The sequence below is a fragment of the Vipera berus genome (genome assembly GCF_964194415.1).
Source record: "Vipera berus genome assembly, chromosome: 1".
Taxonomy (NCBI): domain Eukaryota; kingdom Metazoa; phylum Chordata; class Lepidosauria; order Squamata; family Viperidae; genus Vipera; species Vipera berus.
Window position 1 is genome coordinate 195,977,673 of NC_138202.1, and position 211,155 is coordinate 196,188,827.

Sequence of the window (211,155 nt, forward strand, 5' to 3'; positions counted from 1 at the left end):
CAATTAGCCAGGCAGTTAGTCCGGCACTGAGGAGGCTGTGATTAATTGCTGCAAATATGCCGAGGAAAAAGAGAAAGAAGGCCGGTTATCAGTCTGAGGAGGAGGAGGCAGCCGTTTCATACACAGTATATCCATATAATTATATAATACAATTAGATTCAGATTGGATTTGCGTTGTTGTGTTCTATTTATAACTGAAACGCAGTGATGGGATTTAGCCAGTTTGCACCAGTTTGGCAGAACCAATAGCTAATTTTTTGTTGCCCAGGCCCAGAATGGACTTCTGGAAGCAGCAGCCACACAGAGAACTGGTTGTTCACATATTTGAATCCCACCACCGCATAAACGGACTTTTATATCTTAATCATGCTGTTTTCTTTTGGGTAGAAAATTTCACATAAGATGCAGAAAGGGTAAAAGAGATTTTATTATTTTGCAATGTTGGGATTATATTCTGAGGTGCATGCTTTAATAGACTGACATGGTCTATTCTTCTAAAAGTGGCTTTATTGAAGATCATTGGCATAACTCAATTTAGACCATAAATATTACTACCTGCAGGAGTTTAAATAATGCATGGTTTTGTCCTAGGCAATTTTCTAATGAGTATACACAAACATACTTTCACATACATAGTTTTAATATACTATTTTACATATTCTGAGAAGTTGATTCTTATTTTGTATGTTGACTTTTTTGGGTGGGAGAAACAGACTACACATAGTTTATATCTATAACTGATATTGTGTTCACTTTGTACTATGAAACAAAAACTTACAGACTAGAAAAATACTACCCTAAGTGTAAAACAGTACATCAATGAAAATGCAGTGATGTAGGGAAGTTTTGGGCTTTTTGTGTGTAGAAGGGATGTAGGCCAGGAATCCTTGTACTTTCTAGCTGAACTTCAAGTCAGAGGACAAAACAGCTAAAAAAAGATTTTGAGCATTATGGAGAGGAAAATGCAATCCACATAGAATTTACAATTGCAATGGAAGGTATTAATCAGAAGAGAATGATTATTAGGTAGAGTAATTATTATGACTTGTTACTGGTCATATAAAGAGAGTTGGAACTGTTCTGCAACCAGTTTATTGCCTGGAAGAAAGCTGTATAGATCTAGTACAACAGCAAAGTAATAATTCTGCCCCCAAACCCTGGGCTCTGATTAACTATTTGTTCTTGAATGCTGGTCTTTTACAGTTATGTAAATTGGTAAGCAATAGACAGAGCTCTATAAGCTTTCTCTGAGCAAAATCAAGTGGTTTAGAATACCAGAATTAAACTAATATAAACTCCAACCCTATCAAAGTTACTTTGATCTACAGTGTGTTTGTGTGTGTGCAGGCACGTGTGTGTACACACACACACACACACACACACACGAGACAGATCCCATTACAATCAGTGGGACTTGATTCTAAGTGTTTAGAAGTAGAGTTTTAGGCAATTGGCTTAAATTCTAATAATTCACTTTAATAGGATTTAATGTGACCTTTAAATGTTCCCTGCCCATTTACCTGAACTGAAAATGCTTCAAATAGTATAAATAATGCAATCATACCGGGTCTCCATTGCCAGCATTGAGCAGCATATAGAAGAGAGCTGTTTTGGGAAAGCTATATAGTCCTGAAATCTCTAACTCTTGAACCACTGAACAGGCAAATGAAAAGTAAAAGTTAGTAACTCTGAATTAAGTTACTATAAAATAAGAAATGTGTTTACACCGTCAATTGCACTGGTCACTGACTCTAATAAACTTTGTTCTGCCTTTACATATATAATAGCAGAGAAAGTATAGGTGGCATGCCTTTTCATATTATAGAAAAAATGCTCTGAAGCAAATACTTTGCTTTTTCTTCCTTACATCTTTTGGGTAGCTCACATGCTACCTTAAGGCAGAAGAAGGATTATTTAAGAACATATTTGACATTATTTGATTGTCATCTATATTTATTTTTTTTATTTTTATTCCATTTATATCCCGCCCTTCTCCGAAGACTCAGGGCGGCTTACAAGCTTAGCAGTAGCCTTCATTCTATGTATATGCCTGCTTATTAGGGCTTTCACACACACCCCAAGCGGCATTATTACAAAGTCAGCTTAATTGCCCCCAACAATCTGGGTCCTCATTTTACCTACCTCGGAAGGATGGAAGGCTGAGTCAACCTTGAGCCTGGTGGAATGCGAACCTGCACTAATTGCAGGCAGCTGGTGTTACTTAAGGAGGCATTAGCCCACTGCTATGGGGAAAATGCATACAAAGGAAGTCAATCCTAGCAAGAACTTGAGACTTGCTATACAGTTAAAATAACTTTCCATCCATCTTCTTTACTGTACTGACTATGTGAACCACATTAGAATAAGACAAAGTAAGCCTATTTTGGAAATGATAGACCCTTCCTTAGTGGAGTATATTATTATATCACATCCTATTTTTAAAAAATCTTAAAGGTTTGACGAACACATCTTAAAATTAAAAATAATTTGTAGCAAAACTAAAAAAAATATCTCTGACCTAAGGATACTGCTGCTATTGTGAATAAATAGTACAGGCTTATAAGGACACATCTTCCTTTATTATTAAACAAAACAAATAGCACGGCAAGTTTTTGATGACTGAAGGTCACAATTAATACGTACCTCAGGATATAATGGACAAGATACAGATACAAAGAAAATGAATTAAAGCTTCTGTAAATTGGCTTGAGCTGGAATATCATGATGATAGAGATCCATATTGGCTGGACTGGATTGTTGTAAAGCTTCTCCTGAGCATTGTTTAAAAATTTCAATTATTGCAGAATTAGGTGGTCAGAATCCAGTTGGCTTATTTTGATGAAACTATGTCCAGAACTTCTGTAATAATTATTTTTTGTTTCTGAATTCAAAATGCTGCTGTTCATTTTACATTGTTGAAGACTGAAATACTACCTATTTGTTAAAATCTTGATAAAACTAACCCGCCAACATTTAGAGTTCTATTAGAAAGAGACAGGGCTTTTTTTCTCATAGAACGCTCAGAATGGAGTTCCGGCACCTTTTTTGGATGGAACCTTGTAGGGTAGGCAAGGTGGGTTGTATGACGTGTGTGAGTTCCGGCACCTTTTTCTTTTACAAAAAAAGCACTGGAAAGAGGTATATTGCCTATGAAGAAGTGAGGGGTTTTTTTGTTAGTGTGTGTGTTAAAACATCTTTCTCCTGGTGCTGATATTACATTCTTTTTAGTTATTTTAGTCGTATTATAGGCAGATTGGCTGTAGTTTTTTAATTGGTTGAACAGTTTAATCTATTATCAATTACGTGATGAGATTTTAAAAAATACTAAACTCTCTTCAGTTTTAGTATAATTCTTAATAATATTTTAACTCTTAAATTTTTAATCTTTAACAATTTTTTTTACTCTTTTTACAACTTGTAAGTCTCCCAGAGTCACCTTGTATGGGAGGTGGGCGGATAAAAAATTAATAAACAGTTTAAATGTTGACATATTATCCAGTTTTGAATAAAGGTCTGGTGTATTCCAAATAAATAAAATAACCAAGAGATGATATGTTTTAAAATACAAGGAGCTTGAGAATTGCTTTGATTGTATCAATAAAACCATCATGTAACTCTCCTGAATATGTTCTGCAATATGGGTGACTTTCTTTTATTGTCTCACATCCAATAAGCACATGCATATGCAGAGGGGTGGAGTTCACACAATTATAGGGCTGCATAAAAAGAGAAAAAAGCCCGTGTCCCATTTCCGGCTAAATCCCCATTCAGTGCTTTGAAAGCACAGAACTCCAAGAAACCAGTCAAGGGTTTTTATTGAAAACTAAAATTTTAGGAAATGGCACTCCTGATCTTCTGTACATTTCCAGCATCCCTTCCTGTGTGTTTTGAAATCAGAATCCTCTTAGCATGCAAAGTAAATAGATTATGATATACAGAAGGATTAAGGATCACTGTCTGGTGTCAGATTAATCTCTCATACAGACCATCAGACGAACTGACAGAAATATGGCTGCAATTCAGCAAAATAGCTCTGTGGCTAAGTAACATATGTCAGCATCCTTAGGGTGAATAAGTGAAAAAGCCCCCTGGATCTTTTGTTAAAGAGTCGATCTAGCTCAAAAAGTGCATTTACACATGCTTTATGAGCCATATGTTCTTCTTAAATGAGAAAAAGGCATAAATACCACTTAATACAAAATCATATAATATAGTATATGATTAATCCATTTAATAAATGATTATTATTATTGATTCATTCATATTTATTAACATTTCTTCCATGTACCTTATCTGTGGGTACTCAGAATTTTATGTATTTTATTAATTTTGGGCTGCTGAGGATACATGCATTTTCAGCATTTTTTAAATGCATTTATCTGACCTTTACTGATAAATATGCTTTATTTCTTCTTTGTTCCCATTAAATCATTATTCACGTTATATAATTTATTTTTAAAAAAATTCTAGGGAGGCTATATTTAAAAGGCAGATCAGACAAACCCTCTACTAAAAGAAAAAAAAAGTTTCCTTCTCTTTATTTTGCAGGAAATCACTTTAACTTCCAATAATTCTGATTTTAAGATCAAGATAATTAACTCCTCAGACTGCAAAAGTAAGACTATATTGTGATGCAGAAAAAAACCATTCTTAAATACATGAGAAATGTAGTTATGCCAAAAGTAAGAGAAGTTTTCCATCTGTCTATTTTCCATTAATGCCTGAAAAGCAAAAGATTAAAAAATCTGAATTTCTGAAGAATTAAAGAAATAATATTATCAGAATTTTTTTCTCAGAACTTTAGAGCAACCATTAAAGCTGATCTATTGAGAAAAGTGTCTTGTGTGTAGATGTTATTTTTACAACATTGCTGTCTTTTGAGCAGCCTTTTTCTTTACAGAAAAGAAAAACAGAAAATGTTGAAAAACTTAATTACTGGAAGTATCCTGTGCTCCTCAGGCTTCTTGCCAATTCTCAACTTTCTGGGCTTCCACAGTGACTTTGGTGTTGATGGTAGGAAGATATGGTTGGCATATTCCAAACTATTTAAGAAGAAATTTACTTTTCAGCTGAGTATGAACTATACCTTGAACCTCCCACGTAGTTTTATTTATTAATTGATGCATGTAATAGGTTGCCAAATCCCAATGACGCCAGGTGGACTCCCAATAACACACAATGATTGTCTGATATTGTCAACTGATAAGGATTTTGTTAATTTATGTGTCTTCATAATCTTTTTGGTAATATAGTTCCATTGCACATAGAATTCTTTTTGTAATTTTTGGTTAAGGACTTGGACACTGATGGGGAAGCCTCCTTAAAAAAGTAATTTGTGGCACAATAATTCATATAAAACTATTTAGACAATACTATGATGTTGTAAGTCTTTTAGCAGAACCAGCAGTAGACTAACCACCTTATCAGTCTGGATCACCAGTGATATTTATTGCTCTTTTTATAATAAAGTTGCAGCTTGTTGTTTTGTGCATACATGTGTTCCTCCTTATCTTTGTTTTATTTTCTCCTACATTGGAGATATGGTAAGAACCAAAGTGAGCCTTGTCGTTTTTACATTGTTTATAGTAACAGTAGTTAGGTGATATGCTTTAGTTATAATCTATTACTCCCCGCAAATAAAAATACAAAAATGTAAAGAAAACTATAGAATTATGTTTAATAATATAATTAAAATCTAGTCAAAGGTCAGATCTATTTATCAATCTTTAAAGTACATAATTAAAATATTTTATTATCTCTTTACAGTATCAACAACTATTGGTAATCTTTCAGTTAATATAAAAGAGGTTCATGAAATAGTTTCCACCAAGGGCAAAAAATTCGTATGATATTCTAAATATATAATGTTGATGGTGATTAATCATCACATGTGTTGCCCTAGGAACATACAAATACAGTAGATTTAAGGCACCTTGCTGTATGTAAATGAATTATATGACTGACATAAAAATAGTGAGATTCAGGCAGAGCTGAGCACATTTAATTCCTCTTGATTTAACCATTTATGCAAGCAGTTAACATTTACTAGTGAATTATTTGAAGATGATTTCAGAATCTATGTTAATTGAAAGCTTCTTGTTTTTCACAGCAAGTGATCTGTAGGACCTTATTTTTTTTTTACTATTCATCAATATTTTTGGTTTATACCAGACCAAAATGCACTACTTCGACAGAGTTCTTTCCTCTAATTTCCTGCTGAAAGAGAAAGTGGAAAATAATAATAGTATATGAATCATATAATATAAAGTGATTATTTTTTGCTAAAGAAAGGATTACATTAAAAACATCAAACGAAGAAACAAAAGCAGAAGGTCATCATTCTGATATAAATAAAGCTTGTGAAAGATAGAGATTGCTTTCTTGAATTTGTTTAAAAATGAGAGAACTGTTTGTAATTCTGGTTAAAAATACTACAAGTTTCAAGTCAAATCTCAAGTATATATTTTGAGGGGAAAAAATGTTAAAAAAATGTCTGAAAATGGACCTTTGCAATTATGGCTGTACTTTGTAATATACTACAACAGGCCTAAAATATGAGTCCTGTACTGAAGAACATATTTCTTTACAATGATGAATTACTTTTTGTAAAATCTACAAATGTTTCCAGCTTCCTGATGAAAACAAACTATTGTAGGTGTGGAACTTGAAACAAAAAGAAACTTGCCGTATTGCAATATTTAGCATATATTCTAATCATTTCAGTAACAAGTTATACCTTTTGGCAGGAGAAATGTGCAAGCTACAGCTGCTTCAGGCTTATTTTTGTATGCTGGCAAGTTCAAGTAAAACTTTTAAGATTTTTTAAAAAGTTTTGACATGTCAGAATAAATCAATCTTGGGGGAAAAAAAGACAAGCAGCTCTATCTGATAGTATATTTGTTCTAACAAAGACTTTTTTTTAATGCAAAGTTGTATAACATCTGCATTTCAACAGGTAGCTAATATTTTATTCCTATATCCACTAATTGGTGCCAGCCTAGTTGTTACATTAAAGTATTGCAAGTAAAAAACACAAAATGGACCTTTGAACAAATGAGCTGACCTTTGCTAACAAACCCAAGACTTGCACATTAAAATGTTTTTCCATACTTCTCTTTATAGCAGTTTTCTGCTATCCCAAGTGGCATAATTATAAAACAGAAACCAATTAATATTTTCTCCTGTATTTCCAACATGATTCTCAGATATTTATTTATTTAGAAAATTTGTATCACCGCCTTACTCGCACATCTTTCACTATCCTTAAAGTGAGGCTCTTAGGCAACAAATGAACTATAGTTTTGAATATATTGATTTCAAAATTGAAGTCTATTATAGTTTAACTTTCATAAGGCTTTCAGTTGCTGTGTGGAAATAATAATAAAAAAGCCCTTTGGGGACAGAAACCTGTCATTTTATACTAGAAAATGGAAAAAGTGCTTACCTGCTCCTCATGTACTTCCTGAAAAATTTCTAAAAAAACCCCAAAACAAATATCTGAGTAAACTATTAGGAAATCATGTAAAATGGTTATAATTTAACTAACTTTTGATTTTATATGATGCATGTTGTTTTCTACATGTATGTGTATACATACCTATGGATATAAGCAATACATTTACTGATTATATATGATTACTGCAGATAGTGTTTATACATAGAGTAACCCATCATTGTCGTTCCCTTTTTATGCTTTTTACATGTGTCTACCTCTCCCCTCTCATGTGGAAAAATAACATATAGATAGTAGAGGCAACATGCTTTAATAAATAGTTTGGGTAACAAAATGTCTGCAAGAAAACAGCCAAGCTCAGAGAGCACCAAGGACCCCTCAGTGTAATATCTTCAGTTTACTACTGAAGTAATAATTCTATGTCAGTAGAAAAGGCAACAGTCAAGATGCAGAATTTTATATTCTTCCCGAAGGCTGAACAAGCAGCTCTGCTTATCTCCTTCATGTCTTTCTTTTCTTGGGAATTGAAGTAGCAAGGATCAGGTGAATAATACTTTCTGCCATGTGCCGGGTGTGTACCACAGTTTATTCTTGGTATGCAAGGAAATCTGGGTGGAGTCCTAAAAAGCTTGCCTTTGTGCCAAACCAAGCTTTAAGCAAAAGAAGCTCATTTAATTATTTGAAATGGTAAATCTTCAGCATGTAAGGTGATTTTTCATAATATAATCCTGCTCACGTCCACACAGCAGCAATACTGAGTGCAGTGAGGTTCATTGTTAGGAAGTGACACCCTTGCCTACTTTTTCTGGAATCACCTCATCCCAATCACCAATTTATTCCAACTACCATCTTTTTTTTTCTTCAGTATTTTCAGTATGGCTATTAATATCCAATAATCCAATATCCAGTATACTCAATAATAGCCATACATTGTTTTATCTTTTTAAAAATTCTATAAAATGGACATATGATTTACATTTTGCACTATTAATTACATTTTTCTTTCTATTAATTTCTATCTGTGTTTCCTGTTTTGGGAACATTTTGCACATGACTTGTAGCCATCCGTGGTTTTTGACAAAAGAGATAAATAAGAGTCAGAGCTTTTACACAACGTAAACCAGAGGTCACCAACCTTTGTCAGTTGGTGGACCGGAGGAAAAGGGAGGAGGAAGCATTTTACATGTGTGCATGTCTATGCACATGGGGCCGTGAGCACGTGTGTGCTGCAAACAGGGCAGAACTAGCGCCCACATGATATTCACTAACCCTGTCCCATTCTTGCATGGCGCAGCACCTTGTTTCTGCACCTTGCAGCATGGTGGCGGTCTGGTTTGGTGCCCCGTGGTGTGGCGGCGCCCCGTTTTTGCACCCTGCAGTGCGGCAGTGGCCCATTTCCGCACCCCATGTTGCGGCAGCATCTGTTTTTGCGCCTTGCAGCATGGCGGTGGGCTGTTTTCGCCCCCTGGCACTAGCACAAATGAGGGGGTGCACACACACTAGCTTTTTGTGCCTTGTAGCATGGCGGTGGGCTGTTTGCGCCCCGCAGCACTAGCACAAATGAGGGGCTGCACGTACACTGGCCAGCCTGTCCCACGGCCCAGTGATGAGTAGGCCATGGCCCACTACCGGGCAGCGGCCTAAAGGTTGGGGACCCCTGACTTTTAATTTTTAATGGAGTTCACCAATTCAGAAAAACAATGTGGATTGATCAAGTGAGGAATATATTTCTGATAGCTCTGCTCTGAGTTGTCTTATCTGTGATCCACAGACCAAGCTATAAGTGAAGCAGAGGCACACAATCTGAAGTTCTATGAACTAAATTGCCCCGACAGAGACATGAGTCCCCAAATTATTATTATTTTTTGTCATGAGATACCCACTTTGAGGCATGTGACACTTCATCAAAGAAAGTGGCGTATTTCTGGATGAAAAATTACTAGACTTCCACAAAAACAACATCTTAAATTAATTAATTTATGAAAGCTTAAGAGAAGCGGGCAAGTAAGAATAGGTACACTTATCAATATTTTATTTTTGTTCTTCCCTATCAAGATTGTTCTCAGGAGATCTAAATCTTGGTTTTCTTTTTATCAAAATTTTTAAAAAGGCTGTCCTCCTGGTAGTAGTAAACATTTCAATGTAACAGCACTTTCAGTGTATTTAACTGTTTTTAGAATAGAAAATATCTAAAATAAAAAAGGCAAACTATAAAGAGAAATGGAGGAGTTTAATTGCAACTGCTAAGAGACATCCTGAATATGGTGCCTAGTTAACAGCTCTTTTAATGATAGAGATTTTGGTTTAACCTGCCAAATATCTGCAGAAGCATGGGAGAATAATTTCCAATGTATCTTCAGAATGGAATAATTAAATAATCCAGTTGCGACTTACTCTCAAAGTAATCTTCCTGACTGATTGCTTATGCTATATCTACATCAGAGCTTAAGGACCTTATTATTGTATACAGTTAGGACTTGGAGAAGCCCTGAGAAGTGGATTTATCTCCCCAGAAGGAAGAACAAGGATTGATGGCTTCCAGTGATGACTGCTTTATTTATGACCATTAACAGTTTTCTGTTGGACTGGAAATGTGTTGTTATTATCCCTTTCTATAAAGATAAAGGAAATAGGCTTGACCTTGCCCACTATAAACCAATTAACATGTTTGTTACAATAAGAAAGCTAAACACCAAATTGTGTATCTAAAATAATGGGATTGGATCAAAAATAAATATATTTTTGTTGAGGAATAGGCTGACTTTAGAGGGGGGCAATTAATCTAGATATTTTCCTTTACCATATAGCTGAAAAATATCCCTCCTATTCTAGACATCTCTTTTTATAGACTTCACTGACCGCAAATCAGCTATTAATTTGATCCAGGGAGAGTCTGTGGGGAAAAATGAAGGGGTTCCTCAGTAGACTAAGAGACCTTGTTAATTTCTCTATTCTAATATCTCTTTGTGAGTTAGATATTCCAGATATTTCTGGAGCTGTTCCTACACAGAGAGTGGTGAGGCAGAGGTCATATTAACCTCATTACTTTATAATTCATATTTTAATTCAATAATTCAGGCCGTCTCATTTTTTAAGCATCATGTTCCTCTATTAGCAAACAGCAATAGCACTTAGACTTATATACCGCTTCACAGTGCTTTACAGCTGTCTCTTAGCACTTTACAGAGTCAGCATATTGCCCCCAACAATCCGGGCCCTCATTGCCCCATCAAATAGAATGGTTCCACCTGGTTTGAATGTAGATTCCCCACAAGTTTTGAAATTTCTGATTGGAAAACTCTACTGATCTGTCAAATCACCAATTGCTACCACACTTTTCATTATAAGTATTTTATAGCACCCTTACCTGTTTGACATGCAGTTTTGTCCATCTCCTGTTTAGTACAAAAATCTGTCAAAAACTCGCACTCCCTTTTGTCTACTTCACTAGAAAAGATGGAACAGCAAGAAGATGTATTATCCAAAGGTCCCATGATGTATTGTTAAATGTGCTGAAGCATTTTAATTATTATTGCCTTCAAGTCAGTTTTTTAACTCCAGGTGACTGCCTGGACAAGTCCTTGAATGTTTCTTGGAAAGATTTTGGAAGGGTTTGCCATTGCTTGCTTCTTGGGGCTGAGACAGAATGACTGGTCCAAGGACACCCAGCTGGCTTTGTGCCCAGTTGGGACTGAAACTCATAGTCTGCCACTTTCTAACCAGGTTCCTTAATCATTTATGTCACACTGGTTCTGATACATTTTAATACAGTCATAATTATATATATACAATAATTATAAATTATTTTTAATGATAAAAATGGTACAAATAGCAAGAACTGTAGCAATAAAAAACAAAAATCAAATGTCCAGCCTAACCAAAAACAGACGCCCCCCCACATTAAAGAAAAACCAAAACTAAAATTGAATAAGCCTTAGGCATTCCGTATATGGACTGCATATAATCAGAAGACTATTAGATGGCAGCAAAGAGCTAAAACATGCTATCCTTTGTTGCCATTTTGTGGTCATCCAGATTTTTTTCAGCTCACAGATGGTATGCCTAATAATACTTAGAGCATAACATTCTTTATGTACTCCTGTAAAACTAACTTGTGGGACAATCTTAATGACAACCAAAGAAATCTGTCTTCAGAAAACCTAGGTTTGGCTGACCCAAATAAAGTAACATAACAAAATCTCTAAATTTCATAAGATATCACATATAGCATTTTACATACATATGGAGTTTCTGGGAATGGAAAAAGTGTGTTATCTTGCCATAGAATATGAACAGGATAATATCAAAAGTATTATTTAAATTAAATTGGTTCCAAAAGCTTCGAAACAGGAAGATTTTAATTTGTTCTGACTGAACAGAATTTTCCACACCTAAGGGGTATATATATATATATATATTTTATACACACATACCACCATGCTAATATAGTTATTATTTTTATAAATAAATTTTTTTAATGTCTTCTGGCTGAGCGAGCAAGTAAAATGCCTGGACAAGTCCAAGTCAAATCCATCTGTGATTGGTTTGGATTTATTTATTGTTTCATTTTAGAAGAAAAAATTAACTGAACTGAACTGAGTCAACTTTATGCAAACTACTGTGAATCTATAGGAATTTTATAATTTTCTTTGAGCCATGCTAAACTACAGTGAGGTAGATATCTCATCCCAGTAAGCTTTATTGGCTCAGGCAAAGAAACCGAGGCATTTCATCGGAGACTAGATTAAAAGAGTTTCTGTTCTGCTTTCTACTTCCATTATCTTTCCATAGTTGTTGATCAGCTTTTCTACACATAGTTGTGGACTCCTTGGTGAACTGTAAATTGCTTTTTTAAGCTGCCAAATTGCTGGCTGTAACCTCTTCCATTTGTATGTTCTTAACAGAGCTTAAAACTATCATTCCTTTCTGGGCATCTCTTTAAAATTAGACAAAACTTGGGCGGATTTCATATATATTCCAAAGGCTTAAAAGAAGAAGTTACTTGCTTCTAGTTTTTATCAGAGTCAATTAACACGAAAAGCCCAAAAAGGGATAAAAGCAACTGTTATCTAATATATATAAATGCTTGTGCAAAGCAGTACGAAGTACGATTATTTCTAAGATGCATTAATAGGTCTGGTGTGCTTATATCACATGCTCTTGACACAAAGCCAAGCTTAATTTAAATCCAAAGGCTGCATCATGAGTAATTAGGTTCTATTTAAGCTGACTCAGTTTGTATTAATGTACAAATACTAGACTTTTCAGAGTAACAGTTTGTTTTCATTTATAGGAGTACATACAGTAGAAAATGATTTAGTACACTGTTTGCCGGATACTTTCTTATTCTCTTTTTAAAAAAGAATGTTGAAAACCTCTCATTCTTACAGATGTGGTTAGTGACAAAAGCTACTTGTTCAGAAAAAGAGTTAGTTTCCAGCTAATACACAAGCTGATCAGTCAGGCCTCAGTAATGAATTAAGTTCTTCATCATAACAATGTGATTCTATCATTAATCTGGTATAGAAGAAGGCAACAGATTTGTTTAGCAATCCGGTTTTTTTTTGTGTGTGTTAAGTTTTCAAATAGCACAGGCAGCAATACTGTGATGCCAAAAAGGATTCAAGTATTATTGTCCTTTTCTGAGCAGGAAATGTATGCTGTTTAATAATAAACATCATTAACCCCGAATCAATTTACTTCAGGGCTGTTTATTGAAAGCTATGGGCCATAATCTACCATGCTGCTTCAGCAGGGTCTGGTAGGTATATGTCTAGAGCTGAAATGGACTGGCCCAAAGTCACCGCAGTGATTCCCACACCCTAGGGCAGGGGTAGGCAACCTCGGCTCTTTTATGACTCATGGACTTCAACTCCCAGAATTCCTGAGCCAGCATAGCATAGCTGGCTCAGGAATTCTGGGAGTTGAAGTCCATGAGTCATAAAAGAGCCGAGGTTGCCTACCCCTGCCCTAGGGAGAACTATAATCTGGGTGTTTCAACTTCTAGTACAGCACCTTAATGATTATAACGTAACAGCTCTCATCTCATATATCTATCTACATATATATAGAAGTGAAGCCAGCTGAAGGACTCTTGTATCCAGTAATATAATGTCTATGAAGACTGCAAAAAAAAAGTCCAACTGGAAGATACTAAATATGATATTGAAAGGATAAAAGATGTATTGGTTTTCTATGGTTAGACAGGATCTCTGGAAAACAGATTAGACTTGCAAAGAAATAAAAACTTTAAACATTTGTCAGCAGATAGAATCCTGATAGCTTCTCAAAATTCAGCTTTCTCTCCAATGATGTAACCTATCTTTTTATACTTTTCTAATCAACTTATTGACAGGTGAGGGTTTTGACCGATCAAGTTTCCAATCCCAGTCAGAGTCCAAACCGGTCCGAATCTGAGCGATTTTGTCCGCCAGATGCTGGCTAAACTCCTCGGCCCACCCCTGCAAGGGCTCCTCCCTCACCTCCTGAGAAAGGAGGGAACGAGTTACCCTAAACAGGGCGGCCGGGTGATTATCTGCGGACACGATGAGGGCGGCGAAGTAATTAGACTTCGCCGTCCTCATCGCCGCGAGATAAGACCTAGTGAAAGATCTTATTCGCAATCGGTCAGATTCAGACCGGCTGATCTCCAACAGCTCTCCAGACTCCGTCTCCAACGTTTCATCTCCCGGAGCTCCACAGAAAACCATGGAGCCCATCGGGATCTGCGCCGGATCAGGGGTCGCAAGGGTACAACCCGGTCAAGCGCCTCAGTGGCATCCCTTTCCCAGGCCTCCACCAAGGCGTCGACCGGGCTGTGAGTGAGGGGGATAGGTATAGACCCAAGTGCCATCTGGAACCGTTCCGGGTCCATTAGGCGCCTGGGGCGGAACCACCTGGTCGGTTCTGCAGCCCAGCGGCGAGGGGTAGCGTATCGGAAGACCAGCCATAGGAGGTGATGATCGGACCATGACGGGGACAGTATTTGGCGTACCCTCTCCCAGATCATCAAACCACTGTCCAGATAGGAAAACCAGGTTGAGAGTGTGACCCCCTCCATGGGTCGGGCCCTGAATTATCTGGGTCAGGTCCATGGCCGTCATGGAGGCCATGAACTCCCGAGCTAACTCTGACGACCCGCCCAGGGATGGAAGGTTGAAATCACCCAGAACCATAAGTCTGGGAAATTCAACCACCAGCCCTAAAAGGGTGTCGAGAAGCCCGGGCAGAGTTGTTGCAACACAGCTGGGCGCCAGGTATGTCAGCAACAAACCCAGCTGAACCCCAGAGCCAAACCTCAGGAGGAGCGACTCACTCCTGCCAATCTGTACGACAGTGGTCTCCCGAGGGTATAAGGTCTCCCGTATAGCCACTGCCACCCCCCCACCCCTACCCTGAGCCCGTGGCCGGTGCAGCACACAGAAACCTGGAGGGCAGAGCTCAGTCAGAGGGACACCTCCCTCTGGGCCCAACCAGGTTTCCGTAATGCATGCCAGATCCACGCGTTCCTCCTCGAGAGTTCTGACAAAACGTGATCCACTGGAGAAGGAAATGGCAACCCACTCCAGTATCTTTGTCATAAAAACCCCATGGGCAGTACCAAAAGGCAAAAAGATATGATGCTGGAAGATGAGCCCCTCAAGTTGCAAGGCGTCCAATATGTTACTGGGGAAGAGCAGAGGGCTAGTACTAGTAGCGCCAGAAAGAATGAACTGACTGGGCCAAAGCCGAAAGGACGCTCAGCTGTGGATGTATCTGGTGGTGAAAGGAAAGTCTGATGCTGTAAAGATTTTTTTCTCCATAGGAACCTGGAATGTAAGATCCATGAGAAGACTCCTGTGAGTCCCTTGGACTGCAAGGCGATCAAATCAGTCAGTCCTAGAGGAGATCAACCCTGACTGCTCTTTAGAAGGCCAGATCCTGAAGTTGAAACTCAAATACTTTGGCCACCTAATGAGAAGGAAGGACTCACTGGAGAAGAGCCTAATGCTGGGAAAGGTTGAGGGCAAGAGAAGAAGGGGACGACAGAGAATGAGGTGGCTGGATGGAGTCACTGAAGCAGTAGGCGTGAGCCTAAATGGGCTCCAGAAGATGGTAAAGGACAGGAAGGCTTGGAGGAACATTGTCCATGGGGTTGCGATGGGTCGGACACAACTTTGCAACTAACAACAAAAAAAAGGGGTTGGAACTTGACAATGTGGAAATATATGCAAACTATTCCTTAACATTAGCATATTATGATCATGTGCATATTTTGTAACTGCATATTCAGTCTCTCATCTTTTATGCCTTTTAGCAGTAGACAATTATTCTTCATGCCAATATAAATTTATTACAGGGAATTCCCTTTAAACTTGCATTTAGTTTGACATTTAAATGTTCACTTCTAAAGTACTTGCAGCAATAACTGAATGCTTTTTTAAGAATTCAAAATGAAAGGGGACAAAATGATTGTAGATTCGTATTATTTTAGGGTTGGCAAGTAGATTTTTAAAGAACTGTTGGAGGGGTGGAGACTCTTTAATGTTTGCTACCACAGAAAACAATAATCTCAGTTTTAGAGGAGAAAGCATTTTAAGTAGTTTTTGATTTAGATGGAAGTATTACCCACTTGTGATGACCCTTGTAGCTCATCAGCTATAATAATGAAAGAAGTAAAAGTAAAGGTTGAAGAACTTTGGAGCTGTCTAGAGCAGAAAACCCATACTGTATTAACAATGGACTAAAATGCACTTTTCTTCAGAAAACTTGAAATTAAAATGTTCTGAATAATTTGCATAAAATACTGTATAATACTTTGAAACTGATTTTCATTTCATTTGAGGGAATCTTCTAAAAAGGTATGCCAAGATCAGAACTTTAATCAATACTAAAATTTTTTTTAGATTTTTCTTTTTAAAAATCTAGTTAGATTTTCTTTTTAAAACTGGACAATAGTTTTAAACACATTTACTTGAAAGTATATTTTAATGAAATTAGGTTTACTCTAAATAATAGGTTTAAGTCAAGTATGTCTTACTGACATTACAATATAGAATAATCTATATTCACTAATGATGAGGGTAAACATAATAATGGGAGTAATCAATGTATATCTCTTTATAAATGCATGCTAGACTTCTTAAATGATTATTTACTAAACTAGAAAACAGGTAAGGTTTCTTTCAAAGTACAGTAAGAAATCTGAATAACAGTTTTGAATGTATATTAGGAATCATTGTATCATTTAAAGTATCTACAGAGATCTGGCTATAACATCTGCCTATTAGAATATATAAATTTTGAAGCTATGTATTGTCAACTATCAAGGACAAAAGTCAGTAAAGGTATCTGTGGGATCATCTAGCTGTCCATCTATCTATTCTGTCTTGTCCTATTTGATACAACAGAGTTTACACACTTTGGGTTCCATTCATTAAAAAGTGTCATTTTATGGGACTTAGAAAGTGGGCCTTGTTTGAAACAGCATACTCCTAGAGATCTGCAGTGTTCTTCTTCTAACTTCATTTAAATGGGCCTTTAAGCCTTGGGCTAGATTGGGTGGCAGTTTCCTTGTGGGAATGTTGCATGCCATAGAAGATATCTAGATGGTAATTTTTCTTTATTTTGTATTGTTCAATCTGTTTTTAATACTGTATACCACTCAGAGTTGGTATACAATCAGGTGGCCATCACAAATATGATTAAATCCATCCATCCATCCATCCATCCATCCATCCATCCCAGTTATATTCTTCAACACCTGTCCTTCCCATTATACTATACATTTTAGGTTTATAGCCCCATTTTAAATTTGTCTTTGGTGTGCAGTTGCATTTTTTTCTAGATACATTTGATAGTTGCCTGCTTTAAGCATTTTACCTTGTAGAGCTGTTGCATGTCATAAATTTGAAGAAATCATCACTTGTACTGCATGGTAGGAGACTGCCTTCAATTTTCTGTTCTTGTGGTATCATACACAGGTCCACGACAGGTTCTTTTAAATTATCTTCTGTGGTTTTATGTCTTGGAATCTCTACGGATTTAATAAATAAAACTGGTATCTTCTATTGCCAGAAAATATAAGATTTAAAAAGAGATAGTAATAATCTTTAATAGCAATTGGAGTTGCCTCTACAGGTAGTCCTCGAGTTACAAATGTAATGGAGCTTACAACTTGAAAACTCATGGGAGTGGATCTCATACCTCAAACGAGATCACTCCCTTGCTCATTAAGACACACGTGGCCCGTTAAGCGAATATGAGCTGTCTCAGGGTGGGGAAGGCATGGAACAGGCCCCCAAGGCCTCCCTGACCCACTAAGATACCTCATGCTTCCTCACCTCTTCCTGCCATGCCGGACTCAGCTTCAAAAGATCCATCTCCTCTCTGCCGCGGTTCCTGCTGCCGCCCGGATCTGAGGCCAGGGATGCTTCTGCATGCCTCAAGAGGCTGGATCGGGGTGTCAGAGGCCTTTTCCAGGCTGCTGCCGCCCAGATCTGAGGCCAGGGGACACTTCCATGGCCCTCCGGCAGCCTGATCCAGGGGCTAGAGGCCTTCTCCAGGCTGCTGCTGCCTGGAAATGTCCCCCAGCCTCAGATCCGGGCAGCAGTAGCCTGGAGAAGGCCTCTGACATCCCGATCCAGCCTCTGGAGGCACATGGAAGCGTCTCCCGGCTTTGGTTTCATTCTCTGTTGCAGAGAACAGAGGCCTAAAGTACTGTGAGATCACGCGAGATCAGTAGCATGAGATCTCGCTCCACTGATCTTGTGTAATCTTGTGTTTCTTTAGGCCTCCATTCTCTGCGAACTCACTGAAGGTCTGGAGCGGCCAAGAAAGTGAAAGATCTCGATTTTTGCAGGGTGAGTATAGAAGGCCTGGTGCCTAGGGAGGCCCGGGAAGGGGGTGGGGAGGGAGAGAATAACTCATAAGGGCGAACAATTGCCGTGGTGCTGCAATATTCGTAATTTCGGGACTTGCTTGTAAGCACTAGGGGGCACTTATCATGTAACTTCGAACGAGCGTTAGTGAACGCTCATAATTTGGGGATTACCTGTATTCAAGCGACTCCTATTACTCCATAAAACATACAGTATGAAATTACTAGACATTATTGTCACTTCACAGATTGTTATACATAGTGGTAAAACCTATATCACTGGAAGTGTTCACTTCTAGAAGGATTAAATACAAGCTATTAGTATTCTGTCAATAAAACCAAATTGACATTTATAACTGGGATAATATGAACATAATGTTAACAGCTTTTTCAAAGAAATAACAAAAACAACAGCACTTCGATAAAAACACTGACTTTATGATTTTCAAGAAACAGTTTATGAAGTGATAGCTAAAAAGTGATGCCACTGCAGCGGTAGAGTTATGTCACGTTTTTGTAGACGCTGAAAATGGCAGCATCTTCAAGATGCTAGCTAACCTTACTAGGGCATAAGCTACTGCAAACAGGAGCTCACTTCCTCAGATGCTTAGAGTGGGCTTGATATTACAGAACTTTAAATTTAGGGAGTGGAAGAGGGAGAAGTGGATGGGGAAAAACAAAGTTATAAGCCTTACATGATTGTAAAATTGAGGAAGAGACAGAGTGCCACTTTTATCAGTTAGCAAAAGTAATAGGCTAAGAGCTCATTAGTCTGTTCAAATCTTCAGTAATGGATTGTAATTTTTTAACTGTTTGTAATTCTGCTGCCAAAGTTTCCTGTTCCACCACTCTATTTGAGGCCAGTGACAGTGTTTGTGAGGCTGGAATGTTGTGCCGTTGTCTTGTTTCCAATTTGGGCTCTGATGTTCAATTACTATTCATTTATTTTCTTATGCAAAAGCTATCTTTGTTTGTCCTATGTAGAATTCAGAAAAACGGATTATGACATGCATCTTACATGATGAACATATGAAGGCACCCCTAACATTGCAAGTGACAATTATATTCTATTATTGTGCTAAGGTAGCTTTGGTGGAATAGTGGAATAATTTCTTTGGGTGACTTTATATTTGAACCAGGCTTAGGAAATAGAAGTGTCTTTAATCTACTGAAAATACTTAAAGCTTAATAATAATTCCCAAAATGAAAATGATCTGTTACATTCTTATAGAAGTTTTTAAAAAATAGAATTATAATTTAAGATAGTAGAAATTATAATTCTTGATACAAAGAGACCCACTGCCTAATTTCCCCCAGAATGAATTACATATAGTTTATACTGAGAGGCGAGGCATGCAACCCTTCTCCTTTAATTTGTTGATGAACATTAGCCTATCTGTAAAACACAGTCACCTATTCTCACAAAAAGCTTACCACATGCAATTTGATCAACAGGGGATTCTGACAAGTCTTAGGATTTCGGTGTTTGGTTTAGCACATGGTAATGCAGATACACTTCTTTGTGTTGGCACTGTGCCCAGAAATGGGGAACAATTTGTTTTCTTAAGTTTCCATTCTACTTTCTAAAGTGAAATTGATTTCAAAGGTGTATTATGACACAGAATAATGAAACTGGCATCTTAATATTGCATCATTGACATGTCTACTTAACAGGAACCATTAAATATGTACAAAGTAACAGCTGTTCTTGTATAAAACAGCTTTTTTGGCATGAAAACACACTTGATAAGTGAAGATAAACCATTTTTAAAAATATCTTTTGTACTCTGCATGATAAATGCAGTTAATTCTGTATAATCTGATGTTTACCCAGTACTCATAATGCAAAACCTTCTTAGGCAAGAATAAACCTTAAAATGCTGAAGCAAACATTTAATCAGAATATTTCATGCTGATTTTGGAAAAGTTCAATATATTCAGACGTATAACTTACAAACTGTGATGGTATTTACATTTATTTTGCAGATATACTGCAAATGAGCCATTAAGCCAGATTTTGTTTATTACTTGTTCTAAAAAGCTATTATTGGAACTTTCTGTTCTTAAAGACTCATGGGGGCACGTTTCAAGATGAAATTTTTAAAGAGGAAAGTCATTCAGCCCTCCTTCGGCTAGACTAGCTGAAAAGAAAACGTGTCATATCCATGAAAAGATTGTTTTTGCAAGTAGGAGAGATTGCTATTCCCTTAACAGAATAGGAAGTAAATCTGGATGTTTCTCAATGGCTTAATACTGTACCAAAGGTCATTATTATCCTTCAGCCAGCTGGAAATTGTGAATTGAGATGCTTTTTCAATGTTTATTTTGAAATAAAAAAATTAGAAAGATACATTTCTTAATTTAGCTTCTCTGTCCAATACTAACATAAATAGTTGCACAACTGATGCCAACACCTTGCCTTAAAATCTGCTACTTTAGACAGAAAGATGGAAGGACATTTTCTGAGTTTGGTTGAAAACAAAATTAATACTATAGAAAGGAAGAATGAAAAAGTGAACATCTGCAGGCAGAGCCCCAAATCAAAAATAGCACCTTCAGAAACAACACCCAAAAGGTTTGAAATAGCCATCCATGATGTATCAAAACTCTAGAGAAATACAAGTAGTCCTCGACTTACGACCATAAATGAGCCCAAAATTTCTGTTGTTAACTGAAACATTTTAAGGTGAGTTTTGCCCCATTTTACAATCTTTCTTGTCATAATTGTTAAGTGAATCACTGCAATTAACAAGTTAGTAAGACGGTTGTTAAGTGAATCGGGCTTCCCCATTGACTTTGCTTGTCAGAAGGTTGCAAAAGGTGATCACATGACCTTGGAACACAGCAAAGATCATAAATATGAACCAGTTGCCAAGCGTCTGAATTTGGATCACATGATCATGGAGATGCTACAAAGGTAACTATGAAAAATGGTCATGACTCACTTTATTCAGTGTCGTTGTAACTTTGAATGGTCACTAAATGAACTGTTGTAAGTCCAGGACTACCTGTAGTAGTAACTGTGAAAGGAATCTTGTAATCCTAGTGAACAATCACTTAAATATGAGCCAGCAGTGTGCTGCAGCTGCCCAAAAAGTCCAATGTAGTCCTAGGCTGCATTAACAAAGGAAGAGAATCAAGATCACATGAAGTGTTAAAACTACTTTATAATGTCTTGGTAAGACCACGTCTTTGGTTGCATAAGCCATAAGCAAGATGCTGAGACTCTAGATCAGGGGTGTCAATCTGCTGGCCCGTGGGCCGGATGCGTCATCCGGAAGCTGCGCCCACCCCATTGCCGGCAATGGCAAAACCATCCCGATACGTTGCATGACGTCACGGGTTTGACATGTCTGCTCTAGGTAAAGTGCAGAGATCAACAACAAAGATGTTTTGTTCCTCTAAAGCTGAAACATATGAAGAATGGCTGCAGAAATTGGGTATGTCTAGTTTAATGGAGCCCCTTCATGGATTACTGCCTTCTCGTGGCGAAGGGGCTTGCGTAATTCAATGAAGCTATGAGCTATGCCGTGCAGGACCACCCAAGACGCAAAGGTCATAGCAGAGAGTTCTGACAAAACGTGATTCACTGGAGAAGGAAATGGCAACCCACTCAAGTATCTTTGCCATGAAAACCCTATGGACAGTACCAAAAGGCAAAATGATATGACGCTGGAAGATGAGCCCCTCAGGTCGGAAGACGTCCAATATGCTACTGGGGAAGAGCAGAGGGCTAGTACTAGTAGCGCCAGAAAGAATGAAGCGACTGGGACGCTCAGCTGTGGATGTGTCTGGTGGTGAAAGGAAAGTCCGATGCTGTAAAGATTTTTTCTCCATAGAAACCTGGAATGTAAGATCCATGAATCAAGGAAAGCTGGACGTGGTCAAACAAGAGATGACAAGACTGAACATCGACATCTTAGGTACCAGCGAACTAAAATGGACAGGAATGGGTGAATTTAATTCAGATGACCATCAGGTATACTACTGCGGGCAAGAATCCCTCAGAAGAAATGGAGTAGCTTTCATAGTCAATAAAAGAATAGGAAAAGCAACACTGGGATACAATCCCCAAAATGACAGAATGATCTCAGTTCGAATCCAGGGCAAACCATTGCATATCACAGTAGTCCAAGTCTATGCCCCAACCACCAGTGCTGAAGAGGATGAAATTGACCGGTTCTATGAAGCCCTACAGCACCTTATAGAACTAACACCAAAAAATGATGTTCTTATCATCATGGGGGATTGGAATGCTAAAGTAGGAAGCCAAAAAATAACCGGAATAACAGGCAAGTTTGGCCTTGGAGTACAAAATGAAGCAGGGCACAGGCTGATAGAATTCTGTCAAGAGAATACAATGGTCATAGCAAACACTCTTTTCCAACAACCCAAGAGACGGCTCTACACATGGACATCACCAGACGGTCAACACAGAAATCAGATTGACTATATGCTCTGCAGCCAAAGATGGAGGAGCTCTATACAGTCAGTAAAAACAAGACCAGGAGCTGACTGTGGCTCAGACCAGGAGCTTCTTGTTGCAAAGTTTAGGCTTAAACTGAAGAAAGTAGGGAAAAGCACTAGGCCACTCAGGTATGAATTAAATCACATCCCTGTTGAATATACAGTAGAGGTGACAAATAGATTTAAGGAATTAGATCTGATAGACAGAGTGCCTGAAGAACAATGGACAGAGGTTCGCAACATTGTACAACAGGTAGCAACCAAAACCATCCCAAAGAAAAAGAAATGCAAGAAAGCAAAATGGCTGTCTGAGGAAGCTTTGCAAATAGCTGAGGGAAGCGAAAGGCAAGGGAGAAAAAGAAAGATACGTTCAATTGAATGCAGAATTCCAGAGAATAGCTAGAAGAGATAAGAATGCCTTCTTAAATGAACAGTGCAAAGAAATAGAAGAAAACAATAGAATAGGGAGGACCAGAGATCTTTTCAAGAAAATTGGAGAGATGAAGGGAACGTTTAATGCAAAAATGGGCATGATAAAGGACCAAAATGGCAGGGACCTAACAGAGGCAGAAGAAATTAAGAAGAGGTGGCAAAATTATACAGAGGAACTATACAAGAATGAGCTTAATGTCCCTGATAATCACAATGAGGTGGTCACTGACCTCGAGCCAGACATCCTAGAATGTGAAGTGAAGTGGGTCTTAGAAAAGCTGAGCAACAACAAAGCTAGTGGAGGTGACAGTATTCCAGCTGAGCTATTCAAAATCTTAAAAGACGATGCAGTAAAAGTGCTACACTCAATTTGCCAGCAAATTTGGAAAACTCAACAGTGGCCACAGGATTGGAAAAGATCAGTTTACATTCCAATTCCAAAGAAAGGCAGTGCCAAAGAATGTTCAAACTACTGCACCATTGCACTCATTTCTCATGCTAGTAAAGTCATGCTTAAAATCCTACAAGCTAGACTTCAGCAGTATGTGGATCGAGAACTACCAGAAGTACAGGCAGCATTTCGAAGAGGCAGAGGAACTAGAGATCAAATTGCTAACATACTCTGGATCATGGAGAAAGCTAGAGAGTTCCAGAAAAACATCTACTTCTGCTTCATTGACTATGCTAAAGCCTTTGATTGTGTGGATCTCAACAAACTGTGGCAAGTTCTTAAAGAGATGGGTGTACCAGACCTATATGTGGGCCAAGAAGCAACAGTGAGAACTGGACACAGAACCACTGATTGTTTCAAAATTGGGAAGGGAGTCCGGCAAGGCTGTATACTGTTGCCCTGCCTGTTTAACTTATATGCAGAGCACATCATGAGAAAGGCAGGGCTAGTTGAATCAAAAGTTGGAATTAAGATTGCTGGAAGAAATATCAACAACCTAAGATATGCAGATACTACCACTCTAATGGCAGAAAGTGAAGAAGAACTAAAGAGCCTCTTGTTGCGGGTGAAGAAGAAGAGTGCAAAACATGGATTGAAACTTAACATTAAGAAAACCAAGATCATGGCATCCAGCCCTCTCAATTCCTGGCAAATAGATGGGGAAGAAATGGAGGTAGTGACAGATTTTATTTTCCTGGGCTCCAAGATCACTGCAGATGGGGACTGTAGCCAAGAAATTAAAAGACGCTTACTCCTCGGGAGGAAACCCATGGCAAATCTAGACAGCACACTAAAAAGCAGAGACATCACCCTGTCAACAAAAGTGCGTATAGTCAAGGCTATGGTCTTCCCAGTTGCAATGTATGGCAGTGAAAGTTGGACCATAAGAAAGGCTGAGCGCCAAAGAATTGAGGCCTTTGAACTATGGTGCTGGAGAAGACTCCTGCGAGTCCCTTGGACTGCAAGGCGATCAAACCGGTCAGTCCTAGAGGAGATCAACCCTGACTGCTCTTTAGAAGGCCAGATCCTGAAGCTAAAACTCAAATACTTTGGCCACCTAATGAGAAGGAAGGACTCACTGGAGAAGAGCCTAATGCTGGGAAAGATTGAGGGCAATAGAAGAAGGGGATGACAGAGAATGAGGTGGCTGGATGGAGTCACTGAAGCAGTAGGTGTGAGCTTAAATGGACTCCAGAAGATGGTAGAGGACAGGAAGGCCTGGAGGAACGTTGTCCATAGGGTCGTGATGGGTCGGACACGACTTCGCAGCTAACAACAACAACAAAGTTTAATGGAGTGACATGATAGCAGTATTCCAATATGTAAGGGGCTGCCACAAAGAAAAGGGGGAGGAGTCAACCTATTCTACAAAGCACCTGATAAGAGAAACTTCCTGTCAGTGAGAACCTAGATCAGTGGAATGACTTGTCTCAGAAGTTGCAGATGCTCCAATAGTGGAGGTTTTTAAGAAGAGATTGGACAACCATTTGTCTGCAGAAACAAACATTGCAATGGAGGATTCTTTGGGCTCCTTATTTGCCAGTAAAAAAATGAACATAAAATTCTTTATCCAGAAATTAGGGTTAGAAGAGATATTAGCCTTTCTTTATGTATGTCTTGAGAGAAGCTATATGATAGAATATGAATTTGTATTTCAAAGTGGTTTGCAAAGTGTCAGGGCAGTGATCCGGTGCCCAGGCAACTGGTTCTTTTGGATCCAGGGACAACAAGCACACCAGTAAATAAAGGAATTTTAAGCTTTGTTATTAGCTCAAGCAAATAGATTTAAAAGAATAACATAACCAAGCAAGATGATATTCAAATCTCTTATAAGCTACCAGAAGCTCCTTAAGAATGACAGTTTCCACAGTAAACAATGCTAGTTTCTGTGCATAAACAACAACAATCCCAAGGTTCTTATCAAAACTTGGTACTACGACTTCTTGGCCTGCTGTGGCCATGAGAGTGCAAGACCTGACCTTGACCTGACCTTCCCTTGGGATGGGAACTGAAAGTCTGAAGATTCTTCCCACTTCTCCTTTATTCAGCAAGTAAAACACAAGCAGGTTAGCGCAGAATGAGCTCTAAACTTCTAGACATTTCTTAATATGAAGGAGAAATCAAAGGATGTCCCTACACGTAGTCCTTGACTTACAATCGTTCGTTTAGTGACTGTTTGAAATTACAACGGCATTGAAAAAAATGACCTATGATCATTTTTCACACTTGCAGCCGTTTCAGCATCCCTGTGGTCACACGATCAAAATTCAGACGCTTGGCAACTCACTCATATTTATTCTAGTTGCAGTGTCTCAAGGTCACGTGATCACCTTTTGCAACCTTCTGTCAAGCAAAGCCAATGGGGAAACCTAATTCACTTAAGAAACACAAATTTAAGTGAGTGTTACTAACTTAACTGCAGTGATTCACTTAACCACTCTAGCAAGAAAGGTCATAAAATGGGGCAAAACTCACTTAGCAACAGAAATCTTGGGCTTATTTGTGGTCATAAGTCAAGGACTACCTGTAAACTCCTCCAAATAACAAGTCTTCTGCATTGCCACTACACAATCTCTACAAGGGCAGAGCTTTTCCAGATCTGGAATTTTACAAAATTTTCCTCCAGCTCTGCTGTCAGTTTTACTATACTCTGATTATAATTTTATATCAAGGATCCTTTGTTTAAGCACTGTCATTGCCTGATCTTGATCCAAGCATATAAGCATCTTTCTTGGGGGGAAAAAGTACATATTTTTGCTAATTTGGAATATCCAGACATATTTTTATCATATGTATTATATTAATATTTCGTGTCAGACCTTGAGATTAGAAATGAGACTTTAGACAGTATTTAAACGTACAGAGCCATGTCCTTGTTTCAACTTTTGAAAGTCCTGCCTCCACCCACAGGGCAATATTAAGCATATATTTCACCACTTGAAATAGCTTTCTTAGAAATTTTGACTGAACCCTTTCCAGGTTTTATTAATTAATACCTGGGTTTAATTGGGCTCCATTATAAGAGCTGGAATATTGTCTTGGCTTCAGAAAGCTCCAGGGGAATTGGGATGACTGGGCACTTCTGGAGAAGAAGAAAGAAAGAATTGCTGCTGAACTCTTCTACACATTTGAAGCAACTGTTCAATCTGTATATGATGCTTCCCAGAGTACTGTAACATAAGCTGAAGTATCTGAATTGGGGAATCAACTTCATTTTAGAACATTCAAGGGTACAATATAATTTTTAAAAACACCTTGCAGAACACACAATCTTTATTTTTTCATAAGTGATCTGTAATGAATGTTTTTTTTTACAGAAATGGACCAAAGTTCTCATGGTCCTTTCAAGATTAGATGTTTCTTGTAATAAAACTGTTTCAGATGTATAAAGCAGGATGAATACAGGTCTGCTGTCCAGTTTAGGGAACTAAAAATCTCCCTTGATAAGGCTCCTGGCAATTGTATTTCTTTATTAATTAAATGGGGCCAGGATTCACTCATGTTTAACCCCTTGCTGGTTATCACTATGTCTAAGAGGTGGCCAGCTTAATGCATCTCACCCTCAAACTGGTTTCTTTATATAATGCATATAATAGGATGAGTAAGGGGATGCAATGGCTCGTTGGTTAAAGACACTGAGCTTGTCAGCTGAAAAGCTGACAGCCCGGGTTTGAGACCCAAGCACCACACAATGGGATAAGTTCCTCTTACTTGTCCCAGCTGCTGCCCACCTAGCAGTTTGAAAATGTGTAAATGTGAGTAGATTAATAGGTACCACTATGGGGAGACGATAATGTTCCCCTGTGTGCCTTTGCCATATGTCATGCTGGCTCGGAAATGTCTTCAGACAACACTCTCCTTTGGCTAAGAAATGGAGATGAGCTCCACACTCTAGAGTCGGACACGACTGGACAGGGAAAAACTTTATCTTTAGGGTGAGTAACCATCTATTGATGGTAGGAGCTTTCAATTTCTTCCAGAGAGGTTCACCTAATTTATTTGATAAGAAGACAAATCAGCCTCGACGTGGCTTACTGTTTCCTAGTAATAGCTGCTGTATGAAAGTATGCTACTGATGAGGCTGAAGATTTTATGGAAATTATGCAAAATGTTACTGCTAGAGCCCTGACTTGAATGGGGTTAGAGAACCCTTGCTTTGAAATCACTTTCAGGTGTAGATTTTTATTTTAAAAAATACTTGAAAAAAAAACTGCTTTTATGTTAGGATGGGTTATGGTATGAGTCTGATTTTTAAAATCTTTGCCAAGGCCTTGCTCTGGATTACCACCTCAGCTAATCTGAGGTAGTCAGCAACCAGTGATGTGGGTTTATTATACTGGAATTTCAGCTATGGTATGCCTCTCAAGAACACACAACTGATTACTATTCTAATCTTCATCCACCACATAAAAACACTGGAATCTCTCTTATTAATATACCTTTAAATGTTTATTCTGCATTTATCCAATTTATGGCTTTTTTATTAGTGGGCATATTTACTGGATGTGTGTTAACTTTTTTTGTTAATTTTACACACAGAATATAAAGGGGATAATTATACAAATAAATATACAGCAATATAATTAGCACCATCCTGGTAGCCAGAGTAAATAATTGATGAAATATATTCTCCAACTAGATTTTTTTTTCTTTCTGATATATTAATCATATTGGGTCCATAATCATGTCAAGAATAAAGTAAATTTTCATCCTAGATTATGTTAATACAATAATAGCAGTATTAGAAGAATATGTCTAGAGTAGAAATTCTATAATTTGGACATTCTCATCTAGAAAATTCTCTCTACAGAGATACATGAATAATCTCCCAGGGAATGGTCTTTCAATAAATATCTGTGAATCAAGCTTGAGTCCTTATATAACGTTAAAAAAGTGTAATAGTTTCCATAGTTATCCCTTTTCCTAATGCAAAAAGCCCGTCTTGCTTTATTTATCTTCAGAAAACTCCTAGAAATCATGTAATTCCTATTTGATGTAGGCCAAGATATGTTCCAAGAATTTAGAAAATTTGAATTTAAGCAAGGGTTATGCTTAAATCAGTCTTTATGATGTAACAAGAAGACACTTCTCAACATTTTTCATTATAAGTGGTTAACTTAATTTTCCCCCTATTGTACTCAAGAGCATCTGAGCAATATTGTTAGTAACCTCTGTATGAACATCATGAAAAAAAACCATAGTTATATATGCTGCATGAAGGTAGTTGAAATAAAGACATTTAGCCATAGGCAGTTTTTACAGCCACAGAAACCTTTTTAAAAGTTGTATATTTGAATTTCTAAAATGAAAGTCTTAATAGGCAATAAACATAACTGATACTTGAAAGGTTTTCTCTACTTGTGTTGATCTCTCTCTATATATAAGGCTCATAGTTCTTTTTTTTCAAGTTACAGGTATTTTTTGAAAGCAACATGAAAGACTAACTGTCAAGATATGCCTGGCCAATTTTTTAATGGCCCAATGCACACATTTAACTGACAAGTAACTGAAATCTGACCCAGATGCTCAGCCTTTCTTGTTACTTCCAAACTATTTTAGACTTAAACACCTAACACCTACAGGTGTTCACACTTTCCAACTTGTCAGTAATACAGACCTTGCCAGATATACCATCAGGATGTGGCCAGACATAAAGACCTCACAGACGACTCCAGTTAAACCATCTTGACCACCTGTAACCCTCAAGGCTTTTTCTTGATTTGTCCTTCACAAAGTCACTTTGGAAGAGTAGTTAGTAAATTACCAAATGGCTAAGGCAATTATAGTGAAGTCATGCAGCGAGGGAGTTAAGCAGGGCAAGGGAATTTAATTTGATAATTCATAGTCATAAGACTGAAACTTAACATTTAACCTTGCAGCAAATTACAGTGCCTTTTTGATCTAGTAAAAATTCCGTGACCATTGAAACATGAGAATATAAAGCATACTCTTATGAAAATATAATGTTATCTCATTAGAAATATTTTTCTCTGCCAATAACTCTTTAGTAAAAAGGATAGGAAGTATATTTGAATATGTAACATTCAGTGTGTAGGTTAAATTTAGTTCTAGAATAAAGCAACTAAAACTGACATTTAAATACTTTTTGTCAATTAAAATATCAGAGAATGCACTAAATTTAATTCATATAAAGGTAAAAACAACAAGTCTGTAAGCAAGAGAAAGTTAGTGGTAAAAGGCATACAAACAGCAAATTCCTTAAAATACCTGTTCTTCAGGTGGATAATGTTGAGGTGTATGTGATGATAGCAAGTTTCATAATGAGATTTTTTTTTACTTTTAATTATAACAAATCTTACCAAATATTAAAAAAAGGAAATATTTGTTTGAAGCATAGTTTGAGTACATAGTAAATTCCAATGTACAAACATTTATATACTATATTGACTATGAATTTTATAAATTAAATAATTTTTCAGTTTCATTAATATGTAAATATTTGTTGTAGAAATCATTTTATTTGAGGAGGCATTACAAGAGATCATGACAGATTCTATGTTTTTTAAAGCTTGCTGTAATGACGCCAAGAAAGCCAGGCAGAGTAGAAGTCAGTTGATCCAATATTGCCAGATATAGTACATTTCACTCTTTTTGAGCCTGATGAATGGATGGATAGATAGATAGATAGAAAGATAGATAGATAGATAGATAGATAGATAGATAGATAGATAGATAGATAGATAGATAGGTATCTTACAATATCTGATGTATCTCAGATTGTTTTGGGGTTTAATTTCACTGGGTCTAGTCTTATTCACGCTATCTAAATCTGCAAGAAGTTGTTGTAAGTATAATTTGAGGAGATGGGCAGTTATAATAAATTCTTATTTATTCTTAACCATATGCCACTTTTCTGTTCGTGTAAATTACTCCAAGCACACAGTAAAATCAATCAAAGTTAAACATTAAAGCCAATGAACACTATTAAAATATTGTATGGCATGAAATGCTAGCTTTATTTTTTTTTCATTTAACACAGCTGAGATAGTGAATTTCTTAAGTCAATTGCCTGAATATAGTTATGGATTGAATAATTTAGTATCTGTTACATATGCTCTGGTAATGTCATGATTGGATTACAGTAGTAGTTCTATCTTTGAAGACGGTTCTGGTACTTCAGTTGATACTACAATACAGCTAATTGAGGTTGGATGTCACGATGATGTGACCTCAGTGCTCCTTTAAGAGGACTGGCTGGCACTCCCTATTTGGGTCCAACTCAAAGATATGTCAAAACATTATTCTGTACAAATAATAGTAATATATCAGTGCTTCTGATAGGTGCTTGTCTTGAGATACAGGTCATCCTTAGTGGCTCTTTTCAGGATGTCCTTGGTCAATGTAATCCGAGGGATATTTTCAGTAATGGGGCCCTCTTTTTAATTCGCCCATGTAAGGCAGTAGATGCCCTGAACTGGTTGCTTAGCATAGTAATGTTTTTTTAACCAGGTTTTAAAATTATGATTAAAAATTCCATAGTCAACAGATTGTTCCAATTAATTCCCATTTCTCCCCAACATTTAAGGAAGTAGTTTTAAAGATCAATTTAAATATCCTAATTTATGCAGTTAAAATGACTACGTAACATCCATAGTTATCACCAAAAGAATTGTGCAATCCATCAATATAGCATGAAGGAGGAAAAAATGATACTTTTTGCTGAAAATTGCATTTTAAGAATCTTGAGTGAAATATTTAATTCATTGGAAAAGAATTCACTGCCATCTGATTTTAAGTGCAATTCTCAGACTAAAAAGTAGTAAGTATCAGAGCAAGAGGCTAGTAGAGTGCCTTTACTAAAACTAGGCCCTATATTCTAATACTGTCATTCTACACAAACTAACCAAAAAAGAAATTCATAATTAAGTCCAGTGATGCATTAGTAGACATAAATAAACATAATAATTAAAAACAATTTCTGCTGAATTTCAAATTATCCATGCTTTAATGACAGTCACACAACAACCAGTTTACCACTTGTACACCATTAGTAAATGTGACTACAGCAAAAGTATTATGTTACCGTCCCATTTTGCACTCTCAACAAAGGAAATCCCAGCTCTTTAGACTGACCAAGAGTGTACCTTAATTTAAAAATTCATCTAGGCTCAGCAGAAACAAAGACAGTTCCGGGATTTTCGCGCAAAAACCCACATAGATAACTCCCCTCTTCCTCTCTGAGCCACCCACAGTTCATAGCTCACCAACTGAGTTCATTTCTTTTGCTTTGGGAAAAACTGTCTGCTTCAGTCAAACATTCTTCATGACTTGGCCTTGGCAGATAATGTCTCCCCCGCAACAGAAGGTTCACTTGCATTCCATAGTTGTCCCTCCCCCCCAGGAATTTACCACCCTCCTGCAGTCACTGTATGGCAAAGCTGCAAGTGAAAGCAGGTGCAGGAAACTATGGAGTTGAGTCAGATCTGACATATTAGCTATAAAGACATAGCCAATGAATTAAGTGTGGAGGTGTCCCTTCTACTGTACACATTAACCAATTAACCTGCAGACATTGGCCTAAAAAAACAGTAAAGCACTGGCAAACTAGACTCCAAGGCTTGACTCTGCACAAGCCAGAAAACACTTTCATCCCATAACAGGAAAAGAGATTGCAGTAAGTAGGAGACAACACCATGTGTTTATGCCCTCCATAAACAGTTGGTGGTCCACACTTGTAAGGGAACAAATTGGCAGTGCATATATGTCCTGTGTTACTATTTACTCATGAGAGAAAATTCTTTAATGCTTTTTTTCTTATTTGCAATTGGTGTTGGTTTTACAGAACACAGCATTATATTTATTACAGAAGAATAAATGGATAACTTTTGGCAGTGGAAAATGTGATTTGGCACATAGAGTATCCATGTTTTGTATTGCTCAGATAGTATCGTCTAATCATTATTGGATGATGTGTATGTTTAAAAAGCCTAGACTTGCCTTTTAGTGCTAGCTGAAAATATGCTTCGTCAGGGAAGACAATACAAATACCTTAAATGCGCTTTTAAGGCCATAGACATGAAAGTGGTTTAGATATCAGAACCCAACTTGCTTTAAACATCTCTTTTTGACAGTTTATAATTTACAAGAAGGGTGTGGCTACTAAATTTATTAAAGCAGATACAAGTACTGGTTTTTCAGCATTTATGCCTCTCTCCTGTCTACCAGCTGGCTTTCATGGCTAAGGCAGGATGAGAACTCACCATCTCCTGGATTCTAGCCTGATGCCTTAATTACTAGACCAAACTGGCTCTGGAAATATGCTAAAATATTTGAAAAAGCACAATCATCTGAGCACAATTATATGAGCTCCTCCAAATTAAGTGGTCTATTAGGTCTGCCATGATCTACATTATAGTATTGTTTGAATTATCTTCCCTTCCTACTTCAGCCAAGCCACAGCCCCCTCCTAATCAATAAAACAATAGTTGAAAATATAATGGCATAAAAGGTAGCAGGCTACAGTATGCTAGATTCAGGCCATTTGAGGTTTGAGTGCTAAACTACAGAAGACAACAAAAACTCACCATATAGTAAGTATAAAACTGTTTTCAGTGGTAAAAATGTTTTTTCTTCTAATGGCACTGAATTCTGTACTTGTCTGTAGACAGCAAAGCCATTAGATTTTATATACTAAATTTAGTGGTCTTATGGGGGACTTCTTTTTGGATGATGATATTTGTTCACTTATTCCAAACTAGCTGTTGCATTTACTGCCATTCTGGGCATGGTGACAGTCAATGGCTCTGATATATACATAGTTGGGATAGATAACAGCTCTATTAATTATGACATCATTAATATATTTCCATGTCTTTTATATTGTCATTCAAGAATTGAGCTATCTGTTTGACTGACTTCTAATAGTCAATAATAATTTAATCTTAATACTATGTTGTTAGTTGCAGTGTAGATTTTATCAATCTTAATTTCCAATCTGAATCGAACTGAAGATTAAGAAATCTGAAAGGTGGCAAGATAAAACAAATAACATAAACTAATGTTACAACTGTAAAGGCTCTCCTTCATATTTTCAAATGATGCATCCTCCTTGCTGAACATCTGTTTTAAATAAATGATAGAAAATTGCTATAAATGTGCCGAATGACTTTGTATCCTGTAGATACACTATTTGCAGAATTAGCTGTAAGGCGTTTATCCTTTATTCTGACTAAATATTTAATTTTGGCTTCTTGGAAGAATTTTGTGACTTCTTTACATTAAAATACTCAAGACATTTAACTTTAGTACTGTGACTGTCATAATAAATTGATTAATTTGTTCAATTGCATCAGTTAAATATATTTTAATCAGATATGTTTACTTTTAGCCAAGTAAAGACATAATTGTTTAAAAATGCAAAATTTATATGTGGAGTTTAATATGGATATTGACTTGAAACAAATTAAAGTTGAAACTTGTCGGTGAACAAATTACTTTTAATTTACCTTTAACTTAAACCCAGTTTAATAAATAGATCTGATTAAACCTCATACTGTAGGCCTACCTTTACATCTGACCAATACATAATTAATATATATTATTAATAATAGTAATACCTCCAAATCACAAGACATTGGCTTTATTCTTATTCTTCTCCTCTGCAGTTTGAATATAAAGTATAAAAGACTAAAAAGAGATTTTTGCAGACATCCCAGCCTTTGAACTACCCAAGGAACTGAAACAGCAAAGTTTTGCTGTAGGGCAAGCTTCCACGCTAGCCTTCTTTCTTTCCTTTCGCTTTGCCTCTTTTTAACCTCACACCTCACCTTCTGTAAGGGAAGGCAAAAGGCTCACTCACCCTCTCGTGAAAGATGGCCTCCATGTTTTTTTTAAATTAGTTTTCCAATATTACAATAGTATCTTTAAAAAGCAATGTGGTGTCTGGGTTACAATAGTTCCATTTTAGACAAATACATATTATTAAAAATCTCCAAATTGTTGTAACCAATACTTCCTCTCTCTTTTTTCCTTTAATACATACTATCTCTTATCTAAATTAACATACTTCTCATTGCTATCCATCAGTCATTTAATAGTTTTCTTATATTTATCAATACTTTAGTATATTTTATATTTTAACATTCCATCTTTAAAATATCAAACACCTTATATATTTTTTAGCTTTAATTTTACATTGATATTAAAATTAAACATTTAAAATTTCTCATTTTCATATTGCTAAATAACCTCCTTTCCCTTCACACAATTTTCTCCAATACCTAGTAATGTAATACACTTCTTATTTATCTTATTTCCATATCAATATTAGTAGTACAATATTAGAATAGTAGTCATTAGAATACCAATTGCAGGGAGGAGAAAGAGAAGGAGGGACAATATAATATTCTTGTTTCTCATTTATAGTTTCCACATATTAAAAATTAACCAGAATTTCTCCCGTTTCAACATTTAATACATCCTCTCATGTCACTACATCCAGGTATATTAGCTACATTCTATCATCTTTAACATATATACATCTTAATCCATTTCATTTAAGGAACTCAATATTTCAATGTTAGTATTCATACAGCTGTGTTTTATTTTTATTTTTTTAAATTAGTCAGTATTTTTATCTACTCATCAAAACAATCTCTCGTAATCCAAGTACAATCCTGTCTATTTTGGTATTATCTATTTCTGGCCTCTTGAGAATGTCCATATTTCTTCAATCTTATTTTTGCTTTCTTCCTTTGCCATGTTATTTTTCGCTTCTTTGCCTCAGGATCATCAAAGTATTCTTGTGTTGTTATATCATATTGAAGTGGCCCTCCAGTCTCCACTTTTGAAGGATTGAGGAGTCTGTTAACAGCACCAAATCTTCTCATTGTTTTTGCCTCTTGATATAATTGTCCTGGTCTGAATAGATTTTTCCCCACTTTTTTCCCATTATAATCTTCAAAAGTCTGCATTTGTTGAATATTTAATTCTTCTGCCAATGTATTTGATTGTTCAATTTCTTCTGTTAAGTTCTGTCCCAATAAAATATTAATTGTAGTCACAGTTTGAGTTTGTTTCTTCGAGATGCTTTCTAGTTCTTTTCCAAAAGCTCTTATTTCATCACCAGCTGAAGAAAGGAACTGATATGTTTGGTAAGATATTTCCCACATAGCATAGATTTGTTTTTGAAACTCTTCCATGGTGGAGTTTCACATCTGGTGTTCAAGGTTAATCTTATCTTGTTTTTCTTATATATTTTCTTGTTTTTTTAAAGAGAAAGTCAGATTGCAATTACAGGTTTAGCCACTGGGTGTCCCCCAAGTACTTTGAAAATTCTTTTCTTTTAGTCCGTTTCTTTTTTCAACTTTTTTTTAAAAAAAAAAACACCTCTGGGCTTGCTCGCCGCTTATTTGAAGGGAGGGTTGAATTCCCCCCTCCCTCTCCACAGGGGGGAAGGTACTTAGCATCTTATTTAGGTGAAAAAAAGATTAAGGTATAAGTGAGGAATCTTACCCCCGTCTCTTCCACGCTGCTTTAATGTGGCCTGAATGATGGCCTACATGTTTATGTGTCTCCAACCGTGACCATCAGCTTTCACATCACATGGTCTGACCCAGCCAATCAAGCCATGCTCTGGCTGTGGTGCTCCGGTGCCTCATGGCATCTCCTAGAGGAAGCAGACAGCGCCGGAGGGGACCCCACTTGCACTGTACCGCCAGTGGGGCATTTTCAAAAACAAACAAGGATAGGAAGGGAAACAATAGGAAAGGAACGCAACTCTGGAAAATCCATTGAAAAAAGATGCCGGAACTCCGTTCTGGTGCGTTCTATGAAAAAAAAAAGCCCTGGATAAGATGCATATTGTTTTAAATTAGGTAACTGAAGAAAGAACATACTATAAAATGTTGAGATTACAATAGATAGAATGAGAAAAACAATCTTGCTTTTTCCAGGGTTTTATCTTAGCTAAATAAGCCAGCTCTGGGATTTCTCTGAGAAAGAGTATTGAACAGAGTTGACCAACCATTCTCCAGGATGACGATCCAACTTAACTTTTTTTTGATCCAGAGTTACTTCCTTAAAGACATTGGACCATGTTTCTTGCCTGAATGAATGGAGTTGGAATGAGTTCTTTGCTTCCTCTTCTATCTTTTTGTAAGCACTGTTGCTTCTATCTAGTTTTCAGAAGTTTAGCATTCTTCAAATTCACCTTTTCTCATGGGATTAGCTCGATTGGTCTTTAGAATTTGTAAAACAAATCTTTTTCCTTGTAAATTAGGTAGAAGTACAAAACTAGTGTCAACTACTGGAGTTTCTCAAACGGTATATTTTCCTGTTCAGGTCCACCTATCCTCTTTAGCAAAGCCTCCAAATTAATAATCTAATTAAATAATATGTACTGGATTTAGGCAGAAGGATTTGTATTCAGAAATTTCTGTGCACTGTGTTGATAGTTCAGCATTTTTACTTTGTGTCACACTTCAGAATACTTTTAGTCAGCCTATTTGCAAAATTAATTGGCTATTTTCATAAAGTCTGAATACAAGACAATTTGAGTGAGTAGATTACACATATTAACATTTTATTATTAGTGTGTTTGAAAATTTTGCTGTAGATAATATCTTCCCATATCTATGAATTTTCTGGAAACACTATTTGGTTAAAAGACCTATTTTCAAGCTTAGAAAAACGATTCCTCTTGAAATTCCTTAGTTGACATATCACATCTGTGATGTGTCACACCCTGTCACATCATATTACATCTTGCAGAGTAAACAGAAGAAAGGTTATAAACTCAGTGTGCATACCAACTGCTAACAAGAATGTGTTTTTGCCAACTTCTATCTAAATGAATGCACTCAGAAGTGACAATCCTAGGATCAGATAATTTCTGGCTGAAATTCCTTATCCATCTGCTGGTAGAAAGGTCCCATTTCTAATATAATAGTAAACAATATTTATGCACAAACTTAATGACTAGGAATAAACAAATTTATATCTCTATATACCTATGCCTATATTTATGCTAAATATTTATATTTAAAATTACGACAAAGGTTAGGCTCAACAAGAAAATAAAGAATTTTTTTTGTTATAATGAGTTGATTTGTTCTTAAGGAAAAGCACTTTGTTTATTTATTCATTGTAGCCAGCAGTGACAAAGACATGATTCCTGATAGTATCACCTTGTAGCTGATACATGTGGCCGATCATAATATTGGTGCCCTAAAAGAACCTGTATTGTCATGGTTCATTGTTTGTATTAAATAAGGAAAGTATACTGATTATTGAAGACACAGTGCTGAAATACTGGATTTATGGATGCTACCATAATACTTTTTTTAAAAAAAATACAGTTCATCTCCTTTCCTGTTCCTCATTTTTACTGAATATTGCAAGCCGATTCAGTATGATTTGATGATATTTGTTTCAGGGGTGTTACTCCAGTATGCAGAGAGCAAATTATATAGATTGATAATGATAGATAATGAATCATTTCAACCAATACAAAGACATAGTATAAAGCTAGAAAGTCTATCTCATATTTAACACTGATTGGAGGGGTTATGATACAAGGGGAAAATGATGTTTATCATTTAAATTTCAATAAGGACAGGCTAAGAAAACCAGTTGCCTTTGATCTACATATATTTATTAGAAGTGTCAATCATTTGCAGTGGAATATATAGATCAAAATAGATAGCATGACATTGGAAAAGCAAGCAGAAGTGGTCTCAGTTATTGTGGCCTTGTCCTTTAATCAAGCCAAGAAAAAAACATGAGCTATTGCTCAGCTTCCACATAAAGCAGTGACTGCAGTTCACTGTTTAAAAGCTATAAAATACTAAACATAATATCTTTATATTAAGAAAAAAGAAATAAATCTCAGAGTGGCTTTATAAAATATATTTCCCAATAGCTCTATGATGTAGCTATTATGGCTCTATGATGTGGCTATTCTAAGTAACATGGTTACATTTTTATGAACATTTCAACACTGTTCTATTAAATAACACATTATCAGATGTTGCCACATTATTATGCTTTGATTTCTGAAATTTCAATGTTTGTAAATCTTTGCATTGAGTAAGGATGGAAATATTATTAAGATATTTCTATACTACAATAAGAACACAGTTGCCTTATCTTTATACAGAATTGCTTTAAATCACCATTTTATGTAACAAAAAGCATACACACACACACACACACACACACACACACACACACACACACACATATATATATATATATATATATATATATATATATATATATATATATATATATATATATATTAAAGGTAAAGGTTTCCCCGCACATACGTGCTAGTCGTTTCCAACTCTAGGGGCCAGTGCTCATCTCCGTTTCAAAGCCAAAGAGCCAGCGCTTGTCCGAGGACGTCTCTGTGGTCATGTGGCCGGCATGACTAGACGCCAAAGGCGCACGGAACGCTGTTACCTTCCCACCATAGTGGTCCCTATTTTTCTACTTGCATTTTTACGTGCTTTTGAACTGCTAGGTTGGCAGAAGCTGGGACAAGGGCACTCGGGATTTGACCCGCCAAACTGCTGATCTTCTGATCGACAAGCTCAGTGTCCTAACCCACTGAGCCACCGCGTCCCTATACACACACACACACACACACACACACACACACACATACACATATTCAGGTTAATCTATGGCTGGGCTCCAGTCCAGAGAGAAACAGTTAATGTGCATCAGTTTTCCGTTTCTTGTGTCCTTAATTTTAATATGATGGTATAGATTGCTCTCTCTCTCTCTTCACACATATACATACACAAATAATCTACATGTTGTATAGAAGATAATTGGTGCAGCTGTACTGAATCATAAAATCACAGAAGACAATGTGGTACAACTATTAATATAATCAGAGATTACTGTAATGCTATACAAAATATAAGATGGTAATACAATTGTTTACACATTGGTCTACTGTAATTCTATTCTTTACTAAAGAACGTTTATTTTGTTTTGCTAATAATGACTTAATTTGATTAAAATACATTTTATCATATAAAAATGTGATTAAATTTTGATTTTGTTTCATTTCACAAAGGTAGCATGACATATTTTAGATTTTTAGTTAATGCAGGATACTTTATAGTTCCATACATATAACCATAAATTAAACTTTAACTTGAAATCTTTTTTCAAGTGAATCATTTTCTAAAAAAAATAATCAAAAGTTCACGTTAGGTATTGGGCCACTGAATAAATCCTGGAAGGACTTTAATAATAATGAAGTTATACCAGTTATAATAGAAAACTTTTCTTATGTCACAAAATTGCAAAGCAGCCAAAAATTAAAGGTGATGTTTCTTTATAAAAAGAGAAAGCTTTGGAATTTCTCTTTGAACTATGCATCATTTATTGGGAATCTTGTCACAACATGAATCCCTTTGGGGTGAACGCAATTGATTTGAAGGTTAAAATAAATTAATCTTGCTGCGACCTAATGCAATTTATTGGAAGCTGGCCTTGGGAAACACACTGACATTTACTACATCGGCTTCAAAATGCAGTAATGTATTTATGAGTAACTTGTTCATCTTCACAAGCTTTTATTAATTATGGCATTTTAAATGACCCATTTAAATTTGTATTAGTTTTGCTAAGAGTTTGATGTTATTATCTCTCCTTGGTAATAGCTACAAGTTTCACCACTTTTACATTAACAATATTGAGATGTTTGCCAAGGCAGAATTCCATTCTCCCTCTTTTGCCCACTGCCCCATCTCTTTTCTCCTTTATGCTAATGATGCAGCCATACTGTCTGTAACCCAAGTTGGTCTCTGAAGATGCCTTAAAGCTCTATTAAAAAAAATTACTCTAAAACAAAAGTATTGGTATTCTTCAGGAACTACCAATTTCAGGCCCCAATTAGATGAACAAATTCATTGACCAGGTAAAATCCTTTAAATACTTAAGTGCCTATTCTCAATCTTTTGCCTGCTGGCCTATCCAAACAAAAGAGCTTTTAGTATAAACCAAAGCATCCCTTGCTATTGCTAAATTTGCAGGCCAATTTGCTAATAATTATGTCCCAGCAGCTATTAACTATTTATAGCTAAAGTTCTGGGTTTGATGCTGCTTGGTGCTCAGCTATATATTTACTAGGAATCTATTAATGTAGAAGCAATACAATCAAAATTCTTTAAAATTTTACTAGAAATTCCTTATTCAAATTCTAATGTTCTAACACAACTACATTTCCTTTGGGGACCAATTAAGACTGCCATCTTAGATTCTGGCTGGAGCAAGTCTGTTGGAGAACTTTCATAGTCTATTTCACCTATCTAGATAAGTTGTCTCTCACCCTAGACAAGGCATTCTATTTTTCATAAATTCCTATTCTTTTAAATTGATTAGGCAGAAATTAAATGAATCCACAAATCTAATACTGTAATAAGATATAGTAGTTTCAAAGGTGAGCGCAGTGTATCACAAGAAATGTAGTTTTAGTAGAATATAGATTCTATTGAAATTGGAATATTGTTATTAGATGATTTCAACCATAATTTCTCTTGAGGTCAATTATCAAATATTTCATGTGTTATGAACATGGGAAATATTAAAATGGACTTTTCTGCTTTAATTGCCTTTACTGTGTTTTGGGCTTTAAGCTCTTTTCCAGTTCTCTGGTTGCTCCCTGCACAATATGGTTCAGTGATCACATCTGCCAGCTTCTTCAGAATTCTGGGATGCAATCCATTTGGTCCTGGTGATTTGAACTTGTCTAGAGTGGATAGGTTCTCTTACCATTTTCTTGCCTATTTGGACTTGTATTTGGGTTACAATCCATACGTTTTTATCAATGTTTTGTTGTATTTCTCTGGAGGTGTAATTATTTCTTACATAGAGTGTAACTCCACCTCCTCTTTTAATAGTTCTGTTTTGAACAGTTCAAATCCCTCCAGCAGCTGTATGTTCCACTCATGGGTTTCATCCCACCAAGTTTTGGTAGTGGCAGTGATGTCATATCTGCCCTCATGTATTAGGATTTCAAATTCACTCTGTTTGTTCCTCGTACTTTGAACATTAGTGTATAGGCATCTGAGTCCTTTTTGACTAATTCTGCATTTGGTTTTTACACCTCCTGTTTTGTATCTGAGTTCCCCTTCTTTCTTACCATTTGGTTAGTTGGCCTGAGATTTGTACTTGGATTTAGCTTTCAAAAATTCATCTCCCTCCCCCTCCAGTTTTAGTTTAAAGCACTTTGGATAAGTTCAACCAGCTGGTTTCCAAAGATATTTATCCCAGTTCTTCTGAGGTGTAGCTCATCCCCAGCTAGAAATAGAACTGCATTGCTAAAAGCAATCCCAGAACTCTTTGTTGCCATTGCTAACTGAATTATGGTAGTTGTTAGGCTAGGACCCACCGTGATCCAATCCATACCTGGTTTAGTCCTTTCCAGCACTGAACCCAGTACGTTAAGGAACTGCCTTGCCTTCAACTACCCCCAATTGCCCTTTTGGCTGCCTTACACTCTTCTGATTGACTTGCTGCCCTGTGCTCTGCTTGCTCTACTGCCCTGTCAGCCCTGCTGCTCTGCCAGCAGCCAGGTGACTCTTGCTGTCTTCCTCCCACTGCTGATAAGTGTAGCCAGCTTGGTAGTAGGAGAGGCAACTGCTGGCTATGCCAGGCCTTCTGCCCAAGGCCACTTGCACTGTTCTCTAAATCAGAGGTCCCCAACCTTTTGGGCACCAGCGACCGGTTCCGTGTAGAGAGGTTTTTCCGTGGACCGGAGAGTGCATAGTTTTGTGTGCTGCCTGCATCCCATGGATGAAGCTTCGCTTGTTTATGCGGACCAGTTTATGGCATGCCGCGGCCTGGTGCTAGTCCACGGACCGGGGGTTGGGAACCCCTGCTCTAAATCAAGCAGGCCATTGTCATTATGCTTTGGAAGGCCTCGGGAGCTTTCTGAAGGCTTTCAGAAGCATCATGGAAGTAAGCCAGTAAAAGCCAGTTGGGGCTGGCAGGGCCAATGAGTGCAGAGTGGCAGGGTCAGCAGAGTGAGTGGAGCCCAGACCAGCAGGATGGCAGGTGACTGGAGGCCAGAAAGATGACAACAGCTCAAGCTTTGCGCTATGGTGCTGGGATGGTCAGCCACAATTTAAATATTAATGTTTTGAATAATAAATATAAAATTAATGGCAGACAGTTATTTATATTGGTCCATGTCTGTAATATATTGGGTTGGTAGTAGACTGATATTTTTGCTAAGATCAGGTGGGCTTTTTAAAATTACAGTTTGATGTAGACTTTATTGGGTTAGGGTTAACTTTTTGAAAATCAGTGAGAATTCTAAATATACATAGTTGCATTGGAATTGTTGTTGTTAGCTGCGAAGTCGTGTCCGACCCATCGCATAGGGCCTATGGACAACGTTCCTCCAGGCCTTCCTGTCCTCTACCATCTTCTGGAGTCCATTTAAGCTCACGCCTACTGCTTCAGTGACTCCATCCAGCCACCTCATTCTCTGTCATCCCCTTCTTCTATTGCCCTCAATCTTTCCCAGCATTAGGCTCTTCTCCAGTGAGTCCTTCCTTCTCATTAGGCCAAAGTATTTAGCTTTAGGATCTGGCCTTCTAAAGAGCAGTCAGGGTTGATCTCCTCTAGGACTGACCGGTTTGATCGCCTTGTAGTCCAAGGGACTCGCAGGAGTCTTCTCCAGCACCACAGTTCAAAGGCCTCAATTCTTTGGCGCTCAGCCTTTTTTATGGTCCAACTTTCACTGCCATACATTGCAACTGGGAAGACCATAGCCTTGACTATACGCACTTTTGTTGACAGGGTGATGTCTCTGCTTTTTAGTGTGCTGTCTAGATTTGCCATGGCTTTCCTCCCGAGGAGCAAGCGTCTTTTAATTTCTTGGCTACAGTCCCCATCTGCAGTGATCTTGGAGCCCAGGAAAATAAAATCTGTCACTACCTCCATTTCTTCCCCATCTATTTGCCAGGAATTGAGAGGGCTGGATGCCATGATCTTGGTTTTTTTATGTTAAGTTTCAACCCAAGTTTTGCACTCTCCTTCTTCACCCGCAACAAGAGGCTCTTTAGTTCCTCTTCACTTTCTGCCATTAGAGTGGTATCATCTGCATATCTTAGGTTGTTGATATTTCTCCCGGCAATCTTAATTCCAACTTTTGATTCATCTAGCCCTGCCTTTCTCAGGCTGGCCTGGTCTAATGGGTTTGGGGTATTTTATTTAGTATTTTTAATTATTTATTGTAATGGGCTAAGTCTATTTAATGTTATTTTTAACTTTTGTATATTGTATTTTAATTGTATTTTTATTGCCCTGTACACCGCCCTGAGTCCTTTGGGAGAAGGGCGGTATAGAAATAAAATAAATAAATAAATAAATGATGTGCTCTGCATATAAGTTAAATAGGCAGGGCGACAGTATACAGCCTTGCCAGACTCCTTTCCCAATTTTGAACCAATCAGTAGTTCCGTGTCCAGTTCTCACTGTTGCTTCTTGGCCCACATATAGGTTTCTCAAGAGACAAATAAGATGTTCTGGTACGCCCATCTCTTTAAGAACTTGCCACAGTTTGTTGAGATCCACACAATCAAAGGCTTTAGCATAGTCAATGAAGCAGAAGTAGATGTTTTTCTGGAACTCTCTAGCTTTCTCCATGATCCAGCAATTTGATCTCTAGTTCCTCTGCCTCTTCGAAATGCTGCCTGTACTTCTGGTAGTTCCCGATCCACATACTGCTGGAGTCTAGCTTGTAGGATTTTAAGCATAACTTTACTAGCATGAGAAATGAGTGCAATGGAGCGATAGTTTGAACATTCTTTGGCACTGCCTTTCTTTGGAATTGGAATGTAAACTGATCTTTTCCAATCCTGTGGCCACTGTTGAGTTTTCCAAATTTGCTGGCAAATTGAGTGTAGCACTTTTACTGCATTGTCTTTTAAGATTTTGAATAGCTCAGCTGGAATACTGTCACCTCCACTAGTTTTGTTGTTGCTCAGCTTTTCTAAGGCCCACTTCACTTCACATTCTAGGATGTCTGGCTCAAGGTCAGTGACCACCTCATTGAGATTATCAGGGACGTTAAGCTCATTCTTGTATAGTTCTTCTGTGTAATTGGAATAGAACAGCTATTAACGAGAGGATACAGTTATACTAAAAAGTTGTACCCTGTGATGTCAGAGACCTAAACTCCAGACACCCCTGGAGCAATAAGCAGTTGGAATATTGGAAAAAAATTCATTTTTTTCAACAAAGTAATGAGAAAATTGCTCCAGTTCTGTCTATATGAAATAGGAGGCACATTCTTCTTTCCTAGATTATTGTGAGGATGACGGTTATCACATGCATTATATACAAAGTTCATGTAAAATTCTATAGCAATAGTCCATATTATCTGTCTCCACTTTGAACAGAACCTCGGGTGAACAAGGAGCAGGACTTAATACCTTCTTAGAACTAAAAGTGCTATTTTGATCTTATAATGCTATAAATACATTCACATGGGATTTCAAACAGAAAAAGCCCTTTGAGACTTTGGCCACTTAAAAAGCTTTTATCTAATTAAACTCAACAATATTTATTTGTCCCCAGGCGATAGGCAAAAGATAGTTAGTTTTTGCCTTCAACAAATCTCAAATGAAACAAGCAAATGTTCCATTGCCTGAGTTGCTAAACCAACTGTTTATTTGGCAGGAAATAGTTGCTCATTAACTTATATATTATATTTGGCAAACAACATCCTTGTAAATAGGTCACATTACAAACTCAGTTTTTAATTTTCTTTACCACATTACAACTAATGCTTTAGTGTCTTACAGTAGTCTGTTCAAACTACATACGCCAGTCTGATTATTACAATAGACACAGAGAACTACACAAGAAGAAACTATTTCTGTTTTAAGTTTTAAGAGAGGCAAATCACTTATTAAAGAATGGGGTACAGATCAAGGATTAGTTGATTATGGAAGTGAATGGAATAGCACAGAAAACATTAAGAACGAAAGGTAGCTGTTATGATGTATATTTTAGTATAGAAACATGTGCATTGGCAAACAAATGCAAAATGACCAGTGATAATTCTCTGATGTCATAATCAAATGGTCACAAATTCTAACATTTTTTCCAAACAAATTTGCTATTATCAAAATAACATATTTATCCTGAGAATGCAATGTTGCCCCAAATAAATTTGTCTTCTTTAATTTTATATAATATAAGGTATTTTAATCTGTTGCATTTAACAATAGAGCATTCACACATATTGTAAAAAAATATAAGACTGAAAAGCAAAGCAAAATTATATTCCTGAAACCAGGACTTTCTTTATATTTTTGATGTACATAAACTGTACACTTGCTTACATATACATGAATATTAAATCTCAAGAAATGGAGATATTTTGGATGTATTGATCTGTATCAAAATTAAATACATTAAGAATATTGGTAACTATTCATACAATTGTAGATAGGTCAAATTTTGCAAACTGAACTTTTGAAAGAAGTTGATGTATGAACTGACACATATATTGTATACTGCTCAAAAAAAAATAAAGGGAACAGAAAATAAGACATCCTACTATTAAATACAGTACATTGTGTTCTTTAAGTGTTCCCTTTATTTTTTGGAGCAGTATATTTTAGAATAAAATCCGCAAATAAAATGGTGATAGATCTAATTTATTAAAGGAAATGTCTGTAAAAACCATTTGAGGATATTCCTTTGAATATATTGTATAACTGTCAATATAAATGTCAAGATCTAGATTTTTGTTTTCAATATTCAATATAGTATAATTTGTTATCTTTGTTTTATTTTGTCAAGACGTCTTATGCCTTTGAGAATTTTTAAAATGCTGCCATTGTCACTTGTATATCTAAAGGCTGTTTCTGTATGCTTTCCTTTCTTCATAAAGATGCCAACACTGTTCTTCCAACCAAAAAAAATTCCAATTAGCCTATATCCTTACTACAAGCATAACATGACAGTGATACAAGAACAAGTATTGATTTAAACAAAAAGCCATTTTTAAAAACAGTGTTCATTCTTACCAACTCCAGTAGTTATTGATTCTGTGTCAATGTTGTTAGCTTTTTTCTTTGCCACTTCAGCTAGTGCCAATTCACCCTTATCTAGTGCAAAGTAATGGATGTCCTTTAGAAATAAACCAAAATAAAAGATTAATCTAAAATGAATCTTGGGCAGGTAACAAAGAAGAATTTGAAAAGTTCTTTATTCCTTAGATCAGATACAGAGTTGGAAATGATGAGACTATATTTATAATTTTCTCTGTGTTATTCTGGAAATGCAGGTTTATAATCCAGCTTGTATTTCTTTACTGGTACTTAGTAATGAATGAAGCAATAACCATTAACAGAAAGAATAGACCCATTCAATCCTGTGGTAAACTAAACTTTTAATAAACAGCTTAGATGTTCTTATTGTAAAAACCAAAGCTTTTGCAAATATTGTAGTATAAAGGAAACATGAAGGTTTATAATGAAGTTATATTTTTTCTTAACATTTCCTAATGATTTATGGTATCCTAATAAATATTTTTTTTGCCTTTTTATTCCTGAATGTTTCCAATCTGGATTTTTTACTTTGTTTATTTGAGTCTGAAAATTAGAGGCATAAGTAGCTTGGAAAACTTCATTTTATATTCTAAATCAGACCAAATCAGCATTTTATGCCCCCCCCCGCCACATCTGTCCTTTTGGTTGTCCCTATCAGGCCTGTGTGAAGTCAATAAAAGTATGCCTTGCATGTAATACAACTGCATTGCTTTTGTTTTGAAGGCAACTGCTTTTTTTAAAAAAAATACGTATGTACAGGCGTCTGGGTTTATGGATCTTCACAGCCCTATTGGCTTGGCGCACAACAGTCCCAGTTTCTCATGTGGCCCATTGGGAAAACTGCCCATCATGTTCTAAATCAAAGATGCTTATTCTGAGAACCCAAGGTTATACATGACCCCAAATATTATTTTATTTATTTATTTATTTAATTAGATTTCTATAGCGCCCTATTCCTGAAGGACTCAGGGTGGTTTACAGGGCAGCATAAAATACAATATAAAAGATAATATAGATTAAAATAAATTAAATTAATTAAGCCCAACAATTAAAACAATATTTAAAAGCTAAAACCCCTTCAGTCCAGGCCTGATAGATCGAAAAGCCAGGTTTTCAGGTCCCGGCGAAATGAACGCAGATTGGGGGCGGTCCGGAGTTCCGCAGGTAAATCATTCCAAAGGGCAGGCGCGCCCACAGAGAACGCTCTTCCCCTGGGAATAACCCGCCGGCATTCCTTAACCGGCGATATCCTGAGAAGGCCCTCTCTGTGGGAGCGCACTGGACGAAGGGAGCTTGATGCCGGCAGCAGGTGTTCCCTCAGATAACCCGGACCCTCGCCATTTAGGGCTTTATAGGTCATCACCAGCACCTTGAATCTCACCCGAAGGGCAACCGAAAGCCAATGCAGCTCGCGGAGTAGAGGTGTTACATGGGAGTATCGGGAAGCCCCCATCACAACTCGCGCGGCCGCATTCTGCACCAGTTGAAGCCTCCGAGTGGTCCTCAAGGGCAGCCCCATGTAGAGAGCGTTGCAGTAGTCTATACAGGAGGTCATGAGCGCATGAGTGACTGTGCATAGGGCATCCCGGTCCAGATAGGGTCACAACTGGTGCACCAGGCGAACCTGGGCAAAAGCCCCCCCTGGTCACGGCTCCTATATGGTCTTCTAAACTGAGCCTTGAATTCAGGAGGACGCCCAAGTTGTGAGCCCTATCAACATTAAAATATGTCCAACAGAAATCCTTTAGTTTTTTTCAAATTGCAACTGTTAATATGTCAAAAAGGAAATAAATGATTGGTCAATAATCCTGCGAACAATATAAATTTAAATAAATTTTAGTTTCTGTAAATGCAGATCTGTCCCATTTGAGTGTAAAGAAATAGGAATATTGTTTAACGATTTCATGCAAAGGGAAGGTTTCTGAGTCCTCCCACCAAGCTTTACTTCTGTAGTTGTTCCTTTTCAAGATTGCTTTTAATTTAGATAGCCTTCCACACCAGAATGGAATTTGAGAGAAATTATCTAGAAAAAAGTTGTGTGTATAAAGTAGTGGATATATTATTCACTTCTTAAGTGTGTTCCTCTTTGCTCTTCTCCATCATGTCTTTTACCATCATGTCCAGTTTTGAAAATTAGTCTTCTTGACCAATCTGGTTCCTATAAAATAGTTTGGGTGTATCTGCATTGCTGGAATGTCCTGACATGACTAGAGGCCACCAATTGATTCAGGAGGGCTGGAAAAATCAACTACTCACTGGCTACCCCATTCCAAATATGACCTATACCTTAGTATGTGAGAAAGAATGGTCAAATAAGACAAAGCATAGCTCACATAGCTCGCAACTAGGTAATGGGCAGAGAAAGAGGCTCAGAATGGACCTTCCCTAGCTTCTCAGATTGTAAAAGGAGATGGGAGATTTGGATTTTCCGTTTATGTAGCCTTACAATAAAGTAGAATTAGGTTGTCTGGTCCTGTTTCCTGTCTGGTCTACCTGGGAAGGCTGACATCAATTTTGCAAGTCGACAGAAACCCAAAACCATGTCAGCTTAGTCAGCCTGTAGCATTAGAATTGTTGCTACAGCTGTTATTGAGAAGGTTCAAGCTCAATAGCAAAATGTTTATGAGACTTGCCCAACATATAGAATATTAGTGATTCAAAACCTGGCAGGATATTTTTAGACCAAAAAACTTTTTTTTTCTTGACCTTCCTTTCTGTTTTAAACCTTATTTTATCACTTCTCAGTCACTGAAATCCTTCTATCTCAAGTGACTGAAAAATCAATGAAATGGCATTCCAGTGGTTTAGGTAAGGAATTGTCAGGTACTGGATGACTTTATCTGGGAATATACCGTATGTTCCTCTCTTTTTTATTGTGTTTCTCTTCTCCTTTTAACCTGTAATCTATCCAGAATCACTTTCGGAGTCAGATGATCTAATAAAACAAAATACATTTATAATTCCAGTAATTCAATGAATTACTTTATTTATAACATCAAGCTGATTAATACAAAACAGATCAATAAGCATTTGATTAAAGTGAAGCTATATCACGAAAACCAATTAATCTACTCATTCTTGGGTTTTTTAATCTCATTTTTTTCCAAATTCAAATGTACAAATTATATTTTATTTTATATACTTTAACTTCATTTTTCATGCTAGTTTATTTTATTTAATTTGCTTGTTCACATCCTTATTGTTTCTTGTTTAGGTTAATCAGACTTGACCGAAGTTGGATCGTAATGTACAGCAACACTATTTGTTTTGCAAGAGAAATATAATCATAATTCAGTGGGTTGGTTTATCAGTCCACTGAATATTCATCAGTTAAATACAGTTGAATATTAGCACTAGAAAATATTATTGATCTCACTGTATTTTAAGAATCTTGCAGTATTAAAACAGAGAACATTATGAAAGGAACCGTTAACGGTTTTATTTGATTATATAGACATATCCAAATATATGGTCTTTGAAGTTACTGATTCTAATATAACACAATGAAAATTAGAGAAAAAATATAATACATCTGAAATAAAATGGTTGCAATTTTATACATCAGATTAGCACTTATGAAAAATTTGAAGTATTTATTATAAAATACGTGAAACAAAGCAGATTAACTCATTTTTTAAGTTTTATTTCCAGCTTTTATTTTTTACAACTCAGTATACATTCTGTAATGCTCCCTTCTCTTATTTTCCCCATAATGACAAATCTGTGAAGTGAATTAGGCTTTAAGAGAAAGGCTGGTCTGAATGTTGTCCAGGCAGCTTCTGTGCCTGAGGGACTTATATAACTCATAATTTTTTCGTTTCTCATTTTTGTACTTTAATCACTACACTAAACTGGCCCTCACCAAGAGTACTTGGGGTAAAATGTCAGATCGTATGATCAACTAAGCACCCATCCCACTAGATCAGATAAGGTAGCACACTTCAGATCCTGCCTTCTAGTAGAATTTTGGAAACATGCCTTTTCCAGGGTTGCCCCTACCTTGTGGAGCACCTTCCCACGGGCAATTTCAAAGGTCCCCCCTACCTTTCTAGCTTTTCAGAAGGCTGTTAAGTCCTGTCTTTTTATGGAGGTGCTGGGATTATATGGATAGAAGGCACAGAACGAGGATAGCTGAATATGTTGTGGAGCTTCCGGGGGGGGGGGAAAGGGGGGGAACTATGATACATTTTTGTTTATTGTTTTCTATTTTTCTAATGATTGCTTTATAGCTATGGGAAGCTGTCCAAAGTTGCCTAAGATGGGTGGTCATATAAATCTTTTAAATAAAAAAGCTTCTCCCGATATTGGAAGGAGGGAGGATACTGTACTCATTCTGTGAGAGTGCCAAGGAGATTAGTGTTAGTGAAGTGTAGAGTGTAGAGAACTCATGTGATACTCCCCCTTTATGAGTAAGGACACAAAGCACATAGAAAAAGCCATCTAATGAGCACCAGAAGAAGAGAGAATGGCAAAGTTGAGCATGTCCAGCTTGCAGGGGATGTTCTCCAGAAATATCTTTAGCTAAAATGTGCTGGCCTTCCATTGTAGGACACTGGCATTCTGCAAGAAGTAGAAGAGGCACAGTGATTTAGGGCTGCCTGCAGCAGGTGCACAGGCTCAATGTCAGTTCCTGTATATACAGTAGTGGCCAAAATTGTGGAAACCTTTTGGGAAAAGTGTATTTTTGAGGTTTGATGGCTAAGAACACCATAAAATTATATATCAATGGAAAGACAATTTAATCAAGAATGTAATGCAACATAGTTTGTTCAATTATCTGTACTGTATTCTATGAAAAAGTATAGCCAAATAAGCAGAAAAAGGAAGCACAACTTGCTGAGGTTGATATCAGGTAGCTTTCCTTCATCTGATTGTAGCCAATGAGCATGAGTGTTTAGAGAGCCAATCAGGTGTCGTCTTGTTTTGGCAATGAGCCAATCAGATCACAGTAGAATTCATTTATTGATGTCGTGTACTGAAGCTTAGAGGAGGACATTTGTCACTGTGTTATGTGATCGCTATCAAGTTGGTTGGGTTTCCCCCCCCCTTTCATTTAGTGAGCTTGTAAAACGTAATAAAATTAAAGTAATGGTGCCAAGGGTTGACTGGTTGCCTAGAAAGGGATGTAAAATAGTATTATTAAGTGAACAAGGCGACAGTTATAAAGAAATTAGAATAAAAATTGGTGGAAACTTAACCAAAGGTGGCATTTTCCCAAAAGGTGTCCACAATTTTGGCCACTAATGTAGCATCCCTCAGGAAGAAGTCTAGCCAAAGCCACCTTTGGAAGAAAGGGAAAGTGAGACCAGGCAAGAGTTGCTTGCAGCAGAGTCTAACTTTGAAATTTCCTCGTAACCCAATCTCCAGGAAAACTGTTTTAGAAGATCTGGTATAATTATTCAGTGGTGTCTTTGCGTAATTGCAAATCAGTCTATTCTTTTGTTAACTCTGACAATGAAACAAAAAATGTAAATCTTTTATGTATCACTACAAAGCTTGCTCTTTAAACCTTCCTATAAGAAGCACAGCTGCCCCTGTTTCTCAGGTACGGTCAAAACAGTTGGGCATGTCCTGGTATACTGCAGATTTTCTAGGGAGTTACACAATGCATTTATTGTGTTCCTGTTAATAAAGTTTATGCCACCTGGATGAATTCCTGCTTACCTGTTTACTTTGAGACAGGCAGCCTGCCACTACCTTTGAAAAAAAATGCACAGCGGCACGTTCAGCATAATCTCCTAGTGCTTTTATGTTACTATTTCTTTTAGTGTTTACTATTAGGAGCTAGTGCTAGTTGGCTGTTGTAAGTGATTGGCCTTTGGCTTTAATAAAGGATTCATTTATTAATTTATTCAAATTATCCTCTTTTTGTGTTACTATTATTATAACAGAAGTACTCTGAATAATGTTCATAGTTTCGAATGCCAGCATTTATGCACACCACTCAAGAAAGATTTATGTGTCTCTGTAGTGTTTTCAAAGCAAAGCACTCAACTAATTCCTTCCTAAGTATATGCAACCATAAGTGGAGTAAACGTGTAAAACTTGTTTTTATTCTCTGATGATATTACAAATCAGTAACTTAAGGTAAAAACAGAATGGTGCAAGAAATATGAGTCATCCCTGATGAATATAAATGTTAACTTTAAATGGTTAGAGATGCAAAGGCTCAAGGAACCCCAGCCTTAGCAGAAGTCAAACGATGAAGGCATACAACTCCTAAAACTCCTGGGAATTTGAAGGTGCCTAGAAACCTTGAAACAGGTGTGGTTTCAGAAGAATGTCTGTCTGGAGGCAAAGTCGTCAGAATTTGCCATCAATATTATACTTCCTCTGTCCATAATCCTAATAACATTGTCAGAAAAGAGAGCCCTCAGGAACTTGTTAAATGGATAAAAGCTTATACTATCAATTCAGCTAAGGTAATACCGTAATTGTGAAACTCGGTTTTATTATGTGCTTAGTAGTATGTTCATCTGATACAAATGAATTAAAAGGATTTTCAGATTAAACTCATGATGCCAAATTTTCATAACTGGCTGTGATAGCTGAAAACATTTTTAAAAAGTGTTTTTTTTCTGCTCAGATTTTTTTTAATATAAAGCACTACCAAATAAAGGCTATTTACTGTATAGTTATACAACTTTTCTTTGATTATATATTTCTTTGTTAGGAGCTTATTAGATTCTTTCAACCACTATGTAAACAAATATAATGCTGAAGAATGATGATTTGCTTCCCAAATTTAACAGTACACATTCAGGGAATTTTGGAGGCTACGGAAGCAGTGTACAAGGGAGTAGTACATTGTACTCCCCTGAACTAAGCTGTGGGTATAAAATAATCATTGCACGGTAAAAACTGGTGATCTGTATTTATATGTATATAATGTATAAACTATGATCCACATGGTATGCTATAATTTGCTCTATCATTTATATTAAACAGTTTGTTAACATTCATAAAAATATTTTCAAATGAACTTTCAAAATCACATTTTCAACACAAAAATGGTGCCATATATGATTATGATGTAGATGCAAACTGTATTAAAGTAGTATAAATACTTTTTATGTTAAGGCTATAAAACCGTATTAAAGTAGTATAAATATTTTTATGTTCCAAATATAAAGAAACTGGAAAAATTCCTAATATTTTTCCTTTAAATAATTAAATTTTGTTTACCACGCACTGATTTCGAAGAATCAAATCTGCATGTATCTATGCAAAATTCCAAGAATTTTTCAGAATGTTTCTTATTCTACATTGCTTGAATCATCACATATGGCCTTTATTCAAGTGTTTGTCTGCCCTATTTATAACAGAACATTAGTTGCCCTTTCAAACTGATGGCTCCAAAAGATGGACCCCACTATGAAAGGATTTAAAACGAACAACTTTAATAATGTTTGATCTTTGCTGTCATGTATAACAGCGGTCCCCAACCTTTTGGGCACCAGGGACCAGATCTGTGAATTTTTTTTCCCCATGGCCTCGGGGCAGGGAGGGGGGGCACGTGGTTTTGTGTGCTACCTAGATCCCATGCATGTGCAGATGAAGCTTCACACACCTGCGCAGCCAGGTTCCTAGTGGTTCATGGCCTGGGAATTGGAGACCCCAATATATAAGAGTACCTGCTTTGGCACAGTAAAAATAGATTATATCTATTTTTCATTTCATTTGTTTTTGAATTTTATAGAAACAAACATTGTTTCATTTAGATGTGATATGGTACTTTATACAATAGTTATTATTTATACCGAAGACCATTACCTGAAAAAGCCCTTTAAGAGGAGTTGTCTACAATAATATTAGTTATTGTATTATTCTCGCACAGGCACTTTGGTGAGAATCAGCAATATACAGCACTTAACAGGACTGTCACAAGAGTGTATCTTGATTAATATCTCACCTCGGGCACCCTCTTGCTAATTAGTTAGGCAACTATTGTGTTTGTAGTATTTTTTACTCCATTCTTCAGGAAGTCCCCACAGCAGTTTACAAACTCAAGGGTACCTTCTTTCCTACTCTTCCATTTGCATTTTAAAGATTATACTGAACATGGCGAAATCTTTGAACTACTGACAAAAATCTGCAAGGGTATTCTGCAGTTTCTATACATTCTCCTTCTCCCTGCACCTCCCTCATAATCTATCTCAGAGAATAATCATGCTGCTGGAGCGCCATATTTTGAGAAGAGCAATAGTGTATAAATCCATCCTATTGGTGGATACCATCCTATTAGAATAAGGATGCTCTAGAAATTCCTCAAGAAACCACAGATCACTTAACAATGGTTCAAAGTTCTGACCCACTCCAAAAATTACATACAAGTCTGTTTCAAAGTTCTCGGTGCAGTTCTAGCTGCACTGGCCCTGCAGTCATTCGCCCTTACAACAGATCATGGAGATGCTGCGTTGCCCTTCCCAGCCTTTTTCGTTTTGTTTATGGAAGAAACGTGCCTTTCTGGGGAAGGGAAGGAGGGAGGGGATTAAGCAAGGGAAAGGTTTTGGGAAGCTCATCCTGAAATTGCTGCATTTTATGCAGGGGCCAGCTTCCCAAAGTTTGTTAGAGGCGGGATAGCTTTGCAGGTTCCGATAACTAGCGGACCAGCAGTCAGTTGATTGGTGCAAAGAGGCCTGAAAGCAGCCGCCATTTCCACAAAGAATTCTCAGGGCCCTTTTGTTGATCTTTCCCACCTGTCCCAACTAGGTGCTAAAACTGAACTCCCCATCTCTGCTCTCCATGCTTATCCCTTTTAAAAACCTTACCTTAACTCCAGGCTGAAGATGAGAGGAACCCATCAAGCGAGGAAAGAAAAAAAAATCTTTCTAGAGGATCCAATCTGGGTCAGTCCAGAGGATTAGTCTTCCGAGCTTTCGGATTCATGCTGGAGCTCATCCTTAGGCACACCCTCTGCTAGAGAGAGGTTCCCTGAGGATGGACTACAACACGAGTCCAAAAGCTTGGAAAATAAACCTCTGGTCCCGGTGACCAACCCAGATTGGATCCTGCGACATGTTTATTGGCTTTCATATTGTGAGGAAATCTTTCTGCAGCTTTTTTCCTTGAAGTGGAGGTGGGCGGCGGCGGGGGGGGGGGGGAAACTTCATCTTCAAAAGTTAGATGACTACTGTAGAAACTTGGCCAACAAAATTGAAGACACTGGGTTTTTGCAAGCTTAAGCTGTTTTACCTGATCAATAAGCCCGTCCCTCCCAGGTTTTTGTTGTTGTTGTTGTTTATGGAAGAACTGTGGCTTTTGTTTATTGAAGAGAAGTGGCTTTCTAGGCGAGGGAAGAGTCAAGCAAGGGAAAGGTTTGGAGAAGCTCCTCCTGAAGCTGCCACCTGTTATGCAAGGGCCAGCTACTCAAGCTTAGCAAGTCACAGGAGGGCTTTGCAGCCTCCCGATGGCCAGCAGATCAGTGCAGAAAGCACCAAAAGGCTAGGCAGCTCCTTTTTTTACCCTAGAAAGGCAGGGCATCTTGGCAGAAGGAAGGACGGGGGGAAAATTAGGAAAGGCAGGTGTGGCCAGGCTTTTCCTTCCCCATTGGCAAGACAGTAGCTGTGTGGCAGGCTGGCATGTGCCACCCAAGGGGCAGGTATGAGGTACCTTAGGATAGAGGAGGCTTTGAGAGTCCTGAAGCGGGTGGGCTTGTGCCTGCATTAGACCTCCTCTTCCCCACTCCTGAGCTGTACTCAGCAATCTGTTCATTCCTTTAATAAATCCACTGGGGAGAGCAGGGAAGGCTGGTTGTTACTTGAGGCAGTTCGTTTAACATTGTCCCAACTTTTGACCCTAATAGGCAGGCACCATGATGGTCGTAACTCAAGGATTACCTCTACTGGATGCAACAAAGAAGGTAATCAATAGGCTAAAACATATAGGGAACGGTTGCTGGAATTGGGTATGTCTACTTTAATGAAGAGAAGGGTGAGGGGTGACATGATAGCAGCGTTCCAATATCTCAGGGGCTGCCACAAAGAAGAGGGAGCCAAGCTATTCTCCAAAGCACCTGAAGGCAGAACAAGAAGCAATGGATGGAAACAATCAAGGAGAGAAGCAACCTAGAACTAAGGAGAAACTTCCTGACAGTTAGAACAATTAACCAGTGAAACAACCTGCCTCCAGAAGTGGTGAATGCTCCAACACTGGAAGTTTTTAAGAAGAGACTGGACAGCCATTTGCCTGAAATGGTATAGCATTTCCTGCCTGAGCAGGAGGTTGGACTAGATGACCTCTAAGGTCCCTTCCAACTTATTATTATTATATATTCATCCATTTCATCTTTGCAGGCTTGTACTCGATATTGATTCAGATGTGTACCCAAAACCTTTGTCATAATTCTAGAGTCATTTTACAGGGTAAGATTTAAGAAACAGCAGCTACGTTATCTTTTAATAGTATCCAACTGTACTGGTAGGCTAATCTGCATCATTTTACACTTAATGATCAGATTTTACATATATGCAGCCTGAAATGTTTCAGCTGTAGTTCAGTTACATTTGCATTTTGGTATGCATGTATGTAAAAAGATTACATTCGTAATTAAAATGTAACTTAATTCTTTTCAAGCAGTGTACATCTAAAACAAGGTTTTTGTTGCTAATGTTTTAAAGAAGCCACTATTGTAATTTGTCAAAATGTTTACTGTCTAAAGCTAGGTTGCAAACAATTCTATAGGGACATTATTATTATTTTTTTGTATTTCAGAAGTACAAGAACGCCCTGCGTCACCTCCGGATTTTCTGCTCGCTACACAGCTGTTATGCATCTATAGAACTATAGCCGACTGGTCTTAATAAATGGTTCATTTGCCTCAAGTGGGGTATTAGTAAGACAATTGGTTAGTAGCTTAGAAAGATATATATATATATGTACAGTATATGTGTGTGTGTCTGTGTGTGTACATTTTCTTGTTCTTATGGAATTGTAAAACAGTTTAGTTTAGTTTAGCGTACAACGATGCGCCAAGCTAAAGGAATCAGATTTAAAAGTAAGAATAGATTATTTTCTATTGCTTGTGTTTTGCATTATATTGAATTCCAGTATGACACGGTCACTTTCACCCAAGATTCTGGCAACTTCAACTCCCTCTATCACTTCTTCTCTATTAGTAAGAATTAGATCCAGTATAGCTTTACTTCTAGTTCCCTCCTCCACCTTTAGATGACAAAGTTGTCGGCTAGGTTGGTTAGGAATGTTGTGATTCAGGGTCAGCCTGTGGGTTCGGCAGTTGGGTCGGACGATTCAGAAGAGGAGGAGGGGGGTGTTGGAGAGCCTGCGGAGGACAGCCCTGAGGCTTCGCAGAGCCCTCAGCCAGGCCCCTCTCATCTGGTCACTACGCAGACCCAGCTGTTTGAGCCTGACAGCGTGGATGAAGATGACCCACAGCTGGCCCTGTTCAAGGACACCCAACGCAGGAGGCAGTAAATCAGGAGTAAACAGAGGACGGCAATGGGGCACCTTGGAAGGAGGCAGAGAGAAGCCAGGCCTTGAACTGTTTAAAAGGGGAATGTGTGGGAGGGCTGGTTTGCTGAAGGCAACCGTTTGAATAGCTCCTGTTTCATGGTTCGTGTTTTGGTTTTGCTCTGTTTGCTCTGTTTTGTGTCAATAAATTTGGCAGGCTTAGTTCCAGCCTCTTGCCTTTTTGTAAAGCGGTTGTCCCTGCCTTTTCTGCAGGGCCGGTAGTAGGCTGGTACAGAACAAGGAATCTGTTTGGTCTCCTGCTCACTGCAGAGTTTGTCTCCAAGTTGATATCTGGATAGTTGAAGTCTCCCATTACTACTGTAGTAAGCTTCCTACACACATTTGTTAACTTTTGGCAAAGAGTTCATCTATTTCTTCTGATTGGTTGGGTGGCCTGTAATATATACTGTACCTATAGCGATGTCACTTTTTTCCTCTTTTATATTGATCCATATACATTCTGGAGAGATTTTATCTTTGATCATATGCATTTCTGTAGATATGTAGTGTTCTCTTACATATAGCGCAACTCCCCCTCCTCTTTTTGTTGATCTGTTTCTTTTGAACAACTTGTAGCCATCCATTAGTCCATTCCAGTCATGGATCTCATCCCACCAGGTTTCTGCAATGCCAACTATGTCATACCTGCCCTTGTGTACTATTGCTTCTAATTCACCCTGTTTGTTCCCCAAGCTCTGAGCATTTGTATATAAGCCTGTCCGTGCATATCCTAATTGTTTGAGTTTTTCTTTTTTCTCATCATAATAAATTTATATAGCCACAAGAAAGAAAAAAGTGTTTTCTAAAAAGTGTAAAAAGCACCCAACAGACACACAGACACACAAACACATACACACACACACACACAGACACACATATTTCTGGTATCTGTATGCATATACATACTTTCTCAGAAATATTTCAGAGGGTTCTTTTAAAGCATGCTTAATTGAGAAAATTTATCACAGTACACACATCTTTCTAATTAGATGGAATAAGCTGGATGATTAGAACTGTATACTGAAAAGTATTAAAAGATTCGTGCAATTTCTTTTTGTATAATTAGAAAGGAATTTTCAAACTCTCTAAAAGGGGAATGTAATTGTGTAATTGAACACAGAAATTAAATATTAAGATCAAACTAACAAGGCAAGTAGCATAATAGAATAAATTATATAAGCAGCTAGTGTCAAGGCTTAATTTAAACAGAATATCTTAATTATGGAAAAGAGCTGAGTTAATGTAACTCTCTAAGGTTTCCCCCATTGTTTTTCTTTCAGAAACAATAACATCTCCTGCACATCTACAGCAATAAGCTGGGAGACTGTAAAACTGCAATTGTCCCTTAAACTTAATTGTCAGATTCTGCTGCAGAAATATTTTAAGAAAAAAGCTTCCCAGACGGCTTGAATATAGGATCACTTATGAACTGAGTTACTTTTATTCCTGTTGCAAATGGTCTTGAACAGAGGTAACAGAATGATAACATGTAAATACCTCACTGCAGTGATTGACTTCTCAAGTATCAGTTATAGAAATTTGATATGTGAAATGTGATGAAGGGTTTAAAGTTACAATAAAAAATTTCCACCTGTGTTAGAATATACGGTAATTAAATTCTCATTTAAGATTATTACCTTACCAAAACATAAGGTAAGGTAAGGTAAGGTAACATAAGAAGAGAATGGTATTAGATATTCTTTCCAGTGGAATTTTTCAACACTTCCACTGATTTCATAAGTTCTACATGTGTTTGTCCAGTTCACTGAATCAGTAAGGACTTAACATAAACTATTTCTAAGTTGCACTAGACTTCCATCTTCAACTTGAAGATAACAAAAAGCTTCCTTATGCAGGGTTGGATTGCCTGTATACTGATGAAAGCTTTTAGATTACAAGGAATGTTAATTAAATTACTATCAAAATCCCATCTGAAAAAATGAATGTGTTTTAAGATCCAAAGCAAATGATTATTTCAATAACTATTATAGAGGCCAATGCTAATACTATAAAAGATGGTATAAGTTGAACAGGGTAAAATGGTAAAATGAGGCTACGTTCCCTGGTTTTCCTATTAAAGAAGTTAATGTTGTTTTAACATAAGCATATTTTCCTTCAGATACAGCAGAATTTAGGTTTACTATTCTATTTCTTAATCAGATGACATAAAACTATAAAGTGATCTATAGTGGAATGGCCAGATATGAATTGTGTCCATTTATAATTATTATTTAATTATTTCCCCATAGTTTCAGTGCTGTCACATCTATTCCATGTGTCACTACGATATAAAAAAGATGTTGAGGCTCTAGAAAGAGTACAGAGAAAAGCAGCGATGATGATCAGGGGACTGGAGGCTAAAACTTATGAAGAACCGTTGCAGGAATTGGGTTTGTCTAGTTTAATGATGAGAAGGACTAGGGGTGTTCTGATATCTAAGGGGCTGCAACAAAGAAGAGGAGGGTGATCTATTCCCCAAAGCACCCAAAGGCAGAACAAGAAGCAATGGATGGAAACTAATCAAGGAGAGATCCAACCTAGAAATAAGGAGAAATTTCCTGACAGAACAATTGGTGAATTCGCTTGCCTTCAGAAGTTGTGGGCGCTCCATCACTGGAGGTTTTTAAGACGAGATATTGGACAACCACTTGTCTGAAATGGTATAGGGTCTCTTGCTTGAACAGAAGACCTTCAAGGTCTCTTCCAACTCTGATATTCTGTTAATTAAAAAACAGAATCCAAAACTCAGAAGGCCAGATCTCTAAGAGGATGATAGCATTGCCCTCACCTAGCCAGATTTCAATAATTCATTCCAGTTGACATGAAGAAATCTAGCAATTACTAAAGGATCTGGCATTTACTCCAAACAGTGTGAATCCAAGGTCACCAGTGATCTGAAGACTTAAGATCTAGAAATGGAGCATGCTTTCCAGGCTTACTCAACAAGATTTTCTAGAATGCAATATAATTAATGGTATCAAATACTTTTGAGAAGCTCAGAACAAAAGAAATGGATTGCATTTCTATTGTCCAATTCTTAATCAAGGATAACTTAACCACTACTAAGTTAATTCCCAAAATGAGATCAGAAACTACAAATCAAAATAATTTTGATAGCTATTGACTAAATATGTATTACCAGAAAACAAGGCAGAAATGACCATGGTTCAGATTTTATACAACTAAAACAGAACTATAATATTACACTCTAGAGCAGGGGTGTCAAACTCAATTTCCTTGAGGGCCGCATCAGCATTGTGGTTGCCCTCGGGGGGCCAGGTGGGTATGGCCCGGGTGGGCGCAGCCTACTGGGTGGGCATGGCCAGCTCTACATCATTGGCATCAAGGGTGCCTATGGGGGCCTGGGCAGGAGTGGACAGATCTGGGGGTCTCTGGCAGAAGGAGGGTCCCAGGGCCAAGGCAGCGGGGGCTGTTCCCTCACTGTTTCCAGGATGGCTTCGGGGGCCACACGAAACCACTTCGCGGGCCGGATCCGGCCCCCGGGCCTTGTGTTTGACATGTCTGCTCTAGAGCCAATTCACACCATATTTATTACAAGATAATCATTGTATGTGATAATACATTGTTAAGAATTGAGAATCATTGTTGAGAAAAGGTGAATATTGGTGATAAGAGAGCCAGTTCCTAGGGGAACAGAAACTATAGTCTGCAGACCAGGCAGTCAATCTAGGGAGATATATTGTCTTCCTGGAGCAAAACTCAAAGATGGAACTGAGTACCTTATTAAAATAATCAACTCCACAGATTACTAGCCCTTTCTTCTCCTACACATGGGAACCAATGACACAACAATAAATCTGAAAATAATAATGAGATTACAAACAGCTAGGGAAGAAAGTTAAAGAATTAAGAGCACAAGTGTTGTTTTCATCTATACTTCCAACAAAAGCCAACATCCAATGAGGGAGCAAAGGATTTTAGAAACAAACCACTGGCTTAAAAACTGGTGTCATCAACAGAACTTTTGCTTCCTTGACCATGGTCTGCATTACCTAGATGAAGGCTAATGGCAATGGATGGACTGCACCTCACAAGAACTGGAAATATACTTGGAAAATGATTGGCTCATCTTATCAAAAGGGCTTTAAACTAAAATTGAGGGGAGAAGGGGCGCAATCTTCACAACCTTTAGAACCTACAGTAATTCCAAACAAAAACCACTAGATAACTAATCACATAAGGAGGCAAGGAGTAAAGAGAAAGAAGAAATAGAAAAAGAAAAACATAATGAAGAGAGAGTGAGGGAAAGGATGGAAATCCCAGTTACTAAGTAGGAGATATAAGAAACATATCCAAGACCTATAAAGGACTCAAATGCCTGTACACTAATGCTCAAAGTTTAAGGAACAAACAAGGTGAACTTGAAGTATTAGTACATAAAGACAGATATTATATAGTTGCCATTACTGAAACTTGGTGGGATGAGACTCATGACTGGAATGTACTGATGGAAGGATACAAACTATTTAAAAGAAACAGACCTAACAAAAGAGGAGGTAGAGCTGCACTATATATAAAAGATCACTACAGCTCTACAAAAATACACAAAGCCAAGGATGAAAACCTCCTAGAATCCATATGGGTCAATATAAAAGGGGGGGAAATGACATTGCTATAGGAGTATACTACAGGCCACCCAACCAAGCAGAAGAAATAGATGAATTCTTTGCTAATCAATTAACAAATGTATGTAGGAAACGAACCACAGTAGTAATGGGAGACTTTAACTACCCTGATATCAACTGGGAGACAAACTCTGCAGCAAGTGGGAGATCGAATAGATTCCTAACCAACTTAGCTGGCAACTTGATCATCCAAAAAATAGCGGAGGGAACTAGAGGAAAAGTTAAACTGGACCCAATTCTTACTAATCAAGAAGTGATAGAGGGAATTGAAGTTTTATTTATTTATTTAAGTTGCTGGAACTTTGGGCAAGAGTGACCACGTCATAGTGGAATTCGATATAATGCCAACACAAGTAATAGAATATAATCCAACAAGTGCCTTAAACTTTGAAAGAGCTGATTTTAACAAACTCGGAGAAAGCCTAAACAGAATTTCATAGATAAAAATCCTAAAGGGGAAAACAACTCAAAAAGTGTGGGAAACACTGAAAAATATGATTATAAAAGCCCAGTGCAACACAATAGCACTAAAAAAGAAAAACAAGAAATCCAAGAAGAAACCAGCATGGTTGCACAAAGATCCCTCTGATAAACTGAAAGACATACTTGGACTTCAGCAAGACATTCAACAGAATGGACCACAATCTACTTCTTGGTAAACTAGAAAAATGTGGGATAGACAGCATCACCCCAGATGGATTTGTAACTTGGTGACAAACCATACTCAAGAGTAGTCCTCAATAGTAACACATCTACAGGAAGGGAAATGAGCAGTGGGGTACCACAAGGTTCTGTCTTAGGCCCAGTACTCTTCAATATCTTCATAAATGACTTAGATGAAGGAAAAGAAGGGAAACACATCAAATTTGCAGATGACACTAAGCCGTCAGGAATAGTCAACACCTCAGAAGACAAGCTCAGGATCCAAAAAGATCTTTTTTTAAAAAAAATAAGTTTTATTAATTTTCCAATTTTACATCAAAATATCAAAGTGTTTAGGAAGCAACGTGGTGATTGGGTAAACAATAGTCCAGTAACAAAATCATTTGTGCCTATCTCAGGCTAACTTATCTAAAAATTCCCTCTCTGTTTCCCATAGTTACTATATCACAATCAAATTAATACATTACTAGTTATAACACAGTTAATTAAAGTATTTATCAATATATTTTTAGTTATAGTTATCATGTCCTGTTTTTAAGATTTTACCCATTTTCAATTACAGTGCTCCAATTTAGCCTTTAAGATCCATATAGTATTTAAGTTTCAGGTAGCCCAAATTTTCCCTGTTTCATTACATAATAATTGTCATATCTAAGATACACATATTGCATAATTAAATACATTTGTATTTTATTTCACAAATATATTTCACAAATATATTCTGTTTATCATCCTAGTACCAATATCTATTATCTCAGTCTAACTTCCATATTATAATTCAGAACTATATTCTAATGAATAATTTTAATTTCCCTTGTAAGTCTAAATCCTAAATATTAAATCAAATAATATCTTTTAAAGTCTCCCCTTAACCCATTAAGTAAAATTTTAGGCTCTTCCATTATAGATAAAAGAAAGAAAAAAACAAAACCATTTTTTAAGTATAACTCTGGCTTTCTTTTTGTGCCAAACAGGCTTCCATAGCAGTGCCTTTAAATCCTCAACTGTATCTCCCTTCATTCCTACACATATTATTTGAATCAAGGGAGACCATCCAGTTCTCAATTTTTCAAAGGAACTGGCCCCTTTGTAGTCATTAAATTGTTGCTCTAATAGTTCAAATCTCCGTGTTTGAATCAGTATGTTTGTCATCAGTTCAGTCTGGTCTTCTTCAGTCTGGTCTTCTTCTTCCGGTTTCATCTGGCTTGGGCAAGAGGTCATGTCCAGTGTTGTAGTTGTTCTATGGTTGTCTAGGTTTTCAATGCATTGTAGTTGTAAGTCATTAGAGCCCTCCATCTTGGTGTTGTTTTCTTCAGTTTGTGGTGTTTTTTGAATTGCAGGTTCTGTAGTTGAGATCAAGGTTTGGCTATTGAAGTTCTCAATAGATTGTACTTGTTGTTCTTTAGAATCCTATGTCTTAGTATTAATTTCTTCCTCTTCTATTGCTTTTTGAATTGTAGATTCATTGGTTGAAATCAGGACTTCATTTTGTAAATTGAAGCTGGCACCTTTGTCTTTGAGTCTGGATTTCGTGAGCTCAATGCAAGGATTGTTTCAAGTATGAGTTTATAGTTAAGTTGTGGATAATATTCCTCCATTTCTAAGGTGTTTAGGGATAGATCTTTAGTGGAGGCTATTTTTAATAGAAGTCAGTAAATGTCCACATTCACTATTCCTGGGAGTTGTTTTCTTCGCCAGCTGTTTCAAATTCTTATCTTTTAGATAATGTCAAGGACAGCTAGATTATAGCCAGGTCTCACAGTAAAAATAAATTTCCTTGCTATACCAGGCTTCACCACAAGATGTCCTTAGTAGCATATAAAATCTTCCAGTTTAACAAATGAATAGGGTAGTAGGTCCTTGTAGGCATAAAGACTTTTTGGGACCTCAAATATCCTAGATCCCCCAGTAGGCAGATCCCGCTGTTCCAAAGAAGGGCGGAAGAAATTTTCAAAAAGCTCCCATAGGAAGGTAGTTGGGGAAAAGAGAAAGGTAGGATCTCACCCAATTCCTCCATGTTGCTTTCGTCGTGCTTGATAGGGCTTTTGGCTTTTACGGTTTGATGATCAGCCATGTTGATGGCCGGTCTTTTCTTTGTCAGTCCAGAGGAGCTGCTCTGGATCAAATGGAGGGGCTGCCGCCCCTCCACAATCAATCAGAGGGCCTCCTCACGGTCGTCGCTCCTCCAGGGCGACTTTTGACCCTTTTCAGGGTCTCCCAACAGAGGAAAACCGGGCACCAGGGAGAAGAGCTCTCTGTGCACATCCGCCAGTGCCAAGAACGCAAACTGGAAGCAGGACCCAAAAAGATCATGACAGACTTGGGCCCCATCCAACAACATGAAATTTAATGTGGAGAAAAGCAAGGTTTTACACCTAGGCAGCAAAAACCAAAGGTACAAGTATAGATTAGGCGAAATCTGGTTCAGAAACAGTAACTGTGAGAGGAACCTTGTAGTCCTAGTGGACGATCACTTAAACATGAACCAGATGTGTGCAGCAGCAACCAAAAAAGTTAATACAATCCTTGGTTGTATAAACAGAGGCATAGAATCAAAATCACGTGAAGTATTAGTACTGCTTTATAAATCCTAAGTAATACCACACCTGGAATACTGCATCCGGTTTTGATCACCACATTACAAAAAAGATGTTGAGACTTAGGAAAAAGTGCAAAGAACAGCAACTAAGATGAATAAGGGTCTGGAAGCAAAAACATATGAAGAAAGGTTGCAGGAATTGGGTATGGCCAGTCTAGAGAAAAGAAGGACTAGAGGTGACATGATAGCAGTATTCCAGTATTTGAGGGGCTGCTACAAAGAAGAGAGGGTCAACTTATTTCCAAAGCACCAGAAGGAGAAACTTCCTAACAGGACAATTAACCAGTGGAACAGCTTGCCTTCAGAAGTTGTGAGTGCTTCATCACTGGAGGTTTTTAAGACAAGACTGGACAGCCACCTAGGATCTCCTGCTTGAGCAAAGGGTTGGACTAGCAGACTTCCAATGTCCCTTCCAGCTCTCTTCTGATTGATTGAATGATTGTTACAGATTATTGTTTGATCTTAGAACTGTCACTAGCTTATGAACTATAAGCTTATACATTAAAAAGATTATAAATTACTTCAAACTTGGTTAATGTGCACCAAAAACGGCAGAATTAATCCGATAGCAGCAATAGTAGTGAAAATTCTTCAAGCGTAACTTACCATAAATAAGTCACGGGCACCTATATCAACTGCTAGCAGAAAGGCCTTTTCAAATCTTTGGTGCCTATAGAATGAACAGGAACAAAAATAATTGAAATCGATGGTATTGATTACATGTAACAGACACAAATACGTAACCACAGCCATGAATTCTAGTCCCACCTTGGGGACTAGGGTCAGCAGGGTGATCATGGGCCAGTCACTTTCTCTCTTAGCCCTAAGAAATAGGCAAGGGCAAACTAGTTCTGAAATTTTGCCATGGAAAGTACAGGGACATGTCCAGTCAGTTGCCTCCCTGCCCCCATCAAATCTAGACGAGGGCAAGGGAAGGGAAGGATCCTGCACATCGATGTCTGATTCCAAATTCATCTTTTTTTTTTACACTGTAAGTGAAATGTGAGTAAGCTCAGGGCAAACAAAGAGCTAAGACCACTGCCACCTCTCTTTCTGATCACCTCTCCACCAAAAGTCATAAAATAAGCAAAGTAGGTTTGTATGTGACATACAACCACAGCACTTCTCTACACTGAAATATTTTTGCAAAATGAAAGAGCTACAGGTCTACTTCTGACACAGTATATTCTCCCACAAATCTGGCCATTGTGTTCCAACGTAGTGATGGTGGTGGAGAGAGGAACTAAGACCATTCAGGCAGGTATGAAAGTCTTTGTATATGCTCAGCTAAAGCAAGCAGGCGCATATAGTAAGAAATAAGACAGGAAAATTCTGATGGTTCACATTAATGACAACAAATATAGCATATTTTCAAAATGTGCAGTAGAAGAGTACGGTAGACCACTCCTGAATTTTAACAAAAAATCCACGCGGCGGACAGATAAGATAAAGTGAATGATAATGTAATTCTGGAAGGTGGACCCTTGAGATTGGATGATACTCAACAAGCTACAGGTAGTTCTTGACTTACAACCACAAATGATCCCAAAATTTCTATTGCTAAGCAAGACAGTTGTTAAGTGAGTTTTGCCCCGTTTTGCAACTTTTCTTGCCACAGTTCTAAGTGAATCACTGCAGTTGTTAAGATAACAACATGGTTGTTAGGTGAATCTGGCTTTCCCACTGACTTTGCTTGTCAGAAGGTCACAAAAGATAATCACATAACCCCAGGACACTGCAACCATCATAAGTATAGGCCAGTTGCCAAGTGTCCAAATTTTGATCATGTGACCACAGGATGCTGCAATGGTCATAAGTGAAAAAGGGTCATAAGTCGCTTTTTCAGTCCCATTATAACTTTGAAAAGTTAGTAAATGAAAGGTTATAAGTTATAATTGTACTAATGGTATTTATGATATGGGAAGGTAAAAGTCTGCAGGATACCTTGTTTCTGATATTGCCTCCAGGAAAAGAAAACCCAAAGAGAACAATAGTGGCAATCTGGAGCATAAGAAGCATGAGCATGAAAAAGCTCAGTACGGTGAAAGATGAAATGGATTTACTACACATTGATATCTTAAGAATCAGCTCACTGAAATTAACTGGATTTGGATCCCTTTTGGATCATGCTGTTTACTTCTCAGAACATACCAAAAAATAAGCAGGAAGTTGAAAGTCCCAGGCAGCTCACAAGCAGGCTAGTGGGCAGGTAAAAAGCAGCTGTGGCATGGCAAGACCAGCTGCTGCCAGATGGGTGCTTGTGCACCAGTGGTTGGTATAGCATGAGCACGGTAGAGCCAGGGATGACTGGTGCAGGAGGGAGTGATTGCATCAGCACAGGCAGGCAGGTAGACATGTGCTACAGAGTAGCAGATTCCCAAGTACTACATAGCCAGGGACCTCAGGAAAAAATGCCAAGGGATTGACTTGATACCTTCCCTCACAGCTTTCCCATTGACTTTGTTTGTTGGAAGCCAACAGGAAATTGCAAGGAGATCCTTGTTTAACAATCCAGAATCGTCTCTTAATGAGGCAGTAAACTGGCAGGATTGCCGTCGCTAAACAATGCAATCATGTGACATCATGCTTTATGACTGCATTGCTAATGCAGTCAGATACTACTCTGTGTTTCAAATTTTCTTCCATTACATTCAATTCCACTCAAGCAAGTTATGTTATGCTCATTGTATTTTTTTTTATTTTCTAGATAACCAGGTATGGGAATTTTTCTTTGAGGAGTTCATCCTCTTGGCTTTACCATATTTTTTGGTATGCTCATGGTCTATTCCACCCTTCTCCTTTAAGGCAAGCAAAATTCTGATAATTCATACAGCACAACCTAAGGATCACTGAGGCTAAATCAAAACCTTCCCAGTTCTTGTCACTTTTCCACTTCCACTTTTTCATTAGTGGCCAAGCTTTTTGAAGAACCCCCCCCCCCAATGTAATTAAAACAATAAACACCAGTAAAATAAGATAAGCATGATACTAATAAAGTCCTAATGAAACTTTCATGAAGTCCTGATATTATACTTAAATGTAGAAGGAAATCATACTAGCACTCAAAAATATTTTTACTAATTACTAACAACCAACAAGCTGTCTTAGTCATGCTCATTGACTGTGTAAGTAAATTCCTTGTGCTGGGCTGATAAAAAGGAAAACTGCTATGTTTTTTCCCCGTGCTTCTCTTCAGTAAGAATACAATTTTTGGAAAATCATCTGTGGGAGAAACGTTATGTCACAGTTTGGATTTATAAACATTTCTTTAGAAATGAAGAAGTCTCAGAACCTGTCTCATAAAGAAGTCAAATGAAGGATGATGTGTGAATGCAAAATATGTTTTTAAATCCTTCCAAAGGAAGACAATGAGACTAATGAATATTGGGGGGAAAATCACATATAATTGAGTAGAATAAAATGAAATTCTAATTTCTTCAAACTTTAAAATGCACATGCAATGGAATATCATTCAAGCATTTTAACAACAAGCAATTGTATTTAAGCCTATGAATGAATGATGCAAATAGGTAAAAATAACTACATCTCCCAGACCTTTATTTCAAGGCTTACAATGATCACTTTTAATTCAGTAATTCTGTTCGATATTTCAATTTAATACTTTACTCTTTCATTCAGTTTCTAGGCATCTAGCCCATTTCTTAAGCATAATATAATTATTCGTAAGAAATGCTTTCCTAATAAATTCTCCTATTAGCAACTGTTGGGTCAGAAACAACATTCATGGAGGTACAAAATGAAAAATGATGTTTCATTAACTATAATTTGCAATATTATAACAGTTTTATTCTGGGCCCTACTAAACGGCATTCCTCAGCTAACAGGGCCTGAAGTATGCCTATTTTGCTGAGCTTGTTCTGCAGGATAGAACCAACTCCAAGAAACTTGGCCCTGGGCCATGAATTGTATCCAGAAGATACACTGGTAACCCAGGCATCTCACAAAGTAGTGGTATTACATATGCCGAGTAACCAGTGCCATTGATTACTCGTACTGCTGCATTCTGTACCAGTTGAAGCTGTCAAACACAATTAACTTAATCTTTGATTCATTAATTTTACAGACCCATAATTTTCAATGTATCTTACAATCTAACATTAACTGAAAACCATTCAGCTTGTCAGCCAGTAACACAGCATCATCTACATACAAATGTACAGGCAAAACCACATCCAATTGTTAACCAGTACTCATACAACATCATTACATTTTCAATAAATCTGTCCATAATTAAACAGCCAAACAAATATTAAACACCTTTTGTCTTATACTTCCTGACACACCTAATGCTCCTTCCTCCTCCTAATTTCTTCACAACAACAACCCTATGAGGTAAATTGGACTGAAAGTGTCTGGTACTCAACCAGTTTTCATGCCTAAAGTGGGACTAGGGTCATTTAGGGACTATTGTTGGAAAGTCTGCAAAATTATGCAGCTAGCTCCTTGAATTAGTCCAAGGTCATGGTATGGTATGGTACAGGTAGTCCTTGACTTACGATTCAAGGGCTCAGAATGGGTGTTTAACATAATGTAATGACCATCATAAAACATTGTACTGGCCTTCCCCAGTCACATAACTGCGTTTCAGGTTCTTTTTTTAAATAATATTTTATTAATTTTCTCATTTTACAATGATTTAAAAAGCAACGTGATGACTGGGTTAATCAATAGTTCAATAGCATACATAAATCTCTAGTATAAACCTCATGTTACAACATCAGATATTTCCCCTCTTTTTCCCTTAATATCTACTATCTCATATTAAGTTAATACAGTTATTATTATCAACTAAATAAAAACATCCTTGTTACAATTATCAGTAGTGTTTAGCTTATACATATCTTAATTGTGCTGTCAACCTGTTCACATTTACTATCAGTTACTAAGTGCCCTGAGATCATGTGGACACCATCTGCAATCTTCTCTGCCGTCTTCTCCAGAAGGTCAATGGGGAAGCAGACAGGGAAGGTTGCAAGGAGAGGGGATGTTGGATTTGAGGTCCAATCTTCCAGCATGCTGCGAGATTTTGACTGCTTCACTCAAGTGATCGAGATTCCAGTCTCAATTATGGCTGCGAGCAAAGGACTACCTGTAAAATGTTCTTTTCTGTTTCATAGCATTTCCAACTTTTATTATTATATGATTTATCAGTCTTGGAGATTATTGATGAAATTCTGTAAAAGTGTAAAACACTTTGTACCAATTTTATTTTAAGCTATAGCTTAAAATAAATAGTAATTATGGATTTGATCCATAATTATTCCCATTTTTGTGTAGTGATTGTGTCGTTGAAATTTTGTTTCCATTTTCTCATCTCATCCAGGTATTTGTTCTGTTTCTGTATTATATCTAAGTAAGAGTTTATATATGCACCCTGATAAGTGGTAATTATTTGTATAAACATTTTGAATTTTGCCTTTTTCAAAAAAAATATCTCTCCCTCATTTTAAAGGTTAGATTTTATCCTTCCAGCTATGATACATTGCAGCCTTCACAAAACATTTCTTGTTGTGTCTTTAATCCATTCCTTGGATTGGAGTGAATCATGTCTGCATTGGTATTTAAATTTGTTATACTGTAATTATCTCCAACAGGGAAGGAGAAGCTAATGTTGAAATTGTTAGGCTTATTATTTTCTTGGTAAAATTGCATTTTTTAAAATAAACTTTGTTTGATAATATGTTTTTAAATTTTTATCCTCCTTTCTGCACAAATTGCTATGAGGTCCATTAATTAGGTTGACTCCTTCCAGTATTGACATTTTGCTGTTAGAGAGTTTTATTCACTGTTTTATCCATGACAACAAACATGCTTTTTGATATAGCTTAAAATTTGGAAGAGCAAGACCATCTCTATCTTTTGAATCTTAGAATATTTTTAATTTAATCTGGGTCTTTTCCCACTCTGTATAAAGTTGTTGACAATTTGTTGTCATTTTTGTAAATTTCTCTAAGACTCTATAGGAACCCTTTCCAACAAATAATTTTATCATGGGTATTCATTTCAGTAATTGTAACTGATCTTAACTAAGATAGCTTTGTTCTCGTCAGTAGATACTTATTTCATTTTCCATTTCTACATACCATATCATTATCATTTTCCTCTCTTTGTTTGTGTGTAGGGACATTGCTTAAATTGCTTGTCTTTGATTCTATAAGAGCTACAAATAATTCTCAACTTTCACTGCCTCTTAGTTTCCCAACGTCTTACTATTCAGAAACTTCTATTTACCTTTTATCTTTGTATATAGGCACAATCCATCACAACCTTCCAAAATACTCTGGTTTGAAAACTGATGTTAATTAAAAATGTTGATAAGAACTTGTGATACCTGTTGTTTCACATTTATTTTGCTCAGCCTTGTCCGTGAAAAATCAGCTATTATACTTTAATTGTGTTTGGCCTTTCATCTGTTCTAGCTTTAGCCCTTTGGTGATTATGTAAACTTAAAAATATTCTTGAAAGCTACATTGAGTAAATTTACCAGCATGTCTACACACTAAGAAAGCCCTATAGCAGAGGCAAATATAGGCAAAGATAAATTCCTGCTACTACTGAAATTTCTATTGTGTAGATATGACGGACCAACAATTTTAGATTAGAACATTTATGAGCAGATTCTAGGATTCAAGCATTTGACATTCTGATTTAAAGGCATTAGGACTTTCACTACATTAGCATAGTGGGATGAGGGAGATAGCCGGTCCAGAAATGTGACAGAGAGATAGGCATGGAAGGAAGGAAGGATGAATGAATAATTAAATAAATAAATAAATAAATAACTGCTGGAACAATGATATAGGGAAGCATTTCATGGGTCTCTCTGAAGATGGGAAACAGAAAATGATATGTGATTCCCCCATCTTCTTCAAAAACACGAGCTCTTCAGAATCCAGTGCTGTACAACTTATTCTCCGCAAGTACAACCAGTTTTGAAATGTACACAACTTGTTTCTTTCTTTTCCCCTTATATGTTACCTAGTTTTGTTTACAATGTGAATTGCATAGAATACTTAGCCATATGGCATCGAAGTATTTAAACAAAATTAAAACTCTTACTGAAATTGGCTAGACCTAAAAATATCGTAGAAAGAAAAATTTGAATGTTTTACTGGATGAAATCTTTATTTTTTAAAAAAAAAAACCCCTTTATTTTTTAAAAAAAAAAACCCAACACAATAGAAACTTAACATCTGGTTATGTCAGAGTCTCTACTTCTAGTTTTATAGAACAAATCAGCCTTTTCATTTTGTCTGGAATCATACTGATTTTGATTACCTTTACAAAGTGATTAGAAGTTACAATGTGTTCCAAAAAGGATGTCTATTAACAGATTTCAGGATTTTTGTTAAATCTTTTTCCTGCGAGTTATTTTTGATACTAACACCTGAAGAAACTCTTAATTAGCTTTTGGGTGTAAAGCATAATTTAGGTGCTTCAAAATTTACCATCTGCACCGTAATACCACAAGATACATGTTACATTAATGTTCAGGAACCATTCTTAACTGCTTTTAACCAACCATATTTTCACAGTGATGACATCAGCTGACATAGTCAAAAACACTAGCAAAGGAATATGTTCTTATAATGAGGTGGAAATCCCCAAGAACGTTAACATCTATTAATTTTCTCTTTCAATTTTTTTTTAAAAAAGTGTTCTTGTCCGGAATATTTAACGATATCAGCTCTCTCAGCAAGGAAGAGAGATGTGCTTTGCTAATGGCTAAAACAAATCACTCTTTAGAAGAGCACCTTACTGCTGAATGAGGTCTTTTGTCTTTCTTCTTTTTCTTCCCTCTTATTAGAGAACTGCCAACCAAGTGAACTGCAGTTAAGTTATCAACACTTTTAGGCCTTTCACATACTATAAATCTATTTTTCCTTTAGGAAGAAGATGTTGCAGTAATCCTTCAGGTTTCAATAAATGTAAAAGCCCAGAGATTCACCAGATATAAACTACTCTGAATTACATTAAAAAAAAGAATCAAGTGATACAAAACAATACATATGCTTAATTTTGTGAATATTTTGAAATTTCACAAAAAGTATTCAGAAGTAAATCTGGGTAATCTGCAAAGGCAGCCCCATGTACAGCATATAATGTTATTTAAATAATGACCACGAAAGACGATTTGACAAGCAATTTGTACTTCGTAATATACTATTATATGGCTTTTATGAATCTCTTGCATAGGAATATTTAAATTTTTTTTACAGTTTTTGGCTATTTTAATCTTGTTTATATACAGTAAGATTGTACAACTTAAGAGTTGCTTGATGATTAAAATGACAAATAAACCAAGTAAAACAAATAAGTGAGATACAAAATCTTAGTGTGCTGAAACCAGAGCAAATACATACAGCACCTGAACATGTTTGAAAAAGGACTAGTTAAAACTAGTCAAAATGTTTTCGTATGTGAGTCTTCTAGAAAATATGTTAAATGCTTTAATAATTTCTTATGAAAATAGTACAAACTCTTTGAAATTAATAAAAGTCAAGATAGTTGTTCACCTGAGCAGATGGTGGAAGAACCTTCGTGCATATCTGCTGATCTGGTCCCTGTATGCTAAAACAGTTGTCTCAGACAAAGGCCGGGTTGGTGCATAAAATGTCCCAAGAGTTGCCTCCAGCTGAGCTGTGGAGTTCAAACACAGCAGCAGTTAAACAAATGGAGTACCCTCCCTTTAAGAAATACAGGCTCGTGTCTTCAGACAGCCAAGCTTTTCAAATGAACCTACAGCTCAGAAGAATACATTTTTAAAAAAGTGACAGTACAGAAACAAATCTATGTATGAACAATCATTTCAGGCAGCACCTAGGATGATTTGGAGCAGTAACAAAAATCTGTCAGCATCTCAAAATAAATGGATCTCTAATTATTATTTAAATGTGGCAAGAATGATTAATGACCATGCTACACTTCAAGCAAAGTTTTTCCTAGTAAAAAGCGGTCTCCTTTTTTGTCCTTCCAGTTCTGACTTAGCTTATTAGAACTTTTCCACTGTGCCACGGGTAAAAATCTTTTCCCAAGGAGAAACGACTTGACCTCTGTAGGTATTTCAGCATCTCTAAAGGAAGCATTGATAACTGCAAGGTGAGTCATATCTTAATATGTCATGATAATATAGATGTGTAATATGGACGTTGCTTCCTTTCTGAACTATGTTGAGACTCTAGAAAGAGTACAGAGAAGAGCAACAAAGATGATTAGAGGCTAAAACATATAAGGAACAGTTGCTGGAATTGGGTATGTCTAGTATAATGAAGAGAAGGATGAGGGGGGACATGATAGCAGTGTTCCAATATCTCAGGGGCTGCCACAAAGAAGAGGGAGTCAAGCTATTCTCCAAAGCACCCGAAGGCAGGACAAGAAGCAACGGATGGAAACTAATCAAGGAGAGAAGCAACCTAGAACTAAGGAGAAACTTCCTGACAGTTAGAACAATTAACCAGTGGAACAACCTGCCTCCAGAAGTGGTGAATGCTCCAACACTGGAAGTTTTGAAGAAGAGACTGGCCAGCCACTTGTCTGAAATGGTATAGGGTTTCCTGCCTGAGCAGGGGGTTGGACTAGATGACCTCCAAGGTCCCTTCCAACATAATCATCATCATCATCATCATCATCATCATCATCATCATCATCATCATCATTATTATTATCTATAAATTATTCATACTTGCATCTCTGATTGTATCTTGGATTCATGACTACTCAGCAATATTATTTGACAGCAATTTCTTGGCCTCTGAATTGCTTCTTCCCTCAACTCTTTCATGAATAGCTAAGACTTGAGTTTTCAGCAGGTTTCCCATGGTAGGTTGCCAGATGATGAGATATTTTGCTTTAAGATGTCAATATAATGTTTATGGAATGGAATGAATCTTTCTAACTTCTTAATCCCAACTTTTTTGAGGCACCAGAATTACAGTTACCACTAAATGGGAATAAGTACGGCAAAGGCCACTGCAGACAGGTATCGCATTCAGCTTGTATTTTCTGGATATCTATCTAGCTTGAATAAAGGTAAAATGCCGCACAAGCTTAAAATGAAAAAATATTTTTCCCCAATTAATTTTGCCTAGGATTACATTCTATGGGCTATTTCTCCCCTTATTTAGAAGTACATAAATGGAACCATCCATGCACAGCTTTAACCAATGTTAGTGTTATGCCATGCAAATTACTTTAAATGAATGACATATTAAATTCCTTTTTAAAATTGCAGATACAATTTGATTTCAGAAATAGGCATGCCTGTTAAGGCAGATGGACGAATGAAAATTTAGATAGCCAAAGATGCTTCAAAGGAAGGCCCATACATGATCTGTGGAAATATAATTCAATAAACACCACTGTCGTGCTGTTCCTATTTTTCCTCACAAGTTTTACGCTTTTGAAATAAGCCAAGCTGCATGATATTGCGGTTATAGTTGTATTAAAAAAAAATCTAGTTTCTCTGAAGATCTTAAAGATAACCATAAGGGTTAAAATAAATTTAAATTTGGAGTAAATTAAATTAAAACCGATCTGGTGTGGTGGAATCTGGCACTGAATATGAGAGGAGAAAGTAAAGAGACATATCAGCTTTGAATCATTGCTCTGCAGGAAGCTGCCTAGGAGGGATTCTCCCTAATTTCTAGTCAGCATTTATCAGACAGTTATGCCGAGTCTGCTTCAGTTGGGCAAAAATTTTGTCTACGGGCAAACATGCTTTTACTTCCGTCATTCTTGGTTTCCCGTGCTTGACATCTGGTAAACAAATTACGGTACCATGACAGATTGGTTAGGTGTCTTCAGAATAAATCTCAAATGACATAAGTTACTTGTCTGACATACTGCATACTGGGAGAAGCATAGAAAGAATGTATAAAACGTACATACTAAACCGAAAGGTCCCACATCTTTCCCCTTTTCAGCATGTCTAGAAATTTTCTAAGAATAAATGTTAATCCTATGTAGGATTTTATGTCAATGATGTAGAATGTCACGGTAAGCGCTTCTTCTTCTTCTTCTTCTTCTTCTTCTTCTTCTTCTTCTTCTTCTTCTTCTTCTTCTTCTTCTCCTCCTCCTCCTCCTCCTCCTCCTCCTCCTCCTCCTCCTCCTCCTCCTCCTCCTCCTCCTCCTCCTCCTCCTCCTCCTCTTCTTCTTCTTCTTCTTCTTCTTCTTCTTCTTCTTCTTCTTCTTCTTCTTCTTCTTCTTCTTCTTCTTCTTCTTCTTCTTCTTCTTCTTCTTCTTCTTCTTCTTCTTCTTCTTCTTCTTCTTCTTCTTCTTCTTCTTCTTCTATAGCATAAGGATCTCAGCCTCATGGCCTGGACGCATGTTTCAACAGCAAGCAATTTTTCTAAAACTTGCTGTTCCCCATATCCTCTAGCATTTTCCTTTTCTCCAGGGAAGCGCTTGATGCCCGGTTGTACTTAACATGCAGAGACAAGCCATGAGGCTCTCCTACTTATAATTTTTTTAATCTAAATCCTGGGAAAAGAACTAATGGGACCACAAAAAAGACAAATAAAAAATGGAGGCGTTAGCGCTTCCAGTGTAAGCATCTACCACAAAACAACCCAGATTAACGTTGTTGATAAGAAAAAAGTTTGGCTGGTGGACATTGCACTATTTGGAGACAGCAGAAGAAAAGAGAATGAACTGGAGAAAATCACAAAACACAAAGAGTTGCAAATAGAAGTAGAACGACAGTGGCAAAAGAAAGCAAAGAGAGTACCAATAGTGATAGGCACCTTGGATGCAATCCCAAAACATCTGGACACCACATGAACATCATCAGCATTGACAAAACCACCACCAGTCTAATTGCACAAGGAATCTTTACTTGTAACCTTTAATACCATCATAAAACATCTGGCTATCTCAGATGTTTTGGAAGGACTTGAAAGGTAGATAAAAATGCCAAATCTGGTCTAAACATCTGGCTGCCTGTGTGATGAACCAATAACAGAATTTTAATAGATTTTTATCCCACTTTTTAACATAAAATTCAAGGTGTGAACGTTCTTAATATGATTCTCTTGCCTATTTTCCCACAACAAGCCTGTGAGGTGTGTTAGGCTGACAGAATGACTGGCCCAAAGTCATTCAGCTTGCTTTTATACCTAAGGGAGGCCCAGAATTCAAAGAATCCCGATTTCTAGGCCAGCACCTTTAACACTACACTATACCAATGTATTTACACTGAAAAATTGATTATGTAACTGTCAGAACCCATTCCTATTTCATTTCATTTCTATCTACCTTCTCTGATCTAAAAACAAATCCCACCTTTCCCTGGGTTTTGCCATATTCCCAAGGGGGAGAGGGGATGTGCCTGCAGGGTTATTATTTTCACTTCCTCTATTCGCTATAATGTAATCCTTTACTTTGTTTATTGGGTCTGTATCCTCGACCTGCCCGCTGAAATGTAACAACTTGTTTCCTGCGTTCTTTCTCTCTCTGAACTCTATCTTTTAAACCAGTGATGGCAAACCTTTCAGAAACCGAGTGCCCAAACCGCAACCCAAAACCCACATATTTATTGCAAACTGCCAGGGGTGCATCAGCATTGTGGTACCCTGGGGGGGGGAGGGAGGTGCCTCTGACCCGCAAAAACCAGGGGTGCAAAAATGGGCCACTGTGCTGCAAGGCACAAATACAGCCACCGCGGTGCCATGGGGTACAGATACAAGGCGCTGCACCACACAAGAATGAGGCAGGACTAGTGAGTATCACACAGACACTAGCCCCACCCCATTACAGCCTGTGCATGCTCACGGCCCTGTGCGCACATGCACGCATGTAAAATGCTTCCCCCTCCCTTCCAGTCTGCCAATCGACAGTGGTTGGTGACCTCTGCTCTACTCAAGCTTGCTAATCGGCCGCTTCGCCTCCTTTGTGGTGGGCAGGGCTGCTGCTCTGGGCGGCGGTGGTGGCCTGATAGACCTGCTGCGCATGCCAACAGAGAGGGCTCTGAGTGCCGCCTCTGGCACGCGTGCCATAGGTTCGCCACCACTGTTTTAAACTGTCAGTTAGAACAAAGGAGGAATTAAGGAATGTAACCTCAGTGTCTGGTTTATGTCTACGCTCTCAGAGGAGCTCTCAGCTGGAGACGGGCTGATGTTATCTCCCCGTTTCCCACAACGGACTTAACTCTTGGGGATTGGCCATCCCACATCAGGCGGTCGATCTATGGGGTGGGGTCTTGCTTGGGGATACTATAATCTACTGCGATGCATGGGAAATCTCAGATCCTGTCTATTATGCCTGCTATCAACTACTCTTAATAAAAGTTCCTATTGGAAGAAATTGTTTCCAAGAGTTCTGCTTACTTAAGATGTGGAGTTGAAGTGGGTCCTGACAGTAACACCATTTGCTTTTAACATAAAGAACAGTATACGTGTAATTTTGCAATGTTTAAGTATAATCTCCTCAAATTGATTATCATTAAAGTTCTACCATTAACTGAAAGGTAGAGATATTTATTAGACATAGCCCAACAAACCTTCTCTAACGTGTGTCAGCTTTTGTCGAAGAAGGTAGTTTATTATGGCACAAAGGCTTACATAACAGTGATGACCAATTGTATTCCAGTTCATGCCATTTAAGATGTTAATTGCCTCATGTATCTCATCTTGATGAATATATTCCTGGATGATTTCTAGAAGGCCAAGCTGTCCTCTTGGGGTGATACCTGCCACAAAAAGTAATAATAAAAAAGACCTTCCAGATGCAAACCTAATTATATTTATTTGTTTCACCAAGAATATGTCTGTCTGTCTGTCACCCATTAAAATGTACAAGGTGTGCACTTCGAGCAGATGCATTGGTAAATAGTACTTGGTTAATGATTCAAGACAGCAGTACTGTGTAAGAACATATAAAAATAAACCCCTTTAAAAGCAATGAATCCAAACCCAATAAATTTTTGCTTGCCTCATATAAGAATAAAGACAGAAGGAGAGATTTCAAGGCTGTATCAAAATCAGCAAAATGGACTGAAAATTACTAAATTTCAAAGGTATAGCATTCTGCCTATGGACTGGAAGACTGATGCCAACACCCAGCAGATTTTATTTTTATCTCTAATTTGAGACTGACTATGCAGTACATATTTCATGTACAGACACACTTCTGTTATCAAAAAATATTAAGGGCACATTAACAAATGCGCCTTTACTTCATTCATATATTTTTATATACAGGTGAAACTCGAAAAATTAGAATATCGTGCAAAAGTTCATTTATTTCAGTAATGCAACTTAAAAGGGGAAACTAATATATGAGATAGACTCATTACATGCAAAGCAAGATAGTTCAAGCCATGATTTGTCATAATTGTGATGATTATGGCGTACAGTTCATGAAAACCCCAAATCCACAATCTCAGAAAATTAGAATATTACATGCAATCAATAAAACAAGGAGTGTACATAGAACAATATCGGACCTCTGAAAAGTATAAGCATGCATATGTACTCAGTACTTGGTTTGGGCCCCTTTTGCAGCAATTACTGCCTCAATGTGGCGTGGCATGGAAGCTATCAGCCTGTGGCACTGCTGAGGTGTTATGGAAGACCAGGATGCTTCAATAGCGGCCTTCAGCTCTTCTGCATTGTTCGGTCTCATGTCTCTCATCTTTCTCTTGGCAATGCCCCATAGATTCTCTATGGGGTTCAGGTCAGGCGAGTTTGCTGGCCAATCAAGCACAGTAATCCCACGGTCATTGAACCAGATTTTGGTGCTTTTGGCAGTGTGGGCAGGTGCCAAGTCCTGCTGGAAAATGAAGTCAGCATCCCCATAAAGCTCGTCTGCAGAAGGAAGCATGAAGTGCTCCAAAATCTCCTGGTAGACGGCTGCGTTGACCCTGGACTTAATGAAGCACAGTGGACCAACACCAGCAGATGACATGGCTCCCCAAATCAACACAGACTGTGGAAACTTCACACTGGACTTCAAGCATCTTGCAGTGTGTGCCTCTCCATTCTTCCTCCAGACTCTGGGTCTTTGGTTTCCAAATGAGATGCAAAAGTTGCTCTCATCAGAAAAGAGGACTTTGGACCACTGAGTAACAGACCAGGTCTGTTTTTCTTTAGCCCAGGTAAGATGCTTCTGACGTTGTTTGTTGTTCAGGAGCAGCTTGACAAGAGGAATACGACCTTTGAAGGCCATGTCCAGGATCCGTCTGTGATCCGGCTCTTGATGCACTGACTCCAGCCTCAGTCCACTCCTTGTGAAAGTCCCCAACACTTTTGAATGGCCTTTTCCTGACAATCCTCTCCAGGCTGCGGTCATCCCTGCTGCTTGTGCACCTTTTTCTTCCACACTTTTCCCTTCCACATAACTTTCTATTAATGTGCTTTGATACAGCACTTTGGGAACATCCAACTTCTTTTGCAATTACCTTTTGAGGCTTTCCCTCCTTATGGAGGGTGTCAACGATGGTTTTCTGTACGACTGTCAGGTCAGCAGTCTTCCCCATGATTGTGATTCCTACTGAAGCAGACTGAGAGACCATTTAAAGGCTCGGGAACCCTTTGCAGGTGTTATGGCTTAATTAGCTGATTAGAGTGGGACACTTTGAGCCTAGAATATTGCACTTTTTCACAATATTCTAATTTTCTGAGATTGTGGATTTGGGGTTTTCATGAGCTGTAAGCCATAATCATCACAATTATGACAAATCACGGCTTGAACTATCTTGCTTTGCATGTAATGAGTCTATCTCATATATTAGTTTCCCCTTTTAAGTTGCATTACTGAAATAAATGAACTTTTGCATGATATTCTAATTTTTCGAGTTTCACCTGTAGCTGCAAAGGTATGTGGGAGATAAAAAAATTTGAACATTCATCATAGTATTGCTTTCAATTTATACAAACTGTAGAATTCAGCAAGAAAGGAGGGCAAATATAGATACTTTATGGACTTTACTGGCCATATATAATTCCCCTACTTTTGATTTACATTTTTACATTAATTTAACCATGAAAGCCAACTGAGTGACCTTGGGCCAGTCACTCTCTCTCAGCCCAACTCAACATAAAGGAGGAAGGTATGTTGGATACGTTTGCCACTTTGTTATTTGTAAAAATAATAAAGGTAGGATACAAACAAACAAACAAACTGTTGAAGAGTTCTGGAACAAAGGGAAATTGTTTAGTCTAACTGTTGCTTTCTTGCTTTTTGTAATCAGCTTTTGCACCAGAGAAACTTTATGCAAGTGTGGGAAACATGTACATGGATGGGATAAACTGAAGGAGGGAATAAGGGAGTGTACAGCAATGACTGATGTCTTCCTTATGATGTAATGGCTCTGTTGTCTGATTTTCATTGGCTAACAAAGTTTATAAAGCAATGCTACCAACATTCTAAGGCGTGGCACTTCTGGACGTAACTCTGCCAGCGTTCCAGATTGTTGGCCACCCAGCTGCTTAATTTTGATCAAATAAAGTGCTGCTTGATCAAGAACTTGGGTTATCTGATTAGATTGATATGGTATCTCAGGTTTAAGTAAGGGACCGGGACCTTACACTGTGTTTCCTGAAAATAAGACCAAGTCTTTTTTTTTGCCTCCAAAAAAGGCACCCGGTCTTATTTTTTGGGGGGGGTAATCTTTTCCACTCACCTCCAGCACCAACAGCCCCGCCCAGCCGGCCCACTTCTGCGGCCAAAGGAGCAGCTTCATTCTACAGCTCAGAATGGACTCGGGCCTGCATTTCACAGTCAGGCCTTTCTGGAAGGCCTCTGCAGCTGAGAACTGAGCTATGGATTCAACCCATAGCTCAGTTCTCGGCTGTAGAAGCCTTGCGAAGTGCAGACCTGGGGATGCCGCAGAAGAAGTGGGCCAGTGAGGAGAGGCCTGGATGTAAGGTAAGTGGGTGCAGGGCATGTGGGGCAGCTCCACACTCCCACCCACGCCCTAACTTGATTTTTAGGTGTGTGCCTCACCCCAAAACTAGGGATTATTTTTGGGATAGGACTTATATTAGGCCCACCCCAAAAAATAAAGCTAGGGCTTATTTTCAGGGTAGGACTTACTTTTGGGAAAACACGGTATGTGTGTGTGTGTGTGTGTATATATATATATATATATATATATATATATATATATATATATATATATATATATATATATATATATATATATATATATATATATATATATATATATATATATATAAAATTTCAATTGTTTTGTTGAAAGGATGATTTTAAAAGATCAATTGGAATTATTTTTGTTAGAGATATAATAAAAGTGAAGGTAGAAGCCTTTTAATAGCTCCCTATTGGTTAGATATTATAGTATTGTTGTCATCAATCAGATATTTGAAAGACAATCAAGAATTAAGTACGTTCATACATTGTTACATTGTATGATCAAAATTTGAAATTTCTCTATTTAGGAAGAATTTTGGACATACAGAACCAGAACTGTCGCAAAAAAATGTGGGTCTGTATTCTTTAAAGGATGTATTTATACCAAATTTGAAAGGTTGGTTCAACAAAAATTGACAGCTTGCAGTCTTTCATCTGGTTTTGTTTTGACATCGGAGCAAGATTGGACATTATGATTTCATATAGTTTAGGTTTGTGATATTATTTTGATATTACAGAAAACTGGTAAAATTTAAAAACGCTTTTTTTTTTAAACTTTTAATTGAACAGTGTTACTGATGATTTTTGTCAATATTTTGGTGTTATTTGGAGGGAGGCTTCCCATTCTTACTATTTTTTTATTTTCTTCCTTTCTTTTTGATTTGCATTATTTAGTTGTTAGGGCTTTTACATATATACCTTCTTCAACAATACTTGAAAGGAAATGAAATGTATCAACTTTGTTTTTAATTGTTCTTATTACATTTTTGGATCAAAAGCTCAATAAAATTATTTTTAAAATTGCCAATAAAAATGTTATCTTGCTAGTCTCTCACAAGTATACCTATTATATATTGCCCAGATTACTTGCACTTAAGTACACTTGTTATTGCAACCTTAGTGGGAGATTCAGTTTTTCAAATTCCAATGCCTACTTTACATGTTCTTGAATATAACACTGGTGACATATCACAACTGCTATTAGAAGACAAACAAGTGGTTTTTGGATAATACTCAGATGTGATCATGAGAAGCTGCATGTTGTAACTGGAAGATCTGACTACAATAATACATAAAATACTTTAGTTTTTATTTTTCATAATGGAAAATACCTAAATTGCTACTTCCTTTTTATTTCAATTTCCTTGTTTCCAGTTATTTTCTTAGGTTTTTTACTACAAGAATCATCAGAAAAAGTTTACAGATGTCAAGGGTAGAAGAGAACAATTACAGATAGTCCTCAACTTTCACTTAGTGACTGTTCGAAGTTACAACAGCACTGAAAAAAGTAACTTATGACCATTTTTCACACTTACGGCAGTCTATGATCACTTGATCAACATTCAGACGCTTGGCAACTGGCTCATGTTTATCACGACTGCAATGTCCCAGAGTCATGTGATTCCCTTTTGCAACCTTCTAACAAGCTAAATCAATGGGGAAGCCAGATTCACCAACAACCATGTTACTAACTTAACAACTACAGTGATTTGCTTAACAATGGCAAGAAAGATCGTAAAATGGGGCAAAACTTACTTAACAAATGTCCCACTTAGCAACAAAAATTTTAGGCTGATAAGCTGAGGACTACCTGTATTGGTAAATAAAGAAAAGAAGAAATAATAGTAAGGGGGAAAATGCTGGAATCGTAAGATGATAGCTGGTATCTCAGTTCATTTTAGGTACGGGTAGAAACATGCAGTCTAAAATATCCCTTTTATGGCTCCTAGATGCCTCTACTTTTGTGGCAGAGAGCCAAAATAGCTTGCTTAAAAATACATAAAGCATCAATTTCACATCTTGGAAATCCTAAAAACCTCTTCCCAAAAAGACTTTGGTCCTCTTCACTTTTGAAGTGCAGCTTTCAACATGAGATGCAAACCCTGTTGGACCCTCACACTGACAGAACTTAATTAATTAATTAAGAATTACTTGCCAAATGAGCTTTAGAATGGACAAAACCTAAATATTTACCTTACCAAAGCTTGCACCATAAATTGATTTCACTCTCAGAAGACATGGAATTTTTGGAAAAAGAGCTCACCTCAATTGTTTTTGTAGAGACCATGGTCGGTCTCTCTCTCTCTCTCTCTCTCTCTCTCTCTCTCTCTCTCTCTCTCTCTCTCTCTCTCTCTCTCTCTCTCTCTCTCTCTCTCTCTCTCTCTCTCTCTCTCTCACACACACACACACACACACACACACACACACACACTTATGTAGATCTTTGGTCTTTCAGTTTTTTCCCCACGTAAAATTAGAGGTATCAGGGCAACGTTTCGACAAAATCTCATCCGTCATCCTCAGGCTGGTGACTTCAGCTTCGTTCTTCTGGGAGAAGTGTGTGATAGTGGCTGTTTTTTCTTTTTTAAACTGCCAGAGGGGGTGTGTTCTGATGAGGTGGAGGTGTGCTCTGATTGAGTGGGGGCTTAGTGTGTTTTGAGTGGATGGGCTGGTCTCAGCTGCCAGCCTTAGACCTGAACTGGTGAGTTGTGCTGCTTTTGTTAGGTTCCGTGTCTGTGGTGGTGCAATGTTTTTATAGTGGGTGTCAGTTTGCTTATTGTGTGGTTTGGAGGGGTTTAAAGTGGCTAATGTTGCAGCTGTAGTTAGGTTTCTGTTTTGTGGTTGTGTGTCATTATCGTTGTGGGTTCGGATTTGCTTTTTGAATGGATGTGTGGTGGTGATGTCATGTGATGTTATCATGAGTTTGGGTCTGGTATCATTCTTGGTGGTTGGGACTCGTCTGTCAATCAAGGCGGGTTTCCAAATGGCTGGTAGGCGAGAGGTATCATCTTGTTTATTCATGCTGTGGGGGCGTTTTCTATCTCGATGACTTCTCTGATTATTCTGTTGTTAAAATGTTCAATTTTGGCGATAGTTCTGGGTTTTTTAAAATCAATTTTGTGTCCAGTGGCTTTAAAGTGTTGGAACAGGGATGAAGTTTGTTCTCCCTTTCTGACTGAGTTCCTGTGCTCTTCAATGTGTGCACTTATTCTTCTGTTGGTCTGTCCGATGTATGTGGTGGGGCAGGTGGGGCATGGGATTTCATATACTCCTTGGTTTTCTAACTCAATTATGTCTTTGGGGTTTCTTAGGATGGTGGATATTTTTCTGTCTGTGCAGAAAGCTGTTCTGATATTGTGTTTGTGGAGGATCTTGCTGATTCTGTGATCCCTTTTAAGTATGGGAGGAGGGCTTTGCCATTTTCTTGTTCTCTGTCTTGGATTTTTGTGGGTGTCTCTCTTCAGATTAAGTTGGTAATCATGTTTCTTTGGAATCTGTTGGCTGTTAGTACATTAGTGAGAGTGTGTAGTTCGGTTTTTAGGTGTTGTTCGTCAGCTAGGTGCTTTGTTCTGGAGATGAGTGTCTTGGCTACGGAGTTGATCTGTGCTGGGTGGTGGTGTGAGAGTGCGTTCAGGTAGCGGTTTGTGTGTTTTCTTATGGTAGATAGTGTGTCCTAGGGAGCCATTGGATTTCTTGTAGACTTAAGACATCAAGGAAGGGAAGTTGATTATTAGCTTCTGTTTCCATGGTGAACTGTATTTTGGGGTGTAGGCTGTTGAAGTGTGTGAGGAAGTCATCCAGTTTCTTTGCCGTGCGGCCAGATTACGAAGGTGTCATCTACGTATCTGAGCCAGAGTTTGGGTTTGTGGTTGGATTTTTCTAGAGCGAGGGTTTCAAAGTGTTCCATGTAGAGGTTTGTGATGACAGGTGAAAGGGATGATCCCATGGGTGCTCCTTCCATTTGTTTGTATCTTTGTTCATTGTACATGCAGTATGTGTTTGATAGGCAGTGGTTGGTCAGATCTAGGATGTGTTTAGGGGGGTTGTATTTATTTAGGATAGCTGTCAAGGCTTCTTTGATTGGCACTTGGGTAAAGAGGGATATGACATCGAAGCTCAAGAGTAGGTGACAGGGCTGTAAGTTTAGTTTACTTATGATCTCTATGAATTGGAATGAGTTTTGTACGTGTGAGGTGATGGAATTTGCGTAAGGTTGTAGTTGTTTGGCAAGAAATTTGGCTAGATTTTGTAGAGGTGAGCCTATGGAGCTGACTATGGGTCTGAGTGGGGTTCCTTCTTTGTGTATCTTGGGAAGACCATAGAGCTTAGGACATCTGGATGATTTTTCTCTGGGAATGATTGTTTGCTGGATCTCTTCACTGATGGGGGTGGCTTTTATTTTGGATTTTGTGGTTTTTTCCAGGTAGGTGGTGGGATCTGTGTTGAGGAGTTTGTATGTGGAGTCTTGGAGTAGGTTGGATAATTTGGTATGGTAGTCAGATGAGTTCATTACCACCGTGGCGTTGCCTTTGTCTGCTGGCAGAATGATTATGCTGGTGGTTTTTTTTTAGGTTAAGTAGTGCTGTCTGTTCCTCTTTGGGTAAGTTGCTTTTGGGTGGTTTGCTGGTGCAGAGGATGTTGGTAACTTCGAGTCTGATTTTGTTGGCATCGTCAGGGTCAATTTTGGTCAGGCTGGTTTCGACTCCGCATATAATGGTTTCCATGGTTTTTTTTTGGGAGCGACTGCAAAATTAAATCCTTTAGACAGGACGTTGGTTTCGGCTTTGGTGAGAATCCTATCTGAGATGTTGTGCACAGTTTGTTTCATGTGTTGCTGTGAGAGGGGAGGGGTTTGTTTCTGGCGTTCTTTTAGTCTTCGGAGTTTATTGGTGTTTGTGTCTGTTTTGTGGGCAGTCTCTGTTTCAGCTCTCCAGACAGCGAGTTGTTTGAATTTGTCCCAAAGTGTGGGGTGGATCTTGTTGCTGAGTTTGAGGTGAAGTGTGAGGAGGTCTCTGTTGATTCGGTCCAGGAGGAATCTTTTTGTGTGGAATGCATTTATGATTAGGGCCAGTTCGGTTCTTATCAGGATGCCTTTGATGGCTGCGTAGTTGGAGTGGAATTTCAATTGGAAGGATGTGGGGATTAAATTTTGATCTCGGCAGTTGCGTAGGAATATGAGGTCACACAAAATGGAAGCTCTTCGTACAGCCACTATCACATACTTCTTCCAGAAGAACGAAGCTGAAGTCACCAGCCTGAGGATGACGGATGAGATTTCGTCGAAACGTTGCCCTGATACCTCCAATTTTACGTGGGAAAAAACCTGAATGACCAAAGATCTACATACAAACACCCGCGAAAACCTCAGAAAACACACACACACACACATATGTGTGTGTGTGTATGTTTATGTATATATAAATGACTAGCACGCATGTGCGGGAGAACCTTTACCTTTACATATGTATATATGTATACACACACACACATATTCACACACACATATACATATATAGGTAATGGTAAAGGTTCCCCTGCACATGCGTGCTAGTTGTTTCCAACTCTAGGGGACAGTGCTCATCTCTGTTTCAAAGCCGAAGAGCCAGCGTTTATCCGAGGACGTCTCCGTGGTCATGTGGCTGGCATGTCTAGGCGCCAAAGGCGCACGGAATGCTGTTACCTTCCCACTGTAGTGGTCCCTATTTTTCTACTTGCATTTTTACGTGCTTTCGAACTGCTAGGTTGGCAGAAGCTGGGACGAGTAACAGGAGTTCACTCTGTTACGCGGCACTCGGGATTCGACCCGCCAAACTGCCGACCTGATCGACAAGCTCAGCGTCCTAACCCACTGAGCCACCGCGTCCCTTTTTATATACATATATACATATACATATACATATACATATACATACATACATACATACATATATATATATATATATATATACATATATATATAATTTATATATATATAATTTATATATATATAATTTATATATATATATAATATATATATATAATTTTTATATATATATATATATATATATATATATATATATATATAGATATAGATATAGATATAGATATAGATATAGATATATAGATATAGATATATATATAGATATATATATATATATAGATATAGATATAGATATATATATAATTTATATAGATAGATAGATAGATGATAGATATAGATATAAATTAGCATTATGGACTTTGTTTTATCTGTCCCCAAGAGAATGTTGTTCTATATTTTTCTAATATGTTTAGTGTCATAAAAATGTAAGTTTTAAGTAAATTTTGAAAATGCAAGCGTTTTCTCAGATTTATCTTACATTCTAATTTTCCTAATAAACTGAATCAGAATAGGACAATCATCCTTAACACATGTAATCAGAGAATTTCTTGTTGAAAATATAACAGCAATTTTTAAAAAAAAATATTTCAGCTTTCAATCACAGAGGTCAGCAGCTTCCTTTTTCAGTGTTCAATTTCTTTTGGGTCATGCATTTCCAAGTGACCTACTTTGGTAAGAAAGGTGACAGCCAACTCATGGCCCTAATTGATTTAGGAACAGGGTCCAGGGAGACAGTCCAATTAAGTTTACAAGCTGGCAATTAGCAGAAAGGCCTCTAAATCCCTGCACTGAGAGCATGTTTCTCTCAGCAAGAACATAAATGTGCTAGAGATAGGAAAAGTAAAGCTGTGCTTTTTAGAAAATTGCTGTGAGCAGAGCCACATGGGAAAACTAAGAAAAGCAAGGTAGGTATAGCCTGATTACCTTCTGCTAGACAGGTAACTAAAAAAAATTAACAGCATTTAAAAATATGCAACATTTGAGAATACATCAGCAAACTGTTTTAATTAGCTTTCCAAATAAACATCTATGACACGATAGAATAATTTAGCTCACAAATTATTGTACAAGATTTCCCGTTAAACAAGATAAGAAGACAATTTTTAAAGTCTATAAAGCTGACATATCCTGAATGGTCTTATTATATTTATATACTAATTGGTGGGATATAGGCAATCATTAGAGTGGCTTGTGGACTAGTTTTTACATACATACATACACACGTACATATCTGGTCAAATCTGCAACCACACTGGCTTGAAAACTATTCTCTAGCTGCAATATTAATGGTGCTGGGTAAAATCCAGAGGCCTGTGATCATCAGAGGAAAAACTGGGAGAAAGATGTGTCTCTCTCCCAAAATCAACTTAAAGAATTGCCCATTCTGCTGTAGCAGGTTTAGAGCAGGGCTTTTCAACCGGTGGTACGCGTACCACTGGTGGTACGGCGAGCACCTGGCTGGTGGTACGCAGCGTTGCCTTCCTCCCCCCGCCTGCCCCCCCACTCCTTACCAGCTCCCTTGCTGCCGGAAAACATGCTGCTTGCCGGCAGCCTGCAGGCGAAGAGTGCAGGCGCAGAGTGAGGCCCCGCCTTCCCCTTGGACTCATTGTCAGCAACCTTCCCCCAGAAGCAAGCCTGAGCCTGAAGGGGGCAGAGATATCCTCAGCAGGTAGGTGTTCATTTTCTTTTCCTCCTCCCTCTCCTCTTCCCAATGTTCTTTATGGAGGGGAAAGCAAAGCGGCAATGAGCCCCCAGGACTCATCCCGCAGCAGCAGGTGGGAATCAAGGCCCATGGTTTTTTTCTGATCCGCGCCAAGGTAGGCGAAGCCATCAGAATGTGGAGGGAAAAATGCGCCCTCCTGACTCCCTCCCCCCCACTGTTAACGACTCTGTCGGCGGAGCTCGGGGCCGGTGGTACAGAGTCATCAGCTGTTCAGCGGCCCTGTGTATGCATCCTCCCGGGCCCACGGGAGCTCTGGCGACTCCGTAAGGCCGGCCCCGACCTTCACAAGTGGAAATCGAGGGAGATTGTCAGGAGCACGAGATCGGCGTTTCTCAGCCTGTGCTGATCTTGCGCTCCTAACAGTCTCCCTCTCTTTGTTTCAGTTTGCTTTCTGCAACAGAAAGCAAGCTGCAACCGAGCGGGAGAGATTGCAGGAGCATGAGATCAGTGATCTCACGCTCCTGACAGTCTCCCTCTTTGTTTCAGCTTGCTTTCTGTTGATCAGCGCGTGCTGAGAAACGCCGATTCCCTCTGTTGCACATCCCAATTGCTTTCCTTGCAGCAAGGCAAGCAGTTGGGACGAAGACTCGAGATCCGGTGTTTCTCAGCGCGTGCTGATTAGCGCACGCGGAGAAATGCCAATTCCCTCTGCTGCGCCGTCCCAATTGCTTTCCTTGCAGCAAGTATTTACTGGCCTTACTTAGCAACCTCAAGCTCCCAGAGAAGGGAGGGAGGGGGGAGGGAAGGGGAAAAGGGAGGGGGAGATGGGAGGGAAGGAAGGAAGGGACAAAGAAGGAGGTAGGAAAGGAAGGAAAGAAGGACAATGGGAGAGAGGGAGGGAAGGAGGGCACCCACCCCAGTCCCACCCCCCTCCACCAGAGACCCATGGATTCTCCCCCGCACACACACACACAGGCACCCTGTAACCTGAGGTAGGGAATGGAGGGACAAGGGAAGGGAGGAAGGGAATGAGGAAGGGACAAAGAAGGAGGTAAGAAAGGAAGGAAAGGAAGGAACAATGGGAGAGAGGGAGGGAAGGAGGGCACCCACCCCAGAACCACCCCCCTCCACCAGAGACCCAGGGATTCTCCCCCCACAGGCACCCTGCAACCTGAGTGATGAGCTGCCCCCCCCAGCCATTGACTTCGCTTGTCAAAAAGTTGCAAAAGGTGATCACATGACTCTGGGACACTGACCATCATAAGTATCAATCAGTTGCCAAGCATCTGAATGTAAATCACATGAGCCTGGGATGCTGCAACAGTCATAAGTGTGAAAAATGGTCATGTCACTTTTTTCAGTTGTAACTTCAAACAGTCACTAAGCGAAATGTTGTAAGTCGAGGACTACCTGTACTTTATCATTTTTTTCCTCTTTTGGGGGGGGCTGTCACATTTTTGACACCTTGCTGGGCAACTGGTGGTACTGAGAGAGTTCCTTATCCTAAAAGTGGTACAATGGGTGAAAAGGTTGAAAAGCTCTAATTTAGAGCAAGGGGCAAGATGAGAAAGACTTTCTGCATAAATCAAAGTTTCTTGCACAAACAGTGCATTTCATCTATATTGTTTGCTAATTATTTTCATTGGCTGAGACATATCACATAAAATACAAATATTTTAATTACGTCTCTCTCTTTGGGTTTCTTCCAATCAATAGATTTCAACAGATTCAGTCCAATCATAAACAATATAAGGTAATCTTGGATTCTTTTCTTCCAGTTCTTTTACTTTTCTTGCTTAGTTTTGTTGCAAAATACAATCTTTTTTAAAAACAGAAATTTTAGATCTACTGATGAAATATATAAAAATTAACTACCAATAAACTTACCGGTTTTGAAATGAAGCACTCCAATAGGTCCTTTGTCAAATCTAAATAATAGAAGATCATGTATATCTAAAACATCTATGTCCTGAGAAGAATCTTGGTGGACAGCCCACTGGATTTGAGTGAGGCTGCTGGATATCTCAAATTTTTCACTGAATTGTAGCGTTGATTTGGGTGAGAAGTCTTCAGCTAAAAGCTGCATTTTAATTGGAGACAGTGCCATGTCAAACAACTGTAGTTCTCCTTGTGAACTACCAATAAGAAGTATGGCAGCACTAGGGTGGCAACACATTAAGGCAGGTAGCAGCTTTGCTTCTGTTGCCAGAATTACTTGACGATAGGCTTCATACAGAATTACTGAAGAATCTTCACAACCCAGAACAAGTCTGTCTTCTGTAATATTCCTGCAACAGCTGATGGCCTTTGATGTTAATGGTATTTTGGTGATTGCCACACAATGAACTTTATTCCTAACATATTCATAAATGCAGCTGTCAACCGCGGGCTTTTGGTCTGCACTCACAGATTGTTCTACAGTATGAATCTGATGTGGACTGCACATACTAAATCTGACATCAAGTGGATCCCCATCTGTATGAATATAATTCAGAATCTGAAAAACAACCCACATGCAGAATTACAGTGTGCTGAAATAGCGTATTCTTACAAGTACTATAAAATAAAAAAATGCTACAATTCATAACCAAGATAACAACTTGACAGAAATGGATTTCATTGTACCTTATTATCTGCTAAATCATGTGACGTATTAATTGTGCCTCAAAGTAAGTTAGTTTATAACTTAATATATAGTTTATAGTATAAAGGGATGTACTATATTTCAGTTTAAGGTACATATTTTTGTGAATGTAATTAACTGGAACAGAATTTTTCACTAGTAAAAATAGGTCTGACTGTGAAATGATATATATCATAGGGCAAGTTTTTTCACTAAAATATAAATATTTTATTTTATAATGCATACACATACTCATCCATGTATGAAAGATTTAATTATACAGTGCTTTTCTATTTTAAAAAGTTCCAATAAAAGCAGAAGTGCCCCTAGGGAACATTTATTAGTCCGTTCTCAGCTATATTAAACAGATTAAACTATACTGATGCAATATATTTCATAATTTTCCCTTTAGGTTCAACAAATTTAAATATAGAAAATATAGAAACAAAATAATAGTAATATATTCAAGCTAATAAGTAAGAGTTAAAAATGTAAATGATGTTCTAAAACTCCTCAAAAATGAAAGAATATTTTTACCTGTTAATACTTTAACAGGCCAGAGTCTAAAGGAACCATTTTTAATTGCTACCCACTTCATCTAAATGGGTATATATATATATATATATATATATATATATATATATATATATATATATATATATATATATATATATATATATATATATATATATATATATATATATATAAAACCTAAGAAAATTAAATCATCTTATCCATGTAAAAGTAGGTGCTTCTTTAAATAATTAAATAAATTATCCCAGATACAGTATCAGATCAACATGCGGTACTGAATCTTTTAAATATTATATCACTGGAAGAGTTGAGAAGCTTCACGAGATTCCAACTCAATTTGATTTTTCTTCTCTCTGAATTGAGATTCAGTTTCCATGAACCTAAAACTCTGCTAAATATCCCTTCAATTTTTATTTCTGTATAACTGTCAAGGGATGAACAATTAAAAACAGAGAGAACGTGGTCAAGGCTGTGTATTTGTTTTCTGTGACCCACCCCTAAGATCCTTCAATCAAATGATCCTTAAAATAAGTTTCCTCAAATGCATAAAATATTAGCAATTACATATTAACAAAAACATAATTCCTAATAACTCTAGGGAAATTTCAATTTCTGCCACCTTTGGACTGAAGTATTTTGATATAGCAGTAATTTAAACTGGTTATTATGAGAACTTTCCCCATATTAGACCTTCCTTCCCTTTTGCCTTTATATTGCATCGTTTAGGCTGGAAACCCAGGGCAGGGATTTACTTGTTTACTACAAAATCACTCCAGAGCCTTTTTAGCTAAATGAGTAAAACAAATATCCAATTTAGAGATTTAGAGGATTACCTCTAAGTTGCCATGTTCACATTTCAAGAGTAGCAAGTTGGCTCTCTCTCTCTTGCTAGACACTGGAGACCAAGGCCAAAGTTCATCCTTTGCAGCAGACCACCAGCAAATAACCATATTCTGTACATGATTTATTGTCAAATAACGTTTTATCCTTCTGTTTCCCAGTCCTGGTATATCAACGTAAGATATCTGAGGAAGAAAAAGGCAGGGCAAATGTGAAATTACCAAGCAAATACAATATATGGGATTTATTTTACGTACAAAAATAAATATATAAAACCTAAACATTATAATGTACCTAAACATTATTTCATTCTTCAAGTCTACTGATAGCACTGTAACATTTCAGCGTGTCCTATAACAGTTATATATCACTTCCCAGTCTTAGGATTTCATTTATAGCAACACCTCAAAATATCATATCAGAATTATCTAGAGATACAGCAGAATAAAGGAAACAATATAGTCTATTTGGACTTATGTGTCAGTCAAATACATTTAGACAATTGTTGTTTTTCTCCTAAGCTCAATATATAAAACATAAAGAACAATAGTAAAAGCCTGAAAAGGAGAGGGAAGCACAGAACTCTTGGTTGTACTGTGTTAAGATTGTACTATTACTTAGATGCAAGAAAGTGGGTCTTGAGTGCTACATCTGCAGTGCTTCCCAATACACTAAGGTCCATGTAAGTATTTATGTGTATGTAGTGTGGGAGTATGGGACGCGGTGGCTCAGTGGGTTAGGACGCTGAGCTTGTCGATCGGAAGGTCGGCAGTTTGGCGGGTCGAATCCCGAGTGCCGCGTAACAGAGTGAGCGCCTGTTACTCGTCCCAGCTTCTGCCAACCTAGCAGTTCGAAAGCACGTAAAAATGCAAGTAGAAAAATAGGGACCACTCCGGTGGGAAGGTAACAGCGTTCCGTGCGCCTTTGGCATCTAGTCATGCCGGCCACATGACCACGGAGATGTCCTCGGACAAGCGCTGGCTCTTCGGCTTTGAAACGGAGATGAGCACCGGCCCCTAGAGTCGGAAACGACTAGCACGCATGTGCGGGGGAACCTTTACCTTTACCTTTAGTGTGGGAGTGTGTATAAATATATATATATATATATATATATTTAAATCCCATTTATATCCCGCCCTTCTCTGAAGACTCAGGGCGGCTTACAATCTAAAGCACAAATCAATGTGCTTAGCATAAATATATACATAATATAGACATATATGGTTTATGCAGGTATTCACCCTCCTTAGGATGTTCTGAACTTTTGCAGATGAATATTATCACAGCTTGATGAGATCTCCTTGATATATGAAGAGAGTTTGAATAAACCAATACTTATTATTAGAGATTGGTTCTTGTTCCATTTGTGTAACACTGTAACCTAAATTAACCAACATATAAAGTGCCAGTACAAAAAAAACAAAAACCTTTTAGATTCAGTAACACAGGGCTCCCCAACCCCTAGTCTGCAGCCTGGTATTGGGCCGCAGCCCATTGAGAACTGGGTCACGCAAACGGTGGGTGAGTGCACAAATGTGGAAAGCACCATTTGTGCAGGCAGTGGGTCCATCCGAGAAACCATGACCTCTCACCACTGCTGCTGCTGCTAGTTGGCAGAACTGAAAAGGCTGGGGATTGCTGCAGTAACACACACACATTTACCTCCAAGAACTGCAAGCAAAAGCTTCTTCTAATTGGTTATTAGTGTTTTAGCTCAGAGGTCCCCAACCCCCGGTCCGTGGACCAGTACCAGGCTGCAGCATGCCAGCAACCGGTCTGCATAAACAAGCAAAGCGGGATGCAAGGAGCACACAAAACCATGCACCCTCCGTTCCGCGGAAAAACCTCTCCACGGAATCAGTTCCTGGTTCCCAAAAGGCTGGGGACCTCTGTTTTAGTTCACTAGATAAAAAAACTAGACTATTCTTCCATAGCAAACTGCTTCAACTGAGTAGCATTTGAGGGTTTTCTAGCATAAAATTGTAAATAATTTCAGGTTCTACCATGTCTATGGAATTTAGGTCTGGATTTTGACTTGGTCATTTTCTAAAACTGAGTTTGTTCTTGGGCCATTATCTTGTCAACATGCTTGTATGTTTGGTATAGCTATCTTTCTGCATGACTAGTTTAGGCTTAAACTCTTGCAGAATTCTTTGATGCAGAGCAGAACTCAATATTTTCAGTCATGGCAAATGATCCAAGTCCAAACCACCATGCCCAAACCATGACCCTTTGATGCCTGACAGTTGGTATGTGAAAGTCAGTGTTTGACTTCTAATAGTTAAAACTACATATATAGCCTGAAAAATTCCACTTTTAATTCATCTGTCCTTAAAACATTCCTCTAGAAGCCTGGGGTCATCCAGGTGCTTTTCAGTACATTTAAAGAGAAATCATTCTTGTGAAAAAAGGTTTCTATGTTGCCATTTTCGTGTGAATCGTATTTTACTCTCTGCTTTTCTCCTGGTAAGAGTCAAGGGAAATGATGTCTGCAAATACCCAGATGTTGCTCTGAGGTTTTTTGTGGTTTCCTGAATAATTTTAGGATGTATTTTTTTAGTGGCATTGACGAGGTGGCCATTTTGGGGAAGATTCACTATTGTCCCAAATCATTGTTTTAGGATGGTCTCTGATATTGATTGGTTGAGACCAGAATGTTTAAAATCGCTTTGTATATTTTTCCAGATTGATAATTACCAGCTGTATATCTTTTGTAATTCTAGATATCACGTGGTATAAATTTCCCTGTGTTGATAGTAACCAGACTGTTGTATAGAGGGCAGGACTGGCCCAAATCATTCCTTATTGTTTACTGAAATCTCTCCTAAGTCTTAGTTATTCCTTTAATTGAATTGATTGCATTGTGAATGGTTTCCATACTTGCACATTGGATGTTGAATTATTTTGTTCACAAAATAAATGAAATAAAGTTTAGTATTGTCTGTTTACTCAGACTCTCTTTACATATCAGTAGGACTCAAATGAAACTCTGGTTTACACTAAGTGGCAGAGATGTGCAAACCTTCAGAAAGTCCACAAAAGTCCACAAAATACTTTTTCATGGAGTATTTTGTGCGTACATATTAACATATACATATATAAATTGTAGCACCTCTTTGAATTAGTGTATGCAAGTATGCAAGAAAGTTTGTTACATTTTAATAGCTAAGAGGTGCTAGATGTGTATGTGAAGATATCCATATAAGTTACATGCATTGATGCAAAGTAATTTATACTGGGAGAATGATAGAATGCTACTGGATGAAATTTCCCTCTCCTAAACTGTGAGCAAAAAAAAAAATCCACTCATGAATTGGAGGAATTAAATCAGGTGCAAATTATGACAGAGGTCCTCTTCCACTATTCTGCCTTGGCATGCTCCCCCCATGTCTTCCTTCCCTTCCTTGCTCTTCTGGTTTCTATGTATATGAACCATGACTGTTGTATGTGAAAGCATTTTGAGATGGGGATTAGAGCAACGCAGTAAGAGGAACACTGAACAGAAATGAGGAATGAAATATAATATCCTAATGGGGAGGGAACCAACTGCCTTTGTATGTGCCAAGTAATAATTACATGATGCTTTTTAGAACAAAGAAATGAGGGCTATTTCTTTTGTAGGTTACAGGCACAGTGGAGCCCAAAATTTCTGTTGCTAAGTGAGTTTTGCCCCAATTTGCCACCTTTCTTGCCACAGCTGTTAAGTGAATCACTGCAGTTCTTAAGTTAGTAACATATTTAAGTGAATCTGTCTTCCCGATTCACTTTGCATGTCAGAGTCGCAAAAGGTGATCATGACCCTGGGATATTGCAACCGTCATAAATGAGTCAGTTGCCAAGCACCTGAATTTTGATCGTGTGACCATGGGGACGCTGCAACAATTATAATTATAAAGCCATGGTGGCGCAATGGTTAGAATGCAGTACTGCAGGCTACTTCTGCTGCTGGTTTCCTGCAGTTTGGCAGTTTGTTTCTCACCAGCTCAAGGTTGACTCAGCCTTCTATCCTTCTGAAGTCAGTAAAATCAGGACCCAGATTGTTGGGGGCAATATGCTGACTCTGTAAATCACTTAGATAGGATGGATGGATGGATGGATGGGATTTGTATGCCGCCCTATCTCCCAAAGGACTCAGGGCGGCTAACAACAATAAAAACACAAAATACAAACATTAAAAGGTATTAAATCAAATTATCCCATATATAGTCCGATTAAAAACACGATAAAACAGAATTAAGAAAACCTCCCTTCCATCAGTCCAGGTCGGCCTGTTGCCTGAAGAGCACTGTGAAGTGGTAAATACAGTCTAAGTGCTATTGCTCTAAGTGTGGAAAACGATCATGTTACTTTTTTTTTAATGCCGTTGTAACTTTGAATGGTCACTAAATGAACTGTTGCAAGTCAAAGATTACCTGTACTTCCCCCCCACCCCATCTACAGTTAAAAAAAAGAAACTTTTTCTTTTGCTGTGGATGAGGCGGAAGAAGGCTGTAAGATAGAGTACAATCATCTTGTCGTCAGAGGTTATATTTCCAAACAATATTTTAAAATAATTTTGATCCTACTGAATCACAGATAAACCAGAATAAAAGTGGTTAATAAAATCTCCACCACTATTAAATTAGTAAAGAATGTTTTCAGGATGTGCTTTTATGAATTTGGAAGAATGGATTGAAATCACTTTAACTAAAACATGCACACAAATTAACACTGATATATATTTTGCTTTGTTGAAGTGTTTTCCAAAACCACTGCTAATAAGTAAAGAGTTTCTCATACTGTGAGTGCTAATCCCACATTTCAGCTATTTTGATTGCAATGTGAGCTTTTAAAGATACCTTTTGACTGACATCAGTATGATTAAAAAATCTCTAGCTTTTTGCACCTACAGCTAGCATCTAAGATTAATTTGGAAACAATCTGGAGATTATTTTTATAAATTTGACAAATACATGATACATGTTATTTCTCTTCACTTTTATATTTCTAGGTCTGTGAAAACTCCTGCTTGTAGATATGGACAGGGAAGCATACAAGTTAAGGAGGAATTTACTGCTGTGATTCCAATCAATACTAAAATGTACAGTCATGGTTGCTTGACAGCATCGACCTATGTGTAAGGATTTAAAGCTACTTATGTATTAAGTTCCACGATACTGACCAAAAGTATTGGAAAAAGGCTACTCGTTTCAAATATAACACTGAACATTAAAAGGTCATTTACAATGTATGAATAGGATATATATATTTTCCTCCAGAATTAAGAACACCAACTGTTGTAACAGGGGATATAATTTTTGCCAAGTAATATGGATGAGTGACAGCACGATGTATAAAGTTTATGTGGCTTTTGAGAATTGCTTAGTTCTATTCCTTCTATTCTATTCTATTATTCAAACTATGTTATTTTGGAGCATGGTTATTTGAAAACACGAACGGTACACCATCTGGGTGACACATGCCAAGGAAATATAGATTGCACCACATTTCTGCTTAAGGAATTAATAGAAGGTTGATAGCTGGGGGGAGTGGAAAAAAACTATCTTGCTATTGCTGGTCAGCAATAATCGAACCACTTTCTGGGGATTAAGCGCATGGCTAAGCCTACTGGACCAGACACAAGCAAAGGGCAGGGGGTCTTCTTATCAGAGAAATGCTTCTGGAGCCAGTCTCACTACATGACAGATTGCTTTCATATTCCTGTCTGCAAGGCAACAAAGGATGGCAGTAATGCGATAATGCCAGAGTGCAATGGGTGTTAAGAACCCGTTGCATTTATGTATTGTATTTAGTAAATAATCAGACTCATCCAAATTGTGATCTCACCACTCAACCAAGGCCCATTAAAAATCAAGGTTAATGCTTTAATAATCCTTTGCTGCTTTTTTATGGTCAAAAGAATTCCTTTCTATTTGCATGGTCATAATATTATTGACCTCTTCATCCCCTGAATACACATCAAAAGGAACTGAAATCAAAGTAATTACCACTGTTTTCTCTCAGTAAACATTAACTCTTTATACTCTTGTCTTCTCACAGTTCAGCAAAGTGATTTAAAAAGCTATGAAAATGAAAACATGCAAAACAGCAATGATTTCAGAAGATTTATCAAAACGTTTTATGGTGCTGAGAGTTTAGAAGAATAAGATATGGCAGGTTATGAAATTCTGAAAAAAAAATCTGTCATGGCTTCATTGAGCATTGGTAGCATGAATGGAGTTCTCAGGCTATTAGGTACTGAAGTTTGTTACATACTAGAACTACTTTAAACTATATATTTATTTTGCATAGCTCTTCAACTATTCTACATTAATTTCAGCTTTGGTTTTCAATATTTTTGTTACCAACTTTCCAAAATTAACATTAGCCAGAAAAATATTTTTATAACTAATAGTAACCACGATATTCATGCTAATACATATTGTGTAGCTGACTACAGCGCCCAATTTAATTTTAGTACAATATTATTACACTGAATATACCTTCCTGCTATTTTTTGTAACACTACCTTGGAAGCTTTTAAATAAACATCAGTTTTATCCAAATAAATTATATAAAAGGAAATAAAATTAAACATAGGATTGCAAAGCTTATCCCCGTTCTTTTGGAAGACATTTCCTTTCTTCCTTTTGTATAAATAATGGTACTTAATAATGCCTTTTTCTCTTAAACAAGGAATGAATATTCCCGCTTTTGAAGCCAATTGTGTGAACAAGAATGGCTTCGATCCTACCAGTTAAAAGACTGCCTCACTCTGATTTCATCCGCCTGCCCCACCAGATCTAACAGAAAGGGTACGTAATGGTCCTGTCATCTAGGGAGCTACATTTAGGTGGGGCCTAGAAGGTGACCCTTTTTTGCTGTAGCACCTGCAGTGTGAAACCTTTCTCTCCCCCACCCGAGGGAAGGATGGCTTTATTGCTGCTAGACTTCAGAAGGTCACCTAAGACCGGGTTACACCAGCAAGCCTAAGGACTATTATTATCCCTTCACCTATTAATTTTGTTTTAGGTATTTATGTAGTTTTTAATGTTTTCATATTTGTATTAATGTTAATGCTTTTAGATATTTATTGTTTTAATTCTGTTGTACATCACCCATGTCACTTGTTTGCAAGATGGGCGACTATCTAAATTTGATAAATTAAATATTGTCATGCCAACAATTTTGCTTCCTTCATCGTGTTTTTATTATGCAGGGGTGAAGATTGTGGGAAAATAAGTGCTGAATAATTGGTTTATCTAAGAAGAGACAACTCAATGCAGAAATACAGATTATGTTTCAAAGAAGCTGCACCTTAATTAATTCACTATACCTGAAACTATGAATTGATTCTTACAGTCTAGATTCTAGATTCTGGTTTTAGCCCAGATTAGCATTAAAAATAGCTTCCTGAAATCCAGGTTGGTCTTGTTATCTTGGTTATGCCAGCTATTTGGGACTTTATAGCAAACAACATGCTCTGTCCACATGTAGTAAGTTATTGATGGCTTGTTTATGAAACATTCCGTATTAAGAAAAATATCAGTTCTCTCAACTTACCCAATTGTGTTTCAGAGAGTAGACACTTAGTATATCTCCTTGCACTTGAACTACCCATCTCACAATATAGATACTTTATCCAATTTCCAGTCCAATAAATCTTGGCTATTTATGCCCAAGACAATATCACATCCCTTAAAATGGTGAATTTGTCAATGCTCATGGTGTTCAAGCAATGCTCCAGTTGCTTTGGGATTGCACCCAAGGCATCTTCTACTATTGGTATTTCCTTTGCTTTCTTTTGCCACAGCCATTCTATTTTTATTTGCAGGTCTTTGTATTTTGTTATCTTCTCCAGTTCTTTCTCTTCTATTCTGCTGTCTTCAGATACTACCATGTCAACTTTCCAGACTTGTCTTTCTTATTGACAATTGTTAAATCTGACATGTTATGCAGCAGGTGTCTGTCAGGTCCCAGAGCACTTTAGCTTCTTCTTTTCCTATTACTTTCTCTATTTTATGGTCTCCCCAGTTCCTGAATGTAATTTATGATGAATATATTTTCTTTGTATTGGCTTTATAGTTTTTTGATATGGTGAGACAACTAATCAATACTTGTACCATACTAAGGATGTTGTACCATAATACAGGTGGACAATCTTGCCCAGAGAAAATTGTTTGTTGTGATTATCTTCTTTTCCTAATTTATTGTTTTAATCTTTAAAAATTGATTGGAACTGGAAATACTGCTTCTATCCATTTTTTGCAGTACACTTTTAGGAATTGCAGACAAGTACAACATTTAGGTCCCTGAAGAATCTAAAACATGTCTTTCCTTTTAGAATTGAAATGCTGCACCAGCCCTACTATAATTCTTACTTTATTATTATTTATTAAATTTATATGCCGCCCTTCTCCCTAAGGACTCAGGGCGGCTCACAACAATAAAAAGTTAAAAAACATAGAATACAAAGATTAAAAAAGAAATAAACAAAATAAAGAAATAAAGGACAATTTACTTAATTATAACTTTGGGGAAATTCCCAGGTAACTGAGTATAAGATTATTTTTTAACTGTACAACTCACATCATATGTTTGTTCTTTTGATAACACATCTTTGTACATCTTACTAAATTTTAACATGAACAGAGATGTATAATTCATTCTTCCTGTTAGAGGTAATTTAAGATGAAAAATAATAAAGATATATATGATAAATCTAGACCATTCTGATGACACTGACTTCACTGAATCATTACAACACCTGGATTTTATTATGAATAGAGTGAACAATGTTTTATATCAGTGGTGGTGAACCTATGGCACGCATGCCAGAGGGGGCACTCAGAGCCCTCTCTGTTGGCACACGCGCAGCCCCGCCCAGCACAAAGGAGGCGAAGTGGCCAACTAGCAAGCTCGAGTAGAGATGGTAGAGCAGAGGTCAGCAACCATTGTCAATTAGTGGACTGGAAGAAAAGGGAGGGGGAAGTATTTTATATGTGTGCGTGCGCGCACAAGGCCGCGAGCATGCACACGCTGCAAATGGGACGGGGCTAGTGCCTGCGTGATACTCACTAGCCCTGCCCCGTTCTTGTGTGGTGCAGTGCCTTGCAGCACAGTGGCCAATTTTTGCGCCCCTGGTTTTTGCATGCCAGAGGCGGCACTGCCTCCCCCACCCGAGGGCACCATAATGCTGATTCGCCCCTGGCACTTTGCAATAAATAAGTGGGTTTTGTGTTGCGGTTTGGGCACTCAGTCTCTAAAAGGTTCGCCATCACTGTTTTATATTATCTAGGTTAATTTTTTGTTATTAAAAGTTCAGATATTTTCAATAAGAGAAAATATTTCATTTTTTCTATCTTAAATCACCTACTGTTCAGATTTACTGGGTGCCTTCTTACTATCACTTTTCTAAGCAAACAGCTCCAAGGAGAGACGCTGTGTCTCTTTTTTTCATTTTTATCCTTTTGTGCACTTTTTCAGCTCTATGTTATTTTCTTTAGTTGTAGTTGCTAAGAATACACACTCCTTTACAAACAGAATTACATCATCTATTTGTATAAAGTCATTACAGTTCTTGCATTTTAATTTTCAGTTCTTTTCACAATGATAATCAGCACTGAATGTGCCATTGTGATGGGATCACAATCTGAGAGGCAGTATGATATGTTGGGTAATGTTCTTCATGATCAAGATACAGTAGACTGTTTCCTTGCATATCAGAAATAAAGAAAATAGTCTGCAAGTGAATTATTTTTGGAAGGTGGGTGTGCTTATACTCCTTGTTTGCATTAGAGTAGAATCAAGTTAATTATCTGGCTAGAGCGTAGGATTTTGAATTGATTGGGAGTTAGGCTGACAAGTTATGCTTTCTGGCAAGGATGAAAACAAAGAGTTCTAATCAGTGCAATGTAGAATGGCAAGTTATTATAAAAAATCAATATGCAAGCTGGTGTCTGAATAGTTCCTACCCCAACATTAATGCATATAAGCATACACACTGAGCACCAGTTGCAGAGGGGAGGTTCATATATATGCCTGTTCACAAGAACAACTTCATGGGACTAATAATCTAGCATCACACCCATGTCATTTGCATTCTCCCAGGGAGAGGTATGGAAGCCTAAATTCCTTTTCTTTTCCCCTGAAGGCAAATCCTTTTTTGAAAAAAAATGCCTACAGTTTAGTGATTGCCTTCTTGCTGTTTGTGCTCTGGGGCTTTATTTTATTGCTGATTTAATTGGTGCTGGTTGCCTTGGATAATGTTACTGTATAGGGTTGTGTTTTTTTTTGTTATGCACTACTTTGTTAAATAAATTGTAACTAAATGTTTAAAAATTAATTTTTATATTTCAGAATACCTATCACAAAGGCTAATCACACCTACAATTTTAGTTATTTAAAAACAATGTCTTAATGTGCATGAACTGTTTTCCAATGTTCTTAGACAAAGCATATGTAAAATTATATGCATGCATACAGAATCATTATAATCAACAACAAAAAATTGTACTCCTATAGTTAATACAATCCACCATAAAACAGCAATTGTTTAGAACTACAGCACTAATATAAATACAAATTCTTTTTCAGTTATAAATGTTAGACTAATTAAAGTATTAGAAATAGTATTATAATTAAACTTTAAATATTTTAAATTGTGATAGTGATTCTCATTTAATCTTTTTCTTGAATATTGATGTTTTTCTGTTTTCTTAAAAGTTCATGAAAGCTATGTTTTTGGCCCAAATGAGGGAATAATTAAACACATGCAAGATAGATTTGGAAAACAAATTAAATTAAGTTATTCCAAAACTGCTTTGCAAGGATGTTAAGTATATATAGATTTTGATAATGGTTACCAAAAGCCCAAATTTAACAAACACACAAAGGTGTGCATCACTCTGAAGTAAACAACATATCAGCTCAGTTCCTTGTGAACAGTGAACTGTCTCAAATCCATGTTACAGAGGTTGGATCAATCTTGCAAACACAACTCAGTATTGAAAAGAGGCCTTCAAATGAAGCAGCCTGGAAAATATATTAGATGTCCATTCTAGCAGAGAGCATTCCCAACAAACTCTATAATATAATCTGGCAAGACATTTAGTGTAATTCACTAAAACTAGCCTTGTAGATACAAAATCTATTAAACAGAAAAATAACAAAAAAGCAACAGGACAAAAATAATACTACTAACAAAACATTTTCTCATGTTTGTTATCTAATAATATTCTAGCAGTGATAGGGGATGAAAAGCAGCTATCTTCATACTTACAATGTAGTGGAGACTAGTCTTTTACTAATCTCCATTTTTCATTTTGAAAACAAACAAAATAAATACCTTTCTTATTTCATTTGAAGAATTTCTTCTATCATATATATATATATGTGTGTGTGTGTGTGTGTGCGTGCATGTGTATATATGTATATGTATATATATATATGTGTGTGTGTGTGTGTGTGTATATGTATGTATATATATATATATATATATATATATATATATATATATATATATATATATATATATATATATATATATATATATATATATATATATATATATATATATATATTTTCGTAGATTCTCGCGGGTGTCTGTATGTGTAGGTCTAGAGTCTCGGGTTTCTTCCCGCGTTCCTTTCATCTTCAGAAAGTTGTGGCGACGTTTCGACGAAATCCCATCCGTCATCATCAGGCCGGAGTGTTCCTCCTGCTGCTTTCAGGAGCAATGCGTGGTCTGTCTGTTCCTTTCCTTCCAACTGCCGGTGGGGCTGTGTTCCGACTGGGTGGAGGCGTGGCTGCTTTCTGATTGGGTGGGGGTGTCCTCCGACTGGGTGGAGGCGTGGTTGTCTTCTGATTGAGTGGAGGCGTGGCTGTCTTCTGATTGGGTGGATGTGTGGTTGTCTTCCGATTGGTTGGAGGCGTGGCTGTCTTCTGATTGGGTGGGGTGTGTTCTGAATGGGTGGGGTTTTTTGTTGTGTCGTAATATCCTGAGTGTTGTGATTTGGTGTCCTGAGGAGTGGGCTGTGTAGTGGCCTCCAGAGCTTTGGTTTGGCTCCGAGTTCGAGGACCTGCTATGTATCTCTGGTGTGGGTCAGTCAGGTTCGTGTGTGCGTTCTTCTGCTTGGGTGATAGCACTTTTGCTTGACTTGTTCTGTCTTCTGTGTGGGAGAGTTTTTGTTCTGGGTGTGGATGAGTCTTGCTGGGGCTGGTGGCATTTGGGGTTGTTTGTTGGTTTTTTAAATCCTTGTTTGCTGAAATTCGTTTGTCTATCAATGCTGCTATCACCCAAGCAGAAGAACGCACACACGAACCTGACTGACCCACACCAGAGATACATAGCAGGTCCTCGAACTCGGAGCCAAACCAAAGCTCTGGAGGCCACTACACAGCCCACTCCTCAGGACACCAAATCACAACACTCAGGATATTACGACACAACAAAAAACCCCACCCATTCAGAACACACCCCACCCAATCAGAAGACAGCCACGCCTCCAACCAATCGGAAGACAACCACACATCCACCCAATCAGAAGACAGCCACGCCTCCACTCAATCAGAAGACAACCACGCCTCCACCCAGTCGGAGGACACCCCCACCCAATCAGAAAGCAGCCACGCCTCCACCCAGTCGGAACACAGCCCCACCGGCAGTTGGAAGGAAAGGAACAGACAGACCACGCATTGCTCCTGAAAGCAGCAGGAGGAACACTCCGGCCTGATGATGACGGATGGGATTTCGTCGAAACGTCGTCACAACTTTCTGAAGATGAAAGGAACGCGGGAAGAAACCCGAGACTCTAGACCTACATATATATATATATATATATATATATATATATATATATATATATATATATATATATATATATATATGTATGTATGTATGTTAAATGTTTGTTAAGCATTCAGAATATACTTGCTTAGTCCCAGACACGGGACAAATCTTATTTCCTGTTTCAGCCTAGCCCAAGGCCATCTACAGGCAGTAGCCACAGCAGCGGCAGCTCATATTTCTGTAAATTTTTTGGCTTGCTAACAAAGAATAAAGGGAGACCGATATGATCATTTCAAACTTATTTGTTCTCATCAGTCAGCCATATATATATGTTAAGTGTTTGTTAAGTATTTAGAATACCTTGCTAGGCCCCAAACATGGGCAAATCTTATTTCCTGTTTCAGCCTAACCCAAGGCCATCAACAGGCTGTAGTCACACAGTGACAGCTCATATTTGTGTAAATTTTTTGGAATATACATATACATATATATATATATATATATATATGTGTGTGTGTGTGTGTGTGTGTGTGTGTGTGTGTGTGTGTGTGTGTGTCAAATACTTGTTAACTATTTAGATTACCTTGCTAGGCCCCAAACATGGGGCAAATCTTTATTTCCTGTTTCAGCCTATCTTGAAGGCCATCGAACAGGCAGTAGTCACACCAGACAGCTCATATATTTATATAAATTACTAACAAAGAATTAAGGGAGACTGAAATGCATTTCAAACTTATTAGTTTTCATCAGTCAGCCATACCCTTCTGAGATTCGAACCTGGGCTGATTGCACATTAGGCAGTTGTTTTTACCTCTTGAGCCACAGGATCTCTCTCGCTTTGTTAGCTTCTGCAAGGGGAGATATGTGTCAAATACTTGTTAACTATTTAGATTTGCCCCATGTTTGGGGCCTAGCAAGGTAATCTAAATAGTTAACAAGTATTTGACACATATCTCCCCTTGCAGAAGCTAACAAGCGAGAGAGATCCTGTGGCTCAAGAGGTAAAAACAACTGCCTAATGTGCAATCAGCCCAGGTTCGAATCTCAGAAGGGTATGGCTGACTGATGAAAACTAATAAGTTTGAAATGCATTTCAGTCTCCCTTAATTCTCGGGACATCACGTCGAGTGCATCACTGGGTTGGTTCGGGGTGGAAAGAAAAAGTTGGGTATCATCAGCGTACTGATGATACCCCACCCCGAAACCACGAATGAGCTCGCCCAGCGGTTTCATATAGATGTTGAACAGGAGGGGAGAGAGGACCGACCCCTGAGGGACTCCGCAAATGAGAGATCTCGGGGCGGACCTCTGCCCTCCCGTCAACACCGACTGCGAGCGGCCCAGGAGGTAGGAGGAGAACCACCGCAAAACAGTGCCTCCCAATCCCAACCCCCTGAGACGCCGCAGTAGGATACCATGGTCGATGGTATCGAAAGCCGCTGAGAGATCTAAAAGGACTAGGACAGAGGAACATCCCCTGTCCCGAGCCCGCCAGAGATCATTCACCAGTGCAACCAATGCCGTCTCCGTGCTGTACCCGGGCCTGAAACCCGATTGGTACGGGTCAAGATAATCAGTTTCCTCCTACATTGTTGCATACTGGTTAATGCTCCATGATTTTCTTCCTTCAGCACGATCCAGACATACAGTAGAATCTGAATATAAGAGATTCTTTATCACTGATACATCAGTGGCCTCTTTGTCATATATTTTCAACTTTAAGCACAATCTGGCCTAAGTTTGTCTACAGTTTACCTTTGGCAACCATATCTAAAACCTTATAGTATAAGTCAGAGGTAGGCAACCGCTGACTCAGGAATTCTGGGAGTTGAAGTCCATGAGTCATAAAAGAGCCGAGGTTGCCTGCACCTGGTATAGGTAAACTGAAATGTCTGTTTGCCTGTCTGCCTACCTGCCTGCTTACCTATCTTTCTTGACAGTTATATCAGTCCATATGAAATTCAATTAAGCATCCCTGAAAAGTTTTATCTATACTTTATACTAAGTCCCTATTTTTTTTCTTAACATTCATTTCTCCAGTTATGATACAATTATGATACTTGCAAAACCATTAAAGGCTATACCTTAAAATCGAAGTCTGAGAGTTTTTCCAGTCTTTTGTTTACATCCGGAGAATTTGCTTTTTTTGAGGATTGAATGAAACAGAGTTTGCTTTGTTCCCAAAATGAAAAGATCATGAAAGTGTCAGTAAGCACAGCTGGAAGAAAAAACAATAACATTTTAATACCTATCACTAACAACCAAATAAATTGCTGAAATATCCACTGGAATATTGGAAGATAAAAACTTATTTTCAGCATTATGCATGATTTGTATGATGTACTGATAAGCGTTTCTCCTACTGTGTCTTTTTGAAAATGGTAAGTAAAGCCTAGGAAGCAGAGGTAATAAAATTGAATAAATTATGATATAAATATTTTAAAGATATAGTATTTTACAATCTCTCTTTTATTGGTTCTTTTCCTTTAAATTATTTTCAGATAATAATCTCTTCTACAGATGAGTGAAAATATTGTGGATATGCTGGAGTGAAGTACTTTAAAAGTATCAAATGAGAGGGTAGTTATTACTGTGGCTTAACAGATTTCTTGTAGTTGTTATGCTTTAAGAAAGACAAATGGGTGGTAAGTGTTTGTTTGGTACAACCATTTTTAAAAAATTCTTAAATGAAAGCATACATAAAAATGAATGAAACCAATTAGCTCTACAGGCACCTAAGGTTTATAAAACTACCAATACACTGTTTTTGGGGGGTGAGGAGAGGATGGTGATGACACTATAGTATCAGCTACTCCTGCACTGTGGCTTACAAACATACAATAAAGACATCTACCATAAGAAAAAAAGAATTAAAGGGGGAAATAATTAAAAAATTACTTCAAAGAGCTCATAAAACCAGAACTGAAAATAACCCTCCCCAAACAAATTAACATTTAAAAATAAAAGCTCTGCTTTCTTAATTTATGTTAATTTTTTAGTAACTTTTAGCTATCTTGTCACACAATTAGCTAGCAGTGCTATGTTTTGTACTATGTTAGGAGAAGGAGGAGTAAAAACTAACAACAGATTCCAGATAACCTTTTGGAATGCCTCAAAAGAAGTGAATTATTTATTTATTTAGTTTATGGCATATCATATATGGATTAGCAATATACCGTATATACTTGAGTATAAGCCGAATTTTTCAGCCCACTTTTTGGGCTGAAAAATTCCACTTCGGCTTATACTCCAGTCAACAAAAAAACTTACCGAGGACTTGTGCGCGGCCGAGGCTTTGGTGCTTCCGGGATCGCCCGCACCTCTCCCAAGCCACCGCCGTCCGAGACCTGCCGAAGTTTGGGGAGGTTTGGGGAGGTGCGCGCGCACCTCCCCAAACTCCGCGCCTTGCCTGCCTGCTTCTTTCCGCAGCGGAAAGAAGCAGGCAGGCAGGGCGCGGAGGAACGGAGACTTGCCGACGTTTGGGGAGGTTTGGGCGCCTCCCCAAACCTCGGCAGGTCTCCGTTCCTCCGCGCAGACCTGCCGACGTTTGGGGAGGTTTGGGCGCCTCCCCAAACCTCCCCAAACCTCGGCAGGTCTCCGTTCCTCCTGCCGACCTTTGGGGAGGTTTGGGCGCCTCCCCAAACCTCCCCAAACCTCGGCAGGTCTCCGTTCCTCCTGCCGACCTTTGGGGAGGTTTGGGCGCCTCCCCAAACCTCCCCAAACCTCGGCAGGTCTCCGTTCCTCCTGCCGACCTTTGGGGAGGTTTGGGCGCCTCCCCAAACCTCGGCAGGTCTCCGTTCCTCCGCGCAGACCTGCCGACGTTTGGGGAGGTTTGGGCGCCTCCCCAAACCTCCCCAAACCTCGGCAGATCTCCGTTCTTCCTGCCGACCTTTGGGGAGGTTTGGGCGCCTCCCCAAACCTCCCCAAACCTCGGCAGGTCTCCGTTCCTGTTTGGGGAGGTTTGGGCGCCTCCCCAAACCTCCCCAAACCTCGGCAGGTCTCCGTTCCTCCGCGCAGACCTGCCGACGTTTGGGGAGGTTTGGGCGCCTCCCCAAACCTCCCCAAACCTCGGCAGGTCTCCGTTCCTGTTTGGGGAGGTTTGGGCGCCTCCCCAAACCTCGGCAGGTCTCCGTTCCTCCGCGCAGACCTGCCGACCTTTGGGGAGGTTTGGGCGCCTCCCCAAACGTCCCCAAACCTCGGCAGGTCTCCGTTCCTGTTTGGGGAGGTTTGGGCGCCTCCCCAAACCTCCCCAAACCTCGGCAGGTCTCCGTTCCTCCGCGCAGACCTGCCGACGTTTGGGGAGGTTTGGGCGCCTCCCCAAACCTCCCCAAACCTCGGCAGGTCTCCGTTCCTGTTTGGGGAGGTTTGGGCGCCTCCCCAAACGTCCCCAAACCTCGGCAGGTCTCCGTTCCTGTTTGGGGAGGTTTGGGCGCCTCCCCAAACCTCCCCAAACCTCGGCAGGTCTCCGTTCCTCCGCGCAGACCTGCCGACCTTTGGGGAGGTTTGGGCGCCTCCCCAAACCTCCCCAAACCTCGGCAGGTCTCCGTTCCTGTTTGGGGAGGTTTGGGCGCCTCCCCAAACCTCCCCAAACCTCGGCAGGTCTCCGTTCCTCCGCGCAGACCTGCCGACCTTTGGGGAGGTTTGGGCGCCTCCCCAAACGTCCCCAAACCTCGGCAGGTCTCCGTTCCTGTTTGGGGAGGTTTGGGCGCCTCCCCAAACCTCCCCAAACCTCGGCAGGTCTCCGTTCCTCCGCGCAGACCTGCCGACCTTTGGGGAGGTTTGGGCGCCTCCCCAAACGTCCCCAAACCTCGGCAGGTCTCCGTTCCTGTTTGGGGAGGTTTGGGCGCCTCCCCAAACCTCCCCAAACCTCGGCAGGTCTCCGTTCCTCCGCGCAGACCTGCCGACGTTTGGGGAGGTTTGGGCGCCTCCCCAAACCTCGGCAGGTCTCCGTTCCTGTTTGGGGAGGTTTGGGCGCCTCCCCAAACCTCCCCAAACCTCGGCAGGTCTCCGTTCCTCCGCGCAGACCTGCCGACCTTTGGGGAGGTTTGGGCGCCTCCCCAAACGTCCCCAAACCTCGGCAGGTCTCCGTTCCTGTTTGGGGAGGTTTGGGCGCCTCCCCAAACCTCCCCAAACCTCGGCAGGTCTCCGTTCCTCCGCGCAGACCTGCCGACCTTTGGGGAGGTTTGGGCGCCTCCCCAAACGTCCCCAAACCTCGGCAGGTCTCCGTTCCTGTTTGGGGAGGTTTGGGCGCCTCCCCAAACCTCGGCAGGTCTCCGTTCCTCCGCGCAGACCTGCCAACCTTTGGGGAGGTTTGGGCGCCTCCCCAAACGTCCCCAAACCTCGGCAGGTCTCCGTTCCTGTTTGGGGAGGTTTGGGCGCCTCCCCAAACCTCGGCAGGTCTCCGTTCCTCCGCGCAGACCTGCCGACGTTTGGGGAGGTTTGGGCGCCTCCCCAAACCTCCCCAAACCTCGGCAGGTCTCCGTTCCTGTTTGGGGAGGTTTGGGCGCCTCCCCAAACCTCCCCAAACCTCGGCAGGTCTCCGTTCCTCCGCGCAGACCTGCCGACCTTTGGGGAGGTTTGGGCGCCTCCCCAAACCTCCCCAAACCTCGGCAGGTCTCCGTTCTTCCTGCCGACCTTTGGGGAGGTTTGGGCGCCTCCCCAAACCTCCCCAAACGTCGGCAGGTCTGCGCGGAGGAACGGAGACCTGCCGAGGTTTGGGGAGGTTTGGGGAGGCGCCCAAACCTCCCCAAAGGTCGGCAGGAGGAACGGAGACCTGCCGAGGTTTGGGGAGGCGCCCAAACCTCCCCAAAGGTCGGCAGGAGGAACGGAGACCTGCCGAGGTTTGGGGAGGTTTGGGGAGGCGCCCAAACCTCCCCAAAGGTCGGCAGGAGGAACGGAGACCTGCCGAGGTTTGGGGAGGTTTGGGGAGGCGCCCAAACCTCCCCAAAGGTCGGCAGGAGGAACGGAGACCTGCCGAGGTTTGGGGAGGTTTGGGGAGGCGCCCAAACCTCCCCAAAGGTCGGCAGGTCTGCGCGGAGGAACGGAGACCTGCAGAGGTTTGGGGAGGTTTGGGGAGGCGCCCAAACCTCCCCAAAGGTCGGCAGGAGGAACGGAGACCTGCCGAGGTTTGGGGAGGCGCCCAAACCTCCCCAAAGGTCGGCAGGAGGAACGGAGACCTGCCGAGGTTTGGGGAGGCGCCCAAACCTCCCCAAAGGTCGGCAGGAGGAACGGAGACCTGCCGAGGTTTGGGGAGGCGCCCAAACCTCCCCAAAGGTCGGCAGGAGGAACGGAGACCTGCCGAGGTTTGGGGAGGCGCCCAAACCTCCCCAAAGGTCGGCAGGAGGAACGGAGACCTGCCGAGGTTTGGGGAGGCGCCCAAACCTCCCCAAAGGTCGGCAGGTCTGCGCGGAGGAACGGAGACCTGCAGAGGTTTGGGGAGGCGCCCAAACCTCCCCAAAGGTCGGCAGGAGGAACGGAGACCTGCCGACGTTTGGGGAGGTTTGGGGAGGCGCCCAAACCTCCCCAAAGGTCGGCAGGAGGAACGGAGACCTGCCGACGAGCCGCGGCCACACAGGGTATTCCTGTGTATTCAGGCTTGCAAAATGGCGGATCGAGCCTCTGCTGGCGGCAGAGGCTTGCAGAACGGCGGATCGGCTTATACTCGAGTCAATAACTTTTTCCAGTTTTTGGGGGTGAAATTGGGGGTCTCGGCTTATACTCGAGTCGGCTTATACTCAAGTATATACGGTATAAACATTTCACATAGATTAGTAAAACACAATAAAATATAAATGTTAAAAAGACCTATGTTCAAATAGCACTGTCTACTAGGCCATCTAACCACTGAACTGCAGCATTTTAATACACTCGCTTATAATCCTCATAGTCAGAGTCATTGAGTCTGGCATCTAACCTACTAGTATGGCAGCTGATAAGCCATATAGAGGCACAGTATTCTGCTGCAAAAGAAGTAAAAATTGAATATCTACTCCTGACTGCATCCCAATAAACATGGAATAAAACAATAAATTTGAGCAACTCACCCCAAAAGGAGCTCGTGTGGAATAACCACAATAAGAACTCTTTACGTGTCCAAAATATGCAGCTTAATATTTTAGGAAGACATGATTCCTGTAAAAGTTTAGCAAGTGAAGATACTCAGAACTTACTTCTGTATTGCAGAGACACTTTTGAATTTTCAAATATTAAAAACAACAACAACAACAGAATCTTGCAGGAGTTTCTGTTCTACTTTCCAGCCTCTTATACCTCATTGAGTCATGTAGGAGTCAAGAGTCAGTTTGAATCTCTTCTTAACATTATCTTCCTTTCCAGGGCTTAAGGAATGCTTGTGCCCTTGTTTCTGAAATGGCTCTTGAAGGAACTTCAAGACCATCTCCATGTCTTTCTATACCACAGGTGTCAAACTTGCCGCATCACCTGACACATTGTATCGTGACTTCTGCATTGCCAGAGCTGGGTGGGTGCGGCCTCCGTATGATGCAACCGACCCACGGGCCAGCAGTTTGACATCCCTGCTCTACACCAACTCAACATGTTTATCAGCTCCTAAATGGCTCCTCTGGCTGTCAAATTAGCCTTGGTGGAGCAGTGGGCTAATGCCTCCTTAAGTAACACCAGCTGCCTGCAATTAGTGCAGGTTCGCATCCCACCAGGCTCAAGGTTGACTCAGCCTTCCATCCTTCCGAGGTAGGTAAAATGAGGACCCAGATTGTTGGGGGCAATTAAGCTGACTTTGTAATAATGCCGCTTGAGGGGGGGGGCGAAAGCCCTAATAAGCAGGCATATACATAGAATGAAGGCTACTGCTAAGCTTGTAAGCCGCCCTGAGTCTTCGGAGAAGGGTGGGATATAAATGGAATTAAAAAAAAAGATTGCTAAAGTGGCTTGACTATTAGTTAGAAGAGATCTAATCAGCTAATTTCCAAAAACCCACCATTCAACTTCCAATTAATTTTGATGTTCTTCACAAGATATCATTTATTTGCCCCTCCTTCTTCAAATATTTTAAATATCCCTCTCTATCACAATCAAGAGTCTAATACAGCAACTATTTTATTTCCTTGAGTCAGCTCCTTTGTATCCAAATATTAGTGACTGATACAGAAGTGATTAAGAAATGGCTCCACAGATTTTTTTGGTAGCTACAGAACTATAACTTTATTCCAAATTCCAGATATCCGACAAATGCTACTTCCACATCTAACCAAGTTGTGTGCATATGATTTATGTCTCAAGCCCCTCTGCCTATAGAAAGCCCAAAGGCAATGCCATCATAATTAACAAAGAAGTAAAGCTATGTCTAATTCCAAGCAGCCTTGAAAAGAGACAGCCAACGTCCTTAAGTCTTTAACTCTGGCATTGACAAACACCCTTTTCAAAAGAAGCGTTAGTTACAAGCTCCTTACCTTCTGGCTAAAACATCTAACTGTTACTTGCCAAATTGATTTGAAACAAGCCTTGTCACTATTATACTATGATGTAGTATTAAATCTATTTCAATGTCTAGTTCCCAAACTTGGAAGCCTGAAAAGCCAACAATCCTATCTTGCAAATATCAGAACAACTGCAACTCACTGAAGATAATTTCATCCTGATTCCTCTCTCTTTAGCCCCACTCTCCAACTGCTATCAAAGTAGTTGATATCACTGTGAACTGAAATATGTGAGAATTCCACTTTAAAGCAGTTCTTAAAGGCCTGCAACAGCAATGAAAGCACTACAAATATTTACTGCGTTGATCGTCCACCAAACTGAGTTATATCCACCAAATTGAGTTATATCCCAGGCCTATAAGAATATGTTCACTCCTTAGCAACAAGCCCTAAACCTTAATCTGAGCTTTAGGATCCATGAGGTCAATCCAGTCCCAAGAGATTTAGCTTCATCTGCTTCTATCACAGTGCCCATTTTGAGACAATCATGAAGGTAATTCTTGCTGAGTGACTTTGGGGTACTCCAGAAGATGTGTGGTTCAGTTCATGGAATATAATAGGCTAATCTTCTAAGAAAACCCATGCTTTTATTGCTTGTTTAAAAAAAATAACACTGCTTTTTTGCTGTTCCCTTTACTTGTCTTCTGTAATTATATCATATACATTCTTTGTTCAATTGGAAAATGGTAACTTTGTTGGGCTGGGGACAGTCTCTTATAGAACTCCCAGTTGGGTTCTCTACTGCTGGACTGCCTATATGCTCTTACTGATTTTTTTTAACATATCTCAATAGTGGAGTTAATCATAATCGTAACAATTTCAATGAAAAAAAAATACAGCAGAGCTAACTTTTGACCAGTCAGCTTATTAAACATTATAAATGAATTGTATGGCTTTAATGAGAAACTTACAGAATATAAGGGGACCTGCTAGCTGAAGGGCAAGTTGGGTTTAGAGCTGGATAATCAACAATAGATCAATGTATCATTTTACATAATCTGGCAGAGAAATACTCTAACTTCCCCCTGATGGCAGCTTCTAACTTGGTCTCCAGAGAGAGGCTATGATAAAAAATAGTAGCCACATTCAAAGGTTGTTGACTACTTCAGCACATCAGGGGCCCACTTGGGAATATCTATATGAGAATCCAATGTGCTGCTGTAGTAGGTCTCTCTGCAGCAACCCTCACTAAACAGAATCAAATATTCTAAAGGAAATCAAACAGTATCTTTATTCTCCTATTTAATTTTTACACTGATTTCACAGTATTGGCATTTTTCAAAAATAAATTTCAACCTCCTATGTTAACTGATATCCATCTTTTTTATTGATGGATATCAATATGTTCTTTCCATATTCAGTGGGATTTTGACAGGTGCTAGCAACATATTACCATGATGAAAAAGTCAAAATTTTAAAAACTAAAATAGTTATTTTTAATAAATGGCATGCTGACCATAACCAGGAAATTAATGGCATTCCAGTTGAGATTCAGTTTTTTAAACTTTATTTCATCTAATATTGCTTGGAAGCAACACAACCCGTGAAATTATATCTTGTGCTCCAAAATTTTCCAATACAATGATTAACTTCCTAGTTTTTATGCTAATAATTTCATTTCTGTAAGCAGTCAAATTAAAAAATGTTGAGCTTCCTGCTGTATGAAGTACAACTTTGCACAATTTGTAGAAGGATGCCCACATTTAGCATTTGTCACTGATACTAATATCCTAATTTCTTACTTCATTTTATTATTGTATTATCTTATTTTCCATTTAGGAACTTTCACTACAAATTAATTAGCTAAGTAAATCTCAGTACACTGGAAGCATTACAATTAATGTTTTTATTTAAAATATGAAATTGTTTTAACAGCAATATCTTAGTTGAAGCCTCTATGGTAGTGGTTTGGAGTTTATTTTTTTTTTTTATTGAAAAGTTTTAAAATACAGTTTTCCCTTAAGAAACCCCCCTTCCCCCTCCCTGCTCCCCCCCTACCTCCCCCCAACCTCCCTCCCTCCCCCCCTCCCTCCACCCTCCCCCCCCCCGACTTCCCAGAGCTAAATACAAGGTATATACATATAAAAAGGCAACCATAAACAACCATATACTAACAACTATAAGTTCTAAAATCCATCACTCTCTAGCTTATATAGGATAAGACACACCTTAACAATATTAAATATATATAAAAAACTAGAATAAAAAAAAAACAGAAAAAAAAACGAAAGAAGACTTATTCAAATGCTACATAAAACTTCTTAACCCTATACTTGTTCTGGATAAACTCAATCCATTTTCTCCATTCCATAATATAGCGTTCTTGCGAATGATCTTTCAAATAAGCCGAAATCTTCGCCATCTCTGCCAGGTCGGAAACCTTTAAAGTCCACTCTTCTATGGTTGGCAGTTCCTCTTTCTTCCAATATTGGCCTATCAAAAGTCTTGCCCTCGTAATTAAGTTCAACATCAGCTTGGTGTCCACAACTGTAGCGTCTGCAATTATTCCCAACAAAAAAAGTTGCGGACAAAACTTTATCCTCTGTTTAAAAATCTTCTGCATATTCCACCAGACTTTTATCCAAAAAGCCTTAACCTTCTTACATGTCCACCATATGTGGAAATACGTTGCATCTTCATCACCACACCTCCAACACTTAGGCTGATAATTCGGATACATACTTGCAAGCTTTTTAGGATCTAGATGCCATCTATAAAACATTTTGTAAAAGTTCTCTCTTAAATTTTGAGCTTGAGTAAATTTTACGTTCCTCACCCAAATCTTTTCCCACATGTCCATTGTAATAACTTCCTGGATATTTTGGGCCCATTTTATCATACAATCCTTAACAAGCTCTGTTTCCGAGTCAATCTCTATCAATGCAAGATATATCCGTTTAATATGTGCTGACCCCTGATTTCTAATCTGCTTTATCAAATTTCCATCAATCATTGTAAATCCATTTTTCTGGTCTTCTTTCCACCTGGCCTGTAATTGAATATATTGAAACCAAGATTGAACAACCTTCTCTTCTCGCAAGAGGCTATATGATTTCAAACACCAAACATTCCTTTCCAGGCTTAAAATTTCCTTGTACGTAGTCACATCATGTTTGAAACCAGCATGTATATTTTCTATTGCGTGTTTTGGAATTGCCCACAATGGTATCTTGCTGCTTAGCTTATGTCTATACTTCTTCCAGACTCTCAGCAATGCCTGTCTTAAAATATGCATCCTAAACACAGTATCTACCTTCTTATCATACAACAAATATGCATGCCAGCCAAACAACAAATCATGGCCCTCAAGATTTAATAACCTCAATTGCGTCAAATTAATCCAATCACTTATTCCTACTAATGCAGCAGCTTCATAATATAATTTAAGATTAGGCAATTTAAGACCACCTCTCTCACGAGTATCCTGCATAATCTTAAGTTTAACTCGTGGCTTTTTCCCTGCCCACACAAATTTATTGATACCTCGCTGCCATTCCTCCAGATTAGAATCTTTCTTAAGAATCGGTATCATTTGAAACAAAAATAAAAATTTGGGCAGGACATTCATTTTCACTGCTGCAATCCGTCCCAACAAAGACAATTGCAATTTTTGCCAACTCTCCAATTCCCTTTGAATTTTCCCCCATAGTTTTTCATAATTATTTTTATATAGCTTTGTATTAGAGGGCGACAAAATCACCCCCAGATATTTAACCCTTTTAACAATCTCAAGTCCAGTTAATCCTTCTAAGAGAGCCTTCTGTGAAGCTGTCATATTTCTAGCCAAAATTTTAGTTTTCTGTGTATTTACTTTAAATCCAGAAACCTTCCCATATTGTGTTATTATCTCCATCAGGTCCACAACAGAGTTCTCTGGCTGGGTCACTGTAACAACCAGATCATCTGCAAATGCTCTCAATCTATAGTCCTGATCTCCAACTTGTATCCCTTTAATTTTTTCCGAGTTCCGAATCTTAACCAATAGTATCTCTAATGTTAACACAAATAACAAGGGTGATAACGGACACCCTTGCCTTGTGCCCTTCTCAATATTACATGCTACTGTCAGGCTATTATTAACTATGATTCGGGCAGTTTGTTTTTGATATAATGCCCTAATCGGCTGTAAAAAATTTTCCCCAAAATCCATTTTATCTAAAACTTTCAACAAAAATTGCCAATTCAATTGATCAAAGGCCTTTTCAGCATCTAAAAAAATTAGCGCTGCAGAGATCTGGTTGTGCCTTTCCAAAAACTCTAACACATCAACTATATGTGTCACATTATTTTTCATTTGCCTGCCACTAATAAACCCCGTTTGATCCCCATGAATCACCTGTTGCAGAACCCTCATCAGTCTATTAGCCAAAACCTTAGCAAATATCTTATAATCTGTATTTAAAAGCGATATCGGTCTGTAATTTTTAACTAAAGTAGCATCCTGGTCTTCCTTCGGAATCAAAGAGATAAAAGCTGTTCTCCAAGACGGAGGCACCTTTCCCCCCCTCTGGATTGTCTGGAACAGTTCCTTTAGCGGTTTTATCATCTCTAATTGTAAGTTTTTATAATAGGCCGCAGTCAAGCCATCCGTGCCTGGTGCTTTATCCACCTTCAGTTCCTTAATAGCTATAAAAATTTCTTCTTCTGTAATCAGTTGATTAATCCCCTCTTTTTGTACTTGCGTAAGAACCGGGATGCTAGCCTTCTCCAAATACTGGTTTGGAGTTTATTGTATATGGTTTTGATATTCACCACAGCAGCCTTTATAGGTTTCTTACTCTGTCTTGAGGTTATTGTGGATTATGTTTTAATATGTTATAGCTATATAGATTTAAAGTAAAACAATAAATCTTCAGTACCATTTTTTTAGCATTCAAACTGAATGTTTCAGACCTCCAGTAATAATTAAAATTATTCACTTAAATGCAGATCTTTGTTAATAAGTGTCTAGATGTACAATAATGTGAAGTATAGACAACTATCAGTTAAAATATCATTTTAAAAGTATAATTTCTGTGAATACTAAATTTATTAAATTACCACTCTCTCATTTTTATTTAAATCCTGAATAAAATAACTATTGAAGTATTTGCCTATTCATATCACTTTTTTTTACAGAATAAGGCAGTGAGTTGTCATTGCCTTTTTTGGGGATTCAAATTTGCACTATATTGGCATTTTCTGGTGGTCTCCCATAAAAATCGCAACCAGGACCAACTCTGCTTAGATTTGGGAGGATTGGACGAAGTCAGCTATATATTTAAATCCTTCCAAATCTGTAGAACTGAAACAATAGTTTTCTCCCCCCTGTAAGACTATTGTTTCCTTAAGGGGGAATTTTTCATTTTATGTAATTATGTGAATTCTCCCTCTCTACCCAGTTCCCTTTTTTCAGATGAAAATATTTTAAGTGGCTTCAGGTGGAATAAAGGATACATGGTAGGATAGAAAAGATGGGCAAGGAATCCTTTTCTTTTCAGCCATTTGTCTATTCAAAATGCCCTCCACACCTGCATTTCTCTAACAAACAATAGAAATGGTGACCTTTCTTTTAACCGCCATGGGAAAAAGAACAGTTGGGGAGGGGGTAAAACTACGTCCTTAATCTTAAGCCACTGGCTATGTGATTAAAAGTCCTTACAGCTGAGGGAGAAGGCATACAGAGCTATCTGTATCATGTAGTTTTGCCTTTCATGTGATTATTGAAAATGGTGAATGGATTTAGAAATTAGTTTGAAGTGATATCTCATATATAAATTAACAGTGTCTGAGTCTTTTTACTGCTATTTTATTTTGTTTTGATATACATAAGCAATTGACTAACAAAATATTATATCATTTTCTTCTATGAGTAGTTGCTTATTCAATCATTAGTGGTTTCTCATTTCCCTTAGTTTCTCCAATATCTCTGCATTATATAATAATGCATGGTAAAAATCTAAAAAAAGTAGGCAGTGTAAATTAGGAGGAACAGTTAAAAGTAAATGATAACTGATATTTTTATTATACAAGTGGTTTCAAGACATAGTGTTGTTTATTCTAGAAATAGTAAAAAAGAGGCTTCCGTGTATGGAATTGAATTTATCTGAATCAACTCAGTTCAATCCCTTACCATTGACTTTCACTGGGATATTAACAGTAAAACATTCACCTCAATAAACCGAGAATACCTTTTCCTCAGTAAAACATTTGTAGAGTTATATTGGAGAGAAAGTTTGTGAGAATTGAAAACTTGGAACAAATTAATCCAAGACTTCTGCAAATTTTAGGTGATCAAATTAGTATTTTAACATATATTCCTGTGCTTGCAATTTGAAATTCCCAAGCCAATTAGGTTGTGCAAGTGTGCACTTTTCCTCATGTAGCATCCAAAACTGGAATCCTCTGAAAAATACATCACAACAGAAAAGCTCTCTGATTTTTAGTCAAAATGGTATTGTTGTCAGACAGCGATCAATATTCTGACATCCCATGTAGTATTTATATAGTGATATCCTTTTAATTATTTTAACTGAAGCTGGGAGAATTAGAAACAAGTAGATTATTTCCTGTTCTAAACATCTGAAAGAACTCATTCATTGTTTGTTTGGGTAGTGCCCAAGTTAAGCTCCACCACCATCTTTCCCTATTATGGCAATAATTTCATCAATAATTTCAGAATGACAGAATGACAGAGCTGGAAGGTCTTCTAATCCTTAGAGGTCTTCTAGTCCAACTCTCTGTACAAGCAGCAGAGCCTATGTCATTCTGGACAAATGCCTGTCCAATATCTTCTTTAAAAAATTATAGTCGTGACAACTTTCTTTAAAAAGTTGTCATGACTATATCTGGAAGATGGATATTAAAGCCATTAAAGATTGGGGCTCTGCAAATCTTCTAAAGGTTGTGGATTTTTTTGGAAAGATCCAAAATGAAGCACCTCTTCAAATTGTGAAAAGCTCACATAACTGTTTCAGAAGCTGCTCCTGGCTGCCGCCACATGTGTGAGGATGCACTTCTTTGAAAGGATTTATGCAACATTATTAGTGATACCAACGAGGTTGAGGACACAATGATTAAATTAGAAGATGGTAAGAAGTTGGAACTGATTTTCTGAAAAATGGAAACAAAATAAATCTTGGTTTGGTTGACATAATTTACATTTGATTAGAATGCAAAAAAAAAAACAAGCAGCAAAAGGCCAACCAATTCTTTTTATACAGCCTTAACCTTGTGAACTCTCAAGCTTCCTCCTTCCATTATATATTCAAGATGGACAGTGTTTAATATTTATTTGTTATGTATATGTAGGGGGGTGGGTCTATGCATATGTTGTATATAGTATGTTTAGGTGTGTGCCATGTATGTGTTTCACTTTGAGAGCAGGCAACTAAATTTCATTTTTGATGTGTGCCGTTGTGCCCACAGTAAAAAAAAAGATAATAAAGGTTATCTTATCTTATCGTATCTCATCATATTGTATCGTATCTTCCAGGAGATTATCAGCTAAATATTGAAAGAGTTTCACATTATGGCTTCTCCAATTGGTACACTTTTTTCCTGCTTCTCATCAGTGTGTACATAACAACTATCATCCTTGAAATTGGATCTTAAAACAACGAAAGTAAAGCTCTATTCAATAACATCCATATTGCTAGTCAGTACATGAGGATGAAACCCCTGACAGAGCTTGCAGAAGTGAGTCTATTAGAAATTAAAAAGAATAGACTGTGCCCATGTATTCTGCAGTTCTCAAAATTTGCTGTCAAAACTAACATATTCCAAAGGCATGACCTATGAAGCATTGCATTATATGTATCCAAGATTACACTAAGAAAGTCCAACAATGTAGTAAAAAAAATAATAAATTAGAAGATAGCTCGCAGAAGTCATTTTATACTCATGAAAATATCTCCTTAAGTTCCTGCTTAGGTTGCTTTAGGGAAAAATCAGTTAAGTTAACATGTTCTACTGTATTGCTTACTTATGTGCATGCTTCTAGGTTTTTCCTCCCTCTAATTTCTAAGTCCTAATTAAGCAACTGAATTTTTTTGCCTGTGTTTTTCTTTTAATTTCCTCTCTTTGCTTTTATTTCTTTTTTTTTAATGTTCACCTTAGTTTAAGATCCATACATTTTAGCAGACTAATTTGGAGAATTTGATCCTTAGATTCCAATTTGTTCCTCTAACTGTTCTGCTCACAGTGCATTTATTTAGGGCTGCCAAGGTTCTGATATTAGATTTTGAATTAATGTTCAATTAACTTTTAACTCAAAACAGATAGGATCTAGCAAATATTTGTTTGGACAGAAAAAAAAATACTTTAATATGGTTGCGTGTAAACTTTCAAACAGGTTCTAACTATATTGGCTTGCTTTAGTTTTAAAAGATTTATTTAATCTCTCAGTCATATTATTATTATTATTATTATGGTATGCCCTATCCTTGATTAAATTTATATCATAGTATATATCAGAAATTTAATCTGACTTTAGAATGTCTTCCTTGCAGGCATAAGATTTCTCTATATGTAGATATTATGCTTTATATCAATGCCAAACATAATTTCTAATCTCATTTCATTAATATGTAAGATTGGTATCCTATTTGGTTATTCAAAAAATCGATGTCATTGCTTCTTGCTGAAAAAAAAATGTTAGACATTTTGGAGAAATCAGTTAAAGCTCTTTTAAGAAATTAATGGAAGGTGATGAGGATGATACTAACTCTGGAATTATGCCCTTAAGTGTTCTGACCTAATACAATAGTGGAAGTTTGTGTTAAAAGCTAAAGTTCACTTTAAACATCTTCATGTAACTTATTTTTTAAAAATCACATTTTGTGAGTCATATTGTCAACAGATCACAAATGGAAAAGAGTCATTGCTCTTTACTAGAAAACTTACTTTTAATGTGGAAGGACTTAAATTCAAACTATGTTATTTATTTAACAGATGTCAGATAATATGGCTGAACATACTCTATGACCAAGCCTGATCAAAATATAATCCACTCAAACAGGAAAAGTTACTTGTGCTAAAACTTTAATGCTTTGGGGGGAAATTACATGCTAACCTGAGGGTTTTTTAAAAAATGAATATAATAGCTGATAAAAATAATGGTTTTTTCCTAAAGTGGTTTTGTCCTGAGGGTAGTAACTGTAGAATTTTATGCAATTACTTCCAATGTTTTCAAGTCCCCAGTGGTAATAATTGGTCTACCTGTTGACATACCATTTCTCCACTTCAGCTTCTAAATGCAGGCAGCTGAACTGCATGCATATAGGTATAATTACCATCAGCGATAGTGTTAGAGATGAACTTTCCCATCAGGGTTCTGTCAATCAAGACTTGTTCCACCTGTGGTCCAGAAAGGCTTAGAGATACCAGTATACCTGAGGGGAAGAGAAGCTGAAACCAAAGAGACAGGAAAAAATAAAAGTTATTAACAGAGATTGTAAGTTTCATACTAAATTTATATTTTAAAGGTCATATAATAATTCAACTGCTGAAATGTGTCAAATTAAAAGATTTTTAATAATCAAAGAGACGAAAGCAGAAGCAAAGGAATTATGATATAAACATGTGTCAAATGCTACTGAATGAGGTACTTCCCATAATATGCATACACAACAATAGAAGTGTGTCATTTAAGTTTGAAATCTTTCCCCAGGTGGCTGCCTGATGAAAATGCAACTGAGTAATAAAAAGGCACCATAGATTCAAGGCAGTATGACCAAACCATTCAATAACTTGTATCTATGTATTCCAAACTAAAGGTGATAGTAGCAATGCCAAGACGACAACAGCACCAGGTAAAAAAATATGTCTTTTAAAAAACTGAAAATAAGATTGGGATGAAAATGAATACTGAAGCAATTGTTACAAAGTATGAAACACATAGGTAGTTCTTGTCTAACAACACTGTCATTTAGTGATGGGAGTGAAAAAAGCCACAAAGCATGACTGCATAATAAACAATGGCGGTTCCGGCAAACCCAACTGTCATCATTAATCACGGACTGACTGGATTGTTAAGCAAAGACCTCATGTGACCATGAATTTTGTCTTCCTGCCAGCTTCTCCATTTACTTTGCTTGCCAGCAGGGAAATTTGCAAATTACAGTCATAGGACTATGGGGCGCTGCACAGGCCATAAGTACAAAGTCCAGTCGTAACAACCATTCATTCAGGGATGCTGTAAATTTGACCGGTCGCTGAACAGGTGGTTATTAAACAAGGACGACCTGAACTTACTTCCTATACAATATACAGTTCGTCAAATGTTTCTATCTGCCAGAACTTTCAGAATGCTTCAAACTACCCAAACCAATTTGATGTAGTGATTAAGATGCTGCCTAGAAACCAGGAGTTCTAGTCCTGCCTTAAGCATAAAAGTCAAGCTGGGTAACTTTGGGCCAATTACTTTCTCTAAGCCCATCTCACAGGGTTGTTTGCGTGGGAAAGATTTATTTAATAAATTTCGATGCTGCCTATCTCCCTTTAGAAAACATAAAAAGATAAATAGAAAAGCAATAAAAAATGTAAAAATATACAAAAAACCAAAACCAACGAGATCAACAGAGGAAAAGTATTATGTATGTTCATTGCCCTGAGTTACTTATAAAATAATAATATCATTTACAAACAGTAGATTTGTTTTTGTAGTGTAACATCTAAGCACTGATGAAAGGACTGTAAATTTGCCCTAGATTACTGACCTGTCTAGGGATACTTAACAAATAATGGATTTAAAACTAACCATAAATACCTTGTTTAAATAGTTTACAGAAAAAACAGAACATAATTTAAATAAGCCTTGCTCAGATTTGGGTAAAGGGAGATTTTATAATCACAGAATCAAATGTATATTTTTACAGTGTTGCTCTTAGTTGCGAAGTCATGTCCGACCCATCACGACCCCATGGACAACGTTCCTCCAGGCTTTCCTGTCCTCTACCATCTTCTGGAGTCCATTTAATCTCACGCCTACTGCTTCAGTGACTCCATCCAGCCACCTCATTCTCTGTCGTCCCCTTCTTCTCTTGCCCTCAATCTTTTCCAGCATTAGGCTCTTCTCCAGTGAGTCCTTCCTTCTCATTAGGTGGCCAAAGTATTTGAGTTTTAGCTTCAGGATCTGACCTTCTAAAGAGCAGTCAGGGTTGATCTCCTCTAGGACTGACCGGTTTGATCACCTTGCAGTCCAAGGGACTCGCAGGAGTCTTCTCCAGCACCATAGTTCATATTTTTACATACATACATTATATCAAACCACAGCTTAACTATGATCATTATCAACTGTTAAGATATATGTAGTACAGGGATGAGTAAATTGCCCTTTCTCTGCATGGAACCAAAGGGTCTTTTTCATGACCCTCAGTATCTCTTCTAACCTATAGAATGACATAAGTAATAACACCTGAGATTTGGATGGTCCAACCTTGCAGGCCTTTTGAAAAGACGTGACTTTTTCATCAAGCTTGGACTGGGTATAGGTTGGATTTTATTCTGTACATGAAATATTGATTTTAGCTTTTTAAATAATTGTGATTATTTTACTGTTTGCCACCCTTAATCACATGTCAACTAAGTTGCCACATAAAACTATATAAAGAATAAATAAATTTGGAGAAAAACTCACACATCTTAAAATAGGCATAACATAATTTAAAAATCTCAAAACCTTCCAAAACTGCCAGCCAAATTTAGTTTCGTTATACATTTGATGAAATTCCATACATTTTGCAATCTTTGATTTCCTGCAAAATAATTAAATATGCTATTTTGGTTATCAAAAAATTATCCATCTCTGATTGGGCAAATACTTGTAGTTACCAAGTAAAATAGTTCATACAAAGTATAAAGACTATGGTTCACTAGTTTAAAGCAAATGCTATTTAAATCTCTGAAAACACCTAGGTAAAGCAGATTTTGTTTGTAAAATATAAACTGTATTAGAATCACCACCATCTTCAGTCTAGTAAAACTATCTTCAGGTAATCATCTAGATAGTTACTGAAATTCCCCAAGTGATGGCAAATGTCCTTTAAGGTTTTGTCCTAGTAAAAACATTAGACACAGTTAGATTCATACAGCTTTTATTGCAAGATCTCAGCACTTCAGTTTATTCTTATATTGCAGTTGGATTAGATAAAATCTCAATTGATTCTGAAATAGATAATATGATTTTGTATCTTAATAGTATTTTGGAAGTATTTTTAATTGCCCTTCCCTCACCAAAAAAATGAAAGTATCTGAAGAATAACAAAACTCTCCAGAAGCTGTAGAGATTACTGTATGGAATATATATACAAGTAATATATATATAAAATCTATCTATAGTATTCCTTGTTGAGGCTTCCTCAAGAAATAAATGAATAATCTATTTAGATTGCCAAGTCTCCATGAATACCATCTATAACAAATACATTGACATTTGTTGGCATAAGCAATCTATCATTGCACATCAATAACCAAGTTCAGATACCTTCCAAGTAAAAATACTAATCACAAGAGTATATTCTTTTCAATGTGCTTTTCAACTCAAAATTTTAAATACCAGCTAAATTTTCCTATGAATTCCTTATATTAGTGGCTGCTATCTCAGTGCAGTGTCAACAGTCTATATAATATTAGATAGTCACAACTGTATGTATGTGTTTTGAGAAACAACAGACAAAAACACTTTAGCTTTATTATCTGATACTTCTTTTGAATAGCCAATAGTCAAAGTGAGTGGAACAATGATATTACAATTTTATGCAGGTTGTGCAAGGGCTGGATTTTCAGGGGTTGATTTGCTAGCTTTTGAAAAAGGTGTATGAAGCCTTTCTAAATATATCTCAATTTTTCTGATACTGAGATGCAAAACGAGAGGGGGAAAAACGGAGAAAAATATCTAAAAATTGGTTACATTTCAAGTCCTGCATTCATACCCTTAGCCCCTTTGGCTGACCTATTTTCCAGGAGCCACCCATCCCACCAAATTTACATCTTCAATCATTACAGCAGCATTATCCTCTTCCACCACCCGAGCTGAGAACATCCTAAAAAATGGACCATAAGGGAAAATTATCCATGCTGTTTAAAAGGAAAACAAAGTTTTTAATGAAAGAGGAAAACAAGAGAAAAGAGGCTGCTATCTCAAAACCACAATCACCACAGGTGACGTAAGATGATGAATGGAACACGCAGATACATGCAAGCAGGTTTGGTAGCCTACATGAAGTTTCTAGATTACTTGCCACAATAGTAGTTGGATGCTAGAATTTACTGATGTTTGAGAGATTTGTTGGAAAGCTCTAGGTAATACTGTATCCAAACCTCCATGACATATGCTGGCCTGCCTTTGTTTGACTTGCCACCAATTTTTTTCATAATTTTATGAGGTAAATTTCTAATATAAATGTATTTTTACAAGGGAAATCTTAGAAGACTGGATTTTGTACAACTGTACCCAAAACAGGGTTTGAATAACAGGGGTGTCAAACTCAATTTCATTGAGGGCCACATCAGCATTGTGGTTGCCCTCAGGGGGCCGGGTGGGTATAGCCAGGGTGGGCATGGCCTACTGGGTGGGCGTGGCTAGAGTGCGTATGGCCTACTGGATGGGGATGGCCAGCTCTACATCATTCGCATCAAGGGTGCCTATGGGGGCCTGGGCAGGAGTGGGACAGATCTGAGGGACTCTGGCAGAAGCAGGGTCCCTGGGCCAAGGCCAAGGCAGTGGGGGCCGTTCCCTCACTGTTTCCAGGATGGCTTCGTGGGCCACATGAAACCACTTCGCGGGCCGCATCTGGCCCCCGGGCCTTGTGTTTGACATGTCTGGAATAGGCAATATAATGAAGCCTAATTCATCAGAACCTTCTCCAGGTGATAGGAAATTGCTATGTAATGAGCAAGGATACTCATTTGCATGTGATTCTATACTCAGCTCAGTTCCTTCCCATCTAAGACCCTAGAATCCCAACCATATCAGACAATTTAAATGGCTCCAAGGAGAAATCTACTGTTAATTGATCTCCATAGAGGATTACTTTTATTTTTTCTTTCTTCAGATCAGTTATCTCACCATAAGAGAACACAATCTCTTATGCCATGGCTACAAATAAACATACAGGTAGTCCTTGTTTTAATATCTAAGGGGTTCTAATGACTTCCTGTTGCAGTGGTCACATGATTGCAATTTGGATGCCAGCCAACTACCTCCAATGAAAACGCTGCAGGATCCTGTGCTAATGTAATCAGTATTTGTAATGTTCACTGCCAACTTCTGGCAAGCAAAGTCAATGGGGAAGCCAAGAAGAGATCACAAATGGCGATGATGTGACCACAGAATACTGTGACCATGTGAGATTTGCCTACAACAATGGCAACTGGAACTGCTGGAATTGCTGTGGTAAGTTGGCATGCTCACATGACACTGTACTTTATGACAGCATCACTTAGCGACAGAGTTCCCAGTTCTAATTACTGGTAAGTAAGAAATACCTATAAAGGCTTTACTAACTTTTGGAAAGTCGACCAGATCACTTCTATCTATGTGACACTATAAGATTGGTGAAGCAGGATTTCCTTTTTATATATCATGCTGATTTAATTCATAGGGAAGCCTATAATATATGTTTATTAATTACAGTTTCAGAATGCTTCCTACCAATTTTTTGACGATAGAAATCAGGCTCAATGTACCTTAATTTTTTGTTCTATGTAAAAAAACAGTCTGATAAAAAAATAATCATCTGGTTGCTTTTCAATTCTTTAGTAAAGAGGCACATTACTTCAGTCTAAATTAGTTTTAGATTGCTCCCTAACAAAACCTAGAAGTACATATGCTTTTAAAAGTACAATCCTGCATTTGTTTATGGAGAAATATATCTCACTGATCTCAGTTATGTTTATTCTCAAGTAACTATGCATTGCAGTATAATGCATCATTATCAGATATCAAAACTTTGCCTTTGAAGTTAACAGCTAAGGGTATTCAAATTACAATATATGGCAAGACAAAATATTATCCAGCTCAATAAAGTTATCATTATAAAGTATAGCTTTAATTACAAGAAAATTAAATGCTTACACCAATACTATGACTATTAGTCAATATATATTAATAAAATTCAATGTATTAAGTCATACAAGTATATGCCTGTTAAAAATATCAAGAATAAAAAGGTAGTAGTAGTTTTTAACATATTTCAGGAAAAAAACCTGTTGATTAGACTGCTGGATCACACTTTATGATGCCAACCTGTTCCCACTTTTTCCATGCCGCTAACAAGATGTGAGCAGATGTTTTCTTTATATATTATGTGAATATTTACATAGGTACAAAATACACCTTCTGGGGAGTTTGGAAGTGTCATAAAAACAAACATGTCAAGTATAAATATTAAAAGATGCTTCTAACTCTTTGATAATCCAGTCTGAAAGTGGTGATGGGGTGATTCTAAATTTGTAGATTCAGAAGTAAGTCCTGCCAATTTCAAATGAACTTCTATGTTACGTGAGTGTACGGGGGACTGCAGTCTATATTTTCTAAACAGCTCATTTTAATTGAAAGCATTATGTATTTTTCATGATTGATTCCAATTTGAAAAGAGACACTTTTGTCAAGACATTCAGCCAAGTATTATACTGGTTTTGTTCTTCAAGTGAATATGTGCATCAAGAAATTATCTTAAACAAACACTGTATTTTTTATAAGTTAACTTAAGACTAGTCTCTTTAACAATTGTTCAGTGCTGTTGATTGAACATTGCAAAACCATGTCAAAACATTTACCTGACAGACATCTTTGCTCTTCCATTTACTCAGTACACACTGACTGTTTTGCATCAGTTCCTGAAGGAAAACAGAAAGTAGACAGTGAATAGATGACTATAGACATTTCACATGTGGTTAAAGTTCTTCTGTTTTTCAAAGGGGAAAGATTGCCTGACATCTAAAACAAAGATGCAACTGTTTTGGATATCCCACCATACAAAAGCCGATTTATAACCAGAAGGAGATGATCTTTTGGAAAATTAAAGGTGTTGAAAGAGATTTGAAAACCTGGATTAATTGTTAATCTTTCTGAAAAATACCTCTAGCTCCTTAAGTGTGTCTTGAAGCTTTTCTGGACGTTTGTTCTTAAGTACCCAAGGATAATTTCGAGCTAGCAAATAAAATAAATAAGATATTGCATGCCATAATGAATAACTGTAACCAGTACTTGATTTGAATCCATAGTTTATGAACACTCTTAACATAAAACATTTAAACACTGAAAAAAGCACATTAAAAGGAATAATTTTTCACTGCATTATGAACATTATCAATCCCATTATCGATTTGTTTATAATTTAAAGTGTCAACTTTCAAAGTAAGTTAAATATTTATTCAAAGTATGAACATTTACCACTAAAAGTCTACATAACACGGATTCAGCAATCTACAGAATGTCTGTCAGCTATGAGTCTGCTAGTTTCTGATGATGTACAGTAAGTCTTTGCCACTGCCACCAAAGCATGACTGACAAGGAGGGTCTTCTCTGTGATCAAGCCTGGATTATGGAACACATTATCATGGAAGTCCTACTTGGCCCTTCTTCTGTCTGAGAGGTCCTTATTCTTCCAGACGTCTGACTGTCCAAGTTGAGGAGTCTTGTTAGTTTGGCCCTTTGCTTTTATGTTGTTTCTAACTATAGAACCTATCTTTTTACTGTCCTTACTTCTACATGGGTCTCTTATTATTCATTTATTTATTTATGGGTTTATTATTAATTTTTATTTATGACTTTTGAATTACTATGAACACTCATGTACTATATTTATAGTGGAAGAATGTAAATCTTGTTGAATTTATATATAACTGCTTAGGAAGGCCATACAAGTAAATACTATTGTATTGTAGGAACAACAGCAATAGCACTTAAGACTTATATACTGCCCGATAGTGCTTTATAGCACTCTCTGAGAGCACGCAGAAAAGAACCACTCATCCATGATGCTGGGATGAAATTGAGTGGGTCGGGGATTGCTGCAATATTGTGGGTGGCCAGTTGACATGTGATGGGTGGGCTGAACAGCTGAATTCCACATGGTGCTTCCCTTGCTTCAATTACTGAGTGACTGTTTAGGTTGCTTAATGTGGTACTCATTTTTGAACACTAGCTGAGGCTATGGAGCATCAGTGGATCACAAATGTAGGGAAGCAAATTTCCAGAGACTATCAGTGGGCAGCATGATGGGAGGCATTGGGTTGATTGCTGCTGTTGATTGAACAAAGGCCTTCAAATTGGTGAGTGTCTTCAGTTGTCCTTCTTTCCTGCATCTTGATAACTTCAGTTGTTGTCTGCCTCAGCCTCCAGCTGCTGTAAGGTAACCCCAAATCTACTGGTATATACAAGTACAGAAGGGAAAGGACACTGAGCTGCAATGAAATCTGCATTCTGGACACTGTAACAGTTCTAATTGTAAGAAAGGCATTATGGCTTTTTAAAGACCTTAGTTGTAAAAGCTGAATTATAGAGCTATGTGACTTCAATCTCCATGTCTTGGGTGTGGGTTCAGATTGGGATTGGGCTTTCATGACCTCCATTCAGGAACTAGTAGACTCATATCCAGCAGTTTGTTCAGTATTATCCAGACCCTTCTGGGTAGAGATGAGAACTTCCTACAGGCTACTGTGATATTTTTGCAGGATTTTCATAGATAAAATAACTCTAATTTCTCAAAGTTAGATACCACTTGAGCAAAGTCTTGCAAGATGACTTAGGCAGATCATCTACTTTGAGAAAGATTGAAGAATCTGTGCCTCTCATTTCGGGCAGCTATCTGGGATGTGGATACAGGAGGTGACCATTTTCTCTTTGAACCAGGCAGTGATTCAACCTCTTTAGAAAAAGTAATTTCTTCACCCATCCTTGCTGGATAACCTCCATCCACTATCTAATCTCTGCTTTCCTATCATGAAAATACTATGGACAAGGTGGTAGGAGTTCCACTATAAAGATTCTAAAGGAAACAAATAGGCTATTTCCTTTCCAATCAGGAGTCAGGTCCAGGCATTGGATGCAAATAGCAATGGTTGTCCTGGTTGACAATCTCTGTTGGGAAGTAAAGAGTGTGTACTTCCCTGACCCTACTAGTGGCCCTACTGGCATTCATTTGGGCTACTTAAAAATAATTGGAACTGGGAAGATTATGGTGGTTCTGCTACTTCCTGAATGAATAATTATATCTACTGTGAATGCAGCAAAAACAGTTGAGCCCTTGTTACACTAGTCTGGAATGACACAGCATTTCTCATGCTGCTAAACTTCTATCTGAAACTACTTGGGGAGTTTATCTGTCAGTTTGAGGCGAGATATCATCAATATGATAAGGGCCATGAATGTTCTGGAGATCCTAATTAAATTTCCTTTGTAAGCAATGGCCTGCTTAGTAACGGGGAACCAGTTTAGTAGCATTTCAGTTTTGATTTGATTGCTGCTTGGCTTCCAATAGGCTCCTAGCTTCAATTCAAGATATTAATCTTAACCTTTAAAGCCCAACTTATCTCAACACCCATATTTCGTCAGGATGCTCTCACCCAAGTGGAATCAGTCCATTGAGTGGGTTCATCTTAAGAAAGACTGCTGAGGATCTCCACACTATGTGAAGTGAAAGAATTAGCATCAGTCATGGAGTTTTCAATTTGAGAAAAATAGAGGGCAGAACTTAATATTTTCCTTTGTAATAGTTCTTCTACCCCATCCAACTCCTTCATGAGGTTCAATAGAAAGAAGCCAAATAATTTATTTGCACCCTGGTGATTTCCATGTTTTGGATTATATGTTTCCACCAGCCTGGTTGTAATGAATGAGAACAGTAGGAACTATAGTCCAAAAGATGTGCAAAGAAACAGAAAGTCTATCTCTGTGATAAGTTGCTACTTCTCTGATAAAGAAGCCCTCTCATCTAGAAAGTTAGTTCTATATCTGATTTTAAAAAAACAAAGTTAAAGAAAAACATACATTTACATATTTGTATGTTTATTTGCAGTAACATGAAAACAGGAAATACTCTTACATTCTGCAAATTGTTGCTTCTCATATAAATAACCAACTTTCATTTGTGGCTCTACAAGAAGAAGAAAACAAAGTTGAACTATCTTAATTTCTATTGTCAGCAAACTTCTATTTTATATTTTGAAAAAGTAAAGGTATTTCATAGGAGAAAAACAATGCTGGTCTATAACTGTAATAAAGATTTGATCGGGTGAAAATTTAACATTGTTTCCTTCTCTGTAAACTAAATTTGTGGTAAAATGGAAGCAATTTCAGCAATGATACTAAATAAGTTTTATTCTAATTAACTTGACAACCGAATCCAAACCAGAACCAGTCTGTGCTGCTTGTGGAGGCAGCATGGAATGCTGACACAAACTACCACTTTAATGTGGACCAAAACAGGAAGTCATTCTAGCTGAAAAGACCTTTTGGCCCATCATGAATCTTCTAGGATTAAAAAGTTTAATCAGATAAAGAAAATTGATCATTCACTCTGAAATGCCCATTTCAAATATCAGGAAAGGAGGATCCAGGAGACCAACATCAGTGCATTCCCATGAATTTACAATGCCCTCTACTGGAACTTCAATAAATAAAGTGTAACAGGCTCTACCAATTTAATATATTGTATCTTATATTTTTATATAAGAAATTGAAAACTTCTGAAGTATATACTTTTTTTGTTAAAAATGTTTAAAAGTAGGTTAAATTAATGGCTAACTACTGGCAGAGCAGAGTAATTTGGAATAGTTTTGGTTTATAAGGAAAAAGCTGGACAAGATCTTTGTTAAAATGAAGAAGTAGAAAATTGTAGAAATATCTGAAATCTCATCAGCAAATAAAAGCCATACTATAAAAACAAGACAGGAAAGAGAAGTGGAAATACAAGGAAGATAATGTACAAGTCCACATGTACAATCTTAAGAAATTACCTTAACAAGATGTGCAGACTTAAATATTATATGATTTACTACATATTATACAAGTTTCAGACTACACTATGACTATTGGAATAAAATAGGCACTTAATGACCAAATTACTCATTGCTGAAAATATACTACATAAATATGTAAACATAAAAACATAATATTTCTGAAATGCTGAATTTTTAACTGTAATCTTATTACAACTTTTATTATAAGTGGCAAAATTTTACCTGGTTCCTTCTTTTCATGGTACTGATAGACACCAATATCTTTCTCTAGATAATTAATGAAATGCAACCTTAATTATGGCACTTAAAACCAAACAAATTTCTTTGCTCATCATAGTAAAGCATGCAGTGACACAAATATAATTCAGGTTACAGGCACAAATGCACGAGTGACAATTTCATATAGGCGTAATGTAGATACACATACATGTGAATACCTGAAAAATTCTTTATTGCAATTACGACACAGTACATAACAAAAAGTATCTATTGTAGCATATTAAATAGTCTGATAGAAGTTTGCTTTGTGTTACATAATTGGGATATTATCCTCTCTGAAATAAGTAGCAAAGAAGTCTGACGATCTAACTCACTTTCAGCCCAAAGTTTTACAGGTAAGTATTCTTTCCTGCAAAGTTTTAAACAGCTAGGAAATCAAGTTAGAAATCACCACTTTTGTTCAGATAGTGTTTATCGGATAATGAATGCTGTCCCTTGTTGGAGAATGATTAACAAGCTTTTATACACTGTATGAATCTGGAAACTAAGTGCAATGCACCACATTAAGCTTAATATAAACATGATTTGATAAGTTTCTTTAAAAATTGGGAAAAAAATATAACATCTTTTACCTTCAACATATAAGTTGCTTTTCACCGACCAGAGGTGCATTTCAGAGAGAAAGACAGTCATCTATAACAGTATGCACTTATTTCTAGAGCAAAAAGAGATAGAAACAGCAGTAAGATGAAAAATAATGGAAGTCCTTTATTATTGTAGAACTGTAGGACCTAGCTTCTTGGATGAGAAGCAAAACGTCTTCACGCAAAACAAGAAAGTCCAAAAGTGCCTTTTGAAAGAAAGCACCTGAATGACCGAGAACCTCTGTAGACATGTAGAACCTAAGGACACTATATTTTTAATAGGCTGACATTTACTAACTGTACTTGTTTACTGATCTAATTTAAACTGAATAAATTAAAGTTAATTCAATTTATAATTCAATTTAAACAATCTTATTTCCCTAATTTTCTACCTTAAAGTTGTATTTAGTTGCATACCTTTCCCAACAGAACCGACGATTCAGATTCCCCACTTTACTGTGTTCCCAGATCTGCTCTAAAGATTTGGAGACTCACCGCAGGAGACTTGGGGTTATGTAAGGAATGCAAATAGAAGAGAAAAGGAGAGAATGCCAGTAGTACTAGCTAGCAGATCTTATATGTAGCCCTCTGAAATCAGGTGTTGTTGAAAAGGAGTGCTTGAATGTAACATAATCATACTGCTGTAGATCTTGGCAATAAAGCTGCAGAGTAATAATTTACATAAAAGACTAGCAATTGCTTTTTGAGTAGATGATGGTGGTGATGCCTGCAGAATGCAAATATGATTGAAAGACATTTAAGGTGAGGGGAAAAAAGCAGCCATGATCCAAAATCCAGCAAACAGCCAGTTAATAATATCAGAACGTTATACTATTCCTTGAAATGACACCTTGCACACATTTTTTTTTAAAAAATGCACAAAATAGCTTATAAGAGCTATTTATGTTTGTTCCCTTCTGGGAGGAGGCTTTGTGGTATCCAAAGTAGAACTAATAGATTCTGTAATAGCTTTGTACCTTATAGTACCAACCTTGTTAACTCTCAAGACCCTTTTTCCATGTATTCAAAATGGACTGCGATGTGTGTGTATGTATATGTATGTGTGTGTGTATAGCATATGTATACGCATGTGGATGTATGTGTATAGGTATATATTTATTTTCTTTTGAGAGTGGGCCTCAGAACTTCATTTTTAATGTGTGCCACTGTATTCACAGAAAAAAAGTGACAATAAAGTTTATCTTATCTTAAAACAATCTTTAGAGCCATTGAAAACATCCACTGATTTTTTCATCTCTGCTGTGTAAATACTTAATGGTATTTATATATTTATGTAATTATCAAACATAAAAGGAAGTATTTAGTTTAGTCCTTCTATAAAAGGAAGTTTATACAGTTTATTGAGGTTATAATTTTTAGTAGCAAGAAATGATAGTTAAGAATTTCAGTATTTTGTTACAACTTGATGTCTTGCTCACTGGTGAATGCAGTAAGCAAATATTAAAATATTTACTCTCTGCAGTACAAAATAACTAATTAGTTAGCAGTTCTTCAAATGATCATCTGTCAATTCACATGCATAATTATATACTTATGCATAGCCCCAAGTGAAAATGTTTAGATCTTAAGGGTCTTCAACGTGAACTCCATCCATTCATAACATGCTGCTAGGCATGGCTCTCACTGAACTCATTTCTGCTCCTAAAATCACTGCAGATAATCTGAAGAAACAAAGACTAGATAGTGTAAGAGGACAGGTTGTCTGACTTTATAAACCACATGTGAAAAACTATAGTTAAAAGATAAGTAACCAGTTTTTTATTATGATCTCTGCAATTCACATATAGATGGCTTGCAAGCTTTTCATCTGAATTAGCTGGATCAAGGTGGACAGATGAGCCCATATAGCTGCCTGATAATAGTTCTTGAATGGTTATGACCTGGAAGAAGTGTGAGAAACTTGGCATTCAGCAAATTTATTTATTTATTTAATTTATATATCAAACTTCTTAACCGTCCATCTCAGTCATACAGGGGCACTGGGCAGTGTACAATTTAATCAATATAGTAAAACATTAAAAACTGAATAATTTAAGATTAAAAAAATGTCGAACCTGTACACGTTATGGAAATAATGGAGTTTTCCTTGCCATATATTAAGTTCCACTTTTAATCTGAGAGCAATACAATCTGAAATTGAATTTCAGCACATGTCAATGACCAAAACTACATAAAGAATATTCCAAGCACGGCAACTGTTTGGCCATCCTTTGAAAAGGAGCAAAGTATCCACAAATGCTACACAAGGAGTAGACATATAACTAAGGCGGGGGTGTCAAACTCCCGGCCCACGGGCCAGATGAGTCATCCAGAAGCCACGCCCATCCCATTGCCAGCAATGGCAAAACTGTCCTGATACGTTGTGTGACATCACATGATGTCATGAGTTTGACATGTCTGTACTAAGGAGTCAAAAGAGTTAATTGATTTTTGTTAAATGTATGAATATATTCTTTACTAAGATAGGAGAAAGTTGGTATTTATCAAAAATAAATCTAGCCATGTTATAGGGAGTAATACTATGTTCCTTGAAATAAATTAAATACCCTTTTGTTCCAAGTCAGAGTTGAGTCAAGCTGATCTGTACAAATAGAGTGAGTTTACTTCTTATGTCATTAGATTATGTGCCATCTGGTGTCAGTTCTTAGTGACCACTTAGATTTTCTGCAGGATGATCTGTCTCCAATCTGTTTTTATGTTTCCTCAACATAAATGATCAGCTGAGAGCTGGTTCTCATTTTTGACAAGAGGTCTAGTGAATGTTTCCAAAACAATCAAGTGAAGATAGTTCTGCCTTCATAAAAACACATTTCTAACACAAAAAAACCCCAACCATGTACAAATCAGATTTTTGCCATCTTAAACTGCTTATATATATAGATTTTGCGTTTGAAATTCTTGTGTTGTGAATATATTATTAATGCTGTGAAGTTATATTACTGTAGTTTAAAACAAAAATTACTATTATTAATATCAGTAATCATTTGCAGTAATATGTAAATGATGGAATTCATATTATTTATTTTTCACAATGATATATTCTTCACTTGACTATGCTTTGGGGAGCAATGGACACACCCCCTCCCTCATATTGCATTAAAATGTGTTTTCACAATATTAAAATTAAAAATAAGGAGAAAAATTAGAGAATCTCAAAGAAATTATAAGACAAACATCCTTTCACCAATCAAAAACAAACTAAAGGAGCTACACTTCACTGATTGGTACATATGGGTGTGGTTCTTGTGAAACTGCTTTAATCTTTAGAAGTACAGAGCAGGGCTCCAAAAAGGCTCATAACTGGTGTATAAGAAACAGAGGCCAAAATGAATTTTATGGATTAGTGTTACTTCAATAAATAATATCAGATCGAGTTGGTATTACAGTTCAGTAACTTTTCTCACTCAATCAGATTCTACATATTTGGTTAGTACTATTGCATACTCTTTCTGATTTTCGACCATTGAGTTGAGACAGGAAATTATTTTCATCTCTAACTGTTATTTATTTCTAAAACACCAACAAAAACTACATTGTCTGCTCTATAAGCTTCTCTCTCATGCTTAGGTTAAACTTTGAATCTAGGAACAATGAACAGTTTGCCTGTGGTTAAGTGTTCCTATACCTCTCTTTGCTCACAGCTTTTGATACTTCCTGAAAATTCCAATAGTAACTTGTGCAGCATAAATGAAGGTGAGTTAGTGAAAGTGCAGGGCTCCACCACCTTTGGTGGAATTAATGAGGAATTTATCATGTTGCTGCCTCTTCCAGCATCCCTCACCATTGGTCATTATTAGCAGGGTCAGCTGAACTTTGTTATTCAGTAATACAGTTCCTACACTGACTAGATATTTTGGATCCAAGACAACATTATGCAAGGCATGCTAAATACAAGATAGAAAAAACAAGATAGAAAAAACAAGACAGATAGATATTAAATGGCATATGAACAAACATGTTTTAAATAATCATTAAGATGTACTGATATATATGCAAGAAGATAAGGAAGTTAACCCCTGGAACAAGCTAATTTAAGGAATTAAAAATTTTGGAAACATGTGGAGAGGGCATAAAGGGAAGATGTGGGTTAAAGTGAATGAATACATTTTCAAAAAATCAGGGGTAAGAGAACTATTGAGAGAGCAGAAAGAAATGTATGCAGATGGCAGAAAAACATAATTTGGCAAGGTATACAATTAAAATTGAGACAAAACTGTTGAATGGAACTGTGAAGAGGACAGTTTATTATTTCTGGTAATGTTTAATAGCTTTAATTTTTGTGTGTGTGCACCGTTTAATTGTTAAGAGAGGGATGAGGGGGATTTAGACTGAATGAAAAGGGGGATTATATACTTATATTGTTAGGCATTTTTGTTAATTTTTACTGGACCTTTGCTGATTAACAAGAATTGATGATTTAGAGAGGATAGAAAATGGGATGAGGTATGGGATGAAGATATATCTGATTATTATATTTTAAGAGACAGTGTTAAGTTGTCAATGTTGAATATGTTTGCTGCGGTTAAAGGGGAAAAAAATCTTTTTCTTACTATCTTTTTTTGGGGGGGGTTCCACACTTTCTTTTTTAAAATATATTTTTGTGTTAGCTTTTGTATTTCATCCATTTTATATAATCCCTAATAAAATTGTTGGGGGAAAAAGGAATTGTGCAAAGAAAAAATACTGAGATTATAACTGGGTGTAATGGGTAAAATAGTTTAATTAATGGAAGAAAAGTAAAAGAAAGGATGACATAAAAACTCCTATTTGAGGAAGGATGTCTATAAAGATTCTCAATCATACAGGTCATGGTTTTCTCAAAGGTGCTTTTCCAAAAGGCAAGTGAATTTTCTTGGTTTTTTTTCTCTGAAAACATTTTGCTTCTTGGATGAGAAATGAAACATCTTCAAAGAAAAAGAAAAACCAAGAAAGTCCAGTTGCCTTTTGGAAAAAGCATCTTTGGGATATTTGAGGAAGGGCTGCTGTTTTTAGGCAAAGCTGAAGAACACCAACATTTTAATTTCATTTTATTTCTGCTTGTTTGTTATGTTAAACACCATTATACTAACGAAAAAGATATGTTCTTTTCTCACATGTTCATTTCTTGTGTTAACTCATGTTAAACTAGGTTCCCCCCATCCCCCCTACACAGTGTTTTACATTTCACTGAATGGGAAGAAGGTAAAAGAAACTGAATTTTCCTCTATTTTGTTTCTCCCTCTGGTATATTTAATTCCTTTTAATGCCTTTTTAATTCTCCAAATGAGATTCTGGATGGAAAGGAACCCTGAAAAGTTGGATAGGGGCACGACCCATAGTTTAGCATTAGGGTATGTTTAGTTTAGCTGTCTTTGTCACTGCGTTTTTTTTAAAGTGTTTGTCAGCTCCGCACGTCTCACTTTGTTTCACTGCCAGCTGCATAGTAATCTTATAAATGTAACCAAGGGGATTGTCACATGTCCAGCCATGTTATGGTTTCATGCCTAGAACTGCCATTAACTGTGCATGTCTACTAAAGTTTTCTCACTTTACTTTTTCTTCTTCACTTTGTATTCTGTCTGATGAGAGGATGTAGCCAGTTAGGCTTTTCTTTTGCTTTCCAATTAAAGTTTTATATACAGTAGAATATGCCTCGGTTTTGTTTATTTTTACCTGATGTTTACCATGTGTCATATGAACCACGGTTCATCGCCCTCTGATTGTTGTTCTTGTTAGTTGCGAAGTCGTGTCCGACCCATCGCGACCCCATGGACAATGTTCCTCCAGGCCTTCCTGTCCTCCACCATCTTCTGGAGTCCATTTAAGCTCACGCCTACTGCTTCAGTGACTCCATCCAGTCACCTCATTCTCTGTCGTCCCCTTCTTCTATTGCCCTCAGTCTTTCCCAGCATTAGGCTCTTCTCCAGGGAGTCCTTCCTTCTCATTAGGTGGCCAAAGTATTTGAGTTTTAGCTTCAGGATCTGGCCTTCTAAAGAGCTGTCAGGGTTGATCTCCTCTAGGACTGACCGGTTTGATCGCCTTGCAGTCCAAGGGACTCGCAGGAGTCTTCTCCAGCACCAGAGTTCAAAGGCTTCGATTCTTTGGCACTCAGCCTTTCTTATGGTCCAGCTTTCACTGCCATACATTGCAACTGGGAAGACCATAGCCTTGACTATACGCACTTTTGTTGACAGGGTGCGCCCTCTGATAGGGAAGTATTAATTTATTTTCCTGACAGTCTTGACCATATTAAGAGAGTGCAAAGGTTGTTTTCTCCTCAAATCATTTATATATTCAGAAAGGAAACATCAGAAGAGTCTATGTTAGCAGCATGTTAGTATTTTAAAATGCTAAATGTTTCCAAATGTATCATTTTACAAATGTATCACAAACAGAGGGATAAGCTAGTATACAGTATGACTGGAAAGTTACACTGAAACTTTTATTGTCACAAGAAAACCAAGCATGAGTTGTATAATAACCACTGGGAACAAAACATTATCTGATTACCTAAGAATAGTGGCATGAAAATCACACACTGTAAATTTATTTCCATTTTCTGAGAAGTTGTTTCATGCTTCACTGAATTAATTCTTCACATTAGAAGCCTGAATATAAGACCTATCTTTTGAAATTACAAGTGGACATGTCATAGCAATAGTGCGTTCAGTTTTAAGATATTCACATGTGTAATAACACTAAAATTATATCCTGAACTAAAATTCTTGTTTGGAGCAAATACATTAGCTAGAACATTTTTGATTCAACTAGGCTTCCAGTTTCACAGAAAGAACAAATTACAGTTCTTAAGTCTAATAGTATCCATAGCTCTGGTTTAAAATTGTAGGGAGTCATTATAAGCCACTTGAACAATAAACTCTAATCTCTTATTACTCCGCTGTTACTGTGCATATGGACATACATCTTGTATAAGATTTAATAATATTCTGAAAGCAAATTATGAAACCCATCCAAATTCTAAGAATACCTTTGATACAAAAACATTGAAAGTAAATATGTGCATAAGCTTCCCATTTTTCAATCTAATGGATAATATCCCAAACACAATCCCTTTTATTCAGATATTACATAGATATGAAAAAACAGATTTCCTCCTTTTGTGAATACTAAAAATTTATTCCATATTCTACCTGTTTTTTAAAATAAATATTACTGTTCCAACATGATTTTGAAAGCCACCTTTTAAATCATATATAAAACAAGAGTTATAATAAGCACTGCTATATTTCAATCAACGAGATAATACGAATGGTTATCAGTGAATGTCATTTTTTATATTAATGAAGTCATTTTGTTTAAACTGATTTTGTAAGCTAGTTTTTTTCCCCAAAATAATTTCATAAAAGTTAAAAAATAAAGAAGTCAAAGAAAACACAATAAAAAATTACTAGAGCTTTAACAAGGTAGGGTTAAAAACTTATTTTTTTAATTTGCCAAAATCTTTAAAAGTGTGTGCATAATATTTGAAAGCAAATGAATGATTCCAACTAGAATAAAGCTATCCAATCAGTCGAATACAGAAATGTGAAACGCCAACAATTCAGAAGAAAACTTTTAAATATTATAATTAATAGTTACAAGTTAATTTTTTCAGAAAGTAAATATTATGTTATATCATGTTATTTTCAGTTTAGAATATTTTCATAGAAAAGTTGTAGGTACAAAGTCAGTCAAATATCCCCCCTTAAATGGTTCATGATTTAATACATCTTGTTGCATTTACAGTGAAATAATGCAGTGTGTCCTTCTATAAATAAGTAGAAAAAGACTTTGATTAATGATTTGATCAATGACCTCAATAATTACATTCAAATAATTATGAATAATAAATAGGTACCAGTATAAATGTAAATGTAAATATGGGACAACTAATTATTTTTCTGTTTTCAATGTATGTATTGTTTTAATGAATTATTTGGTACATTTTTTGGAAGTTAAAAACCTTATTTAAAACAGAACATTTTAGTCATTCTTTTTCTACATAAATACTCGGTTCTAAGACATGCTACCTAGTAAGTCATAATGGATTTGCGTGGTGCTACTTGTATCAAGGCACTTTCTAGACAGATATTAATGAAAAAAGGTATATCATGCAAACTGAAATACTTTACAAAATTGAAATGAAAATATTTTTACAGCCCTTGCCACTGGCTAAAATAAGCAATGATAGTGTTCTGCAAATGCTACTTCCATTCATTTCATGACACTCTACACTTCACTCCAGTCTTTATGTACTTATCTCCTAGTCTATCATTATAGACATTCTTTTTCATGGTTCTTAAAAATGACAAACTAACTATTACAGAAGACAGTGCTAAGAACCACCTCATACATTACAGCCAACATGAAGAGACTGCCGGCTTGCAATAGGGAGCTCCAAAAACCTTATGTGAAAAGTCATTCTGAATTTGGCACGCTTGTAAGGCAGGACATAAATGTATTAAGCCTCCCAATTCTTATTCTGAGATTTATGTGGCAGAACATATCACACCATGAAAAGTGACCGTATACTGCTGAAATTTAGCTGCACAATCTTGAAGAACTCTGCAGTCAGAAAAATAGTGTGTGGAAGCTGCTGAGTTTACCATCCTTATTCTATGGTGATCAGATTAGTGCACACAGCAAGAGATGACCATACAACTTGAAATACCCAGGTTTTTGTACGGACTGGAAAACCAGGGTTATCCCTAAACTTACTATCCAAGAAATCCAGCATCTTAAAAAGAATTGTATAAACATTTAGAATATTTATTATCCAATTAATACTTTTTCCAAATAAACAAGAGAAATAATTGGGTATACTAATCTTTTCTTCTTGTGTTTGGCATATTCTTATACTTTTAATTTTCAGCTCAAGCGGGAGATCTTAAGCCACGATTACCAGTTGTCTATTAAAAAATAATTTAGCAAAACGTATATTAAATTTTACATTCCCCAAATTTAGGAAAGCTTTATCCTTAGCTTGATTTAATGTTCTTCCCACAATTGTCCTAAAAAAGGAAATATAGGAAAACCCCATATTAAACCCGATACTGTCCCTGTGATATGAGGGTCATAGAAACCACAGCCAATGTTCTTCTTTACTGTCAGTTCTACAGGGACATTTGCCATGAGCTGATGACAACTCTTTTATTTAAATTTCCAGGGCATTCTCATAGTTTTTATGTGCATTAACTATTAAATAATAAAGATAAATTTATACTTCTAAAAGTAGTAAAATTTTGCAACATTATCTGCCCACAAATGGTTGTTAATAGTTCTTGTTAGAGGATAGTTTTGTGTTCATTTAATTGTTTGTATTTTTTGGTCAATGATTGCAATAAAGTTCTGTCTGTTTATATTAAATTCAATTTTATGTAAGATTTAATTCAATTCAAAAGTCTTCACTGAAGACTTTTGGATATTTTTACATTAGCAGTTGCCCTACTTTCTAGAATTACATGAATAGGTATATTTACTACATTTATATTCATATTTCTGCATTTAGATGAATAGTCATGTTTTTATTGCCCATATAAAATGACAACCTTAAATCTCTCATATTTATCATGATGATGTATGTGAGATTATTTGCAATAATATGAATAAAGTATAAGAATTAGATCACAGACTCTAGGCAAAACCTGTCTGTTTGAATGAGATGTTGGTGTTTGTTAAAATCTTACATAGCAAACTATGTTTTGTTTAGGTATTTTCAAGACCTGTTAATTTTTTTTTTCTGATGATGGGGTGCATCATAAAAAAAACCACTGTGTTTTGCCGACTAAAGTTATAGAATGTTCACCAGTAAACTGAAATAATCGACAACAAAACTACTTGCAGTATTAAAAGTACCCTGGATACATTAGGTATGCTTTATTTAAAAATTTATTTATTTAACTACTTCTTTATTCAATATGTATACCCAGCTGCATATATTCAAAAGACATTTGATACTATAACTACCCTACTCTATAACAAACTCTTCAATAATGCTTTACATTCATTTAATTTTATCCACTGCTTTTTACGGTATTAACAAAAGAAATGTAAAATCTACTTTTTCTTTTAGTGTTGCTTGAAAGTATAATTTGTCTGGGTACCAAGAGGAACAGAAAAGATATATTGGAATCTAAAAAGTCAGATGAAGCCTCATTGCAGAAATACCCTGTAATGGCTACAAAGCTGAGTACTTACTGAAGCAACTATCCAAGCCTTCAGTTCATAAAGAATGTGGAAAAGTTGATCTGCCAGAGTCATAAATGACGAGTTGGTCAGTTTTATAAGTTCTTTAATTCAATTAAAAATAATAAATATGTATACCCATACATATACCGCATTGCTGGTGTACTCAATATGAATAAAATAAAATAAAAAGAGTTGGTTAAATCATTCATCTTTTTAGCAGGAGAAACAGCAGTACTGCAGAATATGCCATGTGAAACCTGGAAAAAGAGTGTTAATTTCTGTTTTTACTGCTATCATTAAAATCATATTAAACCTAACTAAATGTTAGATAATTGAGAAAAAATCTAGCCCAAATATACAAGCAACTTTCATAATCAGGGAAAAGGCTACTGCTTAGTGGGAGTACCAGTGCTTTGATGTAAATAACTCTCATGTTTAATCCCAAACCTCTGCAGGCAGGAGTGGAAAACATCAACTTCTGAAATCCTGGGGAGCTAATGTCAGTGAGCATACATTCTACTGAGATAGATAGATTTTAAAATAAGATTGCTTCCTTCTGCTGCCACTGAATTCCATTCCCTTTCACATATGAAACCTCATTGGCCAGAAATATTACAGGCAGCTGGAAAACACTTTTACCATAAAAGTAGTGAGAACAGGTTGATCAATAAAATGTGGAAAAAAAATATCTCCATGGTTCTCTTAACAAGTAACCCCAAACCTCATTTTTATAATATCAACAACTGAGGAAATGGGAGGAAATAGAAAAGAAAAAAGATGCAAAGTCAACCTTTCCATTCCAATGGAGGGAAAATACGTTGTTCATTGTTTTCTGCCAAGGGACCAAGCAAATTCCCCGTATGTATTGTTTTGAACCCTCAAACCCAACATCTCCCTCATGGAACCTCGAGAGGGAAAGACAGGCAGGTAAGTAACCTCTAGGACAGGGGTAGGCAACCTTGGCTCTTTTATGACTCATGGACTTCAACTCCCAGAAATCCTGAGCCAGCATAGTCATAAAAGAGCCAAGGTTGCCTACCCCTGCTCTAGGAGAACAAAACTCCCTGCTTATAGTTCAGGTTGTTGGGGATAGATTTCAATTTCATACTGCCAGCAAATACAGTACACGTTTCTCTGTTTTTAAAAGAAATTGTGTCCACCAATCCACCAATACATTTCACACAATGTGATTTTAGGGCCTACTGCCAAAAATGGTCTTCATGATAAAAAGAAATGTCTAAAAAACATAGCCTTCTATTTAAACTTTAAAACTGGCCCGAAGGCTGGCTCTGGCACAAAATACATAAATTATCCAGTTTAGGTTAAAGACATGAAACACACAATTTATGTTTCTAGTACATTAACAAGAGCTCTTTCAGACACAAATAAATAATTTTTAACAACCGTGCCGTTTGTACTATGAGATAATATTAGGCCTAAAGGCCTCAAAACGTCCAAAGGGAAAAAAACAGCTTATTCAGCATCAAACAACCCAATAAGAAGTGCTCTTATTTTCCTGGTACACAAGAGCTAGAAAGAATATTTTTCTATTGATGGCTCTGTAATTTTGCAGGATACCTACCTTCTCTAAGGGACCCTTTCAGAAATGCTTTTATCATTGCTCAGGTAGAAAAGGAATGTGCTATTTTAATGTACTGAGCTTCCGATTTAATTGTTTCAAAAAAAAAATCTTTTTGAACAATGAAATATAGTAGAAGTTAGAAAGTGACTCAGAAACCTAAAATGGTTTTATATCACAGCTAGTAACAGAATCCAGTTAATCTCTCCAGTTGTTTTTAAAAAATATGCATAAATGAATGCTGTGTTGTTTGCAGTTTTTATCTTTTACTTTAAAATATCAGAACTATTCCAATGAATATTTCATGAACATTTAGTTTACATATTTATATATAAACTAAATGCGTTAGAATAAAAGTAGGAGTTTTTAGAGGATTCACCCCACCTAATTCTGACTCATAGTTCCTGCTATATATTTTGCTGAAGACACTTAAAATTGCCCTCTACTTCATATTAGGATAATTACATGGAAGCAATTCTGCATCATAAACCTTACTAGATTTATGACTCTGGCCACTTTCAAGATGTCTTTTTCCCCCCAGTGAAAGTTGTTTTAATTAGTATGCCATCCTGCCAGCTTGACAGCTGTAAAATTGGAAAACATTCTCCTAAGGTTCACTGATGACAATACGAATCATATTACTGTACTTAAATGGGTTTGTATAATTAGATGGAAGAGATGCCCCCAATGTAATATTTATATACTTGCAATGTATATAATAAGCAGCCTAGTAGTAGAAATTAATACTTAGGTATCAAAGATTGATCCTCAAAGCGATGCACTAATACAAGCCTCATTTAAAAAGAATGCAATTTCTGCTGGCACATTGCCTTAAGTAAAACAGCCAAAATACGACTTCTTAGAAACTAATGCCAACTCCCCAATAGTTTGTAGGTCATCTAAATACTTGTTCACTTAAACTTAAAGCCTTTAGCTTGAAAATATATCTATCTATAGAAGTAACTTATTTGGAATGATGAAACATTTGTTCATAATGTTTGCCAAGTTTAGTTCCAAATGTTTCCCAAGAAAGTTCAAATAATTATTTATTTAAATGAATATATCGTTGTGATATATTTTACTCAAAATAGCTCCTTAAAAATATTTTAAAATCTCTGAGGTACATTCAACAATTTCTTTGACAAAAGAACAATCACCTACCCTTCATTAGTAACTTTAGCTTTGCTGTAGCAAGACAACCAATATGTACAAGAAAACATGTGCATGCTCCTTCTTTTTATTTTAATTTTAATATCTGAGTTAAACACCAATTAAGTTTCATTATTAAAACTATGAGTATACCATTCAATTATTTTAATGTCTTGAAATTACATAAAGAAAGCATAATTTTGGTAGAAATGCAGGTGAAAACCACAGTCTATTCCAAACAAGGAAAAAAGCTGTATTTCATGTTTTCACCCAATCAAGAGGCAGCATCAAATCTAGACAATATTGTATTACACATAATTGCTTTAATCCTAAGGCATTTTAAGACGTATTTGAAGTAATACAAGGGATGTCTGTTTTACTATTTTCAATATGAATCTGAAATTACCAGCTCCCTGTCTTGTGAAGACTGTTATTTGAAAGATCCTCTCTGTAGGATCTAGAAGGTAAATACTGTTGATACAAATATCCTGATATATTTTAATAACTTAAGTAACTGCAGTAATATTCAAGATTTACTTCACTGTTTAACACCGTTAAAAATGTATGGAGCCTTGCAAGGAAAAGACAATTTTAAAACTTTCCCAATATAGTACAAAACAAGAAAAGCTTCACAAGTAAGCTATAAACTATCTTTACATAATAGTGCCATCTGCTGGCAAAATCCTATATAAATATATATACTGCTATATGCTATTCACTTTTCAGGTTAACTGATGTTATATGACATGCAGAAAATGCATAACAATGAGTAACTTGTCCAAAGAAATTAAGGCATGAGATAAAAAGAGGAAACATATCTAAAACTAGTTTACACCAATGCCATCCTCTGCATCTGTCAGTACTTTTCTATTCTTAAAGCCATTCTTGTTTCTAACATGTTTGTACACTACTTCAAACGCTGTTTTTAATGGTCTACTCCTATTTTTCAACCCATTCACTTTTTCTTCATATATCCATTTTCTCATTCAGTCTTTATTCATTCTTTTTATAAGATCAAACCATCACCAACATACTTCTTTTTCTTACTGGTCACTCACTTTTACATTCAATCAACCTTTATTCAGCATCCATTCATTCTTGACACTACATTTACTCAAATATCATTTTTATTATGATTATTAACTAGCATAAGATATTGTAAAACAATAAAGCAAAAACTGTAAAATATAAGCTATGAAAAAGTAGCTAAGTTAAAATCACTGCCAGAAATCTACATACTCATTACGAATTTATTTCAGAATTACCAAATGGAGTATAAACAATATTAATAAGGACTTTGTATAATACAAAACATAGCGTAGCATATTTCTGTTATTACATCAAATGCCTATATTTTAGATTAAGAGTAATAAACTATATTAAAATAGCCTATGCTATATTTTATAATAAAACACAATTTCAAGAATGAAACTAAATTAAATAACAGGTGGTAACGAACAATATTATGAACATATGGATATATCTTTATTTGGTCTAAGTATTAAATCAGATCAAATGTTGTTCATGGGTTCAGACCAAAACAAAATATAAAACAGTAATATAAAACAATAAAAAAGAAGTGAGAAATTAAAATACAGAAATAAAAACAGCAATAAAAACTAGGTTACAGCCTAACAAACTGCTCATGATTTGCAGGCTGGTAATGCAAATGTAGTCATGGTGTATGTTGTTTTACAATTTTTAATCAAGAGATAATGAACACACACAAAAAAATCTCTCGTTTTACTACCTGCGCTTCTTAAAAAGCCTGTTCACCATGATCGAACTTCCTTTATATGTTTCCCATTACATACAACACTTCCATATCACCGAAACAATACAAAGAGGCTGGTGGACTCCCTGTTGTCTCTTGAGTGGGGAAACACCAGCCCTGAAGCAGCAGATCCAGAGGTGGGCTGACCTACTGCTAGTTGAGCAGGCAAAAATGTGGGCCATGAGGGTCTTTGTCCAGCTTCAGCTAGTGAAGCTCTATCTGGAGCACAAGGACCTTGCCACAACACCATTCCTCTAAACACCTACAATGCACTCCACATAGGGCCTCCCTCGCCGTTGGTCCAAAATGTAGCAGCTTATGTCTTAATTGGCACTTTGGACTGAGGGCTCATTACACTCTTGCTTCAGGCCTTGCTCTGGCTCAGTAAGTTTCTAGATGAAATTCAAAGTGCTAGTTTTGACCTAAAAATCCTAATATGGCCTAACGTACGGATGGATATCTGTAGGCCAGCCTTTTATTACATCAACCCAGGAGAAGTGCTAGCTGTACTGTTTCTATGATTTATTTATTTGTTAAATGTATTTGCTGCCTATCTCACCGTGGGGCTAATCTAGGCAGCTGATAACAATAGAAATTAAGTTTAAGTTTAAGTTTATTGAATTTATATACCGCCCTTTTCCCGTAGGACTCAGGGCGGTTTACAAAGTATTTAAAAACATCAATACAATACAAGAGTTAAAAACAGTTAAAATAATTAAATTTGATCCCTGAGGGGAAAAAAAAACACCTCTCAGCCTAGGCCAGAAAGCTCAAAGAGCCAGGTCTTCAGGTCCCAGTGGAATGACCAAAGGTCAGGGGCAGTCCTAAGCTCCACGGGCAGCTGGTTCCACAGGGCAGGCGCACCCACTGAGAAGGCCCTCCCCCTGGGTGTTATCCGCCGGCAGTCTTTTACAGGCGGCACCCTGAGAAGGCCTTCCCTGTGGGAGCGCACAGGACGAAGGAAACTTGATGCTGGCAGCAGGTGTTCCCTCAAATATCCCGGACCCAAGCCATTTAGGGCTTTATAGGTCATCACCAGCACCTTGAATCTCACCCGGAGGGCAACTGGAAGCCAATGTAGCTCGCGGAGTAGAGGTGTTACATGGGAGTATCGGGAAACCCCCATCACAACTCGCGCAGCAGCATTCTGCACCAGCTGAAGCCTCCCAGTGGTCCTCGAGTGCAGCCCCATATAGAGAGCGTTGCAGTAATCCAACCGGGAGGTCACGAGTGCATGGGTGACTGTGCGTAGGGAATCTCGGTCCAGATAGGGTTGCAACTAGCGCACCAGGTGAACCTGGGCAAAAGCCCCTCTGGTCACGGATCCGATGTGATCTTCAAAATTGAGCCGTGAATCCAGGAGGATGCCCAAGTTGCAAGCCCTATCAACGGGGGGTAACACCTCACTCCCCATCATTAAAGATGGAATAGTCTGGTTAATCCGAAATGCCGGTATGCATAGCCACTCAGTCTTGGCAGGATTGAGACGAAGCTTGTTTCTCCCCATCCAAAAATTCAAAATTAGCAATAATTCTGATAACAGTTTCTTTTAATATATACAAACATAGACAACCCTCCCCAAATGCAAACATATTGTACAGAGTTAGGGCAATAATCAGAGATTTAAGTCTCTATGTTTTAGACCTCCTAAATATTAAAACCCAATTCAGGTTTTTCTGTTTCAAAATAAGAAATCAATCTCTCCAATCTTATCCTATAAAAACCTAATTATTGTTTTAAGTTAAAAATAGTAATACTGATTCAAGGTCATAGTATTTTGAACATTAAAGTTGTATTCTTATGTTTACTTACCCCTGATTAAGATGACTAAATTCAATGATTTTTTTTCTGAATAAAGAAACATAAGACTGCAACAGAAATTCTGGATGATCTGTACCAAAATACAAGGAATAAATGGAATCAGAACAGAATAAAACAAACAAAAAGAACGCAAGGGGAATATATCAATATGACAACCAAACAGCTGGACGGGTGGAGAGGGGAGAGCAAGGGGGAAGAAGGGAGACCGAAATATAGAGGCATGGGGGTGGGGGAGGATAGCAATTGGTAGCAACGCCTGCACTTTGGAATAGCTTCCTTGGTTGAGATTTGTCACCCACATCTTGATTTCTTCCAGCAAGATACTAAAACCTGGGCTCTTTTTATAGATTGACTGGTACCATCTAAACTGAAAAATAGGTACTGCCAATAAGCTCTTGGTAGGATTTTATTCTATTTAATTTTTAACCTTGTTTTTGTTATTTTGTATAGTGTAGTGGTATTTACTGTTGATGTATTTTTCTGTACAGCATTATTAACCGTCGGGACTCCTACGTGATTCAGAGGAATACAAGCTGAATAAATAACAGTGAGCAGAAACATGCTCTTCCACACAACCATTTTCATTTTTTTAAAAATCTCCAACAGTTTTTTTTACACAGAAGTGTTTATACAATACATTATCTAACAGGGTATACTGATGTTACATAGAATTTTAACCTTCATTATTAGCTTTTAATAAAAGTGATATTATCATTTTAGCACGGTATTCGTCTCCTTTTGAAGTTAATGAAATCATGTGTTTTCCTTTTAGCCAAAGTCATTGCTCCCCACCCACCCCCACATGCAAAACCTAGTATATTTGGAAACTAAACAATCGAACTGCATCCTGAAGTCCTTGAGTGTTGCAAGTGTTAAAAAAGAAGCCCAGATAGGAAAGGAGAAGATGTAACATATTTTAAGGATGTCAGAGTTTTCTCATGACTAATGAAAATCTTTTATAGCTGCTTATTGACGCATCACATGTCTAAACGTATGCATCATTTGTTTCTGTATGCTATATAAAGTCTTGTCCCCTCTTAATAAAATGCCCTTTGCTTTGCCTACAATACTTGTGGTTCATACTGGAGGAGGTATGTGTGTTAAATCAGCCACTTTATCAAGGTACTGGGTGTTTCTCTCACAAGTTCAGGAAACAGGTTTGTTCCAGCTTCAAGCCAATTCAGGTATCTTGAGTTTCAAAGGCAGCACTACCATGCAAATAATTATCATGTTCATTTTCTGGTAACTGTCACTCAATTTAATGTTTCAAAATTTTTGTATACTTTTTAATAAAATGATGCCATATAAAATGCTTTCTGTTAAGATTCCACATGGTTTCATTCATCTCCTAACTTGTTTTATACTCATTTGTGTGTGTGTGTATGTCCATACTCTATGAATTAGCTTGATATAATATTACAGTACTTATTTAGAGATATAACAATAGATATAACCACTATAACTGAAAAACAGCAATAGCTCGCTACAGAATATATTTACTAAACATAAATTTTTCAATGGTCTCCTATTGTATATTTATTTCTTAATAAAACATTTGCTACAGAATTACAATAGAGCTTGCAATGTGTAACATGTGCAATGTATTATACAATCCATACTTCTTTAACAGAATGATCAAAATGGCAATAAAAATATATTTTACAGTGTTGTTAAAAAATTATACTATTGCTAACAAAATCAAACTGTTCCTTTGTCTTTTAGTGAAATTGTCATTTTTCTTTTCCTGCAAGTAGTTGTACAACAGAATATCAATCTAATTTTAAAAAGAAACAAGTTCCTAGCAAAAGGTTGATGATTGTAACTGAGGAAATCATTGAAGTTTTCAAATAGTATAATCCATTTCCAAGATTTTTATGTATAAACCTGTTGCCATTCTGTAATTGTAATATTATTTGTAGAAGTATGGCAGAATAAAACATTTAACTGAGTAGGTATTTATAGTTTACAGTTGGTATTTATCTTTTTTTCTTATTTAAGGGTGCCAATATCTGGATTTGAGGGTGCTAATATCTGGATTTCTCAAAACTGTGGAAATCAGGCCTTTATTAGAATCTAGATTCTTTGTGGATATTACCAGTGGATATTATCTGCAGCTTTGAAGTTTCCTCTAGGTCTGTCATTTGGTTAGGCTGCTGATGGGTACCTGGGGTGCTTTGTCCTCTGGGATGCTATTTGGCTTTAATTCATCTCTGATTATAAGCAATTTATGCATTTTATCTGTTTTATATAAACATCAAAGGGAATAGAGATGCCTACTATGCAAGCCCCATTACAGATAAAAAGATGGCAGTGTGATCTTATTTAGTTTTAGTATGATTCTCTTAAGCTCTCTTTTACAGTTTTAATATACAGTGGCAAATAATATGTGTTACTATGATAGGGATATTCCAGTATATGGTTATTAATACTTCTGATTTTGCAGATAACTAAAAAATATACATTGCCAAAGAAAAAAACACATTACTGCTTTTTTCAAAAGTAAAAATATACAGCCACTTTAAAAGAAAAATATTACCAATACTTGGCATCCACTATTAATGGATGTATATAGCCAATAGTATCTACTGAGATAAATGTTTCTTCTACAAATTTGATTTTGGGGGGGGGGGGGACTAAGAGCTTAAAATATTTATCGTCCATTAATTAGCCACTATTTGTGTGATCTTTGTCCTCCTACAACATGGATTTTATTTAGATTTACACTCCAAGATATTCTGGCTTTCATTTAAAAAATGCCCAGCCAGTCAGATTAATTTTATTTTTTTGCAGTCAGAAATTCTAAAATTGACCATCTAATTGTAAAATTTTGTTCTAGAGCAAAGAATTCTATTTTAGCCTCTAACAGTTCTGTACATGTAAGCAATTATTGTACTATGACCATAATAGAACCATAGCATGATATATGAATCAAATATTTATTAAGAGTTACAAAACTGAGACAACAAAGTGATAGAAGAAGGATTTAATTCATGCACCATGGAACCATATATATCCTATTTCAGTACTGGGGGAATGATGGTAATCAATGTTTTGAGATTCACTCAAAATCTTCCCTGATAGGAATAAATTTACAGAATCACTGTGGTATAATCTTCCCTTGACTTACTAGCTTACTGCTATTGTGCATGTATATCAAAACATGCAGCAAGTATTCAAATATATTTTAAAGAATCATCTTTAATCACTAGACCCTCAAGTAAAATTACTGCTTTGGAAAATTTAATTTCTCCACAGTCTGGACAACATAATAATTTAAATAATAATGACTATGGGCTAAAATTGAATTTATGCTACACTTTGATTTGGGAAATTGAGTAACAGTGTAATTGTAGGAAAAGGAGTGGCAGAATCTGGGGGTGGAGTTAAAAGAGGGATCAGCCTAGAATCACTATGTAACAGCAAGTGGGCTAGGTCCAATTACCCTTGAATTCCATGGACTCTTATCTAACTCCAAGCAGGTGCTAACAGTTAGTTGAGAAGATTCCTATGTACAGGTTTTTTAACAATAAACCAGCGTAATTGGATCTTCACATGTGGACCTGGTCTTTAACATCTGACAATAATTTTAGTCAGGGCTTTTTTTCCTCATAGAACGCTCAGAACAGCTTTCCGGCACCTTTTTTTTTTTTTTGCAAAAAAACAAACCTCCCTCTGAAAGCCTATCGCAGGGCTAGGCAATCTTGGCCCTTTTTTATGACTCGTGGACTTCAACTCCCAGAAATCCTGAGCCAGCCATGCTGAGGGGAAAGGGAGAGGTTTCCAAGCTGAGCCATGCTCAGTCATAAAAGAGCCTGCACTAGAGAAGGACATTAAAATTATTTACAGGGTTACTTCTTTAGGAACTAAACTTTTAGAATCTAAAACAGCTAATCCAAAAATGCCAACAGGAAAGAACCTCACATATTTCATCTGCTTCTGTCTTTTGGAAGGTAAAATTAGATAACAAAATAATCTATTTCCTATGTTAACATCTCTGCAATGAAATCAAGGTAACAGGAAAGAAATGAGAAACATTTTTCTCAATGTAATATGTCTAATTTAGCTGATGCTAGAAAAAAATAGTATCTTTTGCACATACTCTTGAAAACTTATTTTAAATCTAACTATCTATTACAACTAAACCACTTTAAATTAAACAATTCTTAAGAATGAAATATTCTTAATTTGGACTTTACTTTTACTGTTTGGACTGTTGTGTGTTTTGAAAAATAGATTATTTAGACTCTAGTTATATTGCACTTCAGTCTTTAAATAATTAACCTAGTGTATACATAACAATATATGATGTTTTCCATGGTGAGCTTAACATTAATAACAACATTTATTAAAAAGGCTAAAATAATTTCTGGTGGTATTATCTGTACATTAAAATTTTGTTTAGTCACAGTCTTTCACTTTTCACATTCTGGAAAAGCAGTGGTCATGTATCCTAGCAAAAGATGTTACATATGTGCATAAGTGTAGTCAGTAGCATAAGCCTTTTTAAAAATATCAAACATGCAAAGAAACAAAAATAAGTCCAAAATATCTGTATGACATCCAGAAATTCCAACTTTGCAACCAATATCTCTCATACATAACTATGGCACCCTAAGGATACCTGCATACATGCAAATGCTTCTCTGGGATCAGTAACGCAGCAGTAACTGTTCCTTCCAGTAACAGATTGCTGGGAAATACCAACATGGCCTTAAGAATTCCAATATTTGTTACAAATTTTTCTGGATGTGGTTGGAAAGAGGCCTAGAAATGCTAGCACAAATACATCACACTTGCTGAACGTGCACATGCAACTAATTACAATCTTCAATTATATGTGATATATCTAAAATGAGATGTCTCAACTGCAACTTGCAAACTGTTCCGTTTTGCAGCAAAACAATCTAGGACAAGCTGATCAGCAAAGCTTAGAGAGGACTCATTAACACAATTTCTGGGAAGGAAAGAAACAGAAGGACAGTTTAACATCTTCCAGTTGATGTTATGTTATGTAACATCTTCTGGGAGTTGAGGTCCACGAGTCATAAAGAGCCAGGGTTGCCTACGCCTGGCCTATTGGCTTGCTGCTGAGCAACGTTGCACAGGCAAGTTGTCTGCAGCGAAGGCAGGAACTTTGCACCCCTCCCTGCTGCCCAACTACACCATCTTAACTAGGTAAGTGAGGACAAGGAGTGGGAAGTGGGTTCTGCAGAGTCCATGTGCACTCTTTCCTTATGCTCACCCGTGTCAGCCAGGCTGGTGGCCTACCTGGTGCTGGACCTGCACCACCGTCGCCTCGCCCTGCGTGCCTAAGTGGCTGCCCTGCATCACCTGGCCCGCACCGCCTCCGCCGCCCACCCCACGCAGTCCCGCCATATAGAGCGGGCCCTGCTGCTCCCACAGCACCAGCTGCACCGGCCCCTGCCCCAGGGGGCAGCCCGCCGCCAACACCCCTCGCACCCGTGACCACAGCAGTGCCATCCCCCACCTCCTGCGCCCGCCAAGATGAGAGTTCCGGCATCTTTTTTTTTTTTTAGAAAAAAAGCCCTGATTTTAGTTAATTCCTAATGTTTGATCCAGGGAGCCGATTTAGGATGATATAAGCAAGAACTTACACAGTAAAGTCCATTCCCCCCACATCCATTGAATATGTTATATAACCAACACTTTTAAAATGTAAATAATTTGAAATAACACTTGGGAAGAAATATGATAAAACAGAGAGAAAAAACTGAATTTGGAAGAGCTTCGCACATTAGGAAAATAGTGTAGAAATATTCATCTGTTTAACTCCTGCTACTAAAGGCATAAGAACACTACTAATGTTATAAGTAATAATTACTTAATAATTACAAATATGAAGTGTTTCCATATAAGCAATCATATATCTCACTTTATTGAACTGCCTATCTAAAAGATTTATTTGAGGATAACATTGCCATATTTATCATTTATACCACCTTATTTCTAGGAGGAAAGACAGGATAAAAAAATTAGGGGTTGTGTTTCTCTACACACTGGAACTTTATCCTAAATTCACTTGGCAATATAAATAGAAACTTTTTTAAAATGTGTAATTCCACTCTAATCTTCAATTTTGCTTTCTCTAGGTCAGGGGTCTTCAAACTTGGCCCTTTTATGACTTGTGGACTTCAACTCTCAGAATTCCTCAGCCAGGCACGCTGGCTGAGGAATTCTGGGAGCTGAAGTCCACAAGTCATAAAAGAGCCAAGTTTGAAGACCCCTGCTCTAGGTATTCAAAAAATGTTCCAGAACTTTTTAGATGATACAAAACTAACCCCATTCTTTTAAGGAAACTCTTACACGTAACTATAAGCCTTCCACAGATTAAAAGAGTATTTTGGTCAAAAGAAAATCAATTAAGAAAAATAAACATACACATATGATAAAATGATAAAAAGATCATTATTAATCACTTAAATTGATGAAACCTTTGCAAATCTATAATTAAAAGCTTGAAATTAACAGAAATTACTTTGGCATAATAATACACCAAATTATGTTATCAGCATTATGATAAGGAGAGAGTTCAGTTAGAAAACTATTATTCATTTTTACTCAGAATTGAATAATATTGTAACTACAATACTTTGACAGTATAATAAGAATCAATTGGTATATAAAAAATCCATCGTGAATTAAAATAGAGTACAATTCATTTCAGTGTAAAAATTAGGACCGTTTATAACAATTTTATGGAAAAATAACATTTATATACATTCGGTAATATATTTCACTCACTTAAGAATACAACTATATGCATTATACTGTCTCAGATTTTTTTAATTGAGTGGAGCACTTCAAAATTAGCAATAATTCTGATAACAGTTTATTTTAATATATACAAATATAGACAACCCTCCCCAAATGCAAACATATTGTACAGAGTTAGGGCAATAATCAGAGATTTAAGTCTCTATGTTTTAGACCTCCTAAATATTAAAACCCAATTCAGGTTTTTCTGTTTCAAAATAAGAAATCAATCTCTCCAATCTTATCCTATAAAAACCTAATTATTGTTTTAAGTTAAAAATAGTAATAATACTCATTCAAGATCATAGTATTTTGAACATTAAAGTTGTATTCTTATGTTTACTTACCCCTGATTAAGATGACTAAATTCAATGATTTTTTTTTCTGAATAAAGAAACATAAGACTGCAACAGAAATTCTGGATGATCTGTACCAAAATACAAGGAATAAATGGAATCAGGAACTGCAATATTTGCTTGCATTTTTAAAATGTGATTTTGGGGGGGGCGGCAAAATTCCATAACTGAATGAACCCACTTCACACATCTCATCCTTTTGAGACTTTGGTCAGTAAAAAAGAAAAATTAACAGAATAACAGAATTGGAAGATCTTCTAGTCCAACCCTCTACTCAGACAAGAAACCCTACACCATTTCAGAGAGATGATTGTCCAATCTCTTCTTAAAAACTTCCAGTATTGGAGCACCTACAACTTCTGGAGGCAAGTCGTTCCACTGATTAATTGTTCTATCAGGAAATTTCTCTTTTTTGGATTTCTGTTACAAACTGTGCAATAATTCAATCCTAAAATGATGATGGAATTGATGAGAAATATTTAACTTGATAAAAAGTGATTAACATTAGTATATATTTTACAAAACATTTAATCATTATTGTAGTGGCCTGCCATTTCTTGTATGTCAATTCTTGTTACCGGTATATACGTTTGCTTTATATGTGTATGTATGCTATAACAGGGTAAGATGTTTAGCTTTCTTGCTCGAAATGAAATTAGTTTAGTTATAATTATAATTATATCATCTCTTAAAAGCATAAAATGTACATAAATAAGAAAGTGACATGAAATGTCACTCCATTACATATCCAAAGTGTTTCATTCATTTCCTTGCCATTTTATATGGAAACAATTCTCTAATTGAATATTTTGTGCCTGTGGTAGTTTATCTCAACGCCTTCCAATTTCTTCTATGTCTTGAATTTTCATGGAAAGGTAATTTTCTGTGCTATGAATGAGAATGAAAACCTCAGGATTCTGTCCTCTTAAAATATGGGAAAAATCATTACTGGATAATGTGGAAGGTTTTTTTTAATTCGGCAGATACTTATTTATATAAGGTAAAATAATTTATCTTCACCCTTCAAGGGGGTTGAAGACTAACTGGTAGAGATGAGCAATATCACATGTGATTAATTACTTATTTCAAAGTACTAAGCAATCACCAAGTAGGTTACTTTTAACTTTTGATCAATAGTTAGAAGATGAACAAAGAATCCTTCGAGGAAAATGGGTGATATAGAAATGTGAAATATAAGCAATTAAAAGCAAACAACAATCTAAGGTAGCAAAATTTCTTGATTTTTGTGCTTCTTTCATATTTTATACTCTCCCTTTTCTCAGGAAAGTTTTATTTTACAAACATTCTAGTGAAAAGCAATGTTTACCTATTCTTTTTTCTATTTTGAATGACTCCAATAAAAGAACTGTGTAACTCAACTTTTTGCTTCTGTTAATTTTGGGGGATGGCACTGAATTGTTTCAATCTTCAGTACAATTAACTGTTTCAATACCATAATTAGACTGAAGTGTCACATGACAACTAAATGTGGTCAAAGTTGGTAATGTGGTCAAAGAGTAAAATTTAAATCTCCGCATTTATCTAGAAACATTTGTTTTTCTTTATGGTTGACTTATGACTATTGTTAGAGCTTCTAGTATATTGTGTTCTAGACTGACAAAAAATGAATGAGCAGATTGCCTAGCACTTGGTTATAATTGAAATCCACCTTTTGTATTTTCAATATTGAAATACCCAAATTCTCCTTCACATTTACAAACCTATTTTTCTTACCAAGATTTTTTCAGAATAAAAATGGCCGATTTCTGCAAGATTTGTATTTATATATGAAATTTTACAACTGGAGCGATAGCATCTTCCAATATCCTTTAACACACATGTTGACTGCTGCTTCAAAAAACTGTTGACTACCGACCTAATCTTTACTATCACCTTTAGTGAAATAAATTGCTATTGGGATCTTAAATACAGTAGCCATTAATTAATATGTTCAAGTATATTACAATATATCAGATAATTAACATAAATCTACATATGAAGTGCACCTTTCATCCTCAAAGTGCCTCATTTATTAAATGACATAATATTGAGAGTCCAGTAGGTATTAGAGAATAAATGCATTGAGACAGTAGCTTTTATTATGGAAAGAAACAAATTGCAAGCGTTAGCTGATTCTTTAGAGAAAATAAAATAAAACAAATTCATATCCTAAGGCATTTTACACACCTAAGTGCTAATCAGTCTTAATCACTGTCAGTTGGAAAATGTAATTCAGTATAAATTACTTCTGACTAACTCTTTTAATCCTTCCTTTTACTGATGATGCAGTCATTCTTTGTGCTGTAAGCTATAATGTCTCTCACTCTAACTGAAGTTTTTGAAAGAATCTCTCTAAACCTGTTCCAAGATTGCTTGTTCCCCTACAAGAAATAGACTCCTTAGGTCACATTTCCTAAAGACTACTGTAGATTCAGGTAATATCACTGAAAACAAAACAAGTAACAAACTAGCAAGAAAAATGGTACTCTTTTGAAAAATTGGTTTCAGGGGCCATGATCTGGATTACGGAAAGACAGTAAAAGTAGAAGACAAATCACAAACTTCTAAAAGTCATTTTTAAAAGGCCAACAGGACTGGCTTCTAGGAATCATAAGCTTGCAGAAATAGCAACTGCAAGTACTTATAGGTCAGAGATAAATATGCAATGTTGGCCTTTGGGGGAAAAAGAGGATAGGAACTGAGATAGAACCTCAACATCACCTGGACATCTTAGGGTTGACAAATATCATTGGGTATTGAGGAGCCAATAACTGTAGCAGAAAGAAGAGCTAGTGAATAGAACTTTTCCTCTCCAGAAAAAGAGAGGGCTTGAGATTGCCCACAAGTGCTGAAGACAGTGGTTACTCATGAGACCACAAGTCAGTGGTCTCCAGTGGCAAATGAGGGAATAGCCATCTTGCAAGATACAATCTGGGTGAGTCAGCGGGATGAGAGATTTAGTTTTCTGAGCTTTCGGACCTGTGCTGGAGCACATTCACTACATTCTCTCACCAGAATGACAGACTAAACCTCTGGTACCGGTGACCTTTCGAGATTGGATCTGCAACATTATCCTGGGACACGTATATTTGCCTTCATTCATAATAGCCATCTTGCTCAAACCATGGTCAGCACCTTAAGGACACTGCGTTCACATATTTCCTTTTCTAATCATTTTCATTTTAGCTATTAGGAACATTTGGCTCAACAACTCTAAATACAATGGGTGAGTTTCCTTCAATCCTTAACAAAAGAAATTTTAAATACAAGTTCAAGAACTTTTTTTTTTAATAAACAGCAAAGGATGATTACAACTTTCTGGAAAGTTATAAGAATCCTGATAATGCTTTTATTGTGAATTCTCTTTTTAAAAAAAACTTGATAGGATGAGACTGTGAAGAGTCACTCTAGAGCAGAGGTAGGCAACCGTGGCTCTTTTATGACTCGTGGACTTCAACTCCCAGGATTCCTGAGCCAGCCAAGGAGTTGAAGTCCATGAGTCATAAAAGAGCCAAGGTTGCCTACCTCTGCTCTAGAGTCTAGAGGGAAACAAAAGGAACTAATCATTACAATTAAAGGAGAATATTTCAATGACTTACCAATATAGAATGAAGCAAAATATTTTAACATTGCACATTTTGAAGGATATTTTTGAATGATGTACCCAGAAATTAATTTTAAGAGTGTTGCCTCTATACTGTAGATTGTGTTATTAAAATTGTTTATACTTCTTGTGATGAAGGGGGTAATCATTTCTTTATTTTCTTTACTACATTTTCTATTTTCCTTTTTTTAGTATTAGTTTTTATCTCTATGATTGTATTTAAAATAAATATAAAGATATATAATTTGCATCATTCGCATCATTCAAAGATTGATGATACTGAATCCTGAACCAGCAGTTAACCTCCAGACCTCCCCCCTGCCCCCCCCGCCCCATCAATATCAACTAATTACAAAGGAAGAGAGAAGATGTGGTTTACTAGGAAACATAAAATCTATCCCTCCAGACTACAAGGAGACTCTCTTAGCTGTTAATTAGTAAGAATTTGGCAGAAGGGCTAATTTGTTTCTGGAGTTGTTCCTAGAGGATGAGCCCAGAGAATTAAAAATCTTCACTAAATCATCTGCAATTTCAGCAATAATTTGTCTGATAAAAACCTCAGGAGATGGATTTTACAGATTTATAACTTTTGTTTGTAGTTTCAGACTTCTCAGATCTTGTATTCTGGTCCTTTTAACCTCTATGGAAATTTTTAAATTGAAATTTACAATTAACCTTTTACTATTTGGGGAGATTTTATTCCCTTGGTATTGCTTCCAAAACTTCTCTGCTTGTCTATCAGCATTATTTAACATAACGAGGATCCTCAAAACTTATGATTTTTGGAATCTGTTTTGATAAAAACATAGTTTGGTTTTCAAGATATTTGTTAACCTGCATTAAGAACTATGACCTCTACTTACTTTCAAGAGAAACCCACCTTGCTTTAAATATTTTTATTACTAAAATTGAAAATGTAGATTTATTTTTCTTGGTTACAATATTACATGATTTGTGCAGCTGAACATTCCTAAATAGACATTTTAATTAGTTATATTTATTTTATTGTTTCTAATTCCAATATTATCTTTTATTTAAAACTGGTTTGGGCCTGTTTTTCATTCTTCCCCTCCCAAAAAAGAAACTTTTCACCCCAAAAAACCTTTTAACCACAAGAGAACACTCCAACACAAGAAACGATGAGACAGAATTTTGCTGTTTCTCAGTTTTCTTTTCATTAACCATAAGAGGGCACTCCAACATAAGAAGTTGTTTTTAACCATAGAGCCTAACAGGATTTTTTTTTCATTCTAATCATAATTATATGTGAATGACATGAATTTCTTATAACAAAGGGATTCTTTGCTTTTTAATCCTTCAGTTTAGTGTCAAAACTTGCTTTGTGTATATTGTTTTTGTGTAGTATATCAAACATGATTGATTTTATTTTAATCTTTACTCTTGAGTGCAAACATAAATACTAAGCATAAGGTTACATATTATTTTTCAAAAATGAGTAAAAGATAACAGAGCAAGGACCTTTCTAAGATGGAAAAATCTAAGCATGATACTTCTCTAGAATCTCTGAAGTCCTATATCCAGGGCTTTTTTTGTCATACAACGCCCAGAATGGAGTTCCGGCACCTTTTTTGGATGGAACCTTGTAGGGTAGGCAAGGCAGGTTGTATGATGTGTGTAAGTTCTGGCACCTTTTTTTTCTTTTTACAAAAAAGCACTGCTTATATCAGAGATCCATGTATTGGATGATAATCTTCCTACGATTTCATTATCTTGGCAATCACATCAAGAAATGCAAGCAAATTTCAGTTCTCCTCAGGCTAATATTAATAACATTTATGACAGACTAGTAATTCAAGTAAAACCTCAGAATAAGTGGGTCAAAGAATGGAAAACACATTCTGCATTACTTCTAATTCAGATATTTTAATAGACAGAACTGAAGAATTTGGCGGTAAAACTGGAATTAATGGAAACAGAGTTGCATGAAAGCAATAAAATACAAATATAATACAAATGAACGATTCCATTCTATACATTAGCTTAAATGAAGGCAAAGCTTTAGTGTGCACGCAGGATGATGCGAAATGATGCTTAAATCTTTTTATACAATGAAAAAGATGTAAGAGATCTGAACTTGAATAATCAACTGGCGTTTCTGGGAATGGAAGGAGGGAGGGAGGGAGTAGGATGGAAGAAGATGTGAAGGAAGGAAAGATTAGGGAGAGCAGGCTGGAGGGAACGAAAGAAGATTGCTGATGCTTACTGCCAGCTTCCCACAAAGAAATTCAATGGGAAAGCCAAGAGGAAGTCAGAAGTTGCTTCTTAACCACGTGGCTAAGTAAGAAAGCTATTGGAAAAATAATCTATAGATGGATGGGGCCAAAATAGAACTGTTTGGCTTGAATTGAAGAATTATGTGTGTTAAGACAATTGTTGTATTCCAACATAAGAACCTTATCCCACTGTGAAACATGGTAGTGGCAGTATCATGGTTGGGCCTGCACCACAATGCTGATGCGGCCCTGGCACTTTGCGATAAATAAAGTGGGTTTTGGGTTGCGGTTTGGGCACTCTCGGTCTCTAAAAGTTTCGCCATCACTGCTTTAAATTGTACTACTGTGTTGAAGTAGCATTTTATCACTTATTTTGACTATTTTATTTATTTAGAAAATTTGTATCGCCGCCTACTCGCACATGGCAACTCAAGGTGGCTTACATCAATAAAAACACCCAATAAAAATAAAATAACAAAAGGAAAAATAATATTTTTGTTGGAAGGGAAGTCTTAGGTGTATTAAATCTTTTAGCTTTGACACCAATTCCTACAGAGAGAAGCGAAGTCCCTGCAGTGATATGAAACATAGACAGGATCTCAGGGATCAACAAGGGGAATAGGAAATTTCACACCGATACATTTTTAAGCCTCTCAAGGAAGAAGACACTTCAGCTCCGCAGTGGGGAAAGGTCTTAAACTGCAAATTTAAAGTGATTGAATTAATCCTATTAACTATATTATATTAATTAATTATATCAAGTTAATATAATTATATCGAGTTAACTTCATTTATATTAGTAGCCGTAAGCTATCACAAGGAGCATTCATAAAGCTTAAGTCAGATAAACATGCCACACAGCTACCCCTACGAAGGCTTCCTTTGCAACCCTCTCGACATGTTTCTCTGAGTTTTGTAGAATTCACTCGGAATATTGACGTGCAGCAGAACGGCCGAAGATAAAACCCGCTTCACCAGGAGGCTTCAGATGATGGCTGGAGAAGTCAGGGAATAGTTACGAAACACGGAATCATAAATAAATACGGCCGAGAGCAGCTCAGATTCCCACCCCACCCCCAAGTGGAAAAACTGGTGGCCGGCTCCCTCTCCTCTTCTTGCCTTTGGACTTTCCTCCATTAGCAGTCACCCCTCAGCTCACCTTTCAATAAGAGAAGAGCCGGAATGAAAACAATACTTCGTGAAAGGCAGCCGGAGGCAAATGGAAGCCGCGGCCGCAAGGAAGCCGCTCCTCTTCCTCTTCAGCGCGCGCTTTCCTCCCGTTACTTGGCAACCGGCGAAGCGCGAACTCACCCCGAGTCCGGAAGAAGGAGTCGGCGCCTGATTTAGGTGCGCGTGCGCAGCAATCGCGAATCCCTCAAAAAACCTCTGGTTGAGAGAAGAAAACTGTAGAGGTATACCTAATACGAGTATACATTTGTATGCTCGTCTGTGGCAAGGCATAAACAATTGCCCCGTTTGTAAATGATGCGTGTACGTCCCTGCTTTGTTTCTAATCTTCAGGATTAACATTGTTTCCTGCAAATAAGCACGTATTCTGCGTAACTGATGCATTTACACATACAGTATTGTAGTTTTATAGTGGTATAACAATGCATTATATTTTATCAGAACTGCACACAATTTACTTAAATCTTTAAATAAAGCCTCAGAAAAAATGATTATCTCTTTTGCTTGCTGCTAAAGGTTGTCTCACATTGAGCTCAGCTCCTGATAAATATTTGGGCGTGTCCTTAACATTTTCTTGGTAACAATATGAAAGCACTAACTTTAGTTTATATATAGCGGATCCCTCAATCTTTCTGTATTTATCCTACTTCAGATAAGTGAAGACCTAGCTCTTTGAAGGAAGCTCTAATGTTAGGAAAGGTCAAAGGAGGCGGAGGAAGAGAGCAGCAACAAGAAGGATGAATTCAGTTTCACTGGTGATGAATACACTTGTTAAAAAAATAAATCTCCAGGGCCCAGTCCAAGCTGGAAAAAAACAAAATGGAGGCTACTTAGGAAAGAAGGTTCAGTTTATTGAAGAACAGAACAGCAACAGCATGCAGTTCTGGGAAAGCTGACAAAATGGAGCTGGGAGTGGTGGGTTGTGTTTGGAGTTGTCCCTACGGCTTTGTATTTGAGGTTCTTCCTGTTCCTGTGCAATGAACTTTGACCTGAGCTTCAGTGTGCCCTTTTGGTATTCTAATGGTGGTGGGTTAATTCTATCATGTCTTAAAGGTCATGTTTTGTCCTTGGGAGTCTTTGTTTTTTCTAATTCCATCAGCTCAAACCCCTGGTGCTATGGCTGAAGACATTTTGCTTATGAATGTGTGGCCGTCTTTCTGAACAGAATTATCAAATCTGCATTTCTAAAAGCTGGTTTCTGCTTGGGGAAGAGAGATTTTGGGCTGGGGTGGGGTGGGGTGGCTTCTGCCTAAGATTTTATATTATTACTTTCAAGAAATATAATATTCTACCTTTTTTAATATCCCCCAGATATTTCTTTCTATAGGAGGGGGGTGCTGACTTCTTACAACATCATAGGAAGATCTGAAAGATCAAGTGAGGGATAGATTGTCATGGAAAAAATCTATCAACATGGTTGCTAAGAGATGACACAAACTGATGGCACAGTCAATGCATTTACATCCTTACACTCCTTTGTAGTGCTTTTTTCCATAACTGGTCACATTCTGCATCTTAACTTTTGCGCACACAAAAAACACAGTCCACCTTTACTCACACAGATTCCATTGGATTGCTGTGTGAAAGATATTTGTCATCTTTCCCTATGCACAAGATAGCCTGGACGCAACCAGATTTCTTTGGCTGCTGATTTGTAGTTGTTTGTTCCTTCAAATCATTATTGACTCCTACTAACAGTCTGGCCTAGTCCCAGCTTTCTTGTCATTATTTCAGAATTTGTTCAGAACCAGTTTGCCCTTGCCTCCTTCCTGTGACTGAGAGAAAGTGACTCGCCTAAGATTATACAAGCTGGCTTCATACCTATTAGGCGACACTAGAACTCATGGTCTCCTGGTTTCTAGCCTGGTACCTTAACCACTACACCAAACTGACTTTGTTAGACCAAAAAAAATAAAATCAGTGTCAGAGCCTGTGAAGAGGACAACTTCTTGCATTTCTCTCTCCCTCTTTGCCATTTGTAATGTTTCATCATCACGTCCTGTACTAAGCACATTGGGCTACAAGCGTACCCCTCAGTTCTCAGTCCATAGCTGTGGTCTCCACATCCTTTCATTTTAAGATCCGGGCCTTGCAAAAGAGTATCAAAGTGGGGCCAACCTTATCTATGCAGGGACAATGTTCCCCAGGGAGGGACCCAACACAGAGAAGTCCTCCCTGCTCTGGTGAGTCAAGTAAATCTGATTGGGAAAAGATGGTCCTTCAAACAACCATTGCTGAGTGGGAACAGAAAGTTTACTTCCCCTCGATTTCAAACTGGAAGCTACAGCTATCTGCTAATGATTCCTTTTTTTAAGATCTATTTTTTGCTCATCTGTGCTGAGATAAAAAATGATTGGCTGTTCTCAGTTGTGCAGTAGAGCCCTTCTAACTGATCGTCCACACCCCTTCCTTTCAGGCCTTAATTGTATGGTGAGGGAATTTATGAGGACTCGGATGTCAAACTCGTGATATCACATGACGTGTCGCGACGTATCATGACTTTTTTCCCCATTGCCGGCAGTTTAACACTCCTGAGTTAGGAGCTAACAGAGCCAGTTTAGTGTAATGGTGTAGGTGCTAGCCTAGGAACCAGGAGATTGTGAGTTCTAGTCCCAGCTTAGACATGAAAACTGGCTGGGTGACTATGGACTCTTTACCTCATCCTATCTCACGAGGTTGTGGTTGTGAGGAAAATAGGAGGAGGAGGAGGAAGGAGAAGGAGTATTATGTTGATCATGACCTTGAGTAATAAAGTATAAAGTAATAAAGGTGGGATAAAAATCAAATAAAAATTTTGTTTCATTTGTTCACGCATAGAAGGATCAAGATTAAAATATCAAACTTTCATTTACATAATTTTCTTCAGTTATTTCAATGTGTTATTTTTCATCGATCCTTGTTTTCTTTTAGAAACTCACTTAGCTTGAATATTAATCCTCAAGCATTTCAACTATACGGTTAAGTGAATTCTACTAGTTAATGCTTTATATTGTTCTTTCTTAATTGGAATGTGCTTGTGGCCTCTGGCATTATGGCTTTTGTTAAACTGGGTTGTTTTTGTTTGCTTTTAGGCCTTATGTGCCACCCAGAATCACTGTTGGGAAATAAATTGTTATAAATTGTGTAAATAAGTAAATAACTACCATAAATAGTACAGTATAATACATATAGTATGTGTACTATATTTTTAAAAGTATTGGTCCAATAGCCTTTCCCTGTTTTCTGGTTTTTAAATAGTATATTACATAAAACTACATTTATGTAATTACTTTAAACTGACCTTTTTCTGCAAAATTCCAATAATTAACATAATATTTTAACATATTTCACACATACTGCCGAGGTATTTAATATATTTTACTATATATAAAAAACAAATGTATCTACCCACACATTTCTGCGTACGCAACACAGTTTGAACCCTATTCCCTTACTGAAACGCGCGTTATTTCTACGTCGAACATTAACTCAAATCTTATTCTTCTCTCGCTTTTATTACTGGACGTAAGGCGGAGGATGACGTAAGGTTCTGTTGGCTTCTGGGAAACGTAGTTCTTTTGAGCGCCACAAGCGTCCCATTATCTTTGCTTTAGACTAGAGTGTTGGAACTACAGCTCCCAGGTGACAACAAGCGGTTGGAAAATAGGGGGCGGTGGCTTCGCCTCCTTTCATTACCTTCCGAACAAGACGCGCTGTCTCTTTGCTGGAGCTGAGACTGCGGTTAGAGGTGACCTCGAGTAAGGAGGCCTATCGCGTTTTCTGTTCCCATTATGGTTGGTACTATTTCACTATCCCTTTCGCTGCTAGAGGACAGATAGTTTGGCGAGATGTAAAGCATAGAGTTATTATAAGATACAAGTCGCAATAAAAGAGAAGGGCATGACAACCACTGGCGTGTAACTCCGTGGGAGGGAGCTAAGAATGCTGCGTCTGTCCCTAGGAAAAAAGCAAGGGGGCCACAGGAAGGCAATGAGTTTGCATCGGTAATTCAGTGGACGAACCTGTGTAAATGTGGGAAAGCTGGAATTGTTTCCATTTATTTAGGACTCGGATGAAGATAAATATCCGGATCAACGCTCGTATTACAAAATGGGCGAGAGGGGAGGTTACTCCTTTAATGCTTGGAAGCTCCTGCTATTAGAAGAAAAGAACCTAGTATGGTTAATTTTTGGAGACCCAGAGGTGGACTTGAAGTAGGAGCTCAAGCAGGGAAACATGGGAGTAAGGAAAACCTAATTAAATGGCACCTGGGAATTTTAGTTGCAGAGCGGAGGGAATGATAACTGCTCTATTTTAAGGCAAGCGCGTCTGAATTAGCCAGGATCCATGTTGCAAGGACTAAACTACACCACATTGAACGTATGTTCTGGGTTGAGTTTTTGGAACAATTTACTCTTTTAAAGCTGGGCAGTAAGAAGGGCATGCTATATATAACTCTTGCATTCTGGAGAAAAATTCTTTAAAAGAAATGTATTCTCTTGCTTTATGCCAGTTTATTTAGAAAATTTGTACTGTACTTTGCCTGGTCTCTTAATGTTTCTGTAGTACAATTCACAGAGTGTTAGCATCTTTCAGAAATAAAAAAGTAATAGATACATAGAACAAATGGCTAACAAGTTAGAAGGAGGAGATACTTTTTAGTAATTTATCTATTAAGAGAAGCATTGTTTCCAGTTGGAAATCACTACCATAAGTATTCAAATGTGGTTCTTCAGACAACTGCAGAAGATGCTGCCAAGTTGCCCAGTCACAGTACCCCTTTGGTGGTCTGCTGTGCAGCTGCTGCAATATTTGACCTAGTGGTATTGCTGTAATGCCTTGTCTTGTGACTTTCAAGGTGATCTTCAAGTAGACACGTGCTTCATTTCCAAATTCTTGTCAGAATTATTGTCTCAGAAAGGTTAGAAAGTAACAAGTTCTAGAGCCAGGAATGAGACCTATAAATTGCACTGTACATTGAGCTTTGAGGATGTGCAATTTGCTTCTTGATTAGGGACATTTAAACTTCCCTGAGTGAAGGAGAAGAGCAAGGGATGTCTTAATCCTCACACCTTTGCTCATAGGCTATGGCTTGGAAGTCTTTATAAATGATAGGAATGCTTTCTGAAATGTCCTGACTTGGATGTTCAACTCTCTTACCCAAAATAGGTATTATATCATTATACATATTTTTTGCTAAGAAATATGCCTTTATTTTTGACACTAATTAAATGGTATGTAGAAATTATAGGGAAAAAACATATCAATTGTTGCCTAAATCTTTACTGCTTTTGTTAATGGTTCATTAATAATATTTTTTGTAACTTGAACAAATCAATATTTTGTTCAGACAGGATTCATTTGTATACTAAAATTAATAGTTCTGAACTATTATATACATTTATCTTGCATGTATTGCATATATTCATCTTGCCTACATTGACTTTGCATGGGGCACGCTCTTTGTTCCTGGATGCTTGTACCGCAGATTCACAGTCTAACTAGCTTTCACCTATAAGCTGCTATGCTAATGCAACACCTTTGTCAGCACTGCATGATTACTTTATTCTGTTGCAATTATCATTGGTTCATAAGGTCAGTTCTTGCGTAAATTTTATCCAACTAGCATTTGTAATGCTTCTTGCACCTGTGCATTTTGGAGATAAGATTTGAATATTGTACTATTGCTAATGCAAAGTGTCAAGAAGGTAGGAAATGTCTTACCTTGTGTCGTCCAACTTTCCAATTCTAAAGAGGGCAGATTATACTTTATGTATTAACTCTTATCTATGGATAGCTGAAAATAGCTAAAGAATTCCTGGCAGACTGACTAGTTCTCTTTTAAATGTTAACTGCACTTAACATTGGTGGAGCAGTGGGCTAATGCCTCCTTAAGTAACACCAGCTGCCTGCAATTAGTGCAGGTTCGCATCCCACCAGGCTCAAGGTTGACTCAGCCTTCCATCCTTCCGAGGTAGGTAAAATGAGGACCCAGATTGTTGGGGGCAATTAAGCTGACTTTGTAATAATGCCGCTTGGGGTGTGTGTGAAAACCCTAATAAGCAGGCATATAACAGAATGAAGGCTACTGCTAAGCTTGTAAGCCGCCCTGAGTCTTTGGAGAAGGGCGGGATATAAATGGAATTAAAATAAAATAAATAAATAAAATAACTTGCTGGTTACAATAGCAATTTTTTTTACAATCTTCTTTCTAAGCTTTACGTTCTTTAAAAACGTTAGTTCTGCCAAAAGTACTGTATAGCAAATAGCAAGAGAAAATGTTTCTCCCAGAGCTATATATTGGTTTCTACAAATATCCTTTCTTTTCCAGTCGGAGCCAATCAGAGTCCTAGTGACTGGTGCTGCTGGACAGATTGCGTATTCTCTACTCTACAGCATTGCAAAGGGCGATGTTTTTGGCACCGAGCAGGTAACGTGTTAATATTAGGTACAAAACTGGAAAAGCTAAAACAAGAATGTTGCAGGGGTGGCATCCATTCCTTTCCTCTGTGAAAGAAGGGATAGCACTAAAGCCCTGTACTTTGAATATCATGGTAAATTGAAAGGAATCCAGTCTATTTATACTTACTTACCTGTTCAATTTTGCCAAAGATTTGTTCTAAGTGACAAACTCAGCTATTTTTATTTTGCAGCCTCTTATTCTTGTCCTGTTGGATATCACTCCCATGATGACTGTTTTGGATGGCGTACTTATGGAATTGCAAGACTGTGCTCTTCCTCTTTTAAGAGGTGACAAAAAATCAGAATTAATACTATGCAAATGTTTAGGTTGGATGAACTAGGCCTCTGAACACAAGAAACACTGCCAGTTTCACAACATTGTTTATGGAACTAAGTTTCTGCATTCGATGAACTGAAATATCAGCTTGTAAAGGAAATGAATTACCAGGTTTAAAGAAACAATACTTCAAGTGTGCTGGAGCATTTCATTTGTAATACACGTAGTCCTTGACTTATAATTTGTTCAGTGAGCATGCAAAATTCTGACAGTACTGAACAAAGGCAATTATAACCGGTGCCCAAAGTTACAGCCATTGCAGTGCCCCTGCAGTCACATAATCAAAATTTGGGCACTTGGTAGTTCATATTTGCAACTGCTTGAGGTACTATTGCAGGTGCCCACGTGACCCATCAGTGTATGCAAAACTGCCATAGCCAGGGAGGCTTTAGCCTGCTTCCCACCTGGCCAGGATACCTTGGCTGGCTCACTCACACCAAGCCCAGGAGGCTTCGACCCACTCCCTTCCCCATCAGGCTTGGGAGGCCTTGACCCACTCTCTGCCCTACCAGTGTGTGTGTGCAAATCATTCAATTTAGCTTTGATGTTTTTCTCCAGCTACTTATGATGTGCGGTGTTCTTGCTGAGGCTGCCTTGTGCCATTCTCTTAAGTGGGTTCCATTCTTCCAATGCTTTGGAAGTTGTTGCCAAATTGACAATTTGGAGAAGACATCTGAAAGACCGCAAAAATGGAGCCACTTTTGCAATCCTTCTGAATCCTCTCTCTCAAATTGTGCAGTTTGGACAAAGAGGCTTATGAAGTACTGAAAATGAAGCCTGATTGGAGAATGGCATGAGGTGGTAAGAAAGCTATGCCTAACATAGGCTGAGCATACTTGGTCAACGTCTGGAGAAAAACACCAAAGGAGAGTGAGGTGATTTGTTTGTGTTGGTTAGAGAGGAAGCGGGCAGAAGCCGCCTAGATCTGGCAAGGTGGGAAGTGGGCCGAAGTTTCCTGGGCTTCCGGGGAGCAAGTAGAGGCACCATCACCACCACCCGCAACTTATACCACAGCCTATGGTGGGACTCCCAGAGCCTTCCCTTTCCCAAAGGGTCACCTCCACACACTTTATCTAGAACTCTGGCTGTTTAATAACCAGTGAGGTTGCTTAACGAGCATTACCAGGAGTGCCAGGGTTATGGCTGTTTTGTGGTCGCATAATATCTTGCTTAATGATTGCTTTACTTAACAACCAAGATTCTAGTCCCAATTGTCCTAAGTCTAGTAAGAAAAACACTTTAAAGTGAAATTATTAAATAGATCTTACTTAATGAATGTTACATGTAATTAAAAATCAACTGATTTTACTTTCACAAATAACTTCAGTGGTGAATGACCTATTTATTGCTGGTTTTCAAGATCTGTTGCACCTAAGCTTTATTTTGATGATCATAAGAAAACAAGTATCAAGAATGACAGCCACAAAGTTTCATTTCATTAGATATATATATTCTGCCTTTTCTCAGATTGAAACATTAATCTTTATTTTGATAAGCTCGCATCTGAAAATCGTTACATAGGTTCTGATTCACAATGAAATTTCAACTAGAACTGTGTTCAGCTATCAATAAATAGTTCATTGATTTTTCTTCAAAATAGATCCATGAACTCATCTTTTAAATGGGATTGTTGATCTTTTCCTCTCTGCTTATAGAGGTAATTGCAACTGACAAAGAAGATGTTGCATTCAAAGACCTTGATGTAGCCATTCTGGTTGGTTCAATGCCAAGAAAAGAAGGCATGGAACGGAAAGATCTTCTCAAGGCAAATGTAAAAATTTTTAAATCCCAAGGAACCGCATTGGACAAGTATGCAAAGAAGACAGTTAAGGTGAATATAAGTGACATAGTTTACTGCCTGACTCCCTCAACCAGATTCAGCTGCTTTACTAAATCAGCATTCATGCTATATCAATGTATTCTCCCAAGTCCCCACGCTGTGGAAGAGCTACAGATAATGTTAAGCCAACAGCGGGACATGGGGACATTAAAAAACAATATTGAATGAAATAGTATTTTCTCCAGAGAGCAAAATTATAGAGCTTGGTACATTTTACACCTCCTATCGTCCATTAGCCTTCCTGTAATTAAGTCTGACTTTTCTCTTAACAGGTTATTGTGGTAGGTAATCCAGCAAACACTAATTGCCTAATTGCTTCAAAATCAGCTCCAACCATACCAAAAGAGAATTTCAGTTGTTTAACTCGTCTGGATCACAACAGAGCTAAATCTCAGGTAGGTATGAATTTTTAAATTCCACCTTGCTAACTATATAAAGCAGAGCATTTAACTGAAACATATTTGAAATTGTCAAAATGATGTGGGCAGATTCTTCTCCCTCACTTCAAACTAGATTGCTCTGAAAGTTGGTGTGACTGCTAAGGATGTCAAGAATTGCATTATCTGGGGAAATCACTCTTCTACTCAGTATCCAGATGTTAATCATGCCAAAGTGAAAATACAAGGGAAATATACTGGAGTTTATGAAGCAGTGAAAGATGATAACTGGCTGAAAGGTGACTTCATTACAGTAAGTAATGGTTTTAGATGATTGTACTTCTGTTTTCACTTTGACAGCATACGGTCTGGATGGTCGTATCTTGGAGATGAATATGTCACTGCTTATTTCAAAGAGCAGCAGTGAAAATCATGTATCTGTCATGGACCAAAAAAATCAATTTGTAGTCTAGATAAATTAGTATGGTTTCTAATATCCCTAACTTGATCTTATTATGATATCCCTCTTTCGTAGGAATGCATCTTATTTGTCTATATGGATGGTAGCTCAAATTAGTTATAAAATTCAAACCATCCTATATGTGTTTTTTCATTAAATCTTTGTGTTGTCTGAATTGCCTCCAAGCTGTTATCTCCAGATAAAATCTTCATGGTGCTAAGATGCTGTCTCTGTTACTGAACAGTACTTTGTACCATGTTCAAGCTTAGTATAGTTTACTTCACTTGTAATTCTAGAGTTCGAGACATTGGCATAATATCCCTGACTAATTAGTGCAGCAAACCTCTGGCTCTTGGATTCTCTATGAATCATTGAGGACTACGACAACAATACACACAAATAATCCTGTATTATACTTTTTAATACTTTAGACTGTTCAGCAGCGGGGGGCAGCTGTTATTAAGGCCAGGAAACTGTCAAGTGCAATGTCTGCGGCCAAAGCTATCTGTGATCATGTGAGAGACATCTGGTTTGGCACTTCTGAGGTAAGCGTTGCCCATGGGGCCTTTGGGCTTAGAACAGAGCTCTTCAAAACATAATAATTAGCTCAAGTTTTATTGGGTACATGATCTCTGTTTGATTGAGATACATATATTTTCTTGAATGTTTTCGCAGGGGTGGGATGTAATTTAATAAGTGTAAAGATATTAATTTGGTCTTTTAGTATACTATTAAGAATGTAATAAAATGCTATAAGACACAGAACTTTTCCTATGGAATGTATTTTTATACAAAGCATTACAGCATGAATTATTGCACTGGTAGAAATATATCACATTAATTATTTTGATTTTCTTTTAAAGGGTGAATTTGTTTCTATGGGTGTTATTTCTGATGGGAACTCCTACGGTGTCCCTGATGATTTGATCTATTCATTTCCTGTTGTATTATCAAAGGTGTGTAAGAAGTATATATTTAATTTTATACCCGAATAAAAGTCCACATTTACTGTTGCTAATGTGACAATTTCTAGCATTCTCCTTCCTCAGTAAGCAGAATTCATAGCTTGAATTCTCCAATATTTTGACAAAATATCAGTGCCTGTAAATCTGTATTGAGTAAAAAAATAATCCTAAATGTTGGTTCACAGTGGCAGGTTGCTGTGAATAATTGCATTTAAAATACCATAGACTTGCAGTATTTGAATGATTATTTCTAAAATTATTGATTTGATATACGTTTGACACATATAAATAAAAATGTATCTTTAAATTACAGATGCAGTTAGTACAATATTTCATCTTTTTCTTATAAACCCATTTATTTGCTTCAAAAAAACTTAATCCTGATTTGATGAAAGCAAAGGCGCAAGGAGAGTGTAGTTAGATAATCTAAAAATCTTTCTATCCAAAAACAGATTAGTGTAATAAATCTAAGGTAATGCAGTTTCTATAGCTAGGCATACCATATCTGGGTGTAAAAATCCAGACAATCAGCAAAATAATACCAAAATACTTTGTTGCCGTATAATTATATAGAGTTTGCAGAGAATGTTACAGGTTTTAATCTTACCAACATCTTCACAGGATAAAACATGGAAGTTTGTTGAAGGCCTTCCTATTAACGACTTCTCCCGTGAGAAGATGGATTTGACTGCTAAGGAGCTAGTTGACGAAAAGGAAACTGCGGTGGAGTTTCTATCTAGCGCATGACTAAATGATCATCAGAATGTGAGAGATGGCTTAAATACGGAGGAGTCCAAAAGTCGTCTCTAAATGCAACATCAGATGCTACTCCTGATTCAGCTTTTCTTCCTTGTGGCAATTTCTTCATTACATGATTATTATTATTATTTGGTCCCTGTTGCTGAGTAATGACATAGTTTTTCCACACTTGACCAAATCCTCCTGATACATCTTTTGTTTCCTGTGTTGCATTGTGCATATGCCTATATTTTGTACTTGTGAGAGCAAATTGTATTTGTTTATTGTAACAGCAGTCTTTCACCATAGGTTATGGGGAAACCGTGTATAGTGCTAGGATGACTTTTATGACATGGGTTTTAGTATTAGGTTAATAAAAGTACTCACTAATAGTCTTTATGGAAGGAAACAAGAAAATGTATTTCTACTCCAAAAAAAACAAAATAGAAAATATTTACTGAATATCATGAATGTGCTGTGTATTGATCATCACCAAATCTCTCGCAACAAAATCTTGCTAGAATTACATTAAATGTTGAGTATGCACTCCTCATGTATTGTGGCAGTATCCTGTTTAGTTTGCTGTGATCAAAATGCATAAAATGCAGTCTTCAGAAAATTATCTTATAAAATAAAAAAGAATTTGGAAGTGATTTAACAGCATCATTATACACTGAAGGAAAAAGCTTGAAAGGAAAGTTCAATCATTCTAAATAATGGAGGGTAATGGTAATATTTTGTAGCACAATCCCAAAACAATTAAGTTGTTTTGGACTGAAGATCTAATGGCAGGTTATCCTTGCACTGGTGACACTTAGACTTTGTTCACAAAGAATGGGGAAGTGTGCCAGGTTTCTGGCTTTTCTCCTGTTCTGATTTGCTCTAGGTCCTAATCCACACTTCTCCTCCCTCTCTTGCTTTGCCTCATTTGCTGCCTTAAACTTTGGGTTTTAACCATTAATTTCCATGGGCTGCCTCCTTGGATATGCTTAAAAATAGCTTAAGTGAAGCAGGAAGTGAACCATTCCAGACAACAATTTGATCTTCTCCATCCACTGGATAGAATATTGAGACATGGCTATAACCGTCCACAATCTACCATCTTTCATACTATATCTCATGTTTAGTGGTGCAGAGGAACCATACTACAACACATTGTTCTTGCAATATGGACTGATTAGAATTTCAGTCACTCCAATTTCTTTTTTTACGCACACAGAATAATGTAAAAGCTGAGCTCAGAAATACTAAGCTAAAACTAAACCACATTATGGATTTGTTTGATGCTGAAGCCCATCACTTGTGGCTTCTAAATTGATTTATATCTTAGCATGTGTTATGAACCTAGCCAGCTGTAATTTATTAAAGTATGGGTAAGCAAACCTTAGGTTACCATAATACACCAGTCACATTTTTTTCTGGGTGTGTGTGTATGTGTATATGTATATGTATATATGTATGTATATGTGTGTGTGTGTGTGCATATATATATATATATATATATATATATATATATATATATATATATATATACGCATATATATATATACACATATACGCATATATATATACACATATACGCATATATATATATACACATATATGCATATATATATATACATATATATATATATACATACATATATATACACATATATATACATACATATACACACACACACATAAGGGACGCGGTGGCTCAGTGGGTTAGGACACAGCTTGTCGATCAGATGGTCGGCAGTTTGATGGGTCGAATCCCGAGTGCCGCGAAACAGTGAGTGCCTGTTACTCGTCCGAGCTTCTGCCAACCTAGCAGTTCGGAAGCATGTAAAAATGCAAGTAGAAAAATAGGGACCACTACGGTGGGAAAGGTAACAGCGTTCCGTGCACCTTTGGTGTCTAGTCATGCTGGCCACATGACCATGGAGACGTCTTCGGACAAATGCTGGCTCTTCGGCTTTGAAACGGAGATGAGCACCGGCCCCTAGAGTTGGAAACGACTAGCACGCATGTGCGGGGAAACCTTTACCTTTACCTATATACACATACATACATATATACACATACATACATACACACACACACACAAACACACATACAGATTTTTTTCTTCTATTGGGCTTTCTTCAATAAGGTATGCATGTAGTTATCTAATACCTTCATTTGATTTATACTGAAATACTTCCTATTTATTCATCAGGGCATCTTAAGTATAGCTTTTAGTGTGACATTAAATATTAGAAAACACATTGTTTTCATTAGAGTGTTGTATTTTCTACATCCTATTCATTTCATCTTTCATTCTATTATCACATATTTTTATCCTCTATCCAGCTTAACATTTTCAGGGGATGACTTTTGCCATCTTTCAGAGCAAACAGAGCTGTTGCTAGTCATTGAAGAAAAACAATTCTCTTCTGCATCTTTAAAATATATATATGAGCCTTGGTGGAGCAGTGGGCTAATGCCTCCTTAAGTAACACCAGCTGCCTGCAATTAGTGCAGGTTCGCATCTCACCAGGCTCAAGGTTGACTCAGCCTTCCATCCTTCCAAGGTAGGTAAAATGAGGACCCAGATTGTTGGGGGCAATTAAGCTGACTTTGTAATAATGCCGCTTGGGTGTGTGTGTGAAAGCCCTAATAAGCAGGCATATACATAGAATGAAGGCTACTGCTAAGCTTGTAAGCCGCCCTGAGTCTTCGGAGAAGGGCGGGATATAAATGGAATTAAAATAAAATAAATAAAAAATAAAAATAAAATGTAGCTGAAGCTTTAGTAATCAACTGATTAGGAAGATTAACTTTGCAATTCTAAAACAACTGTACAGTAACTTCAATTTTTAGTACTTGAAAAAGTTCTTTGGAGAGCAATATGAGCTTGTTGCATTAAACTATTTAATTTTTGATCAAGTGAAATGTAGGCAATATGATTAATTAGTAATGGCAATTCTTAATGCTTTAAATAGAAAATTCTTAAGTAAACCTGCAGATGGAGCTAAATGAAAGGGAAAAACCAGTAAGAACTGAAAAGTGGAAGACAGCTGAATTTTAAAAGACAAAATTCCATATGTTATCTTTATAAATTGAGTCAAAGTATCAAAAGAAAAGCTAAGCAATAAAAATGCTCATAATTTATCTCAGTTGCAGTGATGTTTTTTTTAAAAAAAACATTTTAGAAGGCCTAATTTTCCACAATCTCATTCTTCATAAAGACTTCATTTTATTTTCTGCCTTTATTTGTTTTAGAGGGGCACGATGGCTCAGCAGTTAAAGACGCTGAACTTGTCAGTTGGAAAGCTGACATGACAGCCTGGGTTCAAGACCCGAGCACCATGCGACGGAATGAGCTCCCGTTATTTGCCACAGCTCCTGGCCACCTGGCAGTTTAAAAGCATGCAAATGCAAGTAGATAAATAAGTACCACTTTGGTGGGAAGGTTACAGTGTTCCGTGCACCTCGGTGTATAATCATACTGGCCCCATAACTACAGAAGCATCTTCAAACAAAGCTGATTCCCTTGACTAAGAAACGGAGATGAGTACTGCCCCCTAGAGTTGGACACATTTGAACAGAGGAAACCTTTACATTTACCTTTTATCACTTTTGTAAATAACTCAAGACAATGAATATACCTGATACTTCTTCCTTCTTGTCTTTTCCCCACACCAACAAATCTTGTGAGTTAGGTTGAGAAAGAGTAACTGGCCCCAAGCTATACAGTTAGCTTTCTTGCCTAAGTTGGGACTAGAACTCTCGGTCTACCACAGAGGCGATATATAAGCATGCAAACCTGCATCAGGATGGTGATCCTATGACCTTTCAATTGTTAAGGGTTATGACCCATCAGATGCTCCTCTAAATCTTTTCACTGTTGGCCATGCTGATGTGGATTTTGAGCAACCTCTGATGGACATGTCCCTTCCCATTCTCTCAAGTTCTTGTTCTGGTGCACTCCTTCAACACGCTTCTGGAAAGAGAGATAACTACAAGGAATTAGATGTACACACATAGTACACTCATCTTTCATTTGAGGTGATGGATATTTTAGCTGCCACACCAGTGAGAGCATTTTTTCCCCTATGAGCATATTTCAAATAAGAGAAACAAATATGATTTCTGAAATATCGAATGTGGGATTGTGATTCACAGAGTCTAGTCCCATTAATTTACAATTTCTGTTTTATAAGCATTTATGCTTGGTGGTATGATGGATGAAGAACAAAAGGATATATATATATATATATATATATATATATATATATATATATATATATATATATATATATATATATATATATATATATATATATATATATAATCAAAATTGGGAAGTGTCCCATGCCACACAGATTTCAACTGAGCAGTATAATTTTCTTATAGTAGAAGAATGTGGATAACCTTGAAGAAGGTATGAAGGAATAACAAAAGAAAAATAAAACAGTGGAAAAGTTGTGAAAAAGTAATCCCACCTTGTCTCAAAAGTGCTTTTCCAAAAAGCAAGTAGCTTTCTTGTTTTTTTCTTTGAAAATGTTTCGCTTCTCATCCAAGAAGCTTCTTCAGTTCTTGGATGATAAGTGAAACATTTTCAAGGAAAAAACCCAAGAAAGTCCAGTTGCCTTTTGGAAAAGCATATTTCCAAAGATCCATGACCTGGATGATTGAGAATCTCCATAGACATTAATCTCATCTTGATGAGCCTTGGTGGAGCAGTGGGCTAATGCCTCCTTAAGTAACACCAGCTGCCTGCAATTAGTGCAGGTTCGAGTCCCACCAGGCTCAAGGTTGACTCAGCCTTCCATCCGTCCGAGGTAGGTAAAATGAGGACCCAGATTGTTGGGGGCAATTAAGCTGACTTTGTAATAATGCCGCTTGGGGGGGGGCAAAAGCCCTAATAAGCAGGCATATACATAGAATGAAGGCTACTGCTAAGCACATTGATTTGTGCTTCTTAGATTGTAAGACGCCCTGAGTCTTCGGAGAAGGGTGGGATATAAATGGGATTAAAATAAAAAAAATTTAAAAAAATCTGTTTGGCATAAAATGGGACAGAAGGAAACTGACAGACTTTCAAGATTCTGTTATATGTATCAATAAAATAACATTTCTGTAATCCTTGCTCTGTCTAAATAACATTTAAAAGATACAGCCTAAAGTCAAGGAGAGAATCAAACAGCCTAGCTCTAGTCTAGAGTCCCATATCCCTACTGGGCACCAACATCCAGATAAGCAGGAAAGAGCACAGATAAGCAATCGAGAAAAAAATGATATCGCAAAAAAGGAATTACCAAACAAATAACATCTGCTCACTAAGAGAGAAAGGGAAAAGTACTATACTGTATATAAACAGCCAACAAACCCTGCTGTCCCTCACACTGATGATATTGCCTAGCCTGGTAATGAAACATCAGTTTTTTCAGAGAAAAGTAGTATGTGAGGAATAATATTAACCGTAGTAGGAAGAAGGAAAATAGCTGAAATCATGCGAGTTTGAGGTCAAAGTCTTCTTTTTGGAAGGAAGAAAGGGAGGGAGGGAGGGAGGGAGGGAAGGAAGGAAGGAAGGAAGGAAGGAAGGAAGGAAGCAATTTAAAAGCAAAGAGGGTCCAATCAGCAAGGACTTAGCTACTCCACCCACTTCTCCTTAACTTACAGTTAATCCCAATCCTCTTTCTCTTCCATAAGGAATTTCCCTCCTTGAATGCTAGGCTGAGTTGATGAAACTTGGGAGAGTAACCAACAACAGCTTATAGTGTGAAAACCTATGTTTGCTGCACTGGTTAGAGAGGCTGGATCTGGTATTGTAACAGGTATGGCGCAGGGAGAAATTCAATGCTAAGCCTTTTCCATGGAAAAACAATAATGGAAAAAGCTTCCGTTGTTGCCATTCTTTTGTGAGGCATTTTATTATCTGGGCTTATCCTTGGGTTATTTTTTTCCTCTGAGGTTGAATAGTTTCCCCTCTCTGGACTTCCATTTACCAAAGCAAAGAGGCCAAAATGGAGAGTAAGAGAGGTAATATAACCTGATAAGAACTTTCCATGTGGAGTTAATGTGATAATTGTGCCTGTATGCTTACAATTTAGCACATGTGTGTTATATGAACACATCTGTTCCATGTCAAGCATAGGGCCCTATTTGGTTTCTGATTTGGGGTGAAAAGTTCTGACTGATCATAAAGCCAGACGGTGGAGTTTCCCAGACTCATAGTTCTGGGCGACTTCAACCTGCCTTCCCTGGGAGGGTCGTCAGAGGTAGCTTGGGAGGTCATGGCTTCCATGACGGCCATGGACCTGACCCAAGTAATTCAGGGCCCGACTCATGGGGCGGGTCACACTCTTGACCTGATTTTTCTATCTGGGCAATGGTTGGATGATTTGGGAGGGGGCTTGGCAACTATTGTCCCCCTGTCATGGTCCGATCATTATTTCCTGCGGCTGGTCTTCCGCTGTGTCACCCCCCACCGCCAGGCTGTGGAACCGACCAGGTGGTTCCGTCCCAGGCGCCTAATGGACCCAGAACGGTTCCAGATGGTGCTTGGGTCCTTACCTATCTCCCTCACTCACAGCCCGGTCGATGCCTTGGTGGATGCCTGGGAAAGGGCGGCCACCGAGGCACTCGACTGTGTTGTACCTTGCAACCCCAGACCCGGCACAGATCCTGTTGGGCCCCATGGTTTTCTGTGGAGCTCCGGGAGATGAAGCGTCGGAGACGGGGTCTAGAGAGCGGTTGGAGATCCACCCGGTCTGAATCTGACTGATTGCGACTAAGAGCCTTCACAAGGTCTTATCTCGCTGCGATGAGGACGGTGAAGTCTAATTACTTCGCTGCCCTCATCGCGTCTGCAGATAATCGCCCAGCTGCCCTGTTTAGGGTGACTCGCTCTCTCCTTAATCGGGAGACGAGGGAGGAACCCTTACAGGGACGGGCTGAGGAGTTTAGTCATCATCTGGTGGACAAAATCGCTCAGATCTGGACCGGTTTGGACTCTGACTGGGCAGAGTCTGACATGGAGGAATCAAGCGGTCTTGAGCATGTTATCTGGACTGAGTTCGACCCTTTTTCCCCCGATGATGTGGACAGGATCATGAGGAGACTGAGCTCCACCACTTGTTTACTGGACCCGTGCCCCTCCTGGCTGGTTTATGCAGCTCGGGAGGAGACACGAGGCTGGTTCCAGGCAGTAATATCTGCTTCTTTGAAGGAGGGTATCTTTCCCGCCGCCTTGAAGGAGGCAGTGGTGAGACCCCTCCTCAAGAAGCCTGCCCTGGACCCGGCTGTTTTAAATAACTATCGTCCGGTCTCCAACCTTCGCTTTTTGGCGAAGGTTGTTGAGAGTGTGGTGGCGCATCAGCTTCCTCTGTTCCTGGAGGAAACTGATTATCTTGACCCGTACCAATCGGGTTTCAGGCCCGGGTACAGCACAGAGACAGCATTGGTCGCACTGGTGAATGATCTCTGGCAGGCTCGGGACAGGGGATGTTCCTCTGTCCTAGTCCTTTTAGACCTCTCAGCGGCTTTCGATACCATCGACCATGGTATCCTACTGCGGCGTCTCAGGGGGTTGGGAGTGGGAGGCACTGTTTTACGTTGGTTCTCCTCCTACCTCCTGGGCCGCTCGCAGTCGGTGTTGATGGGAGGGCAGAGGTCTGCCCCGAGGTCTCTTGGTTGTTGAGTCCCTCAGGGGTCGGTCCTCTCTCCCCTCCTGTTCAACATCTACATGAAACTGCTGGGCGAGCTCATTCGTGGTTAACCAGGTCGTTCCACCATTAATGAGGCTTCGTCTCAATCCTGCCAAGACTGAGTGGCTGTACATACCAGCATCTCGGGTCAACCAGACTATTCCATCTCTAACAATGGGGGGTGAGATTTTACCCCCCATCGATAGGGCTCGCAACTTGGGCGTCCTCTTGGATTCATGGCTCAATTTTGAAGACCATATAGGAGCCGTGACCAGGGGGGCTTTTGCCCAGCTTCGTCTGGTGCGCCAGTTGCGGCCCTATCTGGACCAAGATGTCCTACGCACAGTCACCCATGCGCTCTTGACCTCCTGGCTAGACTACTGCAACGCTCTCTACATGGGGCTGCCCTTGAGGACCACTCGGAGGCTTCAACTGGTGCAGAATGCAGCCGTGCGAGTTGTTATGGGAGTTTCCCGATACTCCCGTGTAACACCTCTTCTCCGTGAGCTGCATTGGCTTCCGGTTGCCCTCTGGGTGAGATTCAAGGTGCTGGTAATGACCTATAAAGCTCTAAATGGCTTGGGTCCGGATTATCTAAGGGAACACCTGCTGCCGGCATCAAGCTCCCATCATCCTGTGCGCTCCCACAGGGAGGGCCTTCTCAGGGTACCGCCGGTTAAGGAATGCCGGCGCGTTATTCCCAGGGGAAGGGTGTTCTCTGTGGGCGTGCCGGCCCTATGGAACCAACTTCCCACGAAACGCAGGACTGCCCCTGACCTTCGCTCATTTCGCCGGGACTTAAAAACCTACCGTAGTTCCTCGAGCTGTTTGGCCCAGACTGAGGGGTTTTAATCAATTAATTTATTGGGTTTTAGTTTAACTTCAGGGACTGTAATTTAATCATAGTTTTAACTGATTTTAATTTGGTATGTTATGTATTTTAATTCTCCCTGTAAACCGCCCTGAGTCCTATGGGAATAGGGTGGTATATAAATTTAAATAATAAATAAATAAATAATAAATAAATAAATAATAAAGACTTAATTTTTTTTGTATCTCCTCATTGTCATCTAGTGTTTGTCTGCATTAATGCCATATAAATATAGAAAATGTAACGTATAATGAACCATGCTAGCATATGCTACCATCACTTTGTGTCTGATGTCCAAAGGACCTAAGAAGGAAAGAAGTCACATGATTAGAACTGGGTGTGGGATAGAGCTAAGTGCAGTCTGGTCCTGGCAGAGGCTATCATTAAGGTGAGTTGGCCAGCTTGATAGATCTCCTCTGCATCAACTAATTTTAACTATTGTTTCTTGGCCAGGGTTCTCAAACTGTATGATGCCCAGCATCCCTAAAACAGTAATTGATGTTTCCTCTCCTCCCAAATAAAACTGTAGAGGTGCATCCTAACAGAAGTCCCAGTCTTACCAACTTCTCCAGGCAGAGTCAAAGTATGGCCTAGTATTGATCCAACTGCATGCAAACAAGCCAGGTTTACATATTGGAAGCTGCAGCATTGTCAAATGTTACCTGCAGCAATGGGTCCTTTGCAATACCCATTCACAAATACTTCCCATCCTAGACCAAAACACTACTATCCAATTTTACCTTCTTTTTCAAATATGGCTCTTACTGGGCTTCATGCCAGGAGGCATCTTGTCCAGAACTTGTGCACCTACTCCAGATAGCCCAGATACTCCATCTGTTGTTTGCAGTTTCCCTCTGCTTGATACTGTCTCCTTTAGCCAAATGTTGCACAAAACAATGGGGGATCTACACAATGCAGAGGCCACCTTAGGTTCCAATCCTGCTGCAGTCTGGAGGAGCTTTCATCTGCTTGGAATGGTGGGGTGTGTGTGTGAAAGGAAAGTGAAGTAGGTGGGTTTGATTAGCAGTATAAAAATTGAATTGGCAGGTTCTGAGCAGCTTCGGCCTCTTTCTCTTTCCCAATTCCCATCAGCTGTATCATGAGGCAGGTGGATGGGCAAGAGTGGCCCATTCCAGGGAATCCATTTCAGGAAAGTTGTCTGCCAGAGGAGAGAGGTCACACACTGACAATAGCTTTTGTAGTGTATGCTGCTAGCATACACAGGAAATGCCAGCGCAGCAGGGGGCTGGACAGCTCCAGGCGATAACCGCTGAGGCGGGAAAAGCCGGACGGAGCAAGTTTGACAGCCCCCAGCATGGTCAGCTCTGGCGGGAAGCCAGGGTTTAAACCTATTGGCCACATGCACTGGCGGGAAGCCCAGGTTCAATTCTATTGGCCATCATTCACCTGGGCAGGTATAAGAAACACCAGGCAAACCCCTTTGTCTCAGATTCATTCCTGATCCGAATAAAAGAAATACTACCCAGCTCAAGTGTCCGTCTCTCTGTGCGACCACGCGACTTTGCACTGGCGACGAAGGTGGGATCCTGCATCGGACAACGCTAGCTGCGGACGGAATCCAATCGGCAGCCCCGGATCCAGACGCAGGACAACCGAGACAACGGGATGACACAACTGGGTCAGTATCCCCTTTTCAATAGCGGCCGCCCCGAGGAGTGGGAAGCCTTCGTGGGGCAGATAGAATGCTACCTGAGGGCGAACGGGGTGAAGGAGGACCGGCAGAGAGCGGCGGTACTGCTCTGCAGCTGCGGCACAGAAACCTACCAGCTGGCGGTCGGTCTCTGCGCACCCGATGACATCCACTCCATCGGCTACAACAAATTGCTGGCGAAGCTGTCGGAACATTTCAAGCACGAGACGTCCGAGATCGCCTGGCGGTATCGTTTTGAAAAACGGGATCAGCGATCAGGTGAGTCTGCCAAACAGTATATGGCAGCTCTGAGGCTGGCAGCTCGCCTCTGCAATTTCGAAAATCTAGAAATTAGGCTGCGGGATCGGCTCGTTTGTGGGGTGAGGGACAGGAAGCTGCGCCAGAAACTTTTTGCTAAGCAGAAACTGACCCTGAGGGATGTCCAAGATGAACTCCTAGCCTGGGATGCAGCCGAGGAGCCCGAGACGAGGGAAGGCGGATCCATCCACCAGGTGAGAAGAGGCACCGACGCAGACGGGGCAGAGCTGGAGGTGGATGCCATCAACCGACCTCAGCGATCCTTCAACCCCGACCGAGACAACAGAAAAGAACCGAGACCAGCCACGGCAGGCGAGAGAGACCAGGAGTGCAGATGCGGAACGAGCGGACCCCGGTCTACCCAGCCTCATGGCCACAGCGTGAATCACCCTCGGTCTACCCAGCAATGCGGCTGCAACTCCCGGTCTACCCAGAACAGCGGCTACGGACAGCCCCGGTCTACCCAGTGCTCCGGCTGCAGCGCGAGCGGCTCCCGGTCTACCCGTTGTGCAAGCTGCGGAGGACAGCATCCCCGGTCTACCTGCCGTTTCAAGTCGGCGAAGTGTCGGTCGTGTGGAAAAACGGGGCACATTGCGGCGGTCTGCAGAAGCAAGCAGCGGGACAGCCTACACGAGGTGGAAGCCGAGTTCCAGTATGCCACAGGTACTGGGAAGCGGTCGCTGGGGCTGACTGTGAGTCACACGTCGGGACGGCCGGGCGTTTTCAAAACGGGCTCCTGCGGTGCTAGGGAGCTCTCCTGCGGCACAAGGGAGCTCTCTACATGGGGCTTCCCTTGAAGACCACTCGGAGGCTCCAACTGGTACAGAATGCGGCCGCGAGAGTTGTCTTGGGAGTTTCCCGGTACTCCCATGTTACACCTTTGCTCCGCGAGCTGCATTGGTTACCAGTTGTCTTTCGGGTGAGGTTCAAGGTTTTGGTTACGATCTTTAAGTCCCTACATGGCATGGGTCCGGGATACCTCAGGGACCACCTGCTGCCGGCATCAACTCCCCTCCGCCCTGTGCGTTCCCACAGAGAGGGCCTCCTCAGGGTGCCGCCAGTCAAGGAATGCCGACTGGTGGCCCCCAGGGGGAGGGCCTTCTCTGTGGGCGCTCCGGTATTATGGAACCAACTGCCGGTGGAGCTCCGGACGACATCAGACCTCCGAACTTTCCGTCGTGGCCTGAAGACCCACCTATTTGAAATGGCTGGTCTGGCCTGACGGGGGATTATGGGTTTTAATTTGTCGTTTTAGATTTGTATTACTGTTTTTAACTGGGCATGGGTTTAATCTTTTTTAATTTTTGTATTGTCTTTTTTATATATGCCCTGTGAACCGCCCTGAGTCCCTACCAAGGAGAAGGGCGGTATACAAATTAAATAAAACTTGAAACTTGAAACTTGAAAAATAAAACTGAGGGTGAGGCTGCAAGGGGTCCCCTGCTTGATGGAGCTGGACTCAGGGTCAGCCGTATCCATCATCTCCGCCAGAACGTTTTTAGACATTTGCAAGCGGAGCGGCCAACGGGTTCCCTTGAGGACATCCAGACTGACCCTCTCTGACTTTCAAAAATCACCGATCAAAATCCGGGGGGAGGCGTTGTTGTGGGTGCAGTACAAGGGATTCAAGGGTAAATTAAGTGTGTTGGTCGAGGGTCAGCGGACTAGCCTTGTGGGGTTAGGGTGGTTTAACGCCTTGGGCATCAAAATCACAGGGATTAATCAGACACGGAGCCATTTGTCCCTAGAAGCAGTCTGCGAGGAATTCGCGGACGTGTTCGATGGGCAGTTGGGAAAGTACACGGGTCCCCCAATCTCATTTAGACTAGATCCCCAGGTACAACCCATAAGGATGAAGGCGAGGTGTGTTCCATTCACGTTAAAGCAAAAGATAGAGCGGGAATTGGATAAGCTGGTAGACCAGGGGGTGTTAACACCAGTTGATGGAGCAGATTGGGAAACTCCCATCGTAACGCCAATTAAAGCAAATGGGGAAATTCGTATCTGCGCTGATTATAAAGGGACTATAAACCGAGCTTTAAGTGCCCATTCCTATCCGGTCCCTGCAGTCAGCAGCATCTTAGCGTCCCTACAAGGCGGGTCGGTGTTCGCTAAATTGGACCTCGCCCAAGCTTATCAGCAATTGCCGGTAGACCCAGGGGCTGCTAGAGCACAAACGATCATCACTCACAAGGGAGCGTTCCGGGTAGACAGGTTGCAGTTTGGGGTTAGCGTAGCGCCGGGAATATTTCAGGAGGTGATGGAAAGGACGCTTAAGGGAATACCAGGGGTTTGCCCTTATTTTGACGACGTCCTGATCGCAGCCAGCTCCCCGGACGTGCTGGCGACCCATTTAAGGACGGTCCTTGAGAGGTTCAGGGGGGCAGGTCTCAAACTCAAAAGGGAGAAGTGCAGGATTGGGGTCCCAGAGACAGAATTCCTGGGGTTCAGGATAGATGCTCAAGGCATCCACCCATCTGCATCAAAGGTGAGGGCAATCAAAGAAGCCCCTGCTCCCAAAAACAAGCCTGAATTGCAGGCGTTCTTGGGGCTCCTCAATTTCTACCACACATTCCTGCCTCACAAAGCCTCAATTGCAGAACCCCTACATAGGCTACTTGACAAGCAAGCGCCTTGGGAATGGACTGACAAACATGCAAAAGCATTCCAAACACTAAAAAACATGTTAGCAAGCGATGCCACTGTCACCCATTTCAGGGAAGATCAGCCAATCTGTCTTGCGTGCGATGCATCCACTTATGGGATTGGAGCAGTGCTCAGCCATCTCAAGGAGGATGGAACTCAGGCTCCCATCGCCTACTACTCCAGAACCCTGTCAGCTGCAGAGCGGAACTACGCCCAGATAGACAAGGAGGCACTGGCAGTGGTTGCTGGAGTAAAGAAATTTCATGATTACCTGTATGGCAGAGATTTCACAATCTTCACAGACCATAAACCTTTATTAGGACTATTCACAACAGAGAAACAAACACCACAGATTTTGTCACCTAGAATGCTAAGATGGTCAATATTTCTCTCTGCATATTCTTGTAAATTGATACACAGACCAGGGAAGGAGATGGGGCATGCTGATGGTCTCAGCAGACTGCCCCTAATGAACAGGGAGCCGGACCCAGCACCGGCTGCCCAAATCCTGGCAATCCAAGAACTGCCAGAATGCCCCCTCAACGCGAAGGACATAGCCACAGAGACACCAAAAGACAAGGTTCTGAGCAGGGTTCATTCGTGGGTGAGTAGTGGGTGGCAAGACAAATCACCAGGGCAAGAGTTCACTGCTTACTTCTCAAGAAGGTTTGAGCTGTCCACACACAAAGGGTGCCTTTTGTGGGGAAACAGAGTCATAATTCCCACAAGGCTCAGGGAAAGAGTTCTCCAATCACTACATGAAGGACACCCAGGGATAGTAAGAATGAAGGCTCTAGCAAGGAGTTACTTGTGGTGGCCAGGGTTGGACAAGGAGATAGAAGCACAGGTAGCGGGGTGTTACACATGCCAGAGGACACAGCCAGAACAACCACATGCACCAGTCCATAAGTGGGAGGAAACACACTCACCCTGGTCCAGGGTGCACATAGACTACGCTGGCCCATTCCAAGGTCACACATTTCTGGTAGTTGTGGATAGTCATTCAAAATGGCTTGAGGTGGTACCTGTAAGCAGCATGACATCAGCAGGGACCATCCAAGCATTGAGGGGGATATTTGCTACACATGGGTTGCCTGATGTAATCGTGTCAGATAATGGAACGCAATTTACTTCCTTGGATTTCCAGGTGTTCCTGAGGACCTTGGGGATTAGACACGTCACCTCGGCCCCCTTCCACCCTGCCAGTAATGGATTGGCAGAACGATTCGTGAGAACAACAAAAGATGCACTCAAGCGCATAGTACAGGGAGATTGGAAGCAAAGACTAGCCACATTCCTCCTTCACCAACACGCAACACCTTGCACTGCCACAGGCAAAAGCCCAGCGGAACTCAGATGGGGGAGAAGCCTCATTACAACTTTAGACAGGCTCCATCCAGACAGAGTAGCCGCAGACACGGGGAACCCCAACATCAAGACACATTTTACCTCAGGGGACCTCATTTGGGCCAGGAACTACAGTACGGGTTATCCATGGGTGCCAGGGGAAATTATAGAGCAAACAGGGCCCCTTTCCTACAGAGTAAGGGTGGAGGGGGGACTCCTGTGGAAAAGGCATCTGGATCAACTGAGGAAAAGGACTCTTGAAAGGGGGGCAGAGGACACACTGGGGGGTGAGGAGGAAGATCCAACACAAAAGCCAATACAAACACATTCACCAAGGAGGATGGTTGGGGGGGAGCAATGGCAACCCCTGTACAGGAGTCTGATAGAGAAACCAGGCAGTCACCAGGAATCAGCAAATCACACACACAGACACACAGCAACCTTCCTCAACAGGAGCTTCAGGAAGGAATGAATAGCCACGCCACCATACCTCCGGAAGAACATGTACCAAGAAGGTCAAGTAGGCCACACAAAGCGCCAAGCTACCTCGCTGACTATGTACGTTCATAAAGGGGCAACAGATCAACAAGTGTATCCATTGTAACTATGTTTTGTAAATATGTGTATATAGTTGGAGATGGTATGACAGAGGAAAATCCTCACTATGGGGGAAGGGGTGTAGTGTATGCTGCTAGCATACACAGGAAATGCCAGCGCAGCAGGGGGCTGGACAGCTCCAGGCGATAACCGCTGAGGCGGGAAAAGCCGGACGGAGCAAGTTTGACAGCCCCCGGCATGGTCAGCTCTGGCGGGAAGCCAGGGTTTAAACCTATTGGCCACATGCACTGGCGGGAAGCCCAGGTTCAATTCTATTGGCCATCATTCACCTGGGCAGGTATAAGAAACACCAGGTAAACCCCTTTGTCTCAGATTCATTCCTGATCCGAATAAAAGAAATACTACCCAGCTCAAGTGTCCGTCTCTCTGTGCGACCACGCGACTTTGCAGCTTTGCTCAGCTTACTCTTGGTAGGTGAGAGGCAAAGTTGCCAGTCTGGTATTTACTGCTCCCAGCTCATTCCCTGTTGGTTTACTATAATCATCTGTGCCATAAGCAGCATAGGTCTGTCCAGGTGCTCACTCAGAAAATGAGCATTCCACCCCAAAGACTTCAGTTCTGCTAAAAGCCACCACCTCCTTTAACTTTCTGCTCCAGGCCTTGGAAGCTTCCCTTAAGAGAGAGCAGATCTGTTCATCCTCTAAATTTCAAAATGGGATCTTTTCCCCAAACCTGATGTAGGGTCAGCTAAGATTGAATCTTCACTCAGAATCAAGGGATACTAAAGCAGTCTGGATGCTTTGTCCACATCTTGGGGGGAGGAACACGCCTTGCATAGGGACACCAGTATGGTCAGGCTGCCTGCAGTAGATACAAAGACAATACCAAGGGTGACACAGTCCAAGAAGAGACTAGAAAATGACAATCCTGGCTAGATCATTTGGACAGTATTCAGAAGTGAGTTGGCATTAGAGTAATTCCTGCAAGTGTGAAGGCTGTTTAAGGAGACCTTGGCATCTGGATCTCAGACACAGCATTGACCAGCATCAACAATTCAGGGAAAGCTGCCCCAGTCTAGGCAAAGCTAAACTGTGACATACCTCAAACCCACTCCTCAAATTTGCTCATGACTCTGAGAAACCCTGGCCCAAGTGGAATATTCAAGCAACTCACTTGATCTCACAAGTGGCTGTTTTTGTATTAAGATAGCCCAATGTTTCTCAAGCTTTTTTAAAAATTTTAATTCCATTTATATCCCGCCCTTCTCCGAAGACTCAGGGCGGCTTACAAGCTTAGCAGTAGCAGTAGCAGCTTGGCGGTTTTAAGATGGGTGGATTGCAACTCCCAGAATTCCCCAGCCAACCATGCTGGCTGGGAAAATCTGGGAGTTGAAGTCCACCCAATTTACAGTCACCAAGGTTGAGAAACACTGAGATAGCCTACAGTATGTGTACATGAGCATGACCATCATTTCATTTTTAGTAAACTAATCCATTATTTTTCCATGACTAAAAGCCAGCTGTATTAGGGTGGTGCAGACAAACACATCATACAAAACACCCACTCAGACTGGAGGGATCTTCACAGCAAGTCTCTTGCAAATAGTTTGGAATTAACTTTTGCATTAAAGCCATGTCTTCTTGACATATTCAACTGATATACAAAATATTATCAGTTTATTTATTACTCTAACTTTTTTTGTAAAAGTTTTATTAATTTTTTACAATAACAACCTTAGTGCCTTGGTTCATTATTTTTTTACAATCAATAATAGTTTATATTTCCATAATTAGTATATCAATTGATAATATATTTCCTTGATCCTCTCTTCTCCCAATAGCATTCTCCTTCTTCAGCATTAAACAAATATAATTTTTGATATTTAATATTATCCATATATAAATGATTAAATAAAAACATTTTCTTCTATATTTATACCAACAATAATAGCATCCATATATAACATTTTTTTTCTTAGCAACTTATGTTATGTTCGTAAAAGTCATGTTATTAATTCACCATATACCGGTATCTTATTTTCATAAATCTTGTTTAAACTCAATTTCTCCATAATATTCAAACAATTTTTTCAATCATAATTTTCTCATTAATTATCATCTAAATATCCAAATTTTCCGCTGAAATATATCATACTGGTATTTTCATATTTCATATATTATAGAAATACTATACTACTTATCTATCATAACATCTACCTATAACATTTTTTCTAATCAATTTATATTTCACTTCTATTCACAAAAATTAATTAAATCACTATATATCCTTTTTTCAAAATTCTTAGTAAGCCTAATTTCCCCATATTTCAGTCATTCTTTAATCCTAAATCTTTTCAAACTTAATTTGTCTTTAAAGTTCAAACTTTTCCTTCACTTTCATCATCCCAATATTTTAACATTTTGTGTCATATTAAAACATACCATATTATGTATATCTCTTATCCCACTTATTCTAAAGCCCCTTTATAGCCAAAGTTGTTGTTGTTGTTGTTATGCCATATTCAAACAAGTGTTTGCTTGTATAGTATTCCATCTGGTAGGGTGAGTCAAGTCTCTTAAGCCCGTCTCTAATCTTCCTTTGCCAAATTGTTTTCCAAATTAATATTTTTGACTTGTCAAACAATTATTGTATTTTTGTAGTTGTTGTTAGGCGTAGAGGATACATAATACATAAGATGTATGCTTTTTGACTCCCAAACAGTGATTCTCCTAGCAGTGTCTATTTTGTTAAGTCTTCTTTCTTCTCAGCTTTATTTTGATGTTTTAATGCATAAGGTATCTTTTCCATATTTATTGTTGTATCCAAATCTTGTGAAGTTTTTCTTGTTTGTATTAAGTTATAGTTCCCTTCATTTGTGACTTCACCAATTAAGTCATTTTTTTCTAGTTCACATTCTGTTATCTGATTTGTTTGTTCATTCTTTACCATCATTCTTTGAATGTTTTTATTGTAGATTTAAATTAGAAGTATATTCCCTTAAGTTATCAAACTTATGCTTAATCTCCTCATGATTTAGAGCTATTGTGATTTGTATCTGTCATAGCATTGCATAATTTTTTTCTTGGAAGTATTTGTCTTGTCTTGAAAGGTCTTTGATCTTTCCGGTTGAATCCTTCAAGACTAGATATTAAGTGTGGCTTTCTATCATTTTTTAATGAATATGTTATATCCATGTTGTCTTCCCCTTTTGAGTAATCTGTCATAAGTGCCACAGTCTCTGTAATTAGCCTTGTCAAGCTGGACAAAACTCAAAATCCAAACAGTTCAATTTAATATAGTTCTTGTCTTTATATGTAATTTTTATAATCCACTGTATTTTTAATTGTCAAGGTTTCAGTAAAATCAATGGTTTATAAGAATTCTTTCTTTCAGGAGTCAATTGTCAATTGTCAACCAGTCAAAATTGCAATTCAGTATATTTAGCCATCTTAAATCCTTCCTGTAACTTTCCCTCTCAAAACTTAGTCATAGATCAAAGTTTTTAAACAATGCATAAGTTCAGGCCACAATCAAAATATTTCTTTTCCTTCAAACACTTTCCAATCTTATGGCTGGCCCAGTATACAATGTCTTCTTTGTCCCCTGGCAACTATCTTCTTAAAGGTTATTAGAGTTCATGGGGACAGATTTTTCTTTGTTTCTGGGCATTGTCTTTAATGTGCTATATTCTAGTTGTCCACTAGATGTCAGCAAATATTTCTTTTCCAGCTCTTTCAGGCAAGAAGTTATTATTTTTCTTTATATATATATATATATATATATATATATATATATATATATATATATATATATATACAGTATATATATATATACAGTATATATATATACAGTATATATATATATATATATATATATATATATATATATATATATATATATATATATATATATATATATATATATATATATATATATATATATATAATTTCATCAAAATCCTTTAGAATATAATCTTAGCAGGTAGTTTAATTTCTAAGTTTGATCAGATTGTAGTATTTTAAATTTAATTTCAATATGTTTCTTTCCTCCTTAAAGGTTAATTCGCCACTTCTGTCTATAGGGGAAAGGGGATGTAGTCCCCACCCCTCGCTTTTGGAGGTTTTTTGCTTCGGGGATCTTTCCCAGGGTCTTAGTTGCAAAATAAGGGAGAGAAGATCAAATACCCTCACCAATTCCAAGCATGCTGTTCACCGTTGTTCTTGTTAGTGTTCTTGGACTTCTCAGCTGCAGGTAGCTTGGGCTAGACACTGGCATGCAGCTAGCCTTTTTCCTGTCCGGTTTGGAGGGCTATCCCTGGATCAAATGAAGCGATTGCTGTCGTTTCGTGATCAACAGGGCGCACCTCCATCACGGTCACCTCTTTGGACCCATCTAGGGTCCCCTTGGCAGGGCAAAACTAGTTGTGGGGAGTGGAGGTCCACTTTCACACAGCCATGTGCTATGGGCGCAAAACCAGAAGTCTACTCTGATTAACTTAGAAGAGACCAGGCACTGAATATTTTTTTTTTAAAAAAGGAGAGAGATTCAGGAGGCCAGTTGTCAGAAGTCCGACGTATGTTGCCAAGTTAAATATGTACTGAAGGATTTGTGACATATTTGCAATCACACCACCATCTGTTCCATTTGCTAGTCATTCCAAAGGTACATTAAATCCAGCATGCATTTCCCCATTTGTCCCTATTATCCATGCTCAAACCACTACCCAATCAAGACTGCCAGATGCTGAGTTCATTTTCCCCTCCTAGAATTCCCAAAGCTCCATGAATCAACAAACAGCCCTTCTTTTTCTTCATAAAAAGAGAAGCAAAGGAAAGCACAGCAAAAACAAACAAAAAAGGCTTTTGCTGCCAGCAAGCTTTGTAATTTTCTTTTTTTTTTAAGAATATAAAACTTTAGGAGAGTTTCTGGCTGTAAGATCTATTTTGCAAAGTCCAAATGATCACTAACAAGAGACAGCATGTCCTGTATCTCAGGGGTCCACATCCACTGGGCCCTGGATTGGAAGCAGGCTGCGGCATGCCAGAAATGGGGCCATGCAAACCAGTGAAGCTCCATCCATGGGATGCAGGCAGCAGATGAAACCTCTGGTCGACGGAAAAAACTCTCTCCTTGGAACCGGTCCCTGGTGCCCAAAAGGGTGGGGACCACTGCTATATCTGTTTGCTGCCATCTGGAATCCAACTCCCAGTTTTGGGAACTCTAGAAGAGATATTACCAATCCCAAATGTGTGAAATGCTTACCTTGCATTAAAACCAAGTCCCATCAACTTGGAAATGAGGCATCGTTTCATTGTTTGCCTCTGTTTTTCTTTCTTTGATTATCCTTTCAAAGCTGAATTCACATTTTAAATCTTTTAAAAGTTCATCAGAGGAGATTTTTGTTTTTAGAATTAAGTTTCAGAAACAATAGAATGCTTGTTATCCTTATTTCTCAGTTCCATCTCAAAAGTATATACTAGAGCAGTGGTTCTCAGCTGTGGGGTGCTGACTACAGATGGGATTCAAAAATCATCTAGGTGAGACACCAAATGATTTAATCTGGTGGTAATTTAAATCAATGTAAAAGTATAATGGCTGGAGAAGAAGTGAGCCGCTTAAGAATGAAAATACAAAATATACCCTGGGTATCCTTGTAGTTGTACTGGTTGTGGATATACTGGAGAGGAACGGGAAACTAGAAATGTATATTGGATTAAAGGAATTGTTTCCTTCTCCTTAGGAAGCTGAAAAAAATGATCTTTGCCAAAGAATGGCTAACTCCTTGTTCTGCTCATTTCTTTTAAAGTCTGAACGTAAGATCAGGGACTGAGCCTACAAAAGGAGGAAACATTTAGGCAAGTGAGCAGAATTCAAAAAATATAATTCTTAAAGATTAAACTGAACAGCAACCACCAGGCCCAGATAGCAAACAAGAAGATGGGGAAAAAAGAGCAAAAGGGGCCAACTGGGGATCAAAATCTGAAAGAAAGAAGCTATGGCTCAAACATTAACGGTAAGTACGGTAAATGGATTAATTTGGTCACACTGTATACAAAGTAAATAAATGGAAAGGAAGTTCCAAATTAAATGCAAAGAAACAAGGCCATCCTAAAAGCACAGCAAAAAGAGATGGACATAAAGTATTGCCCTGTCAACAACATCCTTAGTGTTTCTTTTCTCAATAAATAGGGCAATCTTTGTCCTTCTTAATATTCTTCAAATGTGCTAGACTACTATTAATGGACAAATACTGATTGTACCTGGACGGCACCCGGTTCAAGAAGGCTAACAAAAGAGATGATAGGAGAAACATTTATCAGTTCAGTTTTTATTCTAGGTCAACTCTCATCTGCAATTCATTTCCTTCTTAATAGCCCAATACTAAATACATTTGATTTTCCAAGTATCGCATGGATTCAGAAAAAAAAACCCATAAAGCACTGTACTGGCTATATCACCGTGAATTTAGGACAAATAGCTTTGTTGTTGTTGTTAGTTGCGAAGTCGTGTCTGACCCATCGCGACCCCATGGACAACGTTCCTCCAGGCCTTCCTGTCCTCTACCATCTTCTGGAGTACATTTAAGCTCACGCCTACTGCTTCAGTGACTCCATCCAGCCACCTTATTCTCTGTCGTCCCCTTCTTTTCTTGCCCTCAACCTTTACCAGCATTAGGCTCTTCTCCAGTGAGTCCTTCCTTCTCATTAGTGGTATTTGAGTTTCAACTTCAGGATCTGACCTTCTAAAGAGCAGTCAGGGTTGATCTCCTCTAGGACTGACCGGTTTGATTGCCTTACAGTCCAAGGGACTCGCAGGAGTCTTCTCCAGCACCATAGTTCAAAGGCCTCAATTCTTTGGCGCTCAGCCTTTCTTATGGTACAACTTTCACTGCCATGCATTGCAACTGGGAAGACCATAGCCTTGACTATACGCACTTTTGTTGACAGGGTGATGTCTCTGCTTTTTAGTGTACTGTCTAGATTTGCCATGGCTTTCCTCCCCAGGAGCAAGCGTCTTTTAATTTCTTGGCTACAGTCCCCATCTGCAGTGATCTTGGAGCCCAGGAAAATAAAATCTGTCACTACCTCCATTTCTTCCCCATCTATTTGCCAGGAATTGAGAGGGCTGGATGCCATGATCTTGGTTTTCTTAATGTTAAGTTTCAACCCAACTTTTGCACTCTCCTTCACCCGCAACAAGAGGCTCTTTAGTTCTTCTTCACTTTCTGCCATTAGAGTGGTATCATCTGCATATTTTAGGTTGTTGATATTTCTTCCGGCAATCTTAATTCCAACTTTTGATTCATCTAGCCCTGCCTTTCTCATGATGTGCTCTGCATATAAGTTAAATAGACAGGGCGACAGTATACAGCCTTCCTGGACGCCTTTCCCAATTTTGAACCAATCAGTGGTTCTGTGTCCAGTTCTCACTGTTGCTTCCTGACCCGCATATAGATTTCTCAGGAGACAAATAAGATGGTCTGGTACTCCCATCTCTTTAAGAACTTGCCACAGTTTGTTGTGATCCACACAATCAAAGGCTTTAGCATAGTCAATGAAGCAGAAGTAGATGTTTTTCTGGAACTCCCTAGCTTTCTCCATGATCCAGCGTATGTTGGCAATTTGATCTCTAGTTCCTCTGCCTCTTCGAAATCCTGCCTGTACTTCTGGTAGTTCTCGATCCACATACTGCTGGAGTCTAGCTTGTAGGATTTTAAGCATAACTCTACTAGCATGTGAAATGAATGCAATGGTGTGATAGTTTGAACATTCTTTGGCCCTGCCTTTCTTTGGAATTGGAATGTAAACTGATCTTTTCCAATCCTGTGGCCACTGTTGAGTTTTCCAAATTTGCTGGCAAATTGAGTGTAGCACTTTTACTGCATCGTCTTTTAAGATTTTGAATAGCTCAGCTGGAATACTGTCACCTCCACTAGCTTTGTTGTTGCTCAGCTTTTCTAAGGCCCACTTCACTTCACATTCTAGGATGTCTGGCTCGAGGTCAGTGACCACCTCATTGTGATTACCAGGGATGTTAAGCTCATTCTTGTATAGTTTTTCTGTGTAATTTTGCCACCTCTTCTTAATCTCTTCTGCCTCTGTTAGGTCCCTGCCATTTTGGTCCTTTATCATGCCCATTTTTACATGAAACGTTCCCTTCATCTCTCCAATTTTCTTGAAGAGATCTCTGCTCCTCCCTATTCTATTGTTTTCTTCTATTTCTTTGCACTGTTTATTTAAGAAAGCATTCTTATCTCTTCTAGCTATTCTCTGGAATTCTGCATTCAATTGGGCATATCTTTCTTTTTCTCCCTTGCCTTTCGCTTCCCTCCTTTCCTCAGCTATTTGCAAAGCTTCCTCAGACAGCCATTTTGCTTTCTTGCATTTCTTTTTCTTTGGGATGGTTTTAGTTGCTACCTCTTGTACAATGTTGCGAACTTCTGTCCATAGTTCTTCATGCACTCTGTCTATCAGATCTAATTTCTTAAATCTATTTGTCACCTCTACTGTATATTGAACAGGGATATGATTTAATTCATACCTGAGTGGCCTAGCGCTTTTCCCTACTTTCTTCAGTTTAAGCCTAATCTTTGCAACAAGAAGCTCATGGTCTGAGCCACAGTCAGCTCCTGGTCTTGTTTTTACTGACTGTATAGAGCTTCTCCATCTTTGGCTGCAGAGCATATAGTCAATCTGATTTCTGTGTTGACCGTCTGGTGATGTCCATGTGTAGAGCCGTCTCTTGGGTTGTTGGAAAAGAGTGTTTGCTATGACCATGGTATTCTCTTGACAAAATTCTATCAGCCTGTGCCCTGCTTCATTTTGTACTCCAAGGCCAAACTTGCCTGTTATTCCGGTTATCTTTTGGCTTCCTACTTTAGCATTCCAATCCCCCATGATGATAAGGACATCATTTTTTGGTGTTAGTTGTATAAGGTGCTGTAGGGATTCATAGAACCGGTCAATTTCATCCTCTTCAGCACTGGTGGTTGGGGCGTAGACATGGACTACTGTAATATTGAATGGTTTGTCTTGGATTCGAACTGAGATCATTCTGTCATTTTGAGGATTGTATCCTAGTATTGCTTTTCCTACTCTTTTATCGACTATGAAGGCTACTCCATTTCTTCTGAGGGATTCTTGCCCGCAGTAGTATGCCTGATGGTCATCTGAATTAAATTCCCCCATTCCTGTCCATTTTAGTTCGCTGATACCTAAGATGTCGACGTTCAGTCTTGTCATCCCTTGTTTGACCACGTCCAGCTTTATAGAGCACAGGTCGGCAACCTGCGGCTCCGGAGCCGCATGCGGCTCTTTGAGCCGTCCCATGCGGCTCCCACTCCTCCTCCGCCATGTTTACTCCTTAAAAAAAATGGCGGCACTAAAAAAGTTTAATCAATTTAAACCTCACAAAAAAACTTGCAAAGTTTAAATTGATTGGTTCAACTTTGGTTTGTGGGACCGCCCACAAGCCGTTTGTGGGATTGCCCACAAACCTCTTTCTTTGTTCTGACTGTACTTGGCGGCAGTTGAGGAAGAGACGGAAGACTAGAAAGATGAGTAGGGGGGTGGCGGAGGCTTGCAGATCTGCTGCGTTCGCCACCTCTTCGTTTGTGGGGGGGTGCTAGGGTTAGGGTTGCCTCCCCCTTCTCTCTGCGAGGGTTTGGCAGAGAGAACGGGCGGTTTGTTTCTCCCTTCTCTCTGCCGAGGCTTGAAGCAGCCCTGCAAGCCCCCGCAGAGAGAATGAGCGGTTTGCCTCTCCCTTCTATCTGCCGAGCGTTCTCAGGACTGGCGCCCCTCCCCTTTTCCATCCCCCCCACGCTGCACGAGGATCTGCCTCCCGGCGCTAGTAGAGGCAGCAGAGGTGGTGGTTCCTATCACTGCAATGTAAATATGAGCAGGTCAGAGGGAGGGGTGTTTACTCGTTCCCTAGCAGCTGAGTGGAAATGGTGTCGGAGCTTCTCACAGCCACCTGTGTGCGCGGCTGGCTTTTTAAAAAGGATTTTACCTTAAGAACCTGGGTAACGAGGCGCAGGTGGGGCTGCCAGCCCCAAGGACTCAGGTAGGCAACCTTGGCTGTTTTATGACTGTTGGGCTTAAACTCCCAGAATTCCTGAGCCAGCCATGCTGAGGAGAAATGGAGAGGTTTCCATGCTGAGCCATGCTGGCTCAGGAATTCTGGGAGTTTAAGCCCAGGACTCATAAAACAGCCAAGGCCGCCTACGGCTTAACAAAAAGGTATTCGTCTCTTAACAGTGACTTTTTGAAAACTGCTGGAATACTGCTGACTAAAGAAAAGGCCAGTTTATTTCTCAGATGACTGTCCTAGTTTCCAAGTAAGTGGCAGGGAGGGGGGAAGGGAGAGAGAGAGAAGGAGAATATGATGTGGTTGTCCTTATTAGACTTTTAGTAAGGAACTTTAATGAAATATTTTGATGTTTGTTTAATTAAGAGATGAGGTATGGTCCAATTATGCTGTATTTAAAGATGGTAGATTAGCTGCTAAAATTGTTTTTACTTGTTGGGATGAAGGAGAAAGGGTTTTTTCCTCCTTTCTCCTGTCCTTTTCTGCACACACACCCCCTTTTTTTTCTTTTGTATTTTTCTATTTGTGGTTTTAATAGTTTGCACTGGCTTTTACCTAAGATGTTGATGTTCAGTCTTGTCATCTCGTTTGACCACGTCCAGCTTTCCTTGATTCATGGATCTTACATTCCAGGTTCCTATGGAGAAAAAATCTTTACAGCATCGGACTTTCCTTTCACCACCAGACACATCCACAGCTGAGCGTCCTTTCGGCTTTGGCCCAGTCGCTTCATTCTTTCTGGCGCTACTAGTACTAGCCCTCTGCTCTTCCCCAGTAGCATATTGGACGCCTTCCGACCTGAGGGGCTTCCTCCCTTTGCCTGGCCAGGGTATATGGACTGGACTCTACAATTGCTAATCAAAGTTAAAGGGAGAAGAAAGGGAATTAAAGTTTATACACATTGGCTTTGGGATGGATTAATCAAAGACTTGGGAATAAAATGTGGCCATACAGAGGATTTTCTGGTACAGCTGTAAATTGAGAATGAGGAGGGGGCTTGAACTTACAATTTAGGTCTGGAATGAAAGCCCCCTATTATGTCTTTCTGATGTTTGCATGATATTGATTCAGATATCAATAGAAATGTATTTAGAATAACTTCATTTTCCTGTTACAACACATTATTATGCTACTGTATTTGTTAGATGTCTATATTTTCAAGGGTGTTATAGTCCTGACACATCTATCTCAATATATGATTTGTAAACATTTCAGGCTTCATTTTTCTGAATGTTAATAGAATGTAATAATTGAATAGATTGTACTAATCAGAACATTGTAACTAAATAAGATTAGTGGCTTGTTTACAATAATAGGATAGGCTTGCCCCAACCTCTTGCATCTGGGAAAATGTCATATATAAAAAGCCTAGCCATAAAGGGAAAGTGTCAAATATAAAGCCAAACATTATTCAGTCATGAGTGCTCTTTTGAAGATCATTCACATGCTATTTTTTTATCTCTAATAAATCCTCAAGGATTCAAACTGTTTTTTGTAGACTCAGCTGCCAGTGATTTTCAGAAACCAGCCTTGCAAGAAGTACACACAAATCTAGCTATCAGGTTAACAAAATAATCTCTGCTTTAATTCTCTGGCTTTGAGTTTCATATTGCAGCTTTTTTCCAAACGTGTCTTTAAACTTTTTTTTCCTATTCGATCTGCAAATCACAGGAGTCAGTCTCAACTAAAGTAAACAGTGCTCTTTGTTAAAGTTGCCATCTCTATCCCTTGGGGAAAGAATTATGATTTTTATGCATTAGATTAATGCTTGTTTAAATCCAAATTACTATCAGAGGACTGGCAGACATGTTCTTCAGAGGCTATCTGAGGTGACCTAAGATCACATTGTAGGAAGATGAAAGTTTTAAGATTCCAAAACTAAGTTTAGGAGCTTGACTTCAACTCTGAAATGGAGCCAGCCCAGGTTTCTCATCTTTCAACTTCAAAGACAAATGCACAAGGAGATAAACATCTTATTAAACACATTACAAAAGTTACAAATGCTTAGCCAGCAATTTTGTGAGTTAATTGAAAGATTGGGGCAATCCATTGTTAGAAAGAAAAGTTAATGAATGGGTGAAAATTGTCAGAACAAATCCATCATGTTGAACATGGTGAATGAGTCAAGTGTAAAAAAAAAAGGAAAAAATAAGTAAGAAAACTCTGCTAAAAAGAGTAATGATCTTTAAGGATTTGAGTCGATTTGACTGGAGTCCCTCTTTTGGTTGTTTTAATTGCTTATTAGTTTATCTCATATATTGGTGTATTTTTTAATTATTATTATTATTTTAATTCCATTTATATCCTGCCCTTCTCCGAAGACTCAGGGCGGCTTACAAGCTTAGCAGTAGCCTTCATTCTATGTATATGCCTGCTTATTAGGGCTTTCACACACACACCCCAAGCGGCATTATTACAAAGTCAGCTTAATTGCCCCCAACAATCTGGGTCCTCATTTTACCTACCTCGGAAGGATGGAAGGCTGAGTCAACCTTGAGCCTGGTGGGATGCGAACCTGCACTAATTGCAGGCAGCTGGTGTTACTTAAGGAGGCATTAGCCCACTGCTCCACCAAGGCTCTTAAATTAATGATGTATGATTACTTTTTTGTTAATGTTTTTTATTACTATTTTATGCTATATCAAGGTCATTGTTTCAGTGGAGCAACCTTATAAATGCTTCAAATAAACAAACAAGGGTTGTATTGTCTGAAGGCAGAACCCTTGGATTTACAATGATTCTTCCATTGTTTAGCCTTCACACATTAAATATAAAGGAAAACATTTACCGCATGTCATAGACTTTTGTGACTTTCTTCCTATAACGTTGGAGCTTTATTCTTCAAAATATTTCAGGAAACCATTTCAGGTTTTAATATTAGTACAGCACTTTCAAAATAAACAAATTGTGGGGTCATACCACGTAAATAATAATGAGTTTAATCTTTATTATGGTCACTGACCAGCAAATGGCACAGTCTACTTCTTCAAAGAATAAAAAAAAGAACACAAGAAACCAAGGCGTTGGAAGAGAAAACATAAACATTACTTGGAAAAACAATACAATGCCTAAAATACGGAGTGCTTCTAAAACATCAATAAATGTGCTTATAGCAAGTTAGTACAATGCATTGAGTATAGGATTTTTTTTTTCTTCCATTCAATTGCATCTGATCCTCAGAGATTGCCTGGACAAGTCTCTGCATTTTTCTTTGTAAAGTTTTTCAGAAGTGGGTTTGCCACTGCCTCTTTCTTTCTTTCTGAGAGAAAATAACTGGCTTGCGGTTGCCCAGCTGGCTTCGTGCCTAAGATGGGACTAGAACTCATGGTCTCCCAATTTCTAGCCTGATGCCTTATCCACCATTCCAAACTGGCCCTTTAAGTTCAGGAATGCAGCCTAGGTAATATAAACAAAGTGACAACTTAATTAGTAAAATTACCTTGAGTTCTACTTGTGAGATATTGAGCTATTAAGCGGCTATATATTTACATGGGTTTCTATAAATGTAACTGTATATAAATAAAATAGTATATTGGTTAGTGACAAATAAACAACAGAATTAAATCCTTGGTTCAGTAAAAGAGACTGCAATGAACAAAATGAAATTATACATTAATTTTTCAAAAATAATTTCCTATATAGGACAATGGTAATTGAAATAAACTTTGCAGCTTTCCTGGAGTTGGGCTCTGGTCTGACAGCAAGGAACAAAAAGGAGGGCAAAGAGGACTTCTATGGACAGATGGAAGTTACTGTAAGGAGCATCAAAAGAAAACATAAATAGGGTCTCAGCAAAGTTACAACTTCATTCTGCAAAAAGAATATTATTATATCTTTCCTCCAATATTGCACAGAACAGGATATTAAAATAGACTAAGGAAGAAGCTCTACCATGTAAAGGGAAAGTGATTTTGAGTAAATAATTTATTGGTGTGAAATGTCTCCTATTATAAACTGCAATTTTGGGTGCCTAAAGGTAAAGGTAAAGGTTCCCCCGCACATCCGTGCTAGTCGTTTCCGACTCTAGGGGCCGGTGCTCATCTCCGTTTCAAAGCCGAAGAGCCAGCGCTTGTCCGAGGACGTCTTCCGTGGTCATGTGGCCGGCATGACTAGACGCCAAAGGCGCATGGAACGCTGTTACCTTCCCACCGTAGTGGTCCCTATTTTTCTACTTGCATTTTTACGTGCTTTCGAACTGCTAGGTTGGCAGAAGCTGGGACGAGTAACAGGCGCTCACTCTGTTACGCGGCACTCGGGATTCGACCCGCCAAACTGCCGACCTTCTGCTCGACAAGCTCAGCGCCCTAACCCACTGAGCCACCGCGTCCCTTTGGGTGCCTAGTACACCCTATATAAAACACCTATTGCTGGATTGAAACTCTCACTTTCAGAAGCCCATCTAATCATAGTTACTTTGGGTTTGTTTAGTGAAAACCCATCTAACAGGTGTTTGTTCAATAAAATACACCAAAGCAAACTGTAGTTTAGTTAATAGGAATGAAACCAATACTTTCTGAAGTATATTTTTGTATACTGTATTTGTATGTAAATACGTGTGTATTATTGATTTTGTATTTATATTCCATCTAAAAGCTAATCGACTTTGGGATAATTTTAGCAATAAAAATTCTTACAAATAAAGAAATGGAGATTTAATTAGAGAAATAGATACTGGATGTAGCTGCTAATTGGGGTTCCATCATCTTACCTAGTTTGAAATAACTTCATAGCTGATTAGTGGAAAGCATAAGATAAAACATTTATCATTAGAAATTGATGCAATAGCTTGGATAGTGGGTGGAATATGGGAACAATATCTTTCAATGGTATAAATACTTACATTGTGGAAAATTGCATTGTTCCATGTGGTTTAATGCTTTTAAGATTACTCTTGGATATTTTTGTAGAAAAAGTCGCTGTTGGATTAGGCCAAATAGAGCTCTCAGGAGTGGCATATAAGGCCCACAATGGCCAATGAAATGCCCTTAGGAAGCAGGTCATGAAATTAAAATGTTGCCGGTCACACATTCAGTAGCTATAAGTGATTTATTTTAATTCTTGTAATAACAAATATTTATGGAGCTTTGTTATCCTAACATCAGAATTAATTCAGTGAATAAGCAATAATAATTTCTAGCACAACATAAAAGCCAGGTAAGGATTTTAAAGTATAAATGTTGTGCAGGTTCTGAGGTTTTGCTTGATAAAAATACAGGAAACCAGAAGTTGCCTTTAAGCTTTATATTTTTATTCAGCTGAACAAAGACGGGCTCCTCTAAAAGAGAGAAGCCCCGAATGACAAAAAATCCTTGTATTTATTCTTTCGGTTACATAAGCAATCCACCCAGCAAAGATAAAGATTTCACCCAGTAAGTCTGGACACTGTAGATAAGAAGGGAGAAAGCAAAAGTAGTTTAAAATGTTCCCTTTGGGGTGTTTCCCTAAAGATATCGTATGTTCCCAGGTGGGTTAGGACATTGGGTGTTTTTCTTGCTGTCCTTTCATGACCCTGCACGTGCCCAAAGACAGCAGGGCCCTCTGCACATATTCATAATTGATACTTCCTATCCTGTCTCCTAATTCCAGGTCAATATAAACAGATGAATGGAAAAATTTAGAAGAGGCAGACAAATGGGCAGAAGTGAGAGGTCAAAAAGAATAGAGAAATTAAGTCAATTGGAAAATTAAAGAACACTAACAGAAAGCTTCTGCTAAAAAAGAGATAACTACACTAGGATTCTCAAGAGAATTTGTAGTTTGTAAATTAAAGAATTTGTGGAAAGTTTCAAATGACTTATGATATAAAAAAAAACCTGCACAAGGACTTTGCAGACTCTCCATATAAACAATATGAATATGAAAATGTAATATTTGAAATGATTTTTCTATTGTATGTAAACATACCTGTTGTGATGCTAACTACATAATATAACATGTTGGAAATTTAAGTAAACATTAAGTCTGTTTAGCTTTTCCAGAGGAAAAGCATGTTGTGTTTTATCAATGCAGGAATTGTACCAGGTTACTCTTATTTCCTGAAAAAGATCTCCTAGTTGTTTCCTGTGCAGTTGACTTTTCAATAGCATTCATTAAATTGCTGAGCTAAAGTTGTTCTGCAATATAATATCAACATGAAAACAACGAATTTCTCCAGCTGCAGACAGAACAAAGTAATTTAAAACAACCACAGTGAAGGAGCATAAATGCTAATTCATTTACTTGTAAATGCACAGATCATTGAATGAACTTGAAAACTGTAATTGAATAGGGATCCTGAAAAACAACCTCTGAGGAATTTGTTGATAATTTTTGGAGAAACTAGATCTTTTTTTCTTAAAGAGATGTTCATAAAACTTAATAATAATAACCTCATGGGTGCCTGTTGTTGGATAATGTTACTTCCAACCAGTCTAACCTGTCCTAGAAAAAGTGACAAGTCACAAATATTTAACAGAATAACAGAAGTGGAAGGGACCTTTGGGGGGGTCTTCTAATTCAACTCTGCTATACCATTTCAGACAAATGGCTGTCCCATCTTTTCTGGACTGGGAGCACCCACGACTTTTGGAAGCAAGCTATTCCACTGATTAATTGCTCTCACTGTTAGGAAATTTCTCCTTAGTTCAAGTTGCTTCTCTCCTTGATTAGTTTCCACCCATTGTGTCTTGTCTTGCCTTCTGGTGCTATCCATTGTGCTATCCACCAGCAAACCATTCCAGTTTAGACTATGCATTCTGCACAAATGTAATTATTCCAGGACTTGTGGCTTTTGCTAGGTTGGATACATTAATCTGAAGTACTTAACTTAATCAATAGTAGCAGAATACTTACTAACTGTAATCAGACTGAAACAGTGATTGTGAATTTTGTTGTCCACCTTCTTTAATTTCTTATTGTTCCTTAAAGGCTTCATTTTGTTTCTGAAGTGTTTAAACGTTACAAAGAAGAAAATAATCATGACCAAATATTTATTTTTTTGTATTTTAAAGAAACCATTCAAAGGCTATTTGAGATATTAGCAAACTAAAGACAGAGTAAGGAACCATTAGGCTTAAAAACAACAACTTTTCCTTCAAAAGATGAATGATAAATAAAGCAGACCAAGTTTAATTCTTTTGTAGTATAGAAGCTTGATAGATCACATGTTCTGAAAGGTTTTTCTGCTATAAAAGGTCAACAAAGTGGTTTCATATGCCTTAATTATTTCCATAAATAAATAGTATATCTCCATGTTCTATTGTAGAGAATAATAAATCAAATCCATCTCTCTCACATACAATAGAATTTCAATAGGTATGTGAAACAGTGACAAAGAGGAATATTGGTTTTTTTATCTATTTAAATTTATGATAGCTCAACTCCAATAGAGTTTTTATACATTCTGAAAACTATCACAAAAGAAAAAAAAGAACAGGTAGAATTAAGACATTATAAAAATACAAAGGGACATTATGTGATATCCAAGATAAGTTCACTACTAAGTTACTAATTAACATATTATGTGCCAATGATGTCCCAGATAATTAATACTGCACAAACTAGGCTAAGAATTGCACAGTTGTGGCAGAAGAGCTACCTTATTTGTGCCTAAGATCTAATGTGAATTTTATTAAAGTATATTAATTTATATAGGCAATATTTATATT

The 211,155-nt window shown here is 38.1% G+C and overlaps 2 protein-coding genes across 2 annotated transcripts; one reads left to right on the forward strand and one right to left on the reverse strand.

The window, feature by feature from the left end:
* Window positions 1–5,635: 5,635 nt before the first annotated feature.
* On the reverse strand, window positions 5,636–136,604 carry WDPCP (WD repeat containing planar cell polarity effector). The gene is made up of 17 exons (XM_081314249.1): window positions 136,520–136,604; window positions 135,891–135,935; window positions 134,753–134,803; window positions 131,786–131,856; window positions 131,484–131,543; window positions 124,997–125,111; window positions 109,353–109,486; window positions 94,493–94,684; window positions 92,390–92,999; window positions 79,606–79,794; window positions 74,627–74,750; window positions 66,696–66,759; window positions 46,689–46,791; window positions 17,315–17,468; window positions 10,821–10,900; window positions 7,445–7,473; window positions 5,636–6,216 (listed from the first exon to the last, which is right to left on the reverse strand). The coding sequence occupies exons 1-17, from the start codon at window positions 136,578–136,580 to the stop codon at window positions 6,163–6,165; spliced, it is 2,136 nt and encodes a 711-aa protein (XP_081170375.1). The 5' UTR covers window positions 136,581–136,604; the 3' UTR covers window positions 5,636–6,162.
* A 34,241-nt stretch (window positions 136,605–170,845) lies between these two features.
* Window positions 170,846–179,620, forward strand: MDH1 (malate dehydrogenase 1). Its single transcript, XM_081314447.1, has 9 exons — window positions 170,846–170,971; window positions 173,509–173,607; window positions 173,831–173,927; window positions 175,632–175,807; window positions 176,089–176,211; window positions 176,330–176,506; window positions 177,085–177,198; window positions 177,517–177,609; window positions 178,240–179,620. Exons 1-9 carry the CDS (start codon window positions 170,969–170,971, stop codon window positions 178,363–178,365), a joined length of 1,008 nt encoding a protein of 335 aa, XP_081170573.1. The 5' UTR covers window positions 170,846–170,968; the 3' UTR covers window positions 178,366–179,620.
* Window positions 179,621–211,155: the final 31,535 nt, after the last annotated feature.

Coding starts and splice junctions, on each gene's coding strand:
- MDH1 (XM_081314447.1), top strand. Junction 173,928..175,631: donor TGCTCTTCCTCTTTTAAGAG/GTGACAAAAAAT, acceptor CTCTGCTTATAG/AGGTAATTGCAACTGACAAA. Junction 176,212..176,329: donor ACAACAGAGCTAAATCTCAG/GTAGGTATGAAT, acceptor ACTTCAAACTAG/ATTGCTCTGAAAGTTGGTGT.
- WDPCP (XM_081314249.1), bottom strand. CDS start 136,580: ATGACTGTCTTTCTCTCTGAAATGCACCTCTGGTCGGTGAAAAGCAAC. Junction 93,000..94,492: donor GTGAACATGGCAACTTAGAG/GTAATCCTCTAA, acceptor GTTGTTTTTCAG/ATTCTGAATTATATTCATAC. Junction 6,217..7,444: donor AGGAAGTACATGAGGAGCAG/GTAAGCACTTTT, acceptor TTTCTCTTTCAG/CAGGAAATTAGAGGAAAGAA.